This window comes from Lepidochelys olivacea (genome assembly GCF_965140295.1).
Source record: "Lepidochelys olivacea isolate rLepOli2 genome assembly, chromosome: 9".
NCBI lineage: Eukaryota > Metazoa > Chordata > Testudines > Cheloniidae > Lepidochelys > Lepidochelys olivacea.
This window is the reverse complement of record NC_140419.1, coordinates 65,011,671-65,295,142: the sequence shown is the minus strand read 5'-3', so window position 1 is coordinate 65,295,142 and position 283,472 is coordinate 65,011,671. Positions and strand designations below refer to the sequence as shown.

The following is a 283,472-nucleotide window of genomic DNA, read 5'->3' as shown; positions in this document are numbered from 1 at the left end:
CCAACCGCTATTGCACTGGGGATTGGTGCCTAGAGCTGGGCGCTGGAGATCGGATCGGACCCGCTCCATCGGTGCTGGTGATCATTGCCTCTCTAACAGTGCCAGCAATTGGTGCCATTCCAGTGGTGCCAGAGATCTGGATTGCCTGGCCAGCACCAGGGAGGAGTGTAAGGGGTCCTGAGATGGCTGCCGGTGCCTGGCCGATGATGAGCGGGAATGGTGCTGAGGAGAATGGCACCATGCAGGAGAAGGAGAACACCACATCATAGCCAGCTTTCCTCTAGATGGCGTCAGGCATGGAGGTACAGAGGCCTTGTCCCTGACCACCAAGGGTTGCGGTGCCATTGGTTCTATCAACTCGCTGGCAAGCTTTGAAAGTGTCCGGGGTGGAGGGGAGCTCCAATTCCTCCACCTGGCACTGCCTGTCTGGGGAGTCACTGGGCACCAGACTCAACGGTCCCCCCCAGGGAACCTAAATTAACGGTGCCAACTCCTGATCCTTGGGCGCTTAGTGCTCCTTCTCGGGACGCACTGCCGATGCACCCAGAGGCTGAGATGCCTTCGGCCTCGGTGAGCAGCCTCTGTCTGAATTCTTCCGCTTATGCAGTACCAGCGAGTGGGAACGGTGCCGGGTCGTCTATGGTGCTGGGGATCGCTGCTGACGGTCTCTGGACTCTTTTCTCAGGTCCGTATCACGCACCGAGGCTGCAGCACTGTGCACCGATTCGCTCTGGGCTGAGACCCTAAGCTCCGAGGCAGGTTGAGGACCAAGCGCGGACTCCATCAAAAGCTATTTCAGATGGAAGTCCCGCTCCTTTTTCATCCTGGGGTGAAAGGACCTGCAGATTTTGCACCTGTCTGTTTGGTGCTCTTCCCCCAGACACTTAAGGCATGTGTCGTGGGGATCGCCCATTGGCATGGGCTCACTGCAGGTCCCACGCGGTTTAAACCCTTGGCCCCGAGGCATGCCCCGGAGCCGAGGGAAGGAAAGGAATAGGGTGGAACCCTGGTCCCTAACCAAAAGTATAACTCTAACCTATGCAAAACTAAGAACTGACATGCTAAATGTAATGCACAAGTTAAGGGAAGCACTTGTGAGGCAAGCGAACACTGTTTCAACGAAGCCCCATCATCTCAGGCATTGGCACCCTGACAGCAGGACTGTCTGGCTATGTAGACTCCTTCCTCAGGCCCTATGCTACCAGCACTCCTAGCTATCTTCGAGACATCACTGACTTCCTGAGGAAACTACAGTCCATCGGTGATCTTCCTGAAAACACCATCCTAGCCACTATGGATGTAGAAGCCCTCTACATCAACATTCCACACAAAGATGGACTACAAGCTGTCAGGAACAGTATCCCCAATAATGTCACAGCAAACATGGTGGCTGAACTTTGTGACTTTGTCCTCACCCATAACTATTTCACATTTGGGGGCAATGTATACCTTCAAATCAGCGGCACTGCTATGGGTACCCGCATGGCCTCACAGTATGCCAACATTTTTATGGCTGACTTAGAATAACGCTTCCTCAGCTCTCGTCCCCTAATGCCCCTACTCTACGTGCGCTACATTGATGACATCTTCATCATCTGGACCCATGGCAAAGAAGCCCTTGAGGAATTCCACCATGATTTCAACAATTTCCATCCCACCATCAACCTCAGCCTGGACCAATCCACACAAGAGATCCACTTTCTGGACACTATGGTGCTAATAAGCGATGGTCATATAAACACCACCCTACACCGGATACCTACCTACATGCCTCCAGCTTTCATCCAGACCACACCACACGATCCATTGTCTACAGCCAAGCTCTACGATACAACCGCATTTGCTTCAACCCCTCAGACAGAGACAAACACCTACAAGACCTCAATCAAGCATTCTTACAACTACAATACCCACCTGCTGAAGTGAAGAAACAGATTGACAGAGCCAGAAGAGTACCTAGAAGTCACCTACTACAAGACAGGCCCAACAGAGAAAATAACAGAATGCCACTAGCCATCACCTTCAGCCCCCAACTAAAACCTCTCCAGCCCATCATCAAGGATCTACAACCTATCCTGAAGGACAACCCATCACTCTCACAGATCTTGGGAGACAGGCCAATCCTTGCTTACAGACAGCCCTCCAACCTGAAGCAAATACTCACCAGCAACCACACAACAGAATCACTAACCCAGGAACCATCCTTGCAACAAAGCCCGTTGCAAACTGTGTCCACATATCTATTCAGGGGACACCATCATAGGGCCTAACCACATCAGCCACACTATTAGAGGCTCGTTCACCTGCACATCTACCAACGTGATCTATGCCATCATGTGCCAGCAATGCCGCTCTGCCATGTACATTGGCCGAACCGGACAGTCTCTACGTAAAAGAATAAATGGACACAAATCAGACCTCAAAAATTATAACATTCAAAAACCAGTTGGAGAACACTTCAATCTCTCTGGTCACCCGATTACAGACCTAAAAGTGGCAATTCTTCAACAAAAAAACTTCAAAAACAGACTCTGAGAGACTGCTGAATTGGAATTAATTTGCAAACTGGACACCATTACATTCGGCTTGAATAAAGACTGGGAGTGGATGTGTCACTACCCAAAGTAAAACTATTTCCCCATGCTTATTCCCTCCCCCACACACACACACTGTTCCTCACACGTTCTTGTCAACTGCTGGAAATGGCCCACCTTGATTATCACTATAAAAGGTTTTTTTCTCTCCTTACCTCACTCTTGTTACAGTGTGTATGGTAACGCTCATTGTTTCATGTTCTCTGTGTATGTAAAATCTCCCCACTGTATTTTTCACTGCATGCATCCGATGAAGTGAGCTGTAGCTCCCAAAAACTTATGCTCAAATAAATTTGTTAGTCTCTAAGGTATCAGGAGACAGGGAGCACGGGGGGGTTGGATAGGGGGTGGGGTCCCGGGAGTGGGGGGACAGGGAGCAGCGGGGGTTGGATAGGGGTGAGGTCCTGGGGGGGCAGTTAGGGACAGGGGGTCCCGGGAGGGGGAGGTCACGGGACAAGGAGTGGGGCGGGGGGTTGGATGGGGCGGGGGGCCTGTCAGGAGGTGGGGGTGTGGATAGGGGTTGGGGCAGTCGGGCCAGGGAGCAGGAGGGGTTGGATAGGGGGTTCCTGGGGGCGCGGTCAGGGGCGAGGAGTCCCAGGAGGGGGCGGTCAGGGGACAAGGAGCAAGGGGGCGTTGTATGGGTCGGGGGTTCTGAGGGGGGCAGTCAGGGGCCGGGAAGTGGGAGGGAGCGGATAGGGGGCAGGGGCCAGGCTGTTTGGGGAGGCACAGCCTTCCCTACCCGGACTTCCATACCGTTTCGCAGCCACGATGTGGCCCTTGGGCCAAAATGTTTGCCCACCCCTGGGCTAGAGTTTATTGCCAGGAGTTTGGGATGAATGTATTACTCACAATGGAGGAGCCTTTATTATTTATTTATTATTTCTATTGCTCATCATGGGTCAGGATCCTGGTGTGCTCGGCACTGTCCAAACCCAGAATAATGAGTAAGATATATAGAATATCCTTAAAAAAGGTTTATCCCAAAACAGAGAACTTCACAGTTTATGCCAGTTATTTTGTATATTTATTAAGGTGTGATTTGAAACCACTTTGGTCCAAGCTGTGATTTTAAACCAATTTAGTCCACGTTAATGGATGCTCTTATTTTGGTTTAAGAGTCACTTATTTCGGTTTAGCTTAAACAATTTCTTAATTGAGTTAAGCTATATTGCAATTAGCCACTTTGAAAATGATATAAGACTGCCCACACTGGGATTTGCAATGGTTTAGCTAAACTGGTTTAAAAATTTCACGTTTAAAGGCCAAGAATTTTGAGTTATGATATTCCAAGAAAAAAGCCCAACAATCCCCACCAGCAAAAAACCAAACCCATTCAGAAAATGGCCAAGAAGTAAGATCCCCACCTCATTTTGAAACACCTTTATCTCCCAAGAATCTGGCCCTATATGCTTCAGACTATCTGGAAATCTTTATCCTCACGTAAATCTATCCCAGTATATTTAAGACAGGTTTGGAAAAGATTAAATGTGTGGGAGTGGGTCTCAAAATTGGGCTTCTAACTGAAAGCTTGTAGTGGGGACTAGCATTCTTCCATAATGGAGGGCTAGAGAAAGAAAAGGGGGGCGGTTACCTGTGCCGCTACTGCCTGTTTCTTCATAGCACTCCACGGAGGCAGAGATGGAAAGGTCACCAACGTTGCTGCTGTTGTCAGGTCTGCTGCTCTCACTGTTATAAACTTTGCCAGTGTAGCTGCTAGATGCTTGTAGGGGGAATTCTCCAGATGCAGCTAAATAAAGTTGGTCATTGATGCTGCTGCTTTCTTTCGAGGTGGACTGGCCTGAGATAGAGAACAAAGGATTCTCTTTGCTGGCCTGGAGCATTTACTAAAGGGAAATTTGCTATTTCATTTCACTGTTTGACTTTCAAATATTTTTCCAGAAAGGAATGTATTCATTTTACTATTAGGCAAGAAGGAAAAGTTAATAATGTTTCTATGATTTTATAGGTATTATTGGTATAGATAGTTAAATTAATCCATCCGTGTGTATAAAATCAACATAAATGGCAGAAACATGGATATGCAATGGATGTACACAAAAACAGTGTGAAGGAGTGTCTGCCCCACACTAGCAGAGAACGGCTTAATAGAGCCTTGGGGAGGCTGTGTGGGAAGCGGCCAATAGGAGTGGGGTTGTGAGGAACAACCAATTGGGGCCCAGCAGACCCATATAAAAAGGGAGCTTCAGGGCAGAATAGGGCAGTTGCTGTTGGGAGCCCAGGGAGTGAGGACTGTGTCCCTGGAGGGCTGAGAGAACTGTAAGCACCTTGGACAAAGCAGTGGCTGGCTCTTGGGACTGAGCAGCTGAGGCCCTGAAAAAAGGGTGAAGAAGGTGCTGGGGCCATGGGGAAGTGTCCCGGGGAATAGAGCAGCATTGACCAAGGCTACAGAGGAACAGCAGGAGGCTGTTATTTACAGGGTCCCTGGGTTATGGCCCAGAGTAATGGGCAGGTTTGGGTCTCCCACACTTGCCATTGGGACGTAGCTGAACTGTTAGACAGAGATGCCTACCTCCAAAAGGGGAAAACAGAGGTGACAACCTAGCCGGAAGGCTGAGTCAAGAAGAGGCTGCTGCGGTTCTGGGAGCTAAGAGAGGAACCATAGGTGGGAGCAGAGATAGAGGGCCGGTTTGCAGACCGTGGACGTGGGCATCGGTCTCTAGCTAATCCCCAGCATGGCTAGGAGGAGGTGCCAGTCTGGTGATGAGGGCTGCACCCCGTAACACATGACTATAAAGTAAGGGGTGCTTCATTTTGCTATTTAACATTCTTTTATTTTAGTTTTTGATACAGAATTTTCTAAGTACTTAAAAACAGAAAATCAATAAAACAAACAAATTCCATCAATTTGAAACAATTTGATAGACAACATTAAAACCTCTGTGCTGCACATATATGCACTCAGCGTGAAATTTACCCCTTTTTGAGCGTATATACAGAGCTAATAGAGCACTGAGAACTAGTACTTGAATAAAAATGTCCATACGCTTGCATATGCATGCAGGTATTTACAGAGAGTTTTCCATCTGTGGATCTCGAAACTGATGGTGGATATAAGCATCTGGAGTAGCCCTGTTTTACAAACAGGATAATTAAAGCACCCAACATCCCTCCTCATTCTCTGCACACCTTGCAAGATACATACACAATTCAGTTACATATTCCATTCATGCTTAGGAAGCTAATCCTACCTTTGCAGCAAACTTTGGTGCAAAGTGCTAATGAAACAGTCCATTAAAGAAGTGTCAGACACTAGCATCAGAAATGGCTGATCTTTCTCAGCCACTAGAGTTGTGCTTCCAGCCATGGTACTGAACTTCTCTGTTGAATTATTCATCTGAAACACGTGACCAATTTTGATGTTTTGTATTTGCATACTGGTATTGCTTTATCTGTAGATCTCAAATCACTTTGTAACGTTGGGTACAAATAAGAATTCCAGTTTCCACAGACAGTAGAGCCAGGCATGTGGGTATGATGCATGGTTTGAGTTGCACTAATGGATGAGATTTGTATACATCTCATAAAAGAGCTTGGTTCTGGCTTTGCTAGAAAATTCCTGTATGATCTTGAGCAAGTCACATACCTTTTCTCAGTCTTAATTGCACAGTTTATAAAATGAGAGTGAATAACATTTTCTCCCTTTTGGGGATGATGTGAGGTATAGAGCTGAGCAAGTAATTGATTTTTCTGATTTGGTGACCAAATTGAAAAATTTGAAATGAAATTCATTTTGGATTGACCCAAAAGGGACATTTTTTAAATTTTTTCTCACTGAAAAAAACCCCATTTTTTTAGGTCTGTGATGGGATGTACCAGGCCCTTTGAGGCCCCCTGCTGGAGGCCTCATGGTCCTACCACACCCTACCCCAGGAAAAGATCAGTGAAGGTAGGCCCTTCAGGTCTGTCTTGACAGGCTTCAGGGAAGCAGCCAATCAGAGCACAGAAGACTCAGTTAAAAGGAGCTTTTGGACCTGAGCAGCTCAGTTGCTGGCTGGGACCAGAAAGGTGAGGAAGGACTGGAAGGCTGTAAAACTCCACAGGTAAAGCAGCCTGGGAGAGACGATACTCAAGCAGGGAACAGAGAACCCCTGAGGTAAGGGGGAATGGAAAGGGGCTACATGGGAAGTAGCCCAGGGAATATTAGCAGCAACTATTAAAGGGAGCAGCACATGGTTGCTTATTTGTAGGGTCCCTGGGTTGGACCCCGGAGTAGTAGGCAGGCCTACGTTCCCCACGCTGGAATAGTGGCCAGAGCCCCGAGAAGGGGACAAGTTTCATTCAGAAGTCCAAGCATAGGGCTAGAATTTAAAAGCAAAGAGTCTCAAGGGAGAAAGCTCTGCAGGCACTACTCTATAAGCTAGCCAAGAAGGTGCTGAGAATTGAGCCCAGAGACCAGGGCGGCTCGAGGCACCAGCGAACCAAGCAGGTGCCTGGGGGGGCAAATGCAAAGGGGTGGCAGGACGTCGGGCTCTGGGGCGGGAATCCGCCCTCAGTGGCGGGGGAAATTCGGTGGCTGCTCCGTCACAGTGCATTTCGCGCTCCGCAGCAATTCGGCAGCGGGGACGTGACTCTTCTTCAGTCGCTGGCGGCAATTCGGTGGCTGCACCGTCACTCCGCCTCCGTGTTCGGCAGCAAGGTTTTTTGTTTGTTTTTTTTTGCCACTTGGGGTGGCAAAAACGCTGGAGCTGACCCTGCCAGAGACAGGGCTGCAGACAGAAACAATGGCAGAACAATAGGGCTTCCTTCATGAGTTAGACAACATGTGACTTAGCTGGAGGGCTGAGCCACTAAAGACCCGCCTGATTATGTTGGATCATATTAAAGAAGTTCTGTATTAAAATCACAAATGAGTTTGATTCCCCAGAGTTTAAATTCCAGGGTATTACTAATTAAGAGGTCTTTTGGTTTTTGGTACTGTTTCTCTCCCTCTATGTGTGAAACTTGCAAGCTGCTAATTGTGTTAGTACATTCTAAGACAGAGTCTGTTCTCAAACCAATTCTTTGTAACAACAACTACTCACACAGAGAGAGAGACTCAAAGCAATACTCTGTAACAACAGAAACAGCACCCAGAGACTCCCTGCCCTTTTGTTTTATTCATCTCGCTTTGTTAACAATTGTGATTTAAAATAGAGAGAGAGGATGTATGTGGATGGATGCTTAGTGTGGATAATAACTGAATGATCAGGGAGGTGCCAGCCTAAGAATGCAGTGTCCATTGGCTGAAGAAGGCGTCAAGTGGAAATAACCAGAGGACCCCTGGAGAGCTGACTGGAATCCACCCACTAGCCTCAAGAATGGGAGAACCAAAGAACAAGATAACATCTGGTGGCACGGAGCCGTCAGGAATGTGCCATCTGCTGATTGATTCAGCAACAGCATGATGAAGCAATTCCCATAGACTGGCATAGGAAGAAATTCCTATAAAAATGGACTCTGGAAAATGAGAACTTTGGGGTCTGATTCTGCAAACCAACTTCCAGGAGCATCAGATGAGCATCTGACAAGGCCCTGCTCCCTCCTCATGTCCAGGCCACCTGGCCAGTGGCTTGGCATGAACAACTCTAAGGCTTGTAACTATGATAACAACCGTGCAGAACCTCTGTGTGTGTGTGTATGAATGAATGTGTGAATAAATATGAAATTGTATGGAATGTTATAGCTATAACTAACTGCTTACTGACAGGTTTCAGAGTAGCAGCCGTGTTAGTCTGTATTTGCAAAAAGAAAAGGAGTACTTGTGGCACCTTAGAGACTAACCAATTTATTTGAGCATAAGCCTTCGTGAGCTACAACTCACTTCATCAGATGCATTCAGAATTGTATTTTCCACTGAATGCATCCGATGAAGTGAGCTGTAGCTCATGAAAGCTTATGCTCAAATAAATTGGTTAGTCTCTAAGGTGCCACAAGTACTCCTTTTCTAACTGCTTACTATGATTCTTTCTGTATTCACAATAAATGTGGCATTTTGCCTTCTCCTCTTTAATAAGATCCTGCTGGTTTTTTATCTTATTGGTAGAACAACGAGGGCAACAGCCAATGGGGTGCTGTCAAAAATAGTGCAGGTTCGCATCCAGCCAACAGAAGGTGCTCAGGAGAGGTGAGTGGCCCCTGTCACAAGGTCAAATAAATTGTTTGGTTTTGGGTATTTTTTACCCTTTTATTTTTGTGGGGTTTTTTAAAATCTAGCTAAATTTCTCAACAAATTGTGATTTTGTAACAAAAAGTCAAAACACTTCATTGAGAAAATGTTGAAACAAAATGTTTAGATCTTTATGAAATTTGTTTTCATTTTTTCAGCCAAAACAATTAGCCTAATAAGCAAATATTTTCAGTCACCCCCTGCGACTCTATTTTTCTACAAATAAACTAATTGTCAAAACAATTTTGCCCAGCTCTAGTGAGATGCTTTTCTAAACATGAGTTGTAAAGTGCACAGAACTTAAACTAGCCCTTGGAAGAAATCCAAATAGAACTCAGGACCACATAATTCCCAGCATAGTGCTCCTTTTCCTAGGCTAAACAGGAGAAACCAGCAGGTGATCGCTTTTAGCAGCCCTTGTGTTTCAAACCACTGAGACACGCAGTCTTTCCAGATGGATGTTTGGCTCTGCTGGACTTACTGTATGCAAAATGAACTGAAGATTTCCTAAATCCACTCACCTTTGTGCCAATCCTACTGGCATGAGTGCTTTTCAAGGCCAAATAACTAAGCCAAATCCAAATGGATTCTCACAGGGCCACTAAGAAGTAAATGTCAAACCTACAGATAGAATCCAGCACATAGTTCCATTTCCAGCTGAGGTGCCAAATTTCATTTTTGAATATTAAAAAAAATCAAAATTGGCAAGTTTTTCTCTCTATTCGCTTGTCTATGAAAACAGATGGACCATTTATTGTTGAAATATCACCCTTTAGCTCAGCAAGTGCTGAAATAAATTCAGCCAAAGAGCAGAGGTTTGGGAAAGTTATAAACCACTGGAAGCCAGGGATCTAATAGAAAGATTTGTACAGCCTTAACTATAGCCACAAAAATAGCTGCAGGTATTAATACTACAGGCATGTTGAACACTGTGGTGTAGAGAGAGAGAGCTCAGCGCTTACCCAGTTCATGTTCCCCACTCGGCTTTTTGTCCAAAACATTCTCATCAACAGCAGAGTAAACATCATTCTGCAAAATAAAATATGTAAAAGAAACAATGATATATTAGTAGCTTTACTTTTGCCAACATTTCCTCCCTCCCCCATAGACCAATCATGTAGAGTAGAGGTTCTCAAACTTTTTTTGCTGGGTCCCCCGCTTTGAAAAGATTTCAGGCTATGATTAATCCCCCTATCTCTTCCCTCTTCCCCCCGCCCATCCCAAAAAATGATAGCAAATTACTGTGCATACTCATGGTATTACCACCCTTACTTTTGTGCTGCTGCTGGCGGCGGCACTGGCTTCAGAGCTGGGCGGGCGGAGAGCTTCGGCTGCTATAGTCCCTTTCCCCCTTCAGTTCTCCCTTCCCCTGGTAATATTTTTTGTGATCTTGGAACCCCCCTACAATAGCCTTGCAAGACCCCCAATTTGAGAAATGCTGATGTAGAGAAAGAACTTGCTTATTGCACAGTCTCTGATATCTTTGTTTCAAGAAGCTAAAAGCACAAAGGATGAGATTTTTCCAAAGCGCTTAAGTGTCTTCAGAGCACTCCCCCTTGAAAAGCAATAGGGCTTGTGCTCCTAAAGCACATAAGCATTTTGAAAATAAGGTTTGTCTATCGAAACATCCTGAGAGCTAAAGTATGAGAGTTTTCATCTGTCAAACACTGAAGGCTCAATACAGAAATAGGAGTCCTGTGAGAATGTTATCTATGTCTCTTAGACATAGAATTTGTCTACACACCTCAGTGTGATGTGGGTTTTAGTTTTCTATTTGAGACCTTACAGGAGGTGACTTCCTACCTGCAAAGAGTGTCTGGTCTTACTCATGACAGTATCAGAGGTAGGTTGAGATGTTAATGAACAGAGTGATGGTTTTGTAACATACTCTCCCTCAAGAAGTGAAGGTAGACAAGAGGGACTCGGTGCACTCTCTCCTGAAAAAACAAAAATTCACAATAAATAAAGTCAAATGCTTCATTTTTCTATAGAGAAAGTGTGATGGTGTGGAATGCTAAAAGGTTTTTGCCAGGAACACATTCCTCACAAATGGAGGAGCCATGCATGACTTAGGTTGATCTTCCTAACAAAGATTTATTTCACACCAAACCACTTCTCAGCTTATGCCATTGACAATATTTTGGGTGTATGGTAGGGTGAACTACCCCCTTAAGGGAAAGTCTGAGCTTACAGCCAGTCAAGGAATGTGCCATTACATAAACAGCAAGAGGAAACTGAGCAAGTGGTGGAGAGGAGACTGTAATGTTTGGTGTAATGGATTGCACATCCTTTCAAGTGCCAAGCTCCTAAAGACTTTGTTTTCTGACTGAGTTTGGTTGCTCTGACACAAGGCTCTGAGTTAAGGGCCTTAAGAACTGGGTTAAGCTGCGCCTTCCTTGACCTGATCCCCAAGGAAAAGGAAGAAAGCCTGTCTTCTTCCTACAGCAATTAGAGAAATCGGAACTCTGCTGGCTGGGATGGTTTGAAGGTCTTTTTAAATGGGACATATTTATCTGTTAGTTTAGTTCTGGTATTCCCCGTCTTAGATCCTGTTCAGTGTGTCTTTTGAAGTGAGCTGTAGCTCACGAAAGCTTATGCTCAAATAAATTTGTTCGTCTCTAAGGTGCCACAAGTATTCCTTTTCTTTTTGCAAATACAGACTAACACGGCTGCTACTCTGAAGTGTGTCTTTTGTCCTTCGGTGCTTTCTTACCAGTATTCTTCCAGAGGACTACATGTTGTCACATCCTGGCCCAGTCCTGCTGTTTGGATAGACACCAGTCTGTTGTGATTGGATCCAACTGTTGAATCCATGTTATAAGCCCCCCCACGTCCTGGGTAGTGACTGCTCAATGTTCCTAGCTCTGGGTGTCTCCGATGCAGACCGGGTGTCTGACACCTGTCTTTAGCAGTGGGATCCTGTATTTCAGCTGCCCTAGACCCTGGAACCAGTGCCACAGCACTCCCGACCTCCAGAAGCTTAGACACATTCCCCCTAGAATCCACCTGGCCGTGGGACCGCTGGTGTCTTAGTTACCCCTTTCGGGACAATGTGGCGGTACAGTAAGGGAGACAGGCTTAGCAAAGGAATTCCTTATCCACAGACACTTGACACAAACAACACTAGAGAGCTACAGATCTATGGGAGAACAACAAAATCCTGAATGCAATCCCCCTGGTCTCAGTTCATCCCTCCTGTGAGTCCTGGGTTTGGTCTGAGTCCTTAGGCCAGGCAGCTCTTCCTGCCTGCTTGACCTGGGCTCCTTTGCTTTTGGCATTGGTCAAACTCCCTTCTTAGCAAAGCACCCCTTTTAAAATTTAGGGCTTGTCTACACTGGCACCTTACAGGGCTGCAACTTTCTCGCTCGGGGTACGAAAAACCACCCCCCTGAGCGCAGCAAGTTTCAGCGCTGTAAAGTGCCAGTGTAAACAGTGCCCCAGCGCTGGGAGCCGCGCCTCTCGTTGAGGTGGTTTTTTTAGAGCTCTCCTCCCAGCGCTGGGAGCCGCGCCTCTCGTTGAGGTGGTTTTTTAGAGCTCTCCTCCCAGCGCTGCGCTGCAACCACACAAGCCACGTTAAAGCGCTGCCACTGTCGACTAGCCCATGTGCTCCAGGCTGTGGGGAGGTTCAAGATCCACCCCCAAGTTAATGGCCCTATTGTAGAAAACCATTCTTGCAGAGGGAAGAGCCATTAAATATTGATGGACCTTGATTGCTCTGAACCTGCTTCTTCGACAGTCCATCCAGTAGATGTTAAGCCTCTGCTACAGAATGAGTTCTCTAAGCCACAATGAATATTTCAGTTAAAACTGGTGTTCACTGAACAAAATGTAATTCATAATTGGACACAGACCTATCCCCAACCTGTCACACGTGACCTATACTTTTGGCATATGCATGTCTCCAGTGCACAGGTAGGAATCATGTAGACGGAAGAGTCCACTGGGGCTTCTTGGCCATACTCTCCTCATGCAGGATTAGGAAGATATAAAAGGAGAAGTAGCCCCAATCAATCTTCATCTCTTTGCACTGGTTGAGGAATCTCTTTACAAGAGATGCCAGAAAAGGGTGGCATTTTGGAAGTGGTAGTAAAGTAACCATATCAGAAAGCAGAGGCAAAGGCAGTTCCAGTTACTGTACATATTATCTTATGCTTATATAGATCTTGGTTTTTAATTTCTTGGTATTCAGATAATAGCACACCTAGGCTCTCTTCATGTTTTCCATGTTCTTCCCTTTGATAATCATGCTCCTGCAATTCCGTGTTGTTCTCTAGCACTTCTTGTTTCTACAATATTTAAGAAAAATGTTAGTTTTTTAATGTGGTTGCATAGAGCAAAAGAAAAGTCTTAAGTGCAATGATATATTAAGAAATGTTTCCATTCAAACTTTTTTATAATAGATATTACTGTGCTATGTTTAGGCATCAAATATACCTTGAATGCATTAGGAATTAATACTTATGGGCTCTTCTGGTTTTCAAATTTAAAAAACTGTATCATTAATTGTGACAGATTAAGAAAATGTACCTTTTGTTTACCTCAAAAAGTGCCTATCCACTTCTAACTCTGTATAGAAAATAGGCCAGTAGAAGATTAACTGCAGTGTCAACATGTGGGACATATGGGCTGCAAAAAACCTAGGTAGATGGAAATCAGAATCTGAATTCCCCTAATTCCAATGAACATTAAAATGAGTGAAGACTCAGAGTCTCAAAATGGGAGCAAGCAGCCCATAGAGCTTGCATAACTCCCAGTGTAGAATCCATTTACAGTAATCGAATTAAGGAAATACTTAGAAACACTGTTTTAAAAAGTGGGCAACCACCACTGATGAGCACTTTGTTAAAACCTCTGAGGAAGAAGCCAGCCTGAAGGGTATGATCTTGTATTGGAAGTGGTCAGTTCCAAGAACAAACTTAAGATGTTTTCTGTGAGCTAGCCCCATAGAGATGTAAAAGTAGGCATTCAGAAGGTCAAGAGCTCCAAAGCAATCCTGACTGTTTAGCAAGGGGACTATAGAGCGGAGAATCCCGCTATGGAACTTCCCCCTACTAAGAGATTTAATGAGGTTCTGAAGATCCAGAAAGGGTCTAAAATGACCCTTCATTTTGGGGATAAAGAAATATTGGGAATAAAATATCTGCTCTTGTACTGACCAGAAATTCTATCTATTGTTCCCAAATGAAAAAGGGTGATGACTTTGCCTTTCAACAGTGTCTTGTGAGAGGGAAACCCAAAAAGAGGTAGAGTTTTAAGTCTGAACAGGTTCTTTCCTCAGATCTTCTGTATCCTCTCTCTGGGGAGTATTGGGTAATTGCCACATTGGTGACATAATGTCATCAGAGCTACCATCTGTCTAGGATAATGGGCCAACAAATCCCAAGATTAAAACACACCAGCTATCAGATAAATCTGAATGCAGAGTGACTAGACATAGATTCCTTGATAGACCTGTCCCTCAGAGTTACAAATGACGAGGGAGATTCTCCAAACGTCTTTATCCCCAAAAGACTGCATAGCTCAACATCCTGTTCATTTCAATGCCTTCCTGAAGTGTTGCCTCAGAACTTTGAACTAATCCAGCAGTTCTCAAACTGTGGGTTGGGACCTCAGAGTGAGTTGCGACCCTGTTTTAATGGGGTTGCCAGGGATGATGTTAGATTTGCTGGGGCCAAAGCCAAAGCCTGAGCCTGGGGCTCAGGCTTTCGCTTCGGCCCCGGGCGACAGGGCTTGGGCTACAGGCCCCCTGTTCAGGGCAGAAGCCCTTGGGCTTTGGCTTTGGCTCCCCCACCCGGGGAAGGAGGGTTTGGGCGGGCTCAGGCTTCGATCCCCCCTCCTGGGTCATGTAGTAATTTTTGTGGTCAGAAGGAGGTCGCAGTGCAATGAAGTTTGAGAACCCCTGAACTATTCTAATCTGACCATCAGGAGCCATAGACAAAATCAACAGCATGCAGATCTATTGCACCAAGTCCCTTTGGAGAACATACTGTCAACTCTCAGCCAAGCAGTAAAGATTTAGGGGCCTTGCTGATTTCTCCTCCAATGGGAAGCAAACCTACAACATGGAACCTGGGTATATTCTTAGTGTGACATATTTACACTATATACATGAGTCCTTGAACAGAAGCGGTCACAAAGAACATACAGGCAAACCCTGTTTCAGAAATCATCAATGCCTGATTACCATGAGCAATGCTGCCACAAGAATTGACTTTAGTTAGGGAGATTAGGGCAGCAAGCAAACTCTCTTGCTGTTTGCATCAGCTTCCTCCCAAACAAACATGCATCACAAAACTAACACAAATACAGCATTTCTTCAAAGACTGAACACGACCTGCATGCTAAGAAAAAGAACATTTAAAACTATACAGGATACAATAGTGTGATACCTGCATAACAATGCATTTCATACATGGAACAGTGACACGCATCCAACAATCTGTTACTTTTAGCTTTATATTTGAGATCAGTAAGTGCAATCATTTCATACCCGAAGAGATTTTCTTTTCTCATCTATGATATTATTAACAATCTCATCAAAGCCCTGTTGAGAGACCACTGAGGAGAGTGAAGTTATTGTAAAATCTTTTCCATTAATTGAAGGTTGGCTAGAGAGATTAGCTCCTGGGGAAAAATAAGAATAAATTTCAAATTTCTAAATATTATATATAGAAAATGTGATATTTGGGAGGGATAAAACATGTTTACTGCGATGAGTTTGGGATGAGTGCGTTACTCACAAGGGAGAAGTCATTATTATTTATTTGTATTGTGGTAGCTCATAGGAGCTTCCAGCCATGGTCCTTATGGTATTCGGTGCGGTACTACAGCACAATGAGTGAGTTATACAGAATATTCATAAATCACATGGCAATAAACTATCTGTACTAACCCACACCACTTCATAGTTTATGGCATTTATTTTTTCATTTGTGAGACTTGGTCTCACTTTGCTTTAGGAAATATATTTGTTTCTATGGAAACAAAGATATCAGAATTTAGCAACTTCCAAATACACTATAACATTAATTTTATAGTTGTTCAAAATTTATACCATGGTCATTGAAATATAAGCGTTTGTGATGGTTAAGAAAAGTGACACCTTAACACATATAATGCTTTTGAATATTTATGCTGTGATATTTAAGGCAGATTTGGTAATATTAAGTGTGCACGAGTGGGTATCAAAATTGGGCTTCTGATGGAAACTTTGTTTCAGCTGTACCTAGGGTATAGACTAGCATCCTTCCCTAATGGAGGGCCACTTACCAGAGGATGAAATGGGGAGTTTGCTAGTGTTGCTACTGACTGCTTCTTCACAGTGCTCCATGGAGGCAGAGATGGAAAGACCATCAATGATGCTGCCGGTTGCTTGCAGGGAATACTCACCAGAGGCAGATAAGGAAAGTTTGTCACTGATGCTGGTGCTTCTGGGCAAGGGGGACTGGCCTGAGGTGGAGAAGAAAAGGTTATTGCTTTGCTTACCTGGCTTGGAGCATCTACTGAATGCAGAGAACTGACATTTACTATTTCATGATTTCACTGTTTTATCAATACTTTCATCCAGAAATTGGTTTTTCTATTAGGCAAAAAGGAAAGGTTAAGGACTTTTCTATGGTTTTCTATATATTATTGGGATAGATGGTTACATAAACCCATTCATATGTATAAAATCAAGGTAAACAGACTGTACACACAAAAACATGGATATGAAGTAAGGGGTGCTTCATTTTGCAACTTCAACATTATTTTATTTTAATTTTAGTATGGAATTTCCTCTGTATTTAAAAACAGAAATTCAACAAAACAAAGAAATTACTGGTACATTAATTTGGATTTATTTGATAGATAGCAATAAAAACCTCCATGCTGCACAGTATATGCACCCAGTGAAATTTATTCTACTGTAGAACGCCAGCGGAAGGCTTATGCACCACTGAGTTTCCACTTACATTCTCAGGACTTAGGTGGTGCATAGACCTGGCACTGGCCATCCACAAAGGAGTGAATTGCACTTGAATTGCATTGTCGCAGACCTGAATAAGGGCCCTGCCTCTTTCCACATGTACCCGGTCTTTGTCCACAATCACCTTATCACAGGGTGGCTGGTCCTTTTAAGGGCACGTTTACACTTCCAGACATCTAATGGAGCTGACATGCTAACGGAGTGTAGCTGCGGTGGCACAAGCAGCAGGAGGGGCTAGCTGCCCCAAGAATGTCTCTCTGATCTCAGATGGGAACACACTCAGGACAACTAACTTCGCCTGCCACTTGAGCTGTGGCAGCTACACTCTGTTTTTAGCGTGCTACTTGGATCAGAGTTAGTGTGGGTCTGTCTCCTTGAGCTAAGAATCACACGCCCAGCTCGAAATGTAGACATGCCCAGAGGGAACAGGTCCTGTTCACCCTGATGAGTTAGTTTTCTCCTGATCGGCCCTGACTGTGGGTGTCCAGCAGTTGAGAAAGGGGAGCTGGTGAGAGTTGCCTAGAGAGCGCTGCATGAGACCAGACAGAGCAGTAGTTGTGAGCTGGCCAAGAGCGTTACTGCACAGAGAGAGAATGGATGAGAGCTGTTGGGGAGAACTGGTCAGGAGGCTTGTATAGAGGACCCTAAGTGAAGGGGGAGAACCAGTTTGGTAAGGGCAGGCCAAGCCCAGGAAAAAGAGGGTCAATTCTGGAGGGAGGTTCCCATGAGAAGGATCTCAGCAGGAGTAAGACTTGCAGGTAAAGGAGGCCTGGTCAGCTGAATACCACAGGGAGACCTCTCAACAGCTCTCACCGGTTCTCTCTGCACCAACTCTCTTCACCAGCAGCTCTTAACTACTGCTCTCTCTAGTCACAGGTGAACGTGGTCTCTGCCCTCTTCAAGGAGCCAGGCACCCTGTGACACACACACACAGATCACAAATAAGATCACACTCCACCTTTTAAAGCACACATGTACAGAGCTAATTGAGTGTTGAGACATCATATCTTGAATAAGAATTACCATGCACCTACATATGGAAGCAGGCATTTGAAGTGTTCTTCATTTGTTTTTTCAAAACTGATGGTGGATGTGGGTATGCAGGAGTAGCCCTGTTTACAAACAGGCTAACCAAAGCTAAACAACAGCCTGCATCATTTATGGCACACCTAGCCACAGCCCATATGTATTTTACTAGATATTCCATTCATGTATAAGAAACTAATCCTACCAACCATAAACACAAAGTGCTACTAAAACAACCCATCAAGGCGATGTCAGACCCTAGATAAGAACCCATTTCTGATACTTGTCTCCACAACACTTGTCTCAACCACTGCTCAGCTGTGCTTCCCAGTTAAGGTACTGAAATTCTCCATGTGAATTACCTAGTTTTAAAAATGTGGCTTATAATAATGTTTTGCATTTGCATACTGGTATTCCTTTTTCATTTGTATATCTCAAAGCACTTTGTAATGTTAGGTCTGACCAAAAAGCTCAGTTTTACAGACAGCAGTGCCAGGCATGTAGATATGAGACATGTTTTCTTAGTTGCACTGTGGTCTACAGCAGTGCTACTCAAAGCGTTGGTCCGCTTGCCAGTCCGTGAGCCATCGGCTGCCGGACTGCGCACACATTGAGGAAAAAAATTGCCAGTCCCCCACATCAGATAGCTTGAGAAGCACTGGTCTACAGGATGAGACTTGCGTAAGTCACATCAAACAGCTGGGTTCTACGCCCAGTAATGCAAGACCCTACAAGCCTCAAGTCTTGTAAGACAATAGCTTAGCTAAACTAATCAAGGCCTAAAAAGCCTTAGCATAAGCAGCTAACCAAGAGTAACCTTCGATCATAAGATGTCACAAGGTAGAATGCAGTAATGACTGAAGTGCTGACAAGTAACCACAAAATGTTACTTGTTACCAGCTTTAGATATTTTTGAGTTAGGGACATCAGCAGTTGTCCGACTGCAAGAATGCCAAGGTAACTAACTGACTTATACTAATAAGCTTGAGGTAAAAGGTTTAGTAGCCTCTGGGAGAAGGGCATTCAAACATTAGTGGAGTGTGGAAGTTCAAATAAGGAAAAGCAGCTGAAACCCCTACCTAATATGCATTGGGCATAGTGGTATCAGGGTAACACCTGTCTCCCCGCCTGCCTTGGGAGATAGCAGGATAAAGACTAGAGCCATGCAAATCTGTAGATATCCATGGATCATTTTTGCAGCTCGGATGTAGATGGGTGGTAAGGATGGTGACTAACACTTCAGGTTTTTCTGCAAAGAATGGTGTGAATATATGAATGCTCAAACACTAATTTTATACTATGTCTACCTTCCTTGCTGGTGTGATGCTGTCTAAAGGTGAAGGTAGCCATCTACACGAATATGGTCACCACTTGTGACAAAATTGTGATAAATCTTGTACAAAGTGTGCCTTGTGTGGTATCATTGGAAAAGTTATCTGCTGAGTATTATTATCTTGTTATAATGTGTGTATTGACATTGTGTGTGGAGTTATGAAATGTTGCTAGATATTTGTAACTCAAACATGCTGAGAGTCTGACTAACATCCCCAGGTTAGCTCTTCAGGAATAACAAAGGAACTGCAAACAAAAGCCTTTGCATGTCATTCCTGAAGACACCTCAAGTGGCATGTACGCAAAATGTACAAGCAAAAATTTACAATTCATATGAAAGACTGATTGCAAAGCACATATGCCATGGAACTGCCCGACCCCATGATACAGCAAGGATTTTTCCCACAAAAAGGGTCAAGATATAAAAAGGGAGAACAAAGACCCCTAGCCACCCCTTTCCTACCACATCTCTGGACTGGTGAATTCTGATGGGAAAGTTTAAACAAAAGGACTGAGGTCCCCAAAAACTATTTGGGCAACCCAAAGAGACTTACAGAAAACTAGCAGATTTAACATCCCTGTTATCATTTTGGATTTACAAGCTCTAATTCACCTATAAAGTATTTTACCTGCTTTAACCTCTAAATACAGTAACTCTCATTTCTTTTTCTTAGCTAATAAATCTTTAGATAGTTTACCAAAGAATTTGGCTGACATCGTTGTCTTTGGTATGAGACCTTGAGCATCCATCCAATAAGTCAGTGCTTCTCAAGCTATCTGATGAGGGGGACCGGCAATTTTTTTCCCCAATGTGCGCGCAGACCGGCAGCCTATGGCTCGCGGACCAGCCCTGGTCCGCAGACCACCACTTTGAGTAGCACTGCAATAAGTGACTTGCTCTTTGGGGCTGGAAGAACCTAATGTGTGGTGATTTTTGGTTTTAATAACCTTTCATCACAGAAGTCCAGTTTTGTCTGGGTAGTAATATAGGGACTGTCTGTGGCTGTATGGTAAGCTAGGATACTGATCCGGGAGCACACATTTGTTGCAGGGTTGGTTAAATCTAATTATAGGATATATCACCACTGAGGGAGTGTCAGCCCAGTTCTTTGACAGTCTGACCTGAGAGTGGCCCTCTTAGCTGTGACCCATACCAGACACCATGACAGCTGGGTTGGAGTGTTTGTAACTTTGCTAACTGTGTTAAAACAACTATTTCAAATACAGATGTTTCTTCCTAAGTCTGAGTGTTGCAACCATGCACACCGGGGTTGCCAACATAACAATAATTCTAACAACACTGGGCCTGATTTTGGGACTAGAACATATCAAACATCAGAGTGTTAACTGAGAATTCCTAAGTAATCAATATAATTAATACACAATCAATATATCAGGCAACATGTGAAGTGCACAGAATTAAGTCCAGCCCATGGAAAAAGCATGACTAGAACTCAAGACCACATGACTCCCAGCACTTTGATCCTTTCTCTACTTTAAAAGGGCATATTGGTGGGGAGAAATAGCAGTAACAACAGGAGAATCTCTTTGTCTAGATCTTGCATTTCAAGTCACTAAGAGCTTGTCTACACAGTGCTGGAGTGCAAGTTGGAAGGTGTCAATTATAGAGGGCTTTAAGGTATTGTGCCCTAGCTGCCCTATGTAGATCCTGCTGGCATGCTCTAAAAGATACCTAGTTCGTGTTGATGTAGTCCTGTTTCAAATAGTAACTAATCCAAATCAACTCATACAAGGACACCAAAAGGCACATGTCAAGCCTTTGGATGGTCTCCCAGGCAAAGTTCTACTTCCAGCTGAGATACCACATTTCAGAAAAGATTGAATGCTTTTAAATAGCAAAAAATGGCAAGCTTATTACTCTCCATTCATGTTGTCCTAGCAAACAGGGGAACCCTTTGTTGTTGAACATTTAAAAGGAAAAAATACCCTCTAACACAAGCAAATGCTGGACGCATTACACCCCAAAAGCCAGAAGTTTGGGGAAATTATAAATCATATAAAACTGGAAATATCATAGAAAGATTTGTGCAGCCTTCACTATAGCTTTAGCAGCTCCAAGTATAATAGCACAGGAATATTAAACATCGTGTTGTAGCTGAGACAGCTCAACCCTTACCCATTTCATGTTCCCTACTTGGCTTTTTGTCCAAAAGTTTCTCATCGATATCAGAGTATAAATCGTTCTGCAAAATAAAATATGTAAAAGAAACAATGATGTATTATTATGAATTTCATAACTTTTCCCCCCTTTCTTACATCAGTCATGTAGAAAGAGGATTCACAGGCCCTCAGAGCATAATCTCTAATTCCCTTTTACAAAGAATGTAAAGCACAAAGAGTGGAATTTTCAAAAGCACCTAAGTCCCTTAGGAGTACTCACCAATTGAAAATCAATAGCACTTGTGCTCCTAAATCACTTAGGAAAACCGGATTTGCAAAGCACCTATCAAAACATCTTGAGGGCTAAAGTATGAGAGTTTTCATCTGTCAAATACTGGAAGTTTAACCCCCAAGAATGGAAACCCTCTGAACGTTACCAACAAACCTGATCTCATTCTTTGAGGAGATTACAAGTTTCTTTGTTAAAGGTAACTGCATAGATATACTATACTTAGTTCCACATAACATTCTGATTAAAAAATGAGCACTGTATAATATACAATATCATAAAGCACACATTAAATGGATTAAACTGGCTAACTGACAAATCTCGAAAAGTAGTTGTCAATGGGGAATCATCACAGAATGGAGTGTTTCTATTAGGGTTTCACATCAATGGGCACTAGGCCCTATGCTGTTCAACATCATCATCTACAATCTGGAAGTAAATATAAAATCAGTGCTGATAAAAATTTGTGGATGACCCAAAAATTGGAGAAGTGGTAAATAACGAGGAGAGGACAGTCACATTGAGTGATCTGGATCACTTGGTAACTTGAGCCCATTTAAACAAAATGTGTTTTAATACATCCAAATGCGAAAATAAATCTAGGAACAAGGAATGCAGCCTATACCTACAGAATGGGGGTACCCCGTACCCTGAAAAGCAGTGACTCTGAAAAGGATTTTCAACAACTGTAAACAAAGAGTAACTATTAATGGAATGATGTCAGATTGGAGGGAGGTCTCAAGTGGGGTTCCATAGGGATCTGTTCTGGGGCTGGTGTTGTTTAACATCTTTATTAATTACCTGGATACAGGAAGAGAGAGCATGCTGATCAAATTTTCAGATGACACAAAGCTAGGGGGGGCAGCCAATCCTTGGGAGCATAGAGCTAATATTCAAAGGGATCTTGATAAATTGGAGAACTGGACTATAGACAACAAAATGAAATTTAACAAAGACAAATGTAGGTTGCTAAGAGAAGAAAAAACAAATGCACAAATACAGAATGGGGGATAACTGGCTTGGCAGCAGCACTGCTGAGAACGATCTGGGAGTTGTGGTAGATCACAACCTCAACATGAGTCAACAATGCAATGGTGTTGCAAAAAAAGCAAATGCAATTTTAGGTTGCATTAACAGAGATGCATAGCATGCAAGTCATGGGAGGTGATAGTACCCTTCTACTCAGCGCTGGTTAGGCCTAAGCTGGAATACGGTGTCCAATTTTGGTCACCAATGTATAGAAAGGAAATAGAGAAACTGGAAAGGATCCAGAGACAAGTAACAAAGATGATTAAAGGGCTGGAAGGCAGGCCATATGAGCAAAGGCTGAAGGAACAAGGTATGTTTAGTTTGGAAAAGAGAAGATTAAGGTGGGACATGAAAGCTGTCTTCAATTACTTGACAGGATGTCATAAAAAAGATGGAGAAAAGTTGTTCTCTCTTGTCACAGAGGGCAGGACAAGAGGCAATGTGTTCAAACTACAGCAAAGCAGATTTAGATTAAACCTAGGAAAAACTTCCGCAACAGTAGGACAATGAAACAGGTTCTGGAAGCTCCTTCACTGGAGGTTTTCAAAAAGAGGCTGTCTTGGATGGTTTAGACACAACAAGTCCTGCATCTTGGCCGGGGTTAGACTAGATGACCCTTGTGTGGTCCCTTCTAACCCCATAGTTCTATGATTTAGAGGTCATAGTGGACAATCAATTCAACAAGAAATCCCAGTGCAATGCTGTGGCAGAAACGGCTAATGCGATCCTTGGATGTATAAACTGGAATGTAGTGAGCAGGAGTAAAGAGGCAATTTTTCCCTCTATATATGGCATTGGTAAGATTGATACTGGGCTACTGCATCCAGTTCTGCTGTCCATGTTTTAAAACAAATCTTGAAAAATAGGAAATGGTGAAGAAAAGAGCCACAAAAATTATTTAAGAACTGGAGAAAATACTTTCTAATGAGAGATTTAAAGAGTTCAATATGTTTCACTTACCAAAAAGAAGATTGAAATGTGACTCGATTAAGGCATAAGTATCTTCAGGGAGAAAAAAACATGTAATACAGGGCTTTTTAATCTATCAGAGAAAGGTGTCACAAGAACTAATGGCTGGAAGCTGAAGCCAGACAAATTCAGATTAGAAATTAGGCACAAATTTTAAACAGTGAGAGTAATTAATCATTGGAACAAACCACCAAGGACGTGGTGGAATCTCAATCTGTTGATGTCTGAAAATCAGGACTGGATGTCTTTTTGGAAGATATGCTTTAGTCACGTTCAAGTTATGCTATAATCAAAAAGAAGCTATTGAGCCCAAAGCAGAGGTAACTTGGTGAAGTTTAATGTTCTGTGATACACAGGAGGTCTGTCTAGATGATCGTACCCCTACTCGCCTTTCATTCTGAATCTATGAATAAACAACTTATTTTAGATATGAAGCATGGCTACATGCTTCAACATGATGTGAGCTTTAATTTTATGTTTGAGACCTGTCTGGGAGGTGGCTTCCTACCTTTAGGGAGCCTCTGGTCTTGCTCATGACCGCATCAAAGGTAGGTTGAGATGTTACTAAAGAAAGTGACGATTTTGAAATGTCCTTTTTGTTAAGAAGTGAAGGGTGACGAGAGGGACTCGTTGCATCATCTCCTGGGGAAAAAAAACAAACACATCAATAAATAACTGCAAAGGCCTTGTTCTATAGAGGAAGTGGGATTATGTGGAACGCTAAAAAGAGTTTTTATCAGAAACATACTCCTGACAAATAGAGGAGCCAGGTGCAAGTTATGCAGACCTTCCTAACTGAGTAGCAATAAAGGTTTGTTTCCACCACACCACTTCTCACTGTACGCCATTTACAATATTTCATGTGTCGTTTTGTCCTTCTTTACTTCATTTGTCTCTTTGAAATAAAATGTTTATCTTACCCATGTTCTCCCAGCTGACAGTATGTATGTCCTACACCTTTGGCATAAACAGGTCCCTAGTACACAGGGTAGGAATCTTCTAGAAAACAGCAGTTACTGGGCTACTTGCTTTTACTCCCCTCATGCAGGGTTGGGAACTCATAAGAGGAGCAGTAGCTCCAATCACTCTTCGATTCTTTCCACTTATTCAGGAATTCCTTTGCAAGAGACTCCAGAGAAAGGTGACATTTTAGAAGTGATAGTAAAGTAATGCTATTTGCAGACCTGGGAGACAACGCAGAGGCAAAAGGCAGTTCCAGATACTGTCCATATTATATTATGTTAATATGTACCTTGATTTTTAATCTTTGGGTCTTCAGATAACAGCTTATTCAGGCACTTCACATGACTTTCAAATTCTACCCTTTGAGAAGCATGCTCTTGCAATTTTCTCAGGTGGTATGCCATTTTTTTCTCTAGCACTACTCGTTTCTACAATATTTTAAGGAAAATGTTAGAGGTATTTAACACAAGATTGTCATTGCATAGAGCAAAAAAATGTTCTTTAGTGCAATGATATTTTGATAAAAGTTTCTGTTCAAACTTTTATAATATTTTATCAATCTATTAGTTATCAGGGTGATATGTATAGACGTCAAATGTACCTTAAATGTATTAACGAATTTCAATACCTACGGCTCCATCTAGTTTTTAAATTAAAAATCTGTTATCTGTCACTATTAATTAATGACACAACAAAAATTTGTATATACCTTTTGTTTTAGCTCCCCACAGTGCCTATCCAATACTAACTCAACATGTGGGACATATAGTCTATAAAAAAACCACATTAGTTACACTGACCTAAGGGCTGGTGTGGACAGCGCTATGTCGGTGGGAGAAGTCTCCAGCCAACATGGCTACCGCTGCTCAGGGAGGTGGAGTAATTATGCCAACAGAGAGTTCTCTCCCATCAGCATAGAGCATCTGCACTAGCAGCGCCACGGCGGCACAGTTACGTCCGTTTGGCTGCACCACTGTAGCGATTCTAGTGTAGGTGAACCCTTGGAAATGAATAAAACTTAAAATGCTCCTAGGAGAAAAGAAACAAAAAAATGTGTTATACACCAGTGCCTCCTTCTGGACATCAATGAACACAGCAGAGACCCCCAGAAGAACAAACATCTGAGAGCTAGTTGACGAGCGTCAAATAAAAAAGAAGAAGATTGCCCGTAGGTTAAAAAGTTCTGACATCCCTGCCATAGCGGATTGTCAGTGACAATTACAGAAAACCAAGAGGTGACTGTGGTACAATAAACAGCTGAAGTAAATGGAACTCCTCACTGTGAGAGGTTAATCATGTGTTTCGCTTTTCAGAACTGGGATCCAAGGGAGGACTGGGATGTCCTAATTAGATTATTTTCAAAAGCTTTCATTTTAACACCACATGGTTCCTTTTTTTTGGATAAAAACTTTTATTTAACCTTGTCTTCTCATTCTCCAATCTCCCCTTATTTAAAAATGTAACCAGAACAAGCAATTCAAACTATTTCCAGAGGAGCTATGTGTCCCACTCAAACTTAAAATTCACAACTATGATCAGAATCTAGAAGAGATTTTTATTTTGGATAGCATTACTGATTACACTTATCTAGATACTGTACTTATGGTCTTAATCATTAGCTTATTTCTTCTGTGGCATGTGAGTTTTAAAGAAATAGCTACTTAATATACCTTTTTAGCTTTCTCTTCTCTTCTTTTCCATCGCAGTTCTTCAATTCTTGCTTCTCGTTTCACATCCTCTCCAATTTTCAGCAGAAGTAACATCTCTTTTTGCTTCCATTCCTAAGGATCACAGATTTATCAGATCATGCCAAAAGGAGATAATTATTCGTGTATTTTACTTTCTATGTACAACTTTTCTGCTGCTTCATTTAATGATTTTCTGTTCACTATGGTATATTTTAAACACTTTGGGCCAAATTCATTCCTAGTGTCAGATCACAGCAGTCAGTGATGTAACCACAGTGATAAATTTGGTACCTTTAAAATTATTTTCCCAACATATTAAACTCTACAAACAGCAGAAAGATTATTGGCTTGACAGGGGGCTGGTGGGAAAGCAGAATGACAAGCATTTTTCATGACTTTTCTTTCAGCCATGACCAGTTTAGAATCACTGCCTTCCAAAGCTACATGTTCTGACACTTGCACCATGAAGCCCTGTGGTTAGCCCTCTTCAATGCAGCCTAATCTCCCTGATTGCGGTCACAATTTTGCACCCAGAAAAATTCTACTTGTATTCACTTTGTCCCTACAAATTGTCAGAAGCACTGATCCTGCTATTTAGTCTTGTAAACATGTGCTTGTGAATGGAAATCAGGGATGAAATTCTGCTTCATTTAATTCAATGGGAGTTTTGCCATTGACTTATAGGAGCCAGGACTTCACCCCTACACAACTAATGATAGGATTGAGCCTGTAAAAAGCAGGCCTAAAAGGGGAACAGTGTCTAGAAATCAGGGTCATACAGTATTGATATGTAACTCTGCCTATCAGGCTTAAATATTTACAGGTTCTTTTTTATGTCCAACATATACCTGGATCCTGTAAACACTTAGGCACATGTTTACTACTAGGCATGTGAGCAACCCTATTGAACTCAATGGGACTGCTCAGACACTTGACGTAAAGCACATGCATAACTGTTTGCTGGAGTGGGTCCATATTTATCAACTTTTTAAAATTCTTTGTGAACTTGCTAGTAAACTCATTGGCTGCTGGCAATTTAAATTATTTGTCCATTGGCTCATTAAGATGTGTGTTTGGGTATATATAAATTGCATGGTGTCTTTCAATTTCTTGTTTCTAACCTCCTCCATTTTTAGATGAAGAATAGGTTGTTTCTTTTTCTTTTTTTCGTGTTGCCTTTTCTCTTCCTCAGCCTGTTGAAGGAGATGTTTTTCTTCCGCGATGCACTTAATTTTTTCCAATTCTTTATTAATCATGTCTACATATCTTTAAATAAAAAATGTAAATCATTGGTAAGAATCAGCTGGAGTCATCTTACCCAGTCAATTTTCTACTCAGTCCCTGCTATCATCTTTGCCTGAGTTTCTGTTTGCTTAAGCCCGCTGAAGAATTTACAACTGACTTCACAAATGTCTAACTTAATTCATACCCAGTATATTAACAATTCTAATACATTTCATTCTTTCATAATTTAGACTCAATAAAAATAAGGCCTCAACCTTGCAAGGAGTTCCATGCAGGCCCCCAAAGACACTCCCAAATTATAAATTATTATGTGTCTTATACCTGTTCCTCATCTGTCTTTCTCGGTCTTGTAAATTTTCTCTTTCTTCTCGGAGCAGCCACTCTCTGAAGTGAGAGGTGTCAGCACCTTCTGGAAGCAGATTGGGATCCTGTAGTTTTGTCACTTGTTTTTCAAGCATTTTCTGAAAATCAAGAATGGATTTTAGGGCTTTATTTGCTGGAAATGCTTTCACGAGGCACCAGTCTCTCTCTCTGCATTGACACTTAAAATACTTAGAAAAGCAATTTGCTAAGGGCCAAACCCTCCCCTTTACCACCAAAATGACATGGAAAGGAGGGATATACATGCAGTTGGTAGGTGTGATGGGGTATACAAACTCCACGCTGGGCAACACAGAGTTAACGAGCTAATGTGACTCAGGTGGGGCACCGCACCTGTGAAACATGTCAGACTTGGAGAGAGGAACTTAAAAGGGAGAAACCCAGCTCAATCACTGGCAGATCAGCAAGGAGAGCTGACCGACTGACCGACCGACCAACCAACCAACCAAACAACCAACCAACCAACCAACCAACCAAAGGCAGGTTTCAGAGTAACAGCCGTGTTAGTCTGTATTCGCAAAAAGAAAAGGAGTACTTGTGGCACCTTAGAGACTAACCAATTTATTTGAGCATAAGCTTTCGTGAGCTACAATGAAGTGAGCTGAAGTCTGTGACATGTTCCCCTTTGGAATGAGCAACAATGCCTTTAACCACAGCTTTGTCCCGCCCCTTTGTTCCTTGCCCCCCCGCCTGGGGTTCCTTGCCCCCCTGCCCAGGGTTCCTTGCCCCACCTGAGCACTCGGAGCAGTTTGGGGGCTACCTACACCCCCTTTTTGAAAATGTATGCAGCATGCCGAGAAGGGAAACTCCCTCTTTGAGTGACTCACTCACGTCTACACTGTGGGGTTAAGTTGACCTAAGTTACGCAACACAATTTGCGTGAATAATGTAGCTGGAGCCAATGCAGCTTAAGTCGACTTATTGCAGTGTCTACACCACACTGGGTGGACGGGAGAAACTCTCCCATCGACTTACCTTATGCTTATTGTTCCACTGGAGTACCGGAGTTGACGGGAGAGCGGTCGGTGGTTGATTTAGCAGGTCTTCACTAGACCCACTAAATTGACCCCTGGTGAATTGATCACCACGGCGTCGATCCACCGACAAGTGGAGACAAGCCCAAACTGCCAAATTTGACAGTACAGACTTTTGAGAGGTCTGGTCTTTAGCTTTTCCATTTTTTTGTTTTAGAAAATAGTTACCTGCTCCCTGTGGGTTATATTGTGCCTTTGAGCACATCAGACACGTCTGGGAGGCAAATGGGGAGTACGGCAGTATTATTGTAAGCTTTGCATTTCACCCTTAAAACATTAGCTGTACAATCAACTCCTAGAATGTTGTCTGTCAATAAGCTGCCAAGATCCCTCCCATTTCAAGTTGTTAGCAGTGGACTCACCAGGGATGAAGAGAGGTGGTTGAGAGAGAAGAAAGCGAAGAGGAAAGCACAGCAGGCCTCAAGCACTAGGGGTGCACCAGCTTCATCCTCTGGTCTTGCGCCATATGCCTGCCCTATGCATGGTATGGACTCTTGCTCAAGAATTGGACTTTGTTAATACTTGCAGTGCTGTAGCATGATTCACGGTAACTGAACTGCTTTGCTGTTTACACCATTGTCTTTCAACCCAGATGGTTGCCACCAAAAACAGTGGACTCACTAACCAGACGTCAGCTTTATAGGCCATATACTTTGCTAGGCACAGAAGAGCGTGTTCTCAAAACTTTGGTAACAGTCCCATTGACTCTAATAAAGGATTAGCCATTGGGTAAACCCCAGTGGGAGGCTCTGCAGTCACTGTAATTTTTTTAGCTGACTGCTATTTTGTGTTTGTTTTTGAAACAAAACAGAATTTTAACTACTTTAATTAACTTACTTGTTCTCTCATATAATTTTTTTCAAACTCTAACTTAAGGGTGGTCAGATACTGTCTGTATTCATTGAATTCCTTTAGTGTACACACAACCTAAAAAGAAAAAGATGTTGCATAGAAAATGGTTATTTGCTTTATATAGCCATGGATCTCAAAATACTTTCACATACAGTGCATATTACTGTCTTTACAGAGATAAATAGGTTGCTTATCAGTAACTATAGTTCTCTGAACATACAACCTGTACCAGTTTCCCACTGTAGAAGTTGCTGCTATGCAAGCCACAGAATTATTTCAAAATAGTGACCTGTGAGAGATCATGCATGCAGATCCTTTGGATCCAGCCGTCTAAACCACGAATATAAAACCTTTCTCCATCTAATCATCCCTAATTTCCCATCTCTCTGCTGGATGGTGCAGTCATGGAACCAAAACCCTCTTTTTGCACAGGATTAGGTTTTTGCTAAATCTTTATATTTTTATAGCGCTTAAAAGAAAACTGTTTGGTCTGTCTGACATGTCAGCTCCTTCTTTAGCTGTGGCCGTGGTCAGGGATCCTTCTCATGAGACTGTTATAAGATGAAGTCTGCTGTGTTTGGAAAAGGGAGCTATCGAATTGGTACCAAAACTGCATTTATGGTATTTTCTTATTTCAAAGAAAAATTAGAATTATTCAGAGGCTCGCTCTCTAAAAACAAATCTTTTGTGAAGCTTTCTTGGAAAGATAAAATTGCTTGTTGTGACTCTGGGGAACATCATCTTTCCTTTAAGTAGTCAAGATTGCTTTAGGACCCTTGGCCTTTGGGATGTGAACACTACTTCCATATATCAACAAGGTAAAGTCACAAGAACTATGTCATGTTCAAGCCAGCAAAAATCAATATCAATACGAGCTTCGAGAATTGTCTGTCAATAATATTGAGCACTGGCTGTTGGCCATTTTACCCATACCTGCCCATTTTGCTTTCTTAGGTCTGACTTCTCAGTCACACTAAAGCCCCTTTACATTGCTCTCATAGTGAAAATTGGCCTTAAAGGGAGTGATTAAAATTTCAGGCCCTAATTTTCATTTGTCCATTTACTTTTTAAGGGTTAAATTCAGACCTGGGGCAAGAGGGGGCAACTCCATTGACTTCAGTGGACTGAATATGACCCTATAACTCTACATGGTTCTTACTGATAGAGTTGGATAGGTTTTTCTGGAAGTAATTGATTATTGCTTTCTTAGTCTTTCTTAATACTCTGTTTCAGACTTTTACCTCTAGGGTTCATTGTTAAAAAGTTTCAGGTTTACCTCTGCAACTAGATCACTGTGGTATTAACTATATTTCCTGCACTTCCCTATAATTATGATAGGGAACCCAGAATCCAGGCCTGATTCAGCAAAGCACATGTGGTTAATTTTAGTCCTGTGCTTAACTTCCATTGATTTCAAAAGATAGCATGAGCCACTGTAAATGATTAAATGTATTTTCACTTTAGACATACCACGAAGGAAAATAGCACTAACAGAGTGGAGAGTTTAAACGGGCAAGAGGTACCTAGAGAGACCACCCACGATCATGTGCTTATAGAACCAATGACAAGCAGTTCCCTAACGGTTAGAAGGGCCAGAATAGGCAAAAGCCAGTCAGGGCCAAGGGGTAAAAAGGGCTGGCTGCTTCTTCCAGGGAGCAGTTCTGAGTGAAGCTGGGACAGGGGAGAAAGGACTTCCCCATCTTAACCTAAAAGCCCAGCCTGGTTAGGGACCTAACTCTGACTACACTTCTTGATCGAGCCAGTGAAATTCCATGATGTAAAACAGTCTTTAGAACCCAAGTGGCCTCTTGAGCTGGATCTCCACTGTTGGAAAATTAAAAGGAGCAACTTGCTTCAGGCGATATCCCACTGATTCAGATGAACCCAAGACAGAGTCTCTTCTCTCTACTGAAGTAACCAGACAGAATCTGTCCATAGACAGCGAAAAGAGAGATGCACATTGACCCATACACAGCACCCCAGCAGAAAATGAAGCATGTCCAACACCTAGTTGGCTAGTGTGTTTGCCACCATCAATGGCTAAAGGGGCATGACACACCTTCTCCAAGTAACATACTTCTGCCTTGCATCGTGGTGGCTCATTGTGTTGGCTGTATGACCATTTACCCACCACTGATGCCTGCTACATGTGTTTTCTAGGAAGGCAAGATAAACTCTAAAGTAATATGGGTGGGAATTTCAAAAGCGCTTAGTGTTGGCCTCACTATTTCCATGGAAATCCAAAGTAAAGTTGTCCTTACCTTCAATGGGAACAGAGTTAGGCCAACACCAAGTGCTTTGAAAATCCCATTGACATAAATATTCATAACATCTTATATAACCTACTTTGTTATCGTTGGTGACATAACCTCCTTTCTTTAATCTCCGTAGATTATTTTTGCGCTTGTAATAGGAACGCAAATGTGGATCATGTAGACTTCTATATTTTGTTGTCATTAAGCGACAGTAAGGATCACCAAGATCAAAGCCACTAGGAGGTTGATAAAGCTGTAAAAATATATATTCGAAAATATTAACAGAATATTACCTATCTGAAAAAGAGATAAAGACATTTCACAGTTCCTAAATACACTGGCCAACACTTTCAAACATCAGGGTGTTGGATTAATTCCTGCTTTCAGCAGTTGCACTAGGTATGATTTTTACCCAAACAAAAAAGTGCTGTATTTATGGTACTCTTAATGTGAGAATAACTTGTGTCTTAATTTTAAATGTGTTGGTTTTTGGATGACTGCTCTACTGGCTGCAGTACTGAGATGATTAATTATTTTGGATATTTATATAGAATTTCAGTTGCTCTACTAACATTTTTAAAATGTACATCTATAGACACAATTTTGCCCTTGAGTGAATTGTGCACAAGTTCTGTATTTGCAATCTGTTCATGTCTTTCTCTGGAATTCTTCATGTCTTTCACTGCAGTCGCAAAATTGTGGATGCTGTTCATGGTAGATGCAGGACTGGACCTGCAAAAATGGACACCTGGCTTGAAAATCCCTAAGATTTTATTCAGCTAATTTGAGTTAATATAAAATTCTGTAGCCATTCAGAAAAACTACTGGCAAAATTCTTTAGATGTTCTTTTTCTTCAGTTTTCAACATATTGTTCCAAACAATAAATGGTGGAGACTGGGGCTGGTTGTACAAGGAGACTGGTCCTGGGAGACAGTGGGGGAAACACATAGGAACATGGAGCTGATTGGCTGAGACAGGGTGAAGAACACTGACATCAGATGTGGTGCTGGGGGCCGGGGCGAGGCGGGGGAGGAAGCTGGGGCTGACTGGAGGAGACTGGGACTGGAAACCAGTAGGAGAAAACATAAAAAGGGGAGAAGAAAGGAGATCTAACAAGGAGCTATAACAATTGTTACTGTAACAATTCTGACAAGGAGCTGAGATGCGGGTGAGGGGAGAACTGGGACTGGCTGGCATAGGTAACTATAATTCAGGCATTTCTTAATTTTTGAGTGCTTGACTTTTCAACCTTAATAATTTTCTTTCAAGATAGTGTTTGTGTATGTGTAATAGGATATAAGATGTCAAGACATATAAAAGAGTAAAGAGACCGGATTCCAGAAAAGGATTTACCTTATCATATAAATTAATTACAGTAAATTCCTTGCCAAAAAACTATAGCACTGCAATAGTAAACTGGAAAATATTACCACATGGAAGAACCTAGGAATTTCCCTTCCAAGTCAGACCAGGGGTCCATTTAGTCGAGTATCCTGTCTCCCAAGGGGCTAGTGCCCGCTGCTTCAGAGGAAGGCACAAGAAACCACGCAGTGGGCAGTTATTAAATAATCTTCTGTGATGGGGTACAACAGGCATTTACTGCCTTACTGCCAAACACTCTGTTGGTTTGCAATACCCAGCTTCACAAAGTGGCCCTTTAAGGGTATGTCTACACTACGAAATTAGGTCGAATTTATAGAAGTCGGTTTTTTTGAAATCGGTTTTATATATTCGAGTGTGTGTGTCCCCACAGAAAATGCTCTAAGTGCATTAAGTGCATTAACTCGGCGGAGCGCTTCCACAGTACCGAGGCAAGCGTCGACTTCCGGAGCGTTGCACTGTGGGTAGCTATCCCACAGTTCCCGCAGTCTCCGCTGCCCATTGGAATTCTGGGTTGATATCCCAATGCCTGATGGGGCTAAAACATTGTCGCGGGTGGTTCTGGGTACATATCGTCAGGACCCCGTTCCCACCCTCCCTCCCCCCGTGAAAGCAAGGGCAGACAATCATTTCGCGCCTTTTTTCCTGAGTTACCTGTGCAGACGCCATACCACGGCAAGCATGGAGCCCGCTCAGGTAACCGTCACCCTATGTCTCCTGGGTGCTGGCAGACGCGGTACAGCTTTGCTGCACAGTAGCAGCAACCCATTGCCTTCTGGCAGCAGACGGTGCAATACGACTGGTAGTCGTCCTCGTCGTGTCCGAGGTGCTCCTGGCCACATCGGCTGGGAGCGCCTGGGCAGACATGGGCGCAGGGACTAAATTTGGAGTGACTTGACCAGGTCATTCTCTTTAGTCCTGCAGTCCTATTGAACCGTCTTATGGTGAGCGGGCAGGCAATACGGACTGCTAGCAGTCATACTGTACCATCTTCTGCCAGGCAGGCAAGAGATGAGGATTGCTAGCAGTCGTATTGTACCATCTTATGCCAGGCAGGCAAGAGATGAAGATGGCTAGCAGTCGTACTGTACCATCTTCTGCCAAGCAGCCATGAGATGTGGATGGCATGCAGTCCTTCTGCACCGTCTGCTGCCAGCCAAAGATGTAAAGGATAGATGGAGTGGGTCAGAACAAGAAATAGACCAGATTTGTTTTGTACTCATTTTCCTCCTCCCCTGTCTAGATCACACTGCAGTCAGTCACAGAGAAGGCGCAGCGAGGTTAATCTAGCCATGTATCAATCAGAGGCCAGGCTAACCTCCTTGTTCCAATAACAACGATAACTTTGGTGCACCATTTCTTATTGGAACCCTCCGTGCAGTCCTGCCTGAAATACTCCTTGATGTACAGGCACACCCTTTGTTGATTTTAGCTCCGTGAAGCCAACCCTGTAAGCCGTGTCGTCAGTCGCCCCTCCCTCCGTCAGAGCAACGGCAGACAATCGTTCCGCGCCTTTTTTCTGTGCGGACGCCATACCAAGGCAAGCATGGAGGCCGCTGAGCTCATTTTGGCAATTAGGAGCACATCAACCACCACACGCATTATCCAGCAGTATATGCAGCACCAGAACATGGCAACGCGATACCGGGCGAGGAGGCGACGTCAGCGCGGTCCCGTGAGTGATCAGGACATGGACACAGATTTCTGTGAAAGCATGGGCCCTGCCAATGCATGCATCATGGTGCTAATGGGGCAGATTCATGCTGTGGAACGCCGATTCTGGGCTCGGGAAACAAGCACAGACTGGTGGGACCGCATAGTGTTGCAGGTCTGGGACGATTCCCAGTGGCTGCGAAACTTTCGCATGCGTAAGGGCACTTTCATGGAACTTTGTGACTTGCTTTCCCCTGCCCTGAAGCGCATGAATACCAGGATGAGAGCAGCCCTCACAGTTGAGAAGCGAGTGGCGATAGCCCTGTGGAAGCTTGCAACGCCAGACAGCTACCGGTCAGTTGGGAATCAGTTTGGAGTGGGCAAATCTACTGTGGGGGCTGCTGTGATGCAAGTAGCTCACGCAATCAAAGATCTGCTGATATCAAGGGTAGTGACCCTGGGAAATGTGCAGGTCATAGTGGATGGCTTTGCTGCAATGGGATTCCCTAACTGTGGTGGGGCTATAGACGGAACCCATATCCCTATCTTGGCACCAGAGCACCAAGCCGGCGAGTACATAAACCGCAAGGGGTACTTTTCGATAGTGCTGCAAGCTCTGGTGGATCACAAGGGACGTTTCACCAACATCAACGTGGGATGGCCGGGAAAGGTGCATGATGCTCGCATCTTCAGGAACTCTGGTCTGTTTCAAAAGCTGCAGGAAGGGACTTTCTTCCCAGACCAGAAAATAACTGTTGGGGATGTTGAAATGCCTATATGTATCCTTGGGGACCCAGCCTACCCCTTAATGCCATGGCTCATGAAGCCGTACACAGGCAGCCTGGACAGTGGTCAGGAGCTGTTCAACTACAGGCTGAGCAAGTGCAGAATGGTGGTAGAATGTGCATTTGGACGTTTAAAGGCGTGCTGGCGCAGTTTACTGACTCGCTTAGAACTCAGCGAAACCAATATTCCCACTGTTATTACTGCTTGCTGTGTGCTCCACAATATCTGTGAGAGTAAGGGGGAGACGTTTATGGCGGGGTGGGAGGCTGAGGCAAATCGCCTAGCTGCTGGTTACGCGCAGCCAGACACCAGGGCGGTTAGAAGAGCACAGGAGGGTGCGGTACGCATCAGAGAAGCTTTGAAAACCAGTTTTATGACTGGCCAGGCTACAGTGTGAAAGTTCTGTTTGTTTCTCCTTGATGAAACCCCCCGCCCCTTGGTTCACTCTACTTCCCTGTAAGCTAACCACCCTCCCCTCCTCCCTTTAATCACCGCTTGCAGAGGCAATAAAGTCATTGCTGCTTCACAGTCATGCATTCGTTATTCATTCATCACACAAATAGGGGGATGACTACCAAGGTATCCCAGGAGGGGTGGTGGAGGAGGGAAGGAAAATGCCACACAGCACTTTAAGCACAGCACTTTAAAAGTTTACAACTTTAAAATTTATTGAATGACAGCCTTCTTTTTTTTGGGCAATCCTCTGTTGTGGAGTGGCTGGTTGGCCGGAGGCCCCCCCACCGTGTTCTTGGGCGTCTGGGTGTGGAGGCTATGGAACTTGGGGAGGAGGGCGGTTGGTTACAGAGGGGCAGCAGTGGCAGTCTGTGCTCCAGCTGCCTTTGCTGCAGCTCAACCATACACTGGAGCATTCTGGTTTGGTCCTGCAGCAGCCTCAGCATTGAATCCTGCCTCCTCTCATCACGCTGCCGCCACATTTGAGCTTCAGCCCTGTCTTCAGCCCGCCACTTACTCTCTTCAGCCCGCCACTTACTCTCTTCAGCCCTCCACCTCTCCTCCCGGTCATTTTGTGCTTTCCTGCACTCTGACATTATTTGCCTCCACGCATTCGTCTGTGCTCTGTCAGTGTGGGAGGACAGCATGAGCTCGGAGAACATTTCATCGCGAGTGCGTTTTTTTTTCTTTCTAAGCTTCACTAGCCTCTGGGAAGGAGAAGATCCTGTGATCATTGAAACACATGCAGCTGGTGGAGAAAAAAAAAGGGACAGCGGTATTTAAAAAGACACATTTTATAAAACAGTGGCTACACTCTTTCAGGGTAAACCTTGCTGTTAACATTACATACATAGCACATGTGCTTTCGTTACAAGGTCGCATTTTGCCTCCTCCCACCGCGTGACTACCCCCTCAACCTTCCCCCCTCCCTGTGGCTAACAGCGGGGAACATTTCTGTTCAGCCACAGGCAAACAGCCCAGCAGGAATGGGCTATACTGAGTGTCCCTGAAGAAAAGCACCCTATTTCAACCAGGTGACCATGAATTATATCTCACTCTCCTGAGGATAACACAGAGAGAGAAAGAACGGATTTTGGTTGAATGCCAGCAAACATACACTGCAATGCTTTGTTCTACAGTGATTCCCGAGTATGTGTTACTGGCCTGGAGTGATAAAGTGTCCTACCATGAAGGACGAAATAAGGCTGCCCTCCCCAGAAACCTTTTGCAAAGGCTTTAGGACTACATCTAGGAGAACCGCAAATGCCAGGGCAAAGTAATCCTTTCACATGCTTGCTTTTAAACCATGTATAGCATTTTAAAAGGTACACTCACCAGAGGTCCCTTCTCCGCCTGCTGGGTCCAGGAGGCAGCCTTGGGTGGGTTCGGGGGGTACTGGCTCCAGGTCTAGGGTGAGAAACAGTTCCTGGCTGTCGGGAAAACCGGTTTCTCCGCTTGCTTGCTGTGAGCTATCTACAACCTCCTCCTCATCATCATCTTCTTCGTCCCCAAAACCTGCTTCCGTATTGCCTCCATCTCCATTGAAGGAGTTAAACAACACGGCTGGGGTAGTGGTGGCTGAACCCCCTAAAATGGCATGCAGCTCATCATAGAAGCGGCATGTTTGGGGCTCTGACCCAGAGCGGCTGTTCGCCTCTCTGGTTTTCTGGTAGGCTTGCCTCAGCTCCTTCAGTTTCACGCGGCACTGCTTCGGGTCCCTGTTATGGCCTCTGTCCTTCATGCCCTGGGAGATTTTCACAAAGGTTTTGGCATTTCGAAAACTGGAACGGAGTTCTGATAGCACGGATTCCTCTCCCCAAACAGCGATCAGATCCCGTACCTCCCGTTCAGTCCATGCTGGAGCTCTTTTGCGATTCTGGGACTCCATCATGGTCACCTGTGCTGATGAGCTCTGCATGGTCACCTGCAGCTTGCCACGCTGGCCAAACAGGAAATGAGATTCAAAAGTTTGCAGTTCTTTTCCTGTCTACCTGGCCAGTGCATCTGAGTTGAGAGTGCTGTCCAGAGCGGTCAGAATGGAGCACTCTGGGATAGCTCCCGGAGGCCAATACCATCGAATTGTGTCCACAGTACCCCAAATTCGAGCTGGGAACGTCGATTTAAGCGCTAATCCACTTGTCAGGGGTGGAGTAAGGAAATCGATTTTAAGAGCCCTTTAAGTCGAAATAAAGGGCTTCACTGTGTGGACGGGTGCAGGTTTAAATCGATTTAACGTTGCTAAATTCGACCTAAAGTCCTAGTGTAGACCAGGGCTAAGAAGAGAACGACAGTGAGTTTGGATCTCCAGTGGTTTCCTAGAAAGGCCTCCTTGGGTCAGCAGCTGATGAAATTAGCAAAACTTGGTTCTCCAGCAGCTAGAAGGGCTGGGAGCCAGCAGAGGCCAGTCAGGACCCAGCAGACCAGCTAAAAAGGTCTAGATGCTCCGTAGTGCTACACTGAACAGCTAGAGGCAACTAGATTTGGAGGCCACTACTGCCACTGAATTTAGTAATGCCGTAATCTAGAGCTTATGCTTTTGACAATTCTGCTAAATCTAGCAACAGTAGCAGCTTTGAAATCTAGCATTACTTCTAAGACTAGCAACAACTGTTACCAGGTTTACTAGTCATGCCAAATTTAGCCTGCCTAACTGGGAGCTGAAAACAGATTTAATAATAATGTCCTAACCATCATTCTTAAAGAAAATTATTCCATACTTAATGATGGGGCGGGGGAATGTTATGGGTGGAGAACAGCTTGGAATTTCATTCAGATACATTTATTTAAAACACACAAATGACTAGAACTAATATATCAGCTAAAAATAACGTGACAAAAAGAACTAAGCCTTACTAGAAATTTTCTCTGAATCTAGGGGCCTGTCTACTATCACATGTGGCAACTCTAATGCCAAACGATTACATACTACTGTAGTTTTCTTAATGTCAATTTTTTAGTTCAGGGGTTTTCAAACTGTGGGTCAGGACCCCAAAGTGGGTCTTCATTGCATTTTAATGGGTTCACCAAGGCTCGTGTTGGCCCAGGGCACCAGCAAGTCTGAAGCCCAAGCCCCACTGCCCAGGGCTAATGTTATATGCCCCCCACCCAGGGCAGAAACCCTAGGGCTTCAGCTTTGCACCTCCCCTCCCCCGGTGGTGGAACTTGGGCAGTGGGGCTCGGGCAGGCTCCATCTTCGGTCCCCTCTCCTGGGGTCATGTAGTGATTTTTGTTGTCAGAAGGGTGCAATGAACTTTGAGAACTGTCGTTTTAGTTCATTATTAGGGCCCTGCCAAATTCATGGCCATGAAAAACATGGCACGGACCGTGAAATCTGGTCTCCCCCCAGGAAATCTGGTCTTTTGTGTGCTTTTACCCTATACTATACAGATTTCACAGGGGAGACCAGCATTTCATAAACTGGGGGTCCTGACCCAAAAGGGAGTTGCAGGGGGGTTACAAGATTATTTTAGAGGGGTCATGGTATTCTCACCCTGCCTTCAGAGCTGGGTGGCTGGAGAGCAGCAGCTGTTGGCCAGGTGCCCAGCTTTGAAGGCAGTACCCTGCCAGCAGCTGTGCAGAAGTAAGGGTGGAAATACTATACCATACAACCCTTACTTCTCGCTGCTGCCTTCAGAGCTGGGCGGCCGGAGAGTGGTGGCTGCTGACTGAGGGCCCAGCTCTGCAGGCTGCAGCACAGAAGTAAGAATGGCATGCCATCTATACCATGCCATCCTTACTTCTGCGCTGCTGATGGCAGCAGCTCTATTGCAGCTGGAGAGCAGCAGCTGCTGGCCAGGAGCCCAGCTCTGAAGGAAGCGCCGCCGCCAGCAACTGAGCAGAATTAAGGGTAGCAGCACCACAACCCCCCATACAATAATCTTGCAAACCCCGCCCACCCCACCAGTTCCTTTTTGGGTCAGGACCCCTACAATTATAACACCATGAAATTGCACATTTAAATAGCTGAAATAATGAAATTTACTGTTTTTTAAAACCTATGACCATGAAATTGACGAAAATGGACCATGAATTTGGTAGGGCCCAATTATTTTTGACCATGGGAAATATGGCAAATACAAGAGGAAGTACAGAGTTGAATGGGAAAAGATGAATGAAATGAAATTGTGGTTGAAGCGAAGTCCAAGTAATGAGGATGCAGCTTATTGTACTGCACAGAGAACAGAGCTGTGACCACAGCTAAATGACGTAAGAAAGCATGCTATCAAAAATTCTAAGCACAAAAGTGCTGTCATCCACATTACATCAGGGCCATCACAGCCAAGACTAGAAGGAGTCAGTGAAAGAACTGAACTAGTAACTGCTGCCATATTGCATGTCATTTATCTCTTAGGACAGTTTATCATGTGGTTGATTTTGCTGAGGACAAAAATGCCTAGAGAAACTGTATCCAAGCACTGCACTGATCAAAAATGTTATTGGTCTTTGTTTTGCTGATGGACTGTATAAGGATATTGGAAATTCCAACTTTTCTCTTCTAGTAGATGAATATATTGATGTTGCAGTTTCAAAGTGTGTGTGTGTGTGTGTGTTACTATAACAATTCCTTACAGAAGATCATTACTGGTTTCTTAAGTTTGGTTCCAGCAGCAGATGATATCTTCTCTGCTCTTGATAGTAATTTGAGGAAAATTAACATAAACATTGAAAATTGTATTGGAATTGGCACAGATGGTACCAATATATGTGGATCCAGTCAGTCACTCTTCACCGAAAGCGAAGGGAAAGTGTCCAAATTTGGTATTGTTCAGTGTGTTTGTCACACAGTTCACCTCTGTGCTTGCAAAGCAATCAAAGAAATTCCGTCTTGTATTGACTTTCTGGTGAGGGAAACATATTCTTGGTTTAAAGTGAGCACAATGCCTCATGAAGCATACCAATAAATATAGACACTTATCAATGATGGTGAAACTCCTGCAGTGTTTGTTCAGTCTTCTCAGACAAGACGACTGTCTGGTTCTGAAGCCATAGCCAGAATCCTTGATTCTTGGATTGAAATAAAAACACAGTTCCAATTTGCAAGTTCTCGTGAGCGTTTCTGCATAGCTCGAATACTCAGTGACATGAATAGTGATGAGAGTAATAGGCTGTATCTCCTGTTTCTGAGATCAGTCTTATCTGAGTTCCTGCTCAATAATTTGCTTTTCCAGAAAACAGAAGCAGATAATTTCTCTTTATTGAAAAAGTTTAAAGCATTTGCCTTTTCTCTGCTGAAATGCATCTTTCACCCAGTGCATGTCATACTGCATGTCAACCTATATTTTGTTTCCATTTACCTCCCTCTTGACAAGGTTGACTTTAGTTTTGAATTTCACAGGGAATTACAAGCAGCGAGCTTTGATCCTGCTTTCAAGTCTACTTTGAAAGAAAGGTGTTCCAATTTTCTGCAAGTAGTTGTGGCAGAAATATTGAAGAGACTTCCTCCAGCACTCACTTACTTTACAAAATCAAACACTTCTCTGTCTCATTGTTTGAACCAGATTAATCAAGCCATTTTCTAAGAACTGTCATTAGAATTACATTTTGCCCAATGTGAAATGTCAAAACTGGAGAACCAGTGGTGCAATTTGATATTAATAGATTGGACTGCAAAAACTTGACCAATCCCAACTGATGCTGCCACTTTCTGATGCAAAGTGAAAGACTACAAAGATCCACTTGGCAGACATCCATTTGATGAAATTTCACAATATGCACTGAACATACTATCCCTGACAATAAGTAATGCTGTAACTGAGAGTCTTTTCTACAATGAATTTGGTAACATGCAAAATTCAATATAAGGCGATGGCAGATTAACTAAATGACATTTTAATTATCAGAGTTTCCCTCAACAACTGTGGAATATGTTGCAAATTGTTCACTCCAACATGAGAGCTGATTGTCCATTTTGAACAGCTGTATGATTTCTAGGCAAAAAAAGCAATAGCAATGGCAGTGGCATAAGTAATTCTAATCTAGCAGAGGACAATTCTGATGATGCTGAGAGGATATTCCATGTGCTCAAACAGGAGGATGCAATCAGCTGTTAGTTTTGCTTCTTTTCTAAATAGCACTAGATTTTGGTTTTGTAGTTTTTGTACCTACTTTCAAATAAAATAAGTACTTTTCTCACCTGACCGGTAAAAACTCCAGTTTTGATGTTAGCAATGCTGCTTTTATCAAATGGTAGTTCTGGGTGAAGCAAAAAGAGGAGAGGAAAGATCTTTCCTTTCCCTTAAACCAAGAAGCCAGACTTGATCAGAGCCTATTCTGACTGCACTTTACATTCAGGTCAATGAGAGACTGTTGATTTACTTTGTGGCATGTAAGGCCGAGGCTATCCTGAGTTATACATTATTTGGCTATCCTGAGTTACACATTAACAGGAAAATTAGCGAGCTCACTTCACAAGATGCCCACTGGCTCAGGCAAGCTGGTGACACCTTCCCCTGGGGGAAGTTTCCTCTTACCCCCATTACTTAGAGGCTGACTAGAGACTTAGAGGTAATATCGTTAAAGAACCCCAGTTATGACTGATAACTTTTCAGCCATTTTCATGCTATCACCTTGCAAGAAAGTTACAAGAGTATTTTTACTTTTTTTTTTTTTTTTTTTGCTGTCATGAAATTAGAATGCAGAGTCTCAGTTAGAGTGCTCTTTCTGACCTCACCTTGAGAACTTAGTGAAATATCTCCAAGACAGTGAGTGAATTTACAAAGGACTCCTGAATCCTGAACAAGTTATATACAGAAGAGAAGATGAAACTAAAGTGTAGAAAGACAACTTCTGTGTGAGGAAGATAACCAGGCCAATGACACACAGTGTGCTGGTGTTGTTGACACATGCAAAATATGACAGCCAAAAACAGCAGATAACTCCGTGAAGGCTTTAGCTAAAAGCACTGAAAGAGCTGGGTGTTCTGAGGAACCAAGAGATCTAAGGGAAACAAAGAAAATTGATAAAAAACCATGGAAACACAATGTGCACCAAAGCCAAGGACTATGTAGATGACAAAGAACTGGAAAGATTTAATGGCTTCACCCAATGCGGTGCTCCTCTGCTGAGTCAGTCATTATCTGACCAAAATAAATGGAACTAGACAAGAAACAGGATCATCACTGAAATCAATGGGAGTTGCATTAGAACCTCTGACTATCATGCCACTAATTGAGCTGCTGAAATATGGATTTAGGTGCCTAAATTTAGGCCATCAGGTTTGAATATTTTAGTGTTAGAGTTCAAATGTGTGGCAAACAGATCCACATGGAGAAACAGATTTGTCTTTAAATCAGATATATGAAGAAGGTAGTCAAGCAGTGGTTTACAGGGGAGTTGAAAGGAGCACCTGAGTGCTCCATGCTGAAAACCTTTTTCAGTTCAGATCTTTCTGCTAGAAGGCTTTCTAGAGCTTGCAACACTTGTTCAGGAATCTCATGCCACCTGAGCTCTCCCCTGTCAGGAAGCAGGATGACAGGGAGAAGTCTCCTGTGTTGGGATGGAGTGAATTGTCTTGGGTCTGAGTGATCATCTGTGCCTGATGGGATCAGCCACCCTCATCTATAGCAGGGTGAAGCCAGAATGTCTGTTGGGACCACTGAATCTTTGCTTCACCTTTGCTGCATGAGATACAGGTGGGGAAAGGCATACAGGGTATGGACAGTGAAGGTGTCCCTTGTCAAAGCAGTCTTCTCAGTATCACAAGCAGCAAACTGGTAGCTTCTTGATTAGGTAAATGACAAAGAGGTCTACTTCCAGCATTTCCCTATGTGGGGAAGATTAACCACTTTCAAATCCAGGTATCACTCATGGCAAGGTCTGTTAGCAACTGCCTCGGTCAATCTGTGACTGTTTTCTTTCCCTGCTGGGTAAGTGGTGACCAGAAATATCTTATGAGGCAAAACCCATTCTCACATCTACAGGACCTGGTGCCTCCCTGCTTCTTCCTGATTTTCCATTGGAACCAAGACCACCTTTTGGGACACCAAGTCTCTTACAGCGCTTAGTAGGCATCGACAGGCCTGCTCTTCCATCTAGAACATTTGTGTGTAGTTGCTGTTCCTGGTCTGAAGTCCCTCTGTGTGGTCTCCACATCCCAGAGTGGATGTATTTATGGTGATTACAACATGTACTAGTGGAATAGAGAAATCAGGTCCTAGCTGAAAATTGTTCTTGACTGCCACTGGGAAGAGAGGCCCCAAAGCCATCTGCCACCTGCATGAAATGTGAGCATCTTTGTGTAGCTTGGGTCCACTGGGGTTGCTTCCTGTGCAGATGTGCCATTCAGTACTGTGAATACTGCTGAGATCAAAAGATCTAACTTATGTAGCAAGTTGACAAATCCCCTCCACCACACTTATGATATCCTGAATCAAATCCTGGGGTGGGAAAACTTTGAGTTGAGCAATTTCTACCAGGGCTTCTACTTATTTCAAATGCCTGCTGGGGAACAAGCTGGCACTTTGGGTAGCTTATCATGAACCCTACAGATTTCAGCACCCCGTTGGTTGATTTATGAATGGCAGTTCCAGAAAGGAGAATACATGCACTCCCAACCTGTGCAGGTAGATAACAACATCTGAGCTTTCAATGAACACACATGGCACTGACACTGGCCTAGAAGACAGTATATGGAATTGGAAGTTCTGTTCTCCTATTACACATCTGAGGTATATCCCTATATGCATGTAGGCTGGGATTTTCAAAGGATCCTAAGGGAATTAAGTACTCAAATTCCTTAGGCTCAATGGAAAATTCCAGCCAAAGCACTGGCCCTGTCCATAATGCATAGCCAGTAGCCTTTCTCTACAAGGGGCATGATCATAGAACTTCCTTTTGATCAGTGCTTCTGAATAGCTAGATAGTGATAAAAGCCCTTGAGCTGGATCTGAGCCCTGCTGTCTTTTGTGTACCAGGGAGTACTAGTACTTGGAATTCCCTCCTCTTCCCAGTGGCATGGATTTGATGGCTTTCTTTGATTACTTGCAGCATTTTTTCCTTATGAATAAGTATTCAAGAGCACTAACTCCGCTTAGAAATGCCAGGACATTGTCTGTTAGAGCCATGAAAAAATATACATATTTGAATATTGTATGTTGTTTGAGAAATTATATTTTGCTAGGATAATTGATTTATGCATCAACCGCCCATGTTTTATGTGCTGTACTTCACACTGTGTAGCACATTGTCAACATACAGGGTGATATGAATGCTCAGGGAAATTAGAGAGGTTATTAAAATTAAAATAAAAAACTCAATAATAATAATAATAATAATAATGGGGGATTTCAGTTATCCCCATATTGACTGGGTATATGTCACCTCAGGATGGGATGCAGAGATAAAGTTTCTTTACACCTTAAATAATTGCTTCTTGGAGCAGCTGGTCCTGGAACCCACAAGAGGAGAGGCAATTCTTGATTTAGTTCTAAGTGGAGCACAGGATCTGGTCCAAGAGGTGAATATAGCTGGACCACTTGGTAATAGTGAGCATAATATAATTAAATTTAATATCCCTGTGGCAGGAAAAACACCACAGCGGCCCAACACTGTAGCATTTAATTTCAGAAAGGGGAACTGCACAAAAGTGAGGAGGTTAGTTAAACAGAAATTAAAGGGTACAGTGCCAAAAGTGAAATCTCTGCAAGCTGCGTGGAAGCTTTTTAAAGACACCATGATAGAGGCTTAACTTAAATGTGTACCCCAAATTAAAAAAAATAGTAAGAGAACCAAAAAAGAGCCACCATGACTAAACAACAAAGTGAAAGAAGCAGTGAGAGGCAAAAAGGCATCCTTTAAAAAGTGGAAGTTAAATCCTAGTGAAGAAAATAGAAAGGAGCATAAACACTGGCAAATGAAGTGTAAAAATACAATTAGGAAGGCCAAAAAAGAATTTGAGGAACAGTTAGCCAAAGACTCAAAAAGTAATAGCAATTTTTTTTTAAGGACATCAGAAACAGGAAGCCTGCTAAACCACCAGTGGGGCCACTGGACGATCGAGGTGCTAAAGAAGGACTCAAGGACAATAAGGCCATTGTGGAGAAACTAAATTAATTCTGTGCTTTGGTCTTCATGACAGAGAATGTGAAGGAGATTCCCAAACCTGAGCCATTCTTTTTAGGTGACAGATCTGAGGAACTGTCCAAGATTGAGGTATCATTAGAGGAGGTTTTGGAACAAATTGATAAATTAAACAGCAATAAAACACCAGAACCAGATGGTATTCACCCAAGAGTTCTGAAGGAACTCAAATGTGAAATTACAGAACTTCTAACACTAGTCTGTAACCTATCATTTAAATCAGCTTCTGTATCAGGTGACTGGAGGATAGCTAATGTGATGCCAATTTTTAAAAAGCGCTCCAGAGGTGATCCCAGCAATTACAGGCCTGTAAGCCTGACCTCAGTAACAGGCAAACTGGTTGAAACTATAATAAAGAACAATATTGTCAGACATATAGATTAACATAATTTGTTGAGGAAGAGTCAATATGGTTTTAGTAAAGGGAAATCATGCCACACCAATCTACTAGAATTCTTTGAGGGGGTTAACAAGCATGTGGACTAAGGAGATCCAGTGGATATAGTGTACTTAGATTTTCAGAAAGCCTTTGACAAGGTCCCTCACCAAAGGCTCTTACGCAATGTAAGCTGCCATGGGATAAGAGGGAAGGTGTTCTCATGGATTGGTAACTGGTTAAAAGATAGGAAACAAAGGATAAATATAAATGGTCAGTTTTCAGAATGGAGAGAGGTAAATAGTGGTGTCCCCCAGGGCTCTGTTTTGGGACCAGTCCTATTCAACTTATTCATAAATGATCTGGAAAAAGGGGTAAACAGTGAGGTGGCAAAATTTGCAGATGATACAAAATTACTAAAGATAGTTGAGACCCAGGCAGACTGCGAAGAGCTACAAAAGGATCTCTCAAAACTGAGTGACTGTGCAACAAAATGGCAAATGAAATGTAATGTTGATAAATGCAAAGTAATGCACATTGGAAAGCATAATCCCAGCTATACATATAAAATGATGGGTTCTAAATTAGCTGTTACCACTCAAGAAAGGAGTCATTGTGGATAGTTCTCTGAAAATATCCACTCAAGGTGCAGTGCCAGTCAAAAAAGCAAACAGAATGCTGGGAATAATTAAGAAAGGGATAGATAATAGGACAGAAAATATCATGTTGCCTCTATGTACGCCCACATCTTGAATACTGTGTGCAGATGTGGTCTCCCCATCTCAAAAAAGATATACTGGAATTGGAAACGGTTCTGAAAAGGGCAACAAAAATTATTGGGGTATGGAATTGCTTCCATATGAGGAGAGATTAATAAGACTGGGACTTTTCAGCTTGGAAAAGAGACGGCTAAGGGGAGATATGACTGAGTCTATAAAATTATGACTGGTGTGGAGAAAGTAGATAAGGAAGTGTTGTTTACTACTGCTCATAACACAAGGACTAGGGTTCACCAAATGAAATTAATAGGCAGCAGGTTTAAAACAAACAAAAGGAAGTATTTCTTCACACAATGCACAGTCAGCCTGTGGAACTCTTTGCCAGGGGATGTTGTGAAGGCCAAGACTATAACAGGGTTCAAAAAAGAACTAGATAAGTTCATGGAGGATAGGTCCATCAATGGCTATTAGCCAGGATGGGCAGGAATGGTGTCCCTAGCCTCTGTTTGCCAGAAGCTGGGAATAAGCGACAGGGGATGGATCACTTGATGATTACCTGTTCTGTTCATTCCCTCTGAGGCACTTGGCATTGGCCACTGTCGGAAGACAAGATACTGGGCTAGATGGACCGTTGGTCTGACCCAGTAGGGCCATTCTTATGTTCTTATGTTATTCTCCAGCATACTCTGCATATTTAGTGGCAGGAGTGAGGAGTATAGAAAATGAGATGTGCTTTTCCCCTCTCTATATTTAATTTTTTACCTTTTCACCCAGATTGGTTCTATAGAACAATGTATTGGAGCCTGGTAGCAAGGGGAGCTTGGCACCAAGTGGCATTTCCAAGAGCTGAGTAGGTCCTATGCCTAGTAACTGTCGTCTGTGACTGATCTAGAAAGAGAACACAGTCATGGGATTTCAGGCTGACATTTTAATAATCCATTTGCATAGCAATTATCATAAACAACCCTTTAAGTTTAGTAACTCAAACATTAGTTTCTAGCAGAGAACAAATGACACAGCTTTCTAAGGGTGAGAAATTTAAAGGCTGGTCTCTATTTCTGAGCACAGAATTTGCATGTGTAGTTGAGGTCACTGAGACCTCTGTGTGCTGACTACCCTCACATCAGTAACTGAAATGTCTTAAGGCCTGATACAAAGCCCACTGAGATCAGTGGGAAAAAGTACATTGCAACTGTGGGTTAAAGCCAGAGGCTGGGATAAAGTGAGACTGAGTATCTAGCCCTATAACTTTATTTAAAATCTAATCTGTAACTATCCAGGTGACACCAACAAAAAACTCAGAGCAACCCAGGAAGCAAAGATACATTTGAAAAGATTTTTATCATTACATTCAGGAAACTGTGGGCTGGGGTGGGAGGGAGGGAAGTGCCCTCCCTGCATGCATCACTGTCCAACTTCTTTAAAAAGTATGTCCAGGGTGCGTGTCACCTTTTCCCTCCCACTGGACTCAAATGTACCACCTCCTCCTCCCGCAGCCCCACCCGTGGAAGCCAAAATCCTCACCGCTTCTCCTCTCTCTCCCCCCCCTGCAAGCTCAGCCATCGTCTAGGACCTGGCAGAGAAACCATACTCCATGGCAGCCTCCTGCACTGCTCACCTGCTCAACTTTGATACACTCTGCCCTCTGTCTTCCCCAGTCTGGAGTCCCACCCCTCTACTCCAGCTTCTCCACCTCACAAACCCTTCTCCAATCTCCCCCAGCCTCACCTCCGGCCAACCCCACAGAAAAGCCTCATGCCTCCAGTCCAGCTTCCCCACCCAACCTCACCCTCTCCATGTGCCCGGCACTTACCTCTCCCAGCTTCTCTTCTGGCCTTAACACCTCATCTGCAGTCTGGGAACCAGCAGAGAGATAGTGCTCCATGGCCACCTTCAGCATCCTCCGGTTGAGACCCGCCATCTCTGACCTCCAACTGCCGCCTCCAAGCTCTGACCCCAACTGGGGCCTTTGAGCAGCAGTTCTAGAACTGCTGAGCACTCTTGCTCCATGAGTGTTCTATCACAATGACCTGGCTTCCCTCAAGCCAGGTGGTTTATGTGGCTTTCATCATTTGAGGACAGATTCATGGAGTAGACTTGCTCCCTGTTCCTGAGTGACGTGCTGTGTCACTGGAGAGCCCTCAGACAGTGGTTTGTCCTGTCCACAATGCTCTACCCTGAAGGAAAGCAGGCTGTGGCACAGAACTCCTGTGTGACCTGCAGCTTTCCGCTCCTGTCAGTAGTGAAGGTGATTCAGGCAGTGGCTCCACTCTCCATGGCAGTGAGGAAGTTTTCAAAACTGCTGGAGGAAGCTGCTTTCTCTTCCCCCATAACAGTGATATCATTAGGGTGGTACCGGGCTGGCATAATGCTAGACTGTTTCAATGGCAAAGCCTTCCTGTTTCTGTTGCCTGTGGATATGGAGAGCATCAAAGCATATTTCTTCCATCTCTGGAGAAGTTTTGAAGTGTGGTAGCAAAGCGAGGATTTGACATTTAACTTGTCTCTTTCTGATCTTTCCCAAGCAACCTGCATCCTTTCTGTCATCCGTGAGAAGCACAGAGCCCTGGCTGGAGAGGAGGGCCTATTTGCCCAGCTGTTCCACGTGCAGGTTCTTCAAAATTTTGGACAGAACCTGCAGAACAGGAAGGGCCCCAGCCATTGTGACTGAACTGCAGGCTGGGGCCACCTCAGTTACCGCAAATACTGCAAAACCAGAGTGTTAATGAGAGAGAGAGAGAGAGAGAGCGCTTCTGTTCTGCCTTCCAGGTTTGGTGTAGGGCATCCAGCACTGAAAGCTCTTTGGGACTGGGACTATCTCTTGCTATGTGTACGCACAGTATGGAGCACAATGATGCCCTGATCTCGACTGGGGCCTCTAGGGGCTATTGTAATACAAACAATAATACACTTTCATATACAAATAGTCAGCAAGGGTCCTGTTCCAGGGAGCTTCCTCTATGAGGATTCATGCACATGACTATACAGTCCAAGTAGAGACACTATGACTATATCCCACAGCTGAGAGAACCTCTATAAAATAAATAAATGACTTATGGAGCGTTAGTGTGAGTGGAACTGATGTCCCTCAGTGAAACGATTCTTTAGCCTGCAATGGAAGCTACAATGCTCCTCCTCCTACATGCAGGCTATTGCTGGACATTCACCTAGAAGGAGCAGGCATAGGAACTTCTGACAAGCCAGGAGGCTGTGCATGCTTGCAAGGTGATTGGTGGAAGCTACATGTCCACTTGGCCATTCTTGGCAGCCTAACTGCAGCCTGGCTTCTGAGCTTCGTGCCCAAGGGTCTGCTGCACAACATGCATTTTCCAGGGATGTTTATGCTGTTATCAAAAAGAACAGGAGTACTTGTGGCACCTTAGAGACTAACCAATTTATCTTAGCATAAGCTTTCGTGAGCTACAGCTCACTTCATCGGATGCTGTTATGTTACAGATCCGTGCTTCAGTATGAGGCCTGTTCTCTTTTGTGTCTTCTCTTCCCCTTTCTCAACCGACAGGTTGCGAAGCACGGACTGACAGCATCTGAGGTAAAATTAATTAACTGATAAGGAAACATGGTGTTCAAGACAGCAGCCTCTCCCAACGAAGGTATAAGCATGTGACTATACACCTACATGTCTCAGATACTTGTTCTGAGCTCAGCTCTTGCCATTCACATTAGGGAGGGATTAAACATTTGCAGTGTCTGGAGTTTAGGGTTAATTTTAGTTGCTTAGAGCCACCATTTTGACAGGACAGGATGAGCTCTTTAATGAGAAGTTCAGAAGTTCTAAGATGGCAGGAAATCAAGGTGGCCTGGGTCTCTCTGCATTCAATGTGGTGTCACCAAAGTAGCTGAATCCCACCACAGGAGAGGAGAGAGAAAATGAGACTCTACCTGAAATCTGAATTTATTAAGAGGTTCCAAAAACTATTCCAAGGATTGGGAAAACAGGATGGGGAATATAATATTAAATTGGTACCAAATACTAAACCCTTTGCCATGTCAGCATCCAGAGAACTCTCCCTTTTACTAGTGCGCAGGGTGAAAGAAGAAATGTGGGTGAAGTTTCCAGAAAAGATTGGTGTGCAGGTAGGCTGAGAATCCCAAGGCCAGACTGCAATGTTCAGATCTGTGTAGTCCCTAACAAGCTTAATGAAAACATCTCTGCAGGAAACAGTATGTATTTTCATGCATAGAAAGCATCAGAAGATAGCTCAAGAATGAAGACTGGCATGTAAAGAACCATCAAAGTTCCCAGTGAAACTCACTCAAAAAGCATTGTAGAACCCAGTGCTGCTCTTTACTTCTCAGTCCATTCTGCATAAACAACTTTATGTCTTATTTACACCTTATTTGTGGTTTTGGTTTAATAAGACAACTATCACTTGCAGTCTGAGTTCTCAGGAAGGTATTTGGAGGGGATATAGTTGAAGTCTTTTCAACTAGTGAGTGAGACCAATGCTAAGCTCTTTAACTGGACCTGGCTGATTTTTCCATCTGGAAACTGGTAGCTAGAGAGAATCATTTCCAAGCCCCTGCTCCAACTGTCCATATTTATCTATTGCTGTTAAACTCGAGATGAAGCAAATGAGAACACAGTGCAACTAATACAATGACAGTTACAGATATCCAAGGCATCTGGTCCAGAGACAAAAGCCCTGACTGGATTTCATGAGCTTTTGGCACCATCAGTGGCTTTGCCCTCCAGAGCAGGATGGTTCAACAAATCCAAAGGGGCAGGGTGCCCCTTCTCCCCTCAAAAGGGGAGTCTCCCTCATCAAGCATAGCTGGAACTAAGCTAACCAGTGGGTATCATTTACAGAATGCTAATGCTTTAAAACCACTCTTCCAGCAGGTTCCCTGATATTTGGAGTGTTCTTATCATCTGAATCTTCAGGGTGGTTCCCAGAACTTGGGGCATGTGATTCCATACCAGGTTATTATTCAGTACCAGATATTAGCCAGTTGTATCTTGCTGCAGCAATGTTTGTCTTCTCATTTCTTGGGGGCTGTTAGCCGACGGCCAAGGATGTTTGGTGAGGTGCCAGCTATGCCTGTTTATACCATCCGTGACTTTAACTGCTAGGACGCACTGTCCCTTCGCGGCGGGCAGCCCGGGCTAGGCTGACGGATGCTCCAAGGTCCTAACCACCCGTGACTTTAACTGCTAGAGCTCAGAGCTCCTTCGCAGCGGGCAGCCAGGATTGACTGACAGGTGCCCCAAGAGTTTGCGCCGTGGAGGCGGCACAACTCAACGCTAGGCTCTTAGTACTCTCACCTAATGGCCAGGCTTTAGAGCCAAAACGGCTGAGGTTCTTTAATTGTGTTGGCTGCTTTACAGTAAACCAGAGAAAACAAGTCAGGCTTATGCACAAATGGTTACCAAAATTTATTAAGCTAGATTCTAATCATGTGGTTACAAAATTGCTAGTGCCTACTTATTTAAATGTAGAGATGTTACACACACAAACAAGTTACAAAACTGAAGCCACAATCCCAAAGAAAGAAAACAAAGTATAGAGCTCTATTTCAAAATATGTGTACACTAAAGATAGGAGATCAGGTGTGGGTGCTTCTTACCCTCCTTGCATCTCTCGATTCCAGCGGTGCCAAGCCAGGATCGGTCACTCAATTCCGCGGAAAGACGAATAAGGGACAAGGCTTAGGGACCCTCTTAGCTGCAGAAGCCTTGGGAGGCTGTCACTTATCTGACCAGCAGATAGATAGTGAAAAGCACTCCAAAATCATGGTGCTGTAGGTCCCCTACTTATACCTCTGTACTCCTTTATTCTCTTTCTCCTTTCTTATGCCAAATTGAGGCTGGTCTGTCTGGGTGACGCCAGCTTTCGCAAGAGTAGTTTACACTTGCAAGGGAGAGAAACAATAAGTGTCGACTACTGGACATTTCTTTTATCAGGAAGAAAAGGAGGACTTGTGGCACCTTAGAGACTAACCAATTTATTAGAGCATAAGCTTTCGTGAGCTACAGTGAGCTGTAGCTCACGAAAGCTTATGCTCTAATAAATTGGTTAGTCTCTAAGGTGCCACAAGTCCTCCTTTTCTTTTTGCGAATACAGACTAACACGGCTGCTACTCTGAAACCTTCTTTTATCAGGGTAAATATTTTCCCACCTAGGATGTTGGTGTGTGTGCATCACGCTATTTAGTAGGGGCTAAGAGCCATGTCTGTCACAGGGCCTCTGCCTGCTGTGAGCTTAATCGTTGTATCTGTTCCCAGAGGCACACTGTAGCAGCACACCTGTGCTTTCACAGCTTCAAAGGCTGTGCTGGAATATATGTTAAGTGCCCTGTTCCGGCTTCCTCCTGTGTTTCCAGCAATGCTGGTCTGAGGGGGGGGGGGGGGGGCTGGCTGTCTGGCTACAGGGGCACAAAGGGTTTTGAAATATTCAACAATTCTGTACTCTGAACATTTCAGAGAGATGGCATAAAGTTGACTCCTATTCATTATTCACCAGCATTCAAACAGCAGATTATTTTGTGAGGTGGAACCTTAAAACCAAAGCTGTGTGTAGATATTACAAACCTCCTGGCAGTTTTCACCGGCACAGAGGTTTGCCTTGTCCTGCTTGGCCAAACGTTCCCCACACACAAACATTGCTCCACTTTCTAACCCAGAAGTGGCAGACTCTCGGTGGAGCTGTATGTACAGAGTCTGTGAAATGCCATGGAATCATTTGGGAATGAAGGTGCTATATAAATGGTATGGTAGCCATAGGAGTAGAATGGAAGCAACCCACGGGGCACATTTAACAATCAGCAACATTTTCGTCTCCGAAGACATTGCAGAGCAGTTCTCTATCCCTTTAATGACAGGTTTCAGAGTAGCAGCCGTGTTAGTCTGTATCTGCAAAAAGAAAAGGAGGGCTTATGGCACCTTAGAGACTAACCAATTTATTTGAGCGTAAGCTTTCATGAGCTACAGCTCACTTCATCGGATGCAATCTAACCTTTTCTATCCCTTTAAGGAGCCGCCGAAGGCTAAGTGAGCTGCTATGTCATGGGTAGGTGCCGTCACTGTGCTGGTGCCTGGAAACCAGGAAACAACTGCGCCATCTAGTGTCACTACCGTTGCAAGTGGGGAAATAAAGCGCCTAACGCTAGAGGCTAATTCGATTTGGAAGCGGTTTGCTGGGGTGTTGGCAACAAAGGTAAGGGCTGAGGATGAGGGGCTTTAATCCTTGATGGTGCTCCTTTAACTAAGCACAGTGTGTAAAATGTACACACATTTTCAGCTTTGCAAATACTGCTAAACCCCAAGAGAGGGAGTCAGGAGGGGAGGACGTTTCCTTCTCTTCTCAGTGCCCACTTCCAGTCTCTTCTCTCCCAGTATTTTCTCTCTGGGTCTCTGTGGCACTGGTTCCCCTTGCCCTAATCTCCTCAGTGCTGCCTCCCTGTAGACCCGTCAGCATTTGGAAGATATTAAATGGAGAGAGAAATCTGGAGAGACATATAGGGCTGCACCTTTGGACACTGCCACTCATTGGAGACACTCCATAGGGGACTGGGCGAAAAATATTGTGTGTGGGGCGGGCCAGGGGAGTCTTTCTCCATCCTAAATAGAGACACTTTGCACGTAAGTCTAGCAGCTCAAGCTTCAGGGCTTCACTTGCAGCTCTCCCTGCCCCTTGAGATGCTGCGCCGTCTCGAGGAGGGGTGTCACAACTCTCTATAAAAAGAAAAGGAGGACTTGTGGCACCTTAGAGACTAACCAATTTATTAGAGCATAAGCTTTCGTGAGCTACAGCTCACTTGCATCTGATAAAGTGAGCTGTAGCTCATGAAAGCTTATGCTCTAATAAATTGGTTAGTCTCTAAGGTGCCACAAGTCCTCCTTTTCTTTTTGCGAATACAGACTAACACGGCTGTTACTCTGAAACAACTCTCTATGTTTGTTAGGGCAATTCAGATATGGCAGGCTGAACTGGTGTCTTCTTTTCATTGCTTTTTTGTAACTTTCGATATGTTTATTATTTCTATATATGTTTAGTCCTTCTAAGTTATTAGCCTGAATAATATCTTATTGTAATAAGTTCCCCAGGCTAATTATGCCTTGTATTTTTTTAATTCCTTTGATTGGTTTTAAACTTGCTGCCTTTTAATTTCACTGAGTACCGTAATATTTCTAGACACAGCACAGTTGGTAAAACACAAGGTGGTGGCCAAAGCAACGCTTCTCCCAGCTTTTGTCTGTTTCATGTCATTGTTGTATAGTTTGTGTTGCTATAGAATTCCCCACTATCTGGAATATTAATAATGGAGTCACTGTGTGGTGTTGGTTCCAGGGTTTCAGCTCTGGGATGGCTCTCTCCTGCTCACTGAGACTGATACGCCTGTGCGCTTGCTGGCCGCTGAGTCTGAAACAGGCGTCTTTGAGCACTGCACCAGATGAGCACTGCAGACAGGTGGCTGGGAGGAATGAAGGACGCGGAAAAGGTGGATGAAGGAGAAAAAGCCTAGACAGGGCTGCAGGCCTGGAGTCCTCCTGGAAAGAGAGGTATAGAACTTATGCAGCATATGCTGTGCGAGCCCAAGGAATTTGCACCGTTTCTGACTGCAGATCAGGTGTTCATAACTGTACGGGAACCAAATTACAACAATAAGAACTAACCACTCACTCTCTGGAGTGGGAAGAGTTCAAGTGTGCACAGATCAGTGTCTAGGGTTGATCTACACAACCAAAGTAGCAAAGTTTAACAAAGACCTTGTCTACACAAAAAGGAAAGTTGTAACTTCAGCTACACTGGCAAGTCCCCAGCACAACCATTTTGCATTTAACACACCACACACAGTTACTCCCAGTGATGCAAATGTTCACACCTTCAGAGGGATAGCACACTGCTGCTACATTTCAACATGTGACTCTGCACTGCTGAAGTGCTAGTGTAGATAGCAAACGCTGGTGCAGCAACTGCACCAAGTGCAATTAGCCCTTCCAGTGTAATCCAGCTATGCTTCTGCCTACTCTGTTGACAGCTTGAAGCACTGGCTTCATCACCTGATAAGATGGCTGCATGCCAACCCTAGAGCAGCTCACACAGCAAGTACTTACCTGATGTCAGCTGTGCTCAGCTCTCCCTTCTCCGAACCTCTTGGGGCAGGATAAAGAAACATTGAGATGGTTTCCCTAGAGTGCAATCTGAGAAATAATAACAGAACAAGAGAGAAATTAAGAGGCACAGGTAAGGGGGAAACAACATCATAGGTACATAAGACTTGCCATGCTGGGTAAGACCAGAAGTCCATCTAATTTGCCAGCCTGTCTCTGACAGAGGTCAATACCAGAAGTTTCAGACAAAGGTGTAAGAAGCCTAACAAGAGAAAATTATGGTATACCTGTCTGTAGAGTAAGGTCATGCTAAACCCAGAGAGCAAGTGGTTGGTGTATATCTTGAAATACGTTGGTTTATATACTTTTTTCATTCTTATCCTTATTTTTAATATAATCCTTTTTTATGGGTCCTCTTAATTGCTCTGCCTCAATAATACCATGTGGCAGAGAGTTTCACAGATTAATTATGAGCTGTCCAGTAACATGTAGAATTCTGTTGCCTAGGTGGTTAATCAATGTGTATGAGCAGTTCAGATTTTCCCTTCCAATATGTATAGCAGTGCAACGGACAACACTGTTAAGATGTTTGCCGAAGAGAGGTGACAATAGATGGAAAGATGATCTGGTGGAAGATACAGGATGGATATCTCAAATGACAAAATCTGATTAATAAGGGTAAGATTGGGGGATGTGACAAAGTGAGACCATTGTCAGAGTGGACAGAGCAATTAGTGCAGTGAGACGAGGTCTGTGAGGTAGGCTGGAGGAAGCCCATGGAGGGTTTTCAAAATAAGGAGTGTTAAGAAGGCAACATGATCTCTTTACTCTTTCTCTCTCCCCTGACTGTTTAGTAGTAGGAATTTGTTTGTATTTTGCATAATTATGAAGAATAATAATGTAGCATGTATTAAATGTATTGATGTATAATTTGACCATGTCCTGCCAGCCACCCTTTCTGAGAGCAGAAAGGAATGGCCTGGTGTGCCATTGGTAGAGATGCATCAGCCAGAATTTTGTGTCTGAAGCTGATTTCAAGGCAGTAACAGACCTTTTAGGGTCACTACTTTGTTGTAGGTTTAGCATTCTAAAATAAGTAAAAGAGCAGGAGGTTGGACTAGATGACCTCCTGAGGTCTCTTCAAACCCTAATCGTCTATGATTCTATGAATGCAATGATTGTTTTCTCTTGCATTGCAATTTGATGTTCCTGTTCAAATGCTCTGTGTAAATCAGTCCTGTTTTGTGTGTGAATGAGGAACATCTGTGTTAGAAGAGAAGTATGAAGGCCATCACTGGACCAGATATCCTAGGGAGAAATCGAGGACGGACGTAAACATGCCAGGAGATTGCAACACGCCCTTATTTAAATGTCAGAGGAGGGCAGATTGACGACTCTAAAAATAAGACAGGCACCTATCAATGGGGACAAAATAGCTGTGATCAAAACCAGCATCGGGTAACTCCCTGAGAGACTAATGAAAGAACAAAATAAAAAATGAGAAAAACAATTTGAGCTGTAGCTCACGAAAGCTCATGCTCAAATAAATTGGTTAGTCTCTAAGGTGCCACAAGTACTCCTTTTCTTTTTGCAATTTAAGAAAACAAGCACTCGTCAAACGATAATTGATTACAGCATGATGGTGCAAAACTCATTTGTCCCAGTGAAGAGAAATCACTATATAAACAGGTGCCATGCCATGAAACTTTGGGTTCGTCCTGCCAAGACTTCCCTGGAGCACCGTGTTGCAACCGACAGAACCTCTGAGCAGGGTGTTAAGGGTGCCGGGCTGGGGCCGAGGGGTTGGATAAGGGGCAGAGGGTCTTGGGGGCGGTCAGAGGCTCCTCCCCACCAGGGTCTGGGAGGCAGGAGCTGTGGGGGGGCACTTTTGGGGGCCCCGCAGTCTCAAAGTGGCCCAGGGGATTAGCAGGGGGCCGGAAGCAAGCTGCTTTGCTTCTCTCGTCCCGGCCCCGGCCGTGTCGTTCGGGAGAGGGGGCTTGGGGAAAGGGATCCCCCCTTCACTCACCTGATAAAACTTGCATCATGTCAGAAAGTGGAGGGAGAGGCAACAGGAATACTGAAAATGGAATTTCACTGCTACCCCCTATTTCTTACCCATATCCTCAAACCTGCAATCCAACTATGCTCCCATCAGGACAATTCTTTCAGAGACTGACAAATAATAGTGATATTTGTTTGGGCAGCCCTTCTACAGACACCATTTTAGGGTGGCTATGTCTTCATTTGATTATTTCAAAGTACTCTGGAAACATTAATAAATTATGCCTTGCACAACTCCTATGAGGCAGGTAAATAAATATTTTACCCCTCTTTTACAGATTGGGAAACTAAAGAACAAAGCTGGAGTGACTTTCCCAAGATTACAAATAGAAGGTCTCACTCCCAGTCTTCTGTTTTGACCACAACCATTAATTCCAGATTTTGAAAGTGACAGAAGTTTTGTAAATGATCACTTCAACTTCCTAAAGTGTTCACAGAAAATAATAACTCAAAGGTGGTGCTTTAGATTAGAGAAGAAATCAGTTAGAGAATTGCTCTAGATCGAGATCTGGTCTAGATCAATGGATGTGGGGTGTGGGGGAATGTTCTCCCTGTGTTTTAACACTGTACTAAAAGGACGTTAAATAAATTGGCTCTTTGTTGAAAATCCTGTTCTCTAATGGATTCTCTTGTTATATCCCCTTCAAGCATCATGACTGGAAGTTCCCAGCAGCAATCCCTCTATCAGCTCCTCTATGGAGAACGATACATCTTTGAGGAAGTCCTGGGCTTGAAGTTTCACATCTCTCCAGATGCCTTTTTCCAAATCAACACAGCTGGGGCAGAAGTTCTGTACCAGATAGTTGGGAAGTTAAGCCGGGCTGATAAGAACACTGTCCTTCTTGATGTCTGCTGTGGAACTGGTGAGAACTGACAATGCAGTGGGGTCGACACAAGTCTGTGTTTGACAAGGTCATGATTTTATTCTGGGTGTGAAGGATGTGGTCTCTCCAGAATTTAATCACTGTCTTGCTCCCTATTTCTTCATCTTAAAACCTTGAATTTCTTTCTCTCTCTCTTGTCTTCCAGGTGCCATTGGTCTCTGTCTGGCTTGCCAAGCACATAAGGTTGTTGGTGTCGAGGTGGTGGAGCAGGCTGTAGAGGATGCCAAATGGAATGCAACATTCAATGGTGTGAGGAAGGAGTTTAAAATCCATTGCTGAAAAATACAAAGTATCTCCTAAGTGGAGGGCTCCTAATAGTCCCAAGGTGGCCTGCAGATGTTCCAGTAAAGGGGAGAAGCTTTGTGGTATAACCACCTCACTCCTCCTTTTCCTACTTCACAACAATGCTCCTCCCCCTGTTTCTATTAACTCTGTGACGTGAAAGGGGCATGAAATGGTCTTGGTGGCTAAAGAGAATGGAGGGAGATGAGAGAATGGCTGTGGGAATGGCAGTGGAGGACTATCTAGACTTGATGTCAGGTCCTTGTGCCTTTTCTACCTCCACATTGCGAAATGGGCAAAGATTAACATGTGCTCTGACCCACACTCCCAGACGAGCTTGCCATCTTGGGTTATACACACACCTCAGGGCTTTGAGTCTAGATGATGGGGGGTATGGACAAGAACTTGCGGCTCCCCACATGGAAAGTCAGCAATGTTCACTTATCTTTAGAGGAAAACTGGGGTAAAGTGGCAAGGGAAGGAGATGATCCAGGAGGGTGCAGGTAGGGAGAATCCCTAAGATGTTCTGTGTTGACATGGAAAGCATCCCTATGCCAGGTATGCATTTCTCAGGGAGACACCCTCTTGGGATGAGAGACCCTGAGGTTTGCTGTGCCTGAGGGTCCTCTCTCTTCATCTTCCAGTGGGGTTGATTCTGTGCCTGCAGGGAGCATTTGGGTGAATGATTTTTCTGCACAGGGGTCTCAAACTGTGGGTATCACAGTGGAAAGGCGGAGACGGTGTTGCTACAGTTCCTGATGTCACGAGAGGATGACCGACTCCTTGTTGCAGTGGTGAACCCATTCCGGGCTGGACTCCGTAAGAGAACATATTCTTTCTTTTTGAGACCTGACAATATCTCTCTTGTTTTGAAGGAACAAATACAGAAAAGAAAAAAAACTTTAAATAGAAACGTAGGAAGTGTCATATTGTCATAGCTCATTTAGTTGAGCATGCTGGCATCAAAATGGCCAACAGCAGGTGCTTCAGAGGAAAGTGCAAGAAACTCTGCAGTAGGCACTTACAGAATAACCTTGTCCTCAATTATGAATTGTGGCAATGAGTTCTACAGGCTAACTGTGCATTGTATGAAAGAGTATTTCCTTTAATTGGATTAAAATATGATGCCTTTCAATTTCATCGAATGTCCCTCTTGCTCTAGTTTTGAGAGAGGTTGAGTAGCACTGCCTTATCTACCTTCTCTATACCATTCATTATTTTTCTATGGCCTTTACCAGTTTTCCTCTTTAAACAGTTGCAATCTTTTAAATCCGTCTTGATATGGGAGTTTGTGCATGCTTCTCATCAATTTGGTGAGTAAGTTCATCTGCCACCCTTCATTCCTTGGGAAGATGAGACAAGCTCCCTCACTTCAGTGCTCTGCCTGAACAAGCTTGCATCCTATTAGTGTGGTCTGCCTTGCAATGGTGACACTAACCTGCCACTTTGGACCCTAACAATGTGAACTCCCTTGCGCCTGAGCACTGTCTGTTCCCCCTGCTGCCTTTCTATTTTCCCTCTGTTAAGGGTGATTGGTTTTGGTCATCCAAATGTAGTTCTGTGATGCTGGCCTAAAAGGAAAATGTTGACCAGTTCTTAGGAAAATCTCTATTCTGTGGGTGTTTTTCTATGTAAATGTCTGATGTTTTTCTGCTCTCAGATTATCGTGTGGTGCAGGCCATTCAAAACTGCGAGGCCATCCGTACGTTGATCTATGTTTCCTGCAAGCCTGAAAGAGAAGCCATGAGGAACTTCCTTGAGTGAGAAGGAGCCCTTTTTTTTTGGTTTTGTCTCTACTGTTATGAGGGAGACGTGCCATGTCCAGAGGAAAAGAGCACAACAAATTGCTTGGGGAGGTTTTCATTTGGTCTGAACCTTATTGGGGTTGGCCTTGTAAGGTTCAGCCCTGCCCGCCCAGCAGTTACTACACCTGTGTGCCTACTGGTGTGTCTATTCACAAGTTGCACATTGTGATAAAAGACTTCCGGGTCACTGTAAAGAGTTCAGTGAGGATATGGGTTCAGTGGGGAACTGCTGTTCAAAAAGAGGGGAGGGGGGAAAAGCAAGGGAGATGCTTAAATGCATTCATAGATGGATAGAAAATAATGCAAAACTTATTCTAATGGCACTGAATCAAACAAGCAGCATGCCTTCATCTGGGTTACTGTATCCAATATATTCACCGTAAAGAAAATAGGTTCCCATCTGGCAAATTAAGTCAATGGGACCATTCACATGCTTATAGTTAATCACATGGCTAAGTATTTTGCGGTGTCAGGGCCATATAGCAGACAACGAAAGGTCTGCAGAAGAACAATGAAGATGGTTAGATAATGCAAAACCTAGGATTATTTTCTAACGGTATAAAGCCTTTCCTAGCTCTGGCGTTTTGTGAGAAATCAAATCTTAAATTTGTCTCTGATCATTCAGATTAGCCATGCTTTATTGGAGTTGGTCCATGTCAAGGTTCCTTCCCCACTCTGAACTCTAAGGTACAGATGTGGGGACCTGCATGAAAGATCCCCAAGCTTATTTTTACCAGCTTAGGTTAAAACTTCCCAAGGTACAGACTTTGCCTTGTCCTTGGACCATATGCTGCCACCACCAAGTGTGTTAAACAAAGAACAGGGAAAGAGCCCACTTGGAGATGTCTTCCCCCAAAATTCCCCCCAAGCCCTACACCCCCTTTCCTGGAGAGGGTTTGATAAGAATCCTTACCAATTCATACAGGTGAACACAGACCCAAACCCTTGGATCTTAAGAACAATGAAAAATCAATCCGGTTCTTAAGAGAAGAATTTTAATTAAAAAAAAGGTAAAAGAATCACCTCTGTAAAATCAGGATGGTAAACACCTTACAGGGTAATCAGATTCAAAACATCAAGAATCCCTCTAGGCAAAACCGTAAGTTACAAAAAGACATAAAATCAGGAATATACATTCCATTCAGCACAGCTTATTTTACCAGCCATTAAACAAAAGGAAATCTAATGCATTTCTAGCTAGATTACTTACTAACTAACAGGAGTTGTAAGGCTGCATTCCTGATCTGTTCCCGGCAAAAGCATCACACAGACAGACAGACCCTTTGTTCCCCCGCCTCCAGATTTGAAAGTATCTTGTTCTCTCATTGGTCATTTTGGGTCAGGTACCAGCTAGGTAACCTTAGCTTCTTAACCCTTTACAGGTGAAAGGGTTTTGTCTCTAGCCAGGAGGGATTTTATAGCACTGTATTCAGAAAGGTGGTTACCCTTCCCCTTATATTTATGACAATCCAGGACTGAAGAGAGCAGGTTCCAGACCTCAACCCAGTGTCAGTGTCAGTCTGAGTGGTTGTTCTTTCCCAAATAATAAGTATCTTTAATATATCTTCTGATTCTTCATGGGTCAGCTATTACTAAAGAAAAGGAAATGGAGAGGGGAAGGATTTTAGAAACACAGACAACATTCCTCTGGCTCTGGATTAATGGGGAAACTGATGCCTTTTGCTCCTTCTTTTTTTATAGGTTTTGCTGCCCACCAGACTCTGGGAAGAAGCTTGTGAGAGAGCCATCTGCCCCTCTATTGGCTGTCCCAGTTGACATGTTTCCCCAAACCATGCACTGTGAGCTGGTGATCCTCTTCACCTGCTGAGGGGCCGTCCTAGTTTATGTGTTTTCCTACAAAACAGGACTTCATACCTTTTAAAAGTTGAGGGTGAGGAAGAACTACAAATGTTCAGAAAGCTGGAATGGTCATGGCTCTGATTTAATTTATTCTTTTGAAAGTTGTAAATTAAAACTCTTTTGGGAATTCTCAGCCTGCCTCGCTGTGCTGTCCCTTGCATATCCTATGAAGTACGAAGCCAGTGTGTACTGAGATTTTCTGTGTGAAAAGATCCTCTGTTGTAGTTTCTCTTTCCCACTCAATCCCTATCCCCTTTGCCAGGCGATCAAAATGGCTTAGACACCTCTTAACCCCTACTCTGCTGTTCTGGGTTTTCATGGGTAGGATTTGGTGAAACTGCTTTAAATATACTAAATACAAGTCAAATCCTTTGTACTTTTAGTACTATTGCCATGTTATTTAGATATCATTAAACTAGGGCTGTTGATTAATTGCAGTTAACACACATGATTAAAAAAATATTAATCGCGATTAAAAAATTGATTGCAATTAATTGCACTGTTAAACAATAGAATACCAATTGAAATTTACTAAATATTTTTGGATGTTTTTCTTCATTTTCAAATATATCGATTTCAATTACAACACAGAATACAAAGTGTGCAGTGCTCATTTTATATTATTTTTATTACAAATATTTGCACTGTAAAAATAATAAACAAAAGAAATTGTATTTTTCAGTTCACCTCATATAAGTACTTTAGAGCAATCTCTTTATCATGAAAGTGCAACTTTCAAATGTAGGATTTTTTTGTTACATAACTGCACTCAAACAAAACAATGTAAAACTTTAGAGCCTACAAGTCCACTCAGTCCTACTACTTGTTCAGTCTATCGCTAAGAGAAACAAGGTTTTTACATTTACAGGAGATAATGCTGCCCACTTTTTAATTATAATGTCACCTGAAAGTGAGAACAGGCGTTTGCATGCCACTGTTGTAGCTGGCGTTGCAAGATATTTACGTGCCAGATGCACTAAAGATTCATATGCCTCTTCATGCTTTGGCCATCGTTCCAGAGGACATGCTTCCATGCTGATGACGCTTGTTAAAAAAATAATGCGTTAATTAAATCAGTGACTGAACTCCTTGGGGGAGAATTGTATATCTACTGCCCTGTTTTACCCGCATTCCGCAATATATTTCATGTTATAGCAGTCTCGAATGATGACCCAGTACATGTTGTTCGTTTTAAGAACACTTTCACAGCAAATTTGACAAAATGCAAAGAAGATACCAATGTGAAATTTCTAATGACAGCTACTGCACTCGAACCAAAATTTAAGAATCTGAAGTGTCTTCCAAAATCTGAGAGGGATGAGGTATGGAGCACGCTTTCAGAGGTCTTAAAAGAGCAACAGTCTGATGCAGAAACTACAGAACCCAAACCACCAAAAAAGAAAATCAACTTTCTGCTGGTGGCATTTGATTCAGATGATGAAAATGAACATGCGTCGGTCCGCACTGCTTTGAATTGTTATCGAACAGAACCCGTCATTAAGCGTATGACTTCTGGAATAGTTGTTGAAGCATCAAGCGACACAAAAATCTTTAGCACATCTGGCATGTAAATATCTTGCGACACCAGCTACAACAGTGCCATGAGAACGACTGTTCTCACTTTCAAGTGACGTTTTAAACAAGAAGCAGGCAGCATTATCTTCTGCAAATGTAAACAAACTTATTTGTCTGAGCAGATTGGCTGAACAAGGACTTGTAGGCTCTAAAGTTTTCCATTGTTTTATTTTTGAATGCAGTTTTTATTGTACATAATTCTACATTTGTAAGTTCAACTTTCATGATAAAAAGTTTGCACCACAGTACTTGTAGTAGGTGAATTGAAAAATACTATTTCTTTTGTTTTTTACAATGCAAATATTTGTAATCAAAAATAAATATAAAGTGAGCGCTGTACACTTTGTATTCTATGTTGTAATTGAAATCAATATATTTGAAAATGTAGAAAACATCCAAAATATTGATTTAAATAGTATTCTATTATTGTTTAACAATGCGATTAATCGTGTGATTAACTTTTTTAATCGTGTGATTAATTTTTTTAATCGCTTGACAGCCCTACATTGAACCAATTAGATAATTAAGATGAAAGAAATCCATGGTGACATTAAGTAGGATAAAATTGCAGGGACTATTAATCCTCATGCTTCATGGCAGAATCTGATCACCTGTTAGGGTCAGGAAGACATTTCTCATATAAACCCCAACTACAAAGTGCAAAATCTAACACTGACCACTGTTGGAGACAGGCTACCCCACTAGCTGGACCATCAGTCTGTTTGGATATGGCTATTTGTATGGGGAGAAAATGAGGAGAAAACAGATTTCAGAGTATCTCCCCTCCACATATACTTCCTCTCCTATATATTGCTGATCCCTGCATTATGAATTGTCCCTGCAAGATGCCAGCAGCAAACTGCCATTTTCTTATTGCATTCACTGTAAAGTAGTCTGCACTGTCCCATTCGGAAATCTGGCCTTTCTCGTATTTGTACTGCAATCCACACTCTTTAACATTCTGTATCACTCCATTTACCCTTATACTTTGCTGATTAATAGCTCGCCCAGTTCTTCAAATGATGATGTTGTGACAGATTGGGGACATCAATTTGTCAAATTGTGAACCCCATCTTGTTTCAGGGGCTCTACTTTGTTTGTAATTTTCATTTTGGAGTATGACCTTTGATATATTGCAACCACCTCTGTGGATTACAGAATCCATTTTGTAGCAGGGGCTTGATACCCTGTGGAAACACTATGTCCGAGAAATTATGGCAGAGCCCTTGGTGTTGAATGGCTTGAACAATGGTTTTCTACCTGTTGGGCTATTTACTTTTAAATGACTCTCTATACAGAGCTGATGTGGACAGGGAGGGGCCTCCAAAGAGGACTACAACCCAGAACTTTCCCATAGTTAGCATATGGGTAAAAGAGGAACAGACACTATTTTAGAGCCACTGTGACATGCAAAGAGCCCAGGTCTAGAAGGCAGGAAGGGCTGCCTGGCCTAAGGACTTGGACCAGACCCATGACTCACAGGAGGGATGAGATCAGACCAGAGGAACTGAATTCAGGATTTTGTTGTTTTCCATAGATATGTATCTCTCTAGGGTTGTTTAAGAGTAAAGTGTCTGTGGACAAGAAATTCCTTTGCTAAGTCTGTGTTCCTTACTGTACTGCCACATTATCTATAAAGGGGTAACTAAGAAACCAAAGCTCCCATGGCCAGGTGTACTCTGTGGAAAAACGTGTCTAAACCACTGGGGCTTGGGAAAGCTGTGGCAGTGGTTCCATGGTTTAGGCCAGGGGTTCTCAAACTGGGGGGTTGGGACCCCTTAGGGGCTCACAGGGTTATTATATGGGGGGTCACGAGCTGTGTTTCCACCCCAAACCCTGCTTTGCCTCCAGCATTTATAATGGTGTTAAATATATAAAAAAGTGTTTTTAATTTATAAGGGGGGTCGCAGTCAGAGGCTTGCTATGTGAAAGGGGTCACCACTACAAAAGTTTGAGAACCACTGGTTTAGGCAGAGGAACTATAGGTTTCCACTGCCTAAGAAGGGTGTCAGACACAGGGTCTACACCTCGGAGTGTGTCTAAGAGACCGAGAACAAGGAACAGTGACCAGTCACTATCCAGAGGCAGCAGGCTTTGGAGCAAGTGGGCCCAGGAGTTGGGTCCCTTAACAACAGGCTGGGGCCCATTCAGAAGAGGGGCCAGGCCAATTATTACAGAGGCAGTGTCTGACACCTTTCTTAGGCAGTGGGCCTAATTTTTTTGTTTTCCGCTAGCCCACTGATACAGGGTAGCCCTATGATGAATTGGGGTTCTGTCTGTACCACTTCTGAGTTTTGGATGATTGTATGAAATCGTATTGTGAACTTACTCTGTCATGGAAAGCCTATATCTACGGGAATCTACCACGAGTTAAAAGGGTTGGGTCATGTCACTGCCAAGCCACAGACAATGGTGAATGATGAGCACTCAACTATCATCTATTCAGAGTAAAAAACACTTTAGGACAATTGGTTTGCTCTACCTGGGAGAAGATACTTCCTCCTCTTGTATGAAAGGAAGGGGATTTGGGAGTAACGGAAAATTATCACAAGGTGGAACAAAAGAAGCAAGTGACCCCAGCAGGAGTCTATAAAGGGGTACTTGGGGGGAGGGAGCCATCTTGCAGCAGATTAAGATGAGAAAGGCTGCTGCAGGGAAGGGTAGGCAAGAGGATGGAGGACCCTATCTGCCAGAACACAGATGATCCCCCAAGGGAACAGGAAGCTAGGAGGGACACTGCATTTAGGATGCTTTATTGTTTTGTGTGATCTAAATGTAACGAGCATAAAGTTGATACACAACAAAGTGTGTGCATGTTGACTGCTGCACAGCTACTGCATGCCCCAGGATGTTAAACTGTAAGCCATAAGCGTCTCACCTTTTGAGGTGGAATTCTGGGAGAGGGGTATGTTTGAGTCCTGGGAAGTCTGAATTGTCAGTTGTGCCCAAAAGGGCTAGACGGCTGGACAGCAGGTTCCTACACTTGGAGTGGGTGCCAGAGAGAAGGTCAGCATCCTGAGCATATGGTTCAGGACCCAGAGATTGGGGTAGTGGCTGGACTCCATTCAGGCTCCAGGAGCTTAAAACACCCCTAGGAATCCAAAGCTTGGCTTCTCTTGGTAGGATTCGAATAAATTCTGCTCAGCCAGGGTACATTTTTGTCAAAAAGAAAGTGACATTGTTTGCATTGTAAATTGGAGAAGAGATGATGAATTTAAATCAATGGGTAAAGGATTTAGAGAGACACTTCATCTGTGTATTGAGCCCTCGGATTAAACATATGGAGCAAAGAGCTATATATCTTGTCTCTGAGCTGAGGGTATGAGTTAGTGGGCTGAGTTTCAGCTTTTAAACACCAGACTCCACTGGAACCCGCCACAGACTCAAATTGCAGCAGGGATGACTCCATCTTTTATCCTTCTGATGTAGATAAATTGAGCATCACGCAATTTTCTGTTTGTAACATTTGAATGAGCCCTTGCAAACTGAAGTGCAGACTGCTCTGCCTGAGCATTAACAATCATAGAGCGCCTTTTCTAAGGATAGGGGATTGCTCCACTGCTGTTAGCCAAAATAGCCTCACCCTCCCAATGGGATTCACTGTGCTATGCACCTGGCTGCCTCTCTCAACCACAGACTTCAAAAACAGACTTCAAAGAGAAACTGCTGAGCTACAATTCACCCTCAATTTGGGCTTGAATAGGGACTGGGAGTGGCTGACTCACTACAAAAGCAATTTCCCCTCTCTTGGTATTGACACCTCCTCATCAATTATTGGGAGCGGACTACCTCCACCCTGACTAAAATGGCCTTCAACATTGGTTCTCCACTTGTAAGGTAACTCCCTTCTCTTCATGTGCCAATATATATTTATGCCTCTATCTGTAATTTTCACTCCATGCATCTGAAGAAGTGGGTTTTTTTTACCCACGACAGCTTATGCCCAAATAAATCTGTTAGTCTTTAAGGTGCCACCAGACTCCTCGTTGTTTTTTTTCCCCCGAGGAGGGTGATTTATAAAGTACTTTTGGATCTTTGGAGAGGCAAGGTGCTACATAAATGTAACCCTGCCATAAATCATATTTATTTACTATTATTTATTTTGTTATAGGGCAAGTGGTAGCACAATGCAGCTAACAGGTAGTATGACTGGTGGGGCATTAGGACCCAGAGGTTGCTGACTGGAAGAGGTAGAATCTCTCTCTCAGTGTCTGTCATTCTCACTGCCTCTGCAGCTTTGCTCCTGATCTCCTTCCATGGTGGCTGACCACCTCCTGCACGGACAGCGAGCAAGAGGCCTAGTTAGGACGTCCTCTCACTGGCCGAATGGCATCTCCCAGAACTGTAACCATTGTGGCTCTCTCGGTGGCTCTGGGGCTTTTCTTTGTCTTCATGGGGACGATCAAATTAACCCCAAGGCTCAGCAAAGATGCCTACAACGAGATGGTGAGTACAGCAGCAGTGGCAGGGACGGGAGACCTACCGCTAGCGGCTGTATGTTCTCTTCCCCACAACCTTGCAACAGGAGCAGCCATGCTGCAGGAACGTCTGCTGGAGGATACACAGCCAGCAATGCTGTGGAGCCTGGAATTCTGGGGCCGGGGGGAGAGGGCAGCGGGAAGCTCATTCTCCTCCTTATTTGGTGCTAAACAAAGAAACAGATAAAACCCAGCTGCTGAGAATCAAATCCTGCCGACAGGCCTTGGTCTGGTTCTGTTTGAGCTGATTTTGCAGGTGATCTCCGATGAATAGAAAGAGGGAGGACAGTGCAAGGAGGATGAAACCCCAAGCCAGTTTGGTGCCCCTATGGAAAGAGGGAGACCAGGACCAGTCAGTCATACTAGGGGGTGTTTCCATTCCCCTGACAAGAAAAGGACTTGGGGTGGAGAAGGGGAATGTGCCTGCTTTGGAAACCAGATACTCAAAGGTCCTTAAACTGTCTGTGCCTCAAAATGGGGGTGGTGACACCGAATGACCCTACCTCGCAGGGGTTGTGAGGACTAATTAACCACTGTAAAGCACTTTGAGATCCTGAGTCAGAAGGTGTTAGAAAAGGACTAGATATTATCGTTCTCCTCAGCACCAAGCAGTGAGCCTGCCTGCCTGCCTCTCTGTAACACCGGAGAGGGCTGGAAGGAGAGCAGGGATCAGCATACGCATTTGTTTGTCTATCAGTCAGTGAGTTTCCTTCACTCTTTCGGCCCAGGGCCGAACCCGCTGCAGAAATTGACCCGCCGCGAGGTGCAGGCTGACAAAGCAGTTGTGCTTAATTCCTTCTTCTGTGGTTTTATGTGTTTCGTTGTCTCTTATTTACTAACATGGCTGGAAGGTGTTGCATGCTGAGGTTCTTTGGATCACTGGGAAACAATGGTGGAAGCTTCCAGCACATTCTGTTCTCTCTCTTCAGTGCACCTGCTCAGCTGCCTTCCCCTTCCTGCCGAACAACATCTGCGTCTCCCTGGCCTTGCTGGTGCCCACAGAATGGGTTTCCCAGTAGGGGGAGGGTGTGAAGAGGTGGCTTGTGGGGCAGGGTGAAAGGAAGGAGAGAATATCCAGAAGCCACAGCTCCCAAGCTATGATAATGTAAATAAATAAGTTTTAAAAACAAGATTTTTAATTTAAACACACTACAGAATCCTTGATCACTATGATTATAATCCTTTGCTCCTCTCTGCTTTGCAAACATTAGTGAATTAGGCCTCACAACAGCCCTGTGTGGATAGGTTAAAATTATTATCCCCCTTTTACAAATCAGGAAACTGAGGCATGCAGATTAGACATGATCTCCATCACCTGTACTATATTGTATTGTAATATAGCCGTGGCCCAGTAGAACTTCATGGTTTTTGTTATGCTGAATCCCATAGGGGACAATGGAGTTAGAACTCAGATCCTGCAGCTCTGAAAAGCGCAGGCCCCTGCCACCTGAGCTAAGGGAAGAACCTCTGTTAGCTGTTTACAGCATAGGACCTAACACTGAGCTGAGCAGTTCTAAGTCCATTCAAAGAATATACTTGTGAACCAGTTTATTATGGTATTAAAAATATCTAGTGATTAGGGAGTCCTACTGCCAAATTTCATTTTTAAACCAATATTTTTTACACATCTGATTACAAAGTTTGCTGCTTTGGGAAGAAGCTTTGCTTCAAAGCATATTTTTAAAGTCTGAAAATGTAGGCTTGGAACAGAAATGCTAACCTCTTTATAGCAACAAGAACACGCTGTGTGTGTGTGTGTGTGAAAAAAACACATCACCAACTGTCCTTGGAAGGGAGTGTCAACTTTACAAAGCTGAAAAAGCAAAGCTGTCTGAATGCATCTGACTGGATGTTCTGACCATGTTTCCATAATGACATTGAGAGTACTGAGAAATTGGCTAAGTCACTGATTCTTACCGGTCAGCTTTGCTGAGCTCATATTTGATCAGAACTGATTGGAATATCTATCATTTCTCTCCTCCTAAGAAATATGAAAATGGGGTGTGAATCCAGTATGTCAGGAATATCTGTGGTGACCAGTACGCTCCAGTGGAAGTGAAAATAGTGTTAGGCATTGTTAGTAAACCAGGGGCCTCTTTAAAACCCAGAAGAATTGAAAGTGTGCTCAAAGAGAAAAAAATTCTCACTGGGTGATGCTGGAATGAAAGAGCTTGAATATTTGTGGGGAGGTAAGTTAAGTTGTTCTGTCCAATACCTACTTTTCTCCCCTTGGCAATTTGGGGCGGGGGAACAAGATTGTTATTAATAAGGCTGTTTGTAAATCCAGCATAACCCTCAGAACCAGGATGACAAATGCCAGCCTGCTTTCTGTACAGGAAAGAAAAGATCATAAAAGGGTATGTGGAGAGAGACAGCCTGCTCTAGCAAATCCTACCTTTGACGTATAGCCCTCAGCTAAGTCTCTACTGTATGTGAAATTTAGAACCCTGGGAGTTTCTAGGCCATTTCGAGATTTGCCATGCATCTTGTTTTTATTTTCTGTCCCTTGGCTCTGCAGGGACTGAGGTGCGTTATTTGGGATCTTCCTTTTAATTAAAAAAGGCATTTCAGTTTGGGAGAGGGATTTTTTTTTTGACAACCCTTTTCTGCATTGTTAATTTTAACAATAAATAGCATCTTCAGATTTTAGTAATTAATTTCCCAAGAACATGTAGAAAGTATGCCCACTACACTGTGTCTTAGCCAGTTCCTAGCCTGACAGTTACTTCCTTTTATTCCCATCTCAAAGAATTATGTTTTCCAGTTAGAAAAGAAGAGACCATGAAAGTGGATGTTGGGAGTTGGGGTGGGTGGGGAATATTGTTCCAACAGATTCCCTAGTGGGGATGCCAAACATCTGCTGTATACCACCCTAGAGGTATCTAGCTATACAACAGTGATGAGTGATGTGATCTTTATGTACAGTTTTATATATGAGGTTAACTCAATAAAAAATTGTGCAATCCTGTGGGATGAAATGTCAGATACAGTCTATCCTTCTCTACCCTTTACTGCTCTCTGTTAATGAGTGCTGTACCTGTACTGTTATTGTTTGATTCCAGAAACGAGCCTACAAAAGCTACGTCCGAGCCCTTCCCATATTGAAGAAGATGGGAGTCAGCTCAATCCTTCTCCGCAAGAGCATTGGTGCCCTGGAGGTGGCATGTGGCATTATCATGACACTGGTGCCTGGACGCCCCAAGGACGTGGCCAACTTTTTCCTCCTGCTGCTCGTGCTCGCTGTGCTCTTTTTTCACCAGTTAGTGGGTGACCCACTCAAGCGCTATGCCCATGCCCTAGTCTTCGGGATCCTGCTCACTTGCCGCCTACTGATCGCCCGCCAGCCTGAGGAGCAGCCACCTGAGAAGAGGATCCTGTTGGTGAATGGTGATGAGCAGCCACTTGCCCACGAGGCAGCTCCTGAGAAAGGCAAAGTAAAGGTGTCTTAGAGGAATGCATTTGAGGGACATGGACCCTCCGGGCAGCTCTCTCCAAAAAAAAAAAAAAAAAGAGGTTTTTTTTATTCTTATTTGTTTGTTTATTTAAAAGGTTGCATTCGGGGCTTAGGAAACAGTCTGTCAGGCAATCACCACATGTTGGCTTGTGCAACCCAAACACCGTAGAACTACCCTCTTCCCTAACCATATCCATACACATTGTCTTTTAATTAGTCCATGGGGGAAAAATGTACCTTGTTGAGTGTGTGTTCATGGGAGGGAGTCCCTACTCAGAACCACGTCTGTGACAAGTCTTCTGTGTGGACTGGTTATGAGGAAAAAGGTCGGTGATCCCTTTATACCTCACCTGCCTGGGTTTTCCCTTTTGTACAGGGTTTAACACTAGAGCAATGAACTGGACAGAGAAACTATTTTTCCTGCTTCGCATGAGCCAATTGTTGCATCCCTTCCATCTCTCTCAGTGGAGAATAAGGATTACGGATTAGAACTGTCCAAAGGTTGGTATTTGCCCAGTAATAAACCCACGTGCCTGTTGCTGGCAAAAAGAGGAGCCATGGTCAGTGTCTCCCTCCAAAAATAAATAAATACCCTTTCCTACCTGCTCACCTACCCTTTCCTAACTGCTCACCCAGACTTTACGGAATTGCCAGCTATTGTTATGGGTGCCCAGGATCCTCATTTTCACATCCACACAGGAGGTCACTGAGCAAGTAGGAGACCAGTCTTGTCACAAAGCGCCTGATTCTCTGTGTTATATCTGAAAATTTGGCAGATGCATTTAAATTTTGTTGCTTTTCTTGGTAGTTATCTGTGGGTTGTTTTTTTTTTTTAATTATTCATTAAAATAAACTTTTTGAAATTTGGAGGAAAATGTCTTGGCAGAGTTGAATGTCTTTCTAGAATGCCATCTGCCCAAAAGTCCCTTCCTGGTTGAGTATGACCATTTCTATCATGGAAAGGAAAATGTAGAGCTGAAAAGTGCTAAATAATGTACATTGGAAAGAACAATCTGAACTACATCATTGTGTTCTAAATTTACTATAACCATTTAAGAAAGGGACTGACCATTATTATGAAGCAGTCATTGCCTCTCCACACTGAGCAGAGATTTTTTCAATCAGAAAGGCAAACTTGCTACGGTATGCGAAGAATAAGCTAGAGAGTAATACTGAAAATATTATCATTATATAAACCAAGGATACATATTGACCTGGAGTACTGTGTCAGGTCTAGCCAACCACTTTGCCGCTTTTTTAAGGATGTAGCAGAAATAGACTAGGTGCCTCCTATATTGCAGAAACCTTCAATCTCAGCCCTTGAAAAATTGTATTCAGCACATTAGACAGCATTCAGCTGCATATATGTTAAGGATGACCCCATTGTTAAGGGAGAGATACCATTTTTGTAAGTTTGTTCTGCATGTATATAATCTCCCCCATTTTTATTTCAAGTTCCCTGACATTTTGTCATGATGCAGTCATAAGGATACCTTGGAGAACAGATTCGGTTGGAGGTGAAAAAATACATTTATGGGGAGAACTGGATGAATATGGGGGATTGAGACTGACGTTTGCAGAACTTCCAGTTGTGCTTAGTTACCTCTCACAACAGCTGTCCTGGAGAATACAGGGAAAATTATAAAAGAGACCACGCTTGTTATAGAATCTTCTGTTTTAAGTGACTATTCCAAAGTCAGCCCAAATGCATATGTAGTTTGTTCCACCTTCTGAAGTAATTTCTTACCTGATACCCAAAATTAAATGTCACTGTGTTTATTTTTAAAATATCTTTACAGAACCACCAAGACATGCACATGCTTAAACTAAGTGCCCACAGTTGTTGCTGTGATCCTCTGCATGGCTGCCATTCTCACTTGTGTCACATCTAAAATTTACATAAAGCTTTTGGGAGCAGGTTCATGTCTTTAGTGAAATATCTCACATAGCTTTGGACACCCTACCAAGAAAGCATAATCAGCATAAAATCTTGAAAATTTTATAAATTTGATGCAAACTCAAAGCACTTCATATGCCATGAAAGCCTGAAAACCTTCCCATCACTTCACTTCCATCCCCTTTTCAGAGCCTTTACAGTTCTCCCATATTGGACTATTATGATGATCCCCAACTGCAGCTACAACTTTCATTAAAGAACAAGATAAGGCCTGCTTTTTGGAGTCTACCAACAGAGCTCTCTATTTGCCTATATCGGGTTGCCCTCTCTCGCTGCCCCAATGTGTGTTGGCATGCTACTTTTGGAGCACTAGTCATTCCTGCTTGCTAGAAGTAAAGAGATAAGGGGCCAGAAATTGAATCCAGGCCCCAGCATGGCATCTTATCATGCTAACTTTCCCTTTCAGGTTCATAGAGTTATAGAATATCAGGGTTGGAAGGGATCTCAGGAGGTCATCCATTCCAACCTCCTGCTCAAAGCAGGACCGATCCCCAATTAAATCATCCCAGCCAGGGCTTTGTCAAGCCTGACCTTAAAAACTTATAAGGAAGGAAATTCCACCACCTCCCTAGGTAACGCATTCCAGTGTTTCACCACCCTCCTAGTGAAAAAGTTTTTCCTAATATCCAACTTAAATCTCCCCCACTGCAACTTGAGACCATTGCTCCTTGTCCTGTCATCCGCTACCACTGAGAATAGTTCCTTTTTACTCCTCTCATTTTTTTCGCCTTTTGCCCTGAATTCAGCAACGTCCCCTCCCATCCTGCTGCCACCACTTCAGCTCTTCTGTGGGCAGCCCCTTTCAAGGGCCTATCCTCCCTAGAAACAACATAGGAGCTGCAGGAGAGAGACCTTGCTTGTTGCGACTGACACTGCAGCGACTTCCCTGCCAGAGACACAGGCTTGCAGGGCAGAGCCTCTCTCTGTGGGAGTCAAAAGGCAGCTTTGACAAAGCAAGAGGGATAGTGAGTTGGTGCATCAACTTCTGGCTTGCTGAAAACCACACACGCCTTCTGCTGTGTTTCCACTTGCGCAAGGCATGCCAGAGTGCATGTTGCTGTCCGCTATGCTGAGGTGCATTGGGGAATGTGCACAGGGGTGGGCAGGCAGATGAGTATGAGTGGGCAGGTATATGCATGTAGATGGGAATGGGTGGGTAGGAAGACGGGTGGGCAGGTGGGCATGTGTAAGTGGGCATGGGTGGGCAGGCTGGCATGTGTGAGTGGGCATGGGTGGGCAGGCATGTGTAGGTGGGCAGGTTGGCTTGGTCAGGCAGGTGGAGGCAGGTATGTGTAGGTCGGCATGGGCGGGCAGGCAGGCCTGAGTAGGTGGGCTTGGGCAGGTGGGTGGGCTTGGGCAGGCATGGGGGTCGAGGTGGTCATGGCTCCCCTGCATGCTCCTGAGCACACAGGTCTATTCGTGGGCAGTGGTGTGCGAACGCCTCAGAGACATCAGGGAGGAAACCTCTGGCGCCCCTGTACCCCCAGCGCACTGGGGAAGAGGCCCCCGGGGCTCCTCTGCGGGCAGGCACTACGCGGGCTCTCTGCCTGTTTGCCCCCTGCGGGGTGTGGCGCAGCCAGAGGAGGGGGAAGCCCCTTTGCCCTGATGAGGGAGGGTCCCCTACGTAGGCCTGGCCCGCGCTCGACCTCGCTCTTGGCTATCTAAAGGTTCTTCCTCCGCCCCGCGCGGCAATACCGCTGCAGTCACGTGACCACCTGACCCAACCGACAAAAAAAGTCCTCCATAGCACTGAGCAGGCGCATAACCCAGTCACGAACCTCAATCACCTTAATACGCATGCGTAAAGACATCCCGCTTCTTTCCCCCCGCCCGCGCGAGAATTGCGCATGCTCACAAGGAACATTGACGCTCTGATGAGGTCAGTTTTTGCCGACCAATCCGCACCCGAGGGCTCCGCACGCGTGCGCAATGATCATCTCCTCTCTCTCTGCTCCCTTACAATTGCGATCTGCGCATGTTTGGGGAGTGGCGCGGGGGTTTGAATTGATCGGACGGTTAAAAAAAAAAACCGGTACCAGTGGAGTCAGGTAAAGTGGGGGTGTTACCATGGCAGCGTGGGCAGCCACCTGAGGACGTAGATACTCGGGGGACAGGCGTGTTACCAGGGGGCCGGTCGGTGACCCTCTCCGTGCCCGGGGGGGGTGAGGGAAGCGGGGGCCGACAGTTCTCGTGCAGGGCCCAAGGGCTTGCGGCGCAGAAGAGCTGGGGACCTCGCGGTCCTGTCCAGGGTCGGGCTCTGAGCGCCGCTGGGGCCGGGGCAGCTCCGAGCAGCCCAGAGGCCTTTGGGTGCTCCATGCAGAGGGCCCTGCTGCAGGGGTGTGCTGCGGGGGCCGAGCAGTGGCCCAGGAGGTGGGGAGCGTGGGGTGAGCGCCCGCGGAGCAGGGATCACTAGACGCGTGGGCGATGGCCAGGCTCCTGCCTGATTTGACTGCTCACGGTCCTGTTTCTGTCTCTGCACCGTTCTTTCCCCCTTCACTGGAAATTCAGAACGGTGGGTTATTTAAAGGGGCCCTGTCAACTTGAATGTTTAAACGCTGATTAATTGTAGAATATATGTGCTATGTGTTGCCTGTTTTTCTGCTCTGCTGCTGATGTATCTAAGAACCTTTCCAGCCAGGGGGAGTTTGGTGGGCTGGAGAGCCAACAATACCAAACTGCTCGTGCCTGGGGTAGAATAGTAATCCCTGGTGTCACTTCTGTGGTGGGCTAGCAAGCATTCTGCTTGGTGTTTTGGTCTGAGTGCTAGAGGAGAAAGTCAGACTGCAAGTGCTAATCCATAGAAAAGAGACCGTGGTTGCAACCTCCCCTGCTACTTAACTTCCCCTTGAAGGGAAAGCCAGAGAACAACAAGAGGTAGCTTAAGGCAGGTCCCTGCAGGACAGGGAGATAAAAAATATCAAGTCTCTGGCTGTGGCAAAATTGCAAATTCTACCTTGTAGGGGGTCATAACTCACAAGTTGAGGGTCCTTGGGATGGAAAGTTGTCCCCAATAAAACTGACAGTGCACAAATGGTGCCAAATGCACAAAATAAACTGGAAAAATAATTTGATTATTTTTGCTAATGTTTTCAGTGTTATATATTACAATTGTAAATGTCTTTCAGACATTTAATTTTCAAGATGACATTTCCCTTTAAAAATCCCTACTTGTGAGCTTTCCTTCATCTTTCTCTGCTGGAGGGAAGAATTGGGCTTGTATGTACACACTGGATGGCCTGTGTATATAGGTACTCTTCTAACTGGATTATCTGACCTTTCTGGGGCACATGATGCTCTAAGTGGTTTATGGCCAGTCATAGTTACATTATGCTGGATCCTTTAGTGGGTTTTTTGGAAAGGCTCTGAAACCTGTGGATAAACTGACTTTCATCTTCTTGCAGGCAAGTGGCTCTTTGATGTTCTTCAACTGCTGGGGGTATATCTGGCTGTGGGGCCTTAATTTATATTCTTGCCTCTTTGGGGGAAAGATTTGGAACCAGACTGGCAGATGAGTGAGTACTTAATTCGCCCTTCCCAGCTGGGAGACTGAAGGGATGCAGCAAAGAGAGAATGCCAAGAATCCAAAGCAGACTTTGCAGGTTCGCCATAGTAGCTTCTCTGCATGGCAAATAGGAGAGAGAACAACTGGCCCAAAGACTCTGGACTTGAAAAGTGCACAGAAACATGAGAAGGAGAAGCAGCAATCTGCCAGTGACCAGGCAGGCAACAGCACACAAGACCATCTGGAGCAAGCTCTGACCTATTTTGAGAGAGGTAAGAGCAGTGATATGACTTTGCTTCTGATATTGAAAAGGGCACTATCAACTTGAAATCTAGTCCATTTTTAAATGAGATTAAAATAGTTTCACATACAATTTGAGTCCATCTGGCTGTTTTTGTGGTGTTATAATCATTTTTCCTATCTTGAGTCTCTTCTCTCTCTTCTTCTCTCCCCCCGCCCCCGCAATTGCTTTGTAAAACACCCAGACAGAGAAAACAAACTATACAGGGGAACCATTAATGGGAGCTGTGGGTGGACAGAAGCTTTTGAAAACCAGGGTGTTTTCTCTTAAAGTGGTAAACTATGAGCAGAAGACAGATTTGGGGACAGAATGCATGTGGACATACACATTTCTCAGGAGGCTGATTATTAGGATGCACTTTAATCCCTAAATTTTTTTCTTCTTTTAGTTAAAGACTACATTCCACTGAAAAAGAATGAGGTTCTGCAGAAACACTTGGCTACTGTGGAAAACATTGCCCTGCAGAGAGGATTATCCCCAGAAGGACTTGATGTGTTGCTGAATGTTGCACTCAGTGGCCACCTTGGTAAAACATTCAGAAATTGCTAGCATGTTCACTGTGAATGTGGGAGGGAAGGAAGACGCCACTTTTTTACCATATCCATGGCTTTGAGAGAATATGTTATGATGGTTATTTTGTCATGGTTTGTCCCTTACTGTAAATTTACAGTATCCTTAAAGTTCTTTAATGTAAATTCTGAGTTCTTGCTAAAATAAGTGCAGCAAACTTAGTAGGGACAGGGAATGCTTCAGATAAAAATTGCAAATATATATAAAAAAAATATTGGATTACTGCTTGTCTTCAAATTTTAAAAATTACTGCTGTTTCACTTACTTTATAAAATCTCTTAAAGGCTTGTAGTCCCTAAAAACCTTTCTCTCCTCTTACATGCTGGGGATTGTTTGGGTTTCTTCTCCCTTGACATGCAACTGCCATGACTGCTTATTTTTAGCTTCAACTTTTGCAGTGTCTCATAGGGACAAAGGAACGGAGTGTCGGTGCAGACTCGATAAGTGTGTTCTTCAAAATTACTGGCCATCATTTTGCTTTTAAATTGGTGATGAGCCAATGGATTTAAAACAAATAACAATCCTCTACCTCAAAAAACTAAAGATGCATGTTAGAGCGTGGAGGATATTTTTCTTCTGGTTATTACAACTTTAGTAGGTCCCTTTTTGTTGGCCTAAAATAATTGGTTCTTTACAAAACTAAATTGATGTGCAACTGACAATCTCACATTTTACATGTAGATAACATTACAAATCATAAGTGAAATTTTAAACACTTAATTCAGTTCTCACTCTTACTCTGATATTTTTACTTTTCCCTTATCCTGAGTAATCACGATAGACTAGTCAGTTTCACTTTCTAGCTCTGGTGTACTAGCACCATGTTACAAATGTTGTAATGAATGCCATTCAATATACTCTATTTGAAATTTTGAAAAGAGCTAGGGAAATGTTTGTTGGTTTTATGTTTACAAAACTCAAATTTTAGTCCATATTTGACCTGCCAGGTTCATTTAAATTTTCCCTTATGTCAGACTGGCAGAGACCCTGGGGGAATTCGTCTTTCTCTGTAGCATGGGGCATAGGTCACTTGCAGGTTTAAACTAGTGTAAATTAGTAATTCTTTGTAACATTAAGTCTTAAATCATGGTTTGAGGACTTCAGTAACTTAACCAGAGGTTAGGGGCCCATTACAGGAATGGGCAGGTGAGGTCCTGTGGCCTGCAAGGTGCAGGAGGTCAGACTACATGGATCACAGTCGTCCCTTCTGACCTTTAAAGTCTATGAGTTTAAAATAGGCACACTAGTGCTTTACATCATAGACCAGTATTGAATAGTGTTGGCTTGTAGTCCAAGTCCCTTTCAAGCACTGTCAAGCTACTGACTCAGACACTGTATGGCAACAAAAGAACAGCTGCTAATGTGTGTGTTTTGTATTATTTTCTTATGTTGTTTGTTCCTTAGTCAAATATTAGCTATAAAGAATTCATGTTACTTTTGCCTGACTCTAGTATTTAAATAGTGTTTAGTTCTTTAACTAAAGTCCTGGGGTGGTCCAATTTTATGTCCACTAGACAATAACTGTAGTTAGGATGAACTTGGAACTGGCTAATAAAATAGGAAAGTGGTGGTGGTTTTAGCTTTCAGGCCACTTGGATTTATAATCTGAAATGGTTTCGGATACTCTGACCTTGTGCTGATTCAAAGGAAATTCCTTTTTTTCCTTCAGCTCATACTTCCATAATACTCCAGGTATCTAGGCTAATAAAGGCAGTATGCATGTCAACTGGCTGTATTTTTTTTCCTCTTAGTTATGCTACTGTAAATCCAGAGTAACTGCATTGAAGTTAATGGAGTTGCACGTCTGTAAAACTGGTGTGAGGAGAATCAGGTTCCTACTTTTTGACTATTAACCAGTCTTAAAGCTTTTTGTAAGAATTTTTTCCAGTAAGTCCTTGTTAAATTCTTTTTCCAGCCTGTGATAGCTGCAAATAGGTAAATAATCTGTCCCAGAAAGGACATAATGGTCTCACCTGCATATGACATGCCAAAGAACCTGGAACTTGAAGCAATGTCTCACTCTACATGGTCTCTTTTCTAGCTGATACAGTAAATAGTCGGATCTTGAAGTGCCTGATTCCAGCCTCAGTAATAGCAGAAAATTCAGTGGTTTCAGCAGTATCCTGGCTCTGTGTTGGCAAATGCTCTGGCAGCACCCAGGTAACTTTACAAACACTTGTAGTAGTAATAGCTACTGGGGACAGATGATTCAGAGCAGGCTGCTTGTAGGAAGAGGAAATCCAGAGGCTTAATGTGCATAGTCATCACATAGTTGGTACCCGTTAGCAAAACTGCAGAGAAGCCTAGCACTGGAATAGCAGGTCTTTAACAGAGTTCTGTACTTTTGAGTTTCTTAGGGAAGCTACTTACATCAAGATGTTCAATATGCCTGTGGTGTCAAACATTTCCCCAAAAGGCAGCAAGACGTTCCTGCCTATCATGATAATTCAAGGTCTGAACAAAATATGGCCTCTAATAATCCTTGAAGGTGCATAGATTGAAGCCTTTGTCTTGGAATCCCATAAATCTGACTGGTCTGCATGGGAGACTAGTCAGAGCAGTCTAAATTCAAGTGAACAGTTCCCTAGAGGTTAGCATGTGCTCAAAAACAGGGCACTTTTTTCATTCTAAGTTTAGTGTTTACTGCTCTCCCAAGCTTTAACACCATTACAAAGAGATTGGCTATACCAAACTTCAAAATGTTCCCTGGCTGCCTTGCTGATCTCAAGGAGGGTGTACAACTTTAAATAAATCATCTGGAATGGGGTGGTGGTCAGTCTGTCTGGTCTTTTCCCTCATTTACTGCAGGGTGATTCTCTTGTTTCACTGCAGCTGCTCTTCTTAAGATGGCTGATTGCAATGTTTGACTTCATTGATCACAAAGAAAAGCTTCATGCGCTCTACGGCTTCTTCTTCTGCTCCCTGCAAGATGAGAAGCTGGTAAGGAGAACAAGAGAATGTTCCTTTGGCTCTGAACGAATTTAGAGTGTTCACCTGAACTGTACGTCTCATTTATGCTGGTCAGGAGTAACTAGAGTGGAGCCCTTTCCTCTAGTGCTGGAGTATGTGTTTATAGTAGAGTGACTGGCCCTCTTCACTCTGCTTTTTTCCAATGATTCCAAAATTTCTTCTGAACCTAGGACACCCAGCATGGAAGTTCAACATAAGATTACTCTAGTTTGGGCACCTACAGCAAGGTTGTGTAAATGATTATCGAGGACTTCATGCTCTGTAACAAGAGCAGAGTGACAGTGAATGCTATCTCAGTTCCCAAGAGACAGTGTGACACTGCAGTGTCTAGCATTGCCTTTAATGTCAGGCAGCGAACAGGTAAAACCTCCAGGTCCCAGGATGGAACTGACTGCACACCTTAGGCAAAAAAAGAGTCTTTTAAAGCAATGTTTATTTAATAAACAGAATCCAAATGCTATTTCACCTAAGATAAATATAACTTAAGTGGGAATCAGGCAGTCGTGACTTTTTTTTATATGGTAGTTACAGAAGTATTTTATGGTCACCACCCATTGTTTCATGTCGGGAAGGTGTGAAATACTGATCTCTTCAGAACTGTACTTGGGGTCAGAAAAGCATGTAACATTTTCATATGTTGCCCTCTGGGACTGTTAGAAAACATCAAACAAATGAAGATACATAGAGTTCTATAGAAATTATGCTAGAAACCTATAGAATTTGAGAGAATGAGGCCATTTCTGTAGAATTTTTTAATGGACATAAGGAATACTCTAGCAGGAGCATCATTCTATTTCTGTAGGGTTTTTAAAAATATAGTATAGTGAGAGTATTTTCTATTAAATCCTATAGGTATTTTCCATGAGAGAGCAGACACATTAATTGCTGTTCATTGTGAAAAGTCCTGCATGATGTCTGTTGTTTAAAATGTACTGCAGTACAGTAGACTTATATCCTCTTTGGTGTATTTCCTGCAGTATGTTTGGCTGGTCTTGCTCAGCTTTGCTTGTGACCTCTGCTGAAAATTGGATTCCTACAACTGAATTCCTACTCTTTAGGAATAGGTCAGTTGAAAGTGCAGCAAAGATTAATATCTGGCACAGAGAAATCAATGCCAGACCCCCAGTGCATTTGCCTCAATTATAAGCGCTGATAAAAGAAGCTGTTTTTGATACAATAATTCATGTCCTTTTGCTCACCAACTTCTGAATTGATTAGCCCTCATTTGAGAAACAAGGGCCCTCTCCCAAATGGACCCTGACTGAACAGCTTCACCAAGGAATGTGCATAATGGTGTCAAATGAAACTATTGGCATACGCATTGGTTGTCAGTTCTAATGCAGAATTGTACTGGCACTGTATACATATGACAGCAAGGACTTCTTTCTGAGGAATCTGGTGCATGTTCTGCATCCTGGGAACTGATTGAAGCACTTCAACCTCGGTATCTCAGCAGGATCCTGAGGAGATTTACTTCAGTATGAGATACCAGCCTGTTAGTTGTGTCCAGTGGAAGTAGTTTCTGAATTTAGCCTATTAACCATCCTGATGAATCAGATTGCTTACTGATCCTTTTTCTCTGCAGTGCCCCTATGTTTGTCATCTACTGTATCTGCTAACCAGAAGAGAGAGCGGTGAGTCCATTCCGTCAGCTTCCTGACTGCTCCTATGGCTCCAGTTGATTTGGTCATACAGAACATAAATATGCATTGACCATCCATTTGTGTGATACAGGGCTGGTTTAATGTGCTCAGAAAAGTGATGACCATTATCTTCCCCAGTGCTTTCTTCCTGCAGTGCTAACATGATGGCTTCAAAAATTCATCAATTTTAAGACCAGAAAGGACTCATTATACTCTTTTAGGCTGACTTGTATAACAGGCCAAAAACCCTTGACCAGTAATTTCTGCATAAAGCTGATGATTGGTCTGTTTGTTCCTGCTGTTTCTGCCCGTTTCCATGTGTAGCTTGATCTGTTTTGGTGTATTGGCTAAGAAGCTTCTCGTTTGTACCGAAATGTCTGATATGTTATATTCTACCCATAATGTTCTTAAATGTTTTTTCTTTTCACAGTTAAGCCTTTTCGCGTGAGGAGACTGGTAGATCTACAGGCAAAGATGGTGAGTCACTAGAAATCCTGAAACAAGTAAGCAAGGTAACTGGAATTAGGCTTACAACTCTTATGGTTAATGTTTTCACAGGAATGGCAGATATCATTGCAAAGGATGAGGTGGTTAGACTTCAAAACAGTAGCTTCCAGCCTTTGGAGTGCCACAGTTTGCGCACACAGCTTGCCATTTAGCACAAGGGCTGTTCCAAACCTGCACACATCCCTAATTTGGACCTTGTGTCCCTTCCAAGCACCCACACAATGATACTTACAAAAAAGTTACAAAAATTACACATTTTACAGCTAGAGAAGATAAAATTAAACAAATTTGAAAGCCATCTCTTAGCTTCCCTTTTCCTTTCCTGCACTCTCTCTCTTATCTTCCACTCTCCTGTTCACTTCATATTTCTTATACTTCTGTAGCACTGTTATCCAAGAATATCAAAACAGTGGGCAGATATCGCCATTATATGAAAGGGAAACTGAGGCACAAATGCTGTGACCTGCTCATGGTACCCATGTCAGTATCAGAGCCAGGAATAAAGCCTGGGATGTTGATGCCAGGTCACTTCTTCTAACCACCAAACTGCTTCTTCTAACCCATACTTTTATTCTCTATACCTTTTTTCTTTCTGTTTGATCGGTTCTTTTTGTGTTCTCTCTTTCCCTTTGCTGCCAATCCCCTGTCTGCCCTTCTCTAGGTGTCCTCCATTTCCTTGTCTTCTCTTGCATCTATAATCAATCTTGGACAGCATTTATTTTCCTTTGTTACATACTCTTGCGTTAGACTCCCAACTGCAGCAACTTTTTGGTTATCTCAACATCTCTTTTCCCCATACTAGAAAGGTAGTGGGAACCTGAACCCAGAGGGAGGAGCAGCTACTGCTCTTTCCCTACCTCCTACAGGCAAACTGAGATTTTTAAAAGATCTACCAAGTGAGATCATGGACCGTAAAACACACTGATGGCTAACAAGCTGTCCAACATAGTATTAGAATGCAGACACAGAATATAAATGCAGACACAGAATGTAAATAATTTGGGAGAGAGCTTTAGTCTCTCCAACTATAACACTTCTGGGTTTTATTGACTCTGAAATGTTTCACACAGTGCAGGACATAGGGGGTGGAAAACTGAAAAATGTGAAAGATACTCAACACTTGGATGTTGAGGACTCTCTCTCTCTCCCTCCCTCCCTTCTTCCACCCACCAAAGCTATTGCCATTAAAATAGCTGTCTTCATCTTTATGTTGGATTCTCAGAATACAAAAATGCCAAGAAAATAATTTAACTTTTTAAAACCATCAAACTGTCCACTTTCAGCTATACTGTTTTTTATTAGGATCTGGCAATGGCAGGAAGCAAATAACTTGGGGCTCTGCTGCTGAAGTTTTTGCAGAGGTTAATTAGGACGGATGGCTTTCTGTTCGAAACTGCTCAAGGCCACTGAAGCATTAAAGACCAAGTCTCACTCTTGCTGTTTCTTATGGTGCACATTTTAACTCTCTTCTTTTTCTTCCAGGGAATGCAGCCTCACCTCCAGGCTCTGCTATCCCTGTACAAACTTTTCTGCCCTGAGCTGGTGTCTATAACTCTGCCTGCAAAGATGAAGGTGAGGAATGGAGTGACTCTCATGTGTCCGTGTTGGGATTAAAGTGTGTACTGTCCTTCCTACATAAGCAGCTTTGCCTCATAATTCAGTGGTGAAAGAATAATTCTGTACCCTCTCTCCACTCAGTAAAATGAAACCATTAGTTTTCAATGGAATTTCTACCATTTATTTATACTGAAATGAGAAGACCTATAAAACAATTCAGCAGAGAAGGGCACACAGCAAGCAGGTGTAACCGTGTCCTTACTCTCATCTTCCCTTGCCTGTTTCCCTCCTATTGTTGTACTCTTTTTATGTCTTGTAAATATGATCATAAGTGCTGTGGGGGAAGGTAATATCTTCCTATGAGTTTGCTGGGCATTGTCCAAACACCTTTGGGTGCTGCTGCAGCACAATAATAATAATGGAAGACACCAGTCAGAGTAAACATTAGATCGGGGGTTCTCAAACTTCATTGCACTGTGACCCCCTTCTGACAACAAAAATTACTACATGACCCCAGGATGGGGGACCAAAACCCGAGCCCCCCTGAGTCCCACTACCCCACGTGCGGGGGCCAAAGCATGAGCCCCACCACCCCAGGGAGAGGAAAAGCCAAAGCCCAAGGGCTTCAGCCCCAGACGGGGGGGGCTTGTAACCTGAGCCCCACCGCCCAGGGCTGAAGCCCTCGGGTTTCAGCTTTGGCTACTCGCGGTGGGGCTCGGGCTTCGGCCCTGGGCCCCAGGAAGTCTAAGCAAACCCTGGAGACACCATTAAAATGGTGTTGCAACCCACTTTGGGGCCCTGATCCACAGTGAAAGTTTTAGCTATATGAAAAGTAATGGTGGGGAAGATTACAATGTGTTCTGAGGTGGATTTGGGGGAGTTTCAAGGTAGGAACAGACTGGATGGCTTTATTTTCATAAATGTTTGTGTGCTGTGTACGCAGCAAGGTATTTGGTGAAGTTAAGATATGTACATTGACTCTTATTTATATGCTTAATACTATACAAAGACCCCCAAGAACTCTGCAACAAACAAAACCTACATTTTGCAGCAAGGCTGCCTGGTTTTTCTGGCACTCCAGTGAGGCAGATTTGTCCAGGTCTAAAAATTGAGGCTTTTACTAACTACAGTATGAAAGCAAGTTACACAATCAGTCAAGTTTTCTTTGTGGCATTTGTTTTAATGTTCATTTCAGATTATTTTACATTGCCCCAAATTTGCAGTTTTCATTGTGCTGCAGATTTATCGGTGGGAGTAGATGGAACTTTTGGTACCCACACATGCATTGGAGATAGATATTTCCAGGCTTAGGCCAGTTCACCTCATAAATTTTTTTTAAATCTATTTTAGTTAAATTGGTTCATAAGGCAACTTTAGAGTTGCCACATTAGGGTTGGGGGCTTGCATTAATTAAGGGTTATGATTTAAAAACTGATTGTAACTTCAGTGGTGCAGACTTTGTTCAGATAAAGACTTATGCTGGCAATTTTGCATTTGGTTTGTATTTCAAAAGCTTTCTTCACAGCCATGATATTTAGAAACTTAATCCAATGTTCAATGAAAGCTGTGATTACCCAGTTCTCTTCTATGGTAGATCTCACTGCTGTTTGAATGCATGGGATCTTCACTATAAACACACACACATACCTGGGCGGGTTTTATTTAATACATGAAATACTTTAGATCCAGTCTTTATGAATGGACAGCATATCAGCAACAAGATCCTAAAATAGATGCAAATTCCTATGCTTTTGAGATCCCGGGGACTTTTTTTTCTTACCTTTTAGAGAAAGGTCATATGCCTTGAAAATTACTTACACATCTTTCAGATTGTAGTTAAAGGATAATGAGTCCAGAGAAATAAAAGCTGTACTGTACTGTGACAGAGAAACATAGCACCTTTAGGACTGTCAAGCGCAGTCCTTACAATAGAGCACATAAATGTCACTGTAGTGACATGTATCAAATTGGCAATTGATTTTTCTGTCACTCTGCCTTAGTTTGGCCTCACACATAGGTGCCTGGATTGTGTTTTCAGACCTACTTCAAGAACTCAGAAAGCCTGTGGAAGGCAGCAATCAACACCATAAGGCGAAGAAATCAGGGAACGTCTCCAACATCCCAGCAACTGATTCTAGGCACATGTCACCCTCAGTCCCGGAAAAGAGTAAGTTATGAGAACTTATGTGAATCCTAGACAATGCCAAGCATGCTGAATTGTGGAAAGGAGCTGGGGTCTGGATAGACATTGGGGAAGGTAGTGTAACTTAATGGGAAACTCTGCCTTTATATTGCAAGTCTGGGATATGATTCACAGGATAGCACTTTGCAGGATAGTGAGTGAGTGATTCCCAGTTTGGGCTAATATTGGTTGTCTTGTTTATAGTGTATTTATCTGACTGCACTGAAATCCTGTTTGCTACTATTAATTTTGGTTTCCTGTTTCTCTCTCCAGAAATGGAATACCCAGTTGATTTTGCCTGCATGCAGCACCAACACGAACAATCCAACTAGGAGCAAGGAGATCAACCATGCTGACATCCTCAATCACAGTGAATCTTTCCCAGTGGAGCAGCTACACACCTTCTCCCAGCTCTTACAGAACATCCACCGCCTAGAGGTGAGTGTCATGAAGGCCTCAGCATGAGCATGTGTAATCTTAAAGGTGACCCAGGGATATATATATCAATAACCTATTTATTGGGGAATAGGTGCACATGTTCTCCATCTCCAAAGGGATATACTATATTGGGGAGTGATATGAAAACCTGGGACCTGTGTGTATTCCCTGGTGGAAAGGGTTTGGACTACTCTGATAGTGTCAGCTTTGTTCTGGCACCTTTCAGAAGCAGACATTCAATAGCTGGTTGTCCTGGTTTCTCTTGCAGTTTCCTTCCCAGATGGGCTCAGTGCTGAGGAACTCCTTGCTGCTTCACTACATTAATTGTGTCAAAGATGAATCTATCTACTTGAGGCTCTACTATTGGATGGGCCAGACTCTTCAAGAAGGTAAGAACTTAACATTACCAGGTATGGTGAGGAGGAAAAAGGATATCTTTGAGGCTGTAATGGTACTTAGCTGTACAGGCATATGTGATTGTTGTTTTACTGGTACATAAAAATATCTGAGATGACAGCATTGACTTTAACAGTACCCGTCCAGGGAAGGGGGGGTTTCTATTCATAGAATATCAGGGTTGGAAGGGACCTTAGGAGGTCATCTACTCCAACCCCCTGCTCAAAGCAGGACCGATCCCCGACTAAATCATCCCAGCCAGGGCTTTGTCAAGCCTGACCTTAAAAACTTCTAGGGAAAGAGATTCCACCACCTCCCTAGGTAATGCATTCCAGTGTTTCACCACCCTCATAGTGAAAAATTTTTTCCTAATACCCAACCTAAATCTCTCCCACTGCAACTTGAGACCATTACTCCTTGTCCTGTCATCTGCTACCACTGAGAACAGTCTAGATCCATCCTCTTTGGAACCCCCTTTCAGGTAGTTGACAGCAGCTATCAAATCCCCCCTCATTCTTCTCTTCTGAAGACTAAACATCCCCAGTTCCCTCAGCCCCTCCTCATAAGTCATGTGTTCCAGTCCCCTAATCATTTTTGTTGCCCTCCGCTGGACTCTTTCCAATTTTTCCACATCCTTCTTGTAGTGTGGGGCCCAAAACTGGACACAGTACTCCAGATGAGGCCTCACCAATGTCGAATAGAGGGGAACGATCACATCCCTCGATCTGCTGGCGATGCCCCTACTTATACATCCCAAAATGCCATTGGCCTTCTTGGCAACAAGGGCACGCTGTTGACTCATATCCAACTTCTCGTCCACTGTAACCCCTAGGTCCTTTTCTGCAGAACTGCTGCCGAGCCATTCAGTCCCTAGTCTGTAGCAGTGCATTGGATTCTTCCGTCCTAAGTGCAGGACTCTGCACTTGTCCTTGTTGAACCTCATCAGATTTCTTTTGGCCCAATCCTCCAAGTTGTCTAGGTTCCTCTGTATCCTACCCCTACCCTCCAGCATATCTACCTCTCCTCCCAGTTTAGTGTCATCTGCAAACTTGTTGAGGGTGCAATCCACACCATCCTCCAGATCATTTATGAAGATATTGAACAAAACCGGCCCCAGGACCGACCCCTGAGGCACTCCATTTGATAGCAGCTGCCAACTAGACATGGAGCCATTGATCACTACCCGTTGAGCCCGACAATCTAGCCAGCTTTCTATCCACCTTATAGTCCATTAATCCAGCCCATACTTCTTTAACTTGCTGACAAGAATACTGTAGGAGACCGTGTCAAAAGTTTTGCTAAAGTCAAGGAACAACACGTCCACTGCTTTCCCTTCATCCACAGAGCCAGTTATCTCATCATAGAAGGCAATTAGATTAGTCAGGCATGACTTGCCCTTGGTGAATCCATGCTGACTGTTCCTGATCACTTTCCTCTCCTCTAAGTGCTTCAGAATTGATTCCTTGAGGACCTACTCCATGATTTTTCCAGGGACTGAGGTGAGACTGACTGGTCTGTAGTTCCCAGGATCCTCCTCCTTCCCTTTTTTAATGATGGGCACTACATTAGCCTTTTTCCAGTCATCTGGGACCTCCCCTGATCGTCATGAGTTTTCAAAGATAATGGCCACTGGCTCTGCAATCACATCCGCCAACTCCTTTAGAACTCTCAGGTGCAAAGCATCCGGCCCCAGGGACTTTGTGCTCTTCCAGCCTTTCTAAATAGTCCCGAACCACTTCTTTCTCCACAGAGGGCTGGTCACCTTCTCCCCATGCTGTGCTGCCCAGTGCAGCAGTCTGGGAGCTGACCTTGTTAGTGAAGACGGAGGCAAAAAAAACATTGAGTACATTAGCTTTTTCCACATCCTCTGTCACTAGGTTGCCTCCCTCATTCAGTAAGGGGCCCACACTTCCCTTGACTTTCTTCTTGTTGCTAACATACCTGAAGAAACCCTTCTTGTTACCCTTAACATCTCTTGCTAGCTGCAACTCCAGGTTTGATTTGGGCTTCCTCATTTCACTCCTGCAAGCCCGAGCAATATTTTTATACTCAACCCTGGTCATTTGTCCAATCTTCCACTTCTTGTAAGCTTCTCTTTTGTATTTAAGATCAGCAAGGATTTCACTGTTAAGCCAAGCTGATCACCTGCCATATTTACTATTCTTTCTACACATTGGGATGGTTTGTCTCTGTAACCTTAATAAGGATTCTTTAGAATACAGCCAGCTCTCCTGGACTCCTTTCCCCCTCATGTTATTCTCCCAGGGGATCTTGCCCATCAGTTCCCTGAGGGAGTCAAAGTCTGCTTTTCTGAAGTCCAGGGTCTGTATTCTGCTGCTCTCCTTTCTTCCTTGTGTTAGGATCCTGAACTCGACCATTTCATCACTGCCTCCCAGGTTCCCATCCACTTTTCCTTCCCCTACTAATTCTTCCCGGTTTGTGAGCAGCAGGTCAAGAAGAGCTCTGCCCCTAATTGGTTCCTCCAGCACTTGCACCAGGAAATTGTCCCCTACATTTTCCAAAAACTTCCTGGATTGCCTGTGCACCGCTGTATTGCTCTCCCAGCAGATGTCAGGGTGATTGAAGTCTCCCATGAAAACCAGGGCCTGCAATCTAGTAACTTCTGCGAGTTGCTGGAAGAAAGCCTCATCCCCCTGGTCTGGTGGTCTATAATAGACTCCCACCATGACATCACCCTTGTTGCTCACTCTTCTAAACTTAATCCAGAGACTCTCAGGTTTTTCTGCAGTTTCATACCGGAGCTCTGAGCAGTCATACTGCTCTCTTACACACAGTGCAACTCCCCCACCTTTTCTGTCCTTCCTGAACAGCTTATATCCATCCGTGACAGTACTCCAGTCATGTGAGTTATCCCACCAAGTCTCTGTTATTCCAATCACATCATAATTTCTTGACTGTGCCAGGACTTCCAGTTCTCCCTGCTTGTTTCCCAGGCTTCATGCATTTGTATATAGGCACTTGAGGTAACCTGCTGATCACCCCTCTTTCTCAGTATGAGGCAGGAGCCCTCCCCTCTCACGCGCTTCTGCTCGTGCCTCCTCCCGGTATCCCACTTCCCCACTTACCTCAGGGCTTTGGTCTCCTTCCCCCAGTGAACCTAGTTTAAAGCCCTCCTCACTAGGTTAGCCAGCCTGCTTGCGAAGATGCTCTTCCCTCTCTTCGTTAGGTGGAGCCCGTCTCTGCCTAGCACTCCTTCTTGGAACACCATCCCATGGTCAAAGAATCCAAAGCCTTCTCTCCGACACCACCTGCATAGCCATTCGTTGACTTCCACGATTCGACAGTCTCTACCCAGGCCTTTTCCTTCCACGGGGAGGATGGATGAGAACACCACTTGCACCTCAAACTCCTTTATCCTTCTTCCCAGAGCCACGTAGTCTGCAGTGATTCTGCTTCTGGTTGTTGCATCCTTGTCTGTACTCCTTGTACTCTGTTTCTTTATTCCCTCTGGTTTAGAATGCACTTGGTATAAGCTTGATAATCAGCAGTATGAAGAAGAGTTCAAGGACTTCCTGGATATCGTCTACAAGACGGAGTGTTTCTTGCAGGTAAGCACCTACTTAATGAAGCCCTGTACTCAATTAAGCCTTTTGCTTAGGATGTATTTGTGGCTCATCCATTTCCTGTGGGATGCCTTAAAGATTACAATCTTAGAAACAGCAATAAGAGATTAGCAAAAATGCATTCGCAGGGCAAGTCCAGGTTGCTGAACTGTCTCCTCTTTCTGGAAGAATGATAATTTGGGAAGCTGCAGTCATTAGCTGACGGATTGCATGAGGGAGGGGAAGAAGGAGGGTCTCTGCCCTTCTCTAGTGAATTGTGGCGGGGAATTGGAAAAGGGAAGGGATTGTGATTTTTTTTTTTTTGAAGGTTTTAATCTTGTACCCTTCAGGAGGGGTTCTCTTCCTGTGAAGAATTCTTGTATAAGAGCCTTCCCCTCTGGGATGGTTTCTGCTGTCGATCGCAAATCCTCAGGCTGGTGAGCTGGATCCCCCTCAGCAGCTTCTCGGGTATGTAGTCTAGACTATGATCTTGAACTATATCTGGTCTGGCTGGATTGGATTCTTCCACAGATATTTGACTTCTCTCCTCTGTTTTCAGAAATGAAACCACATCTTTGTGAACCTCTGGCACAGCTTTTTTTCACATCATCCCTTTATTTTAAGGTAATTCAAGGACATTATATTGGTCACATGCAGATTTACTTGGTATTGCTGTTCCCACTAGGGGAAGTAGGTGAAGCAATCTACAGACAGTAAAATGGGCTTCCCAGTTTGGTGCTGGATCTGGGCCTGTCCAGCATGGGTCCTCTCCAGTTTACAGAGAGGGTTAAAATGTATAGTGGGGAGGTAACTATTTTAGGAAGCCCCTGGCCCTTTTCTTTTCTTATTTTTAATTAAGCAATTTCAACTGGAAATAAGGCACGGTGTTTGAATTGGAAATACAAATATATTTTGCACCCACCATGATGCTGATTTAGGTTGGTATAATCCAGCAAGACAGCTTTTCTTTTGTTTCATCGTTTCAGCCTGAGTTCTGTGTCCCTGCAGTTGTTATACCCTTTGTTAATCTCCCTGCCTTGAGTGCAGGTGTCCTACATGGAGGTTTCAGCTAGCTCTCTCTTTCTCATAGTCCTGATGATAAACTATCTGAAACCTTCACAGTATACTTTGAAAATGATGGCCTATTTTTATTTAGCATTCAGACATTCCTCTACAATGTACATAATCCACTGCTTTTTCCCTCTTGCAGTGTAGTGTTCTTGAGAGTCTGAAGGAGCTGTTGCAGAACTGGCTGAATTGGCATGTAATGCAGTTGGATATGGAGTCTGATCCTAAAATCAGTCCTTTGTAAGTTCATCTGAATTGCACACAATGCAGTATTTGTGTGTGATGCTCATGAAAATATCCTGTTTTTATTCCCCACCACAAATGCTGATTAGAGAGTCAGAAAATGCTTTACTGCTTCTGTGAAAATTTAGCTTAGTTGTGAATCCTGTTCTTTATTTTATTTTTAATTTATTGCAATCACTTCTATTAAGGTTGCTATGAAACAGTTTATTCATATCTTGTATCTTGCAGTAATGTCATTAAAAGTACATATCTTAATGTTTTGCATGTCTTTTCAGCAATGTAGTACTCAAAGTAGAATGAATGTACCAATAGCATGAACCACACTTACAGCATTTTTTTAAGGGAGTTCCGGAGTATGGCTGGATAGCCTCCGCATAATCTTTGTGTTCCCCAAGTCAAAATTCCTTTTTCACTCATTTCTACTTGACACAAACAAAAAGAAAAGGAGTACTTGTGGCACCTTAGAGACTGCCACAAGTACTCCTTTTCTTTTTGTGAATACAGACTAACACGGCTGTTACTCTGAAACTTGACACACAGTATTTTCTAGGCTTAGAAAAGAACAATCATCTGCCTCGGTTCTCATACCCAACTCTTCATCATAGTATCTGAACATTTAATTCATATCCCTTCCTTTCTGACTTATGAGCGCTTTTTAAATTGTCAAAATGTAAATATCCCAACTTATCTTAGACCACAAAGCAGGCAGGTTGGGGTTAGTTTTTGTCAATCCAGGCTTGAGGCTGTAATACTGAAGCAGTGATGCAAAAAGCTATGTTAGTAAAAATACTAACATTGAGAACATACAGGCCCAAAAGTCAGCAGATTGAAGTCAAGAGCCCTCCAGCAATGAAGACGTGGCCATATTTTGTGTAGTATTTTGGATAACTCTGTTCTGTTTAATTTGTGAATGTATCCAAGTTAATGTTGCTGACTTCAACACTGAGGGTGGGGAAACCTAGAGTTCTCTTGTCATGCTGCTTAACTCTGTTCTGTATTTTAAAGCTGACGAGTTGTGTTAACATTGTCTGTTTCTCCGACTGCTGTTGTAGGAACACCACTCTTTCTGGACTGGTGAACTCTGTGGCTGAGCTGATCCACTTTGTAGGGTGGATCTCCACTGTAGCACTGCGTTTGGAGAACAATGCTACTTTCTTGCTGTACTTTATTCTGGATTTCTATGAGACAGTATGTATATCCCATTACTCTTAGCATTTTAAGATGTCCCACTTCTCTAAGAGCAGTTTCCACTCATTGTGCAAGAGCATAATGTATCCTTCCTTCTAATAATTTTTAGATGTTATGCTTGATTAAGTGCTAGAGCCTTCTAATTGCTGGACAGGTCCACTAGTCATAGATGATAGCTTCTGCATCCAAGTTTAAGGCCAGAAGGGACTACCAGATCGTCTAGTCTGACCTGCACATTTCAGGCCACTAAACTCCACCCAGTTTACCCCAAATTTAATCTAATCTAGATTTTTTTTTTTTTTTTTTTTGACTCCAGTACTTCAGTCCTCCTGGAGACGAAATTGTGTGCCACAGACAGAGAATAGGGGGGACCAAGACATATTAATGCCCAGGGTCTCTGTATTTGCACGGAATTGAGTAGGTGGGAGATGACCAGATGATCCTAGCAAGCCCCATGTTCCCAACCCATGCAACCTAAGGCCCATGTTCCAGTGGAAGGCAAAAAAATCAGAGGGTCCCTGCCAATCTGACCTGGGAGACAATTCCTTCCTGGACCCAAAAAGGGCAGTCTGATCCTGAGCATGTGAGCAAAAGCCAAGCATCTGAGAGAATTTTCTATACAGCCTGACCCTTCCAGGAGACCAGCTGAAGCCCTAAAGCATGGATCCAAGTAGCTATCCTAGAGAATTTTTGTATTTGTTTTTTTAGGGGGGGTTGGGTACTATTGATATTCTCTCACACACAATAGCAAGATATTAAAGGGATACTACCAACCTGAATCTTTTTAAACTAACTAGAAAAAACTCAAATTTCAATCCTTTTTAAAATATTTTTCTGAAAAAAGTAAGACCTTTTCTTTACTATTTGTTTCAGAGAGTTTAAAATGATTTAAAAATAAAGGGATTTTATTTAGGTTTATTTTTAAAACGAAAAAGTAATTTATCTGAAACTGACGACAATGTTAGGGTCTAAACTTACTATAATCTATTAAAATCTTCTTAAAATTTAAAACCAACGCTCAAGTCCGTGTTTGTGGCCAAAGTTTTTTAAATAAAGTCAAACTACTAAACCTGGAGGAAGTCTCTGGCTAAACATCTGGAACCAGAGTTTATTGAAGTGCTAATCCAGCTTTTGACAGAACTGGTTGAATCAACTAGTTCATTCAAAGTTGAGAAATTGATGAGGAGCTGAAAAAGCAAAAAAACTTGTCTTCGTCTTTCAATCAGTGAATAAAAACAATGTGTGATATGATGAGGCATCCTAGTTCTAAAATCTTAAAGGATATTGTGACCAGAAGTAATTAGTTCAATTTACTAATACTTCCTTTATTTAACAGATCAGTTAGTTATTTAAACGTAAAACATATTTTGATTTTTTTTTCTTGTGTCCAGCACATTTAAGGTAGTTTTATTTAACTGTTTGTCCTTTGAATTGAATTTGTTTCTATCCATATACAATGTGATACAAATCATGAGTGTAAAATATTAATCTACTAAATCCAAAATGCATCCATCACCCTCTTCTAATGTAATGCATTAATTCAGATTCTTAATTTTTACTTTATTAATCTATATAATTGATTTAATAAATGCATATATAGTGTAATCTCGCAGTTGGCAAAAAGTACCAATTTTAGCATACATTTATTTAATTGCAAATCCTGTGTTTTAATGGTTACCCACCAATGAGAATCAACCTTCCTTTAGAAGAATAACCTGAAAAGTACAAATGCAAAATAAGATTAAAACTGATTTTAAATCAAGGTTTACTGCCTGCTGATTTTAAATCATGACTAAATCACATCTTTTCTGTATCAAGCTATATGTAGAGGGAAACAAATTCAATTCAAAGTGCACAAAAACAGCATTTTAATTTAAAATCTCTTGAGGGCAAAGCTTTCTGCTGTGGCCAATTATTACTACTTGAATTGTCTAACTGATAAAATTTATTTGATCTCAATTATGTGATTCACTGGTAATACCTAACCCAGACTTGCTGTTAGCTTGGACTGGACCAGACCTGAGCTACAGATACAGAAGTATCAGAGAGAAAGTGGCTGCTGTATAGTCTCTAAAGGGAAAAATTAGATTTCCACTACCCAGTGCATGAGTGTAGGCCAATTTTCAGGGTTTAGACTGACATTTACACAAGCTCCTGCTCAAGGGTCATGGTGGATTCTACATCAGTGGCAATTTTTGAAATTAAGATTGGATGTTTTTCCAATAGATCTGCTCTAGGAATTATATTGGGGAAGTTCTATGGCCTGTCTTATGCAGGAGGTCAGACTAGATGGTCATAGTGGTGCCTTCTGGCTTTGGAATCTATGAAAGACTTGATGATGTGGTTGGGGAGGGAACAAATGGAATTGCTTCTCTCCCACCTTCCCTTCCAAGGTGTCAGTTAATAGGAGCGCAGACAAGTGATGTAATGCTCGTTTTTCTCTGTAGGTGTTGTAGGAATTGATAACGGTGGTTGTAACAAGCTGTATGGATTTGTTTCCTTCCTGCAGGTGTGCGATGTCTATCTTAAGTATAACCTACCCTTGTTGTTGATGCCTCCTCCTGGAGTTTTCTACCCAGCACTGCTCAGCATGGATTCTGTCAGTCTGAACCAGCTCTGCTACATTATGTACAGGTACCAAAGATGGGGAGGTCTTTTGACTTTATCACATCTTCTATTCTGATCATCCGTTGGGGAGATGCCTCTCTCTGTTGTCAAACAAGAGCATGGGAATTCCATGAAGTCTTCTGTGTTCTCTCCCACTCTCTGTGTGAAAGGGGCAGGAGTGGGAGTTCTTGGGCTATTCTGAGTGCTGGCCATATACTTTACAGCAGTGATTTTCAACCTTTTCTATATTGTTATCCCAAATAACAACAGAAACTAGTTTCAGGTCACTGATGCCATTTCGGAGGGAGGGAGGGAGGGAGGGAGGTAGGTATTCTCTTAATACTTTAAGACCTTAAGTAACTCACCTAACAGGTTCAATTCCTGACTGATGCCTAGAGCATCAAACTCCCAGGCTTGTGCTCTAACCCCGTAGTTCTCAACCAGGGGTCCGAGGTCCTCAAGCAGGTTTCGGGGGGCCTCCAAGCACGGCCAACATTAGACTTGCTGGGGCCCAGGGCAGAAAGCTGAAGCCCCACTGCATGGGGCTGAAGCCCAAGTCCCTGAGCCCTGCCACCTGGGGCTGAAGCCAAAGCTTGAGTAATGTGGCTTTGTGGGGGCCCCTGTGGCATGGGGCCCCAGGCAATTTCCCTGCTTGCTACCCCCTAATGCCAGCCCTGGCTTTTATATGCAGAAAATCAGTTATTGCAGCACAGATGGGCCCTGGAGTTTTTTAGCATGTTGTGGGGGCCTCAAAGAAAAAGGTTAAGAACCTCTGCTCTAACCATTAGACTCACATTTGCAGAAAGAGGAGTACTGTGCTGAGCTGCCCTGTTTAGGGCAGCACTGAGTATGAGGGGTTTTGCTGCCTCTGAGTCTAGAAGGCCTGGAGGCTGCCTGTAGGTCTGGAGAGAGCATTGTTCATTTCTCTGTAGGACCTACTAAACTGCTGCTGTTCTTGGTGGTGTGTGTTCCAGTGGTTGCATCAGATAAGAAAAGTAGCCAATTGCTGACAGCTGGCGTAGGGCTGTCCATGTGGCTTTCTCTCTAAGGAGACTGCAGGGTAATTAAAGTGACCGTGCGCTCTCCGAGAGATAAGAGCAGCTAGTGCTTATTTATACAGAAAAACTGTCAGGTTCTATTACTTGTTGAATGACAGGCTCCTTTTTAAAAGCACGTTGCATTTTTGTGCTAGATTTCAGGGCTGCACACTGCATATAGCCTGTTGAGTTGTATGAAGGTGATTTTGTCCCTGATTTGATTTGGAACACATTGCTCATGCAACAAGGAGGTCCCTTCCCGTCCTATATTCTCTGTTACTAAGGAACCTCAAAGTTTGTTAGTTGAACGAGAGCTCATCTCTTAGTATCTTCCTTCTCCCTAGTCCCTGGATGGAGGCTGGTCCTGTGCCAAGTGGTGAAGTCCCTTTGAACTCATCCTTCCATCAGTGTTTATAATTTAACGCTCCGTGTCCGTCACAGAGGTCACGGATTCCGTGACTTCTGCAGTGGCTGGCTCAGGCTGCCTAAACTGGGCAACCCCTGGGCCAGCAGCAGCAGTTTGGGAGTGGGAGGGGTTCAGGGCTGGGGTAAGAGGTTGTGGTAAGGGGTGGCACTTACCTCACCGGGGGGGAAGGAGGGAGGCTCCCCAGAAGCGGCTGGCACGTCCCTGCAGCTCGTAGGCAGAGAGGCCAGGGGGCTCTGCATGCTGCCCCTGCCTGTAGGCACCACCCCGCAGCTCCCATTGGTTGCGGTTCCCAGCCAATGGGAGCTGTGGAGCCAGCGCTTGTGGAGGGGGCAGCGCACAGTGCCCCCTTGGCCTTCCCTCCTGCTAGGAGCTGCAGGGACATGCTAGCCGCTTCAGGGGAGCTCTGCGGAGCTGGCCTCCCTCCTCCTCCCCCCCGCAGCACCAGCAAGGGTCCTGGGCCGCACACCGCTACCTGCCTTCCTTCCCCCTCCCGCCAGCACCAGCGGGGATCTCGGGCCACCAGCACCCGCAGCACTCCTGGACCGCCCCCTCCCCGCAGAGGACCCATGGCCCCCCAGCCCAAGTTTTAGTTAGGGGTATATAGTACAAGTCATGGACAGGCCATGAATTTTTGTTTACTGTCCATGATTTTTACCAAAAATACCTGTGACTAAAAGGTAGCCTTATTTATAATTGGAGGAGGAGGAAAGCTCGGTCTTACTAGTGTCGGATAAAAGCTGCCTTACTTGTTCTGAAGCAGCACACCTGTCTTTCTCTAGTATTTATCTGCATTAGAATTCAGAGGGCACTTAAGTCTCTTCCATTTGTTCATTCCTTTAGGTATCGAACCAACTTGGTAGCTGCGAAAGAAAATGAGCTGATTAAAAAGGTAGTATGAACAAACCTTTGCAGTAAAGTACTGTGGACAGTAATAAAAGGGTTATAAACAAGTTGTTGGGGAGGCAGTGCTTTAATGACACTGTTGCAAGGAATAAGGGTAGTACACCAGTGCAACAGAATTGTTTTCTGATCCCATCAGACAATACTGCAATTCAAGTTCAGTAGCCAGACTTACCAAGAGTACAACCAGTACATAATGGCCATGGTGGGCTGTCTGTGGACATCCAGTGCATTCCAGAAGGATATCCACCCTCAGGGCATTCGCCTAGATCCGGAAGTACTGAAGAAAACCAGAGTGCAGGAGGTCAGGAACAGCTTCAACATTGTCCACCACCCAGCCCTGACGGGCTATGCTATCCTATTCCTGCAGCAGGTAAGGGTGTGAGCAATGTTTGGCAGCACAATAGTGGGGGGCCACTCTGAATCAGTCACTCCACCTTGAGAATTCAGCTAGAGAACTGTCCCCCCTCTTGCACTGCTTGAGTTGACTTGTGTTTTCAAGCATTGGTACTCTGCTAGGTGGGCTGAAACTAGTGCTTTGTGTTCATCTCAGCCAAGCAGCTCAGTCTGAACAGTTTAGTTTTGGTTGTTTGCTTGGTATAAAAGTACATAAGGCAATGGTTTTAAACGTGTTTTGCTTTTAAACTCCATGATTATAGTGTGGCCAAATCCTTTTGAGGCATGGGTAGAAGTAACATGGCTAAATATTAAATGTCCAAAAACTTCATTAGTGTGGAATTGAGGTTGCCCAGTGGTGCCTTGTGCCCTTCTAGAATGTGGAGAGAGTCTAAACTTAAACCTCTTGAAAATCAGGGAAATGCAAAACTGGGGTACATGCTCCCCCGCAACACAACCTTAGCTGTCCCCTGGAGCTGGCACTAACTACTGGCAATAGTTCAATAAGCAGTGGGGGAAGCATAATTAATAGAGATGAGGCTGTTCTATGAGAATTTGTGGCAGTCTCCACAGATTTGAATTCCAGCATTTTTATCTGCATGCATTCCAAATGCCTTCATTGTGTTATTTGTAGCTGTATTGAATGAGGGACAAATAAGTTGGAGGTCGACGGAGCTGCTGTTGTGATATGATGAGATGCATGTGTACTTGGAAGGATGAAGTATGCCCCATTTCAGCACTGAGTTTTGTACAGTGTTGCCACAGAGGTGTGCACAGGTGTCTTCCTTGGTTTGGAGATTGTCCGCATTCTGTGGCATACATAACAGTGGTCTTTAGGGCTTAATGAGGAGGAAATGAAGGTAATGTCTCAGAAGGAATCCTCAGGACCTGGATGAAAGGGCGGTAACGTTTAGCAAATCTGGGGTGGCTTATGTGGAGTAAGCTCAGGTTATGCCTACACTGCAGTTAGACACCCGCAGCTGTTCCATGCCAGCTGATTCGGTTTGTGAGGCTCAGGCTAAGGGGCTGTTTAACTGCAGTGTTGATGCTCTGGCTGGAGCCCAGACTCTAGGGCTCTGAGATGGGAGAGTCCCAGAGCTTGGGCTGCAGCCTGAGCTGGAATGTCTACAACGCAATAAAACAGTCCCTTACCCTGAGCCCTGTGAACCCCAGTCAGCTGGCACTGGCCAGCTGTGGGTTTTTAACTGCGGTGTAGACATACCCTCAGTGTTGGAGTGTAGGCCAAGTGTAAGTAGGTTCTGTTTGCTACTCCTGTCTTAAACCTGAGTTTTGCCACAGCAAACAGGTTTTTAGACTTTGGCAAGACAGCACATGAGCACTAAGGGTTTTGCAGCATCTGTAAGGGAAGTGCTGGTATGTGTTTTATTGGCATGTTGGGACCTTACTCTGCTATCTTTGAGTTAAGGTCACATTGTGGGTGTGGCATGTATCTTAACTTTGTATTTCTGGTTTTCAGAGGTCTAACTTCAGTGCTCACCTGGGGGCAGGGAGAGGGGCTTATTCTCAAATAAATGTCTACACTTGGAGCTATTTATTTTGCTCCAAATTCACTCTCGATCTTAATCCAAGTTAACTTTCAAGTGTAGGCAAGCCTTCAATTCCATTGTTTAGGAAACATCATTACATTATTCTAACTGTCTTTCACCTTTCCTCTCTAGTCACTCACCGCTAATTTCCTTGACAATACTTCTAATGTAAAATCAAAGTCTGCATGTGTGTGTTAGAACACTTTTTAAAATATTGCTTTTAAACCAGAAGTCTTTGGTCTCAGGGCAGAATTTCCAAAAGGAGCCCATGCAGAATGCAAACAAAGCAAGGGACATGCATCATATGCATTCTCTGAAAACTGCCATGCCCTATCCTACCCTTGAACGTTCAGTGCATGGGTGCAGCTTATACTCCCTGAGGGAGTTCTATGCCAAAAATATTTCTTTTCCTTCCATCTTTGTCCTGAGGTCCTCTTATACCTCCCCACACCCTGTAGAAGACATTGCTGATGGGCAGTGCTAGCATTCCTCATCCAGAATCACTGACTGTTCTCTACTTGGGAACCACAAACAGGTTTAAAGATTGTTAGCAAAACAAAGGAGAGGAAAAGTTCTTGTCTGCAGTGCCTGCTTCTCCTGAAAACATGCTCCATTGTTGAGTAAATCTTTCCAGAGCACCAGAGGGTGCTGCCCTGCAGCAGATTCAGAGAACAGTCCCTGAAACAGTGAGGCAATAAACTAAGCCTCATAGGATTCTCTATTCTTGCTCCCATTGGTAGTGTTGAGATGGTGGTTCCTTAGCCTTTGAGACACAGGAATTCAATAAGTTTATAAATATTCCTTGTTTCTGTCCAGAAGTATTGACTTCTGGCAGAGTATTTTCCATGGTACCTTGCTATTTATGGATTGGTGTCAGGAGAATGCTACAGCTCCATCCTGGTGCATATTCACAATTGCCATAGCTTCCTTGCACTCACGGAGCTCCTGCCTTAAGGGGACTCAGCAGGGCTGAGGCCTAACAACTCAGGACAGAGGGTTTTATCTGATCTGACTTCTGTTTACTTTTTTTTCCCCTCCACAAGGCTTGGCCCGAAGATAAAACTCTGAACTTCAACTTAATTAAGGTAATGTGTTTATTTTTAAATAGTATGTGAAAACTGGCTGTATTGAGCTATAGGTTAGTAATAAAAGTACAGGGGTGCTGTTCACCATCTTCAAAAATACCATGTCCAACGAGAAGGATAAGGAGCCTGAAAGGACGGTTTATGCTCTCGTCTGGTCATGACACATGAGAACTCAATCAAAGATGAAGACTCACTTGTGGATCCAGAGAAGCTTGCTTCAGTTGCATTCACTACAGAGTTCCAACTGTTCATAATGAGGACAGGACTGTGTGTTACCTGATGACTAGAGCAGTGTACTCTGGTCTGGGAGCATTTTGGTATAGCAGCCATGTACAGCCAGTGGACTTACACACCTCTGTCCTGAGGCTTCATTTATTGTAGGTCAAGAAGTTTTACTTAACTCTTAACTATTGGAGAATTTGCTCCTGGGGAAATTGTTCTCTCACAAATGGATTAAGCTTGTCAGAATTTCCAATATCAGTCTAAATAGCAAAAAGAAAAGGAGTACTAACAAATTTAGTTAGTCTCTAAGGTGCCACAAGTACTCCTTTTTGCGAATACAGACTAATAAGGCTGCTACTCTGAAACCAGTCTAAACAGCGTTCACATTCTGGGGTAGCAGTACATTCTTTTCTTTAATTTTAAAGTGAACGTACTGCTAAAGTGACCGTGAATGCTGCTAGACACAGAAATCCTCCACTGAATAGGATCAGCCTGGGCAGTGACGGTTCAAGCTTCCCCTTGTGCTGCCCTGTCAGTGTGCCTTAAAACTGAACTAGGGTAACTTCATTGTGGGACGGAGAGTTCTGTTTTATGGCTCATCCAATCCTCAACCACTTTGCTGGACCTGCCAAGGAGACAACCAGTGGGCTTCTGTCTCCCAGAAATGGGATTTATGTAGGTCCTGAATAGTTACCAAATGATAATGACTTTAGATCACTATCAAGATAGGCCAGATTTGAAATGGTGACCTATAGGTAAAAGGCTCAGTGTCAGATCCTATGAGGCATCCAGTCACTTGGGAGCCTGGGGTAGGATGTAATCTTTGTGCAGTGCATAATCATGTGGCAGGGCAGGTGTATTCAGGCTTTTTATAGTCTGTATTTGCATATTTCCAGGTTAAGGCAAAAAGAGGCTACAACTGCATCTATGGCCCCAGACACTTAACTGCCATATTTCTTTTTCTATAGGGGAGGAGGTGGAACTGGTATCTGGAATATCTCTACATGCAGGGGTTACAAGGCTTGAAACTCTTCATCGAAAGCAGCATCAATCGTGTTTCCCAGGTCTCCCAAACCAAGTCAGGGAATGTTCAGGTGTAACAAACTGGTTCATAAGGATTCTTCTGATTGTCCAGACCAAGAAAGCAGAGTATAGCAGGCTCTGCCTCTGACACCTCTGTAGTCTAGGGAAGAAGTAGACTGAGCAGCTAGCTGTGTTACATTTTGATACTGACGTCTCCTTAGCAAAACAAGGACAGGGAAAGAATGGTTGAACTGACTTCAATCAACAGTGCACTGAACCTGGATGTCCCTGCCAAACTTCTGTGGTTTGCTGCTGCTGAGTCTGTGTCCTGTGCAATGTCACTGTTCACTATCCATTTCCTCATACTGGAATGTCTACTTCAACTAAGCCACAAACACTTCTGCTTTTCTTATTTCATTATAGCACTTAGCAGTGCTCCTTCACATAGAAGTGATTCCTGACTTCCCTCTGCAGTGTGTAATGAGGAACACCGTGTGTGTGTGTAAACGCATGCATGCGCACACACCTTTCGAGGGTATTGTATATATTGACTCGGGGACTTTAAGGAACCTGCTGGGTCCTCTGTGTTGGTGTCTGTTTATACTGGTTTTGAGGGTCTGTAACAGGCTGGCCTAACTGACCCCTTAGATTTTGCTTTCAGTATGAAACCTCCTGAGGATGCTTTCCTTTGTACCACTCTGTAGGATATTCTCACACAGTAGCTGGAAGATTTTTGTGCTGAAGTTCATGTTTTATGGATGCTTTGAGCACCCTTGGGGCATTGCTAACAGCTCACTATTTTCTTGTGACAAGTCTAAATGCAGTTTTCCCTTTTGTGCTTGTAGCGATGTACATAACTGTGTATTATATGTTTATATTATGTAAAATACTGCCTTAGTGCCATTGCAGAGGAACTCTCTTGAGATATGTTTCTTCCTTCCCACCCTTTTTAAAACTCAGATCCAGTTAAAAGAAACTGAACTCCATTTCCTAAGCAGGATATTTTCGGTGAACTTCACACTGATGTTGTAAAGCAGGGTCGGGGCTCTTCAACTTCCATGCTCAGAGGACAAGAGAGAGAACACTGATCATGATTCCAAGTAGTTTGTACTTTCTTTCTGCCTCCGAAAAGGAGACACTTCAGGAAATGTTGACGTGTTTTTCCTTTTTCAGCAATGGTTACCAAGAGATGGTGGTGTCTTGCCTCTGAAAGATCCTGCTTGTTCCTTTGTCTCCAATACCGTATTAACCTTGGGGTCATGTTGTTGGCTAATGACTTTGTTAATAAACACTTATGTTCAAACAGTGGATCTGAGAAATGGCTTTTTACTTTCTCATCAGTGGCTATGCCCACAAGTGTGGCTCCTATCTTCTCAGAGAGCAGGAGAACCTTTTGCTGAAAGACTTTCAGAATAACTCTTGACAGAATGAACTTTTATTTGAAGTTAATGTGTGATGTTTTGAGACCTTTCCCACCCCATCTGTGGGGGCATAAAACTAGGTCACCCTCATGGAGTCATAATAGCAAAACGATATCTCCTCATCCTTCCCCTTTAAGGGGTAGCTCAAGGCCCAGAATGCATCCTACTGACATTCTCACTGTGCTCCAGTCTCTATGATAACGGTTCCTCAGTACTGAAGCTCAGTGCCCACCACATCAGTACGAATGGCCTCTGTCCAGCTCTCCTTGGTATCATCAATCCCAGTACCGAAAGCTTTTATGGTGTCACATGATCTTACAGTGTAAGCTCTACCCAAATCACCTCTTCTCTGTGGTGAAAATACCCTTCATGGTACTGGCCACTAATACCATGCAATAGTAGTACAGAGACTGGTTTTGCCTGAAGTGCCTGTTAACTTAACTCCACTTTTAGAGGTGGAATATTCATTTTCAGCCTCTGAAGATAGCAGGGAGATATCACCTAATTGCTCTTCAAGGTCTCTCTCATTTAATTCCTTTTTCTCCAGTAGGGAATTTAGAGCACATTTTAATAGTCCTAGGTGTTCACTATGGCCATTCCCCATAGTGGATCTCAACTAGTTATAGACCCATCCACAAATATCATGAGCTTGTCTCTGACTTCTAGGGCATGTGGCTTCCTGTGCTTATGTAACATAGCATGCCAGACTTCACCTGCTCTGTGCAGTGAGTGGTTGAAATCTCTCTGCCCAACATATATCATCTAGAAGAAAAGAAACAGGTTTCCCCAGTTTTCATTTGGGGACAGGGAACATCTTTGCTGTGTGTTTATACAGTGTTTTTAGCACAATGGGGTCCTGCTCCATGACTAGGACTTCTAGATGCTATGCTTATGCAGATTATAATTGAACTTGTGTTAGAATCCTCTAAAGATATGCAAGGGGGGTACCCTTCTTTTTTTCTACTGTTGCCATCCAGGCTGCTTCTGACAAATGCTTCCATTCTCATGGGGCGCCCCCAACCCACCATCTTGACTTCCCAGGAAGTCTGCCTTGAAATAAGCAAGCTGGAGTTTAAGAGCGATTTATCAGGCATGCACAGCATTCCTTTCTGTAATGAAGGAATGGACAGGTCAGATCAGGACAGACAATGCCTCAGTAATGTGTTAGATCATGCTCATCCCTGTCTGCTGATATTTTGTATTCCTTCCCTCTCCATGTCAGAAAGCTGAGAGTCCCAGGAACTGATGCAAAAAGAAAAGGAATACTTGTGGCACCTTAGAGACTAACCAATTTATTTGAGCATAAGCTTTCGTGAGCTACAGCTCACTTCATCGGATGCATTCACCATGAAATTACTCCAGGAGCTTTCCACTTAGTCCTTGCAGACCACCTCAGCAGGCAATTTGCAACCAACCACAAGTGGTCAGTCAAAGACACCATTATATGAGGTATAGTCGCCCATTTACATTTTGCTGCATGGGCCGGGAGGGGGATGTCAAAGCTCTGGTTTCCTGTCAGATGCCTTCCTACGTGTCTGTACTCCCGGGATGATCTATGCTTATGTGCCAATTGCTTTGATACCATGGGTTCTAACAAAGCTCAGCCAGAGCTCAGTCACAATGATCATGTAGCACCACCATTGCCTTGGCCAACTCAATTCTGGTTCTTGGATCTGAGTGATTGTGGTGGACATAAGCTGAACATAAGCTCCCTTGGTGATGGTGTGGCCAAAAGACCCAATTTGATCATGGGATGCATAAAAGGGAATCTCAAGTTGGAGGAGAGAAATTATTTTACCTCTATATTTGGCACTGGTGCAACTGCTGCTAGCATACTGTGTCTAGCTCTAGTGCCCACAATTCAAGAGTGATGTTGATAAATCTGAGAGGATTCAGAGAATGATTAAAGGATGAGAGAGCCTGAATTTAGAGGGATAGATTGAACTCCTTGAGTCTATTTAGCTTAAAAAAGAGACTGTTAAGGGGTGCCTTGATTACAGTCTATATGTATCCACATGGGGGAACAACTACCTAATAATGGGCTCTTCAAGCTAGCAGCAAAAAGTATAACACCATCCCATGGTTAGAAGTTGAAGCTAGACTGTAACATGGTGGCTGGCATCTGAGCAGTTCCTTGTGGCCAGGGTGCCCCACCCTAGTTTTCCCCTAATTTAGGGCTCCTTAAACAAAACTCACTTGGGGACAGGGACCATCTTCCCCAGCATCAACACTCTTCTTTGGGTGTCTTTGCAGGAAAGCTGCAGTTTTGCCCTCACTGAATGTCCTCTGACCCTTTATAGCCCAGGTGCTGCCCTGCTGCATTAATTGGCTCGACTGGGAGCACCTGTTCTGACACAGGGGCCTGCCACTCTGTGACAGACAAATTCAAACCAAAAATAAGCTGTAATTTTTTTAACATGTACTGCATGAGAGTAATTAATCACTGGAAAACGTACTAAGGGTTGTGGTGGATTGTCCATCACTGATATTTAAATCTAGATTGGATGTTTTTCTAAAAGATCTGGTCTAGCAATTATTTTGGGGAAGTTCTATGGCCTGTGTCATACAGGGAGTCAGACTACATGGTCCTTTGTGGCCTAGGAATGTATAAATCTATCTATCCATCCATCCATCCATCCTCTACTACATTTACTACTTCTTCCAGAAGGAGGTACATCTCCTTCATTACACATGGATGCCAGCTGGCTAACCTCCAACCGTCTTCAGAGGTCCAAAATATACTAATTCATCTTAGGAAAGTGTTTTACCAAACTTACACATTCTACCAAATGGAAACTGTTCACTATTTGGGCTTAACACCAATTATCATTTTTGGAGAGTTGGACTATCTGTCACTAAAGAGCTTGGAGTTGTCTATCAGCTCCTCTAGGAGTCCACCAGGCAACAATAATAGCTAACCATCCCCGCATACAGAGTCACACAGTATTCTCCCACTTGATGGTAGCTAGATTCCTTAAAAGTCTCTTATGTACTTCCCCCCGCTCCTCCACACCCAGATAGGGAGTAGCGTTCCTGTACTAGAGTGTCCTTTAACAATTAGATTCGGTATTGCCAAAGGAAATGAGGGACAGTTGGCCTGGATTTGCTTTTTATGACCTTTGGTGGGGGCCCATGAGGGCGAGGGCACAGGCACAGCCCCAAGAGATACCGCTGGTCAAAAGAATCTGAGCCCGAGTGTATGGGACGCATGCACACCAGGAGTGGAATCTATACAGAGAACACATCTCTCAGAATCACAGTTACTGTGAAGTAAGTAAGTGAGTCTTTGAACTCTGCCTGGAGGTCAGGTCTGGAAACCATGCGGAAGAGGAAAGAGTGCGAGATGAGAGTAGAAAAAGACTGGCTTGTCTGATTAATGCCATAGACAGGATTATCTTCAAAGATCACTGGTAATATCCAGCTGCCATGTAACCTTCCTGTTAGATGGGTAGAGCTAAACAAGCCTAGAAGAGGCTTTCTTTCATCCACTACAGGTGTGTGTGTGCTCTCATCCATGAAGGGAATGTGTACAGGTTCTAGCACAATAATGCATTTATCCTGGTACATGCTGACTACTCTAGCAATATTAGAGTTAACGGTTCCTGAGTACACGTGTGCCAGTATTTCCTTGGAGCACACCACCTAAGTGTTTAGTTTGGAAACTGTAGGTTCATCTCATCATGCCTTGAAACAGGACTTTTGCCACCTTGCTAATCCTTAATTCTGTCCCCATGTGCATATGTGTTATGGTAGTCTTTCAACACAAGAGCACACACTCTTTTCTCACTCAGTGCACAGATTGGATGCTCAAAGGGCCAGAATGAATGTTGCATGGATAAATAACTTTGTTTCTTTGTCTAGGCATCTTTCATACTGGTCAGTGAGGTGCCCTGTATTGTACTGAGTAGCATGCTCATGAGTATTGAGTAGTAGCCCATTTGTGCAAAGCCATCTACAATGTCATGCACGTGGCCCAGAGTCACAGTCTTTCGGAGCAGGATGCAATTAATGGCCCTGCACACTCCTGTCAACACAAGTCCAATGGTCGACTTTCCCACTCCGAACTGGTTAGCAACTGATCGGTAGCAGTCTGGAGTAGTCAGCTTCCACAGTGCAATCGCCGTGCGCTTGTCCAATGGCAGGGCAGCTCTCATTCTCGTGTCCTTGTGCCACAGGGCTGGGGCGAGCTCATCACACAGTCCCATGAATGTGGCTTTCCTCATCTGAAAGTTCTGCAGCTACTGCTCATCCCAGATGTGCATCACAATGTGATCCAACCACTCAGTGCTTGTTTCCCGAGCCCAAAAGTGGCGTTCCACTGTGGTCAGCACGTCTCTGAAGGCCACAAGCAATCTCGTGTTGTAGCTAGTACATGTGGCGAGATCAATGTTACATTCCTCTTGCCTTTGTAGTTTAAGGAATAACTCCACTGCCACTTGCGACATGTTGGTCAGAGCGAGCAGCATACTGGTTAACAGTTCGGGATCTGTTTCTGTAGACCGAAGACGCAGGGCATGCAGTACACAAACCATTGAAAGCCAAATGCAGACAGAAGCACAGAGATTACTGGGATGCAAAGCAATGCATCACGGGGCATTGGAACAGGACCCAGGATGCCCCATGGCACCTCCATCTTCCCACAACTCTTAGTGGCAGAAGAGGAAGAAATGCTCTGTGGGATAGCTCCCCAGAGTGCAACGCTCCAAATACTCCTGCAAGTGTGAACATGCTATTGTGCAGGCAGCTGACAGTGTGAACACACAGCAGCGGTTTCCCTTCAGTGCTCTCTGAGCGGTGCTGTAACTCTGCCCGTGTAGACATGCCCTCAGTCTTGGACTTTGTGCCTTAAGGCCTTCTATACAGTTTTTCTTAGTAGTTAGTGTTAAGTACCTGTTAATAGTTTAGTTGTTTGTACTTTAAGGTCCCTGTCTCCGGGTTTCAAGCCCTGCGAAGACTGTAGCAGGCCTATGCCTGTTAGTGACCCTCACAGCAGTTGTCTCAAGTACTTTGGAGAGGCACCCGTCAAAGATAAGTGCCGTATCTGTAAGAATTTTTGGCCCTGCATGCAAAAATAGTGCGATATTTGACTCCGGGCTCTCCTCATGGAGTGCGCCCTCTGTCCAGCATCCGAGCCATCTCGGCACAAGTCACTGAGCATCTCCACATTGGTAAAAAGTGCAACCCCAGCACTGGGCTCTGCACAGCACTGCTTCCCGTCGCCGGTACCAAAAAAGAAGGCTTGAAAGCACGGCTCCCCAGTACCAGTGAAGAAAAGCCAGGTGGTAATGGGCAAAGGATCTACCTTGGGCCGTCCACTTACCCCAGAGCCCTGCAGTTGGCCTTCTCCAGTTGGGGCCATTAGCTCAATAAAAAGTCGTCCTCCGATTCCTGCAAGCGGTATTCGACCGACTTCCTTGCCAGCACCAATGCCAACACATGCTTCTCAGGTGTCGAAGGAGCACAGGCCGCTGCTAGTGCTGAAGGTGCCGCAATCTTCGGAGAAGGCTTCCCAAGAGGGAAAGCCAGCCAATAAGGCTCCCCAGGGAGCAGTGGAGCACCACAGATCCCCTGAGGCGATGACATGCTCTCCACCGATGCACCGACGGAAGACGGAACCTCCCTCCAGGTTGGCAGATGTTCGCCATTGGTCACCAGCACCGCAGTCATGGTTACCATCATCCTGACTCGGTTTTCTGAGAGGGAAGGCACCGATCCCCTACTACTGGCACCAATCACCGTCCCACAGGTCGTCGTCTTGTCACCGATCCCAGTTGCTGACGCCGTGGCAGTGTTCTCCTTCCCGCCTTCAGTCCCCCTGGCACCAACTTCAGTCTGCACACCGTAGGTACTTGTCCCCCCATGCAGGGTACCGGTCACTGTTATCGGTGGTCTCAAGGCAGACTCAGGTGTCTACAGCCCCTCCATGGGGGATCCGCCAGATCCGAGGGTTGCTTCAGCCCATTGCCTACAACCCAGCAGCGAGAATGGGCTATTGAGCTGGCAGTGGCAGCAGCAGCTGGGCAGTGGCCTTGTTGGAATGCATGGGGGGTTCCAGTCATGGCTATGCCCCCTTTGCTCCACTCGTCGGCCACTGTCTCAGAGCACCAGCTACCGGCACTTAGCCCGGTACCAGATAGGGATGTAAATATCTGTTTAAAAAGTTAACCGGTTAAATTATTAAAATTATATTGTTTAACCGGTTAACCATTAATGGAGGTCCCTCCAGCTGGCCTGGCATGGGCTGGGACTGGGGTTCCTCCAGCAGCCCCACCGGGGCTGGGGTCCCATCAGCCCAGCGTGGCCAGAGCTGGGGCTGCTCCGGTCTGGCGCAGTCGAGGTTGGGGTTGCTCCAGCTGGTATGCCTTTCCACCGGTGCCGTTAATCCACAGGGTCCTGGTGAAAGTCAAGCATGACCGAGCGAGCGTTATCCTCGTGGCCCCTGAATGGCCCCGTCAGCACTGGTTTGGCATGCTGTTGGACCTTTCGGCAGCTGCCTCTCTTCCCCCACCTCTTCACGCAGACTTGCTGTCACAGAACCATGGCAACCTGCTACATCTGAACCTGGCGGTGCTGTATTGGACGGCTTGGCTCCTGCATGGATGAGTGTGGAAGAACAGGTGTGCTTGGCCTGTGTTCAACAGGTTTTGCTGGGCAGCAGACAACCCTCAACTAGGGCAACCTACCTAGCAAAGTGGAGACGGTTCACGGGTTGGGCTTCGGAGTGTTGCCTGCAGGCCTTGCTGCAAGATGTCTTGGATTACTTGCTGCATCTCGAGCCCCCAGGGTTGTCTTTCTCTTCCATCAAAGTCCACCTGGCAGCCATCTCATCGTTGAATCCCCTGCTCCAGGGCAGGTCTCTCTTCACCCATCTTATGACGGTAAGGTTTTTAAAGGGTCCGGACATCCGGGACCCTGTCCCTCCTTGGGACTTGAGCCTCGTACTGTCCAGGCTCATGGGTTCTCCCTTTGAGCCTTTGGCTACCTGCTTCCTCGTGCTGCTGTCCTGGAAGGTCTCTTTCCTGGTCGCTATAACCTTGTCCCAGAGGGTGTCTGAAATCAGGGCATTCACTTCGGATCTGCCCTATACGGTATTCTTCAAGGACAAGGTCCAGCTGCGCCCTCACCCGATGTTTCTGCTCAAGGTCGTCTCCTATTTTCATAGTGGCCAGGACATAAACTTACCAGTCTTCTGTCCAAAGCCTCATGCGATGGATGAAGAGTGAAGACTTCACACTTGGACGTCAGGAGAGTGCTGGCATTCTACAGAGATAGAACAAAGCCATTCCACAAATCGACGCAGTTGTTCATGGCAGTGGCAGACAGGATGAAAGGTCGAGCAGTATCTGCTCAGAGAATCTCATCCTGGATCACAGCCTGCATTCGCTACTGCTATGAGCTGGCAAAGGTGCCCCCGCCGGCGATTATGACAGATTACATAACTACGGCGCACAGGCATCATCGTCAGCCTTCCTGGTGTAGGTGCTGACCCAGGAAATCTGTCTGGCTGCAACCTGGTCGTCAGTCCACATGTTCACATCACATTACACGCTAACCCAGCAAGCTCAAGACAATGCTGCCTTTGGCAGAGCAGTGCTCCAAACTGCAAGACGGTAAAGTCTGAGTCCACCTTGGAGGATTCTGCTTGTGAGTCACCGCCAATGGAATTGACATGAACAAACACTCGAAGAAGAAGAAGAAGAAGAAACCGTTACCCACCGTTTCATAACTGCTCTTCTAGATGTGTTGGTCATGTCCATTCCATTATCCGCCCTCCCACCTCTCTGAACTGAGTGGGCGTAGGGCCAGCAGTGCCCAATATATCAGCACATGAGCGTGGCACTCAAAGGGGCACCACAGCTGGCCCTATGGATAAGCTAAGGCAAAAATCTCTGATGGCCACGGACACCTACAATGGAATGGACATGAGCAACACATTTTGAAGAACAACAGATACGAAAAGTTGGGTAACCGTTTTTTCCCTCCTTCATTTCTTCTGCTGGTTATGATTTGCCCACCAGTCCCATAATTTTGATGTGTTATTCCTCTGACTCCACTCCAGCTATACCCCACATGGCACTTCGGAAGGGGCGCACTTGGCTAACGTTGCCATTGCCAGAGCCATACAGGTGTGATGTTCTTCTGTCGCTGTTCTACAAAGACTCTGAATTGTGAGAGGCTTCTCCTTATTTTCAGTTTCATGTTCATGCTCCTGGTCAGTTCCCCCTGACTATTTTAAGTTCAGGTCAACTCAGCAACTGCTCCTTGAGGGAATTGCATACACCCTGCTTAATTTTAAATGTGTAGATTTTTGGCTACAAAATATTTTGGGAAACTAAATTTGAGATTTAGGTTGTTCTTGAACCTCATCTTTTGCACAGCTTTCATTCACCAGCAAAGCATGTACTTTTCTCATGCTACTTGAGTTCCCCTGCTCAGGATAATGTGTGCGTATGCAGTGTGGTGCCAACCCAGCAGATTACCCTAAGTTTGGAGAGTGTACACTGCCATCTGATCCAGTGCAGGCTGCTTTATCTCCCCACTCTCTCCCCCATGAATACATACCATAGAATCATAGAATATCAGGGTTGGAAGGGACCCCAGAAGGTCATCTAGTCCAACCCCCTGCTCAAAGCAGGACCAATTCCCAGTTAAATCATCCCAGCCAGGGCTTTGTCAAGCCTGACCTTAAAAACCTCTAAGGAAGGAGATTCTACCACCTCCCTAGGTAATGCATTCCAGTGTTTCACCACCCTCTTAGTGAAAAAGTTTTTCCTAATATCCAATCTAAACCTCCCCCACTGCAACTTGAGACCATTACTCCTCGTTCTGTCATCTGCTACCATTGAGAACAGTCTAGAGCCATCCTCTTTGGAACCCCCTTTCAGGTAGTTGAAAGCAGCTATCAAATCCCCCCTCATTCTTCTCTTCTGCAGGCTAAACAATCCCAGCTCCCTCAGCCTCTCCTCATAACTCATGTGTTCCAGTCCCCTAATCATTTTTGTTGCCCTTCGCTGGACTCTCTCCAATTTATCCACATCCTTCTTGAAGTGTGGGGCCCAAAACTGGACACAGTACTCCAGATGAGGCCTCACCAATGTCGAATAGAGGGGAACGATCACGTCCCTCGATCTGCTCGCTATGCCCCTACTTATACCAACATCATGCTCCAGAATGTAAGAAGTATACAGATGCCATTACCACTGCTTTCCCTTCAAAGAAGGAGGTCCTCCCTGTGTTTAATGTGAGAGGTTCATTATGTCACAAGCAGGATAGATCAGCAGCTGTTTAGCTTTATACTGCATTCTGCTGCTTTCTAGTTAACCAGCTTTGAAACTTCCAAAGAGTGAAGCCTTTCACTTTAAGAAAACCACTATGTAGATCTTCTTAGTGTATATGCAACATGGCTCAGGTGGCACTAAACCAGGATTCGTCACCGAATTTAGTCCACTGGTTGAATCATTAGCTTGCCCAGGCCAAGTACTGATGGGGAGTGTGACATGAAGGCTGATCGATCCCCCCACTATGGAGGTATTGGACTGGATTTCAAGTTACAAGGTCAGAGCTTCAGCTGATATTTATTGCCATAGCTCTACTGACTTCAATGGAGTTATACTGATTTATGCCAGCTGAGCATCTGGTCCACAATTTGAAGGCCAAGAGCCACTAAGCCCTCCAATGCCAGGCATATTGACCCGAACATAATGCATCTGGAAATGTAGATGCCTAAGGGTATCAGGCTGAACTGTTTTCTGAAGCTATTTTTCTGCAAATTAAAATTTTCTTTTGTGGGGAGAAGCTTCTATTTGTGCATTGTCTTAATTCAGTGGGATCTCATTCCTTAGCCAGTGCTGTCCTCTCAGATCCACTTGGCCTGTTCTGAAAGAGTTAACAGCTTCAACCCATTTTCTGCTGGAATGAAGAAACCGGTTCCTCTGTGTTCCTGCTTTCTATTCTCTTGTTGGCCTACTTCCGTGTGCTTGCATTTTGCATTCCTAATGCTATGAATAAATGAGGACCCAAGGATTTAGAAGGTGGCACAGCTGTAGCCACTCAGAAAATTGAACCTCTGAGGGTTGGATAGCAGCTCTAACAACTGCCAATGTGTATGCTCGTGAAGTCTTCTAATGACATGTAACTGGTACCAAAGGACAACGATTAATGCTTACCCCTATCAATTGAGTTTAACCCCTAGCAGTTACTTTAACCACCATCTCCTGCTGCCTTTGTCTGAGTTAATGCTCCATTATAAACCCCAGTGCTAAGCAATAACCTCCTGGGCACTGTGACAAAATGATTTATTGCTAATCTTTGCCCACAGAACAGAAGAGATGAAGATGGTTAATTATGGGCTCGGACCAGCTGATCAAGTGTCCTACTTTGTCCACACAAAAACCTTGCTACCCAGGTGAGCTGCTTATTTCTGTGGTGAGGCAGTTCCTGAGCAGGAGGAGTAAGGTGGGTTCTATCTGCTTTTCAGCCATGGGAGGCACCTGGTCTGTAAAGAACAAAGAGCAGCAGTAAGTTTGCTCTTTATGATGGTTATTCTGAAAGGTAGACCAGAGTCCTGGTGCATTTTTTCTGTCCAGAAAAGTTCGGCTCAGAGCCTGCAATACCTGGTTCTCTTTTAATGCAGTGATTTTTACTCTGTAGTTTCCAGCTGGGTAGGCTGATGGGGAAGGAAAGTGGTTTGTCTTCAGTCACGCAATCAGCAGCTGGTTTACTGAAGATTAGAACCCAGGTTCTTCTCAGTGGTTTACTCCATGCCCTAGACATTGTGGCTTCTTAATATCTGGCTGTCTGAAACCATTTACTTATATACTAAAATCGGTGAAGTTCTCGAGACACTTACTGGTCACTGGTGCTGGTTTGTGCTACCAGACTTTATTTTAGAGAATCGTAAAGGGAATGGTGGTGTGGTTCCAGCTAAGGATTATCCAGGAACTCTACAGACAGTTATGTTACACAATTCCTGAGTAACAGCCCAATCCTGCAATCAGTTATACATGTGGGTAATTCCATTGACTTCAGTGCGACCACTATGAAAAAGTTAAGCACATGCATAAGCAATGACAGGATTTTGCTCAAGATACTGGACTGGGCCTTGAGAGACTTGGGTCTGGTTCCTTACTCTGTGACAGACTTCCTAATCTGTGACCTTGGACAAGTGGTTTAATTTCTCTGTGCCTCAGTTTCCCCAACTGTAAAGTGGGGGTGGTACTTTCCTGCCTCATAGGGGTATTGTGAGTCATAGGGATGTCTATGCCGCATTTTAAAACCTATGGCAGAGAGTCTCGGAGCCCAGGTTCTACAGACTTAGGCTCCTGCTACAGCACTAAAGACAGCTGCTTTGAAGCCAACCTCCTTCCCTGGGCTTAGACCAAGCTCCAGCCCGAGCAACAATGTCTGTGCTGCTGTTTTTAGCACCATAGCACAAGCCCCGCTAGCCTGAGTCTGTAGACCTGTGCTCTCAGATTCACTGCTGCGGATTTTCAAAGGCAGTGTAGATGTACCCTTAGTGGCTCAGGGTAAAATTTCCAAAGGTGCCTAAGTACCATTTTCAGAAGTGACTCAGGAGCCTAAGTCTCACTGACGGTCAATGGATCTTAAGCTCCTAAGTCACTGAAGTGCTTTTTGCCAGTTTTACCCTCGAGGTCTAATACACTTGAGATCCTCGCCCAGAAGGTGCTATATATGTGTAGAGTTAGAATTTTCCTTATTTTTTTTTTCATGTGTAAGTTGCGCTGTCACTCAGTTCAACCTACTTCTCCCCACCAGCTAGACTTGTAGCAGGCCCTGGATATGATCTCACCAGGAAGAGACTGATCTCTAGAGAGGGGGCCAGGAGAAAGCCTCAAGACTTTCTGGGGCTGCAATGTGGTACATTGTGCATGCATCACTAAACAGTTTCCTTTCTCTTAGGGCACCTCTGTTCTGTGTCTAACCGAATTTCCAGCAGCTCCTGTGTGATGGCTCTCCTCCTCCTGTGTACAAAACCCAGTAAATAGGGAGGGAGATGGAAAGGCACAGCATAAACATATTGACAGCCTTTGAAGAACAAAAAAGAGCCATGAAAGCTGTCTGTGCTCCATTCCCTCCACCCTGCTACCATTGTCTCCTCTCTCATTCCCTGATTTTTCCTTTTTCTATTTCTCTTTGCCCCCTCCTTTTCCTGTTGCACTCCTTCTCTCTCCCCCTCCGCACTCCACTCCGCAGTCTTGGATGCTATATGCCCTGAAAGGATTTTTCCTCCTCCTCTGTAATCTTTCTCATTTCCGCTTATTCAGTAAGGACCCTTTGAGTTGTTACGCAGGGGCAATCATAAAGGGAGCCAGTCTGATTTCTGAGCATGTGTAATCTGTCTGTCTGTATTTGTTCCGCCCAAGCAGAATGCCACTAGAAAGAACTCCACTGTTTTTTTCCCCCCAAACAACTTAATGCAAAATGTTGCCAGGATAAAATCAGCGCTGAGGTATTCTCCTTATGGTTATTCGTGCTGGGGATGAAGGGAGAGGAATTTACTTGATATCAATTATTTAAACAAAGTAGCAACAATCTAGTGGGCAACAAGTCTTCGATTCTCTTCAGTTCAAAGTCAGAACCGCCAGTTCTATTTTCATTCCTTGCCCTGGAACAAGGGACTTTTTGTCCTCTCCTACTTGCAAAGAAGACATGTTTGATACTGTACTGGAACATCACGCAGGTTCCGATCCTTAGGTGTGAAAAGTACACCATTGTCAGCTATCCCTCTGCATTGTGCTGAGCTACTCTGTGCCCAGTTACTCATTCTGTGGTGAATGCTTGGAGAGGAGCACCTCCTGCATCAAAATAGTATGCAAATTTCTCGATGCCAGATAGGGATGGTGTTGACACAATGTTTTTACATGCATCCTGCATCAAAAATCACTCAGACCCAATTTCAGGCACATGAATATGTTCCATAGGGAACAGCCCTCTGCACTTCTTCTGCCATTGACACATATTGTGTTCCTTGGATCCTTCATGTTCCCTGAATTCTCCTTTTTCAGGGTACCAGTTAGTAGCAATTATGATGTGCACACTTTGTTCACTGGGAACTGTGCTAAGACCTATCAAATTTGTTTCACAGAATATTGTAATAGTTCTGCCACCCTCAACCTGGACCAGATTTAAACTGGTGATTTAAAGGTGAAAGGCTTCATATCCTGTTACCATCCCCATTTCCTCCACACAGTGGGACTAAGGGCTTGTCTACACTTAATGCTACAGCGGCACAACAGTGTAGACACAATCTACCTCCCTGAAACATGGCAGGTAGGTTGACAGAAGAATTTTTCCATCAACCTAATGCTGTCCACCCGGGGACTTAGGTCAGGTTAACAATGCTGCTAGAGGTGTGGATTTTTCATACCTCTGAGTGATGTAGCTAAACTGACCTAATTTTGTTGTGTAAACCAGGCCTAAAAGGCAACTAGTTCTGTTCCTGGGGTCCTAAAGGTGTTGAGGCACCAGCTTGACCCCCCCCCTTCCCTTAACTCCTGCAAACCCCTCTGTGAACACCACATGGACCTGGTGTTGAGTGGATTAGGGGCATAGCTGCTTTATGAAACAGTGTCCCCTGGCAAACAGACAGGAAAAATTCCTTGTTGTAGCTGTGTTGATCCCAGATATGAGAGAGACAAGGTGGGTGAGGTCATATCTCTTACTGGACTAATTTCTGTTGATGAATGAGACAAGCTTTCAAGCTATTCAAGGCTCTTTTTCAGGTCTGGGAAAGGTATTCAGAGTGTCACAGCTAAATACAAAACTGTACAGGTTATTTAACATAAGGATTGTTGCAGACCATTTAAGATGAAGTGGACACTTAACATCTCTGCAGTCATAGGACAAAGGAGAGTAAGTGGGTTTCACAGATTGTTGTAATGAGTCATATAAAATCAGTATCTTTGCTGAGATCATGATTTTTAGAGTCTTGGCAGAGTTATGAATTTAAGCTCCCAAGCTTTCCTTTTGAATGTGTCATGTAGGCTTCCTTTGAGGATGAGGACAGGTCAGATATGGAGTGATCACTTTGTGAAAAGTGTTTGGCTACAGGTCTCTTATTATTTTTCTGAGAGTTCATTTGAGAGCATAGTGATTGTCTGTCTGGTTTCACCCTTGTAGTTATTGGTGGGGCATTTGATGCACTGGCTGAGGTACACCTCATGTTGTGCTTGGCATGTGTAGGACCCCTGGATCTCAAAAGGTGTGTGTTGTGGGGAGCACTGATCATCGTAGCAGTGGAGATAAAAATTATTAAATAATAGTATAGTGCTTTGAGATCCTTGAGCGGAAAGTGGCAAAAAAATGCAAAGTGTAACTGTAGCTATTTATTTGTTACATATGGGCACAAATCCAAATCCCAGGTCTGAATGTGGTTTCAAAGTCAAGTTAGTGCTCAAGCCCTCTGTTTCTAAGGGGCTGAATCCAAACACTGCCAAACGTGGCAAAGTCTGGGTTGGGATTTCATACCCCAAGTTGGGATTGTTGGACTCATCTAGTTATTTTCCTTTTGCAAGAGAAACAGAAAATGGGCCTAAAACACAATGATTTTTCCCCTTTGACTTTAAAATAATCACATTTTTACTGAAATTATTAAATTTGTGTAAGAGTAAAGAATGCCTGGGTTTTTATTTAAGCTGCTTTATTCCTTAACTGAGAACTTGTCTAGCAATTTCCAGCACACACATGGACACATGTATCCTAAAACAAGAGCTGCCACACCACCCCAGAAATGCTGTTGATAGACATCGGCAGGCTGCATGGGGTGTGTGTGTGTGTGTGAATCCAGCAGACTGTCAGGTCTCCAGAGGTCAGGCTGTACTGCCTTTGTGTGTCTGTATTTTTCTCGCTCTACCTCTGTGTGTATTTTGTCTCCTCCTCCCTCCGTGTGCGTCTCTCTTCCTTTGTATCTCCCCGCTTCTATTCCTTCTTTTGATCTCCCGCCAAGGAACCTCCAAAATTCCAGGCACTTCACAGAACTGCCCTTGGTGCGTTCCTGCATTACCCAGTCAAGGATATCTCTGCCTGAGGTTGGAGAGATGCTGTTACTCCTGGTGATCTGATTGCATAGCAACACAGAAGCCCAGGGTGGTGGAGGAGGAGAGACAGAGAGCATGCACACAGCAGCACTGAGCCTCAGCATGCATCCCAGTCACAGGGACTTCTTTGCTGATTCACAGAAGCAGCCCCAGTCCCTGCCACTGAAGCCCGGCTGCTGCCTTCATTTCAGACCTGACGGAATCGGAAGGTAGGCCGCAGATAAATGGTTTTCTACCCAGCTCCTGGCTCTGCACGGAGAGGGAAATTACCATTGTACTGTATGGTTAGCCTCAGCATTGTGCTGTGCGTGTGCATCTGACCGTGCACAGTATACTGTGTATGTATGTCTGGGGAAACTTGCATGGAAAAGATAGGGGGTGGGGGAGAGATGGGCAGCCAGGACTTTGGTTCCACAGGAAAGAGCTCAGGGAATGGTAAGTAGATGCAGATTCTTGAGAAAAACAGCAATAGCAAGCTTTGCAATTATCTCCAGCTTTGATTCTTTTTAAATCAGAGGTTTATTTACACCGAAAGATGCTTTCTGCCAAGCTGAAGGGCTGCTCGGATCAGGGCCTGGTAGCCTTCCAGCATTCTCCTTAAAAGACTACCCTGCAGGGCAAAGCCGAGCCTAAAGCTCTTTTCAAGTAGTGAGCTGGGATCAGATGAGAAGCAATAGGGACTATGGTCCCAGCTCTGGCCTTTCATTCACTTCCTTGTTCGGTCTTGCCGCTGCTTTTATATTATTCCCTCTCCCCCCCTGCTCTTATAGCCACTTTTTCTCCTGCTCACCTCTTCTCCCACTGAGGACCCATATTACAACTACCATTCTTCTGCTTGAGGAAGGCTAGCCAGGATTACTTCCAGAAACCATCAGTTCTACTCCATAATAGTCTAGAGAGGACATGGGCCACTTCCTGCTCTCCAAAGCTGAGCACTCTGCTTCTACCTCCTTCCCAGTCTCAGCAGCCAAGACCTGGGTATTGCATAGCACTGCAACATATTTACTAGTGCCCCAACCCAGCCCTGTTTCCAGTTACCTCCTGTTTCTTCTCACCTACTCCCTTGGTATGGCAAGCATGTAGTACTGGCAGTGGGTTTACCAACAGGGCTCTGGCAGGCCTCCTTGCCAAGAAGCATGCGTGGCATTGCTAGAGTGGTGGAGAGCTGTTGAATTGCCCTTGGGTTTTTAAATGTTGTGTTGGAAGTTGGGGAAAGCCACTTTTGACAATTTGTGGTTTGGTTTTTTTTAATTTAAAAAACAAATCAAACCTTTAGAAAGTTTGTGTCCTCCCTGTGTCCCAAGACTGGGTCCTTCACATCTTGGTTCCTTCCCCCTCCACTAGCTAATCTCTCCTGAGCAGCTAGAATTTGCTCTTCAGTTAGTCTTTGTGTTACCCCATTGGGGGGATCCTTTCCCTGAATACACAGTTCAAAGCCTTGAGGGTCCTGATCCCCCAAGGGGATTCATTCCCTGGCAGACCTGTTCTGTGCGTTCACCCCTAATGCCTTGGGGCTCCCATTTTGCACTCGTGCATGGCAACACCTGACATTTCCAGGTGGTGAGTGTTCCTTTTCCTGGCAGTGCATGTTACACCATACAAGTCCCTGATGATGCACCCGTGTGCAGTGCCCCGACAGGAAAGGGCTGTGTTATAAAGCCATGCAATTTTGAACTGCCTCTTATCCAGTGACCTGTGCTCACTGATACTTAAAGGTGTTGTGTGTTGAGTAATAGAAGGCTTTATCCTGGTTTTATTTAACCAGAGAAAGACTAGGACAGTCTCTTTCCAGGTCACAACCTGGGACATATAAACCACACATATAATTAAACTCTGTGTAAAGTAGAGATGACTAAATATAACCAGGGACACAGCTGATCAGAGGGCAGGACAAGAGACAATGGGTTCAAACTACAGCATAGCGGATTTAGATTAAATCTCAAGAAAAACTTCCTAGCTGTAAGAATAGTAGGACAAGGGAACAGACATCTCAGGAGGTTGTAGAAGCTCCTTCACTGGAGGTTTTCAAAAGGAGGCTGGAGAGCCATCTGTCTTAGATGGTTTAGACCCAACAAATCCTGCATATTGGCAGGGGGTTAGACTAGATGACCCTTGCGGTCCCTTCTAACCCTATGGCTCTATGATTCTGTGATCAGACTGAAATACATCTTTAAAATTATATTTGACCATCAAGCAAGGCTAGGCAAAATGTGATGCTTAAGGAGTTAAGTGGGTTCCAGTAAAACAAAAGTTCCAAGTTCTCTAAATTGCCAGTGAATTTCAGACTATAATGATATTTTAAAGAATGCTGCATACAAGGCCTCTGTTTCAGGCTGGGTGGCTAATGCTAAAAGCACATAGGTGCTATTGTAAATCTTGTGTAACAAGACATACCTAGTAAAACGAATCCACTCCTCAAATGGCCGGATTGGAGTGCTTAAGAGTAGACTGTAAATTGCTCAGAGCCCCCTTTCTTTCCATGTCCTATAAAACAAGAACAAGATAGCACTTATACATTCAGGGGAGGGTGAATTACTTCACACCGCATACACTCCGCCTACAAAATTCACAGCCTCCCGAGGCTGGAGAACTACATACTGTGGTTGGATGTCTGAGAGAGCTTGGGTGATTGTGGGCCAGTAATAGTCAATGCACAAAAATGTGTATTAATGCAACATTGAGAATGAGAGATCAAGCACCAGGAAGTTAACTTGGCTACATGGCACGTCTGATGAGTTCTCTGTATTATTACTAACCATTTATATAGCACGATAAATGGATGGTGCATATTTCAGAACCGAGTGTAAGATTCATTCCTTCCCTCAAAGAGCAGGGAAGGAAGAGTACAGAGTGTCTGAAAGACAAAGAAGAGATTCAGGACAGTAGTTTATTTAGGGAGAAGCAGCATGGTTCCATGGCTAGAGATGTGTACTGGGACTCTACAGATCAGAGTTCAATTCTTGATGCTACCACAGACTTCTTTGGTGACTTAACCTCTGTGCTTCACTTCCCCCATCTGTAAAATTGAGATACTGCTTCCTTTTCCTGTCCTATCTACCTAGAGTGTGAGTTCTTCGGGGCAGGGACTTTCTCTGTCTATGGGGCCACATGATCACAGTTGGGTCTGCTAAGTGCTACTGTAATAAATAGAATTACTGTGAAATAGAGGAGGGTGAGAAGAGATTGGTGAGGAGAATGAAGTAGGAAAGATAAGCTTAGTCAAAATGGGCTTTAATGAGGGAGCAGTTTGGCAAACTATTTCAAGCATAGGGGGAGGCATACGAAAGAAGTAGCATTTAACCTCCTCCTAAATAATATGCTATGGATTTCATGTAGCCAGACAAAGAGGCTACATGGTGAGTGTATGTGTGTGCAGCATGGCCTAGTTAACGTTGCTGTAGGAACACTAACTTCAGCATTCCCTGACTTTTGTATGTGCAGTTTCTCAGCTTGAGTGCTGTATTAACAGAACAGAACATATTTTTTTCCACGTTGAGGGGAGAGAGATTCTGCTTCTTAAGGAGGACCCTCTCCTTAGCATTTTCTATATACACACCGAGATCCACCACACTGGTCCCCTTCCCTGGCCTATGGACTCAGGGCCTGATCTTGCAAGGTGCCAAGTGCTGTCAGTTACACTGATGTCAGGCCCTTTATTTCCCCATGGGATCAGGGTCCAAGTTTCATTCATTAGATGACCCAGCACATCTAATGTGGCACTGGGGTGATACCAGTTGCGTTAGAGGTTTCATTTTACTTTAATGGGGGTAGCGTGGCCTTTACACATTAAATGTTTCAGTACATTTAATGCAGGGGACCTAGATGCTTAGTTCAGTGGGGGGAAAAGGAGTTTTCTCCTGCCTAAAGAGGGAGAGAAAGGAGCTACAAGTTCCTAACAGCTAATTGTCCCAGGACATGCCTGGTGCTAGGCCCGGCCACATTCCATGTTTAATCATTGGCAGCACCTCTTCTTTTTTTCCCCATGGGTTGAGGTTCCTGTATAGGGTGTTGTCTCTGGTCTTTTCTTTCCTCCCGAGGAACAAGCAGAGGTGTGCCTGTGACATGGGGCACACAGGGTGGTTCTAGAGAGAAGACCAAAGACACCCACTCCAGGAAGGAGCTCTTCCTTACTTGCAGACCAATTCCTAGGCAGCAGTATCTCTTCTTCTTCTGCCATCAGTCCCTGACTCCGATGTCTCAGGAAGGAGTCCTGGTTCCCAGGAACAAGCACTTACTGCATGTCCAGTAGACAACTTTTTATTCTGGAACAATACGGGTTAGTGCAGTATTGCGAGTCCAGCTGTCTCAGCTCGTTCAGGATCCTGTTAAGGTGTAACTAAAACTGCAATGAAAGCTTCTCTGCTACTTATGCATAAACATATCATTTGAACTTTGAAATATCCTAAACCATCCTTCCTTCCCCTTCTGAGTACCTCACTTATTCTTCCACTGTGCAGTAAAAATTAGCCAACAAAAAAGTCATTAACCATTCTAGCAATGGAGAAAATATGTATTTGTATTTCCATTGCTACAACTGGATAATGACTAAGAAACCTTAGCTCAAACATTCACCAGATAAATGGTTCCCTTTAAGCCAAGACCCCAAATTGAAAGTTTGAGTCTCAAAGGAACATTTTTGAGGAAGTTAGTGATTGGAAAAGGGGGGTTGTGATAGGAAAAATTTTTTAGCCTTTCCTGCAAGCTACGCTGTGAAGGTATTGTGTGTTCAGTACATGAAACAAGTCACATAGAGTCTGAAGTCCAAAGTTTGGATCCAGTCCAAACTTCCCCAAAGGTTGAAGGTTGCTTAATCTAGTTGGCTATAGAGCTATGAACCAGCTACACAATTTGTCTTGAGATGAGAACTTCTCTGAAATTTGAGGGGGTTCGGCTTAGGCTCATTTCTAAAAATAAGGGCAATCAAATTGTATGCTTCTGGGGTCAGGTGTGTGGTTTGTAGATGAATGGTCATCTTTGTCTCAGACATGAGGTGGGATTGTTGCCGGAGGCAGGACGCCAAAAGAGATGGAGCAAAGGTCTGAGTTCATTCAGCAAATCTACCTAAATGCTGCCACTTGAGCAAATCAACAAATGCTGCTGAAATGGGCTTCTGAATAGAAGCAATTCTGTAGACTAGATTCCCCAGTGAAGCAATAATCCATATTCTAGAGTTTGAAGCAGAACTGGTTTAGCAATGGCTGTTAGTTTCTTTTGTCAGACTGCTTTTCAGCCAGTACAATAGGCCAATCTTGCCTTTACTGATTTTGAAACAGGTGCAGCTTGATCAGCAAGAGGAAAAATCTATGGGGTGTGTGTGTGTGTGTTTGTTTTTAAACAACCACCCAGTTTATCTTGAAACCACCTTAACGCTGCACCATTCTGGCATTTAAAAGTAATGCCAAGACCTGCACGTTATTTATTTCTCAGCAAAGTGATTATTGAGATCTGAAATATGACTGATCGCTGAAGGTGTAATAGCGCTTTGAAGTCCTGGTGCAGCCTCATGAAATGCGTAACACTATCGTCTGCACATAGTTTATACTTACTGTACTGCAAACTGGGGGAAAGATTGACTAGTTTCTGCTGGGGCACTCATTACTAGGGAAAGGACCATCAGTGTTATGGGGGAGGCCTGCACCATTGGAGAAAAGTGCAGCCTATGTTACGTGGGGGTGAGTGCCCCAGGAAAAGGGCCAGTTGTCATTTCAGGGTTTGTACTACTGGGGAAAGGCTTTCACAGACATGAGTGCAAGGCAGTTCTTACCAGCCCCTGTTCACACAGGTCTCAGCATATTTCCCTTCCTCTTCAGAAAGGCACACGGGAACCCACTCATCTCACACCCAGATGGGTTCAACGGCGCAGCTGTCAGGCCTGTGTGCCACTGCAGATCCAGAGGGAATGCTTCATGGACAGGGTCTGATTAGGAGGTGGAGGCTGGAGATGTATGGGAAACCCTAGTCATACACCCACAGTGTGTCTCCTCGTCCTCCACCCATCACCAGTAGCATAGGCTGCTTCCTCACTCTGCGCCCCTCTGGTGGGGGGCAGAGCCCACAGAATGATTGATTAGTGCTGCTCCGAATAGCATTAATATGGGTCGTTTTTACATAGTGCCCCAGAAATAATCGGAGTGGGGGAGGGGGAGGTAAACCAAAGGCCTAGACGTCTTAGCACTCCCCAGTGCATGCACACCTGCACAAACACAATGGGGTCAGCCGTTCTGCACTCAGTAATGTGGCTGCAGGTCCAAGGTCCTGACCTCTGCTCCATCTCCAAGGATGTGCCATTAATCACTTCACTGCACACAGAGGGCCAGCGTAGATTCCCTGGGGTGAGATAAACAGCTGCTGATGGGTAAGTATTTATCTCTCTCCTCCACCCATGGGGGTGGAGCTCTAAGGAGCACTCTCCCCACAGGACTATGCCATGGAGAAAAGAAGGTTTCAGAGTAACAGCCGTGTTAGTCTGTATTCGCAAAAAGAAAAGGAGTACTAGTGGCACCTTAGAGACTAACCAATTTATTTGAGCATGAGGTTTCGTGAGCTACAGCCCACTTCATCGGATGCATTTATATTTAAAATATATAAAATCTCCTCATTGTATTTTCCGCTGAATGCATCCGATGAAGTGAGCTGTAGCTCACGAAAGCTTATGCTCAAATAAATTGGTTAGTCTCTAAGGTGCCGCTAGTACTCCTTTTCTTTTTGGAGAAAAGAAGGATTCCCAGCTGATGCAAGGCTGCAGCATCTCACAGCATGGGAGTGTTCCCTATAGCAGATTAGCTGATCTGTCCAGTCTAGTTTAAATATCCTGAGTGATGGGCCTTCCACCCTTCCTTTGGGACCCTATTCTACAGCTTCTGAGAGCTCACTGTCATCCTGAATTTTGCTTCTTCGTTTCACTTCCAGTGATTCCCCTCCTTGATGTTAACAGCCTTTGAATATCTGAATTTGTCTATCCTTGGTTTCAGAGTAACAGCCGTGTTAGGCTGTATCTGCAAAAAGAAAAGGAGTACTTGTGGCACCTTAGAGACTAACCAATTTATTAGAGCATAAGCTTTTGTGAGCATCCGATGAAGTGAGCTGTAGCTCACGAAAGCTTATGCTCTAATAAATTGGTTAGTCTCTAAGGTGCCACAAGTCCTCCTGCTCTGTCCTTGTGGAGTGGCCACTTAGCCAGGCTGTTATAATGGTCATCCTTTAAAACACTTCAGTAACAGGTTCCCAGAGTTCATGGAGCTCTTGCTGGTGGGCAGTGGAGAGCTTGTTGGTTAGATGGTACCACCTGTCCACCCCCAGGACTCTCTTGGCGTTCTCATCACTCCCACAGAGTATCTGTTTCTTTGTCCCTAGCTGGATGTCGACTGGCTATTTGCTACATGCTAGAATTCCATGCTAGGCTTTGTTGCTGACATGTCACAGGGATTGTGAGTTGTAGCATTCTTGTCTTGTTTTAAGGTCTCTGTGGGGAGAGTGATGCAGAATCTACCTGTCTCTCGCTGGGCATGCTATTAGTGGTGGCAAAGGCATCCAACTAGCAGGGCTGTTGCTTGTATTTCCAGCCCTGTCTGGTCTGTGCCTACTGAGTTGGAAAGGCTTTGTTCCATTATGGTGTTGCATAGGGCGTTGTGAGGCTCTCTGCTTGACCCATGTCACTCGTGAGGGATCTCTACACAGCCCTCCCCTTTTTTGCATCAGAAATCCAGCTTCTGTGGAGAGTGGGCTGGCCCCCTGCCATTCTCTTTCAATACAGCTACTAGGGAACATGGAATCCATGTATGTCCTACAGCCCCAGAATTATCCCCTGACCTCTCTTCAAAGGAGTGGCTGTCTTGTGCAGAAAGGCTGATCCAAAAGCAAGGTGTGGGAGCTGATGGCAGGCATGGGAAACCATGGTGCACTGCATACTCCACAGAGGGTTGGAGAGGAGTGTGCAGCCCCTAAAACTATAGTCACATTGCACCCCACAAGAGCAGCTAATTAAGCAGTGGTCCAAGGTGGGCGGACTGGCCAGAACATAACGCTGTAACTGTATTGTACTGTGTAGTAGAGACTAATTAAGGAAAAGAGAGCCAGACCCCCTGGTACTACGGCCAGACTGAATGCATTATGGACTCTTTCATCAGTGGTATGACCCTGATTTTCCAGTCATATCATTGTGTGCACCACTGATTAATCTGTTTGTACATGAAGAGGATATCCAGGGCCTCAGACTTTCAGCCCCATTTTCAGCTGTGGTGCCTGGCCTGGCCCATTGAGAGATGAATTGGGGGGCCAGGAGAAGACCATTCCCTTTCAGGAGTTTGTGGGGAGTGTGTACAGGGAGATGTGGAAGAATCTGGTCTTAGCAATTCTGATACATAAGGCAGAAGTCATCCATTGTTTCACTGGAGTTACACCAGGGGGTAATTTGGCCCATGGGGCTCAGGGAACTCAGGATCCTGGAACTCTAGCCATAAATGCATCAAATTAATAACTTCCTCCAGGGCTGAGGAGGGGAGTCACTGCAATGTGCAATATCTGACATTCATGCAGACGGGCAGGGAAGGTTAGGGGGCAGGACCAGGGGATTATCAGCATATTGAAGAGCTCAGTACAGGCTGCTCTGTGGGAGATGGAGCCAGAAACTGCTAAAGGGTTAAAATAAATCATAATAGAATGAGCTGTTCTCTTAGTGTGTGTGACTGGGGAGGGGAGAGAGTGCGAGAGCACGAGCAAACGGAATAGAGACCTGCAACCAGAGAGACAGACACAGCTGTGGCCGGAGGACTTTCTCTTCGCCTGGCTGCCCAGTGCTATCAGAGGCTTTGTAGAATGTACTGCCTGCTTCTGTCTGACAAGAACCCATCAGAAAATTTCTCCATGGCTCAGAGTGGGGCCATGTGTGACAGCCACCCACCCCGAGGGAGGCAGCCAGGCTTTCTTCCAGCTGCCTCACTTCTCCTTTCTCACAGACCCCTTTTGAAACAGCCCTTTTTATGGCTTTAAAGTGAAGGCTGGTGGCTGGAGCTGTATTAGAATTTCCTGGGGAAACCCAGCTTTTAGGTGGTAGACCTGGGAGAGGGGCAGAATCCCTCGACACTGCAGCGGGCATATGCAATACTAAGCCACCCTTCCCCGCTTGCCCGTACATTTCACCTCTTGGCGTGCCCCACGTGATGTTCAGATTTGTTGTATGTTTAGCCCCGAGACGAATCCCCTCTGTGCTCAACTGGTCTGTTCCTCTCATGACACTGGTGCTGTCTTGAGGTTAGAGTTGCGATTTTTGTGTGCTTTGCCTAGAGATTTCCATGGGAAAACCATTTAATTTCAGAATATGAACGAGAGGCTGCTAGACAACTCTCTGACACCACATTCTACAGGCCATTACCCACTGAGCGTTACCAAAAGAAACTACACCATCTGCTCAAGAAACTCCCTAAAGAAGCACAGGAACAAATCTACACAGATACACCCCTAGAGCCCCAACCAGGGGTATTCTATCTGCTACCCAAAATCCATAAACCTGGGAATACTGGACGCCCCATCATCTCAGGCATTGGCACCTTGACAGCAGGATTATCTGACTATGTAGACTCCCTCCTCAGGCCCTACGCTACCAGCACTCCCAGCTATCTTCGAGACACCACTGACTTCCTGAGGAAACTACAATCCTTTGGCAATCTTCCAGAAAACCCCATCCTGGCCGCTATGGATGTAGAAGCCCTCTACACGAACAGTCCACACAAAGCTGGACTACAAGCCATCAGGAATAGCATCCCCGAGACTTTCACGGCAAACCTGGTGGCTGAACTTTGTGACTTTGTCCTCACCCACAACTATTTCAGATTTGGGGACAATTTATACCTTCCAGTCAGCGAGACTGCTATGGGTACCCGCATGGCCCCACAGTATGCCAACATTTTTATGGCTGGCTTAGAACAACGCCTCCTCAGCTCTTGTCCCCTACCGCCCCTACTCTACTTGCGCTACATTGATGACATCCTCATCATCTGGATCCATGGGAGGAGGCCTGTCATAACCATAGGGGTAGCCTAAATTCCTCCTTCCCTGTAAGGGGTTAAGAAGCTCAAGTAACCTGGTTGGCACCTGACCAAAGGAACCAATGGGGACAAAAGATACTTTCAAATCTGGTGTGGGGGAAAGGTTTTGTTTTGGGTTCTTTGTTTCTGTGGCCGTTCACTCTTGGGACTAAGAGGGACCGGACATCAATCCATGTTCTCCAAATCTTTCTCAGCAAGTCTCTCATATTTCAAACTTGTAAGTAACAGCCAGGCAAGGTGTACTAGTTTACCTTTGTTTTCTCAACTTGTGAATTTTCCCTTTGCTAGCGGGAGGTTTATCCCTGTTTTGTTGTAACTTGGAAACTAAGGCTAGAGGGGGTTCCTCTGTGCTCTTTGAATTTTCTGCTACTCTGTAAGGTTAACTACCAGCCTAAGTTTACAGAGGTGATTCTTTTACCTTTTTCTCTTTAAATAAAATCCTTCTTTTTAAGAACCTGACTGAGTTTTCCATTGTTCTAAGACCCAGGGGTCGGGGTCTGGGTCTGTAGTCCTTTTGTAACCAATTGGTGAGGATACATGCTCAAACCTTCCCCAGGAAAGGGGGTGTAGGCTTAGGGGAATAGGACTCCAAGTGGTCCTTTCCCTGATGGTTTGTTAAATCACTTGGTGGTGGCAGCAATCCCAAGGCAAGAAAGGAATCTGTGCCTTGGGGAAGTTTTAACCTAAGCTGGTAAGAATAAGCTTAGGGGGTCTTTCATGCGGGTCCCCACATCTGTACCCCAGAGTTCAGAGTGGGGAAGGAACCCTGACAAGGCCCTTGAGGAATTCCACCAGGATTTCAACAATTTCCACCCCACCATCAACCTCAGCCTGGACCAGTCCACACAAGAGGTCCGCTTCCTAGACACTACAGTGCTAATAAGCGATGGTCACATGACCACCACCCTATACTGGAAACCTACTGGCAGCTATACTTACCTACATGCCTCCAGCTTTCATTCAGACCACATCACACAATCCATTGTCTACAGCCACGCTCTAAGATACAACCGCATTTGCTCCAATCCCTCAGACAGAGACAAACACCTACAGGATCTCTATCAAGCGCTCTTAAAACTACAATACCCACCTGGTGAAGCGAAGAAACAGATTGACAGAGCCAGAAGGTTGCTCAGAAGTCACCTACTACAAGACAGGCCCAACAAAGAAAGTAACAGAACACCACTAGCCGTCACCTACAGCCCCCAACTAAAACCTCTCCAGCGCATCATCAAGGATCTACAACCTATCCTGAAGGACGATCCCTCACTCTCACAGACCTTGGGAGACAGACCAGTCCCCGCTTACAGACAGCCCTCCAACCTGAAGCAAATACTCACCAGCAACCACACACCACACAACAGAGCCACTAGCCCAGGAACCTATCCTTGCAACAAAGCCCGTTGCCAACTGTGTCCACATATCTATTCAGGGGACACCATCATAGGGCCTAATCACATCAGCCACACTATCAGAGGCTCGTTCACCTGCACATCTACCAATGTGATCTATGCCATCATGTGCCAGCAATGCCCCTCTGCCATGTACATTAGCCAAACCGGACAGTCTCTATGTAAAAGAATAAATGGACACAAATCTGACATCAGGAATTATAACATTCAAAAACCAGTCGGAGAACACTTCAATCTCCCTGGTCACTCAATAACAGACCTAAAAGTGGCAATTCTTCAACAAAAAAATTTCAAAAACAGACTTCAATGTGAAACTGCAGAACTGGAATTAATTTGCAAACTGGACACCATCACATTAGGCCTGAATAAAGACTGGGAGTCTGAATAAAGACTGGTTGGGTCTTTACAAAACCTAAACCTAATTTCCCCCATCCTAATTTCCCCCTACTGTTACTCATACCTTCTTGTCAACTGTTTGAAATGGGCCATTCTCATTAACACTACAAAAGTTATTTTTCCTCCCTTGGTATGCTACTGTTAATTGAATTGTCTCATTAGATTGACCTCACACTTAGTAAGGCAACTCCCATCTTTTCATGCATTTATACCTGCTCCTGTATTTTCCACTCCATGCATCTGATGAAGTGGGTTCTAGCCCACGAAAGCTTATGCCCAAATAAATTTGTTAGTCTCTAAGGTGCCACAAGGACTCCTTGTTGTTTTTGCTGATACAGACTAACATGGCTACCACTCTGAAATCATTTAATTTTGGTGTCTCTTAGCATCCCCGTAAAACTGGGCAAATTAATGTTGTGAGCATTGATTTATGTTTGTAAAGCGTGTTGAACTCCTCATAGAAAAAGTGCCATGGAAGGGCAAACGCTGATGATACAACCTGTGGGCTTTTCAAATTGTCTGCCTTGATCTATTCCCCCTTAGTAATGGCCCCAAACCCTGTGGTATCACAAATATAAGCTGTAGTATTTTGGACCTGACTGTAGAATGTTGTTCTCCCTAAAATAAGGGCTCCTAGTTTCACAGCTGCTTTGCTGCCTAAACTGAAATGCAGAAGCAGCACAATGGCCAGAAGAAAAGAGTGAGGTTAGTGGAATAGGTGAGAGATCAGAGTTAACCATTACGAATGCCTTTTTCTTGGAGCATTAATGACCCCATGATGGGTTATATATATTGTCTGTCTGTCTCTATGTCTAGAGCTCTAGACATATGGCTTTACAATCAATTTTCCTTCCAAACACAGGATGTATTTATTATTCCTGTCCCTCTGAGATCTTTGAGGGTAAATGGCAACAGTGCTTAGTGCCCATGACAGTTCTGGTTCCTCCTCCTTTCCTGCTAAGCTCTATAGCTCTCTGTCTCACTTGTCATAGTCCAAAGAAAAGACATTTTTGCATGCTGTAGTATAATCTGTGGAATTCACAGCCACAGGGTTTTGTTAAGGCAAATTGCTTACAAAAAGGATTTGATGTTTATATGAGCAAGAAAATAGCATCTTCAGTGACACTAACTCTATGATAAAAATGACAAGGCCTTTCAGTCCTCATGCTTCAGGGCAGAAACTGATCTGGCAGGTGGGATCAGGAAGAATTTTCCCTCCATGGTTCAGTATTGTACAATGAGTGCATTGTGGAGGATATATGCCTTCCTGAGAAGCATCTAGGACTGGCCACTGTTGGACACAGATTTCTGGGCTAGGTAGACCTTTGGTCTGTCCCCTTATGGCAAGGCCTGTGTGTCTAGTTTTCTCCCTGCAGCTCAGCCAGCTCTCCTGAACAGTGAGACCTGAGAGCTGATCCAGTGGATTCCACACTGTGTTTCAGGTGCCTTTGCCCAGAGAAGTCTCCATCCCCATGAGCCTTCGTTCTGATGCAGCCAATGGTCATGCAGGGATGCTCCTACACCCTCCCACGATGTCATGATTGGCATATAGCAGACCAGTCACATCACAGCAGCACCACCCACTCTCAATCTCAGGTAAGCCCTGAGGTAAGTGAGGACATGAGATACCGGGAGGAAGCACGAGCAGGAGAACGCGAGAGGAGAGGGCTCGTGCCTCATACTGAGAAAGAGGGACGATCAGCGAGTTATCTTAAGTGCCTATACACAAATGCAAGAAGCCTGGGAAACAAGCAGGGAGAGGGATTGGGGAGGAATAGCTCAGTGGTTTGAGCTTTGGCCTGCTAAACCCAGGATTGTGAGTTCAATTCTTGAGGGGGCCATTTGGGGATTTGTCCTGCTTTGAGCAGGGGGTTGGACTAGATGACCTCCTGAGGTCCCTTCCAACCCTGATATTCTATGATTCTATGAACTGGAAGTCCTGGCACCATCAAGTAATTATAATGTGATTGGAATAACAGAGACTTGGTGGGATAACTCACATGACTGGAGTACTGTCATGGATGGATATAAACTGTTCAGGAAGGACAGGCAGGGCAGAAAAGGTGCAGGAGTTGCATTGTATGTAAGGGAGCAGTATGACTGCTCAGAGCTCCGGTATGAAACTGCAGAAAAACCTGAGAGTCTCTGGATTAAGTTTAGAAGTGTGAGCAACAAGGGTGATGTCGTGGTGGGAGTCTACTATAGACCACCAGACCAGGGGGATGAGATGGACGAGGCTTTCTTCCGGCAACTAATGGAAGTTACTAGATCACAGGCCCTGGTTCTCTTGGGAGACTTCAATCACCCTGATATCTGCTGGGAGAGCAATACAGAGGTGCACAGACAATCCAGGAAGTTTTTAGAAAGTGTAGGGGACAATTTCCTGGTTCCTCCTGGAGGAACCAAGTAGGGGCAGAGCTCTTCTTGACTTGCTGCTCACAAACTGGGAAGAATTAGTAGGGGAAGGAAAAGTGGGTGGGAACCTGGGAAGCAGTGACCATGAGATGGTTGAGTTCAGGATCCTGACATAAGGAAGAAAGGAGAGCAGCAGAATACAGATCCTGGACTTCAGAAAAGCAGACTTTGACTCCCTCAGGGAACTGATGGGCAGGATCTCCTGGGAGAATAATATGAGCGGCAAAGGAGTCCAGAAGAGCTGGCTGTATTTTAAAGAATCATTATTGACGTTACAGGGACAAACCATCCCGATGTGTAGAAAGAAATAAACATGGCAGGCAACCAGCTTGGCTTAACAGTGAAATCCTTGCTGATCTTAAACACAAAAAAGAAGCATACAAGAAGTGGAAGATTGGAGAAATGACCAGGGAAGAGTATAAAAATATTGCTCAGGCATGCAGGAGTGAAATCAGGAAGGCCAAATCACACTTGGAGTTGCAGCTAGCAAGAGATGTTAAGAGTAACAAGAAGGGTTTCTTCAGGTATGTTAGCAACAAGAAGAAAGTCAAGGAAAGTGTGGGTCCCTTACTGAATGAGGGAGGCAACCTAGTGACAGAGAATGTGGAAAAAGCTAATGTACTCAATGCTTTTTTTGCCTCTGTCTTCATGAACAAGGTCAGCTCCCAGACTACTGCACTGGGCAGCACAACATGGGGAGGAGGTGACCAGCCCTCTGTGGAGAAAGAAGTGGTTCGGGACTATTTAGAAAAGCTGGACGAGCACAAGTCCCTGGGGCCAGATGCGTTGCGTCCGAGAGTGCAAAAGGAGTTGGCGGATGTGATTGCAGAGCCATTGGCCATTATCTTTGAAAACTCATGGCGATTGGGGGAAGTCCTGGATGACTGAAAAAAGGCTAATGTAGTGCCCTTCTTTAAAAAAGGGAAGAAGGAGGATCCTGGGAACTACAGACCAGTCAGCCTCACCTCAGTCTCTGGAAAAATCATGGAGCAGGTCCTCAAGGAATCAATTCTGAAGCACTTAGAGGAGAGGAAAGTGATTGGATTCACCGAGGGCGGGTCATGCCTGACTAATCTAATTGCCTTGTATGAAGAGATAACTGGCTCTGTGGATGAGGGGAAAGCAGTAGACGTGTTATTCCTTGACTTTAGCAAAGCTTTTGACACGGTCTCCCACAGTATTCTTGCCAGCAAGTTAAAGAAATATGGGCTGGATGAATGGACTATAAAGTGGATAGAAAGCTGGCTAGATTGTTGGGCTCAACGGGTAGTGATCAATGGCTCCATGTCTAGTTGGCAGCTGGTATCAAATGGAGTGCCCCAAGGGTCGGTCCTGGGGCCAGTTTTGTTCAATATCTTCATTAATGATCTGGAGGATGGCATGGATTGCACCCTCAGCAAGTTTGCAGATGACACTAAACTGGGAGGAGAGGTAGATATGCTGGAGGGTAGGGATAGGATACAGAGGGCCCTAGACAAATTAGAGGACTGGGCCAAAAGAAATCTGATGAGGTTCAACAAGGATAAGTGCAGAGTCCTGCACTTAGGACGGAAGAATCCCATGCACCGCTACAGACTAGGGACCAAATGGCTAGGCAGCAGTTCTGTAGAAAAGGACCTAGGGGTTACAGTGGACAAGACGCTGGATATGAGTCAACAGTGTGCCCTTGTTGCCAAGAAGGCCAATGGCATTTTGGGATGTATAAGTAGGGGCATTGCCAGCAGATTGAGGGACTTGATCGTTCCCCTCTATTCGACATCGGTGAGGCCTCATCTGGAGTACCTATGATTAGGGGTCTGGAACACATGACTTATGAGGAAAGGCTGAGGGAACTGGGATTGTTTAGTCTGCGGAAGAGAAGAATGAAGGGGGATTTGGTAGCTGCTTTCAACTACCTGAAAGGGGGTTCCAAACAGGATGGATCTAGGCTGTTCTCAGTGGTAGCAGATGACAGAACAAGGAGTAATGGTCTCAAGTTGCAGTGGGGGAGGTTTATGTTGGATATTAGGAAAAACTTTTTCGCTAGGAGGGTGAAGCACTGGAATGCATTACCTAGGGAGGTGGTAGAATCTCCTTCCTTGGAGGTTTTTAAGGTCAGGCTTGACAAAGCCCTGGCTGGGATGATTTAGTTGGGGATTGGTCCTGCTTTGAGCAGGGGGTTGGACTAGATGACCTCCTAAGGTCCCTTCCAAACCTGATATTCTATGATTCTATGATTCTAAGAGTGCCAGGGCTCATTAACGATCACACCTTTTCTCTTTCAATTCAGAGTTTTGGTGACAGTTGCCAAACTTCTGTTATTTATAGCAACGTGGCACCTCCTACATTCCTGTTAGTGGTGGGGATGTTATTTCCTCTGTCTCCCCCAGCTTCTACTTAGCATGTTCTACTCATATAGCACTTTCCAGATGCACAGTGCTTCACAAACAAGAGATGGGCTTGAGTGACAATGTGCAGTGTTGGGATCAGTTCTGGGTTTCAAACCTCCACCACCAAAAATTGTGTGTGGAGATGTGTGGGTGGGTGGGGCTGAGGGGGTCTCTGTTGTCATCTCTCGTGATTTGATGGTTAGTCTCGCAATATTTGTTTTTCTTGAAGTCCCAGCTCCTGGACGCATGTGACTTGAGGGGCAGGAGGAATTCAGCTATCATTTTTTAAAAAAGGAAGTTTCTGCAGAGAAGAGGTGGAAAATGTGACCCTGGTGCTAAAGGCTCAGAAGGCAAAAAAAAAAATCCAACTGTTTTTAAGTCTCATGATTTTTAAGCTGATCTCATGATTCTTTGGGGCCTGCCTTATGATTTTTGAACACTTGGGGCTGGCAATATTGGTGGGATTGCAGAATCTACTTCCCTTCGGCCCTTTTGGAAATCCCAGGTCTTTGGTTAGGAGCAGGCCTGTGCTATTCTTGGCTACATGGGCTGGGACCAGTAGCTATCCTAAGGGGGTTTCTGACCTGCATGGCCTGTGTTTCTGACCCTCACATACTGCGTCAGTGCTCACTGGATGTGTGTTTGCCTTGCACTTCTTGTGCTGAACGTAGCCAAGGCTGGCAGTTTGTCCTGCCTGCAAAAGGGGAATGAGCCAGTTAACCCAAGACCCCAGCCGATGGCGGAGAAGGCACAGAAGAGCCTGCATTGCTTGTCTGATCTGGAGGTTCAGCAGAGATTCTTCAGGGCTCTTTCCCTTCCGCCCTTCACTGCCCCTTTCCATTCCCTCTCCCTCTGGCTGAAGAGTGCTGGACCAGCGCCCTGTGGAAACAGCAGTGCTGATCTGAGGGAAGCAAGCCCCCTTTGGCCTCAGCACTCCTCTTCTACAGCAGAGGTTCTTAAACATTTTCTTTCTGAGGCTGCCCCCCAACATGGTATAAAAACTCCACAGCCCACTTGTGCCACAATAACTGGTTTTCTGCCTATAAAAGCCAGGGCTGGCATTAGGGGGTAGCAAGCAGGGCAATTGCCTGGGGCCCCATGCCAGAGGGGCTCCCACGAAGCTACATTGCTCAGGCTTCAGCCTCAGCTGACAAGGCTCAGGGACCTGGGCTTCAGCCCCACGCAGTGGGCCTTCGGCTTTCTGCCCTGGGCCCCAGCGAGTCTAATGCTGGCCCTGCTTGCAGGCCCCCCTGAAACCTGCTCGAGGCCCCCTACAGGGCCCTGGACCCCTGGTTGAGAACTACTGTTCTACAACACACCCAGGTGTTTTTTGCTGGCTCCAAGGAGTTCAGGATGGCTGAGTCTGGGGCTGGATCCCAGCACCATGTGTTGCCGTTGCACTGGCTGCCCCAGCATGGAGATCTGCAGCTCAGGGGAGAGAAGCTGGGGGAAGTGTGAGAAACTGGCATCTGTCTGTCTGAGCCAGTTCCCAGGCTGGAAGCGGGGCTTATAGATGAGCCCGTGACTTTTCCCTGCTGGTTCTGAGTCAGTGTTTATGTGGAGGGGGTGGCTGTTATGTAGCTATTACCAGGAGCTGTAAGGGGGTTAATAAACGACCCAGCAGATTCAACAAGGAGCAGAGGGTTGGAGGGAGAGCAGAGTGAGCTGAGCAGCAACCTCCACTGCCTCCTGCCTGCCATGAACATGCTGAGGAGCTATCCGTGGGTCGGGCTGACTCTCCGTGGGGGTACAGGAGTGGAAGAGGGAATAAGTAGGGAAACAGACAGAGGCAAGGGCAACCTCAGGGACACTTGCAGCAATCAGCAGCTGCACTGGAGAGAGGGTGTACAAGGGGCACTCGTTGCTCTGGGCTTATAATCACTCACCCAAAGCCTCTCCTGACTTCTGTGCTGCACAGGGCTAGAGTATTTAACTTCACATGCAGGCAGAGTGCCAGGCCACTGGCTTGCTCTGCTTGCAGGGCAGTGATCTTAATAGCAGCTCTGCCTTCCACCCTCCAAATACCGTGCACTGTCTGCCCCCTTCCTGGGATGGGCCTTACTCAGGGTTGCTGGCGTCGCTATTGTCTTGGCTTCAGAGTCCAGGGATCCCACTGGGTTGGTGAAAACTGAAGAGCGTGTTGGTGTGAGAGCCCCCTGATTGCAAAGGGCAGCCCAGCACAGAGGGAGGGAGGAGGGGACAAATGGGTAGAGATGGCAGGCATGCAGAGAGAGAGAGAGAATGAGAGAGACCAATGGGAAGAGGGAGAGATACAGGGAGCTTTTTCATAGTGTTCCTGTAGGTGGAACTGAGCATGGAAACAATGCCGAGCTGCAGAAACTCCAGAGAACTCTGTGGGAGACAGATGGGAACGGGGACGAAATCCTTTTGGCAAAAACAAGATGTTTTCCCTGGGTACAGATGGGTGTGAGCCAAGCCCAGGAATGTTGATGTTGACATGTGAGGGAGTCTGGCCCAGGGAGTCCCAGCTGTGAAGGAGGGGAGTGCTGAATCTGCAGAGGGGCTTCCCCTTCCCACCCCTTCTGTCCCTAATGCAGGCCCTGGCCATCACTGTGATGCACACCTCTGCTGGGGCTCACCCAGGTGAGCTCATGGCTTGTCCAGGAGGTGTGGGCCAGGGCAGATGCTTCTCCACTGAGGCTCTTGACAGGGTTTCTGGTAGCAATAGGGAACCCCTGTGGCTCTTTCAGTGTAACCTCCCGTCCTCCTTCTTGTATAATGGGGTTTGAGGAGTTTCTGTTTCCACCTCCCATGCTCCCCCCACACCCTGTCCTCTCCCACCATAACGGGACTCAGACAGAGCCCCCAGGTACGCCCCGGGTCTGTCTAGGGGACTAAAAGCTTGCATTGACTGTTCCTTCAGGAATCTGTCTATTGACGAACAAACGCTGAGACCCCAGCACTCCATTTGCAGTAACCAGAGGACCTGGGGGCTGCTGCACCATTGTCTTTGCTATTACCCAGGGGCCCCGGCCCCGGCCCTGTACAGTGCCACCTTTGCTATTACCCGGGGTGGCCCTGCCCAGCGCTGTGTTCTCTTATATGTGCAGTGATTTCTTTGAATGTGGCTAGCTGTGGTACCTTCTCCCCCATCAGTGCCTGTCACACACACGTGTGCACAGGGTGACTCCTGGTGACACCCTGCCCTCCCTCACACACAGACAGCTGCCGTGGTACCCGTGGGGGTTAAGGCAGGTTGGAGGGAGCTGGAATTCCACCCGGACAAAGCTGTGATTCACTGGCAGAGCAGCTGCTGCCGCCGCCTCCCTCCAGATTCCTGGGGGGTCAGTAAACAGGGCAGCAGCTCCTCTCAGCCCCCCCATCCTGCTCCTTGCCCGCCCTCTGGTCCCTTCCACCCTTCTTCTCTTCCCTGTGGTGCTGCTTGCCTTTCTCCTGCTGCTGTCTGCCTGGTGCTGGGTGATGGCACTGGGAAGAGAGGGGGACAATGTTCTCTCCCGTGCAGCTGGTGGGCAGACACGCCATGGATCCCTGGCTCTGCACAGGTAGGGGACGTGCTCCACAGCCTCTGTGTGTGTGTGTGTGTGCACACACATCTAAAAATACAGCTGTTCACATGCATCTGACTTCTGGAGGGAGAAGGATCCAACCGGCCTGCCACCTCGGCAGCTGCAGCCGGTGAAACTGATACTCGATGTGGAAGCGCTGCTTTCCCCCACTCACCTGCAGGGGTTTTATTCTGGGGGAGCAGGCATTGCACACCTGGCCAGTGCATGGCTGCTTTCCCTCTGGCTCATCTATAGGACATAATCGGTGAGTGGCAGGCATTGTGGACTTTTACCCTTTTCCTAAACTAGGCTGGAGAGGATCACGCTTCCCGTGGAGTTATATCCACGCAGTTCCGTTTACCCCTAGATGGAGAAAGGCCATTGGCCCTGATCCCTTTGCAATCCCCCTGGGGACAGAGGAGGTGGCTAGGGCCATGCAGGGCTAACCTACTTTGGCAGCGTGAGTATTTGCACAAGAAATGTATTGACTTTCAGTATACAGGCAGCAGCGTTAGTGTGAATGATTTATGGTATTCATGTCTAGGATTCCTCTGTACTCTGTGTTTGATGATTTTCGGGATGCTCTCTGGAATGACATGGCAGATCAGGGGCAGAAAATTAAATGTGCTTTCGGTGAAACATAAAACATGCTTCTTCCCCCACTGTGATCATTAAGTACCTCCCAGTTCTTTTCTGGGGAGTAGAGAAGTGATAGCCCTAGTGACCTGGCAAAACCCCCTTTGGATAGATTATAAAGCCAGAAGGGACCATTGTGATCATGACCTACTGTGTCACTGCCCTGAATTAATTTGTCTATTCTGCCTGGTCCTGTCTTTCCTTCTGTGCCATTAGCATATGGTCCCCTCCTCGCTCAAAACTGTTACAGGGTAGCTGTGCTCTTTCAAACAACTGCCACTCCCCTCAGAGGTGGCTGCACTCCAGTTGAGTGAAGTGATTCCTGTACCGATCATTTGGAAAACACTTTGGGTTGAAAGGTACTAATGCATATTAATTGTTATCACTTCTGAGCCCTGCCAACAAATTAGAACTGGAGGGAAAGGTTGTGATTTCCCAAGCAAAACACAGCAACTTCCCACCTGTGAAATTGGTAAATGTTTGTGTGTTTTGACAACAGGCAGCAAGCTGCCATTGTGGTCACACACCAGCCCTCCACCTATGCACCCCAAATACACAGTGGTGAGAGTGTTTGTGTTTGTGTTGCATGTAGATCATGCCTCCCTCTGATTGTTGTTTGGTGTGTCTGGCAAGTAGGATAGTCTTTGCTGTTGTCATGGGACGGAGCACAGTCTAGCGATCAGAACTCTGGAGTGGGAGTCAGGAGACTAGGTTCAACTCATAACTCTGCAACTGACTCACTGTGCAGATCATTTCCCTGTGCCGTGCCCCACTTTCCCCCCAGTCTGTGTTGATAATGCTTCCCTTCCTCCCAAGGGATTGAGGCTACATTCCTCATTGTAAAGTGCTTTGAGATCCTTGGATTTAAAGCACGCTGAATGCAAAGAGATATAGTGTGATCTCCTTTCTTCAGATGACTGGAATTCTGAGTCTCTCCCTAATTTTCACACGCATGCACTCTCTTCCTTCTGGAGTGGGTGCAGAGGAGCTGCAGAGTCTCTGGCAGTTGGGCCCCTGGACTGCCAGAGAATGTTCTCACCTGCAATCTTCTACAGGTGAAGCAGATGGGAGCTTATAGTCTGTTTTTTGTGGTAGCTCAGGCTGCACAACCAGGGCCATTAATATTGTAACAAATCCGTGATCACCTACACCTTCCTGGTTGTCACTGTGCTGCACACTGGGGCCGCTCAGAACTTAATGGCAGCAGCAGGAACAGAATTTGAAGCCTGTGCCTCTTTGGTGCTCCAAAAGCACAAGTTCTAGCCACTTAAGCTGAAGGGGAATATCCATGTAGAGTGGTATGGAGTCTATGCCACACAGCTGAGCAACTCTGACTCAATCCAGCAAAAAAAAACAAACCAAAACCAACACACACACACACACAGAGCACAAGAGTAAAAACCCTGCATCCCCTTGCAGTGTTGTAAATGCTGATCACTGTATAATATGTCACATTGATAGAACATCCTTCAAGTGTTTTAAATCCTTAACAAAATCTCAAGGTCTTTTGTGATGCAGGCCGGCATTTCAATCCCTTTGTACAGATGGAGAAGCTGGTTCATTAATGTTAAGGGTTGTGCCCAAGAACACACAGTGAGTCAGTGGCAGAGGTGAGAGCAGCAGTCAGTCATGTGCTCTAGCCACTAGACATCCTGTGTCTGGACTCAGTGTGTCAGGTGTTTGTGCTTCCACCTAGGTTAAAGCAGCAGAAGATGGTGAAGGAGCGCCCTGTGTAACCCAGCAAGCTTCCAGCAGTGCCCTCAGGCCCCAGGCACCTCTGGAGATGAATCTTTGTTGGAATGAAATCAAAAAGAAATCCCACAGCCTTCGGTAGGACTCCCCATGTGAAGTGAGCTTGCTGGTCTTTGCCCCGGGATTGCCTGCTGGAGATGTTAGGCACAAGCCTTGAGATCTTGTTCAGTTCATTTGCCACCCAAGTTCACTGTAACCTTGGAGCAGTTTTCCCTCTCGGCCTCTAAAGCAGAGACAAATCCCTGAGTCACTAACTCTTTTCTCCTCTGCTTGAAATGTGTTTTCATTTGCCCTTGCTTGTGCTCTCACTCCTTCTTTCCCCTTGTTTCCTCCTGTCCCTTTATCTCTTCTTCCCCATCCATTCCTGCTTTCTCTCTGCCCCTCTCTCCAGTCCTCAAGCAGGGTGTGTGTGTGTGTGTGTGTGTGTGTGTGTGTTCTTATTGCCCAAGATAAGGACTCAGGAACCCATTCCCTTCACATCACCTTCCTCTGTGGCCTGCCCCTTCCCTCCAGACCCCTCTAGGAGCATGTGCCTTTCTGCAGCCTTCTGTAGTTGCAGATCCACCGCCAGCATCACTGAGAGTTCAGTTGGGGCATATTAATTGTGCTTTGCCTTAACACACACATCCTGGTCCAGGTAAATGGTCCAGGTGGCTACAACGTATAGCCAAGTCTCTGCCAATATAGGCATAGCCGGAGTTCAGGCTGTTTATACACACAAGTCCAGGCAGGTTCTTCTGCTCTTCCCCACTACACACTTGGAAATCAGAAACAGCTTAAGGGAGTCCTCTCACCTGCCTCTGCTAACACCAGCAAATACTTCTAATGCTGAGCCTCATGGAGGGTATCCTCTACTGCATGCGAGGCCAGGGCAGCATCCATGTGCATGCTCGCCTGGGACAGGCTGAGGGAGCTCCTCCCTCCTGACACCAGTGCAGGATATAGCCATTCTTTAGTCACTGGACAGAGAAAGTTTTCCCTTAGCCTGGCTGCCTCTTCTCAGGGCAGAAGGCACACACTGTGTGAGATTGGGCTGTGCCCTCTGAGCCACAGGCTGCAGGGGCCCAGTGCACTGTCCACTCTTCCCTTTTTGAAAAGCGGTGAATTCCCATCGGGCCTCATCCTTTTTGTCTGCTCTCTATAACTGTTGTGTTCCCATCCATCTGGTGCAGGGCTCGTCTGGAGGCCTTTTCAGACCACAGTGGGAAGCTGCAGCTCCCCCTCCAGGAGATCATAGACTGGCTGGGTCAGAAGGATGAAGAGCTGTCCGCACAGCTGCCGCTCCGGGGAGATGTGCTCTTGGTACAGCAGGAAAAAGAGACGCACACGGTATGTTTCCAGATACACACTCCCTAGAGCCCTATCTTCGCTCACCAGCTAGGATGAGCTCCCGCCCCAGGTTCCTTGGCATGGAACCTGGATACCTGACCTGGTCTCTCTGCCCACAACTGTACTTGCAGGTTCCCCTGTGACTTATGTTTGGGGCCAGAATGCTGGCTGTCACTTGCACCTTTCCCCTTCCCTTATGAGGTGGAGCCAACGTTCTGACAAGCTCCAGCCTGTATTTTCCCCAGTGAATAACAGATAGGATCAGTTCAGTTTAGAAAGTGAAGAGGCATTTAGTGTAAATGACAGAAAGTAAATCTGCATTACAGATTTAAAGTTAAATCTATGAAGAGATCACAGAACTGGATGCTGAGCCTCAGGCACTGACTATTTCCTGTTTCCCAACTGGCTGCAATATCCGAGCTCTCAGACAGACAGATGCCTTTCTTTGGCCACACTCATGGGGATCCTGACACTTGCCTGCTGGGATCCGAGAGACCAGTTTGGGTCATCTGTCTGACTTAGATCTACAGCAGACACAATGACGGGGATGTGAGAATCCTTGTGGTGTTACAGCACATAGCAGTTCTGATTAACCAATGTCATCCCATCTGAATTCAGGAGAATCATAGAACTAAAAGGGACCTCGAGAAGTCATCTAGTCCCGTCGCCCTGCACTTGTGACAGGACTAAGTATTTAAAATATTTACAAAGGACCGTTTCCTTCTCCCTGGACCTACAGTGCAAACTGGCCATGATCAGAATGCCTCCCCTTTAATAATTCGTGGCCCAGAACGCGCCAGTAGTTGCCTATTTCAGAGACACTGTTGATCTACAGATCTCACCAAATCTCTCTCCTCCTTCCATGTGGTGGGATCTTCCTTGAATCCCAGGGCTGTTTATCCATTAACTTTCCTTTGTATGCTAAAGATGTTCACGTACCATCTTCTGAGGCGGAGCTTCTTTAACATGTCAGGTACGTGCTGGTAGTTCGCTTGTGCACTGGAGCGAGTAATTCACTGCACAGTTCTTGGTTGAGGAAGGAGCCTTTCAGTTCTCTAACTCAGCCTTTGTTTTGTCATGCTGTGCCTCCCCACTGCAGGCTTTCATGGAAGAGGTGAAGTCTCGGGGCCCATATATTTATTCCGTCCTGGAGTCGGCGCAGGCCTTCCTTTCCCAGCACCCATTCGAGGAATTAGAGGAACCCAATTCTGAAAGTAAAGGTTTGTGGAGCCTCCCACTCTCATCCCCCTCCTTGTCCTCATGCCAGCATGGCCTAGCTCTCGGATCCTGCATGCTGTCGTTCTGAGAGAGGAGACGGGCAGGGGGCAATGTGGCATTGTGTACCGCAGTGCAGCATGAATGAACTGAACGGGCAGTCCTATAGCACAGTGTTACCTGGCATTGGCACTCCATGTGTCACCATAGGTATGCCTGCACTGCCATCGTAGGGGTGATTGCAGCACCTGTCGACATACTTGCTTTGATCTCGCTAGCTTGGGTAGCCATAGCAGCAAAGCTGCAGCAGCGCGAACTTTGGCATAGGCTCTATGGGCCCGCCTGGGACCTTAGATCATTACTGGGGTGGCTAGCCTGCGCTGAAGCACATCACTGCTGTGGATACTGAAGTTAGCTCAAATAAAGCTAGCCTTGGGTATGTCTGCATGTGCTGCCATCACATCTCCGAGGACAGCGTGGACATACCTTATGTCATGCTACTTTGTGGTGGGGCGAGGCACACAGCAAGCACGGGGTGTGATGGGCACAGTGTGTGGCTCGTCCTAGAGAGATGCAACATGGTACACGAGGGCATTGAACAGTGATTTAATTAGCATGCCTGCAAAATGAACTCTTGTCCCAGCCCTTCAACTGAGCCACACCCCTTATGTGAAGCCAGGGCCTCTTCCCTCCAGAGGTGGTGGAGAGCTCTCCCTTTTCTTGGTGACTCTCTTCCTCCAGCCCCACCCGCAACGGCTGGGAAGGAAGAAGCGCTCTGCCAGTCGCTGCTCCTCTCTTGGCCGGGGGGCAGGGTACAAATCCACTCCCAGCATTTGTGTGGGGTCCTGGCAGCTCCTGTGCTTTCCCCACTGATAGGGAGGAGGAATGAAGTGATCTGGCCTGGCCAATAATAGGGCCCCTTTGCTGAGCGCTGGGCTCCCTACACTGATTGGCACTCAGCTCTGCCCCTGACCTGCTTTATGTCCTTGGGTAAATCATTTAATCTCTCTCTGCGCCAGTTTCCCCATCTGTGTAACAGGGATAACACTCCCCTTGCATTAATGGGCCCAGGCAAAGCTGCCTGTAACTTGAGGGGCTGTCTCTGCCTGGGGAAGGCATTTAGGAGTTGTGCTTTAAAGGCAATAGGGCCATCTTGACTCCTTCAGCGGAGTACTCACCTTGGTACCACAGGTGCAGCTACTGGTGGGCGCAGTCCTTCAGAGGTCCTTTGTCAGACCGGCAGCTCCTGGCTGGGATGTAGCAGCGCTGGCTGCAGGGTCACTGTATCCAATGGAATGTGCATGCTGTACCCTGTTACTCTTTTAGGCAAGCTGCTTGGAAAATAGCTTAGCCTCATGGGCCAAAGCCATCACTTGTGAGTGCCGGCCATGATCAGACGGATGTTGGTGGGCAGGAAGCTTGTGACTGGCAGCGGGAGAGGCTGAGCTGTAATGCTGAAAGAGGAATGAATCTGAAGAGGGAAGGCAACCTGGGTGAAAGTGATCTGAATGATAGATTTCATGATTCTAAGGAAAGCCAGGAGTGAGAGCACCAGAATAAGGACGATGGATTTAAAAAAAGTAGAACTCAGAGACGTGGTAGGTAAAGTCCCTTGGGAAGAACATCTAAGGGATAAAGAAGTTCAGGAGAGCTGCCTGGCAGTTTTTCAAGGAGATAATATTAAAAGCACAACTGCAAACAATCCTGATAGGAAGAAAGTTAGGAAGAATAGTAAGAGACTAGTAAGAGACTAAAATAGTAAGAGACTAATATGGCTCCATCAGAAGCTCTTTAATGACCTGAACATCAAAAAAGAATCCTACAAAAAGTGGAAACAAGGACAAATTGTAAGGATGAATACAAAAGAATAGCACAAGTGTATAGGGACAAAATCAGCAAGGCTAAGGCACAAAGTGAGTTACAAATAGGAAGGAACATAAAAGACAGCAAGAACAGGTTCTTTAAATACACTAGTAGCAAGAGAAAGATGAAGGAAAGTGGAGGTCCTCTACTTAGCCGGGAAGGAGAACTAGTAACTGATATCAAGGAGGATGAGGTGTTTAATGCCTATTTTGCTTCAATCCTCACTAAAAAGGTTAATGGTGACTAGATAGTCAACATAACTAATATTAACAAAAAGGAGAAAAGAACACAACCCAAAATGGAGAAAGAACAGATTATAGAATATTTAGATAAACTAGATGCATTCAAGACACCAGAGCCTGATGAAATCCATCCTAGGGTGCTGAAGCAATCTCAGAACTGTTAACAATTATTGTGGAGAATTCATGGAGGACAGGAGAGGTCCCAGAGGACTGGAGAAGGGCAAACATAGTACCTATCTTTAAAAAGAGGAACAAAGAGGACCTGGCAAATTACTGACCAGTCAGTCTAACTTTGATACAGGGGAAAGGTACTGGAACAAATTATTAAACAATCATATTGTAAGTACCTAGAGTAGGATAAGATTATAAGGAATAGCTAGATTAATTTGTCAGGAACAAATCATGCCAAACCAATTTAATTTCCTTCTTTGACAGGGTTATTTTTACCTAGGGGATGCGGGGAAGCAGTAGATGTGATATATCTTGATTTTAGTAAGAGTTTTGAAACGGTCCCACATGACATTCTCATAAGCAAACTAGGAAAATGTGGGCTACATGAAAATACTATAAGGTGTGTGCACAAGTGGTTGAAACACCGTATGCACAGAGTAGTTATCAATGGTTCACTGTCAGTCTGGGAGGGGTGTATCTAGTGGGGTATTGCAGGGGTCAGTCCTGGTCTAGTACTAGACAATACTTTGGAATACTTGGATAATGGAGTGGAGAATATGCTTATAAAATTTGTGGATGACACCAAGCTGGGAGGGGTCACAAGCACTTTGGAGGACAGGATTAGAATTCAAAACTATCTTGACAAATTGAAAAATTGGTCTGAAATCAACAAGATGAAATTCAAAAAAGACCAGGGTAAGGTACTGCATTTAGGAAGGAAAAATCAAATGCCCAGCTACAAAATGGGAGATAACTGGCTAGATGGTAGTACTGCTGAATATGAATCAGCAAGGTGATGTAGTTGCTAGAAAGGCTAACAGCGTGTATTGATAGGAGTGTCGTACTGGGAGGTAATTGTCCTGCTCTATGCGGGACTGGTGAGGCCTCAGCTGGATACTGTGTCCAGTTCTGGGAAATTGGAGGAAAGGTTAATAAAACTGGGCATGTTTAGTTTTTGGATAAGAAGACTGAGGGGGGACCTGGTGACAGTTTCCAAATATGTTAAGGGCTGTTCTAAAGAGGATGGTGATCAATTGTTCTGCATGTCCATTGAAGGTACAACAAAAAGTAATGGGCTTAATCCGAAGCAAGGGAGGTTTGGGTTAGATATTAGGAAAAGCTTTTGAACTCCAAGGGTGGTTAAGCTCTGCAATAGGCTTCCAAGGGAAGTTGTGGAATCCCCATCACTGGGGGCTTTTGGGAAGGAGGTTGGACAAACATCTGTCAGGGCTGGTCTAGGTTTACTTGGCCCTGCCTCAGCGCTGGGGGCTGGACTTGATGATCTGTCGAGGTCCCTTTCAGCCCTGCATTTCTATGATTCTATGACATGTACTGAAATTGTCCTCTTTTTCCTTTCTCCCTTCTCTCTGTCCTTTGTTCTTTCTCTTCCCAATTCTCCCTGGCTTCTCCTCTCTTTCTCCTCTTTCTTCCTCTTGTCACCCCACCCTTGCATTGGCTGTCCCTGCTGTGGCTGGGATCTCCTGGTTGTTCACTGTGGCCCTGCTGCTTTTCTCATAGATGTCTCTCCAAGGCAGAGGATCCAGAACATCAGCCGTTTTGTCTGGAAGCAGGCGAATGTGGCCAGTGAGCTGTGGGAGAAGCTCACTGCCCGCTGTGTTGACCAGCACCGTCACATTGAACGGACACTGGAACAGCTGCTGGAGGTCAAGGGAGCCATGGAGGAGCTTAGCACAACACTGGACCAGGCCGAGAGTGTGCGAGAAACCTGGGAGCCCATTGGGGACCTCTTTATCGATGCCTTACCAGAGCACATCCAGGCAACCAAGGTACATCTCACTCTTTCTCTGTCCCTAAGGGAGACCAGTTGTGTCTCTCTTACTGGAGGAGATCTTGCAGTCTGATAAAGTCACTATTCAAATAGGACTGTGCCAAAATCCTGTCTGGACACCGATAAAATCAGAGGGACCAGTTCATCGCTAGTGGTGACTCCACTGACTGATAGGGCAAATTTGGCTTGTGATGTCTGGAGGGATAGATAATCCTGAGGTCTTCTCCAGTGGAGCATATTCCCCTCACTGTACCTGCTCAAACCAGGCACTCTCTGGATAGGACTCTTCTTCTTGTTGGCTACTAGTTGGGATCTGATTAGTATCCCAAGCAAGGGGACTCAATTCCATCATAGCGCTAGTGTGTGCATCTTCAGTCTGGCTTGCTGGGTTCCTTCTGCTGCTCTAGCTCTCTCAGAAAAGGAGGGTTAAGCAGTGATTCCCACCCACCCACACGCTCTCCCAGGCAGTGCCAGCTGCTGGTGTACCCAGGCCCGCATCAGGGCATTGCTAGTGATGTTACAATGAAAGAGTAAGGTGAGTGGCTTTTCTCTCTGTCCCACCTTGTGTCTCTTCTCTTTGGGATGGGGGCTCTAGCTGTTTAAAGAGGAGCTCTCCCCCATGAAGGACGGGGTGAAGCTAGTTAATGACCTCGCACACCAGCTTGCTATCTCAGATGTGCATCTGTCCATGGAGAACTCCCGGGCTCTGGAGCAGATCAACACCCGATGGAAACAACTGCAGGTAGGAAGGGGCAATGTGGGGGCAAAGTAGGGAAGTTGGGTGCCCTGTGAACAGTAGTTGGACATTATGGGGAAGGGGCTGTCAGAGTGCAACAAGAGTAACAGAGATCTGGGGTCATAGGTCTGAATGGGCCTTTTCTAAGAGAGACGGAGATAGCAGGCCATTGGGACAGGGAGGTGGTGAGTCTGCAGTGGGATTCTGGAGAACAGAAGCAACATGAGGGACAAGGCACAACGGAGGCTCATAGGGGCAGGTTCTCAGCTGGCGTAAATGGGTGCAGCTCAGGTGACTTCAGTGGAGCCATAGTGTGGATCTGGCCTGTGGGGACTGAGAATTAGCTAGGCGAGGGAGTGGGCAGGAGGGTTTGGTTGTTGGGGGATAGGAATCCAGGAAGGTGGTGGATGTGGGGGAGGGGTGGTGCATTGCAGTGCCATGCTAATACATGTGCAATGCCTCCTGGCCTGTCTAAAAGCTGAAGTCCTGGGGAAGTTCACTTTTAAGTTCCAGTTTCCCCTTCTCCCAGGCCTCGGTTAATGAACGCCTGAAGCAGCTCCAGGATGCCCATCGGGACTTTGGACCAGGTTCCCAGCACTTCCTCTCCAGTACGTGAGCAGATCCTCCCAGTGTCCTCACCATCAGACACCCCCCTGGCCGGAGAAGCTCAGCACTGTGTCTATTGCTTTGTACAGATTCACACCTGCCTGCCTTTCTTACTGCCTTGGCCACACAAGATTTCCCCCAGAGACATATTCCCCTTGGCCTAGCTCTGCCAGGGCAACCCCAGTAACCAGCTTGAAAGAGGCACTATTGAGTGGCAGTTCCTAAGTGACACATGGCATTACTCAAGGTTGATAGCATCATGACACCGGCGGGGTACAGGATTTAGGTGCTTGTCTATATGGGGACACTCAGGAAAAATACGACAAATCCAGTAAAGTGTGAAGTCATTTGGCGTCAGTGAGAGTGCTTTAAACCCATGTGGATGCTCGTGTTTGGAAGTAAAGTGGTCTTTGTTCCCTGAATCTTAACTCTCTCTGGAGACAAGCCCTTATGCAGGAGGCAGCTCTCCAGGCTATTATGATCCGTATTTGCTAACCACATGTGCCCGTCAGGTGGAGTGGCGCCCCATTCAATGACACAGACATGGTGACATGAGCCTGAAGCAGCTCCCAGTTGGCACTTGGGGCTGTGCCAAACTCAATAATCCTGTGACTCCACAGGGCTCGATGGCAGATGGCAGCAAAAAGTCAGCTCCCATAGCCCACAGTGGTGGGTAAGGCGGTGAGAATGCGCCTGTTATTTTCCATTGTAAAGCAGGATGCTATTCTCACGTCAGTGAGCTGGCTCTGTCAGGAGGCTGTCTTGGCACCATGGCAAACCCTGCAGTGGAAAGCACTTAGGACAACATTTCCAAACCTGGATATCTGATGTTACATAAAAATGGCTTGATTCTCTACGGGGTTGAGCACCCACAGCTCCCAATGACATCATTGGGGTTAGTGGGTGCTCGGCTCCTCTGCAGAGCAGGTCACTTGGCCTGGGTGCCTGCACATGGATTTAGGAGCCAGGTTTAGAAGCACTGACCTTGGTACTGTACTTATAAAGTGCCCGTGTGGAGGTGAGCTGTTTGGTGGTGGTGCTGGAGGTGAAAGGGTTTCCTTTCCCCGGACAATGACTGGTGCTGCAGGCAACCAATGCAGTTATGGTAGGTCTCCTGTCCATTCTGATCTTTCTGCTCCAGAAAAACAGGCCTCTCCTGAACTGACGGAGATCTCTAATGAGAGTGAGAGAAGCAGGTGTCTCTCACGCTGTGGCCCAGTCATTAGAGGGTAGCAACACACCCTCCAGCACCCAAATCCAGTGCAGTACACCCACCCACACTGATGCACATTGGGGTCTCAAGGATGGACCTTGTAAGGAAGGATTTCACTGACCAGGGACCACTGCCTGGGGCAATGGCAGTGTCCCAGTGGCAGGGTCCTGTCCGTAGCCAACTGTGGGGAGTGGGGTGAGGCTGGGGGCACAGAGATGGTTACTCCATTTCTGCATTCACAGTACAAGGAGTGCTGCGTCCCTAGCCCCACCTCATCTCTGCTCTCAAGAACAGCACTCGGTAGGCTGCAATCTCTCATCAGAGAGGAGTTTGACTGACAGGCACGTCTGTATCTGTCTCTTTTTGCAGCCTCTGTCCAGGTTCCCTGGGAACGAGCAATTTCACCCAATAAAGTGCCGTACTACATCAAGTAAGTGTACAGTCAGAGCCTGGAAGAGTGGCTGGTCTCTCTGTCTCACTTTCCGGGGCACTCTGTCTGTCTTCCATCCCCTGTGTGACTTTCCCATTCACCTCCAATAAGACCTACGTGGTCTTGATGGGGCAAAACACAAATTCTATCCATTCCAGGATCTCATGCGGTGAGCTCATCGCCTTCCAATCACACCAGACATAGCCCAAGTGGTCCTTTCTCCCCTGGACAGAGATCCTCCCTGGGCAGTCTCTGGTATAAGTAGGAACCTAGGTGGGTCCCCACATTCAGCTGTGGTTGGGCAAGAGATGTGTTCCCTTGCAGGATTCCCAGCTCTGTGGACTCTCATTAGGTTTTGCAGAGGGGACATTTGCAGATATTAGAGGGGGGTGTTTGTGTGTGTGTGGGGCGTAGTTTAGCAAGTGCTGTTTTTAGGCACCCCCTAATGGCTGTTAGCAGGCATTGGGGCACTGGAGAGTAGTGGGTGCATGTTGTAGGAGGAAGGACCCTAGCAGTCAGCCCATAAGAGGTGGGGCTGGAGGCGAAATTAACAGTGATGTTAGAACAAACTCATCACACCTGATTCCACCGGGGTGGACCCCCTGCCACCAAAATGCACCCCTGCCTGTGTGCACTGGGAATCCCCTTAGTATTATCACTGCCCCTTCCTCCCTCCCCACCCCCCCCGGAAGACAGCATGTGGGATCTCTGTGCACCATTATGCTGAGATGGGAGGACGGGACCGTCAGGTGATGGGCAGAGGCCTGCAGGCATCTGCTGCCTGGTTTGGGACCAGAGGGAGCTCCGATCTGGGAAGTGCAGCACAGACTTTGGGGACCCTTTGCAATAAAAAGGGGGTAATGGCTGGCTGCAGCCGTCTGCCTGTTCACATGTCTGCCAGTTAATTTACAGGTTTAGTGATTTGGTTTCCTTCTTTTTTTTCAGCCACCAGGCTCAGACGACATGCTGGGACCACCCCAAGATGACCGAGTTATATCAAACGCTAGGTAAGAGCCACTCTAGGCACCTCCCTTGGGGACCCCACTGCATGAGCCCATGGAGAGCACTGATTCACACAGCCTCTCCTTTCCATGCCCTTTATACGACAGGACTCGGAGCAATCCCCCAGTACACCCTGACAAGTGGCAGAACTCCCTCCGCTTAGATCCCCTCAATATAATGGATCCAGAGTCTCGCAGAGACCTGGTGTGATTCTGTGCTGTCTTCTGTCACGCTCGCTCCTCCTCACCTTTTGTCCCTGACAGAGGATTGATCCTTTTGTTTGTTAGAATTGGCACAACATCCTTTGGCTTGGGTTCTGTGCTAATTCAAAGGACACTTTCCCCTGCAAAGTCTGTGACTGGTGAGTGCTCCTTTCCCTGCCTCTGAGAATGAAGATGCACAGGCCACAGTTATATTCAATTCTTTCATGTTGTTTTGCAGCCGATTTGAACAACATCAAATTCTCTGCGTATCGGACAGCCATGAAGCTGCGCCGTGTCCAGAAAGCTCTGCGGTGTGAGTACCAGACACTGTCCTTGCCTCTCCTGCCCTCCTGTTCTGGGGAGCTTTTCAGTTCTTACGAGGAGAGGTTGGAGCGCAGCAACTGATTTGGGTTTGGGGTTGGTTCGATGAGACTGTCAACTCTCTCTGATCAAGTTCAACAATTATGTTAATGGTAGGGTCAGTCCTACCCTCACGTCAGAGCCCCTGTGATTCTTTTGGCTTTTCAGTCCCATTTTCCTCTGCTTTCACATCTTTTTCTCTGCCACGTTGCTGTGGAAGGCCAACACAAAGAGGGGAAACTGACTCGCTGGGCAGTGAGACGCTACACAAAGTGCTCTCCAATGGCCAGAGTAAACACACGGAAAAAAACAGTGAGACACGGCTTCCCTGTAATCTTTCAGTGACTGGGATCTTAGCTGTTACCTGTAACCACAGTAGGGGAAAGAATGCCAGACAGAAAGGTGGCTTTTAAATAGATGGTGGCTCTTTGATGATGTATTTTTGTAGTGTTTGGGACTGATGTCTTCAGAGAAGGTGTCCATACCTCTCCTCTTCATTCTGATCTGTAATGTTTCCTTTCCCTGTTCCCTGCTCCTCCAATCCCTCACTTCTCTGCCCCTGGCCTGCTCAGTGGACCTGGTGACTCTGGACACAGCCTTGGAAATCTTTAATGAGCACGAGCTACAGCCCAGCGATCGCGTGATGGACGTGGTGGAGGTCATCCACTGCCTGACTGCCCTCTATGAGCGGCTGGAGGAGGAGAGGGGCATTCTGGTCAACGTGCCGCTCTGCGTGGACATGAGTCTCAACTGGCTGCTCAACGTTTTCGATAGGTACCTGCTCTCAGCTTCCCTGACTCCTTTCAAAGCCATAAAGCTGCCGCTGCTGGAGCCTGCGCACTGCCTGGGCACTGCGTGGAGGGGAACCTCACTTCTGGAGCTCGAGTGGGTACAGCCAGGCCAGTGCTGCAAGGAAGCTCACACTGCCATGGGCTGGGGCCCAGCTGGCATAGGCAGGGCACTCCTGGGAAGAAGTTGGCATTGCAGTGGTCCAGCTGGCATTGCTGGGAGGAAGCTCATGCTGTTGAACACCCAGCAGGCACTCACTGGGCTCTGTTAAGAAAACGACCTTCGCAGAACAGAGGGGCTCAGCGTTGTGCCTCTCTGTTTTTCAGCGGTCGCAGCGGGAAGATGCGAGTGCTGTCCTTCAAGACTGGCATTGCATGTCTGTGTGGCACAGAGGTGAAGGAGAAATTCCAGTGTGAGTCACCACCCAGGGTCCGTGGAATAACTAGGTCAGAGCAGGAGTGGGAGGCTTCCGGGCTTAGTGAAGTTTCTGAGCAAGGAGGCCTGCCTGATGGGAGCCTCCTACCATGACTAATCTCTGCATTACGACTCCCCCTCTTTCTCTGAATCCCATACCTCCTAGATTAGTAGGCTGGGACTACAATGCTGCAGTGCAAATATAGACACACTTGGGTGAACTCCTCAGCTCAGCTGTGGCAAAGAGTCAGTCTCGGGATCAGAGCTCCAAGCCTTGCTTCATCTCCGTCCTCTCGCTTCCCTTCCTCTTGCCCAAATAAAGCTGCATCCCCAGCCATGGGGTGGGGGGTAGGCACGCACCTGTACAACTGTAGTGGGAGTGTCTTTGCTGTTGGTCTCTCACCCTTGTTCTCTTCATTGCTGTGGTGCTGGGCCACCTCCCGGCAGATCTCTTTGGCCAGGTGGCGAATCCCGGCGGTCTGTGCGACCAGCGGCACCTCAGTATCCTGCTGCATGAGGCCATTCAGGTTCCGCGCCAGTTGGGAGAGGTGGCGGCGTTTGGGGGCAGCAATGTGGAGCCCAGTGTCCGCAGCTGCTTCCGCTTCGTAAGTAACGTCAGTGGCGATGCATCCTTCTGCCTTTTCCCTTCCTGTGAGGGGTCCATCCAATGGGCAGGGAGGCAGTGGCAGCAGCTCTGGGAACGGCTCCGGGGGAGATCAGTGTCGGAGCTACCTCCTGTGACGTATATGCCTTTTCTGAAGTGGGTATGGTACCAGCTCAGCAGGGAGAGGGACAGAGATGCGGGGATGGAACAGGAGCCACCCCGGGTATTGGCTAGCAGAGATCTCTGCCTCGCTCCGTGCTTGGAGCCATGAAGGTGTTTCACAGCGTGATCTGCTCCTATCTCTCTCCTCTTTCCTTAGAGTAACGGGAAGCCTGTGATCGAGGTCGTCCAGTTCCTGGAATGGGCCAACCTGGAGCCACAGTCCATGGTGTGGCTGGCTGTTCTGCACAGAGTGACCATTGCTGAGCAAGTGAAGCACCAAACCAAGTGCTCTGTCTGCAAACAGTGTCCCATCAAAGGCTTCAGGTACGAAGAGCCACTGTGTGTGCAGTCCCTGCAGCCAGTTTAGGAGCAAGGGGAACTCTGCGGGAGCCAGTGATAGTGGGGTTACACTGGGATGAATCTCACCCAAGTGCTAGACAAACCCACTCCTGGCAGAGACCTCATCTCCCAGCCTCAGGGGAGAGTGGGGACCCTGCGTGGAATGGGACCTCAGCCCAGTCTCCTGGAGGCGGTCTGCTGGACCCTGGCTCAGGGTGAGTGTGACAGAAAGCTGACCCAGCTGTCAAGTTCATGACCTCTGTGAAATGACTTGATAGACGTTTATCCCCTGGATGGAGACCATCACAAAGCACCAGCTGCAGGTACTTTATGGGACCCTTAGCTGGCTACCTCAGCAGGGAGACTGAGCTGCTTTCCCATGCCAGTAGGGCAGAGGCCTGTCAGCAGATCCGAGGGAAGCTTGCGCTGCCCAGGCCATGCCTGATGTGCAGATAGCAGCCGCCAACCCAGGGCCACAGTTACACCAAACATGTTAAAATAAAAAGGGTGTGCTGGGGCCATGGGGCTGGGGTGGGTGGGGTCCCCACCCTCACCCACTCTCCCCTGAGGCTGGGAGATGAGGTCTCTGCCAGGAGCGGGTTTGTCTAGCACTTGGGCAGGCTGTGGCCATTCTGGAGGCATTACTGGTGGGCCCCCACCAGCAGGGGCAGGTCAACAGCTGGACCCTGGGCTGAAAAGGCCATTTGCCCTAAACTTGCAGTAGGTTTTAGATGTGACCTCTGACCTCCATGTCAATAATTTGGGCATTCATATCAGCAGTGCCTCAGACAGGTACTGCCACAAATATCAAATGGAGAGACCCTTTGTCCCTGCAGGAAGAGAGGGAGGGAGCTGGCTGGCTTCTGGGGACAGTGAATGGGTCAGCACCTCTGAGCCGTGCTTTAGGTTCAGTGATGTACAAGAAAAACCAGAGCTGCCGTGATCTGTGAGGAGCACACGGTGTGAGCCAGACATGCTACCGCAGAGCGGTCCCCTGCTGAGAGCCCCTGGGGGCGGGAGGCTTGGAGACAAAGCATCAAAGATTGATGCTGTCTCCCTAACTGCACTTCATCTTCCCAGGTACCGCAGCCTGAAGCAGTTCAACGTGGATATCTGTCAGACCTGCTTCCTGACCGGACGAGCCAGCAAAGGGAACAAGCTCCACTATCCCATCATGGAGTACTATACCCCGGTACGGAGCTGGGGTGCCCGCTGTCGTGCTGGGAGAGCTGAGCACTCGCTGTCTCACGTGGCTAGGGAGCCAAGGGCAGCCAGCCTAGGGTATTGCAGGAAACTCTTCATTCAGTGCTGTACCCCCCTCCTGCTGTGGGTAGCCTTGTGCAGTGCCAGAAATGGCTTAGCCGATGTTTTGTTCAGCTCTGCCTGTGCGTGACAGAAGCTGCCTACACAAGTGCATTTTGCTGATTACAAAGCTGTCACGGTAAACACAGGCTCTGCCCCTCCAGCCCGTTCATGCAAAGTGCAGAGACAGTCCCCGATACTGTGCATGTTGGCATGGCCTTGCACTGTGATATGACCAGCCACACTCCTGATTCCATGTGCAGCTGTTTGCTCGTGCTCTTCCCTGCTCGTTGCACAATTCTTGCATGCATCTTTGGCCTGTGCTCTGGAAACTCTCCCCCTCTGCCCTGTTTGAGGCTGGGCTTGAGGGATTTCTTTCCTCTGGATGTCCCCACCCCTTACTCACTAAAGCCTTGGTGTGTCTGTTTCTCTGCAGACCACCTCTAGTGAGAACATGAGAGACTTTGCTACGACTCTAAAAAACAAGTTCCGGACCAAGCAGTACTTCAGCAAGCATCCACAGAGAGGCTACCTGCCCGTCCAGTCTGTGCTGGAAGCTGACTTCAGTGAGACGTGAGTGCTACTGTGGCACCAACCAGCCCTGTCTGATACTCCTCCCCCGCCCTCCCAGATACACACTGATGGGGACCTGCCAGTTGCAGGGGAGGGGGGCAGAAATTCAAATTGAAATGATCCCACTGCAGGGATCAGAGGGTGAAGATGGTTCATGTTTCACTCTAGAGGCTGGATTGGTGTCTAGGCCTTGGAAGAAGATCTGGGATTCCCATCGCTCTCCCTTGATGGAGGGTTTGGTGGAGATGCTGCTTCCAGCTTCCTGTTTAACCTCACGGGAGTGATGCTTCTCCAAACTGTCCCTGGCACTTCTAGACCCAAATGGGACCAGGGTAGCTTCTCGTAGTCAGAGGTCAGAGTAAGGAACCACAGAGCCTCACTGACCTGTGTGTGTCTCTTCCAGACCAGCCTCCTCCCCGATGTTACCGCATGCCGATACCCACTCCCGGATCGAACACTTCGCCAGCAGGTACCACACGCCGGTGCAGGCTGCCCAATGAGGTCTCCTGTCCGCCTTGTGTGCAGCCCTCACTCTGCAATTTGCAGGGTGAAGTAACCCCAACAATCCAAGTGCCCCCACCTCCTCCACACACGCCTCTGCTGGGGCTTTCCAGGCGACACTGACTAAAATCACTTCACAGGCAGGGATCGTGGCTAAAATTGGCTCAGGTTAGTTCCAAAACATGGAGCCCTGGTCCTGGGAGGGGAAGAAGGGTAGTGACGCAGCTGCAGGGCCCCCCTTTGGAGTGGGATGCCCAGATGGGCTAATCTGGGCTGGGATGCGACCATTCTGTTTCTACGGAACCTTTATTTTCATTCATGAATTTTGTATTTAAAGAAGAGGCCTACTGAGCTACCATGCTTCCCCTAAGAGACAAGCCAGACCGCTGTCCAAGCCAGTTACACCCTCACCAACCCCCTTGGGGTTTTTGTTTCCATCCACCTGCCTCAGGTCATCCCATGGGACTTCATGGGCCCCACTGCTGTAGCTTCCCAATCCATAAAGCATTGTTCCACCCAACACCCCTGTGAGACAGGGCAGTGCTATTGTCCCCATTACCCAGGTGTGGAACTGAGCACAGAGATGAGGGCCCTGATCCACACAGGTATTTAGGCTTCAATTGCACTTAAATCAATGATTTAGAAATATAAACACCTGTGTGGATCTGGGCCTAAGTGCCTAGGGCAAGGCCACACCGGGGCTCTGTGATGAAGCTGGGAATTGACCCTGGGTCTCCCAGACCAGTGCCCTAATACTACCCCACCCTCCAGGTAGGATTGAAGTCCATATGCTACATGGAACAGCTGCTCGGTTGTGATGAGCCCTGGGTGGCCTCCACATGGAGGGCTCATCTCTCTCAGGACAATCTACCCATGTTTACAATTTTTTTCTATGAAGGACAAAAATGTTTAGAACAAAAAATAGTGACAGGGACACTGGGGGCAGAACAGCTGAGAAGACGTCCAGTCTAGTTGTCTGCAGGAGACCCCGGGAACTGTGGTGTATAGAACATACAGACACATCCACTGGTTCTCCTGGGCACGTATGAACACAGTTTTGTTTCCCCAGGCTCGCGGAGATGGAAAGCCAGAACTGTTCCTTGTTTAATGACAGCTTGTCCCCAGACGATAGCCTGTGAGTTGATGCATCTCTCTATATTTTGAATGTATTTCTCTGCAAAGCTTGCATGGGGAGATATACTGAGGCTGGCTGTCTGGGGCATGTGAGAAGCTCCTCCTCTATTATCTGTCCTGCCCTATCTGTGGTGCATAGTCACCCTCTGTACCCAGGAGTTCGATTCCCCTGTTCTAAGCAATACAGAACCAGCCTCTCTTGTACAAAAATCCCTCCGTACAGCTGTTCCTTCCACTCGCGCTCCCATCGCTAGAGTTCCCTCACCGATCTCCTCCTGGTGTTTTGTGACAGGGATGAGGATCAGTACCTGTTGCGTCACTCCAGCCCAATCACAGACAGAGAGCTGGTGTGCAGCCCAAAGGTCGAGGACAGCCTAAACACAGAGGATAAGGGGGAGCTGGAGAGAATCCTGGCCCACTTAGAGGATGAGAACAGGTATGTGTGTGGCCAAAAGCCATGGCTAGCAGGTGAGACTGGGGTTGGTTCAAAGGGGAAAGGAGCCAGAGAAACACTGTCTTAGCTGGCTCACCAAGGGCTGGACGAGCAGGCTGGAGTTCAGAGAGGAGCGATGGAAACAATTGCAGGCGCTGGGGGGAATGACTGATGGAAGGGGATGGATACAGCACAATATGTCTAGCTTGACTGAGATGTGAGAACTGTCTGCAGGTGTTGGGAGGGGACGGGACACATCACAGAGCTGCATTGTTTAGCTCCAGTAAGTATAACTTGGAGTAATGGGGTGAAGTGGAGGAAGGGGACATGTAGGCTCACTAGTAATCAAACTTCTGGAGAGCAAGTGGTATTAAAGTGGCACAGTCTCCCGTGGGAAGTGGCAGGAGCCCTGTTATCTGAGACATCTAAAGCAAGACTGGAAAATATTCTGCAGGGAGCAGCTTTGTTCTGACCTAGGTACTAGCTGAACAAGCCATTGTAGGTCTCTTCTGTCTCCCATTTCTTTGATTTATCACCATTGCTGGGCAGCTATGGCCCAAGCACTGAGGAGCCATCTGCCAGGCACAGAGCTACGTTCAGAGGGAGGCTTATTTCCCAGAGCTGAGCTGTTTGTTTCCTGCAAGTTTAGTTCATTGCTGACGTGTTTAGGAAACTGTTGGGAACTGGTACAGAACGAGGGGCAGGTATCAACTTGGTGCCAGGCAGAGAATTCAGGGGATGCTGAATCCTGAGCTCTCAGACAAACGTGGTGGTAAGGAATCAGCCCAGTGGGGCTTTCTCGGTGGCGGGTTGTCCATCCTGTGCCCACAGTTGCTGCTGGGGGCCAGTTCAGGGATTCCAGTCTTCTCCCCAGAGCTGGTGGAGTCACTGCTTGGATCCTGACTGTCCCTTCTGCAGGATCCTCCAAAGAGAGCTGAGACGTCTGAAATGGCAGCACGATGAGGCAGTGGAGTCCCCCACTGTGGCAGAAGGGTCTCCGGAATCAGCCCAAGAGCCACACAATGATGAGCTCCTGGCTGAAGCAAGGATCCTTCGGCAACACAAGAGCCGCCTGGAGACCCGAATGCAGATCCTGGAGGACCATAACAAGCAGCTGGAATCCCAGCTGCATCGCCTCAGAGAGTTGCTACTGCAGGTACCTCACAGGGATCAGATGGAGAGCATGGTGCAGAGTCCAGTATCTGAGAGGGCTTTGGTATGATGGGGTTGGGAGAGGAGCTGCAATACTGCGGGCAGGGAGGCTGATGTGGGCGGCAGGTTCTGGTAATGGATGTGCAGAAGGTTGCAGGCCAACACCAAGGAAGGAGGAACGTGGAACCAGGGAGCATCAGAAAACTTTTTTATGATGTCTCCTTTCTCTTTCCAGCCACCGACTGATTTGGACGTCAATGGCTCTGCGGCCTCTTCCTTGGCTTCCTCGCCCCATCCGTCGGAGGGAAGTCAGCCCAGGGAGAAGGAGCACAACACCCCTGAAACTGAAGCTGCAGGTGAGGCTCTGGAGTTGGATGTTAGATCTCTTGTGCCCCTTGCCAGCCCTGGTCACCTGCCTGGGGCCTCATCCCCATTCCCTGTGACATGCCAAGATATGGGTGGGCCATTGTGCTACAAGAAAGGCCCATTCATCTGCTGATCAGAGTGGAGAGCTGGAGTGTCCAGTCGCTCTGCTGTCACCAGCCCGTCACCTTTCTGGTCTGCCCTGCTATGAAACACAGATCTTCACTTTCTAGGTTCTCCAGCCCTCTGCTTTATGAGCAGCCGTGCACTGCCTAGCCCCATGAACAGGGCATCTGTCTGCAGTGCTGCCAGTCCCTAACCTGTCTCCTGATCACACTGTCCTGCCTTGTGGATCTAGCCTACCTGGTATCCGTAAGGAGTTAAATCTCTGAAAAATGCCTATAATCGCAGCTTTGCTTTTTCTCTACCCCTCCCCAGATGAGGTGGAGACGAGGGCACGGGATGTCAGTCTGTGTTTGGAGGACATCATGGAGAAACTGAGGAGTGCCTTCCCCAACTCCCAAGGTACTGGAGTGAAATCCCCTTCACTGGTTTCTTACTGCTCTCTAAAATGAGTGTCTTACTTGGCTCAAATGAAGCCCTAGCCCTCGTTCAGCCAATCCTGCAACAATTGGCTCCCAGCAGTCACGCACTGCCAAAGAGCTGCTTGGACTTGTGGTGGCATAGATTTCAGGGAGGAGGAGAAGGAATTCCCCCTAACTGTGGAAAAGCTCTGCAACTGCTAAGAACTGTAGCCTTTGGCTCAGGAGAGTGCAACTAGACATAGGGGCAGCCTTCTGCCCTGGAGAGAGACATCAGTCACGGGAGCCCTGTGCTCCAGATGGTTTCCACTGCTGCTGAAAAGGAACATACCTGACTCCATCAGGTTCCTGGTATCGCTAAATCTGATCACCTTGAACCAACTCCCCTCTCTCCATCCCAGCCTGGAGCCACTACCCATCACCCTAATGAGGCGGCAAAGACCAGACCCCTTCACATATCTGAAGAAATCACTCATGTCCTCCTAGATACTCAGAAAAAGCCGATTCTCAGCGGGGAATGTTTAGTAGCTGGTGTTACTCTGAATGGCCCACTCTCTTCTCACAACACCGGCATGGTCTTTGGATAGGGCTTGGGATTTAGCACCTCTAACACTGGGCTATTGCTTGAGCAATGCCTCTTTAATAGCTACTGGACATGGCTGCTCTTTTAATCTTGTGTTATAGCTCCATAATCCTTCATGTGAACCTCCTTTCCTGCTCCAGTACAACAGACCAGGGGTTCCTGTGTGTGTGCTGGGGAGAACTTTCTGGCGAATCTCCGTCCACTCAGTTTATTGATGTGATGGTTCTAACCAAGGTGGCTTCCAAATTCCATCTCATGTGACCTCTTGACTTTTCTTTCAGGTGTGACCTCCCGTATCTAACACCTCCTGCGGGTAAGAGGCTTTGTCTAACCAGCTTCTTGGTTGCTTTCCTCCCCCACCTCTCACCCTCTTACTCTTCCTGGGATGGGCTTCCCTCAGACCCTCTTGGGGGCACTCCAGTGAATGGCCTCCATGAAGTCCACCAACGTCAGAAGATCTCAGGGGAACGGCTACTGGCCACATGGGAATGTGACTGCAGGATCTGTGGAGTGCTGGCTGGAGCCATCCTGAATGACCAGCCAGTTCTGACCAAGTGTTCTGGGGTCTGGTTTTAAGGAACTCTATAAAGCATTCAAAAGAAACCCAGGAACTGAAACCCTGAGATGGTACTGAACATGAAACACAGGCAGAGACTTCCCCCTCCCTCGCTGGTCACAAACTGTCGCCCTCCTTATAAGGAAAGGTAAGGTAAGGAAATCGCCTACAGGGGATGGCAGAGCCCTGCCCAGCCTTGACTCACTTCAGCTGTGTGGGCTGCTTCTGCTCCCAGACAGTCTCCTGCTGGACACCAGGCAGCCTAATGCTCCCGCAGCAACTGGACAGTAAACAGCCTCCGAGTATCTATTTTAATACCTTTTTTGTTAACTGCCAAAGGCTGTGAATCTGACTAACTGAACTCTGTCAATTGCCTGGTACCCCGGGATCTCCAGGTCCAGGCTGGGGGTGCTTGCCTAGTGGGAACAGTGCAGGGAGGGCGAAAGGGGGAAGGGAGGAGTTAATAAAACAGCTTCAGCCCAGCTAGTAGCCTTATCTGGAGAGGAGCTTTATAACAGAGAGCCTTAGCATTTAATTTACCATATATATATATATAAATATATATATATAAAAATGTACTTAAATACTATCGTGGACTCACTCACGCATTAAATTCTAATACCTTGTTCAGTGATAATTTCCGCCTCACTCATTGGGTCTATTCGAGCATCTGCTTTTGAGAGGACAGTACCTTCTGTGCTATCATTTACTCTTACAACTCCCCATCAGAGGCATGGTTTGTGCTGCCCCTGGCCTAGAAACTCCCCCTAGGTGATCTCAGTGCAGTGGGATTGACTAGTGGCACTAGGATGCGAATCCAGGGTTCATTTCCCTTCCGAGCTGTCTGTCACTATAACACCGGAGTCAGGGCTGGAACAACCTCCCCTCCCATAGTTATAATAAGGGGCCCCAGCTCCTCCCAGGATGGAAAATTAAACTAAATAAAACAGGTGGCCCCGATCTATCAGCTGAATCCCGACACATTGGCAATGGGGGTTATCCCAGCAACAAAGACGTGTGTCTAGTGGGTTCTTCGTATTCATCTCTCCTGAGGCCGTTAGAGACTTTAGCTCTGGTCCCCTGGCTGCTCACCGACTTTGTTATGCCCATTTGGCAATTCCATCCCATGCGGCAGGCTCTCCTCCATTTCATAGAATCATAGAATATCAGGGTTGGAAGGGATCTCAGGAGGTCATCTAGTCCAACCCCCTGCTCAAAGTAGGACCGATCCCCAATTAAATCATCTCAGCCAGGGCTTTGTCAAGCCTGACCTTAAAAACTTCTAAGGAAGGAGATTCCACCACCTCCCTAGGTAACGCATTCCAGTGTTTTACCATTTCTACATCTGGTAGGTAAATGTGCTCCTTTTCTTCTAGGGTGTTGCAAGAGAAATGGGCAGGCTCACATCTCTTGGTGACACTTAGCCATTGTGATGTATCAGGACATGATGTTGTGAGGCAGTGGCACTGGCCAGAGCCATATCAGGAAGGAGATGGAGCTGTGCTCTGGTGAGCTCCATCATGCTTCTAAAAATCTCTCCCTCTTCATCTGGAGCTAGGGCCCCTAGACCATTTGCTGCATCCCAGGAAGCTGTTTGGTTTGGGAGCCCAGAGGGTACAACTGGGGTCTCTCCTTAAATGAGGGAACTGTTTGGCACGGGGTGTGTGTGTGTGTGTGTGTACAAAACTTGTGTTGCAAGCATGCAGGATTGTGTTGTGTCTTGTAGCACAGCAACGTGTTCTCTGGAACACTTGGATCTGGAAGGCTCCAGAAAGTTGTCTGTCTGGGACAAAGTGTTATGGTTGAGAAGACTGCAGAGCTGGGGGGCTGCAACATGTTCTCCAGTGGGGAAAGGTACCCTGGGAATGGGGTGGAATGTTCTATCTTGGCGGGGAGGGGCTGTGAGGTGCAAGGCAATAAGGTTGCAGTGTAGTAGAGGCATAATAGGAAGTTTTATGAAGAACAGCGTGGAATGTCATATGCAGACTGTGTGTGTTAGGGTTGCTACATTCTCCAAAGCTGATGACATTAGGCATATTATATGGGGAGCTCATCACAGAACTCCAGAGTCAAAATAACCTGTGTTGTGGGGATCTGACTGCTGCAGCTGTGCATTGGAAAAGTTCTGGTTTGCTTTGCTGTTTGCTCTTGTGTATTGAAGGTGCTGAGAAGACTGTGGTGTTAGGACTGCAGTAGCGTATTGTGGCCTGGTAGGGTGGCTGCAGTGGGGTGGGTATAAGGCGCTTAAGAGTGCTGTGTTAGGTTTGAGGGAGTGCTCTGGTGTCTTGGAGGTTCTGTGTGATACTGACTTTGTGGTGGTATATTGTGTAATGTTGTAGATCTTGTTTGGTGCAGCATGTTGTGGATTATGAGGCTTGCTGTAGTACACTGTACATTGTGCATAGGAGTTCCTGTGATCAGTGATGTTGTGTAGTAAAAGGTCCTGTGGATTTTGGTGTCTCTTCATAGCCCAGTGAATTGCTGTCCTGTGAGGTATATTGGAAGCACTGTAGATTGCTAGGATTGCTATAGCATGCTGTTTACTGGAGGCGCTGTGGATTGCGGTATTAAGCTTACTGTAGCAGGTAGGGCAGTAGGGTTAATGTGTATTGAGTGGCCAAATGTGGGGACTTGTCCTGTGTGAGGGCAGCGGATTGTGTGGGAGGAGCAACACAATGTTCTCTCAGTGCTGCCGCGATGGAAATTGCTGTGGCCCATTCTCTGCCAGGAATGTCATCAGTGGAGCCACTCATGAGTGGGGATTGACCAGTCTAGTGGAGGAGCATGTGTCTCTGCAGGTTCTGCGTTTGGGACCAGTGCAGAAGGCTCAGGCTGGGTGATGCTGCCGGAAGCTGGGGAGAGCTCTCACGGATGGGACCGCCTGAGACACAGACCCTGACAAAGTGAGAGCACCCTCTGTAGTTGCTGTTCCCCAGAGGAATTGCTGCTGGCTTTGCCCTTGGGAATCTCACCAGCCCACATCAGGCTCCATGCTGGTCCCCCTGGCTCCAGTCCATCAGGGAGGAGCGGCTTTGGATTCATCCAGACCAAACTGTTGCACTTCTCCTTCTAGGTAGAGGCTAGGAGAAAAGTAGAGGAAACCGCAATTGCACCCTCTCTAGCCTAGTCAGGCCCTAAGTGAGAGGAGCAAGTCAGACAGGTGGTGTTCACCTCATCTGCTTTACCACCATGCTTCACAGGCACAAACAACTTAGCCCTAGTGCTAGGAGAGCCGGGAAAGGTTTGTTCCTACCATGGCCTGTGGCTTCCAAGGCTGCCTGCCACATGGAGACCCAGGCGGAGGGCCCTGTTGCAGTGATGATTGGAACCACCCGTTACCAGCTGTGGGATGGGGCAGGAGATGGCTCCCTCTGCTAGCAAACTGGAGAAGGGCTAGCAGGGATATCGTTTTGCCTGTGGAAGGGTGAGACTGGGAAGTGGCTAAGAATGAGAGAGAGAGGCAAGATTCGGGCAAAGGCACCTCTAAAAGCATGTTCAGGAGTTGTTGCTTTTCCCTGCATGAAATCTCCCTTCTGGGGAGCAGAGGCCAGGGCCTGCTCATCTCCCCAACTGGTTTAGAGCGGTGGCCGGCATGATCAGTGACAGAGTTTAAGGCCAGAAGGGACCACTACCTCCTGTTTATCACAAGCCACCAACACCCCAGGCCCCGCATACAAAACCCAGCAACTGGAATTAGGCCAAGTATCACAGGACACTAAACTATGACATGCCACAGGCAGAGGACAGAAGGACTGAGGTGCACCAGTGCCCGAGGCCCCTGCACTGTCAGGGAAATGATTAAACGAGACCCCCAGATAATCCTGGCAAGTGACCCATGCCCTCATGCTACAGGGGAAGATGGAAACACCCCAAAGGCACTGCCCATCTGAGCACCTGGGTTAGTGTCTTAGTGTTCCATCTGAACACAAAACGATTGATAGTTATTGACAGTGCAATAAGCCCAGAGAGTGGGACCCCCTGCAGCTGAAGGGTCCCACTGCTTTACTAGACCCTCAACCCTGGGTGCTCCTTGGTGTCCCCTGTGCTCTGCCCTCCTTGAATACAAGTGTTCCTGGACATTCCCCAGTCTCAGACCTATCTACAGCATTCTCCCTCTTCCCCTGCCCAGGCTTGGCTCCCCATCTCATGATGGCTCTGCGGCACTCCAGAGCTTTCTTTGCTATGAGTGCTAATCTAGGCCCTGATTAAAACCACCTGATACACTAATGTAATTAGTGGGGTTTTTAGCTATAAAATGACAGGTCTCCATTTTCTCTTGTACCTCCTCTGAGCTCCTTCCCTTAATCACTGAGGCCTAGATCCTCAAAGGTATTTGGGCACCTAATTCCCATGTGTTAGGTGTCTAAATACCTTTGAGGCTCAGACCTGATTGCTTTGCCCTCTTTCGCTTTGGAAAGGGCAGCTGTAGAGAATCAGATCTCTCCCTGAGCTAGCTCTGCACTGTAAGTAAATATACAGCCAAGGCCAACCGGCCGAACCTCTAGGACATTTTCTTTATAAGCTAAGATTGTATTGTGCATAAGTGAGTTCAGGATTTCTGTTAAAGCTGGGAAGGGAACAAACTAGTTAACTCTGGGTACTGTTTGCTGTGGTGCTGTCCTCACTGGCTTCTCTCTATTTCTGCTTTAGAAAAAGAGAATAAATTTGTATTTATATTGATACTTTGGCTGGTGCTTTGGCCTTGTTATTTCTGTTGTTTTCCCCCCCTCTCTCCCTGGGAAGCTGCCATTCTGGGCTTCCCTGTCTGCATCCCACTACTAAGTGCCAGAGTATGGAAAGCAACTTCCCTTGGAACTGGAGTATGTTACTGCACAATCATCCATCCCCTCTTTTCTCTGCTTCCTTTATTGCAAGAACCTGGCACAGGATGCTCGGATGAGTGACCCACTACTCAGATTCTTGTGGGTTGCTATGGTCCTACTCTAGACCAAATTTGCTTAGCTTACAAGTGGTGGTTTTCCTCTCTGCCAGTGCCACAAACTCACCCTGGGATCTGGAAGCAGAGCTCGCTTCTTTGGCTCATGCATCATTGCCAGGACTAATGGCTCAGCAATGGGAACTTCATTAACAATTCTGTATATGAAATGAGGCCAGACCAGAATCCAGCTCCCTCTCCCAGGGCACTGCTGGCTCTGCAGGTGTGAATGTTTGTCATTAGCAGCAAGTAGTTAAGAGTCTGGATACACAAAGGGGCCACTACATAAAGGAGGTGCCTGTTTTTCCAGGCTCTTCTCTGATTATAGCTCAACTCTGTTCATGCATCCGCTGAAGTGAGCTGTAGCTCACAAAAGCTTGTGCTCAAATAAATTTGTTAGTCTCTAAGGTGCCACAGGTCCTCCTTTTCTTTTTGCGGATACAGACTAACACGGCTGCTACTCTGAAATCTGTTGACAAAATCTGCTCAATTTTTAAAAATAGCTAAAACCCAGGGCTCTAGTTGTAAAGTCCCATGTTCCTAGCTTAGACGATTTTTCTTTGCCTGTTGTGTGGAAGAACCTTACAAACAGGAGATCCCAAGTGCACGAGACAGGAAACCCTGGAAAGAGATTTCTCCTCCTCCTGCCGAACCCTCTCTGTCTCCCCACTCCAAAACACACTTTGGGCACTAGTGACTCCAGGATGGTATTTGTTTTACCTAGCCTTCTACTCTTTCAGCCAGGAAAGTGGCTTTTCAGTTGCCTTTAGCCTAACAGGTCCAGGCATATTGTCCTGAGAATCTCAACGTTCTTTACAAGCACTCCTGATTATGCCTAACCACCCCAAATGAGGGAATTAAGGCATAGATGAGCTGAAGGGCTTGCCCAAGGTCAGAGGCTGACAGAACTCCTGGATTCTAGTCCTAGCGCTAACTCCCACCCTATCCCTCCGTCCCTCCCTTTTAATTTAGAAGGGGCAGAAGCCAGGTCTCTGCTACTAATGGTGGAACAGCATGAGCTCTCAGTAGGCCTGGTTGTAGTTCTATAGGGGCCTCCCCTGTTCCCTTCCCCAAGCCTCCTCCCATGGTCAGTTCAGTCACAGCATTTGGGAGCCCCCTCCCACCATATGAAAAAGGGGGAGCTGAACTGGGTCCTGACCTGCTGGTGCTGAACTCCAGTGCAGACAGAGCTCTGGGCAGATCAGAGGCCTATAGACACTAATAACTTCCCCATCCTGCTTCCCACTCTGAATCCAGCCTTTGGTCCCATGGATTACACCAGTAAATGGGGATAATTTCCCCCCTTCTTGCCTGCTGCTCCCTATACACCCCTCCCCCACAACTCTGCCCTAAAGGCAAAGTGAAAACAGTGAGTTCCACCCCTTTCAGACAGGTTTCAGGGTGGTAGCTGTGTTAGTCTGTATCAGCAAAAAGAATGAGGAGTCCTTGTGGCACCTTAGAGACTAACACATTTATCTGAGCACAAGCTTTGGTGGGCTAAAACCCACTTCATCGGATGCATGCAGTGGAAAATACAGTAGGAAGACACACACACACAAAAAATGAAACAATGGGTATTGCCATACCAACTATAACGAGAGTGATCAGTCAAGAATTATAACATTCAAAAACCAGTCGGAGAACACTTCAATCGCCCTGGTCACTCGGTTACAGACCTAAAAGTCACAATAATACAACAAAAAAACTTCAAAAACAGACTCCAGTGAGAAACTACTGAATTGGAATTAATTTGCAAACTGGACACCATTAAATTAGGCTTGAATAAAGACTGGGAGTGGATGGGTCATTACACAAAGTAAAACTATTTCCCCATGCTTATTCCCCCCCCCCCACTGTTACTCAAACCTTCTTCTCAACTATTGGAAATGGGCCATCCTGATTATCACTACAAAAGGTTTTTTTTCTCCTGCTGATAATAGCTCACCTTAACTGATCACTCTTGTTATAGTTGGTATGGCAACCCATATTTTTGTGTGTGTATGTCTTCCTACTGTATTTTCCACTGCATGAATCTGATGAAGTGGGTTTTAGCCCACAAAAGCTTATGCTCAAATAAATGTGTTAGTCTTTAAGGTGCCACAAGTCCTCCTGTTCTTTTTTCCCTTTCAGACAGTGAGCTCTGGGGGGCAGATGGCCTTGCTCCTGGGAGCTCAGATAGGGCTGTCTGTGTTTTAATAAATAACCCCCTCCTGGGGCTGGTTGGGAGGCTGGGACAAAGGGGAGATCCATGCAGGGAAAGTAAAGCTTTTCAGGGGCCAGCAGTGTTCTTGGTCTCCGGGGCAGCCTAGGAGCCTGCTGGCTCAGAGACACCAATCGTAGCCGGGAAAGAATCCTGCCAGAGCCTTGCCAGGAACACACTTTATTTCTCAGGGAGCAAGCTCAGCAGCAGGAAGCATTACAGGGGTTAGCACTGCTGACTCAGCACAGGGTGAGCACAGGCTCGAACACCAAGCAGAGGGCAGGCTGGGAGAGCAGGTGCATGAGGCATTGGGCCGATTCATGAAGCAGCAGGTCGAAGATGAAGTTGGCAGCCTTGGCTCCTGCACTTTTGATTGAGGTTACGTGGTCAGATCCCGGTTTCATTGGTGGCTCAGCAGTGACAGGGTTTGGGAGGAAGCCTGCCCCGTATAGATAGCAAAGAGCTCCAGCCAACGCCCAGTCACCTTTCACTGAGCCAGGGATCTTCGTTCAGGCCAGAGTCTAACTACTCACAGAGCAGCCCAGCTGGACCTGCTAGTCCCCCACATCTCAGCCTGGCCCTGGGCCCCCTGTATAGCACTTCCCTCCCTGGGCTCTCTGCGGTCCTGCACTACACTGATAGTGGCTGGGACCCTTTGCCCACCTCTCTTTGCCTGCCTAGGCAGCCCTTGTGAGCAGCAGCATTGTCCCTCAGCGCTGACCTCCCTCCAGTGTGTTAGCAAGGAAGCAACTTGTACTTCTCAACATTCATCTCAAAGCAGCCTGCTGTTCTCTGCCCCAGGCCCAACCCCTTCCCGCGAGCTCTACCCTGCTGCTTTCGTGCTGGAGCATCCTTCTGCTCTCCCTCCCCGTTCTTCATCTGCCTCTGAGCTCCTTTCTCTGGCTCCTGCCCCATGACTCTCCCTGGCATTCTCTTCTCCAAGGCCTCTCTCTAGTGGTCCCTTCTGACCTTGAATGCTATGAGACCCTGCCACACAATCACCTGGGCTTGTTCTTTCCGTCTCTGCTCTGGAAAATCCTTCTCCAAGGCCTGTCTCCTCTGTCCCCAAGTTTCCTTGGCCTCTCCCTGCTCCATCAACTCCAGAATTCCCTTGGTCTGTTCCTTCCCCTGGCTCTTCCCTCTCTGCTTCTATGTTCCCTTCTCCCGATCCTGTCTCCTCCATCCCACCATCGACCCCAGAATTCCCTTGGTCTGTTCCTTCCCCTGGCTCTTCCCTCTCTGCTTCTATGTTCCCTTCTCCCGATCCTGTCTCCTCCATCCCGCCATCGACCCTAGAATTCCTTTGGTCTGTTCCTTCCCCTGGCTCTTCCCTCTCTGCTTCTATGTTCCCTTCTCCCGATCCTGTCTCCTCCATCCCGCCATCGACCCTAGAATTCCTTTGGTCTGTTCCTTCCCCTGGCTCTTCCCTCTCTGCTTCTATGTTCCCTTCTCCCGATCCTGTCTCCTCCATCCCGCCATCGACCCCAGAATTCCCTTGGTCTGGTCCTTTCCCTGGCTCTTCCCTCTCTGCTCTGGCACTCTCTTCCCCAAGTCCTGTCTCTGCCCCAGACTCTCCCAGGCCTTGTTCCCTCTTTGCCTGTGTGTTCTCTTCTCCAAGTCCTGTCTCTCTGGTACCCGCCTCTGCTCCAGAAATCCCTTGGTCTTGTTCTTCCTCCTTGGCTGTGGAGCTCTCTGTTCTCAGTCCTGTCTCCTCTCTACCTTCCCCAGAATCTCCTTCCTCCTGCCTGCCAACTCCAGCATTCCCGTCTCCTCCCCACTGCCCCTTCCCTTCTGTTGCCCCTTTGAGCTGAGGCTGCTGGAAGAGGCCCTGGTATCTCTGCCGGTCTTCCACACGTTTTTCTCTCATCCTCTCTCCCAACAGCCTCAGCTCTTTCTTCACAGCTGCTGCCAGTGACGGGTCCAGTTGAGTCACCCTCAGGAAGTCTTCTCGCGCCGCCTCCTCATTCCAGACAGCGGCATGGGCCTTTGCGCGCTTGAAGTAAGCCTTCACGTTCTCTGTCAAGTGCAGAGAAGCATGGGGTTATTTCCTTTCCTCTCTCACCCTACTCGGCCATCACGTGCCACTGTCCTGCCTGCAGAAGAGGGCCACAGGAGCCGCCTGCTGCAGGTGCTGTACCAGAGCAAAGATCTAGGCCCCGCTCCCTCCTACAGCAATCACAGCAGGGCATTGTAGTACTACACCGCTCTACAGCTTGGCTCCCATTGAATTCACTGCCACGCAGTAGGATTCCAATGTAGGAACTGCCAGAGCACCCATTTAGTCCTGTGTCAGTGTCTGGCCAGTACGGCTGCTTCCCAGGAAGGTGCAAGAAAGCTCGGAGGGGACAAGTAAAGCATAGCTTGCCCACTGGGGGGCGTTTCTTAGTAGCCCCTCTCAACCGCCTGTTTGCTCATGGCCTGAAGCGTGAAGGTTTCATAGCCTAACTGGAGATGTTCTCATCGTCCAAGTCTGGCTTCTGTAATCTTACTAAGCTCTGGGCCTGCGGATCTAGTGGCAGTGAGTGGCACAGGATGTTATACCTGGTGTGACAATATTCCCTTTCCAGGACAGAGTTCTCACAAGGGGAAAGCAGCAGATGAGAGAGATTGGAAAACACCCAGTGACCAACCCAAACTCTCAGTCAGAGTGAAGGCTACCAGCCTATTCCTGAATCTGCCACTCTGCACTAGCATGTCCGCTTGCATCACTGACTCTGCCTTCTATGGACCAAGTTCAAGCTGTGCTCCAGCTGGGTTTGAATTCCATGGAAAGCAATACTCCTCCAGTTAGCAGGTCCGCCCCTGAAACGCTTTCTGGACGTAAATGTAAGTGCTGGAGGAAGGGAGCAGAAGCCATCGAAGGGAGCAGCTGAAAACAAACTCTCAGGGGCCTGGCAGCAGGGAGGAAGCCCCTAGGGGCCTGGCAGCAGGGAGGAAGCCCCTGCGTGACAGGAGCGCTGGGTGCAGAGTCTCATGAGAACAAGAGCCCCTCTCTGGGAGCCTAGTGGAAGGTTGGACAGGCCAGTGGAGTGATTACCATTGTTCTTCTGGAGGAGGTCGGTGGTGTGCTCTAAGACCTCATAGTACTCCCCCAGCTCCAGCTGACACTGGCAGTAATTCAGCACCAGGGGCGTGATGAGTTTCTCCAGGCTCAACCAGTCTTCAGCCCAGGGCTTCTCCTGTTCACAAAACCAGCAACGTGCAGCGTGAAAACACTAGACCCCTCTGCCTGGGCAGAGAACTCTCAAAGGGACAGAGTGCCTGTAGCCAGGAAAGAGACAGAGTGCATCCTGTGGGGGCTTTGCAGGCAAGCTGTGGTAAATGGAGGGCAGTAGCTACCCTTGAAGTGAAACAGTCAGCATGGAGCGTGCTTGCTGGGAGCACCCCAGTGCATGCATGACCTTCAGCCATCTGGCTGAGTATGCTGTTCAAAGAGCCGCTGTTGGAGCTCTCTGGCTCCCCTCCTTGCTGGAGGCCACAGCCCAGAAGTGGCCTTTCTCAGCTACTTGCTTTCATTTAGTTTGCAGGACTTTGTACCCTGAAAACATCACCGCGAAGGCCTAGGAGTGCAGGTTCTCCCAGCCGCAGGGATCCTCGGTGTGAGCACAGCGACAGGCAGGTGTGACTGTTGTCTTAGGAATCATATTGGCTGCTGATGGGGGGCACTGCAGCCAGCTCACTGCTGCATGCTGGGCCTGTGCAGACGGTACGGGCTCAGCAGAGGAGGGAAGTGGTGCTAGGCATGACGTAACAGTGCTGTGGGGTTGGGCACAAGAAGCCAGAGCAGGAGGTGGCCGTCCCTGCTCCAGCTGAGTGCTGACCCGCCGCCCAACCCAGCCCTCCCCCCACCCCATTTGGGGTGGCTCTCACCTTGGCCTGGAGGTTCCGCAGGCAGATGACTGCTTCCTGATACTTCACCGCTGCTTCCTGGTACCTCTTGAGCAGGACCAGCCGGTTGCCCTCACTGTGCAACACGGGCACCGCCGACAGCTTCTCCTCTTTGTTCATGGCCCAGGTGTCCCGTTTATAGGACGAGGGATCATCCACCTGGTGTGTGTGGGCAGGGAACAGACCTTCACACTGCTGGCCATATACGCTCCTCAGTCCACACCCAGGAGAGCTGGGCCCAGGGCTCCCCCTGCCCCAGAGGGACTACCAGCCCGAGCTGGGCCCAGGGCTCCCCCTGCCCCAGAGGGACTACCAGCCCAGGCTGTGCCACGCTGAGCATTGCCACTTAGAACAGGTTGCTGTGGTCTGTCCTGACTCTGCTCTCGTTCACCCCAATTGCCTTTCCTCCCCCGGCCCAGGCCTTACTTTGAAAAGCTCCATGATGAAGATGAGAGGCTGGGGGGCCCTCTGCAGCTCATCCAGGTCTGCATACCCCGTGCTGTGGTAGTCGAACATGTTCCCCATCCCACAGCGGTGCTTCTGCCCCTCCAAGGGGTCCTTGCCCTCTGCAATCCTCCTCATGCCCTTGGAGACCAGCGCATACATACCTGTGTGCTGAAATATGGGGGGGGAAGAAGGGAAAGCGCCTTGGTTCAAGCATATGTACAAAACATTCCCCCTAGCCTGGAGGCCAGTGAGAGCAGATGCGGTGAGATGGTAATAGGAGGCACTTGCTCTCAGCAGGGAGGAAGTGGGGTTAAACCCCCTGCTTAAGGGCTGGGGCCTGGAATCTGGGTTAGGTATTCAGATGGCAGGGCCAGGAATACTGTAAAAGCAGCCGCCTGCTACAGCAGAAATAAATGGCTCCTCTCCCTACAGGGCTGAGCTGGGGCTTTTCAGTCTGTCCTAGAGTTAGAACCTGCACCCACCAAACCTCAGGAATAAAAGGACTTGGTGAGGGAGGACATGCTGCTGGACTGAGCAGCCCAGTGCTCCAGCTCCTAGTGGGGGCAGGACGTGTGTGTATGCCAGTGCCCGAGCGATCCTGCCCAGAATGTACCTGTGGGCTGTGCACACGTCTAAGTGTTGGTACCTGTGTATGTTTTGGTGTCAACGCGTTGAGCATGCACAATGTGTGTGTGTGTATCTATCAGTGTCTGAAATCTAGGTGTTCCCAGCCAGAGGGGGTGTCACTCACAACAGCATCACACCAGAACTCTGCCACTTCTCCGATCCTCATGGAGGTTAGCAAGGTCTCCCACACCTCAATTTTGAACAGCTTCCCCACGATGATCTCCATGGGGATGCCAGCCTGCCGACTGTCGTCTATCACCGTGCGCTCAAAGTCATCTTTTAGCGTCTGAAAGTGGAACGTGAGCTGCACCAAAGAGACAAGTGCAGAGTGGGTCAGCTGCAAACGTGACAGTGTGGGATCAGGTCACTGGAGTAGTAAGTAGCCTTCTCTCCCTCCCCTCTCCACCCTGGATCTTGGCTCCATCCCACCCTTGGGTCACTGAGAAGGGGTGACCATGACCCCAGCTTAGTGTTAGTTCACTCAGCTGCTCTCATGGGGTGAAGGGATAGGCCTCAGAGGCACTCCACCATCTGCTGTTTATTCATATTATATACAGCTGCTCTCTGCCAATACCCCTTTCTAACCCTACTCAGATAGGGCTCCAGTAGAGTGAACTTCCTCACAGCAGTGCCCTGCAAATATAGCATGCAAACTTCATAGCAGGGTTATTGCAAGCAAACCACAAAGAAACCCTTAGGTCCCACTGCTAGAGGCTTAGAACGCTGGCTATATGTACACACACACACATGGCACCACATTATTCCCATTATCTGCTCCCTACATATATCCCTTAGCTGTGGATGTCACTGGCAAGCACCTTCGTTTTTTCTGTCTGCTGTGCTAATGTGGCTCTAGGAGCCTGAGCTGGATTACAATGTACAAAGCTGTCGGCTGGATTCCGGTGGCAGAACCTATTAGTGCTGTTGATGAAGGAGGCAGACAGAACACAGCTGGAATCTCAACGCCTGCAGCTCTGGCAGTTAAAAAAACCTGCCACCAGGTAAAGTCAGCTAATTTGATCTGGAGTCAATGAGAAAAGAAATCAGCTGTTTTTATTTTTAGAGTCACTTCTGACTATGGGTGCTTTTAAAGGAGACACACATGCACAGAGGATTTCAGTAATAAGGGCTCTGAATCACCATCTACAGCCGGAGAGCCTGGGAGGCAGCTGCTGGGGAACTCAATACTGGCTGTCATTCGAGGGCATGGGCTAACATCTGACGTGCTCTATCCCTGCTCAGCCAGTTTGAGATGCTTGTTGAGAGTAGTTACCTTGCTCCCATCTTTGAATTGCGGCAGCTCCCCACGGCCTCCGTGTAAAATCTTTTTCTTGACTCCTTCCACGTTAAGCAGGTACATTTCATCCATGCTGAAGCTGTTGGTAGATCTCCCTCCTCCCCTCTTCGGTTGCTGGTCACACCCACTGTTGTTCTCTCTCTTCCTGGACCTGAGTGTTTCTTCGTTTCTTGTCCGTTGGGATGAGTTTTCTTCCTCCTGTGGCTCATCTAACAGTCTTTAGCTACTGCATCCTGACTTAAAGCTGCCCACCCTGAATGAGGCGGAGACTGCACTGTCCCCTGAAGCCTTTTCTCCCTGGACTTCCCCTCGGTGGAGTTCTGCCCTTCAGGAGCAGAGAGAACTGAGCTGTACGGTAACCACCTTAAGGAGCCAGAGTGGCCCTGTTGTCTGCTATACTTCCTTACCCCTCTGTCTTCCCCTGTGGTACAGAAGACACTCCCACCCAACACTCTGTGGTGCATTCTGACAACTGCTGACTGGACTGCCTTTCTAATCCCCTGCCAGGTTAATCTAGGATTGGTCTCCCTAATCTACCAGGGATTAGAGAAAGCTCCCACCTCACAAGGGCTCTACCCAGTATGGGGTGGGAATCCCCCATACTGACAGCACAGTAGCAGCTTCCCACTTTTCCCTTGGGAGGGTCCCTCTTGTACCTAGCTCCCTCTCTGAGTGAGAAGGCAAGGCTGCTGCAGTACCCCACGACATTTACATTGACAAGCTCCAGGGAGCTCTGCTGCCATCGGTCTCCAGCTGGCAAAGGGACAGTGCCAGTCACAGCACAATTCTGAGGAAATGAGCATTACAGGACAGAGCAGGGTTGGAAACACACACACTTTATTCATTCTAGTTTTGTTCAAGCAGATGTTCCCCAAGCATGGGCACAAACTCCCACCACTGCAGATCCCTGTCAGAAAGTCTGTTAAGGAAGCAGATGTCCCCCTCAGAGAATGCTGGTTTGCAGGTTCAGATGATAGCAACAACCAGGTGATGCCCTGACCTGGTTCTGCACCTCCAGGCCTGCGCAGTGCATGGGGGGGTTAATCCTGCCCTTTGCTCAGCACAGCTTTCTGGCACCATGAGCTAAGGTGACCCAGAGCGACAGGGCTGTGGATTAGCCTGTCGGGAAGCAAAGTGCCTTTGAAGGAGTTTTCCAAGGTATGAATGATTTCCACTTAGAGAAAGATGGGTCAAACTAGTCAAGGAACTATCTCCCCCAGTGGTGCAACTAAACCACTACCCATGTGTTTCTGCTGCTCTCAGAGGACCAACTCCAGCTTAGTGCCTTTCTTTCTTCAAAGGTTAATGGTTTGGGCTACACTGTCCAGCACAAGGAACATCAGCCAGCAGCTCTAGAAACAGTGTCCAGGAGAATATAGAGTTCCAACATTAACAGGAGTAGGCTTATAGGCAGTGAGGTCGTGGCAGTAACGTCAGGTCTTCAGCACAGAGGATGGCTCCAGAACCCATGGGTGAAGCATCCATCTCAGCACTATGCCCGCTTGGCGGGTACAGCTTCTGCCCTGATCAAAAGCCCTCCTCACTTCTCCATAAGGGATTCCAGTTGTTCTTGCAGAGAGGTGAGCTGTGGAGAGAAGGTTGGAGGGGGAAGAAGTGAAGCATTAGAGATATTACATGTTTAAAACTTCTTAGATCTCTCTCTCATACCAAAGGGGTAATAATACTCTTCTTTCTATTCAAAGGGATCCCCAAAACTTTTTACAAACTATAGGTCTCTATAAAGACACCTACATGTAACTGCCTGAACAGAACTACCCATGTCTAAACGAGGTGCAGAATGAGCATGAGTCTCCTAATTCTGCCCCCAAATGGCATGTTAGATAACCAGTTACATGCACAAACATCTGATTCGCTTACACAACTGGAGTAGCTGTATGCACATATTTGGAGCATGTTTTTAAAAATCAGACTCAGATGTATGAACTGCCTTGTTCACAGCTGAAATGCAGCCACTTCTTGCACGTAACGCTGCAGCTGTCTACAGCAAACAACATTACGCCAGCCAGTAAGGGGCTGGTGGGGGACGGACGGACGATAGTATCCAACTGAAACTGCAAGGAGAGATGCAAAGCAGCAGAATATAGTTACCCAGCTTAGTAATGTGCCAAGTGACCAGAGCTACGCCTGCTCTTCAGAAAGTGCTACTGTATCTTTAATGGACACACGTCATCAGGGTCTTCATTTTACATCTCACTCTCAATATGGCACCCTCAGCCTCAGAGCACCCTCTGGAACAACGCGGCTTGGCTCACTAGTGTTCCGGAGAGACAACCACCTACGGAATCACCATTTCCAGCAGCTCCGCTGGCCGTAGGCATTCTACTATGTTGATGCTGATCAGGTACAGCCCTGCTTAGCTTGTGGTAGCTGATGAGATCACAGCCTGAGGTGGTGTGGTGCAGGGCTCAGAGGGCTTTATACATTAAACTACTGGACAAGCGTGCAACGTGTTGCTTCCTAATGCTGAGAATCACTCAGCATCACCCCACAACACTGCACACTCGTTGCTTTCTTCTACAGGAATGTGGAGGAGACAGTAACAGAGGCTTCCTCACCTGCTGCTTCTCTCGGTCTTCCTGCTGTTTGAATTCATCCAGCACAGCCTGGAGACGGGTCTGGAAGAAAGACACAAGCAAGAACATAACTGTTGGTGCTTCTCGACAGCGGCCGTTTATGTAAAGAGAACAAATCTGCAGCCAGCAAATCTGACAGGCAGAAGAGTAAAGGGAACATAGCATGGATTGCAGGACCCTTATCTTCTTCTGCACAGTTCCATGGTTTGCTCTGCATCAGTCTCAGGTCATCCATGGATGACAGGCTGGAACGTATTCCTATAGCCACTTTCATCTTAAATTTCACATGGCAAGGCCGTTGGCTGCTCCGGGACAATAGAGTTAGATGCCTTCTGGTTCCATGCCTTCACTGCCTCAGCTGAGCTGAACAGGACCCCAGAAAGAATGCATGGTTTGGGCTAGAAGGACCAGATGGTGGACGGCACTCACCTTGAGGGCAAGATTCTCTACTTTCATGATGAGATCTTCCTGGCGCTTTCTCCGTTCCTGGGTCTCCTGGAGTTTACCCTTCAGGTTGTCAATCTGCTTTTGGATCCCCATGGCTAAGGGAGACAGCAGAAATTATCCACACCATAGTCTGAATTATAGTGCTAGCAGAGCAATGTGCCAATCCCCCATGGCACCAAGCCTTCCAGGGTACTGCCCATCCTCGGCACCAACCCACCACTGCCTAAGACTGCTCACCTATCTGGTTTGTTCCCTCGTTCTCCTGCTGCTGCCCATCAGATTCATTCAGTTTGTCCTGAAGTTGCCTCTCCAAGTCTTCTTCTGTGTCCATGATATTCAAATCTTCATCATCATGATGATCTCTCTCATCTTCATCTTCGCTGCTGCTGCTGATGTCATTAAATATCTCCCGCAACTCATCATGTTCTAGGGGTGTGAAACAAGGAGAAAAACATTGAGTTGATGAACTCCCATCAGGTTCTGGTGTGTCCTCAACTCTCCCTGAAAGGCTCTGCACATCCCTATGGCTGTCAGGCATAGTTTTCTGTATTCAGTGTCTATTGTGACAGAGTTGGGCCAGATGGCTACAGGAGAGTGATAGAAGGCAGATATATTAGCCCCAGATTAAGCAGATCCCTTTTCCTTGGGTAAGGAAACAGGGGCAGTTCCAGAACAATCCCGAACTTGCTGGAATCATTAAGGCAGGCAGGCTAATTAGGAGCCAATTGGCGCTGGAGCCAATTAAGAAGCCGCTAGAATCAATTAAGACAGGCAGGCTAATCAGATCACCTGGTTTAAAAAGGACCTCACTTCAGTCAGTGAGGGGTGTGCAAGGAGCTGAGAGTGAGAGGGTGTGCTGCTGGAGTTCTGAGGAGTACAAACGCTATCTGGCATCAGCAGGAAGGTCCTGTGGTGAGGATAAAGAAGGTGTTGGGAGGAGGCCATGGGGAAGTAGCCCAGGGAGTTGTAGCTGTTATAAGAAACACAGTAGACAACTGTGATCCACAAGGCCCTGGGCTGGAACCCGGAGTAGAGGGCGGGCCCAGGGCCCCCCATCCCCCTCTCCCCTATTGGATATAAGAGGAATTGACCTGGACTGTGGGTCCCACCAGAGGGGAAGGTCCTGGGCTATCCCCCAACCCACTAGGTGGATCAGCAGAGACTGCAGCGATTGTTCTCCTTCCTTTTTCCCCCTGCTGGCCAGTGATGAGGTTAGCTGAGTGAACGGCAGGTTTGAGCCACTAGCAAAAGTGGCCAAACTGAGGGCTGCCATGAATCTCCAAGGCAATCAAATCTGCCAATAAGCGCAGGACCCACCAAGGCAGAAGTGGAACTTTGTCACACTTATCTAAACACGCCTATTGTCCTTAACCTTCCTTATGGGATCCAATAGACTATAAGTAGATTAATTCAAGACCCAGAAAATATTGATTTTCTCTCTTCTGCCATGTTCACTAGAATGGCAAATGCATATCTGCTTGAGCAAACTATTATTGTCCTGTTATCTCATAACAATGAGCACAACCTCAGCATCCAACTCTGCTCCTACAGTAAAGTACCACTCATGTGTAACTACCCCATAGAGACCAAAACCAGGTGACCCTGCCTTCTGGCAGCAAAATGACATTACTAAAAGCATAAGCCTTCGTCAATGTACCCGATGAGCCATGGCCTTGCTTGTGTCCAGACATCCCAGGAGAGGAGATGTCCAAGCCGGTGAGTGAACCATGGTTGTCTGCTTCCTTTGTTTCATCTTCAGCAATAACTTCCCAGCCTGAGAGCAGATACAGAAGAGTCAAGGAAAAACCAGAAGAATGACAGAAGGTGGTACCAGCAAGAGCCCACTGACAGCAAGGTGCTAGAAGATTCTCCAGCTGACACTACATCAGGGATGACTCCAGTCTCTCTTGGTATGCCTCTCTAATTCTGCACTGTGTTGGCAGGGTCACGCAGGCCTATTTCTGTGAAGGCCTGTCTTCTGGAGATGATGCAGCCAGTTACCCCAGCGTCAGGAGTAGCAGATGCACGTGTGTGGACACGCCCACAAGGAGGGCTGACGAATGCCAGAGAGAGGTCCTTGAGGAGAAGCAGCAGGTTTTGAATAGGGTAAAAGCTCAAGCTATAACTTCAGTGTCTGTCACATGCTCATGTCCTGCCTGCTGCTACCCATGTGTATTGTGAGATTAACTTAACTTCTCTCTCCTCTGAGCCTCCCTCAGCCACTCTCCTGCTCTGCAGAATTAATCAGAAGAAAGGATACGGACACTGACAGCTTCAGCATCTGTACTCAGCAGACGCTTCACCTCCTTTTCCACGTCTGGAGACTCAATGTACTGGGCCAGAGAGGGGAAAGAGAGAAGAGACGGTGTTAAACACCCCTGGACAGACAGTTCTCCAATTCAGAGATATCTTGGCTGTTGGCCGCCTCCCACACCCCATCCCAGCCCCTTATTTTAAGGCTCTTTTATCTTACTCTTTTACTTTAGACTTTGAGCTCACTCATCCCACCGGAAGACTCTCCCTTGCCACTACCTGCCTTTCAGGACAGTGTTCCATCTTCCTCACCTTTGCCTCAAAGCTCCTGGATGAGCTGAATCTTCTCACTGCCCTGACTTCGGCTCCATTCTCACACTCCCAACACCACCTCTGAATAAAAGCCAGCCTGATTGTATGGCATATAAGAACTCCCCAAGGCTGAATTCATTTCTGAATCCTCAATAAAAGGCCTCCTCATTACACCCCCAGGTTTGAAAGTCAGCTGCTGAATCACAACAAGGTTTCACTTTTTATGATTATTAAATTTGTTGGGAACACTGGCAAGTGCTGCTGCACTTCTCCTAGGGGAAAGTCTCAGTGCTTCCAGGGTCTGGTTTCCCTAATGTTCAACTGAAATATTGCTCCATTGTGTCAAAGTGAAGTGCAAAGCAGAGAGCAATTAATTCTCCCAGTCTGTACCACAATGGGCAGCCACTTAGCATAGCCTTCATTTCCCCTCCAGAGTCCTTTATTACTGGGGGCTTCTGCACAAAGACAGGATTGGAAGGGTTCATCTGCTCTCACTTCCCTTCTGAAGTCATGATTTTCTGGATGCTGCATTGTAGCTGGTTGCTCTGAAAATGTTTGGGCCCCACCCAGAGGACTGGGATTTCAGGTGAGGAAAGAGGAGGAGCAGATAAACACTCTTGTGTCCATGCAGATATTTCTAGTAATTCAGAAGGAGAGACACACTGTATACAAAATGGACACACAGAATTGATCCACTCCTGCACAGTGAGATTTCCCCACCCCAGGACATCTTTCAAAATTCAGCCAGGAGATTGCCAAGAAAATGTTAAAATGTCCTAGCTGCCTTCCCCCGTGCTCCATCCGAGTGACGTGTGAAGCAAAGTTAATAAAGCCCACGTTATAAGAATTCATAGTGCAAAGACGGATTGTTAAGCGCCTGACCCACCTAGGCACAGTACTAATGTCTTCTTCTGTCTCCCACCTTTGGACATCATTCCTCAGACACCATGGGTGCCACCATGGATGAGGAGATGCAACTCACCTTCTTCTTAGCTGTTTTCCTGAACCGCCTCTTCCTTACATTCTTCAGAGGAAGAGTAACTGGAACAAAGGAAACAGGCTTTGTGTCAGGCATGTGATCTCAGGGGAAAGTCTCATGCATGACAGACTCACTGCATCTGAGTACAGGAAACTCCCACTTCAGGATGTGAGAGATCCAGCAGCATTTTGGTGGCCTGAGGGCAACGTTCTCAACTATACAGCTGAGCGAGGAGCCCTGGTAGACTACCTCTGTGTTGTCCAGGATGGAGGAGCAGGCCGGGGGCGGTGAGCCGTGGGACCTAGGGGTCAGGCCAGCGTAAGATAGGTAAAGCACCCTGTACTCTACTCACTGCCATGGTTCCAGATGAATTTCTTCTCCCTGTCCTTGTCCTTTTTCTTGTTTGCCTTGGGGTCAGTACTCACAGCTGGCTCTTCCAGAGGAGGGTAGAGATCACCGTCCACAGTACACACGAGCATCTAAAGCCCAGAACATAAAGGAGCTGATTATAATGTGAGAGCAGAGCTACTCAATTAAATTAAAGGCTGGTATATTTACAACATATACAAGGAAATGCTACTCCCTGCAGCATGTAATCAGCTTCTGGGATTCACTGGCATAGCTGACAAAACCACCTTTTCTGGATGGATCAGTTTATGTCCAACCTCCTCTTCAGTTAGAAGGGTGCAGAAGTCAGGAAAGCAATTGCCAACTACTATGCTGCGGTGGGACATTTTACACCACAGCTGCTCCACTCACATTCTGAGGATGTGGAAATTAGCAGTGGGGTTCCATAAGTTGCACTGCCATAATGTAATGGGTCAGACTTTTGTCTGAAGGGAGCAAGCACAGGACACCAGAGTAAATATAATGGGCAGCCCATACCTGACAAATATCTGCTGTCTTATAGAATGTTTTCTTATCTATGGTTTTTAAGCTCTCGGTGATGCAGGGCAGGTCCACCAGCTTGGCAGCTAATGGGACGCGATCTACACGGACAATCCCATGACGCCCATCCGCTGCAGAAAAAAACAAGAGACAAATTAATGCAGCGGCCAACACAGTAAATGGCGAACCCCTTATGCTGCATTCCTGGGCCAAACACTTTAAAACTCCTGAGTGAACTGGAGGTGCACAGAACTGTCTGGCATTTTCCTGTGAAATCTGTGATGCTCTTAGCAACAAGATAACTACAGATAGACTCACAGAAAATACCTTTGAAGGAGAGGAAGGAACAGTGGGGTATGCTCTATAGCTATGGCTCTACTAACAGCTAGAGGCAGAGCTTTCTTGCCTTTGAATCCTCCAGGGCAGGACTGAGGTAGAAAGAAGATTCTTGGGATTTCCTCCAGGGCCAGTGACTTATGCCCGTGTTAGTAAGATGGCTCTACCCATGTGATTAGTATTTTACCTTCAGAAACACAAATATTCACATCACAATCTCTGGCAAACAGTGAGACGCCCATTAAGTGAGGTGCAGAGAAAAGAGAAAGGCAGCTCAGGCCAATCACATTAGAGAAGAGGTGGTCTATGCATACCCTCTTTATTGAGGTTGTTGGCCAAGCAGGTTTTCACAGGATGTGAAACTTGTCCAGCTGGGGAGTGTGCAGCTTTCATCTACTTCACTAAGATGAACTTCTCCTCTGGGTCTCCCAATAGGAAACCAGTTCTTGGTTAGATGCCAGGCACATTTCCACCAGAAATCAGACACCCACATTGCTCAGTGCACCCTTCTCAACATGTCTGCATGATCCCCAGGGAATCCCTGATGTCTCTTCCCACTCTGGGCTCTGCAAGTCAAGTCACACTCTTTCAAAGCCTACAGTACTCCCTCCTGAGCTGAGAGATTAAAGGCTACTTGGCTACTCACGGTGTAATTCGATAGTAAGTCTATCCTTCAGGTTGACACTTCCAGATTGTACTGCCCTCCTCACAGTGGAGGCATATTCCTGAGAAAAAGCAGATGAATGAGACAGGACTAGACCTGTGTGTGTTACCTGGTAGAATGGCTAAAGAGATAATCTGCTTTCAAACCCAATTTTAATCAGTACTTTCATCTAAACACAGAAACCCACTGAAAAGTGCCATTAAACACAGGAAGAAAGCAGCATTTCTCCTAGAAGTGTGCATTAACCTCATGGCTATGCTATTCCCAATGTACCTTACAACTAGCAACCTAATGTAACTTGGGAAAGATTCTATTGCTGGTTTAAGGTCCCTTGTTTTTATGGTACCCCATGTTTTTATGAACTGCTCATGTCTATTTTATTTATGGTGTGTGACAGACCCTTTCAGCAGAACTCAGATGCCCACTCTTACAGCTCCTCTACAGTGCCCTTGTGGATAACCAGAGGGGCTCCATCAGGATCAAGGGGAAGATGCCTCATCAGCGTGTTATTTGAAGAAGCTTCTTCCCAGATTAAGCATTTATTGATTGAGATTAACTGCACCAAAAGTGAATGATAGAACTGATCACTGGCAATGAGGACCAACTGAACTATCACTTGTAAATGCTTGGCCTTGATCTGCTGCACAACACCATAGTTTCTCCAAGCAGCAGTGCACCCGGATGCATCTCACAAGCATAGTCATGAACAGGAATGGGTAGAAGGCTGGTTTATGAGGGATCATTTAAGGTAGCTACAGGCGGGGTTCAGTAAAAATAGCCAATCTGCTTCAATATTTCAGACAGGGTCTGTAGAATTCCTATTGCTTTCACCCATCTCTTTAAACCCTCTCTACCCTGAGTTGCTGCTCTACACCTTCGAAACTGGGGCTGGACTGGATGGGTGCCTTGGGAACTTGGTGATTTTTGCAGAGCAATGGTAGTCTTGTGTGGGAATGCTCCTCCCACTTTGTCCTCGTTAGTCTGGCCCAGATCTAAGGGTCTCTTACCGGAGGCAGCCGCAGAATAAACTGGCTTTCCAGCTCATGGGGAGCGTCGTCCTTGTTCTTACTCATCTTTAGTTCTTGAGGTCAGAAAACAAAATAAAACACAACGTCACCAAGATGTTTGTTCAGTCTGTTTTGACCTCCCACAGTTGATGGCTACTAAGCGTTTATAAATAAAGTGAATATTCTCCCTGTTATATTACTAGGAACTGTACGTGCCGGCCGCTGAGATGCAGACCGATGGGATAGACACTTAACTCAGAAACTCCTTAATTGACAAAGCTAAAGAATTTCTGCTGCTGGTCCCCAGTGTTTACATTCTGTCACCAAATTTCTGTAGGCCCTCCCTTATATGAATCAAAAGAAAGTACAAAATAGTCCTGATCACAAGGATGCATTTGGGACGTGATATAAGAATTTATGCCTACACACACACAGCAAGGAAGAGCTTAAGTGAGAGACAAGAGCTGAAAAGAGCAAGAGCAGTTTCTGTGACCACATGGGATTCATTTCTGAAGTTATTTAGGGTACGATTTTCTAAAACACTCAGTGTTGGCCTAACTGCTCCTACTGATATCAGTGTACAGCTCTCAGTTACTTAAATAGGAACAGAGTGAGGCCAACACTTTGCACTTTTTAGCATCCCACCCTTAAATTCTATCAAATAAGGTTCTGCTCTTAAAAAGTACATGATCAATATTCTGTTTTCATGACAGCAACTTTAATATAACATTACAAAGGGGGAGAGAGTGGATGTCTCTATCAGTTATGTATCTGATGTTACAATTACCTGTGAACAGAAGAACACAGAGGTGAAATCATGCATTGACTGAAGTATCTGGTATACTGGTCTAATAGGTCTGCACAGCTAGGTGAGAAACTCAGGGTACTATTTCCTGTCCTGCTGTCTTGCTCCTAGAATGGTGGTGCTTAGTGCTCAGCCACATATAGCACAAGCCTCCTGTAACAATATTCAACCCCAAGACCTCCAGCAACACGAAGGGCATCCTGCCCACTTTTACTCGCTAAAAGATGCCATTAACACAGTAAGACAATAACATCATCTTCAGGTCACAATAAGAGACAATGGAGAACTTGTAGGAAGAAAGACACACTTTTGATTCTGCTCCATTAAGTTTATCACATGCACTAAAGATATGTTTTCATTATACTCAGAACTTCTCTGAAAGGAGGACATTCCAGGTGTATAACTCTCAAGCAGAAGCCCAGGAAGAGGCACCTGAGGGAGGCAGCATTCTGTGCATGTGAATCTAACACAGAAGCACAGGAACCCTGCACTCCACCTTAGAAACTTTGTGTTTAAGTATCAGGAGTCCTGGACAATGGGAATATCTCCTTAACGAAGCACCAATGGTGAATCCATAGCTAAGGGCTTGTCTACACTGGGGGGAGGGAGGGGAAGGGAGAGGAGGAAATGGAGCAGGGTGTTTCAACAGGTGGTGATCAATGCATTGGTGGTCGATTTAGCGGGTCTAGTGAAGACCCGCTAAATCGACCGTTGATCGCTTTCCCATCTACTCCTGTACTCCACCTCCGAAGGAGAAGAGCAAGGGAAGTCGACGTGGAATGTCTCCAGTTGACATTGCATAGTGTGGACCCCGCAGTAAGTAGATCTAAGTATGTCGGCTTCCGCTACGTTATTCACATAGCTGAGGTTGCGTAACTTAGATCAATCTCCCCCCGTAGTGTAGACAAGGCCCATGGCTGCATCAGGATTTTCCTTGGGGGCCTTAGAAGTCATATATACATGGAGCGTATGTTGTTTGTTCTACAGATTCGATTTCAGCCCCAACAGCTTGCTGTTCTCCTTTTGATACTTTCAAAGAGTCAAAGGGAACACAGTGAACTTATTAGGCTATGTCTACGCTACCACGGTAAGTCGACTTACGCTATGCAACTCCAACTACGTGAATAACATAGCTAGAGTTGACATACCTTAGGTCGAGTTACTGCGAGGTCTATACTGTGGGGGGTTGACAGGAGAAATTCTTGTCGGGAGTAGAGTAAGGGGTCAATTGGAGAGCAATCTGCAGTCGATTTGGCGGGCCTTTACTAGACCTGCTAAAGCGACCGCTGATGGATTGATCTCAGAGCCTTGATCTGCCCTGACTTTGGAGTATCCTTTTTCCAGAGAGGAAACAGAGACAGAGAGACCCAGCACCAAGGAGACATAAGCAAACAAATTCATTACTTGTAGATGTCATCTTGCCTCTTCTTGCTTCACACAAATGTTTATAAACACCTGTATCATTCAAAAGCCAAATACAAATGCCCAAAGGGAAAAAAAAAGAAAAGAAAATCAGTTTTTTAAAAAATAAAATAAATGAAATAAAGTGATGGGGGTAGAATAAAAAAAGAACAAAATAAATTTAAAAACCGCATTTCTAAGTGAGAAGCGATTACCTGCTATTGCAAGAGCTGAGAGGGGAAATACCAGTCCTCCCCTCCACCCCACATTTCAGTAGCCCTGACAGGACCCTGCAAGCCTTTGGGCGGACCCCTCCGACCACCCCCCATGTCAGTCAGCGGCCGGGGGCGGGGCCGTTCACACGGCGAGCGGGGACCAGACACAGGCTGTAATCGCGGTGCCTAGGGCGGATCTGACATCTCCGCGGCGCGTCCCCGGGCTCAGAGCGGGGCGACCGGCTGGGTCCCAGGACACGAGCTCGGCGGTGTCCTTGTTCCAGCACCGGGGCAACTGCCGGGCAGGCGAAGCGATGGGGGCGGGGGCACTGGCTGAGACGGTCCCGGAACCCGCGCGCAGCGGGGGCTCGCGACCCCGAAGGGCCTAGGCCGGGGCTGCGCGCCCGGTTCCCCGCTACTCACCGGGGCCCAAGCGAGGGCCCCTCGCAGCAGGGGCGGAAGGCAAAAGCGACGCGCCCCCCTCCCGGCGCCGGTTCCGGTTCCGGTTCCGGAGGAAGGGTTTGGATGACTCACCGGAAGCGGAAGTGAGGGGCGAGGCGCTCCCACGCTGGCTCTGGAGCAGGGGGTTGGCTGAAGCTGCGGAAGCGGTCCGGGGAGCTGCAGCAGGTACCGGCGAGGAAGGGGCGGGGCGGGGCTCTGTGCTTGCTGCCCCCGGTCGCGGTACCGTGGGCGAGTGGTGCTACTCTGCGTTGAGAGGACCCGGGGCTCCTGCCCCCTTACAAGCTGTGGTGTGTCTCGGGGGCCCCGCCCCTGGGGCTCCTGGGTTCCCGCGGTGTGGGGTGGGGCCCGCCTGGTGGACGGGGCTGTCAGCAGCGTATCACGCGCAGCGCTGCCTGCGCTCCCCCGACCGTGTGAGGCCCCCCCGGGACAGTGCCCTGCCCGCGGAGATTGATGATCGCCGGGCGGGGTTCGGCACTCGCTCCGGAAAGGGGAGCCTGGTTCCTAGCGGGGAGCAGCACTTGGGGGTCGGTTGCAGTTGGGCTCTAAGGGTATGCCTGCACTACGAAATTAGGTCGAATTTGTAGTAGTCGATTTTTAGAAAGGTTTCAGAGTAACAGCCGTGTTAGTCTGTATTCGCGAAAAGAAAAGGAGGACTTGTGGCACCTTAGAGACTAACCAATTTATTTGAGCATAAGCTTTCGTGAGCTACAGCTCAAAAGAGAGCTGTAGCTCACGAAAGCTTATGCTCAAATAAATTGGTTAGTCTCTAAGGTGCCACAAGTACTCCTTTTTTTTTTTTTGCGATTTTTAGAAAGCGATTTTATACAGTCGATTGTGGGTGTCCCCACTAAGCGCATTAATTCAGCCAAGTGCGTTCTCACTACCGTGGTTAGTGTCGACTTTCGGAGCGTTGCACTGTGGGCGGCTATCCCACAGTTCCTGCGGTCTCCGCTGCCCATTGGAATTCTGGGTTAAGCTCCCAATGCCTGATGGGGCAAAAACATTGTCACAGGTGGTTTTGGGTACATATCGTCAGTCGCCCCTCCCTCCGTGAAAGCAATGGCAGACAATCGTTCCACGCCTTTTTTCTGTGCAGGCGCCAAACTGCCTTCAGCAGACGGTACAGTAGGACTGCTAAATGTCGTCATCGAACCACTGCTTCAGCTGCAACTCTGCTCTCCTGCTTTTGTCTCGATAGCAAATTTCTCCATGTTGTCTCTCATGGGCTCCTGCTTCCGCTGCAACTCTGCTCTCCTGCTCTTGTCTTGCCATAACATGGCAAGCGTGCAGCCCGCTCAGCTGTTGTGTCCTGGCAGTAGACTGTGCAGTAGGTCTAGAAACCATTGTCACTGAACGACCGCTTCCACTGTCATTCTGCTCTCCTGCAGACGCTATACCACGGCAAGCATAGAGCCCGCTCAGATCACTGCTGCAGTTATGAGCATTTTAAGCACTTCACGCATTATCATGCAGTATATGCAGAACCAGAACCTGCAAAAGCAGGCGAGGAGGCGATGGAAGCGCGGTGACAAGAGCGATGAGGACATGGACACAGACTTCTCTCAAAGTACGAGCCCCGGCAGTTTGGCCATCCTGGTGGCAATGGGGCAGGCTCATTCCATGGAACGCCAATTCTGGGCCCGTGAACAAAGCACAGACTGGTGGGACTGCATAGGGTTGCAGGTCTGGGATGATTCTCAGTGGCTGCGAAACTTTCGCATGCGTAAGGGCACTTTCATAGAACTTTGTGACTTGCTTTCCCCTGCCCTGAAGCACAAGAATACCAAGATGAGAGCAGCCCTCACAATTCACAAGCGAGTAGCGATAGCCCTCTAGAAGCTTGCAATGCCAGACAGCTACCAGTAAGTCGGGAATCAATTGGGAGTGGGCAAATCTACAGTGGGGGCTGCTGTGATCCAAGTAGCCAACGCAATCTCTGAGCTGCTGCTATCAAGGGTAGTGACTCTGGGAAATGTGCATGTCATAGTGGATGGCTTTGCTGCAATGGGATTCCCTAACTGTGGTGGGGTGATAGACGGAACCCATATCCCTATCTTGGCACCGGAGCTCCAAGGCAGCCAGTACATAAACCGAAAGGGGTACTTTTCAATGGTGCTGCAAGCACTGGTGAATCACAATGTACGTTTCACCAACGTCAATGTGGGATGCCTGGGAAAGGTACATGATGCTCTCATTTTCAGGAACGCTGGTCTGTATGAACAGCTGCAGCAAGGGATTTACTTTCCAGACCAGAAAATAACCGAAAAATGTTGGTGTACTGTGGGGCCATGTGAGTACCCATAGCAGTGCCGCTGATTTGAAGGTATACATTGTCCCCAAATCTGAAATAGTTATGGGTGAGGACAAAGTCACAAAATTCAGCCACCAGGTTTGCCGTGACATTATCGGGGATACTGTTCCTGATGGCTTGTAGTTCAGCTTTGTGTGGAATGTTGGTGTAGAGGGCTTCTACATCCATAGTGGCCAGCATGGTGTTTTCAGGAAGATCACCGATGGATTGTAGTTTCCTCAGGAAGTCAGTGGTGTCTCGAGGATAGCTGGAAGTGCTGGTACCGTAGGGCCTGAGGGGGAGTCTACATAGCCAGACAATCCTGCTGTCAGGGTGCCAATGCCTGAGGTGATGGGGCGTCCAGGATTTCCAGGTTTATGGATCTTGGGTAATAGATAGAATACCCCAGGTCAGGGTTCCAGGGGTGTGTCTGTGCGGATTTGTTCTTGTGCTTTTTCAGGGAGTTTCTTGAGCAAATGGTGTAGTTTCTTTTGGTAATCCTCAGTGGGATCAGAGGGTAATGGCTTGTAGAAAGTGGTGTTGGAGAGCTGACTAGCAGCCTCTTCTTCATATTCCGACCTATTCATGATGACGACAGCATCTCCTTTGTCAGCCTTTTTGATTATGATGTCAGAGTTGTTTTTGAGGCTGTGGATGGCATTGTGTTCTGCACGACTGAGGTTATGGGGCAAGTGATGCTGCTTTTCCCCATTTCAGCCCGTGCACGTTGGCGGAAGCACTCTATGTAGAAGTCCAGTCTGTTGTTTTGACCTTCAGGAGGAGTCCACCCAGAATCCTTCTTTTTGTAGTCTTGGTAGGAAGGTCTCTGTGGGTTAGTATGTTGTTCAGAGGTGGGTGGGAAATATTCGTGGAGTCAGAGTCGTCGAAAATAGGATTCTAGGTCACCACAGAACTCCAACCCCTCAGACAGAGACAAACACCTACAAGATCTCTATCAAGCATTTTTACAACTACAATACCCACCTGCTGAAGTGAAGAAACAGATTGACAGAGCCAGAAGTCCCCTACTACAGGACAGGCCCAACAAAGAAAATAACAGAACACCACTAGCCATCACCTTCAGCCCCCAACTAAAACCTCTCCAATGCATCATCAAGGATCTACAACCTATCCTGAAGGACGACCCATCACTCTCACAGATCTTGGGAGACAGACCAGTCCTTGCTTGCAGACAGCCCCCACAAGATGCCACAAGAACTCCTTTTCTTTATCGTTATCCTTGGGGACCCAGCCTACCCCTTAATGCCATGGCGCATGAAGCCATACACAGGCAGCTTGGACAGTAGTCAGGAGCTGTTCAACTATAGGCTGAGCAAGTGCAGAATGGTGGTAGAATGTGCATTTGGATGTTTAAAAGCATGCTGGCGCAGTTTACTGACTTGCTTAGACCTCAGTGAAACCAATATTCCCATTGTTATTACTGCTTGCTGTGTTCTCCACAATATCTGTGACAGTAAGGGGGAGACGTTTATGGCGGGATGGGAAGTTGAGGCAAATTGCCTGGCCGCTGATTACGCGCAGCCAGACACCAGGGTGGTTAAGAAGAGCACAGCAGGGCACCCTGTGCATCAGAGAAGCGTTGAAAACCAGTTTCATGGCTGACCAGGGTATTGTGTGACAGTTCTGTTTGTTTCTCCTTGATGAATACCTGCCCCCTTGGTTCACTCTACTTCCCTGTAAGCCAACCACCCTCCCCTCCCACCTTTGATCACCGTTTGCAGAGGCAATAAAGTCATTGTTGTTTCAAATTCATGTATTCTTTATTAATTCGTCACACAAATAGGGGGTAACTGCCAAGGTAGCCTGGGAGGGGTTGGGGAGGAGGAAAGTACCAGGTGGGGTAGGGGAGGAGGGATGGACAAGGCCACACTGAACTTCAAAACTTATTGAATTCCAGCCTTCTGTTGCTTGGGCAGCCCTCTGGGGTGGAGTGGTTGGGTGCCCTGAGGCCCCCTCCACCACCACTACATTCTTGGGTGTCTGGGTGAGGAAGCTATGAAACTTGAGGAGGAGGGCAGTTGATTACACAGGGGCTGCAGTGGCAGTCTGTGCCTTTCCTGCACCTCAACCATACCCCGGAGCATATCAGTTTGATCCTCCAGTAGCCTCAGCATTGCATCCTGCCTCCTTTCATCATGCTGCCATCACCTCTCCTGTTGCTCTAGCTATCTATCCTCTCGCACATCCCTCCTGTCCTCGTGTTAATTTTGTGCTTTCCTGGACTCTGCCATTGTCTGTCTCCACACATTCTGCTGGGCTCTTTCAGTTTGGGTGGACTGCATGAGCTCAGAGAGTATTTCATCGTGAGTGCGGTTTTTTTTGGCCTTCTTATCTGCGCTAGCCTCTGGGACGGAGATGCTAGTAGCAGCGTTGAAACATTTGCAGCTGCGGGAAACAAAAAAGGGAGATTAAAATTGAAAAAGATACTTTGGCCATTTAAAAGGAGGGGCTGATGTTTTCAGGTTAACGTGCAGCACAAACCCAACTAACCCCTTCCCCCACCCAATTCTCTGGGATGATCGCTTCACCCCTCCCTCCACCGCGTGGTTAACAGCAGGGATGATTTCTTTTCAGCCACAGGCAAATAGCCCAGCAGGAACAGCGACCTCTGAATGTCCCTGAATAAAATTCCCCTATTTCAACCAGGTGAGCATGAATGATATCACTCTCCTGAGGATAACACAGAGAGAGAAAGAACAGATGTCACTTGAATGCCAGCAAACACCGGGACCACACGCTGCCATGCTTTCTTATGCAATGATTCTAGACTACGTGCTACTGGCCTGCTGTGGTAAAGTGTCCTACCATGGAGGATGCAATAAGGCTGCCGTCCCCAGAAACCTTTTGCAAAGACTTTGGGAGTGCCTCCAGGACAGCTTCATTGAAATGTCCCTGGAGGATTTCCGCCCCATCCCCACACAAGTTAACAGACTTTTCCAGTAGCTGTACTGGCCGCGAATGCATCCCAAGTCTTCAGGGCAAATTAGTCATGAAAAACGCTTGCTTTTAAACCGTGTATTATATTTACAAAGGTACCCTCACCAGAGCTGCCTTCTCTGCCTTCAAGGTCCGGGAGCCTGGGTTGAGAGGGTATTGGCTCCAGGGTGATAAACAGTTCCTGGCTGTCAGGGAGAACGGTTTCTCCGCTTGCCTGGTGTGCGCTATCTTCAACCTCCCCCTCCTCATCATCTTCCTCATCCCCAAAATCATCCCTGTTGCGTGAGACTCCCCTCTTGGAGGAGTCCACGTACAGGGGTGGGGCAGTGTTAGGGGTATGCAGCTCATCATAGAAGCAGCATATCTGGGGCTCTGACCCCGAGCGGGCGTTTGCTTCTTGGGTTTTTTGGTAGGCTTGCCTAAGCTTCTTAAGTTTCACGTGACACTGCTGTGGGTCCCTGTGATAGCCTCTGTCCTTCATGCCCTTGGAGATTTTTTTCAAATATTTTGACATTTTGGAACGGAGTTCTGATAGCACGGATTCATCTCCCCATACAGCGATCAGAGCCAGTACCTCCCGTTCAGTCCATGCGGGAGCTCTTTTGCGATTCTGGGACTCCGTTGTCACCTCTGCTGATGAGATCTGCATGGTCACCTGTGCTGATCAGCTTGCCACACTGGCCAAACAGGAAATGAAATTCAAAAGTTCGCGGGGCTTTTCCTGTCTACCTGGCCAGTACATCCGAGTTCAGAGCACTTTCCAGAGCGGTCACAGTGGAGCACTGTGGGATAGCTCCTGGAGGCCAATACCATCGAATTGCGTCCACACTAACCCAAATTCAACCCGGTGATGTCGATTTCAGTGCTAATCCCCTCGTTGGGGAGGAGTACAGAAATAAATTTTAAGAGCCCATTAAGTCGACAAAAATGGCTTCGTTGTGTGGATGGGTACAGGGTTAAATCAATCTAATGCTGCTAAATTCGACCTAAACTCGTAGTGTAGACCAGGACTAAGGGTTTCAGCCCGCAAGTTGAACAAGCAGGAGCTGCAGAGTCAGCTTCGGGCCCCTGTGCACCCTGAGGGTTCCTGGGTCGTGCCCAGGTTCATGATTATTACTGAGACACTGCAGGTACTACTGTCTTCTCAGGAGCAAAGTCTCTCCTCCCACCCCCCATGTAGATGTCCATTAGGACAGAGATTGACGCTCCCCCCCCTCACCCCCACACACTTTGCTACTGGACGTAGCATTCATGGCACCCGTGCACATGCCTAAGTAACCATACCATGCCATCCTTACTTTTGCACTGCTGCTGGTGCTAGCTTCAGAGCTGGGCAACTGGCCGGTAGCCACCACTCTCTGGCCACCCAGCTCTGAAAGCAAGGGAAAAGGTCATCATGCAATCCCCCTACAATAGCCTTGCCCCACCCCCTTTTCGGTCAGGACCCCCCATTTGAGAAATGCTGCATTAGGAAATGGAAATGTCAATGGCCCTAGCACTTGAAGGTGTAGAGATAAGTAAGAGCCCCCCAGGAGCTGCCCTACAAAGTGTTTATTTCATGTACAGCAATCTTTCACATTCCAGGAGAACACCCTGCAACTGGGGTTTGCCTTAGATTTGTGTGGTGGACATGCCCAAACCTCTTTTCTCTCTGAATTTGTGTTCTTCCTTCTTGATGCAGGGGGCTGTGATGGAGGGTGTGTCAGGTCGCTATGACTTCTATATCGGACTAGGCCTGGCTCTATCCTCAAGTATTTTTATCGGAGGAAGTTTTATCCTAAAGAAGAAAGGGCTTCTCAAGTTGGCCAGCAGGGGCTCCATTAGGGCAGGTACTTTCCGTCTTTATTGCTGCAGTTGGCTGTACAAAGTTATGTTCCCGCCAAAGGCATTGTTCTTATTGTCCTAGTAGAACAATAAGAGAGTTTTCAGGGGCTCTCTACACACTTGGAAAAATTGAACTTCAAGAAGTTCTAATTGCTATTCAGCTGGATGATGTGAAAACATTTCTGGCTTTAATACAGCTCTTAGTCACTTTAGGATCAGCCAGAAGGGACATATTATTTTCTTGATCTTGGAGCTGTTAATACGGTCGAAATCCTAGACTGCTGTAGTGGGTCTTGTAACCAGGTGTGGTCTAATATTGCACAGTATTGTGAGCAGAGAGCTGGAGAAATGCAGCTTTCAAAATCTGTCGAAGGCTGGGACAAATGACAAGTATTTGAATGAACAGGGAAGAGAAATAGAAATACCTAATCTGGGCAGAGGGAACTGGATGCACCATGGCACTATTTCAGCTCCAAGTCTGACCCAGATCAGTAACCCAAAAACATTACTATCTAACAACCGCTTAATGGTGTACTATATCATGTGAGTTTGGTCTCAATCCAGTTCTTAGTAGACAAGTATTTGCTTCATAAAAACACTTACTTCAGCTGTTACCCTTGACGGTATCTTCACCAGAGATGGAGTGAAGACCAAACTATCTCCTTGTGTTGTAGATGTGATCCTGGCATGGTTGGGCACATAGCTGAGGCAGAGTGGAGGAAGCATGTGCTGCCACTGTCCATGCTGTACTTATTCTTGAGGATAAATTGGACTTCTGTCCCCAGGGATGGCTAGCCAGCACTCTTCACCAGCATCAAGCTCTTTTTTTAAAGATGCTAATATCATCTGGAAATTGGCTCCTTTACAGAAGAGGAAGAGGAGTGCTGGAGGATTATCCCACTTCTCAGAGGAAAATTCATTCCTTTCTTTATAAGCAAAAGAGATCCTGGTTCTTTGTATAGCTTGTGCCATTGGAACCTCACCCTGGATTTTTGTTGTTGCTCTCACTTTCTTTCTCAGGACAAGGAGGTCATGCATACCTGAGGGAGTGGCTTTGGTGGGCAGGACTACTGTCCAGTAAGTACTTGCTGTGAAACTGAAGTATGAGCGAGAGACGTTGGTTGTCCAAGGTTTTTGATTGTTCACCTTTATCTTTGCCTTGTTCTCTTATTTCCTTTGTCATAATTGAGGCTCAGCTGCCTTGTTTTATCATTGAGCAGTTTGAAAGTGGTGTTACCTGTCTAAACAAACCATGTTGTGTGCTCACATCTTACATATTTCTAAATTTCTCACTTAAGAGTTGAGTACTGAGTTAATCAGGTGATTGGGCCATTTTGGAAGTTCTCCTATCACCATGCAAAGCATTCTAGAGCATAGTTGGCTCCTTAGCTTCTGGTATTGCTGCGTAGTCAAGAGAGCTTCACGGCAATTCACAGACGTGATGCTAAGTAAAGACTGGAATATGTCACAATGGACACCACAACAGGAAGGCAAAATTATACAAATATATGTTGAACTGTAAGGATGTTAGTATTTCTTTTCTGCACTGATGCTGGTTAGCAGTATATCCATATGTAAATAAGCTTTCTCCTTTGCCATCCACCTCTTTGTGTCGCTCAGTTCTTGTCTATACTGTCCATACAATGCTCAGCAGATGGACTGTGCTATTGCAGATAACGAATTATGGCATGATGATGGAATCAACAAGTGGTGATGGTGCCTCTGTACAATGACTAACTGCACAACGGCTATGAGCTGACGTGAGTTGTGCTGCATTGGCTCCCATGTTACGCTGCTCTCCTGTGACTGACTGGGTCTCTTTTGCAGTGGGAGTTGGAGAAGCAGCAAATTTTGCTGCATATGCCTTTGCCCCAGCAACACTAGTAACTCCATTGGGTGCATTAAGTGTTCTAGTCAGGTAAGCAACACGAGAACGAGCGGTACTTGTCCCTTTGCCCTTTACCACTGGAAGTAGCTGTCTAACCTCACCCTATCTTTTCCCTCAAATACTGCACCCTCTTGGTGTTTGTGTTTCCTTTGCTTTCAATCCTACAGTGCAGTTTTGTCGTCCTACTTTCTGAATGAGCACCTGAATGTCCATGGAAAGATTGGATGCATCTTGAGTGTTCTGGGCTCCACAGTGATGGTAATCCATGCCCCACAGGGAGAGGAGGTATCCAGCCTGGAGTCAATGGCAGAGAAGCTTAAAGATCCAGGTATCCAAACAGAGGGCTTTGTTAATTTCTTCCCCCCCTCCCACGTAAATGGCAGTGGAAGGTAGAATAACTTGTCTAGCCTGAGAAGAATTGAGTAAATAATCCTTCCTGCACTGAAGTGATAGAAACGTGCCCATTGATCCATGGTAGTTTATTAGTTTCCTTCTCTGTGATGGAAAAGATTAGATTGCTCATGTTTTTTGGAGAGTAAGAGTGAAAGCCTGTGCTACTGAGATGGATAAAGGCTAGTTATTGTCAAATCTGACACAAGAGGTATGATGCCATAGGCGCTGACTTCTTCTGGTGCTGGTGGGTGCTCGGCCCCGCCCCCATTCCAACCCTTTCCCAAAGTGCCCGCCACAAGGAGTTGGCACCTATGTATGATGCAAGTGTTTGCTATATTTGCATTTTATTTTAATAAAAAAGAAATGTCACTTCTCATCTTCAGGATGTTTTGTAAGATGGAGGTTAAGTGACTCTCCCAAGGCCACAGGAGTCTATGTCAAAGTGGGGATTAGCACTCTGGTACTTTTGGGTCCTAGGCCTGTGCTTAGACCCCTATCCATGATCCTTGTGGTTATAATACAGCCCCTTTAATACCAAAGTGCTAAGCAAGAGTTACAAAGGAAGAATAACCACAAAACTAGTAGCAAAATCAACAGCAATGACAAGTAACCCTAATATAATGCTAGTGTAGAAAAGAGGATTGCCAATACATGAGGGGCAGCATTAGTGGGAGGAGGAGAAGAAAGGCCAGAGAAGAAACTTAAGGTGAAAATAAACAAGAGAAGCAAAGAAGGAAATAGGGAGTTGCAGGGAGGGGGAGCTTTGAGGAAAAAATCCCTCACAATATGAGAAAGGAAGTTGGAATCTAGGGAGTGATTTGGGCAATAGCATGATAGGAAAGAATGAGTGACAGTACAGAGAGGAAGCCTGCAGTGAGAAGGGAAGGGAGCAAATCGTGTCAACCCCTTCCCCCCAATACCCACAGGCTCATGCTGCAGTTCATCACTGACACACTGTACTAATGCCCCAGAACACCTGCCCTGCAGCACCCCTTCCTATCCCAGGAGAGTCCTAATCCCAATCTGCACAGCTCTGCTAGTACCACTCTGGCCTGACTTGCAGCATTTTGATGTTCCAGTCCTGGGCTCCATGTAGCTCTGCCAATACTTTGCAATCCCAATTTACAGCACCCCCTGGCATATTATTCCCTACCCCCAGCCAATTCTGCGTCTCTGCCTCCATCCGGACCTGTAGTTTCCCTATTCCAGGCTTTCTTGTAACATAACAGAATCTGTTAATCATGCCAACTTGTGTGGTAGTCTTGTGACTCGGACCATAATGCACTAATGAATAGAGAGAGCCCTAAAATCTTTGACGTGTAACCACTTCTTGTTTTGAACCCGTCACTAAGGTGAAAGGTGAGTATACTGACCCATGGGGGCACATGCCACCCTATCTTGCATCTTCACTCACTGTTCTGTAACATAAATGTACAATAGTGTTACCCACTCTAATGCAAATCCTAATGATTATTCCTTCTTATCGAAGGGTTTATAGCCTTTGCGGTGTGTGTGCTGGTGAGCTCCATTCTCCTTATCTTCGTGGCTGGGCCCCGTTATGGGCGGAGCAACGTTCTGGTGTATGTTTTGGTCTGCTCTGCCATTGGCTCGCTCTCAGTGTCCTGTGTCAAGGGCTTGGGCATCACACTGAAGGAGCTGTTTGCTGGGAAGCAGGTCCTGAAAGAACCGCTGGGCTGGATACTCCTGATTTGCCTGGTGCTCTGCATCAGTGTCCAGATTAACTACCTGAACAAGGCCTTGGACATCTTCAATACATCTGTGGTCACACCTATCTACTACGTCCTGTTTACCACAGCAGTCATGACTTGTTCCGCCATCCTATTCAAGGAGTGGCAACACATGGTCCTACACAACATAATTGGCACTATAAGTGGCTTTCTAACCATAGTCTCTGGCATTTTCCTTCTGCATGCATTCAGAGACATCCCCTTCACCCCAGACCTGCTGCCCCTCTTCCTGAAGCAAGGAAGGGCAGACCTGCATTCTTTTTGGAGGGGAGCAGACAAACACCAGTCATGTCTACATCAGCCTCTTCTGGGCCCAGAGGACATCCACAAGGGTTCTCAGAGTGTGGAGGATGAAGGTGAAAGTGTATGACGACTCATGAACCTGTTGCCTGGGAAAGCCTTTGAACTTGTACCCAAGCGCTTTCTGGTCTCACTACTGAGCTCCCCTTGATGAGTTTGCTAATCAGACTCCACCAGCTACAGCTGCATTGTTGGGAATAAGTAAACATCTGCTGCCTATTCTGTGAGAGTGTTCTGTGCTTCCACTGCTGGGGACCTGAAGGGCAGGTGAAGAGACCTAATTGCAATTTCCAGCTGTTACGAACAAAACCTGGAAAAGATTCCCACCAACACTATAACCAGTAGACTTGAGTTCCCTTTGTAAGAACATGCTGCAGCTGCTATCAGGCCACAGGCTTATGTGGGAGGAGACCCAGCAGTAACCACACTAATCCTTACTGAATGGAAGGACCACTCAGTTTAGGTGGCCTTAAAACAAAGCTTTTTTTAATGTTTAAAGATTGTTTACAAAACATTCTAGCCACGTGCTGAGATTCTTGTATGTTGTCACTGCTCCTAAAGCAACAAGGGGTAACGTGTTTTAAAATGATGTGCATAGCATGTTATTTCATAACCGCATCTGTACTTTGCTTTGTCAGGTGCCAGCTCTGCTCATGCAGAGGTTACTGACCCAAAGCTAGAAGCAGAATTAGATTCCCCAAACTGATGACTCTCTAATGTTGTTGCTGCCACTAAATGATGTGTTTTTTTTTGGATCAGATTTCATTATGGAGTGTGATCCCTTCACCGTGGCACTTACTTTGTTGGGTGGGAGGGATTATAAATCTGGTTTTGGTAATTCCTTAAAATGCATTTGCTCAGTTACCAAGAGTGCCCCATAAAGCATTGCAGCTAATTGCTGCACAAGCAGCATAGCGCATGTGAGAGACTAACTACAGGGACAGGTATGAAAGCCTGAAACTGTAACTGGAGGGAGAGTTCAAGAGTTTCTCAGAGATTGCTTATTGTAAGGATGGTTGTGACTTAGCTACTGGTTTTAGTGCCTGAAAGAGGAGTATATTCTGTTCTCTCCTCTTTGAATTTGATCTCAGAAAAGTCCCACTGTTATTCTAAGGGTATATCTACTCTGCACAGTATAGATACTCCTGCTTGTGCTGGGGCTCTGAAACCTGGCAGGAGTAGGGGGAGTCTTGGAGCCCAGGGGGGAGTGTCCATAATGCTATTTTTAGCCCCAGAGCCCAAGTCAGTTGACCCAGGCTCTGAAACTCAGTGCCTTGGGTTTTTCTTTGCAGCGTAGACATACTTTGTGGTGTGAATTTACATACAAGAATCAGAAAGCTGTTGTTTAGAGGTTAGCCCTGCCCTAGGATTGGCTTTAGAAAATAAGAGTTGACTGGTCTCATTGGCCCAGACACTTGTTCTCTGGAGGATATCGGTTGTAGGAGATTGTAGTGCAAACTAGCCTCTGCCTACAAACCAGCTCATATCTAAGTAGTGGCTCAGATCACTCTAGACAACTGCTACAAAAGACGAAGGGTAGCTATGGGACTTCTCCCCTGGGTAGATAATACACAGACAACTTAAGTTGGTAAGCACTGTCACCTGATGAGGCATACTAAAGTACAGCTTTATTACCTTCCACTGCAGAATGCAGAAGTGGTAGTCATAACTATGTGCAGGAAACAGGCAGGAACATGATTTAGTAATTTATTTGGGGTTTCCAGGGAAGAGTAGTAGCACAACTATGCTTTTCAGTTGCTGGTTTTTCAGTAACCTGTGTAAGAGGAAATGGAAGGTCTCTTTCCTATGGGAAAAGTTGTTTGGTTCAGAAACCCCAACTAGAATCACTCCTCTTGATGTTAGTCTCTACAAAGGCACACAGGATCAGATGGTCATGAGAACAAATTACCTTCTGATGAGAGGTACATCTGTTTGTATAGAGGTTTTTGCTTAAAGAAATCTGCACCATTTTATCTGCTTTGTGCATGAAGGAGACTTAACCCCTTTTCACAGTAGATTTACTTAGTGGTGGATTTCTTTACATTTTTTAGTTGGCAGAGGAGCTGATCCAGTCACAGAGGCCTTGAAATAGACCACTGTAAACAACAAATCAAGAGTTCACAATACGATATACAGGCTTTCTAGTCAGAACAGATCCATTGTGTTTAAGTGTAAGAATTACCCTGCATATTCTCTCCCTGCCCAAAAATTATTTTATGGTGAACAGAATGGAGGAGGCAAGGAATGTGCAGAGAGAGGGGGGCTGCACCCAATGGCAGAGGTGAAAGGTAGGTCTGACATCCCCAGCAGCCCTCCTACCTAAACACAAGAAGCTAATTTTAAAAATTGATCCAATGAATATTTATTCCAATGATCAAGAAAAAGCAGTTTATGGAACAAATACATTTTAACAATGTTGCACTTCTAGTTGAAACAACTGTTACTTGGCCACAAAGTGAGGCTTAAAATCTTTTCCCATAGCTACATCCTTGGGCAAGTTCTTCTCTCAAAGGATAAGCTATAGTGGGGCAGTCCTGCAACTCAAGCGGTTGTCCTCCCCTAGCCATGCCTCACAAGCATGTAGAAGGCACAGATCAACTCAGCTGCAGTCAAGATTCACTAGTCTCAGGCAAGGGTTAATCATAAAAACAGATTGTGACAGGACCATTTAAGGTGGTCCCCTTCCTAAGCTTCACTTAGTGTTTCATTCCCCACTGTCTCCAGTACTTGAATACTTCCTCCTAGATATCCCAGTGTGCTCCCCCAGTTAAACATTTTGGAGTTAGTGTGCTCGACCTAAGGAGTTCCGTCCACACAATCCCAGTGTGAAACTTATGTATGAAAGGTAGTCAGTGGGAATGAGAACAGTACACCGTCAAGTAGAGTAGTAAATGTGCATCTGTTACAGGCTCTCTTGTCTAGCTGTGATTTTCACAAGATTGGCATTTTAAAGGACAAAACAAAAAGCTGATCTCAGCTCATCCAGATGACAGGACACTCTAGAATCTGACAGAGGAAGGAGCCAACCTCCCCACAGCTTGTCTTCTATAGCTGTCCCATCAGCCGGTCTCCTTTTTCTCTTTCTCTCTCTCTCTCTCATTTGATGTGCAGTTCTTTTTATTAAGGAAACAGAGAAGTCCATGCCCTGTTCAGTCAGACAGGCTCTCTGAGAAGGCTGACTTGGATTTCTGTGTCTGCTCCAACCGGTTCAGAATAAACTGACTGGTATCTATGAAGCGCTCAACACAGTTCACAAAACAGGTCTCTGCCCGACTGTCCAGCTTGGGCCCAGGCTTGTCCATGCATTTCTCCTGCTCGAGACATGAAAAGAACCAGTCAGAAGAGCCGTCAAGAAAGGATCACCCACCTACTAAGTTAACACTTCCCAAAAGAAAGGGTGGTTGTTTGGAACAGCAGATCCATCATAGGCAGTAGCTTTGGCAAGGGGGAGGTTCCTGGCTCTCTCCCACTTACTGCACACTTAGCATGCTTTGCCATAATGCTTATGGGCCCACTTTACAGCCAAACCTAAATAAGCTGACACCTGGAAGCCTGAGAACTAAGTCAATTAATAGGGTGAAATGTACGTGTGTTGTCAAGTTTCCCTTAGGCTTTGTCTGCCCAATAGAGTTAGGTCAACGTAAGGCATCTTGCATCACCCTAACTCTGTAAGAGTCTATACTAAAATGTAGCTCCCACCAGTGTACCTTGCTCACTCCAACTTAACTTCACCTCCGCAAGAGGCATAGCACTTAAGTTGATGTAGTTAGGTCGATGCTGTGTCAGTGCAGACACTGTGTTTCTTACATGGACTGTTGTTGCCTTTCAAAAACCCTAAAATGCCCCATGCTGGCAGTTAAATCAATGCACGTGCTCTGGCACAGGGAGCATAGTGTGGATGTGTAAAATCAGTTCAATTACTGAGGTGATTGTGAATCCACATAACTCTGTAGATGAGACTTTCCCTGAGTGTACGCAGACACACCTGCCCCCTCTTCGCTTGCTCCTGCTGCTGCCTTATCCATCGAGGTTTCCAGCTCCTCCTGTACACCTCCCTTCACAGAAAGCTGCACCTCTGCTCTCCTTGCATTTCCTACAAAGAGTGGCAGCACCAGCCATTTTGTACCTGGCTTCTCCCCTCCTTGGCAAGGGTCAGCAGTTACTAAAACACTACTAATTTGTCCAGAAATTCTGCCTACCCTTGGCAAATAGCCCAGATTCTACTAGTTTGACACATTACACCCAGTTTCCTCTTATCCTCATGTTCAGCACATATATGTTCCATTTACAAGTCAAGATGATTTCCCTAACAGCCTAAGAATACAGATCCCAATGCTGCTGCTACTCTGTCTCACTACCAGGAGTAAAGATGCTGCAGTCTGTAGCTGACAGTTGTTTCTGGGGCTACAGTCTAAGGGCAGCTCCCTGGCTCTATCCCAGGGGATAATTAGTTATATAGCCGGGTTCCCTCCTAATCACTGGTTTCAAGGACTCTCTGGATACATTACCCTAAAGGTCTCAGGGTAATGGGCCCCTCATCCCTGGGTTCACAGCTGCAGTCTCCTTGTGATGTGATGGACATTTGGATAAACGCTGAAATTTTGTCTTGCGTTTCCCTCTCCATCGCCCAGACAGGTTACCGGGACTGGTCGTGCCTACATATTCTCCAGTAACCGCCCCACCACGCCGTACTGGGGGGGTTCCTACCCCTCCCACACAGCGGGCCTCGTGTTGGTCCCCAGACCCCTCTACTCTCCCGGACGCGCTCAGTCAGCACAGCCCCAGAGGGAGGAAGGGGCTGGGGGACATATCGGCAAGGGCCGCACCTGCGAGATGCACGGGGGGCGGGGACCCAGATCACCCCCAAGCGGGGGTGGGGGGAGTGATGGGCCCCCATTCCCTGGGGGAGGCGGGGAGCCTCTGGAGCTGCCTGCCGCTCCCTCCCTGCCGGAGACCTGCGCAGCCCGCCCGCCCGGCGCCGGCCCCTACCCAGCACAGCTCGGTCATCTGATGCACCAGCTGCTGGAAGCGCTGCTTCTGCGTCTCCACCTCGATGAAATGCTGCAGCTGCGGGTCGGTGGCGCCCAGGCCCGCGGGGGATGAGGCCTCCATGCCGGGCTCCAGGCACACACCTCGCCGCTGGGAGCGAGCGAGCGACCTTCACGTGTCTGCCAGCAGCTTGCCTGGAGGGGGATGATCGCCTCACTACGCATGCTCAAGGGGGCAATTATCCGCACTGCGCATGCTCGGAGCGTCCCGCAATCTTCAGCAATGCGAATCCTCGCCATTACCCCTAGACTTCCAGGGCGCACTCTCGTGACGTAGCCAGTGACGAACCAATCCCCGCGCGGCGGATGACCCAAGGCGCGCGCGTTCATTCACTAAGGGTGGGGGTTGGTGTTCAGAGCGAGTGTGGAGGGCGGGCTCAGCTTGGGGGTGGAAACAAAGCGCCTCTCTGCAGCTTGGGGGAGGGGAAGCCGCTGCCGGGCCGCGAGGGGCGGGGCGGCGCGGGGAAGGGCTCCGCGGGCAGCACCATCGGCCCCGCCTCAGGGTGCGGGCAGGCGCGCCCCAGCCAGCTCGTGGGGCCCGGGTAGAGTGACCAGATGTCGCGATACCTGTGGTTTTTTCTTGTATAGGCGTTGGAGTTGCCAACCCTCCAGGATTGGCCTGGAAGCGGCATTGATCTCCCGGTGGCTACTGAAAGCAAGCCGGGAGATCGTCATCGGATATTTTAAGAAAATTAGGTTAGGTCATTTTCAGGGGAAAAAATCTCCCGAAATAGCTTTAGGCACAGTCGGCAATCCTAATAGGTGCCTGTTACCCCCACCCCGTCCCAATTTTACACACTTGCTGTCTGGTCCCCCTACCTGGGGGAGACGCACCCCAGCCAGCCTGTGCATGGGGGGCTGCGTGGTGGGCCCTAGGGAGAGGTGCCTCAGCCAGCCCATGTGGGTGTGGCTGGGGGGGTTGGCTGCGGGTTGGGCCCAGGGCCCTGCGAGATGTGTCCTAGCCAGCCCATATCTGCGGGGTTGGGGGCTGGCCGGGCTGCACCGCACGGTGCAACTCGTCTCAGCCTCTGTGTGCATGTGTCCATGCTCCAATTTGTCTTTGGCCATCATACACAACCCCTTATGGCAATGCAGCAAAACCACCTCCCTGACTGACAGGGAGCCATGTGGTCCTACTGGGGATGATGCTGTGAAGGTGCAGATATTGTGCAACCTCTGTCAATCCTACCAGTCCTCCAACAGCTGCCCCATAATGCCTCATTGCCTGCAACAGGGACCACTGTGGTCACAATTATGACCACCACTGACAGGTCATGGAGACTGGAAGCCATCCCCCATCCCAGTATTTCTGAAATGCCTTTTCTTGATTGTCCAGTGGCAAGCACACCTAGTAGCACTCTCTTGTTGTGGGCCACTGCCTAGCCAACCATACCAGAGCTGCATGCTAGACAGGAGCTATTGGATCTCAGTGACCCAATTCCTCTCAATTTGCACTGTTTTATTTTACAAAAATCCCTAGTTCCTGCACCCCATGCAGGGGCCATTAGTACCTGGCTATTACCATTTATAATCCCTTCAGTCTCCGGGCTATAGCAAGAGCTCAGTGCAGCAGTGAAGTGCTGCTTTCAAGGATCCTTTCTCCAGGGAGGTTCCTGATCTGTAACTACAAGTGAGTTGATATTCTCTTTAGTATCAGGAGGGCTCCAACACAAGTGAGTTGTTGGATTGTGGGAGAAGCTAGGGTCCGATGCTGTTTGGTGGATCCAGATATTTTCTCCCTTTCTGGGTATGGCAGGCTCTTTTAGGACTCTTCCAATGCCTGTTAGGGCAGGTTTGTTAGTCACAGAAAAGATTAAATGGCAAAAATAAACACTAATAAATGACAGCTTAGTTCAAGTAGCAGTTCAGGGTTCATCATCTGCTATGTCGAGGATATTTCCCAAAAGGACTCTGAAGGTTGGTCGCTCCTCTGCTTTCTGAAACAAAAAAAAAAACGCAGAGGAAAATACTGGTGAAGTAGAAACCTATGATTAAATAAATACTGGAGCCTTGTCTATGCTAGGAGAGTTTTGCTGATGTAGATATACCAGTAATAATTGCATCTATACCGGAAGGATTTTGCTGATTTAGCCATGCTGGTAAAACAAAAAAAATCATACCAAGTCAGCTATACTTTATAAATTATAAGTGTAAAGCAGGCCTGGGATAAAAATCCTCTTCCCCCCCAGGACCAGATGGCATTTGCAGAGCAAGATTTGGTTCACTGGATGGAGTGACTATGGAGACTTGCAGATGGGTTGTGGTAGACACGAAGGATGTGTACTGGTGGGAATAAGGCCTACCTCATGCCAGCAGCTGTACATGATGGCGTAGAGTCTCTCCGAGGCCAGCTGAGGTCGATAGAGACGCAGTCCTTGGGTGACGTGGTCTGTTGTCTCACTGTTGTTAAACCTCTCGTAGGGCATCTTTCCCAGAGAGTAAACCTCCCACATCAGAACCCCTGTCAAACAGAAATGCACATGGACAGTTCATGGGGCAGAAAGGGATATAGGATCATATCTGAAGCAGTTTCCTAGAGGAGCTGATTCTCTCTGAGTCCACTCAACCACTCTTTCCCTGTCAGCAACTTGAAATTTTGTCCTCCCAACTCACCAAAAGCCCAGACGTCAGACTTGCTGCTGAATTTGCTGTACAGAAGGACCTCTGGGGGAGACCACCGGACTGGAAATTTGGACCCCATGGAGCTTGTATATTCATCATCTAGTACATACCTGCAGTAAATACACATTTTATGTGATGTTGCTTCACATTTTTTTCCCCATTCATTCACTCTTTCATCTAATGAACCTCTCCTGCACCCAGTCAAGCCTGAAAGGAAATGGAGAGACAAGACAGAGACAGAGAGGGAGGAAAATACACATGGATGAGATGGATGGGGTGGAGGAGCGAGTGATAGAGAGGAAGAGACAGGAAGAAGGAAGAAAAAGCTTGGTGAGAGATTTGGATGAAGAGAGAATACAAGCAGAAATGGGAGAAAAGAAAAAAAAGGGTGAGAAGGAGGAGAGTGAGAAAGGGATGAAGAAGATAAAAGAGATGCAGAGAAAAAGTGTGAAAGAGAAAGGAAGAGAGACGCATGTGCATGCATGTACACTGACCTGGAAAGGCCAAAATCGGAGACTTTCACAATTCCTTGGTCATTCACCAAACAGTTGCGAGCAGCCTGTAGGCAGAAAGATGGGAAGAGTCATAGTATCAGCATTGAATATGGCATATGAAATACACAAAGCACACTTCCCTGAGGGGGAAATCACTGCAGCAGTGACCATCCCCCATAACAAACAATGTGCCAGGCACAAAATGGCTTGCCTTGGTCTCCGGCTCAGAGGAAGGCACTGGTTGCCAAATCACAGCAACATGGCAGCTCCTGTCATAGAGGAACGTGAACTAAGATTTCTCTAGGTCATGTTACTGACACCAACCATGGGGAGGAGAGGACTGAGCTTAGCAGAAGTTGGCGTTTCACCCAAGACATGTCAGAAAGACTTGGCAGATACAGATGCACCACAGCTAACACCATTCTTGCATTGCTACAAGGTAGATCAGGCCAGGTTGGCGATTTTACGAGCAGCATTAACCCTACTCAGCATCTTCCCAGGTCCTTTAACTAACTCTCCACCATCAGGATTAGAACTGGAAATTCTGCTTACACGTTACCCAGCCAAATGGTTCATTTTAGCTCTTGTATTAAATTTTCAGCCTTCTTTCCCAAATATCTCTCAAGTGCTGAGGCCCTGACTTTTAAAGCTGTCTTCGGTTTTGCAATGCTAGTTTATGGGTGCCAATAATTTTTTTCATTTTCACACTCACTGGTACTGCAGGTCTGTTACAATAGAGCTTTAACTACCTGATTTAACAGACATCTAGGTGACGTTAACTGCATCAGCAAATTGCAGACATAAAAAGAGGGTCATGCTTTTAAAAATGGGGTCCTGAGATTTGGCCTACATTTAAAAGTTAGGTTGACATAGCTAGACATAGTTACGTCAGTCCGGGGTGTGAAAAAAACACAACCCTGATCTAATTCCCAGTGCAGACACAACTCTGTTGATGGAAGAAGAATGCTTCTGTTAAGTAGCTAACGTTGGGAAGGTGGTGTCCCTACACTGATATCAAAACCTCCTCTGTCAGTGTAGGTTACATCTATACTAGGGGGTTACCCTGGCATAGCTAAGTAGACACAGCCTGAGTCTCTTCTTTTTTCTACTACATTTGACTCAAAGAGAATCCTGCCCATGTTGCCTAAAGCAATGTCTACCACTGCCTGAGACCAGAGAGGTCCTCCAGTCCTACTTATTTGCTGAGAGCACCAAGTGGGCAAAAATGTGGTTGAAAAATCTTGTGCTTTCTTCAGTCTCTCTATTAAACGGCAAGAGGAGCAGAGGCTTAGGAGGGCTGGACTGTACATATGGTACACACTACTCATATTCTGGGAGGGAAAGGAAGGTGAGAGAGATGCTTTGCAGAGAGAAGGCTGCATGGCTGCCTCTACGTGCTCATGAACAAGCTGGGCTCAAATCAAACTGGTCAAATCAATGTAAAGGAATATGTCGAACTTGCTTCACTGACTCAGTTCATTAGTTCCTCCAACCCAAAATCCTCTCCAGCAGTAGCTGAACTCTTCAAAGGATGCTAACCCCTGGGCTCTTCCTGGGAGGAAATTCTTTGCTGACCCCTGCAGCAATCTGCTGATTGTCGAGAACATGAGATTTGAAGTTGATTTCCCTCTCCATCTTTAATCTACACAACTACAACTACAATCAGGCATTGAGTTGTCCAGCCCCAGGATATGACTGTAACCTCCCACATCAGTGACTCTCACAGGGTCATTACACCCTAAGTGAAGAATCATTTCCTGTTATTTGTTCTCAATTCACCACCCATGAGGCTGTGTCTACACTGCCACTTTCAGCGCTAAAACTTTTGTTATTCAGGGATGTGAAAACACCCCCCCGAGCGACAAAAGTTTTAGCGCTGAAAAGTGCCAATATAGATAGTGTTTTAGTGCTGGGGGTCACACTCCCGGCAATAAAGCTACCGCCGCTCGTTAGGGGTGGGGGTTTTTTATCGTTGGGAGAGCTCTCCCCCGGCGATAAAGTGAGTCTACGCTGCCCATGTCACAGTGCTGCCGTGGCCATGCTGTAACGTGGGTAGTGTAGACATACCCTAAATTTCACTGAGGAGAACTAGATTTTTTGGGTTGTGTCTGTAAGTTCAGCCAAGCCTTCTTCAATGACGCCCTTTGTCTCTCACAGCACTAGAGGTGTATCACTCATCATGTTCCTTACGGACCCTACCAGGTCTCGGTGCAGGAACTGCTTGGATTCCAGGTACTCCATGGCCTCACAGACATCCTTGCACATCTCCAGCAGCTCAGAGGGCTGGAACCGCCCCCTGGTTTCCCGCAGGTAGCTCAGGAGGCAACCCTTGGCCATGTACTCGGTGATAATAAAGATAGGGCGCTGCTTGGTGCAGACACCATACAGTTGCACCAGCTTCTCATGTGACAAGTTCCTGCATTGTAGGACAAGAAAATAAATTAAACTGCAGAAAGTGGCTGGGGAGATGCTAGGAGCATGGAGACCGAGATCCTGGCAAGGGCAAGCATTCCAAGACTGGTATCTGCTGGCAAAATTGTGGGGGAAGCGCAGTGCTAAATAGAGATGGGAATGGCAGTGGCCTCTCATCGCAGAACAGGGTGGTTCCTCAAGGGCAGGGTTGGTGTCCATAGGTGGAGCAGTGCAGGGAATGACCAGGAGTGAATGAACCTGGAGGATGAATTCTGAGGATGTTGCAAGGCCAAATGAGACATCTCTGTAGTAAACACCCCACAGGAAATACACAGGATTTGTTGCCACTTACATCATGACTTTGGCTTCCTCAATGAACTCATCCTCTGACATGGAGCCCTCTCTGATCATCTTGATGGCCACATCAAACTGGCCTCTCCACTTCCCATGCTTCACCACTCCAAACTGTCCAGTACCCAGCTCCTTCAGGAAAGTCAAGTCTTTCGGGTCAATCTCCCACGATCCTGTAACAAACAGCAGCATGGGCAATGATGTGGAAGTAACTCACCTGGACAAACTTATGCATAAGAAGGGATGCTGTTAAGAAAGGTGCAGGCGCACTGATTGCAGGGACCCTCACAGCCACCCCAACCCTAGCCTGTCCTAGAAGGGAGGGATCCTGGTAGGGGATGTTCTAAGAGCTCTGGCAAGGGAGCAGCAAGTCACTGCAGGGGACGGTGCAGTAGCACTGAAGGCAGACACAAGCGGTAACGTGCAGTACCATCACACATGTATGAAAGAACAGCAGGCATTACCATAGCCCAGTCCTGCTGTGGAGGGGGCATTCTTTTGTTGTTGAGACACAGGGTATTTCAGTCTGGAGATGAGCCCTGAAACACAGCAAAGAGGTTACAGTGTGAGGTACATCCCTGCTCTATGTACCTCCTGACGTTCCAGAAAAGAACATGCGTCTCCAGCATCCATGAGAAGACAAGAATATTCTTGCATCAGCACAAACCTACAGTCTTTGCTTTGAATCCCAGTGCTGCCTGTCCTGTTGAGCTTCCTGGGGCCCAGAGTGTCACAGCCTTCAGAAACAGGGGGTGCCACAGGGTGGCTGGCCCCTTTAAGGGCAGTCAGTCCAATCTTCCTGTCTTTAAGCCAAATGAGCCCACCTCAGGCCACCTGTAATTAGCTGCCAACCAGCCTCCTGTGCAGTCAATTGACTAGTGAGTCCCTAGGAGTTCAGTTGGAGGGTAGCAGGCTTACAGAGAAGGGCTGCTCCCAAGGAGAGGCGCGCCTAGAGACACTAGCAAGGGAAGGTTGCTGCCTACTGAGTTCTCCCACCCCAGGGAAAAGGACTAAGGTAAAAAGAGGCCCCCCCGGGGGAGGGGAGGAGGAGGGCTGGTTGGATGTCACTGGCTACCGCTGGCCTGACTTGAGGAGCATAGCCCAACAAAGAGGGCAGTGGGTGTCCTGGGCCAGAGGGAGGAGCCTGAGAGGAAGTCCTCTCAGCTCTAAGGAGGGCTGGGAAGACCCTGACTCTAATGCAGGATTCTCATTACACCAAATAAATCAGACTCCAGGAGAAAGGGAATACTGTTTCAAGCTCTGGATATGAGCGGTTTATTTCTGAATCCAAGGAGAAGAGGAAGCATGCCAGCAGGGTCTTGGTGTGCCACAAGGGGGTGCTCTGGGACTGCACCCTGCTACTGGGAGCTAGACCAACCCCTGCATGCTTGTTCTGCGCAAAGTAGTGCCGCTGAATGCAAAGCGGGAGTTTCATCCTGCCTTTGCTTGGATGGTTTCACCCTCCTCTGAATTGCTGCCCCCTCTTTGAGAGGTGGTTGCTTATCATGCCTGTAGGCTTCTGTTCTTCTAGGGACCCCAGCGATAGGGAGTGGGTCCTGCTGCCAGAGGTCAGCTGGATAGGGGAGCCTTCAGCCCCTTCCGGTCCCATTGCTGGAGAGGGAGATGCAGAGCCTGTGTAGGGTATGGGACCCTGACAGGAGTCTGCTCCGCCCGTGTCCTCTTTCCCCTTGCTTACTCACCAGCAGAGTTGTGCTGATGGTACATGATGAGCTCCGGGATGGTGTTGAAGAGGTGTTTTTCTGCCAGGTAATACTGACTCTGGGGCGTGGAGCACACCACGTAATGGCGGATCACTCCTTGCAGGTCCCTGCAGAATCAATCACACTCCGAGTCAGTGACTGTGGGGTGGGGAGTGCCAGCTAGCAAGGGAGGTGGGCCTGGAAAGTGGGCATCAGAGCCGGGAGAAGCAACGGGACAGAAACAAGCTAGCTGCCATACTGTGCCTAATGAAAGGAAAACAGCCTCGGATGGTGCTTACCCGGAGGACTTGGCAAACACAGAGACTGTGTATTTTCCTGTCTTGCTGGTGGAATCTCGGACAATGTAGCCTCCTTCTTTCCCCTGAAACACAGAGAGAGGGGCTTCAGCATGGAGGACAGGGCTGGATGTCTGTGAGGAGACAAGGGATAGAACCAGACAATCCAAACACACCCCCCCCCCCCCCACACACACACTCATACTCATTCCACGGGGGAGTGGGCAGGCAAGGGTTAAAGTGAACTGGGTCCTGAGGGGCTGGCTCACCGGAGGGGGGTGAAAAGAGGGCAGCATCTCCACAATCAAATGGGGAGCCCAGTACAGGCTCTCCCTCACCCTCAGGCTGGAGTAGATTGAGTTCATTTTGCTTTGTCTTCTGACTGGATTCTTGGCCTTGGCCATCCCACCCTGGGCTGGGCTGGGGCTAGTGGACTCTGCAAAGCAGCCCTCTGGGACCATCCATCTCTGCCTGATTGGCAGAGCCATTTCGCAGCAGGCTCTACTCTGCCTCCTAGTGTTAGGAACAGACCCCTGCCTAGCTCAAAGGAGGCAGCAGCTTTATAGTCTATGCACATCGGGCCAGATCCTTGGCTGCTGTAAAGTGACACAACCCCCCACAGACTTTGATGGAACTACCGCAATCAGCGTCAGCTGGGGATCTGGCCCAGCCTCAAGATGATGTTAATTCCTATTGAAATGGCACCACTAGCCAAGCCAGCGCCAGCCCTTCTCTGATTTTTTCAGCTGGCATGACAGCGAGGCTCCACTGCTCCTAGACGAACACGACAGCTTCCCTGTGTACCGCTGGGGCTCAGAGAGCCAGACCCAGAGCAGGGAGAACATGCTGTGGAGGTGACCCCTGGCTTTCCTTGCTGGAGGAATCGGGTCTGGGCTCTGAGAAGAGCGCAGCAAGGACTGCAGTGGAGAAAGGCTCCCAGCAGAGCTAGGTTGCTTATTTTTGCTGAAGTCACAGTCACCTCTTGCTTCAACAGTTGCTCGGCTTGGCTCCGGGTTATGTTTTTTGAATACCACCTGGAAAAAGAGAACATGGTCATGATCAGGAAGAGGCCTCTGGATAGGAGGCACTGTGGGGGTGGACACACAGGTCTGTGGTGACACAGAGGTAGGATGACCATACGTCCTGTTTTGGCCGAGACAGTTCCCTTTTTCAGCTCTGTCCCAGCTGTCCCTACTTTTTCACCAAAACTGTGCATTTGTCCTGGCAGCAAGGCAGAGCAGGAGAGCAGCAGCTGCTGCCTGGGGGGTCAGCTGAAGGCAGCGGTGCCTGCCAGCAGGAGAGCAGAGAAATTTGCTGCTGGCAGGCACTGCTGCTTTCAGAGCTGACCCCCCCGGATGGCGCGGAGCTCAGGAGGTTAGCCCCAGCCCTGCTGCTGGTGGCGTGGGGCTCCGCCGGTCAGCCCCAGCCACGGACAGTGTGGGGAGGGCGGCTCTTGTGAGCCCTGTGTGGGGGGAGGGCCCTGAGGTGAGCCCCAGGCTGTCCTGTTTTTAGTTTAAGAAATATGGTCACCCTATGCAGAGGGCCTGGTTGTGCGACAGGCAGTCACCATTCTCCAGCCCCACATTCCAGTGCTGTATCCTCAAGCAGGCCTGTGACAAAAGCACAGTAGGAATGAAAGGCTCTGGGGCTGAGCCAGCCCCCTACGCCCCCTGTGTGGGGCGGAGGGGGTGGGAGTGGCAGAGCCGACCCCCCCACGCCATCTGTGGGGCAGAGGAGGCTCTGATGTTAAAAGCTGAACTCTACTACTTAATAAAGAGAGATCCCAATGAAGCCCGAATGCCCAACTGGCCTCATGGCTTCTCATACTCACTCAAAAATCTCCAAGGAATTCTTGGCTTTAGTGACGTAGTTATTGGGAATGTAACCTTGCTTCCTACAGGAGAAGAGAGAACCCATAAGACTCTCCTTAGGGAGCGCAGGGAGACCCAGGATTCCTGGCCAGAAATCCTGGTGGAAAATGGCCACGGAGAGACTAAAGCCCACTGGGGCCAAAGAGTGTCTCTCCGTGGACTCCGGTGGGTTTTGGATCAGTTCGGTACCAAGGGCATGCACAGCCAGCCCATTGCAGTCCTCCTCCTTCCTCTGATCCAAGTGAATGAGCTGCCTCTCCCTCCCTGACGCTGGCAAAGACTGTTAGCCTGCGCCATGGAGCTGCAGCAGGCCCAGGGGTGACCCCACCCAGAGGGGTCTGTCCCCAGCACAGACTCTGCCAGCACGTGTCTGCAGGGCGCACAGGCTGCCTACATTTAGCTTTCAATCAGCAGGATGCTGGGAGAGGGGACAGTTCCCCACTGGCTCCTGCACCATTCTAAGGGAGGCACACCCATGTGTGGGGGACGTAGTTGCGTGCAGGGGTACATGGGTGCACATGTGCTCTGAGGGTGCCCTCAGGAGGGGGGTAAGTGTGTACAGGATTGTGAGTGTACAGGTCCCTCCCCCACATTATCCATGCCAGGACTCTTACCCGTTCTTGTCCCGGGCTCTCAACCAGGGCAGGTTGCTCTCCTCCAGGATGAAGTACTCCTCTCCCTTCTGCAGCTGCAGGTCCTGGGCGTTCATTGGCTGGTAGTCGTACAGCGCCACCACCTTCTTCAGCTCACTCGCAGTGCTGGGAGATGGCTCGGGGGGCAACGGCTTCATCATCATCTTTCCAGGGTGGGGGGAAACACAGAACACAGTGAGGGCCCAGCATCCCGCCCCTCACCATGTGCAGTACAGAGCGCTGTTGTAGGGTTGGGTCCCTGATCATGCCACCCTGGGCCTGGCACTGCCTTCGCCCCACCTCAGCTCCCCCTGCGTGTTTCTCCAGTGCATTCACCTGCACCCAGGAACGGGTTAAACCAACATGTCCCCTCTTGGGGTCTCATTCATCAAGTCCTTACAAAATATGTACAGTTCCTCTGGCCTGTCCAGGCTCTAAGCCTTCCTTCACTCAGGGCTTCAGCTTTCCCCAGGCTCCCAGTTCCCTCTCAGCAGGGAGGACTTGCCAATTCTACTGTGGCCCCAGGGCCTCTCTGGTGCAACTGTCCTCCAGGCCTTTTCCTTGCCCCCCTAGGCTCAAACTCCTTCCCTTGCCAAAGGGGCTCTACAGCCCTCCTCCTTGGGGTTCTGCTTGAGCTCTCTCAGGCTTCCCTAGCCTGCCAGCATCAGGAGCCTGCAACAGGAGAGCCTTCCTGCTGGCCTCTCTCTGGATGGAGCTAAGAGCTCAGCAGGCTGGCACACCTGGTGATCCTAGAACCACCTGTTCTGAAATGCCTTGGAAAAGGGGTGGCTGGCCCCAGACCCCCACTGCTCTCCAATGAGACAGACCACCCCATGACAAGTACCGACCCCAGCCACTCCTCTCATACCTGATCCTCCTCAGGGGTCGGGGGAAGAGGCTTCTTTGTCTTGCGATGAGACCCGGGCTTTAAACCTTTAAGATAAGAAACAAAGCAAAAGAAGCTGAAAAATTCATCAGGGTCAGCGAGTGGTGAGATGCTCGGAAGGTGATGGACCTGCCTTCCAGAGATGGGGTGAGGAACCAAAGCACAGAGAAGAAGAATGGAGGACCGACTGGGGGTGGAAGGTGGTGTCTTACTTCCATTCCTGCTCTCCAGGACCTGGCAACCCATGGCGTTTTTGGCTGTCTGAGAGCAGCATAGGTACTGGCCGTCAATCCAGAAGCAGGGGTGGTATTTCTGCACCAGGTCATTGTTGTAACGGATCACTGCAGCAGGAGAGAAAGCCTGTTTGTACAATGGGCGATGTCCCCTCCACAAGGAGTAAGAGCTTCACCTCCTAGGTGCTCCCAGAATACAATTAATAAACAGTCAGATGAAAAGGATGGGAGGCTCCTTAGTAACTCACATCAGCTCTTCACTCCATGCCCCCCTCTTGAATCACAGTTGCACCTAACTATCTCTTCTCTATCAAGGCTTTGCTCTTACATACAGTACTGGGACATCTGAGTGTCCTGGCTAGCCAAAGCCCATAACTCTCAGTTATCCAAAGGCTGGATCTGTCACCCAGGGTTTGACCGAAGCTGCATAGTTCCTGGACAGAGCTGCAGAGTCTATGGGAAACCAGCTGGCTTTTTATCACCAGGAGAACCCGAACACAGACATCAAAGCCTGCTGGCCCAATAACCCAATCCCCCATTACCTGAAACCTTCAGCCCTCCCCCAGGCCTTCAGGCAATGGGGATTGGCTTGTTTAGTATTCAGTCATTTGTCCTCTCCTTCGGGTGCCTTTTCCCTCTGACTGGTTTAGACAGGGGTGAGACAGGCCTTCTCTCCAGCAGGATGCACCTTGGCCTGCTGAGGTTTGGCAAGTCCTGGCTTTCCAATGGTCCTGAAATTAGAGGCTCCAGTGGACAAGCTCGGACCAGACAAAGGGAATTGTGAGGTGGTTTTAGGACAGCTCTGTGACCATAGCACCTCGTACCCCCCAGTGTGCTTAGGGAGTTGGTGGTGGATCTGAGTGGGTGGCATCGCTAGTGATACTTCAGTAGCTGTGCTGGAAAGACAAGAGGGAGGAAGACATTAAAAACCAAATGCTCAGCCCCAGCAAGCCTGCTTTGCATTGCCCCAGGAATAGAAACCAGACAGCTGGCTTCATTGTCCAGCTGTGGCCTCTCCTTGTGCAGAAGGATCCTGCAGGGGAGTGAAGCCAGCACAGCACTGTCCTCAAAGCCCCTAGCTTCAGGGGATGGCTGGGCGTACTGAGTGTGGCTGGAACACCCTTGCACACCTGCAATCCCAGGCTGCTAGGACAACTCCTTTGGGGCTGTGACAGTCAGCACAGTTCAGGGCAGCCCTGAGGCTGCTCTATGATGTTCCTCAGTACCAGGCCTGTGTCCAGTGACCGGAGGGTCAGGGAACCATAAAAGGCATGCACATGCTGCAATTAAACACCCGCTGTTGGCCCATGTCAGCTGAGCCGGGCTCATGGAACTCAGGCTATGGGGCTGTTTAACTGTGGTGTATATGTTTTGTCTCAGGTTGGAAAAGGGTCCCAGAGCGCAGGCTCCAGCCCAAATGTCTACACTGCATTAAACATCCACCTAGTTGACACGGGCAGCGAGGGTATTTAACTGCAGTGCCGACATGCTTACAGCCATGTTTGTGGTTCCCCTTCCCTGAAAGGTTCCAGATGCCAAATGGCCAGGCCTGAGGTTCTGGCCCCAGGCGTCCAGGCAGCAAGAAGCTGGGCTGGTGTGATGCCCATGCATTAAAAGATAAATGCACAGACAGGCTGGGAAGTTTCAGCGTTTTGCTCTGATGAGCCAAACATCCCAAGGGCGTGATTATGCAGCACAGCCTGTGAGCAGCTCCCCCGGGGAGTCAATGAGAACGGCTCATAGCCAGCTGCTGCACAATCGCTCTGTGGGCCTGACTCCGTGTAATTACATACTGCCTCCAGCAGGCCCCTTCCTCCTTTAGCCCAGAGCAAGGGAGAGGCGAAGTGGGCCCCCAGCTCGACCTCTGTAAAGCCGTCACTCTCCTTGCACGGCTGGCACTAAACTGGCCTGCTGTTGCCTTTCCAAAGAACTGCTGTGGGGAAGCGACTATGGGTGGTTAATTCCTAAAGCTGCCCCTTTTCTCCCAAATGCGCCCACTCCAGCTCTGCAGCTGGAAACTCCTGTGTGCTGAGGAAGGTCAGCGCTGGATCTGGAGACACACCCAGGGCAGAGGAAGCGGCTACATTCTGTGCGGTGGCACTGGAAATGTCAATTTCACTCTCCTTGTGCGGGTCTCTCTTCGTCTGCCTGATTCAGAGACACCCCCCCCCCCCCCCCCAGGACTAGGTACTAAATCAGCTGTTCTGTCCTCATTACTAGGTGTCAGATGCACCAATGTCCCTGCACACAAGGTTCCAGGACTGTCATGGCAAACTGTCACAGGTGGTTCTCCAGCACTATACTGCAGCACAGCACCACCCCTCACTGGAGAGACACCCATCCTCTCCCAGGAGCCAGGACCGGCCAGTCCACATGTTCTCTAGCAGCATCCCTAGGTTCCTGTCAGTGTGTGGCACTTGATGGGCAACCAGCGCTCTGTTATTCTGGGCTGAGTTTGGCCTCTGAGGGCAGCAGCTGCTGAGGAGTGACGTTAAGGGCTGCAGGGTGGTGAGCTGAAGGCACAGCCATTGCAGGGGTCTGGTTTATGGGGAGACCGGGGCATGCTGTCTGACAGAGTGGAAGCAAGGGGTAGGATCCAGGGCAGAATAGTGTGAACACAGCACTGTCACCCTGCTGAAGAGCTGATCTGAGCTACAGGCTTTGCTACATGCCTGCTGTTTAAGAAGATGGGGGTTGTCATGCAATAACTGACTTCCCCGTTATCAGACTGACATCCTTCCGGCTTGCATGTGTGAACTTCCCTGTGTCATTTCAGACAGCTAATCTCCCCACTCACACACAAGCCCACACCCACACACCCAGCTCCATCAGATTTCAGCTGGCCAGAAGTGTTAGAGCCCTGCTGCACGGCATCATTGCAATATGGTCCCGGCTCAAATGAAATGATGATGATTCTAGCCCAAAGCTGATGTCATTGCCCCATCAGTAGCCACTAGGACTTGGGCGGAATACAGACACCTGCCTTGCCCCGTGCAAGATTTTTAAAAAGGTGTCATTGTAAAGCCAGAGACTCACCATTCTTCAGCTGGTGGATCCAGCGTTTGCGTAACTCCTCCGTCGGGGAGAAGACGTAGAGGGGCCCTTCATCATATACCACCTGTGGGACAGACAGACTTATGCTCTCCAGAGCAGCCAGGGAACCTCTTTAGGGAGAAGGTGGGGACTGGGGCCTTTAACCTTTTGCTGCAGAGCATAACCCCTTTAATTTTGTTCTGGCCCCTTGGCTGTGCTTATGAGACTGTGACCAGGAGGTTATAAATAAGCCCCCTCCCCCAAGACTTTCCACTTCCTCCTTTGACTTTCAATATTTCAGGGGCTGCTTTGTTCACCAAACAGGACTCAGACAAGCAAAGAATGTGCAGGGATCTTATAGGGCCCAGTTGCAGATTATGACTGGATCAGAGATGGGCTAAGGAGGGGAAATGCATACAGAATTCAGTCCACAAAGAGCAAAATGTCTTTTAAGTCTCCAGAACTAGAATCCAGAAAACTGTGTCCGTTTGTAGCTAACCAGCCAACCAAGATATTGGAGATGGGCCTGAATCAAATTCGCAGATCTGAACACCCTCAGATCCAAACTCTGCAGCAGACTCCAGGTTCTCTTGTGGATAGAACCAAAACCCTGGATCTGAAATTTGGGGGAAGTTTGGATCTGGATTCAAATGGTGCATCTTAGGCCCCGATAGTCACCCTGACTCAGACACCAATGTACCTACCACATTACAGCCAGCACAGTAAAACGGAGAGAAAGTTACTGTATAAGCAACACTATGTAACAGAAACTAAGGCTACGTCCACACTATGAGCTGGGGTATACGAGCTTGTTGCGCTAGAGTGAGTATAAATAGCATTGCCGCAGTAGCACACGTGGCAGCAGGCTGAGCTGTGCCAAGTACATACCCACCAGTTTCACATCAACATCTACTCTTTATTTGGTCCCCAACACCTCAGTGTCTGAGCACCTCCCAGTCCCTTAATGTATTTACCCTCACAACACCCCTGTGAGGTAGGGCAGTCTCATTATCCCCATTGTACAGATGGGAAGTTGAGGGACAGAGAGACTAAGGGCTTGTCTACACTTGACAGTTGATTCAGATTAAGGTTGGGTGCGAATGCAAAGCACAACAGCTATCCCAGATTAGCGCCCTGGGTGGGCACTCTGATTCTGGAGTACGAGCGCAGTGTTCCTGGTTAGCTTACCCCACTTTCAAAGTGGATTAAGCTCAGCACCCTGCGTGTGATCCCAGTACAGCAAAGCATAGGAACACTGGTCCTACCCCCCACCCCATCCCTGCTACCTTCTCCTCATGCAAAGCAAGCCCAAGCTCATTGCAGCCAGCCCCAGTGGGAGCTGAGGGGAAGTGTGACTCACCTGGAAGGGGTATGGGAACCGCTCTATGATCGAGATCTGCTCCATCTCATTATAATCCTCCCCCTTCCTCTGCAAGAAACAGGCAGAGAAGGTGGATTTATAGTCTGGAGAATTGGGTGCCTGCAGTACCCAAGTGCCAGCCCCTTAGCTTGGACGTGCACAGTGTCCTGTTGGCTCCACAGATCGGTGCTGTATAATGAATTTGCTGTGTGCTCTATGGCTCTGGATATCAGGGCTTTGTAATATGGGCAGCTCCCCAGTCTTTGGGGATTTGAGATCTTAATCTGCTCCAGCCTTTCGCCGCCCTCTAGCATGTCAGAGCACACAGAGCCGCATCCATTCTGCAGCCTGCCCATCGCCCAGGCATCAAGGGATCTCAGAATGAGGCCTCCGTGCCAGCATGGGAGCTAACAGAAGACAGACAAACCCAAAGCCTGCTCCCCTGCCTCTGCTACTCCAGGCATCAGGGCTGGGAGAGGCCCATGAGATTGGGAAAGCAGCCAGCAGTTACCCCCTACACCAGTACTTGCTTCTGGCGTATGCTCTACCTGACATGCCATCTGACATGACAGAGCAACAGGGCTAACAGCCATGCAGTGGGGGTCAGTGTACCCAGATGACTAGAGTGCAACATCCAAATGCCCATCTGGAAATGGAGTGGGAACCTCCCCCATGCCCTGAGGAACTGAATCAGGGAACCCCCCATCAATGCCCGAGGGGACTGGAAAGGCCTTGCTCACTAATTCCCTAGGGGCCTGCAGCCAGAAGCTCCCACCTTAATTCCCCAGAGGAACTGCAGCCAGTTCCTGGGGGGCTGGCCTAGGACTCAACTCTGTTTCCAGCAAGAACTGGGGCAGGAATCTCCCCACAGGGGCTGGGCACACCCTGCAGGTATGGTGGGGAGAAGGGCTGCCGTCGGCCTGTCTTCCTGCCAGGGACAGCTGGGCTGGGAGGAAGCGCTGGGGATGGGAGGAGGGGGGCAATGTCAGCAATGGGGACGTGTCCCTTTCTTACCGGCACCTGCCGCTCCAGGGGAGGATTATTCTCTGGAATCACCGTCTCCACACAGGTGATTTTCTCTATGTCCACAGACCCCTTCTTACTGCCTCGTCGCTGCAAAAGAGAACAAGGGAAAGGAATTGCGGGGGGAGGGAGACTAGACCCCCATGATCAGAATTCTGCACAGACACTGCCCCCAGACACCTACACGTAACTCCCACTGACTTCAGCATCCGAGGGAAGGATTTAGCCCAGAGCCTAATACTCCTCTCCAGCAGTTCCTGGAGCCATCGCAAGGTACCAGCAGGTTCCCCTGGAGATCCTGGGATGCTGGGCTCTGAGCTGTATTGGCAGTCTCCTGAGAAACTGCTCTAGGAATAAATGCCTGGCAGGGCACATGCTCTTTTACCCTGGTGAGCACGGGAGGCAGCTGTAAGCTCCTAGACTCTGTTGCAGTTCCATGGTACTAGAGAGGGATGTGAACTGCAAAGTTTGGGTGTGGATCAGCATCTGGGATCCAAGCTTTCCCAGAATTTAGGAGGAGGAGAGGGGAGGGGGTTCCCATTTTACAGAGAGAAAGGGGCCAGCCAGTAAGCTTGGAGTCTGATTTGCACCCAAGCTGGCTGCAGGGTTAATCTCTAGGCACGAGCCTGGCCTGTTACCCCAGATTCTGTCTCTGCCTTAACAAGATGTATTGACAGAGTTGGACATTCACAGTGACTAGATCAAACCTCAGACCCATACACTTCCCTTCCCCCTCACCTCTATTCCTCCGAGCACCCTCCGCACTCCTGGCCCACTGCCACTGGGAGTCATTGCTTGACCCAGGGAAAGACTGTTTCTGTGTCCTCCAGCAGGGGATCAGACCCTGGTGGGGCTAAGCCTTCTGCAGAGCCTCCCTTGCCCCATTAGCGATGTCCCCTGCTTTTCTCTAGGCTCTGGGACTCACCCCACGCTCGAAGTCATACTCATAGTAGGAAAGCTTGCTTTCTGTCAGGAGGAAGAGACGCTTCTTGAAGTTGAGAGGAGAGGTTTTCTTCTTCTGCTGCGAGCGCTTCAGGAAGATGCTTTCCAGGATAGTGGAGGCCATGCCTTCCTCCTCCTCCTCTTCTTCCTCCGCACCACGCTCGCTGGGCTGCCGCTGCCAAAGCAAAGCAGAGACCAGCCAGTCAGTGAGCAGCCTACCAGATACTGCCAGATCATCATGCAGAGTTCTAGACCTTGCCCACAATCCAGTCCCGCAACTGTCATTGAAGTCAATGGGACATCGTGGATGCTGGTGCTCTGTTAGCTCACACTGTCACCTAGGGAAGGCAGAGCGAGATCCCAGACTGGCATTGTGCACCCACTTGGACTGGGATCTGAGCGAGCTGGAGATATTAATTGCTGGATACATGGTCACAAAGACGCAAAGGGAAGGGGGAGTAATTTACACACTTGATCTTTATCTTTCAGTTTCCTGTTTTACTGCTGATTTTTTTTTTTTATTGCCGAGTCCCAATAATGACCAAGAAAGATATGATGGTATCTGAGCAGGTTTCAGCTCTGGTCAGATCCCTAATGCTGTTGCTGGGAACATCCTCAGGCTATCACAGGCTAACCTCCGACATGACGCTGGCTGAAAGAGGAGGGAAAGAAAGGAAAACCCTATCTGAAATCAGCCAGTGGAGACATAGCTGACTCTTATCAGTGATGTACAAGAAACCTCAAAAAGTGTGTGTGTGTGTGTGTGTGTGTGTTTGTTGGCAGGGGGGAATTCATTTGTCCTGTTTCTTTATGATTCAAATGTGGGTGATATTTCTGGGGAGTTACATGGCTGATTGCCATGTGATAATATCTTGGAGGTTTGCAGCTAGCATCTGGCTACTGAACAAAGTGGCCATAAAGCTACCCTAACTGAGTGGCTTCACCCCATCCTCCCCCACTATCCTTAGTATACGGGATGCCATAGGCATGTGCCTCGGGGAGTGGGCAAGGCTGGAGTGCTCTGGTGCTTCCAATTGACCTATCTTGTTACCAGCTGGGAGTTAGAACAGCCCCAAGGCTGCTGTAATTTACAACAAACCTGGTTCCTGACAGCCCTGGAGCCTGGAAGAATGCGGAAGTGATTGTCGGTTGGCCCTGGCCCCTTTATGAGGAAGAAGTTTGTGCAGTTGTGACTGGTTAGTCAAATGCCTCCCAACTGGGCTTAAAAGAGGGCAGCCTGGCTGTAGGGAAGGAGATAGGAAGAGCTGGAGTGAGCGGCCTGTGAAAGAGACAGGAAGCAGTAGGGGAGAACTGACAGAGGTAGAGAGGAGCAGTGGCAAGTGTTACTGGGAGAGAGCTACAGGAGATCTGGGAGACAGAACTACAGGTGAAGAGAGCTGGCCCAGAGAGCTGTGGAGGAGCACCGGCCCAGATTCTTCCTGCAGAGGCCCCTGGGCGGAGCTTGGTCAGGGCAAGCTGAGCCCAAATCCAGAGGTTTGATGCTGTAGGGCGGATCCCAGGAGAAGGGGAGAGAGGCAGAGAGGGCTGAGTGGAGCCCTGCAGGGAGCTCTCTTGTGGGAGAATAGACTTGGCTGTGATTGCACAGTCGTGGGACAGAATGACCTGGTGGTTGGCCTGGCGAGTGGGGCCCTGGAACAAGGGCAAAGGAACTGGGAACAGGCTGGACTCTCAGGTGGGTGACCTGGAAGTGATGGCCCTGGAAGGGGGAATGGGAAAACTGCTGTATTTGTACCTGCTGTGCTTTGGGGTTTGGGGACAATGGTTTTGTCAGGATTACTGTACAGGCACACGTTATGCCCAGAGGTGGGCCTTTGAATTGGACATTGAGAAAGACGATATTCCTAGCTATGGGCAAATGGAAGGGAGACTGAGGCAGGTGTACTGGCTGTGTGCAGGCCTATGAAGCCACTGTTAGTGCAGGCCCTTTTCTGACCACAGCTTAGCTGGATCTGAGGCTCAGAACTTTGGTTCAAAAAAGCATCCGAAGCACCTTACATTGCATCATCCACTCCATCCATCCACAACAGCAGCAGAGCAATTCTCTTTAGTGTCCTGGTAGAAATGGGCCCAAATCAAAGCTCTAGATTCAAACCCCTTGCTGCATTTATAAGTACTAGAAATCCAAAATGGACTTGAACTTTGCAGCGTGGATCCAGGGGCTCTCCCTGGCGATACAAGTTAATCGTGTGCTCATGGGTTTGCAAATCATGCTCTACGTGGTCATATTTTGGAAATAAAATTATATAACTACTAGGGCTGTCAAGCGATTAAAAAAATTAATTGTGATTAATTGCACTGTTAAACAATAATAGAATACCATTTATTTAAATACGTTTGGATGTTTTCTACATTTTCAAATATATTGATTTCAGTTACAACACGGAATACCAAGTGTACAGTGCTCACTTTATATTTATTTTTGATTACAAGTACTTGCACTGTAAAAACACAAAATAAATAGTATTTTTCAATTCACCTCATACAAGTACTGTCGTGCAATCTCTTTATCATGAAAGTTGAATTTACAAATGTAGAATTATGTTAAAAAAAAACTGCATTCAAAAATAAAACAATGTAAAACTTTAGCACCTACACGTCCACTCAGACCTACTTCTTGTTCAGCCAGTCACTCAGACAAACAAGTTTGTTTACATTTGCAGGAGATAATGCTGCCCGCTTCTCGTTTACAATGTCACCTGAAAGTGAGAACAGGAGTTCCCCTGGCACTGTTGTAGCTGGCATCACAAGATATTTATGTGCCAGATACGCTAAAGATTAATATATCCCTTCATGCTTCAGCCACCATTCCAGGGGACATGCGTCCATGCTGATAACGGGTTCTGCTCGATAACAATCCAAAGCAGTGTGGACCGATGCGTGTTCATTTTCATTATCTGAGTCAGGTGCCAAAAGCAGAAGGTTGATTTTCCTTCTTGGTGGTTCAGGTTCTGTAGTTTCCTCATCGGAGTGTTGCTCTTTTAAGACTTTTGAAAGCATGCTCCACACCTCATCCCTCTCAGATTTTGGAAGGCACTTCAGATTCTTAAACCTTGGGTCGAGTCCTGTAGCTATCTTTCGAAATCTCACATTGGTACCTTCTTTGCGTTTTGTCAAATCTGCAGTGAAAGTGTTCTTAAAATGAACATGTGCTGGGTCATCATCTCTAGAGACTGCTATAACATGAAATAAATGGCAGAATGCGGGTAAAACAGCACAGGGGACATATAATTCTCCTCCAAGGAGTTCAGTCACAAATTTAATTAATGCATTTTTTTTTAACGAGTGTCATCAGCATGGAAGCATGTCCTCTGGAATGGTAGCCAAAGCATGAAGTGGCAAACAAATGTTTAGCATATCTGGCACGTAAATACCTTGTAATGCCAGCTTACAAAGTGCCATGCAAATGCCTGTTCTCACTTTCAGGTGACATTGTAAATAAGAAGAGGGCAGCATTATCTCCTGTAAATGTAAACACACTTGTTTGTCTTAGCGATTGGCTGAACAAGAAGTAGGACTGAGCGGACTTTGTTTTATTTTTGAGTGCAATTATGTAACAAAAAAAAAATCTACATTTGTAAGTCGCACTTTCACTACACCGAGATTGCACTACAGTACTTGTATGAGGTGAATTGAATAATGCTATTTTTCTGTTTATTTTTTACAGTGTAAATATTTGTAATCAAGAATAATATACACTTTGATTTCAATTACAACACAGAATACAATATATATGAAAATGTAGAAAAAATCCAAAATATTTAATAAATTTCAATTGGTATTCTATTGTTTAACAGTGCAGTTAAAACTGTGATCAATCATGATTAATTTTTTTAATCATGATTAATTTTTTTGAGTTAATTGTGTCAGTTAACTGTGATTAATCCACAACCCTAATAACTACATACTTACCACATATGGAATAGTTTGCAGCCTAGAAGCTATAACATTTGCGTGACTTTTGCCCTAGTATGGAAGGCCTCCAAAATGACCCCAAAAGCTGGCTAAGTCTAGCTGACAGCCTTTCACATATGGAAATCTCAGTTCGTTACTCTAAAATGCTGCTTGGCTACGCACATTTCAACATGCCCAAGACTTCGCCAGTTTAACATCATTAGCACTGGATGCCTGTGAGCCACATGTGATGTCCGTTTCACTTGATGTGAAAATCACTTCTGTTTTCCCTCTTGCAGAATGCTCCACTCTAACGATAGCATGAGGATGCTCTAAATAGTCCTTTTTTAAAAAAGGATACATCTTTATTTTGTCTAATGCCTTTCCTGTGGTGCAAACTATATCCCAGAGCACTTTGCGGGGCTCAGTAATTACAGAGATACATAATAATGAAAGGAGAGATGCTAATGGCAAGGGAGAAAAGCCCTGATCCAAAAATAGACTAAAATTGTTTTAAGCCACTGTTACAAGCAGCCCTCTTATAGGTGGGGCCATGGCCTATTAATTTGGAGGGAGAAGAGTCAGAAGTGATTTGCTGGAGAAACAGGCAATAATGAAGGTTCAGAGCAGGCCAGTGGAGAACTCCCCTTCCCTTCTCCCTCCTATAAGGGCAAGGAAGGCAACACATTCCATACAGATACAAAGGCAGACTTTTTTGCACATGGGAAGCATTAACCTGTGAAACTCACTGCTGCAGGGTATTATAAAACTAATTCAGTAAGATTCTAAAACACAATTTATGATGCACAGGAGTAACATTTGCAGTTCCACTAGCTGTTCTGAAGTTCCATGCTTACCAGTCCTCATGCTTTAAGGCTTAGTCCTGCTGCCACTGAAGTCAATGACAAAAAGCCCATCAAAGTCAATGGTACACAGCAGAGTCTAGTCCTTGGTGTAAAGGCTGGTCAAAAGTTGTCCAGAAGGAATTTTTCTTCCCACATACAGCATTGCACAACTGAGCACATAGATACATTCAAATGGAGGGGGGAGGGTTGCCTTTATCTGAAACATCACGCAGAGGATACTGCCAGAGACAGGATCCGGTACCTCTACAGTTTGCCTGGTCTGTTGAGGCAGTTTCTACGTTCCAGTTATCAAAGAGTAGAGCTGGTTGTGCATTAGCAGCAAGACTAGCTGTTATAAAAAACCATCCTCCTTCCCCTTCTCCTGGCTCAAGAATCATTCACAACTCGATCTTGATTCCATTGTTCGGAAGCAGCCACAAAATGCTCAGGCTGCAAGTTGTTATTAATTAACGTCACAGCGTTGTGGGGCAGAAGAGACCCCCCAGATCACCCGGCTGACCTCCTGTATTACCCAGGCCACCAGCACCCACGCACTACATCCCACAACCAAAATTAGACCAAAAGTGTTGCAGCCCATGGGAGAGTAAACTATGACATGTCCCAGGCAGAGAACAGGAGGGATTGAAGTACACCAGTGCCTGAGCCCTGGTGAAGTGATGAAGTGAGATATGCCCAGATAATCCTGGCAAGTGACCTGCACTCACATGCTGCACGGGAAGGTGAAAACCCTCAAGGGCACTGCCAATCTTACCTGGGGAGAAATTCTTTCCCACCCCCCACATATGGTGACCAGTTAGACTAGGGGTGGGCAAACTACATCCCGCGAGCTCCCGCTGGGGAGCGGCCTAGGCCCCGCTCCAGCTGGGGCGTTGGGTTGGGGGCCTCAGGCCGGGGTGCATGGTCAGGGCCGCATCACATGGCTCCCGGAGGCCACAGCATGGCCCCAATCCAGCTCCTACGCGTTCCAATGGCCCCCTCTGGTGCTCCAATGGGACAGTGTGAAGACACCTAGCTGCGCCTCCACATAGGAGCCGGAGAAGGTACATGCCACTGCTTCCGGGAGCTGCTTGAGGTAAGCGCTGCTCAGAGCCTGCACCCCTGAGCCTCTCCCCATGCCCCAACTCCCTGCCCAAGCCCTGATCCCCCTCCCACTCTCCAAACCCCTCAATTCCAGCCCAGAGCACCCTTCTGCACCCCAAACCTCTCATCCCCAGCCTCACCCCAGAGTCCACACCCCTAGTGGGAACCTGCACCCCTTCTCACACCCCTGCCCCAACCCTGATCCCCCTCCCACCCTCTGAACCCCTTGGTCCCAGCCCAGAGCACCATCCTACACCCCAAACTTTTCATCCCCAACTCCACCCCAGAGCTCACACCCCCAACCAGAGCCCTCACCCCCTCCCGCACCCCAACGCAAATTTTGTGACCATTTATGGCCCACCATACAATTTCTATTCCCCGATGTGGTCCTTGGGCCAAAAAGTTTGCTCACCCCTGAGTTAGACCTATAGCTCGTGAGCAAGAACCAGCCAGCCAAGCAGTTGTTAGTTATGTTTTGCTGTTTTCGTAAGCATGCTGTGATGTCTGGTACTTCAAATAAACTGGCATGGTCCCCACCTTGAAGATTCTGTCTGTCTGATATTTGTATGGCCCCTATCACCGGCGTATCCGAATTTTACAGTTTCAGATGAGAGGCAAACCAACTGAGCTGAAGAGCACAGAGAGGGCTTGCGGTAATTCACTGTGTTCTGCTGAGCAATGGCCGACACACAGCTTCACTGAACAATTATTTTTCTGTACAGTTTTGTTTAAAAATATCTCTGAAAAATGGGTGAAAATCTGTACGACTCCATTGACCTCACACCTTGCGGGCATCATGGCACAAGAGAGTCTTAAGGAGGGATCTGAATGCGGAGGCGGGCGTGGGGGAACAGGGGAGTGGGCTAGGGAAACTAGCTGGAGGAGGGTATTCCCTACAGCAATGGAGGAAGGATGGCCTAATGGAAAGGGCACTGGAGTAAGACTTAGGTTCAATTCCTGGCTCTGGTCTACTGGGTGATCTTGGGCAAGTTGTTCCTGCCCCGTGCCTCAGCTTTCGCATGTGTAAACTGAGGACAATGATACCATCTTTGTAAAGTGCTTTAAGATCTACTGGTAAAAAACACTATAGAAGAGGTAGGTATTATATTATTACTGTTAGCAAGCTGTTTGCCTTGGCTGTATGGTCTTCATGGCGTGGGACCGGTTACCTGACTCCCACAGCATTATTTCTGCTCCCTGGGTAGGTGACTGAATAACAAACAGGGATTGCTGAATGACAGAGTTAATTCTGGTTATAATGACTTTTCATAGGAATAACCATTAGTACTCCAATGCCCAGAAGGCTTGGGATTTTTGGCCATGTCCTCAGATCCCCGGGCCCTCACAAATCATGAGCGATCTGACCCGAGGAGTCACGCTGAGCTGGATCTGCCACGTCTGCCGCAAACAGAGTTGTCAAACTAGTTACCCCAGTCTACTGACAAGAGTGAAAAAGGCTTTACCTTGGGACGTAGAACCCGAGCAATGGCTAGCATCCACGTCCCAGCAGGACAGCTCCTCAGTGTGTCTTCCGGGGAGAGCCCAGTGACAAAGGAAAGGAAGATAAATACCAAAGGTGGACCAGGTTCCTTGCACTCTATTCCTATGGCCCCACAGACAGTCCAGCCGCCTTCATCCTCGCTGAGATAACATCCCGCTTCTCCATCAACTAGGCATTGCTCCTCAGCCCAGGGCATGTTTTCTAACCTATGTCTGGGCAGCACCCAGCTAGCACAACAGGAGCCCAACCTTGACTGGAACCTCTAGGCAGTACCTCAGTGCAAATAATACATAATCGTAATATTAAACCCAGGTCACTACCCCAGGGGCTCTGCTTCCAGCCCACATTCCCATCTCCGCTTCTAAAGGGTCCAGCCACTGCCCCTGGCTGTTCTGGGTGACTCCCCAGCACCATTTGCCACGTACCTCGCAGTAAGCTGTCCATTTCTATCGAAGTGAAAGCACAAGAGTGGGAGTGAGAGGATGGCTTCCCCTCTGCCTGGCTAATGTTACTTCCTGTAGATATGACACTTTGGTCAATTGTATTCTTACAAATGTGGGACAGCTGCATTTGCACATACAAAGTGTCAAACCCCAGAGCTCAGTGAGGCTGCGTGGTGTGGCTCAGATATGGTGTGACACCAGGTTGGCGGGGAGGAGGAGAGAAGAGGAGCCTCCAAGGGTCGTCTGGGCAGTGGTAGCTCATGGGATCTCTAAGGTAGGGCCCAAAGAGACGGGGCTGGTCTTTTCTCCCTTCAGATAAGGGGGATGGAAGTGGCTCTGTGTGATTCTCTGATGGACCCAACTGTGTGTGTGCTTGGCCTGTCACATGTGCTATCCACCAGGTGCTTCATGCTTCTTGTGTCTGAATTTAGCACACCGCTATGCAATGCATTCTGGGCTGTCTGGAGGCACACCACAGGGAGGCGCTGGAAATCCAAACCCAAGAAACAGCAGGGAGGGCACCCTGAGCTCATGGTTCTCATGCCTCCTGGCTCCACTCCTCTCAAGCAGTGGAGCCCTACAGATAGATCTGTGCATGTACATTGCACCCTGGGTCCCTGGCCGCCACGAACCAATGAGATCTGTGCTTAATCTGTCATTGTTTGGAGGAGAGAAGGAGGGGTCCCCAAGTCCTGAGGCTTCCTGGGGAATTCCCCTGGAGCCCTACAGCAGAGAGAGAGCGAGATGAGCCCCTCCTTCCCCCAAACTTCCGCAATCCGTGTCCATCTTTCTGTCCTCTCACTCCACTTCCTTGCATCTGTTCATCCTACAGCAGGAAAATCTCCTCCCCCCAGCTCTGTGGTGAAAAAGAATGGGAACCTGACCCCCCAGCTGCATTCTCTCTGGCGGGGACCCTCTGCTGTTACAGTCTCTGATGTAAAGAACAACTCCGGGTGTAAAAGTGTGTCCCAATGAGGCCACTATAGCTGGCCATCAGTGTAGCCTTGGGGAACAGGAGAGGTTGAATGATAGCTGGAGCCTGGGACAGAGGAGCACTGTACAGTAGTCAACACAGCAACTAAAGGGTTACTTCTTTTGAGATATATGCAAAAGTAGGAATGTGGGGTCCATGGCAATGGCTGGGTTCCTCTTGCCTAGCAGGGCCAGGGGAAAAAAAGCAAACGATGGTAGACCAGGATGCTGTTCTTAACTGTAGCTGAAATCAGGTGTGGAATTTGGCCCAATATATTGCTTCAACTAATGTTCTAGTCTGCATCTGCGTACAATTAGTGTAGAGATAGAGCTAAGCAGAAGAGCCGTTTCAAAGAGGCTGATCACAGGAAAATGTGGCAGCTGCTCAAATGCTGAGCCTGCTTTTTGGATTCCGGGTTCCTGGCAATCTAAGTTTGTTTCTAAGTTTAATAGACACTAAGCTTTTGTTCAGGAATCCCAGAGGGATCCTGCAGCACACAGCTGTGCCAGTGTCCTGCTTTGTGATGTCATCGACTGCCCCTCCTCCCCGATCATCTCGTCCCTGTGCTGAAAGTAAGACACACGAGCTGAGCTACAGCCCTCAGCCCCCCTTAGAGGAACCTGCCCAGCTCACTCATCTGTGCCACTGTGGGGATTTGCATAGCCCAGCCATCAAGGCAGTCAAACATGCTGCTTTAACTGGAGCCAGGTTTGCTCTCAATGAGCGCTGACTCTCTGGAAGATACTGGAGATGCCCCCAGGGGCAGGGGCAAGGGCCAAGTTCTCAAATGGATCCACTCAGGGATTCCTGCTCTGCTGGGGCTTGGCTCCTGGCACAAACACAAGGTCTGAGCACAGAACAAAGGCAGAGTGGAGCTGGGCTCCCTGGAGTGTAGCAGGAAATGGGAGGTTTGGAGAGCAGGGCTGGCTGGGTTTACACTGGGGATTGGGGCTGGAGCAGGCAGAGTAGAGAGAAGCCCTGATTCTAGTTGCTCCATTCCTATGCTCAGTGCTGGAATGGGGAAGGGGAAGGACCATGCCATATTCTGGGGTCATTTGGGGCCCTCTCTGGCCCCTGGTGTAATTTAGAGCAACCTCGGCGGTCCTGGGCGGCGAGGGGCTACATATAGCTACTCTGCCAGTTTAACCTCAGATGGGTAATTCCCATTGCTAGCCCCACTTCTGACTCCAACACATGGTGCCATGTCACTAGTTTGCTGAGTGAGTCCAGGCGATGACCAGCAATGGAGCAGGGAAAGGAAGCGGCAAGAGATGGTCTGAAGGAACTCCCCAGTGTGAATGTCCAGGATGGGGTGGGGGTTCTTTAGCAAGGGATGGATTCAGAGATAAAACAATGATGACAGCGGAGTTCAGAACTCTGAGAAGTCCGGGGTTAACACAGGCCATTTCAGGAGGCAGCTGTGCCTGGATCTCCTCACTGGAATCAGTCACTCCCCGGTGGGGTTCAGTTTTATGTCTCTAGCCTACCTAGCGCTCAGTCCTGAGATCAACTGTCTGTGTCTCTGGCTGTACAGTTTGATTTCACTTGGTGGGGAGCACCCACTTCAGGCTCGCAGCTGAACAAGCAGTTTTTACAAGAAATGATCTTTGCACTTCAGAGCCTTAACTGAATGAAATAAAATACAGTGACCAAAAAACTAAGGGGAAGGCGAACACAGTATCATCTTTGCCCTGTCAACCCCCAGTGACGCCCAGCCCTGAGGTACCGCCGCACCCAGCGACTCGCCCAGCCCTGAGGTATAAATGCCTCCCCTCTGCTAGATCACAGCGCTTTAGCACACTCCTTTAGCAAGGAAGCGGGATTTCATCATGTCTAGGCAGCAGATCACCTGGGACCCCACTCATCAAATCACAATAGTGTTCAAATTATGCTGAGATTCAGCTGCACATCTTGTAACTTAGACAGAAACCCCTTATTGAGAGCTGGAGCCCCTGCCCACTCGCTAGCAGAAACAGGTGCCATTTTGGCATGATGGACAGAAGCAGCCACCCTTTCCTGTCCATCATTCAGCTCGGTTGGCTCCCTCCCTCCCCTTGCTGGAGTAGCTCAGGTGGACCTGGCCAGCCAGAGAAGGAGAAAGCCATTAGCCATACTAAACTGGACACTGGGTGCCAGGCTTCCTCCTTCCCTGCAGTGTGCTGCAGCCCGTTGGCTGGTAAGTCAGCAGGGCAGGCCTGCGCAGACGAGACGGATGAAGGGAGGGCAAGGTGGGAGGTGCAAGGCTGATAACTGGGGAAGGAGAGGCAGGAGGCTTGGGGAGAGAGACAACCAGAAACAGGGGGTGATGGAGACAAGAAACAAGGGGCACCCTTCCCATATGGACTCTCCCCTGCTGCGTCCCCGCTCTGCATCTCTCCCTTCCCCACTCACCCTGCCCGGCAGATGCTCTGGACTCGGCAGTGTCTCTGCTGCCCTGCAGGTGGTGCTGTATGAAGCTGAGATGCTCCAGCTCAGTTCTGTTGTGTACATTGGGCGGGTAGTGAGGGCAGCCACATCTAGGCATGCTTTGCCCACCTTGACTTTCTAGCCATGGATCTCAAAGCCCTTTACCCATAAATGACAACACCTGCAAGGTGGGTGCATGCCATTATCACTATTGTGCCACGTGGGACACTGAGTCGTGGCAAAAGGAAGTGACTGGCCTGAGGTTACACAGTAATTCAGTGGTAGACCTGGGAGTGGAACCAGGAGTCCCGACTTCCACCATCTTGTTCTGTCTCCTTGGCCCCTGACCCCTTTGTGTACACCAGTGACCATGTTATCAGCCTGGGAGGACATCAGGGCCCTGTCACCCGCTGTGTGAACCTCATGGGGACTCTAAGCCTTGGTGAGCCCCCGGACCAATCCTGACCCCATGTGAATTGCTGCTATTGATACCTGGGGAACTCATTGCCACAAGGCATTCCTGAGGCACAGCGCCGAGTAGGATCCCAATAAGTATGAGACATTTAGGTGAATAATAATATTTGCAGTTCCACAAGCTAAAATGGACATGTATAAAGGTCATGCACCCTCCTGCTTCAGGACTAGCTGCCTAGGAAGAAACTTCCCTTTTGGGCATGGTCCTGCCCGATTGGCCATTGCAGCATCCTTGGAAGGAGCTGGCACTGTCCACTGTGAGAGGCAGAATCCTGGACTCGATGGGCTACTGGGTTTCCCTGATTTGGCAGTTCCTACAGTCCTGTATTCTGACCCTGTGTGTGACTTCCCCCTACCCCTGCCCTCCCCAAGTCCTAACCCTATGGACTCTGACCCCTTGTAGACTCTGGCCTTGGGTGCAGGCCCTGGATGGGCTCTCACCTGGGTGATCTCTAGGTGTCTTCTAACCCTCCATGGTCTCTGAGATTCCCCTGTGTAGCCCATGAGACTTCCAGACACTTTCCAATCCTGTATCTCATGTTGCTCCATGTCACACTGTGCAGTCACCCTTCACAGTCACTCCACCTGTCTGGCACATTGGTTATGAACTGATGATGGCCTTCACACCCGCTCCTCCTCCCTTCTGGATACCACACCCCTTGCTAAGCATTGCTCCCAAGCATGGCATGTCCTTCTCTACTTACTCCATGTGGCACATGCTGGACACTCCCCTCCCAGTCTCAGTGCAATGCACAGCAGCCGCCTTCTCAACCCTCATCACCGCCCCTCCACACACCCAAAAGGGTCCAATGGGTCTCCAGAGACTTACTGATGATCTTCTGTCACTCCTCCATGCGCCTGCCCCAGAGATGGCTCTCTTCACTGAGGGTGGCTTCCCAGTAGCATTCAGACTCCGGAGCAGCCAGTGGACAGCTGGTTTGAAATGCAGGGGTGGTCTGCAAGTGATAGGAATGGCAGCAGGCGACTCATTCTCACAGAGAGCTGAGAGGGAGGAAGGAAGGCCACTGAGAGCTAACCCCACCCTTTCAGTTCCCTTTTTTGGTTTCTGACTTAAGCCAGTAGCTTTGTTTCCTCTTGATCCCTCAGGCAGCCTCCAACAGTGCCACCCTGAGTCCTATGCAGAGAGGGCACTAGGGCCAAGCAGTGGGGTTGGCCTGTGAGTGGCAAGAGGTGTGTCTGCAGAAAGGCAGGGTGGGACAATGGGCAGGGGCACAGCAATGGAAGGAGATTGCACAGGGCATAGGCAGGATGAGAGAGGACAGATGGAGCGACAAATGGACAGACGTCAAACAGACAATAAAAGGGAGATCAGACGGAGAGACAGGACAGGCAGGCAAGACAGAAGAGGACAGGCAGAGGAACAGGACAAGAGAGAACAGGACAAGAAAGATGAGCAATGTGGAGCAGTTGGGTGGAGACAGTAAGGCTATGTCTACACTGCAATAAAATACACCTGGCTGGCCCAGGTCATGTGACTTGGGCTCGTGTGGCTGAAAAATTGCAGTGTAGACATTTGGGTTCAGGGGCAGGGTCCCAGAACCCGGGCTCCAGCCCAAGCCCGAACGTCTACACTGTAATTTTGTCTGACCTGGGCCAGACACAGGAGTTTTATTGCAGTGTAGACATACCCTTGGAGCTCCCTCCCCATGTGGGACAAAGGGAGGTGTGGGGGGAGAGGGGCAGAGCCAGCCCCTCCCCAAGCAGGGCAACGGGTACTGTGGGGTGCAGAGGAGCACAGACAGCCCCTACTAACATGCCATTTTTAACTGGAGCTGTCTCTGGAGTTGGAGGCAGAGACATAGAGAGACACTTCCTCCTACTGAGTCATTAGCTAAGGGTGATTTTTTGCTGTTGATAAAAATGGTAACATAAGAGGAAATAAACTTCTGCATTTTTGCTGCCTTGGCAGTATTATGAATTTCTTTGTCATTTAAACAACAAGGAGTCCGGTGGCACCTTAAAGACTAAGGGTACGTCTACAGTATGAAATTATTTCAAAATTATTCTATTTGAATTTTCGGAAGCTATTTTATACATTCAGTCTTCTGTGTCCCCACTAAAGTGCATGAATTCGGCAGATTGCGTCCACAGTACCATGGCTAGCATCGAATGTCGGAGCAGTGCACTGTGGGTAGCTATCCCACAGTTCCTGTTGGATCATATTAAAGAAGTTCTGTATTAAAATCACAAATGAGTTTGATTCATAGAATCATAGAATATCAGGATTGGAAGGGACCTCAGGAGGTCATCTAGTCCAACCCCCTGCTCAAAGCAGGACCAATCCCCAATTTTTGCCCCATACCCCTAAATGGCCCCCTCAAGGATTGAACTCACAACCCTGGGTTTAGCAGGCCAAAGCTCAAACCACTGAGCTATCCGTCTCCCCACGGACGGGGTTCGAACCCGCGATCTTCGGTTTACGAGACCGACGCCTTACCACTTGGCCACCGCGCCTGACGGGCTGAATGATTCCCCATAGTTTAAATTCCAGGGTATTACTAATTCAGAGGTCTCTTGGTTTTTGGTTCTGTTTCTCTCCCTCTATGTGTGAAACTTGCAAGCTGCTAATTGCGTTAGTACATTCTAAGACAGAGTCTGTTCTCAAAGCAATTCACACAGAGAGAGACTGAAAGCAATACTCTGTAACAACAGAAACAGGACCCAGAGACTCCCTGCCCTTTTGTTGTGTTAACAATTGTGATTAAAATAGAGATAGAGGATGTATGTGGATGGATGCTTGGTGTGGATAATAACTGAATGATCAGGGAGGTGCCAGCCTAAGAATCCAGTGTCCAACGGCTGAAGAAGGCGTCAAGTGGAAATAACCAGAGGACCCCCGGAGGGCAGACTGGAATCCACCCAACAGCCTCAAGAATGGGAGAATCAAAGAACAAGATAACATCTGGCAGCGCGGAGCCATCAGGAATGTGCTATCTGCTGATTGATTCAGCAACAGCATGATGAAGCAATTCCCATAGACTGGTATAGGAAGAAATTCCTATAAAAATAGACTCTAGAAAGTGAGAACTTTGGGGTCTGATTCTGCAAACCAACTTCCAGGAGCATCAGATGAGCATCTGACAAGGCCCTGCTCCCTCCTCGTGTCCAGGCCACCTGGCCAGTGGCTTGGCATGAGCAACTCTAAGGCTGGTAACTATGATAACAACCTTGTATAACCTGTGTGTGTGTGTTTGTATGAATGAATGTGTGAATAAATATGAGATTGAATGGAATGTTATAGCTATAACTAACTGCTTACTATGATTCTTTCTGTATACACAATAGATGTGGTATTTTGCCTTTTTCCCTTTAATAAGATCCTGCTGGTTTTTATCTTATTGGTATAACATTTTGGTGGACAATTGCGAAAGGGGGAATATTGGTAAAAAACCTCAGTTATTGTAAATATTGGTGTGTACACCGCCAACTCTACTGAGCTAGGCATTTCTATTAGGTTAACCAGACCTGCTGGCCTCCAGGAGGGTAGCAGGGGAAAAACGCATAGATTAAGCTATGATTTCAGACTCTAGGCTATGTCACTTGCTAAGTAATACTAGGAGTGACAAAGAGATTGAAATATCCATGTTAAGATGTTTAAAAGAAAACAGGATAAGCCAGTACCAGAGGGAGGAATGGAGTCAGAAGGAACTCCAACCTCACCTTTTGTTTAAAAAAAAAAAATTACACCTTTTAAACAAATCCTTCAAAAATTTGGGCACAGTCCTTGGACTAAACAAGCCCTAGCTGATGTCTGCACTATTTCGGACCTAGAGGATAGATTGGCTCAGTATATCCTCATATACAAACCTTCTAGTGCTGCCAAAAGAGATGTGGCAGCAATTTTGTTGTTGTGGGAGGCATGTAAGGATTCTTCCCTCTGCTTGTCTTCATGTGAAGAGGAAAAGGCACAAACGGAAAAGGGAGCAGACAATTGGAAGGTGCTGGCTACAAATACCCAAAGCCAGCTGAAAATAGTGAAAGAGGCACTCCAGGAATACAAAAAGAGTGAAAAAGTTAACTCTGCAGAGGCTGGAGGGACGCAGGTAAAAGGGGGGAGAAGGTCCTATGTACGGCACCCCCAGGCATAATTACAAAGAGAAAAGAGAGTAAAAAAGTTAACTCTGCAGAGGCTGGAGGGAATTAAGCTGCTAAACTTTGTGAAAATGTTAAAAAGGAAAAGTGTTAGAGGAAAAGCATTCTTGGTTTCTTTGCAGCCATTCTGAAGGAAAAATGAGCCCTTTTCCAAAGGAATGTCTGTAAATTAGCCAGGCAAAAATAAACTATCTGATTAAAATAATTTGACTGGACAATTTAGTCAAATTTGCTAAAAGAACATAAGAGGGTTCTATGGGAACTTAGCTGCCTCAAACGTATCAAGGGAATGTAAGATGTAAAAAAACAGCAGTGTGGAAGGGATGTTAAGGAAAAGAAAATGTGTATGTATCTATCTGTGTGTATGTAAATATGTAAAGTTCTAAGGACCAATTGGTTTTGTTTTTGTTTTAAATAATGCCACTAAAAATCCATTTGACTCTTTAATTCAAAGTTGCAAAACTGACAGACCCTTTTTGCTAGACACAGGTAATTAGTGTTGTTTGGCTTTGGGATTTGACATTTAACCCTTAAAAGGTAACTCAATGCTTTACAAAATTTAAAATGTTTTTAAGTTGTGGCTGCAGCAGGGCAGTCAAAATCAGGAAAAAAAAATTCTGGATTATTTTTGTTTGTTTGTTTTTGTAACAAAATAGCAGATGAGAGCTGTAGAAAAAAAAATAAATTAAAAAAGACAGTGCCCCTCTGAAGCAACAATAGGGGTGAGGTGCACAAAACAAAAAGACAGGTAAGTGAGCTGTAGCTCACGAAAGCTCATGCTCAAATAAATTGGTTAGTCTCTAAGGTGCCACAAGTCCTCCTTTTCTTAAAACAAAAAGAAGCAATGTGAGAAACACTGAGCCTTAAAATGGCTCTGAGTAATCAGACTGTCACTTTGATAAAGGTGCATGAAAACTCTGTAAGCAAAAAAAAAAGAAATAGTTACACCTTATGTAAAAAAATGGATATGGATAAAAGAAAAGGAGGACTTGTGGCACCTTAGAGACTAACCAATTTATTTGAGCATAAGCTTTTGTGAGCTACAGCTCACCTCATCGGATGCTGTAGCTCACGAAAGCTCATGCTCAAATAAATTGGTTAGTCTCTAAGGTGCCACAAGTACTCCTTTTCTTTTTGCGAATACAGACTAACACGGCTGTTACTCTGAAACCTGTCGATATGGATAATGTTATAGAAGTTAAACTATGGAAGGAATGTGCATTTGCCCCAGAACATGTGTAGGGTACATTGTAGAAGGGGCAAAAGAAATGCAAACATACCATGCTACTTAATTAAAATGCTATTAGGGCTCCAAAGGGAGCCAGGATAGGTTGGGTTTTGTTTTTCAGATTGCTGTGTGTTTTGGAAGCAGAAGTTAAAAGTAATCAAAACTATGGTGAAAGTTGATTGTGTCCCTTTTAAGATAGAGTCTCTGAGCTGCTGATGGCTTTAAATCCAAAAGCAGGAAGCGTCTGTGAAAATGCAAATTATCTAAATGATAAAGGAAGGAAAGAACTAGCAGCACAAAGGAGCTGCAGATAAAGGACACACCTGGTCAGCAAACAAATTGTCTAAATAAAAGGCATGGGATAACAAGATATTTTTAAGAAATTTAATGATAATAAGTACCCCTGTAACAATGTATAGTGTGTATGATTTTTGGAAAAACCCTTTTAAGGTTGTATGGCAATGATGCTTCTCAGCTATTACCTGTAAATAAAACTTAAAGCTTAACACAGCAGGAAAAACATTATAAACTTGGTCTGCTGTATAAGAAGGGAAACTGAGGTACTCCACCTCAGGGATTTAATGACTAAACAGTGGGATAATTTCCCCATAACCCTTAAAAGATAGAAACCATTGAAACCTGGCCTGCCTATAGAACAAAAACAGGAAAATGTGGGGGTAATTCTTCTGTTTTGCCTGCAATCAGCAAGGGTATTTGTAAAAGAAATATTTTAAGCAATAATCTGCCACCCCAAAAGGGGTAGAAACATGTTCTTTTTGTCTTTCAGAAAATCAGGAAAAGCTGATGCCAGCTGAAGAGCAACGCAGTACCATGAATCGACTGTCACAATAAGAAATTGTGTTTTGTGTTCTATGTTTTGTCTTGTGTTTTGTCGTGTTGCTAGCACTGTTGTGTGTTTAAAAAAAAATACTAAAGACCTGCAGGTAATTAAAAATAAATTAAGCTCTCTGTCCCAGCTACAGGACAGCCTGATACAAAAACAAGTACATGCCAATGTAGACTTGGTCCAAATTGTTCTGGGTAACCTAAAAGGCTGATGGAATCTTTGGTAATGGCTTAATACTACCACATGGCTTATGCATAAGAAAAAAAAATTTTGAAATAGGAAACTACACAGCCATAGCTATGGGGTGCACTGAAATGCAGATACTTGCCCTAGCTACTTTGGAAGACAAAATGTTCTGGGTCATATTGGGAAATATTAAGGGTTTGATGCATTTGTTAAAACAAAGAAAGAGATCATTGTTTGACACTTATCAATATGAATGGATGCAATATGTTTCCAGTATTGTAAAACCAGACTTGTTAATGGGAGAAATTGTTGTCAAAATTGCACACCAACAGTCCCTGGAGGCAAAGGTATTGAAGGTTAACCCACTCCCCACATTACACATGGGATCCTTCTGGCTACCCTGGACCTCAAGCCAATGGGCTGAGGAGGGAGGGAAGCTATTGGACACTAGAGGTTGTACCGAATGGACTCCTCAAAAGTGGGTGTGCCTCACCTTGCCTGTTGCCCCAGAACCTTGTAGTAAAGGTACATCACTAGGATCATGTATGTGGGATGAATTGGAATCACGAACTCAAATTGCCTCACAGTACCTTCTCTTGAATAGGCTACATAGAAAGTGACACTGACGATTATAAATCTTAGTGTCAAAAGGGGGATTATGTTGGACCATATTAAAGAAGTTCTGTATTAAAATCACAAATGAGTTTGATTCCCCAGAGTTTAAATTCCAGGGTATGACTAATTCAGAGGTCTCTTGGTTTTTGGTTCTGTTTCTCTCCCTCTATGTGTGAAGCTTGCAAGCTGCTAATTGTGTTAGTACATTCTAAGACAGAGTCTGTTCTCAAAGCAATTCACAGAGAGAGAGACTCAAAGCAATACTCTGTAACAACAGAAACAGCACCCAGAGACTCCCCGCCCTTTTGTTGTATTAATAATTGTGATTAAAATAGAGATAGAGGATGTATGTGGATGGATGCTTGGTGTGGATAATAACTGAATGATCAGGGAGGTGCCAGCCTAAGAATCCAGTGTCCAACGGCTGAAGAAGGTGTCAAGTGGAAATAACCAGAGGACCCCTGGAGAGCAGACTGGAATCCACCCAACAGCCTCAAGAATGGGAGAATCAAAGAACAAGATAACATCTGGCAGCGCGGAGCCATCAGGAATGTGCTATCTGCTGATTGATTCAGCAACAGCATGATGAAGCACTTCCCATAGACTGGCATAGGAAGAAATTCCTATAAAAATAGACTCTAGAAAGTGAGAACTTTGGGGTCTGATTCTGCAAACCAACTTCCAGGAGCATCAGATGAGCATCTGACAAGGCCCTGCTCCCTCCTCGTGTCCAGGCCACCTGGCCAGTGGCTTGGCATGAGCAACTCTAAGGCTGGTAACTATGATAACAACCTTGCAGAACCTGGGTGTGTGTGTTTGTATGAATGAATGTGTGAATAAATATGAGATTGAATGGAATGTTATAGCTATAACTAACTGCTTACTATGATTCTTTCTGTATACACAATAAATGTGGTATTTTGCCTTTTTCCTTTTAATAAGATCCTGCTGGTTTTTATGTTACTGGTATAACATTCCCACAGTCCCCGTCGCCCATTGGAATGCTGGGTTAAGCTCCCAGTTCATGATGGGGCAAAAACATTCTCACAGGTGTTTCTGGGTGTGTGTCGTGAGGAAGCTATGGCAGACAATTGTTTTGTGCCTTTTTGGCGTGCAGACGCCATACTGCTTTCAGCAGACGGTGCACCGCTGCTCTCCGTGAATCCACCTCTCCAACTCAACTGTGCTCAGCCATCGTGAACCGAGCAGCACAGCTTCTGCCGCCAACTCTGCTCTCCCGCTATTGCTGCGCTTCGGAGCTTCTCCATGTTGTCTGTCCTGGGCTTCCACCTCCATGAAAGCCACAGAAGACAACCATTTTCAGCCGTTGTTTGGCTACCGTGAACCGAACAGCACAGCTTCCGCTGCCACTCTGCACTCCTACATTTCGCTCCCTTTTTCCAGGATTACCCATGCAGGCGCCATAGCCATGGAGCCCGATCAGATCTCCGCTGCAGTTTTGATCATTGTAAATACCGCACGCATTATCCAGCAGTATGTGCAATACCTGCATAACCGGGCGAGGAAGTGATGACAGTGCGATTACGTTAATGATGAGGACATGGACACAGACATTCCTAGAAGCACGGCATGTGGCGATTGGGAGATCATGGTGGTGCTGGGCCAGGTTCATGCTGTGGAACGCTGATTCTGGGCCCGGCAAACAAGCACAGACTGGTGGGACTGCATAGTGTTGCAGGTATGGGATGATTCCCAGTGGCTGAGAAACTTTCGTATGCGTGGGGCCACTTTCATGGAACTTTGTGCCTTGCTGTCCCCTGCCCTGAAGCGCAAAGACAACAAAATGAGAGCAGCCCTAACAGTTGAGAAGTGAGTGGCCATAGCCCTGTGGAAGCTTGCAATGCCCGATAGTCAGTCGGGAATCAGTTTGGAGTGGGCAAATCTACTGTGGGGGCTGCCGTGCTGCAAGTAGCCAATGCAGTCATTGACCAGCTGCTATCAAGGGTAGTGACTTTGGGAAATGTGCAGACCATTGTCGATGGCTTTAATGCGCTGGGGTTCCCTAACTGCGGCGGGGTGATAGATGGAACACATATCCCTATCTTGGCCCCGGAACACCGAAGCGGCCAGTACATAAACCACAAGGGGTACTTTTCCATGGTGCTGCAAGCACTGGTGGATCACAAGGGACATTTCATTGACATCAATGTGGGATGGCCAGGAAAGGTGCATGATGCTCATATCTTCAGGAACTATAGTCTGTTTGAACGGCTGCAGGAAGGGACTTACTTCCCAGACCAGAAAATTACTGATGCGGATTTTGAAATGCCTATAGTTATCCTCGGGGACCCAGCCTACCCCTTAATGCCATGGCTCATGAAGCCATACACAGGCACCCTGGACAGTAGTAAGGAGCAGTTCAACTATAGGCTGAGCAAGTGCAGAATGGTGGTAGAATGTGCGTTTGGACGTTTGAAAGCACGCTGGTGCAGTTTACTGACTTGGTTAGATCTCAGCACAACTAATATTCCAATTGTAATTGCTGCTTGTTGTGTGCTCTACAATATCTGTGAGAGTAAGGGGGAGACATTTATGGCCGGGTGGGAGGTTGAGGCAACTTGCCTGGCAGCCAGTTTCGCATAGCCAGACAACAGGGCGATTAGAAGAGCGCAGCAGGGCGCGCTGCACATCAGAGAAGCTTTGAAAGCCAGTTTCATGACTGGCCAGGGTACTGTGTGAGAGTTGTGTTTGTTTCTCTTAAAGTTACCCACCCCCTATATATATATTAAAGGAAATAAAGTCACAATTGTTTAAAAACCGTTCTTTATAATTTGTTGCACAAAACATTGAGAAAAATCAGAAGCTAGGGGGTGGGAGGATTAGGGGGGTGGAGGAGGGAAGGACAATTCCACAAACCAAATCAAAATTTAGGATATGCCAGCTTTCTGCTGCTTGTGCAATCCTCTGGGGTTGACTGTGTGAGTCCCCGTAGCCTCCCCCGCCCGCCCGCCCGCCCGCCCCCACCCTCTCCCCTTCCGTGTTCTTGGGCATCTGGGTGAGGAGGCTATGGAACTTGGGGAGGAGGGAGGGCGGTTATTCAGGGGCTGCAGCGGCAGTCTGTGGTCTTGCTGCCTTTCCCGCATTAGATCCACCATACAGCGGAGCATGTCAGTTTGCTCCCCCATGAGCTTGACCATAGCATCCTGCCTGCTTTCATTGTGTGTGTCCCTCCTCTCTTCGTATTCATGTAACGCTTTACGTGACTCCGCAATTGTTTGCCTCCACGCATTCAACTGGGCCCTATCAGTGCGAGAGGACTGCATGAGCTCAGCGAACATGTCGTCCCGAGTTCATTTTTTCCGCCTTCTAATCTGGACCAGCCTCTGGGATGGAGTAGATAGGGGCCACACTGAAACATTTGCACCTGCTGCAGGAGGAGAAAAAGGGAGGGTAGTATTTTAAAAGATAAATTTTAGAGAACAAAGGGGACACTGTTTCTCAGTGAAACAGGTAATTCATAGTATACAGCACATATTCTTTCTGTACAAGGTCGCATTTTGCCTCCTATACTGAAGTGCCTGCCACTTTGGTGTGAGTAAGCGATCACATGTGGCCAAGCAACAGAATTCAGCTTGCAGGCAGCCTGTGGGCTCTCTGGGATGATCGCTTCACACAACACCCTCCCTCCCCCACCGCCCCCCCCATACACACTGAGGGGCTCTGATGAGGCTCTAAGCAGGGATGAGCCCTTTAAACGAAACGCAAACAGCCCAGAGTGGCTCCAATGAGGCTCTGAGAAGGTACGAGCCCTTTAAACTAAAGGCGAACAGCCCAGCATGGCTGGGTTTCCCCCCACCCCCCACAGGGTGGCTCCAATCAAGCTGTCACTCACCAGAAGTGCCTTCTCCAGGGTCATGGTCCGGGAGCATGCTTTGGGAGTAGGGGAAGGCTATTGGCTCCAGCGTTAAGAATAGTTTCTGGCTAGGGGGGAAACAGATTCCCCACTTGCCACCTATGCACTGTCCTCCTCCTCCTCCTCCTCCTCCAAAAACTCATCCTCCTTGCTCTGTGCTACTCCCCCCTTGCAGGTGTCCATGGACAATGGTGGGGTAGTGGTGTCGTCACTCCCCATAACTGCATGCAGCTCACGGTAGAAGCGGCATGTATGGGGCTGTGATCCAGAGCGCCTGTTTGCCTCCCTGGCTTTTTGGTACGCTTGCCTGAGCTCCTTGATTTTTGTATGACACTGTTCTGTGTCCCTGGAGTAGCCTCTTTCTGTCATGGCCCTGGAGACTTTAGCAAACGTATTTGCGTTCTTTTTTTTGGAACGTAGTTCTGCCATAACAGATTCATTTCCCCAACATGCGATGAGATCCAGTACCTCCTGTTCGGACCATGCTGGAGCTCGTCTGCGAATCCGGGACTGTGTGGTCTCTTGAGTTGGTGGACTCTGCATGGTCACCTGTAATGGTGGACTGTGCTGATGCTCACCTGGGCTGATGGTGATCAAACAGGAAATTCAAAAGTTCCTGGGGCTTTTACTGCCTACCTGGCTAGTGCATCGGAGTTCAGAGTGTTGTCCAGAGCGGTCACAAGGGAGCATTCTGGGATAGCTCCCGGAGGCCAATATCGTCGAATTGCGTCCACAGTACCTGTAACCCGGAACTGTGATCTCGATTTTAGCGCTACTCCACTTGCCACGGTGGAGTACAGAAATCAGAGTAAAGAGCCCTTTAAATCGAAAAAACTGGTTTGGTCGCGTGGACGGAACCAGTTTTATTTCGAGGTAACTCAGCTAATTCTGAAATAACTGCATACTGTAGACCAGGCCTAACAGATTTATTTGGGCATAAGCTTTCGTGGGTAAAAAAAACACTTCTTCAGATCCACAAAAGCTTATATCTAAATGAATCTGTTAGTCTTTAAGGTGCCACTGGACTCCTTGTTGTTTTTATGGATACAGACTAAAACGGCTACTCCCTGATAATTCGTCATTTAAGGATTTCATTCCCCAGTAGACACCCCTTTGGTATGGGATGGAATGATCTGCACCTTTGCACGTGTTCGGTCTGTGGAAAGGGTTGGTAACACTTAGGAATAATGGATGGGGCAGCTTTACTCCACAAACTACATCCATTTCCCTGAAGAACATACTGAAATCCCCAGGTGGGGGAGCTGAACTCTGCACACCCGCGCCTGAGACCTGCAACTGCCATTGACTCCAGTGTCATCTCTAAGGCCTCATGTACAACTAGAGGACCCCCAGCTGCGCCCAGAGGCTGTGGATGCAGTGCAAATACAGACATGCCCGCACACAGGTCATGCAGTGCATCTGGCACGTGCAATGCACCTTTTGCACATACAGCTGAGGCATTTAATTGTCACACACAACCCCTTCCAGCCTCCTGTGCCACACGCTGGGAGGGAGCTCAACCAATCAGAGGCGCTCCTTCATCTTTATGGCCCATACTGGCCCAGACAAGATCGTTCCCAACCAATGAACGGCCTCCTTCTATCCTTCTCATCAATATCTGCTTCTCTCCAGTAGGTGGCGCAGTTCTCGCTGCTGTCACACTCTATGGTCGCCATCCGGCGCTCTGGTTCGCCACTGTCACTCTATTGTTCCGCCCGAGTGTTTATTGCCTTCCGGTTCCGCGTCAGGTTCCTTCTTTCCGTGCCGTCGCTGGCAGGATGGTGAGAGCGGGAGGCTCTGGGTGTATCCGCCGCCATCCGCCTCGGGGAGCGCCCGCCTGAGCCCGGGGCCGGGCCACATGCTTCGGGGAGCCGCGGTGGAGGCACTCGGCCGGGCCCGATCCCGGGGATCCCGCCGCGGCTCGGTCGTGTGGGTGGGGTCCCTGTCCGCTCTCGGGAGCCGGGTGCCAGAGGAGGCAGGAGGGGTCGCTGGCCCCGGGGAGCCGAGCCGCCGCGGGCCTGTCTCCGCTCCATTAGCCGGGCCTGTGGGGGGCGGGCATGGCCGGGAGCGCTCGCTCGGCACTGTGCTGGCTGCACTGTTCGGGGCTGGGTGGCATCTCGCACCTCCCGTCCCTTTACCTGCTGTGTCGGGTTGGTGGGCACCGCCTGCCTGTGCCGGGAGAGGGAGGCACTCGTATTCTGGCTGTAATCCCAGTGGCCTGGGGAGAAAGGGGGCAGGGTAATATTACTGACGCTTAGCCCTGCGTTGGATGTAATGCTTGGACACCCTAGGCAGATTACATGGTAATTATTCTAACATGCTGACACTGTTCTCTATTAGGTGAACGTCCCCAAAACCCGCAGGACTTACTGCAAGAAATGTGGCAAGCACCAGCCCCACAAAGTGACCCAGTACAAGAAGGGAAAGGACTCTCTCTATGCTCAGGGTAAGGGGCAGATCAGTGCGTTTCTAGATTAATTTGCCAGTGGGAGGCAGGAATTTATTACTCTGTGAGATATGCCACCAGTGTGCGGAGTAATGGGGTTGTGATTACTGCTGGTAGTAGGAGCCCAGGAGGTTTGAATCCCAGCTGTGGGTAATGTATTGCTCCTGAGGTAATCAGCACATGGGGCAATGGTGTGGATATGTGTGAAGAATTCATTAGATTTCATAACTGTTTAACAATCTATAGTGATTATGGGGTGGAGGCTCCTGGGATCCTTGGACATTCATGAGTTTCAACTGTTTGCCTGAAGAGTTTTGTTTCTTCCCCACAGGAAAGAGGAGATATGATCGGAAACAGAGTGGTTATGGTGGTCAGACAAAGCCTATCTTCCGTAAGAAGGTGAGCATGCTAAAGGAAAGAGGGTGTTGAAACCCTCTGGTCAATTTCATGTGGTCTGGTGAAGAGAGGTAATTCAGAGGACTCCTACACCCTCACATGTTTATTGCGTAGAGACTCATAGCATGTGTAGGTAGCCTTGGGTAGGGATGTCAATGCATGTTGGCATGGGTCTAGACTGGGTGCAGTGAGTGTAATCTTGCTGAGGCTCAGCAACTTGTATTGATGACAGGTTTTGCCCTTTTGTGCCTGAATTCATTTCTTTCCTCTGCTGCTCCTTGGCCAAATGGGAATTTTTCCTCATGGCAGCAGTAGCATGCCTTTGTCTAGTGAGTGGGCACATCACACTTTTGGACTGGCCAATGTGTTTTGAATGACAGAAGGGAATGGCCGTCCCATTCACTTTTTTAAAGGGACATAATGGGGATAGAAATTGTACCCCTTTCACTTGCTCATATTGCTGATACCTTAAATTGTTATGACTGAAAGAATTTTAAAAACCCAATGTCTATAAACAGTGTCAACAATAAGAGATTTACGATTATAACTATTTTGGTTAGGGATATGATTGTTGCTTAAAAAAAAAAAAGTTGTACAGTGCAACAACTGTGTAGCCCAGGCCTAAGATTGTATGTTAAAGGTGATCTGAGGGGGGAAATCACTGCTTCATAGGTATAAAGGATGCTTGGAGAACTACCCTTCTTTAAAAAATGCATGGGGAGGCTTACTTTTGTTATAACCATAGAAATATCTGGAGTGTCATGTCTGGTTTTCTGTTTCTGCTGGAAGATTCATTAGATGTCTCTGATAATGGGGACTGGTGAACTCAGCGTATCAGTTTTCTAGTCCTCTCTCACCTTCCAGGAAAAAGATTGAAATTTCTAATGTAATTTTAAAAAAAGCAAAATTACCCCCCATAACTTTTTTTTCCAGGTCTTTAAACAGAGGCACAACCCAGATGTTTTCATTTGCAGGTCATCCTTTAAGACTGGTGTCTTTTCAGTATTGCTTGGGTCTATTACAGAGGTGGGCAAACTATGGGCCACATCCGACCCGTGCGACCATCCTGCCTGGCCCCTGAGCTCCTGGCCAGGGAGGGTAGCCCTGGCCCCTCCCCCACTGTCCCTCCTCCCCTGCAGCTGCATGGGCAACAGGGCTTGTGCCCGCCCACCTCCCAGGCTTTCCAATAAGCCTGTCCTGCCGCTCTGAGCGGCATGGTAAAGGGGGGGGGGTTGGATATGGGGCAGGAGGTCCTGGGGGTTAGTCAGGGAGCGGAGGTTTGGGGGGGAGGTTCTGGGGGGTCCCAGGAGGTGGGGACAGGGAGTAGGGGGGTTGGATGGGGGGTTCTAGGGGAGCAGTCAGGGGATGTGGGGTGGGGGGGGTTGGATGGGGCAGGGGGCCTGTCAGGAGGCGGGGGTGTGGATAGGGGTCAGGGCAGTTAGGGGACAGGGAGCGGGGGGGTGGAGTCCTGGGGAGTCCCGGGAGGGGGCGGTTGGATGTGTTGGGGATTCTGAGGGGGGTGTGAAGTGGGAGGGGGTGGATAGGGGTCAGGGGCCAGGCTGTTTGCAGAGGCACAGCCTTCCCTACCTGGCCCTCCATACCGTTTCACAACCCCGATGTGGCCCTCCGGCCAAAAAGTTTGTGCCCCTCCAGTTTATTAGGAGCATAGGGAGAGACGTTGCAAAGTAGTGGTAGCATACTGGCTGCGTGGCACAGTTGGTGACTGCCATATGTATTGGAGTCCTTGGGTTACAAGCAGAAGGATGAGTGTGTTCAGTGTAGTTTCATGTCTGTCAGAACCATCATATAATCTGGCTTGTTTGGTAGTTTTTGGAAACTATTATTTGAGTAGCCAGTGGTAAAAGGAGTGCTGCTGGTTAGGATTACCAGTAATCTATAGGACCCAGACTAGAACCTGTGGATGGACGGAATATTGCAGCCCAGAACTGAAATGTGGTAACAGATCTGTGCTAGGAAACTGGTCCCATGGTTTTGTCAGCTCTGTGCTCTTCATTCCGAAGAGGAAGTTGAATTTGTTTCCCAGATTTCTTGTCTCCAAACTCCCAAGGTTGCTGGGGTTTTGTTCCCAAAAGGCCTTGGAGCGCCTAACCTGCTGTGTACATGTCAGGAGGAGCTGTTTCTCTCTAGGGCTAAATGATGGCTGGCTTTGCCTGCTACTGGGAATAGTCCATTCACTGTCTTTCTCTCTCCAGGCCAAGACCACGAAGAAGATTGTTCTGAGGCTTGAGTGTGTGGAGCCCAACTGCAGGTCCAAAAGAATGCTGGCCATTAAGAGGTGCAAGCACTTTGAGCTGGGAGGAGACAAGAAGAGAAAGGTATGTTTATGTGCTGAGGGGTTTGCCGGTGAAAGTTAAGCTGTGGACTGAACAAGGACCACTTGTGGCACCTTAGAGACTAAGACATTTATTTGAGCATAAGCTTTCGTGGGCTAAAGCCCACTTCATCAGATGCACAAAAACTTATGCTCAAATAAAAATGTGTTAGTCTCTGAGGTGCCACAAGGACTCCTCGTTCTTTCTGCTGATACAGACTAACACGGCTACCACTCTGAAAGCTGTGGACTGTGTGGCCACTTCAGTGCTGAGCATGGTGAGAAAACTACACTTCCAGAGTTGGCCAGCAGACATTAGCCACCTCTATATTAATGTAAAGATCCTGCTGCTCATTGGATGTAACTGTTTAATGGAGAAACTAATGAGGATGCAGAGTTGGCTTTTGGCAGGGAGAGTAGTGTTAGTCAATGGATTTTTCAGAATGACTGTAAGAGGGTGCTGTTTGAATAATGCTCCATAGAAGTCCCTGAGGCGAGTTGAAATGTTTGTGGTAGGGTTCTGTATTGCACATACTCAGTCAGTCTTTTCTCTCTTACAGGGCCAGGTGATCCAGTTCTAAACTCAGTCTTGTTCATTGTTATGGAATCCATTAAAGTACGTGGAAAGAATCTGCTGCTCTTGTATATTTCCTTATTGCTAGGGAGGGACTTCTGGGTGTATCAAACTCAAATGGGAGCTGCTGCTGGGAATAAAGTTCTCCAGGACTGGGAAATCTCACCAGTGGTTGAACATTTGCTTCTGTATGGGCTGATGCTGCCTAAAAAGAGGTTTTAGAATAAATTCTACCTGCAGCTAGAGAAACTTTTTAATCCACACTCAAAAGTGTCAACTCCTGGGAGGTTGCTCAGGGCCTACCAGTCTGATGCACCAATGTGGTGTGGAAGCCACATGTTGCTACTCTTCCAGGTCCTTTACTTCTACAAATGAGAGTAGAAGGTAGGGCTGTGTCTATGTATAGGACTCCATGGGACCGTCAAAACAGAAGTTGCACTGGTGATGTTAAATTAGTGCAAACTGTGGTATGTGACCACTTACCTGTTTTAAACCTGCTTCACTAGTTTTGCTTCTTTCTGAAAATTTATGGCCACAAGCTAAACCACTTTAAGGCAGAGTTAAATTGATGTCGGTATACAAAGCTGCAGCAGTTTAACTAAATTGTAAAAAATCTCACCTTTATTATAGTGATACAGTTTGCATGGACCAGGCCTTACCCTTATCTTGTATTAAGTGCTTTTAGAGGAAAGGGAGGGGTGGGTAAGATCAGCTCATCCCCTAAGTGATGGTCCTAATGCATAGGGGAGGGCTGGCTTGGCTTTTGCTGAGCCTACTGAAAAGCAGATGGCCTCATTCCTTATGCTACAAATATATAGCGCTGGCCTCATTTTAGATCCCTCTTCTCTACAAGCACTAGTAGTAAACTGAAAATTATAGGGAGTAAATGTACAAAGGCCCTTGAGGCAGGGTCTAGCTGCCCTAATACAAATGTAGAGATTTCACTGTGACCGATTCACCTCCTCTTTGCAGTACCATTTTTAGGCGGCCATCATTTATTGCTGTTGATAGATGTGAACGTGCTGCTTGTAGCTCAGATGAGCAGAATTGTATGGGCTAAGCTTCATGTATTTAGCCTGTGCTCTGCTTCACCTTCCGTCTTGGAAAGGGAATATCTCATTAGCCCATTCAGCTAGAAGCAAGTGTTTAAAACGTTTAGCCCGATCCCATCCTTGGGCATAGGCTTGAGAAAAACCTGGCTAGCTTTCTGTTTCACACCAGCACTTAACACCAACCCAGATTCCTTTACATTAATAAAGCACTCAATCCATGTGTGAAGGTTACAGACTGCCGGCTAGCATTAAAAACGGTCAGTGAGATCCACCAGAATTAGGAATAACAGGTGATGTTCTTAGATACTGACCTACTTCAAAGGAGAGGAGGCCTCTGGTTTTCTTAAATCTAAACTGTATAGAGGATGCCAAGGAGCATCTGGCAGCATCTCTGTAAAATTCCACGTGATACTAAACTAAACTTTGGCAGGAAAAAAAGTTAGCATATCTCTACCCACACACAACTGAGATTCTTCATATGCAGCAACAGGAAGGTAGCTCTATTAAGTTTTAGTGTATATGCCTCTTCTAGCTTAACTTTTACAGCATTAGGAGGAGGGGAAACTCCTTCCATGTTTTGTAACAGAATAGTGTGTCAGCTATAGACTACTAATGGGATGATTTTTTTGACTGGAATTCAAAAATACAGCTTTTATAACTAAGCTGTTGCTTGCAGTGGAGGTTTAGAGTAGCATCTTAAGCAAGTCGTTGATAGGATACAGGTTCCTGTAGCAATTTTGCATGCAAATTTAGCACCTTTAGGCCTGTTTACATAATTGGTAACTTTGATGGTGCACCTCCAAGAGAAGGCAGAAGTCAACAGCACTGTCTGTTGGTGAAGTGCTGTACTACAATTACCAAAGGTGTCTAGGAATAGGTAAGCTTTAATTTTTTTTAGCAAGACTTGTGTACAATGTTCTTTATGTACAGGTGGCTTGGTATGTGTGGACGAGATTAGTTTCACAAGAGAATTAGAAAACCCACCGCTACAGAAATTTCAGATCATGCTCAAGCTGAGCGTAGGCTCAGTTCCACACACTACTACAAAAAGCCTCAACCCCCTCGAGTGTCTTTTAAGGTAGACTGTACCACAAAGGAAGGAGATGGTGGTGGGGGAAAGGACAGAGCAAGCCCAACCCTGCCCTAATCAATTTCCTTTTACTGGCATCAGTCAATGTCAGTGGGGAGGGGAGAAACCCCTGTAGCATGCCATCATTCTCTACCTATGGGTGGCTAATGATTAATCCATTTGCACCAAAAACTGTGTTTCTTTAGTCCAGAGCCAGCAGTGGAAAATACAGCTGCTGGCACCAGGACAATCAGTAAGCTGCTGAAGGCAGCTGGGTGACTGCTGTCTCCTGAAGAAACATGGATTAAAAAACCCTAGAACAAAGTGAAAGCCACGTGAGTGAGAGATAAGACTACATGGATGCCCTTTAAAGGGAGACAGCCAGCAAGAAAGTGATAGCCTAAAAAGTTCTGGCTTAAAACACTGAGTCACCACTGCAAGGTGAGAGCAACCTTAGGGAAAAGGGCAGGGGGTCTGAGGGTGGACTGTGTATGTGTGTTCTTGCAGCTGGTGTACATCAGTCACACTGGCCTGAGAGGAAGCTGTTAAGGCAGGAGGGGAGCACTCTTCCCCTGAGTCCTGGCACCACTGAAGAACCTCACTAACATGGTATGTCCTTGCTCTGCATTTTCTCACCCATTACCAAGGCCCTTCGGTCTTTACAGAAGGCTGACCCAGTCTAATTGACCACCTCAATCCTTTAGCCCCCAGTGAAAGGAACATTAGGTCACAAACTACACTGAGCAGGACTCAGATAGATCTAGCAGGGATACATAAAGGTACCCTCTCTCCAGTAATTGCAACACAAGGATGGAGAGAGATTACAGTACTTTTTGCTGGATTAGGGTTAATTTGGTAAAGTTCACCCATCACTGATGGGATCTTCAGCTCTTATTGCCCACAGATGTGGATGGGCAGGACTGGAGCAAGCTCTGGTGCCTGGGGAACTAGGCCACTATTACATTATAAGATATCTGGAGATAGTTTTTTGTTGATGTTCATGATCGGCTTCTGATCTGGGGAATCCCCAATCACCACCACCTTCAGCAGCACAGTACCCGTTGGGTTCACCTCAATGTTCAAGAACGAGACCCAGTTGTGTAGTCCCCAGTCCTCACTGGTGGGGAGGATCTGCTGGATGGAGCATGCAGGGTTGCATGCCAGGCCATTGCCAAGGAAAGAGGTAGAGAAGCTGAAGATCTGGGGTCCTCCAATCTCCTGCCGATTCAGCACAGCCACAGCATAGGCACCCCCTGACAGAGGCCGCTCCCAGAGCTCAAAGTTGTTATCCTGCCAAAAATGGAAACCAAACAAATGTTTGAGGGTGTAGGACTGACTCTACAGGTCCTAGTCATCCTCTTCCTAAGCTGGGAGGAATGTGAGACTCAGGTCTTGGTGGGTGGATGTTTCAAAATTACTCTCCCCAGTCTACTCTGAGGAAGGCAAGGGAGGCTTACCACCCCCCAGCAACCTAGTTTCACCTACAGTCTCACGCCCCTGAGACTAGAGGAAATCTCTTCCCCATTTCAGTGGCTCCAGCCCCTATCATACCTTGGTGATACGGTATCCTTGCTTGCCCAGTGGGTCCTGGTTGATGGCGATCACATGTTTGTTCTGGAGCAGCCACTTGGCCTGGGGGCTGATATGACGTAGGTCATTGGACATGAGCAGTGGAGCTGCCATGACAGCCCACAATGCCATCTGAGTCAGCTGCTGGTCCCAGCTCAATCCAAAATTGCCAATCACCAGCTGTAACAAGTGTAGAATGAGAATGGTAATACACATGGTGTTAACATTTTCATCACAATTAGACAACCCAGAACCTGTCATCAGCTGTAAGAGGAAGTGGGGCAAATGCCAAGTTCATGCAGCTATTTGGGAATCAGGAGCTGGAGGAGTTGGGCAACAAGTTATGGTGGAGGTGTAGAAGAAGAAGGTTGTCTGACAGGAAGACAGCTCTAGGGCGCACAAGGCTTAGTCTGAGGTCATAAATACTTCTGAAGGAGTGGCTGCTAACTGGGTGCCCAGTTTTCACCTGTGGGGAGGTCTGAGTGATCAGCATTCTGAGAATTGGGCTCAGTGGGCCTCAGGCTGGGCAACCAGAGCTAGTGCCCACTTAAATAAGCCCAAGGCTTTCAGTTCAGAGTAGACCTGCTCTTAAATGGCTCCTGCTGAGCCTGAGCAATGCACACAGGTTACATTCCTTATTGCTGTGGATATCCTACCCCATCTTTGCATAGCCACCAGGCTGCCTGGTTTCCTGAGTCATGGGCCCCCTTTGATGAATTCGTTGTGCTAGGACCAAAGAGGGTTCTCTGCCCCCAGCATATTTCCCCAGTCAGTTCCTTACAAAGTTCCCTCTCAGTTCCTCCTTTTGCTCTCAGGAATGGACTCCTCTTCCACAATCTTGCATTGGTGCTGCCCCCCCGCCCCATTATTCTCTAGTCAAGTAGAGGCCTTATGGTTGTTGCAGTGTAACAAGAGCTCAGGTGTTCTTACCATGTCAGGGTCATTCCAGCCCCCTGGCCCAGCAACATCCACAATGCTGTCTTGGTGTAAAACAGTCCACTCCAGGGTATTCTTAACACTGTTCCAAGCATCATAGATGTCAGCAAAGTTCCTCCAGTGATTGCAGTAGTGTTTGATTTCTGTGTAATTAGGCTGCCAGAGGACAAAGAGCAAGAGGGTGCTCATAGGATATAGCTTGAGCATTTAGGATAAGGAGGCATAAAAGGATAGATGCAATGGGGAGAATCACAGATGGAAAAGATCCATAAGGTCATTCAGTCCATGTGCTGGGGCCAGTGTAGGATTGTTCCCTATGGTACATTCTCTGGTACTTGCTCCACTCTAGGGTGATGGAATTTCAACCACTTCCCTTCGGAGAACATTCCATGGCCTCCTATGTCTTCCTAATTTTATTCAGCCTAAAGCAGAGGTGAGCAAACTTTTTGGCCCAAGGGCCACATCTGGGAGGGGAAATTGCATGCAGGGCCATGAATGTAGGGATGGTGCAGGAGGGAGTGCGGGGTGTGGGAGAGGGTGTGGGATGTATGAGCGGGGCTCAGGGAACAGTGTTGGGGTGCAGGAGGGGATGCACAGTGAGGGAGGGGGCTCAGGGCAGGCAGTTGGGGTGCAGCAGAGGGTTGGAGTGTGGGGTAGAGAAGAGGTTTGGGGTGTGGACTCTGGCCCAGCGCTGCTTACCTAGAGCAGCTTTGGGGTAGCAGCAGTGCATCCCGGGGCCACAGCAGGCTGCCTGCCTGCCTGCCCACCCGCCCTGGCCCCAGCTCCGTGCCGATTCAGGAAGCAGCCGGCACCTAGGGGATGGGGGGCAGAGGGCTCCGCATGCAGCCCTTGCCTGTGGGTGCCTCCCCCAAAGCTCCCATTGATCGCAGTTCCCCGTTCCCAGCCAATGGGAGCTTTGCGGGAGAAAGCCACAGGCAAGAGCAGCACCGCAGAGCCCTCTGCCCCCCATATCCCCCAGGGGTGTGATACTGGCCGCTTCCTGGAGTGGCACAGGGCCCGTGGTGCCACAGGGGTGGCAATCCTGCTGGCCGGAGGACTACTGTACTGTCAGATAGGATTACGGAATCCTCCTCTTAGGCCTCTGGGAAGCCCAGAGAGGAAGAACATCACAGCACCAGATCTGCACAGATCACTCCTATTCAGCAGCGTAGCCAAATAGTCTCAGGGTTCTTCCAGTGTTGTGACAGAGTGAAAGGATGCCCCAATAGACATGGGCAGCAGCCAAAGCTCTTCTGGCACATTAGTTCTCTGCCATAAATTCTTAGCTAGCTGAGACCCACTGTAACCCTCTGCTCAGTGCCCCTTCATTCATCAACACTTCTTCCCTTCATCATCTCCCTTCAGCCACTTTGGCTCCTTTGACATTCAGCCAGGATTCACGTAGACGCACTTGAGATGATTCCGCAAGTTAATTCATTTCCATAGTATTCTGAATCACTAATGTCTTCCCACCATGCATCACATCTGAGTAGGGCCAGTACCCTGGGGAAGGACTCCTTACCTTCTGCATGGGTCTCATGTAGAGAGGCCATTCACAAGAGTATACAATGCTTCTGCCAGTCTTATTCAGGGCCAGAGACATGTTCCTGTAACCTGAAGGAAGAGAACAGCAGCCTGGTTATTACCACCTACTGGGGAAGAGGAAAACAGGAGGGTAATGTAACTCAGCACCATTGGGTCAAATGTCAGATCAAGACTCTTGTAAAACTGGGAGTGAGTTGTGTGATATTTCCCATGGTACTGATTGAAAGTCAGAACCCCAGCTAGAAAGGAGTGGATTGTCCTAGTCCAGCCAGACATCTGCAGTCCAATTGCCTGCCTTTCGGGAAGTTGGAGCAGGTAGGAAGAGGGAAGTAATGTGGCTTAGAGACAGAAAACTCAACAAACTCAAGGGAGCTGGGTTCCATTCCTGGCTCTGCCGGTGCCTCAGTTTCTCCTTCTAAAAAATGGGGGTGATACTTTATCTCCCTTTGTGAAGCGCTTCAAGATCTACTGATAAGTGATAAGAGCTAGGTGTTATGAGAAGGTGTCTATTGCTTCGAGCAGAGGACTGGACCTGGAGTCAGATACTGGTTTCAGCCACCACCTTGCTGTATGACCTAGGTTAAGGCAGCCATTACACTGCTCTAAGATTCAATGTACTCTTCTGTAAAATGGACATAATAATTACATACAGCTATGTAATGGGGCTTCCTCCTAAATCACTGTACAATGAGTTCTAGTCTAGACAATTAGTACTGGGCAAACTCGGTTATGCTTTTACAGACAGCTGCTATTTTAACTTCAAGAGCTGTTCTCCATGCCGAGAGCAGTTTGAGTAAAGCTAGCTGTGGCTGACAATTGCACAGCTCAGTAATGTGTTCTCCTTACCCTTACGAATCCCTAAGCCATTTGGATTCAGAGGATAATGTGTAAGCAGTAGGACATAGCCAATTGGGTGAGATTCCAGTATCATTACTCTTATCTCTGTACCTAGTGGAGCCCTGTCCTGTTTTGTCCTTTGATTTAAAGCATGGGCAGGGAAAGTTCCTTTGCTATACCACTTAGAACTCTCCTGGGGTCACAGAGAATCTCTGCCAAGAACTTCCAGCTTCACTGACAACTGCCTAAAGGTGCTTTCCAGCTGTGGGCCGGGCACTTGCAGGCACTGAAGTTATTGTGTGTTAGGCTAACCAGCTTGGACAGGATCCCCTGATCAGTTTGCTCTGAGGGAGCACAGAACCAGCTCCAGCTTGCCTGCTGCCAAGCGCCACTCTTCTGAGCTGCCCTCTTCTTTTATGTGAGTCTATGATTTGTTAGACAGCATGTCTGACTGGAGTTGGTTGCCGATGTGTGGCGAGGGTCCACGACTGACTCCCCAGCATAGACTGACACTGTAAACTGACAGTTTAGTAGTTTTCTATGCTAACCTGCCTGAGTTCTGAAGTTGTATGTGCAGACACAGGGGTCCCTAGTTGGTTTTTTCCCAGAGGTCTCTCGAGTCCCTTTGCTGCTAAGAGCCACAGGAATTGCACTTTTGTGAGGTATAAGCTGATTAGAGGTTCAATGTCTAAAGTGCTTTGAGTCCCTCAGATGAAAGGCTCTATTGAAGGGCTGAGCATCAGTAATGTTAGCAGGTGACAGAGCAAACTGTGGAGAGGCCCCCAGAGTGTGTGTGATCACTTCTCCTGGAGAGCCTCTCTCCCTTGAATGATGCAGGCTCTGGGTCTGAGAAGGCTGCTCCCTCAAGCCATGCCTGCAGGTTTCAAGCTGTGAAAGACCCCAGGGCACCAAGCCATGGCAGGAGGCACTAGATGCAGTGGAGGCTCATTGTATGCACAAAGGGTGGCTGATGAATGGATAAAGTGAAGTCAGTGACCCATTCCTGAATCCCCAAGATGAAGATGACCTGCAGCATGTATGCTTGGCTTGTCAGAGAAGCTTCCTTTTGGTTCCCCTAGGTTCTCAGATGGCACCCTCCCCTCCAACCCTCTCCCCCTCCTATCCCCTGTGCCAGTGGATATGTTCAGTGAAGAGCTGCTCTTTTGAACCTGTCTCAGGTCTGTGACAGTGCTGACTAGAAAGCATTCCCCTCACATGGAATGTCTACAGTTGGCACATACCTTCTACCAGCTGGTCCAGTGTGCCGTAGTTACAGCCATCGAACTTCAGCAGGTCCACACCCCAGTTGGCAAAGGTTTGGGCATCAAGGTCATAGTAGCCATAACTGCCAGGGAAGCCAGCGCAGGTTTTGTTTCCAACATCCCCATAAATCCCCAGCTTCAGCCCTTTGGAATGGACCTGAGAGGAGCAGACAGACATACAATGAAAGCCAACAGCCATTGGGCAGAGAGAAACAGTGGTGCGCACTAGGAGAACAAGAAAGAATTGAAAGTCCCTTGCACTACCTTAACCACATAGCTGCTGAGTGAATTTCCCGCTCCTCCAAGAACAGGTCCTTTCAAGAGAGAATCACTGCTCAGAAACCTCTTGGATCCCCTTTTCACTCTCAACATAATTCACAGTCCTAGAGGAAAACATGTGAATGAGAACCAAACCTCCCTCCCAGTCCAAGGGCTAGGATCCTCCTATGGATTAGTTCAGGGGTCCCCAGCGCCCAGGGTTAGAAAGCCATGTACAGAATTTGCTAGGCAGCCAATCCGAAGATCATCAATCATAAACCTTCCAATATATCAAGCAAAAGAATAAGTTTTTGTAAGTCAGAGAAAGTCCCCTGCCATCTCTCTATTTAAGTGAGGCACCCACTAGAGCTCTTACTATATGCATTATTCCAAATGGCCTGAAGTAGAGGAAGGATGAAGATCCCATGACTGGGGATTTAGGTACTATCTCCCTCTATACACTCACGTAGTCTGCCAGTTTGCGGATCCCACTGGGGAAGCGTTCTGGGTCAGGTTGGAGCCTGTCCTGATCATCTCGGGTCAGAGACATCCAGCAGTCATCAATACAGACATACTCATAGCCTACATCCTTCCAGCCATCTGACACCATCAAGTCAGCCATCTGCATAAACAGCTGCTCACTGAGGGACACAAGAACCAGGGTGTCATAGGGGTCCCAGTACCACAATTGTTAGTCAAAACAGGGTGTTAAGATTTATTATGTTGTGCTAAATCTGATCTTAAAAACAGACAGGAGATCTTTTAGCCACATGGTTTCTACCTGCATAACTACTTCCTAGGAAGGACACAAAGATGCTACAGTACAGTATAAATACATCACTTGGATTAAAGACAATACTACAAACACCTAATATTTGTAAAGTGTTTTTCGTGCAGAGATTTCAAGGCACTTTACACAAATGGGTCAGAGTCTGCTAGTGGGAAATCCACATTAATGTGGAAACGTTAGCCTGGGAAAAACCCAGTCAAAGGCCCATCTTAAAGATCTGAATGGGACACTGGCCAATCCCAATGCCAAGCAGAGGGTTTGTTTCCAGCCCAGGAGGAGATCACACGCTCCCACAGACGCCCTTCCCCATCCAGATTGCTAAACCTTTTACCGACCAAGGTTCTGGTTGCTGCCTGTACTGCAAAACAACATGGTTATCCCAGATGCGGAGAGAAAATAGATGTCTCGGAGTGCAAATGAGATTGGACTGGATGTATTTTAAACCACGTCCCAGATTTATGCTAAAGCCTTGGCCATAGCTGTATTTAGAGACAATGGCATTGTCCCTGGATTCCCTGCCCAGCCCCTTTGCAGTGCAGGTTTAGAAGTGACCCTAATCCTCTGACTGCCAGGAGGGGTGGATCGCTCTATAATTGCCCCGTTCTGTACATTCCCCCTGAAGCCCTGGTACAGGCCACTGCTGGAGCCAGGATATCGGGCAAGTTAGACCACGGTTTGACCCACTATGGCAGCTCTTATGTGCAGATGGACCCTTAGGGAGAAGCGAGGCTTCACCAGGTCCCTGTGCTCTGCAGGCACAATTACAGCGGCTCTTTGTTCCTTGTAATTAAGTCTGCAGAAAAGGGAACCAGAAGGTGAGCAAGTCACGCTCTCCTCATTTGAGTCAGAGCCACAAGGTTCAGCTCCCAAGCACCCGACCGCTCTCCTCCCACCAAATCCCCACCCCACCGCTGCAGCGTCCCGCGGCTCCGAATCCAACCCCAGCAGCGTTCACACGGGGCTGGGGCTGGGGCTCCCGCTCCTCGCCCCCCCGGCCGAGGGCGGCCCCGGCGCCCCCGCCCGGTACCTGATACAGGAGAGCGGCTCGCGGGTGCAGTCGGTGCTGCACTGGAAGCGCTCCCAGTGCAGCCAGCCCATGGTGGGGGTCCGGGCCAGCCCATTGTCCAGCGCCCCGACCCCGGCCCAGGCCAGCAGGGCCAGGGCCCAGGCCAGCGTAGCCCCCCGCCAGCTTCCCGCAGCCGAGCCCATCGGTAGCGGGGACAGTCACTGACGTCAACGCGCGCTAGCCTGCCAACCTAACCCCGGACGGGCACTCCGGCTGGCCAATCCCGGCCTGCCTCCCTCACAGCTCAGCCAATGAGAGCACATACATCTGCACGCTGCCGCCCATCCAGCAGGGTAGGTGCGGCCCCAAGCTGGAAGCGACGCAGGAGACAGAGGGGGAGGTTGTCATGTGGTTGGAGTGAAGGGGGGGGGGGGCTGTCATGTGACATGGGTGCAGGCGCCAGGGGATGGCCTCTCATATTTGCCAGTGTCTCCCAGAGGGAATGAGGTGACCCTTCCTCTCCCCATGGGGTGGCAGGTGCCTCCCTTTCCATGACCTAGGGCTGGGTCTTGGTGCTGCCCAGCCTTAGAGCCCTTTGCTACAACATGGCTATGGGTGAAGCGAGGTCCCCCACACTGCTAGCCCCTGCCCTGGCCTGGCAAGAGGGCAGTTCAGTCGCTAGGGCCCAGTCCTATTTTAACCTGTGTCCGACTCCTGGGGCTGCCCCTACAGGCCCGGTTCCTGCAGTGTTGCTAACTCATGGTTTTATTCAAGTCTTGTGATACCGGGACTTTTCTTTAAACCTCCAGCTGCTGGAATCAGGAGATGACATGAGAATCTCAGTTTCCATTTACCATATATATATGAATTGAAGTGTCTAGTCTTAAGAGTTGCTGAAAAAAGCATGAAACTGTCAAGCGGCTGCACCCTAAAGGCTCTGGAATCAGAAAACAAAAAGAATCTAAAATATATTATTTTTTTAAAATAATCTCATGATTTTCTGGGGACTCATGAATTTTGAATGTTGGGGGTTGGCATACAGGATCCCATACTCCCATTGAGTTAAATAATACAGTATTGCCCACAAATCATGAGTCAGGCCCCTCAACAATCATAAGATTAAAAAAAAAAGTGGGTTATTTTTCTTTGCCTTCTGGTTTCCAAATGAAAGCTAAGACTCCCAGCTCTAGGAGATGGGGGTCTTAAAAAAACAGTAAATGTCACATGACTCGCAATACACTCATGAGTGCTGGCAATGCTACCTTTGCTAGCTTTGGTGCAGCGGGTCTGTTACTGGAAAGTTTTACGGAATTTTCTAGTGTAGAAACACCCCAGTTAATATGGATAGGAGCAAGCTCAGGCCTCAAGTTGCTAAGAGGGGAAGGATAAGGTTAGGATAATGGGCTTTGGAATCAGGAGGGTTAAGTACTACTCTGGCCTCCACTGTTGTCTTGTTTTGGGCAAGTCATGTAACTTCTGTATGCTTGTTTCCTTATATGCAAAATGATGATGACCTATCTCAGTGAGGGAAAACACTTTCAGACCTGTGGATGGAAGGGACTAGAGAAGGGCAACGTACTAGGGTTATCAACAGTCCCTTATTACAAGGGACAACCTTTATTTTTTCATCTCTGTACAACAAGATTGGGAGTTGCTGAGTGCTGCAAAAAGCAGCAAGAAATATCCCTGGTGAATGTAGGTGAGTACTGATTAATTATTATTAATTATCATTATTATAATTAATTATAATAATAAGTATATTGGGAGGAGGAGTGGGGCAGGGTGCTAAGAAAACAGTCCCTTATTTTTGAAATGCAATGTTGGCAACCGTACAATGTACTAGTGCCAATTGTGGTGATGGCTTGTGTGATGAGGAAACAGGCTGAGAACCATTGGCAGTGGGCAGTCGATAGGCATCAGATGGTAATAACTGGAGCTGGATAATTCATTTGAAAAATATCACAGAACTCAGTTATTTGAAGAATATTATTTGACAAGCTGTGGTAGCAAGTTTTCAGTCACTCCTAGCTTGTGCTGATTCAAACTGGCAACCTAATGGGGGCGGGCTACATAGCTCATCTTCAGTCCTGTAAGCCACCTGCTCCCTTTTCTATGGGAAACCTTACTCAGTCTATAGAGTATGTCTTTGCTGCGGTCAGAGCGTGTGATTGCTGCTCAAGTGGATATACCCACTAGCTGCAGTCTTGCTCGCTCATGGAACACTGGAGCTGCGGCAGTGTGAGCTTCAGCACAGACTGTACAAACCTGCTAGAACACTTGGTAATTGCTTGCAGATTAAAGCTGCAGTCACACCCTGTGATTGCAGCATAGACATACACTAGCTGTAAGCAGCTAATGGGTTTAGGAGGTACTACCCTTTCCTTGCGGTCCACCACAGAGGCAAGCTGCATTTGAAAGGACTTTTTGTGGTGCAGTAGCATTGAGATGAATGGTTGGGGATGTGCACGCCATGGATATTGCTGAGCGCTTTCATGTTGCCCTACTTAGTGCCCTACTTTTGCCCTCCTTTTTTCCCTCACTGCTCCGGCATTTATGATAGCACTGGGTTTTGGAAGCTGCCAAAGGGTTTGCTTGGCAGGAGCATACCCCGGCCACTTGCATCTGTAATGATTGCCTCAGCATGTCATGATGCTGCCTCTGTTTGTGTGGCCCTGTCTGCAACAAAAGGATCTGTGCTGCTTGGGCCACCATGGCCACACAACTGGTGGTTACTCAGAACCATCCTGGCCTCTGACTGTTCTGTGTTCAGAAGGGGCTCTGTAGGGTTGGTGAAGCAGGGAGAACAGGGAACTGTCAAGCAAGCCCTGATTTCAAGAATCCAGCGCCACCTGGGGAGCTGTTCTGCCTCACTGTGGGGCTCATGCACAAGCAAACCTTTTGACCTAGAAGCCTTGCTTGTCCTAGATCCATCTGTATATTCTCCACCAATGTCATAGGCCAGATCACTTCCACATTCTGGTATGTGCAGCCCCAAACCAGCTGCGCTCAAGATTTCAATTCCTGCTTTTACGGTAGGTTTAGAACTTTTCTTCCATATTTGGGCTTAGCTAGCACAGCTCTTTGCACCACAGAGGCTATTGAAGGAATCTGCCCCAGCAGGACAGCAAGGAATCTTGCCTGGGAACACCCTCTTAGGAGTTGTGTTTAGGGATATATTGGACTTTAAACTCAAAACTGGATTGTACCATAAAAGTCAGACCTCATGAGCAGAAATTCTTTTAGAATACAGAGATTTTGTTTCCATCTCTACTGTTCCATTTGTTAGGACCTACAAAAACACAATACCTTGTGCTGACCCCACAGCAGGTAACTAACAAACCTTGATCTAAGATCTCTGCTCTTTCCTACTGAATGCTCTGGCTTCAGAAACAGAGTCACAAGCAGCTGATGAAGAAATATAGCAGTGTGCATTCGTTCAGCCACCGACTTTCCCCTTCCTACTCACCCCTCAGGATTCTTCCCTCCCTCCCCTTCATGAATATCTTCACCTCCCCTACAGCTGTCTTCACCTCTATTGCTGCTGTCTTTCTTATCCCTGCTGCTCCTCTTTTCCCTATCTATCCTGTGTCCTCCTCCTCCAAAGGGTTTTGCTAGTTTCAGCTCAGCCATGTACATCTGGCACCTGGAGGACCAAAGTGAGTAGATGAGAACCCTAGCTGAGCGAGAGGGAGTGTTCAAAATCAGCAAGGGAAGGGTGTGGACTTTACTATTCATTAAGCAGTATTTTATTGTTATCCATATTTCTAAGGTGCCAGTCCCAGTGGTGTCTGGGAGCTGTTCCTTATATGCATTTAGATGTAGATCAGTTCCCCCGAGGAAGAGGAACAAAGATCACAACCATTTGCCATAGATTAAAGCTGTTTACTTAAAAGTACAGTAAATAAATCCAGGTTGGTTATAGCCCCAATTAGGGTGTATAAAAATCCAGCCCCAGTTAGGGTGTTTCCCTGCTCACTTCCTAATGGATGGTTTACTGAAAGAAATGAGTCCTGCATTGGGTCCTATATTTGGTTAGACTTGCCTATCCTGGTTTACAGTGGCAGCGGATTCCATAATCAGGTTCCCTCTGCAGAGAACATCTGCCACCCACCTCCACAAGTTCAATCCTGGACTGTGTCCAGCTTAGTTCCGTCATGCCCTGGTGGTGTAGAGGTGTGAGGTCTCTCTGCAATAGCCCGGCCCTACGCCATGTAGGGCATTGAGGCTAAGAACCAGGTTTGTGGAATGGGTCTGGCATTGGGTAAGTAGCCACTGGAGAGGGCAGAGTATGGGTGTGATCCACCTGCTTGTGCTGCCTTCTCCCACCTTTGCATCTTGGAGAGTGGCAGATGTACCAATGTCAGTCATGGAGAATGCTGATGCAAGAGAGAACAGAGACCTCTCTAGAGCTAAGATTTGTGTTCAGCTCAGAATTAACACCATGAAGAGCCGGGTTGGCAAAACAGAGACAGAAAAGTCCTGGTGGGGGAGAAAAAAAGTTATTTCCAAACTTTGAAGATCACCAGGACTACAAAGGGTTAAACAACTAAACCCAATAGCAAGCATGGCCCATCTGTGTCCTTGTGGAGACCTGTCTGTGTACGAACCATAACACACACTGTGAGTCAGCTGGCAGCTGTCACTTCTGCTCATGTCCTCAAAGCTAAGCACAGCAGAAAGGGATGCCTTTCCTATGTAGAACCGGCCTGTTCCTGAAAGCTACAGAGTTCCTGAAAGCTACAGCTACAGCGGAGGCTCAGCACCTTGACAGTTTGGGCCAAAATTTAGATCCTGCTCCTGCTCCAACTGACATCATCAGCAAAGTTCCCACTGACCTCACTGTGAGCAGGGATTCTGACCCTGGTGAAGTCAACTGCACAATTCCCATTGACTTCAATGGGATAAGACTTTATCCTTTACAGTGCAGTTTCTGATAGAAAAGAGTCTGAGCAAAGGCAGTTGCATCCAGCGCTGTGGCTTGTTGGACGAGGCTTTTTCAGAAGTGCTTGCCGGAGGAGCATCATTTCTTTGGTGGGGGAGGTAAAACTGGCTCTGCTGACTCTTGGTTATGATTATTTATTGTTTGGACTGCAGTACAGATTGCAAAGTGATTCCGGGAGAGCAGATTGTGGAGGAGCAACATAGATTACTTGTAATGGAGTTCTGGGTGTAAAGGCTAGTGCGGGACAAATTGTGGAACAAAGGACAAAGTGGCAGAGGCTCCTGGGTAGTCTCAGGTTTAAGGATGAAGTTCAATGAAGGTTGGACAACAACCAAACCAACCACAATGATACTAACATGATTTGGGGGAAAATATCCAAACACATTACAGAAAGGGCAAATGCTGGCTGTGCGCAAATGAAAGAAGGGAAATTCCATGGCCGGGAGACATAGTGCTGGTCCAGTGATGTGCAGAAGGCAGTAACAAAGAAGGAGGAAAAGTTTAAGCAATGGCAGAAAGTAAGAAGGGCAGGAAGTGGTGAGGAATACAAGCAGGAGGAAAAGGCAAAAAGAGCTGTTGCAGAAGCTAAGGGCCAAGCACTTAAAGCCTTATATGCAGGGCTACTTATTCAGGAAGTGGGGAAAGGAATATATGCATTAGCCAAGATTGGGCAAAGAAGCACAGGGGACTTGGGAGTCATGAGGTGTGTCAAAAACAAAAATGGAAGAGCACTGGTGGAAGCCAGTGAAATCATTAGGAGGTGACAGCAGTTTTATGAGAAATTACTCAATGAAGAGAGTCTGAGGAAACCATTGAGGGAAGTATGCACAAGCAACGACCTTGGACAACTTATCACTGTTGTTGAGGTGGAGGAGGTGGAGGCTCAGACAGCACTACCAATTATGAAACACGGAAGGCAGTGGGACCAATTGAGGCATTTAAAGGATTAGCCATGAGGGAAAGGGAATTTTCAGCAATAAAATTATGCCATATAAGACCATGAGTAAGTCAGCCGTAAAGCCTGGGTCACAATGATGCCTAGTGAGGAAGAAAGAACTGTGCAAGAAAACAATGGGACAGTATTGGACAGCATGATAGGCAGTGGTCTCAGCACACCATATTTTGCTTCTATTGTTAGTGGGCTAAGCACATCTTAACATGTGTAAAGTAAACACCTCCTCTTGCTCAGTTTTCACTGATTTTTAGTGGGGCCTTATCCCCGGAGACACTTAGCAGACACTTGGGCCCAGATCCTCAAAAGTATTTAGGCTCCTCACTTCCTTCGATTTCGGTGGAAGTTAGGAGCGTAAATCCCTTTGAGGATCTGGGCTTTGCTCCTTAAGAAGGTGCATCGATCCTTGGTTCAGGTGAGCTTCTTTTATGTTCCGAAGTAGCCAAAGCTGTGTGATGTGAGGGGTGGTTTTAGGACTGGGAGTTTCTGAACACTTGTAATCATTTTGATAGAAGCCTGGGGAAGAATCAGTGTGGCTGGGAAGTGGGAGACAGGGGCTCTTTAGTGTCCTATGATTTATAAGGTGTGCTTAGCCTTCACCAACTCGTGCCCCTGCTCAGGAGCAAATGTGTGGGACACAGTGTCCCTTCCCAGCTAGGACATCACTCACTACTGGAGTCCACACCTCCCTCACTGCTTGAAAACCATGATATTGCGGGTGGCTGTGCATGTGCGGAGATACTGCAATGAGAATGGCCACTGGGGTGCAAGAGCCCTGATATCACAGGAGCCCTGAGAGCCTCTGTCAACTCCTTGACCTTGTGTTTGTGTGACCTGAATGCCTCAGTGTCTGTGGTATCTGGGTGTGTCTGACTCTCAGATCCTGTGCCAGCTGGTGAGGGCTGTTCTGGGCTATAGGTCTTTTATGTAACAACCAGCCTGTTTGCCAGTCAAGCAACAGAGCTGATACAACCTGCTCTTTCCCTTTCCTACCTAGACCAGGGGAAGCTGCACAGTCAGATCCTGGCCCTTTTGAATTAGGGAAAGGGATTAAAGGCACCAGGTGGATTTCCATGGCTCCTGTGTGTCCAGGAACCAGCTCTCGTTCCCTTTGGGGGAGATTCCTCACCCTGATAACATTCCCTCAGGGTTGGGCAGTGTAGACTGAGCCCATCACCACTCTTGGGTGTCCCCATTTACTGCACGGGCCCCTGGCCAAGGGCTCTTTACAGCAGTGATCCTGGACTCCCTGCCAGCTGACTGAGTCCCCTTTCCTGCACCACATCCTCACCTAGGAGTCCTGAGCTCCCAACATGGGACGAGTCCCTCTTGACCACACCAATTCCTAGGTCCCCAGCACAGTGCTGAACCCCCTCCAGAACTAACCCCTGGAACATACCTGAGTCCTCTTCGGCCTCTGCTCTGTGGACTGGTATCTGTGACTCCATCTGGATTTAGCCTCTGACAGTGGCTCTGGGTTCTAGCAATTGCTGTCTTTGGTTTCTGAGGCCGAAAGGCTGCAGACATACTGTAGTCTCTGATCTCCCCACTAGGTGCCCCCATATCCCAGCTCCTGGGTCTACAGAGGGGAGTGGCTGTTAAAAGTGGAGAGAACAAAAGCGCCTCTGAGCTGGGAGTTTAATAATTGCTTGTTGTTTAAGAGCCTTGCCCCTTCCCCACCATCCCCTTCAGGGCCTGAGGCTGGGGCAGAAGCTTCTCAGTGAGTCAGGCAAAACAAGCTGGTTTGGGGGTTGGAAAAAGTCATTGCCCTTGTTTTCCTTGTGCAGAACCACTGCCTAGGGGCTGGCAAGTGTGTCCCATTTATCTCGATCCGCAGAGCTCCAGGGTGTGGCAGCAAAGATCCAGCTTTACATCTAGAGAGGCTAAACCCTCCCTGCCTGGGCTGGCCCCCTACATCCCCTAGAAACTAAGAACTAGGCTCCACTAGGAACTGTCACTGGTCTAGCTACATCTCGCAACGGTGTGAGAAATCCACCCCCTCATACTCCCCTCACCCCTGGTGTCAACAGCACTAGGGAATTCTTCTGTCGACCTCATTACTGCCTCTCGGGGAGGTGGATTAACTACTCTGATGGGGGAACCTCTCCTGTTCCTGTAGATATGGTCTATGCTGAAGCGCTATAGTGGCCCACCTGCGACGATGCAGGGGCACCACTGTAGCATTTTAATCATAGACATACCCTCGCCTGGAAAACGAGGTCAATGACTGTGAGAGGTCGGTCCCGAAACCTCAGGGGTTTTGGCTTGGGCCTCAGGGTTTCTCAGGGAGGCTTCAGACCTAGAGCCTCCCACCTGTCAGGGCTGAGCACCAAGGATACAGCAGGAGGGGACTGGGTGAGGGGCCATGCAGGGCACAAAGGAAACAGCTCAGGAGCCCAGCAGCTCTTCAGAATAACTTACAGCAAGAAAGGATGAAAAGCAACGTGTTTAATGTAACCCCCCTCCGAATGGCAGAGACCTGGGAGCACAAGACCCAGGCCAGCTGGGATGAACACTTCCACACGATTCAGTTCTCATTTCTGGCAGGTCTGGGCAAACCACTGCACTAGTTCCACAGGCTTCCTGGTTGTTAGAGACCAAAGCAGGAGAAACACCCTTCTGTTGTACTTCATGCTGGTTCGAGATCATAAATGTTAGAAATTGAAAAGCCTATTAGGTCCCATACTACGTCTCCCTTCCAACATAGGGCTGTTCTCTATGGTGCATTTACTAGTGTTTTATTTTGCTTACGTTTAAATGCAACTTCCTTCAGGATCCTATCGCATTTTCATCACCGTGGTTGGAGATGAACGATTAGAATTAGTCTCCCTGCTTTTGTGGCTAGCTATGTCTGGTGTTAAGGTGTTTGGTGGAGTGGAAGTGCCGCCATAGTTAAAGGAGCAATAGAAGTTTCATTTTGGCAGGATATACATAATAATGGAGACAGTGCTGTACCACACACCCAGATCAAGCACCCAGAACTGGGGAAGTAAAGTCAGAATCCAAATCTGGATCCAGATCTAAATTTTGTAAATTAATCCTATTTTATACTGGATTGAAACACGTTCAACACACATAGGGTGCTGAACTATGAGGTGGATTCCTGAGTTCTGTTCCCATCCCTACCATTGACTGGGATTGTGAGCTTTGCCAAATCACGTCAATGTTCTGGGCCTCAGTTTCCCCATCTGAAAAATAGAAATAATGAGACTGACCTCCTTTGTAAAGCACTCTGAGGTCTCTGAATGGAAAGTGTCATATATATATATACATATGTGCTAGGTATTATTATTTTATTATTTTACCTAAAGGGCCCCAAAGAGCTGTTCTGCAGTAATTGTTGCTTCCATGTGTTACCTGTTTTTCTGTCTCCAGGGCTGTTTCAATCCAGCACTCCATCCAGCACTAAATTCTCTTTAAACAATGTGCAGTGAAATTATGGCAATGGGGTTGGGTAATGCATGTTCCTTAGCTTGCAAAATTCCCAGCATGCACCAGCAGCAACGGGTGAAGGGTACTAAGCAGATGTAGCCCAGGGAGAATTTTCTCCATAGTTTTTCCAGAGACCCATTTGATGAACCCCAAACCCGCCTGTCTCAAAGGGGGAAAGAGACTCTTCCCCATTGTGTGTGTGTGTGAGTGTAGATGTGTGTGTGAATGGAGCGCTGTCTGACCTTTACCTCTCAGGCCCTAGGAGTTTTGCAAGCAGTTGGGAGACTGTGCTGAAACTTGGCTGAGCCAGTGATGCATGAGGGGACATGGGAGTGATGGCGGAAAGCAGGGGGACAGATTAACTAATAGGGTTAAAATAGATTCATTTGGAGAAACAAAAGAATGTCAAATTAAAACAAAGGACACTTCCATCAAGTCTGTGCCACCCTGCCTCTGTCCCTTCTCTCTGTGAGCAGCCAAGAATACAGCTTGTGTGCCTTCTCTTCAGTTCAGGAAGGGCTGGAACTGCACACAGACCTATCTAATCTAATCTAATCAAATCTAATCTAATCTCCTACATTTACACGCAAAATGAAGCAACTTCTTATCCTTTTGCTCTGTGTTGGACCTGCAGATTATTTTTCATTAGAAGGGGTTTCCTTTTTAGCCTTTAATTTTCAGGCTATTTACCCATTTCTGGTGTTTTGCCCAAGCTGGCTCTGTCCCAGGAAAAGGGTCTGATTGCTGAGGCAGAAGTGAGTATTCAAGACAGGGAGAACTGGAGGTAGGGGTAAGGAATAAGTCAGGGAGCAAGGAGAGTTTGGTCCCAGGGAATATCAACCTCCAGTTACAGAGCCTGTCTGAAAGGAAAGCACCAATCCTTTTCCCTGGGTCTAGGTGGGAGGGGAGCACCTAAATGAGGAAAGGATTTATGTAGAAGGCCTGATTTTCAGAGGTACTGAATAATTAGAGGAGTGAGGGCTGAACACTTCTGCCAGTCACACCTGTGGAGGCTGAGCAGAGGGATATTTGTCATGAAAATATACCAGCCCAGACACAGAAACTACTTGTCCACATTTCCAATAGTGGTGCTAATAGGAAAAACGAATGTCTTCCTTGCCCAGCCAACACACAGTGTAACTGATTGGGGGAGTGTGCGGGAGAGCTTCCTCAGGCCAAGTTAGGGAGTGTTGAGGATGATGAGGACAAATGCAGAAAGTATGAGCCAAGAGCTAGAGGCCCCGTGGCATGGACCTGGGATTCTAACAAGAAGCTTGGGGGCAGGCCCTGGACCAAGATCATCTGTGAGACTGTACAAACCTGGACCACGGCCTGTACCTGCTGTTTGCAAACCAAAGGTGCACCAGATCCTCAGCTGTGGTGATTGGTGTAGCTTCATGGACATCAGTGAAGCCATGCTGATTTACACCAGCTGTCTGAGGATCTGGCCAATAATACCATATGTCCTGTTTGAAGTTGTCCTGTGGTGCCTGAGGCAGCCCAGTGGGCCTGCCTATGGGATCTTGTATTTAAATTAAATATTCTCTCCCTTCATTTACCTTCTCTGCCCCACCCCTAGTAGCAAGGAAAGAAAGATGCAGTAGGAGGGAAGAGCAAAAAGAGACCCTGGTAGGAGAGGTTCGCTGGATCTAGTTGATCACAAGTAGAAGGGAGAAGCTGTGCCTGCAGTGTTGGTAGCTGGAGGGGACTGAGCAGTGGTCACTAGTTTCCCAGAAGGCCACCGCTGCTGCTGTGCCTCTCTTCCCTTTGCATAACCAGATCCTTCTCTACCCCTGTCAGCAGCATGGGGCGCTCTTTGACAGTCCCCTCCACAGGAGGCATCAGGGGGGCAGTGCTGCTTCCAGGTACAAGTGGGTGGTAGGATGTCTGCAGCCCACACAACAGTCACTCCTAGCTTCTGAGACAGGCTGCTGCTCAGGGCTTGCTTCCCCATGGCAGTGCTGCTCAGCCCAGAGAGGGGGCATGCTTTACACTGACAGCTGTTCTGGGAAGGCAGTGAGACAGACCTAGGGGACCTCTTCCCATAAGCCAGATTCAGGATTCAGATTTAATTACATGATCACATCCTTTTCCTTCCCGGGACCTCTGCCTTGTTCAGGGCACAGGATGGACAGTGCTCACTTAGTAAGCAGCTATTTCAGCATTTTGTTTTCTCCTCCTTATTCAATGTATGGCCCTAGACCTTATTTACTTCACACCATTCAAACCCTGCTCTGACGGCAGAACTGTTAATTTCCCCAGGGGCTTTTCTATGGTGTACATCACTAGAGTATCTGAGTGCTTTGCAAACATCAAGCTAGGAATGACTGTTGTGTGGGCTGCAGACATCCTACCACCCACTTGTACCTGGAAGCAGCACTGCCCCCTGATGCCTCCTGTGGAGGGGACTGTCAAAGAGCGCCCTGTGCTGCTGACAGGGGTAGAGGAGGAACTGGCTGTGCAAAGGGAAGAGAGGCACAGCAGCAGGGGTGGCCTTCTGGGAGACTAGTGACCACAGCTCAGTCCCCTCCAGCTACCAACACTAACATTTTCACAACACCCCCTTGAAAATAAGTTCATGGAGGGGGTGGCATGGAGTGGCTTACCCATTTATGGGGAGTCATGGCCTAGTCTATGCTTGCCAGGCTTCTTTAGGGAGAACAAACCTGTTTTGGCCCACCTGTAGAAGTCAACTGCCTAGGTGGCTGCTTAGCAGCTAATTGACTGATGAGCATCTGGACCTGATAAAAGGCTATCAGAGCACTCAGCAGAAGTCATTTGCTTGTTCAGCTCTCTAAGCTTAGGGAGAAAGGGCTGAGTAGGTAAAAGGGGCTAACTGGCCTGAGTTACCACCCAGCTGCAGGAGGGGAGCTGGGAACTTCTGACCCACTGAGAGAGGGACTATACCCAGCTGCAGGACTAGGGCTGTGATAATCCTGAATACAAGGTGGGTAAGTATATCTGAGTTATTATACAAGCCTGGGGAAGGCTGTGGGACTCCTGAATTCTGGAGAAGAGGCTTGCCTGGATTAGCACCTATGCTCCCAGAAGAGGAGTGGTCATGAGGGGTGGGTTTCACAGATATTTCCTGACAGCAGAGGAATGGTGAGACTTAGGAGTTCTGGGTTCTATTTCATGCTCTGGAGGGGAGTGTGACTAGTGGCTACAAACTCTTCTGCCTATTATTCCAAAGCTGGACCCCTTCTACCCTGTTCCCCTCAAAGTTGTCCTAGCCTCAGTGCTGTCTCTTCCGCACCCCTGATCCCCATCCCATCCTCCTCACCTAGCCAGTCTGAATATCCATTTCCTAGGGTTCTCATCTCAGTCCAGTGTCCTTGCACAGCAAGTCTAATCTCACCTCTATGGACTCTCCATCTCAGTCTCTGTCTCCTCCCCCCCATTCTGAGGATACTTGCCCAGTCATTCCCAGTTTCCTCCTTATCCCTGGCTCCTTTTTCCCTAGTCTCTTTGCCCAGCCAGTTCTGGTCTTCCTCCACAAAGCTCGTTGTCCCAGTCTCCTTCCCCACCCTCCCCCTCGATTCCTGCCTACAGGTCTGGCCATTGTCCCATTTGCACTTGAATCTGGCAGCTTCCTCTTCCATGCTGCCTGTACCCAGTAAGGGGGGCACTGAGATCACTGGAGAGGCTACCTGCCCTTCGTTCTGGTGCCCAGCTTGACCTGGTCCGTGGGAGCCCAGAACTGCAATTGCAGGGAGAGTCCTGCTCATCTCCATGCTGGTGTGGAACATGCTGTGAATCTTCAGTGAATTTAGCTGTTAAATTCTAGCAAGTCTTTACTGAGTATGTTCAAACCACATGTATTTCTCCCCCATGTGTCCCCACCCAAAAGTCTATAACTTGGCTGACGTTTTTTGCAGGGACGGCAAAAAGGCAAGCCCTGGCACACAGGCTACCCCCATGCCAACCTTCAAATCCCTGCTCCAAAGCAGGGGCATTAGAGCTTCTCAAAGAAAAAAAGCTTCCAGGATTGTTTTTAACATGGGTAAAACTACATACCTTTCCTCAACATTGTTCGCAGAAACAGTTGAACCATTTTGGCTGAAATTTTCCAAAATTCCATCTGAGGCAGACACCTGTCAGGAAAACTTCAGCCCAAATGGTTAAAATTTGGCAAAATTCAATGCAACTGAAAATGGTCATTTATAATGGGAAGTGTCAGGTAACCTTAATCATAGCCAGAGCTACCAGTCCTGCCTCTAATATCTGTTTGTATCTATATCTGTATGTCCCTAACTAGCCATTTGGCTGGCAGTCCAGAAGATGCCAGTGCTGATTAAATTCACCCTACTGCCTGAGAGCCAGATTAACCCCTGGTATAATTCCAATGACCTTAATTTACACCATCAATTAATTTGGCCCTGGCTATTGGCTCGAGGCCTGGGGCTGCTTCTCTGAGAGTCTGACAACCACTGTGATGTCTCTCTAGATTCAAACAGAGCAGGCAGAAAATGGTTTGTGTGCCTGATGCGAAGCCCAGTGAAGGGGTTATGTAAGGATCTTTACGTCAGTGATCTGAACACAGGACTGGCAGCCAGGAGTCCTGTGCTCTGCTCCTGACTTGCTGTGTGTCTTTGGGAATGGAGCATGCTTGGCACCTCAAAGGAACGGGCCCTTACTTTCGTAATCAGTGCAGCAGTTCATAGCCTCCTGCATGGATGGCAATGTCAGGCTCAGCGTTGTGTACATCTCCCTCTGAGGAGTGAGCAACCCCCTGCAGTGCTGTGAATATGGGAACCGAGAACTGCACAAAAGTGCTTGGGAACCAGGAGGGAGTCTGAGCTGCCTGATGCCCCTAGGCTGGCAGTGTGTCTCTAGCTCTGGGGAAGGGGAAAGGATCAGTTGCAATTTGCCATTCTCTCTCCCTCCCCCTCCACCTCCCCCCCCCCACAGTTACACTGAGAAAAGAATCATTCAAGCTGCTATGCCGGAAGGGCAGAAACCAAGTGCCTTCTTCTATCACTGCCTCTCTTGTAGGGAGGCTGCTCGTTGTCATGGTTACCACATCAGTCAGACAAGGGAGTTCAAAGGAGTAATTTTGGGACAGAGCTGCTGGCTAGGGAGGGAGACCTCAGGAAGCCTGGCAGGGGTGAGAAGAGTGCCCTGCTCCTTCCCAGTTCACACTGGGGGAGTGGGACCCTGGGACCTCCTGGTGCTAATGGGCAGAAGGCACAAGGGGTGCATAGGGTTTACAGGGATCCCCTAGTCAGATCTTTGCATAACAGTTCACCAAAGGGTGGCATGTGAGGTCTCTAGCTGAGAACCAGTAGCCCACTGGTTGTCATAATTATTGTGAAATACATGGATGGAGGAACTTAAGGCATCACATATCTATACTATAGCTATATTGGCCAGTGGGGACAAGGTAGGTAGAAGGGATTGGAGAACAGGGTGGATGGTCCAGATTGGGCCCAAGAGAATCAGGGAGTGGGCCAGAGGTGGCTGCAGCAGGGGCTGAGGTGGGTAGGCCTGCCTGAGCAAGTATAGGTGGGCTAGACTGAACTAGAGATACCAAGCACACAATGGTCACGTTCCCTGGAAGTACTGCACCTGGCTGGAGGCCACCTCAGCCTGTCAAGGCGCTGGCGTTTTTGCTGCTTAGGTGGTTCTGGGCAATGCCAGTTTGAGAACCAAAAACTGAGTGCCAGCTTATTTCACTTGTTTGGCCCTAAGCAATGAAGCAGGCTGAGTTGTCTGTGCCCACTTGTGATGTGGAGCCTCTACTAGGGAGGGAGGCCAGGAACAGGCCAGCATCCCCACTGAAAGCATTCCCCCAGGGCTGAGCAAAAGTGGTGATGTTTGGGAGAAGGCCGAGGTCAGGTTTAGGTGGAGAAAAGGGGGAGGCAGATGGTTCTAAAAGGTACGAGCCAGTGCTTTGCCCTGCACACCATTAGTGAGAGGCCAGGGCTGGGCTATCGCTCACAGATCAGCTCTATTGAAACTTGGCTGTGAGGACAGAGGGAGATTGATGTTAGCTCCAGAGTGGAGCGATCAGCTGTGATCTCTGCTTCATCCTGATGCCAGCTGTCAACAAAAGCACTGGCCCTTCATGGTACTGTAGAGCTGTCCAGGCTGCCCTGAGTCTCCGAGGACAGCTGGCAATTCTCTAATGCTGGCTCCTGACCAGCTTGGAGAGGGGAGGGCAGATATGGGGGTGGGAGGTGAAGGGGCAACAGGGGGAGGAGCTGTCAATCAGTTAACTGCAACCCTAGGGCCGGCTATGTCCCAAGTAAACCTCACCCTTTGCTTCCCACCAGTGAAATAGCTCAGAGAAGCGGGACTTGGGGTTTCTACCAGAGATGAGACTCCTCGTTAAGATCTTTCTCCCCTCCTCCTCCCCCCGCGTGAGCTTGTATTGCTTCCAAAGTGACCAGAGCTACTGTGTGAGACTCAGCATATTTCTACAACTCTCTAGAGGCTGGTTTATGTTCACTGACTCTCTGGGAGCCACGGAGGGGGTCAGCCTCTGAAATACATGCCCCAGCTGTAGCTTTTGCATGGGGGCTGTGACCAGGCAATTGGTGATTGTGCTGCCTGGGCAGTGGGCAAAACTTTGGCTGCACCCTGGGCAGTTAATATAGGGCACTGAAGTAGGGATGAGAGAGGAGGCAAGCAGGACCCAGGGTTGACATGACTTTGGCTGGGCTGTTTATAGCTGTAGTGGTTCTGTGAACTCATTAAAGGGCTAAGTAGGGATCTGGGGAAATGTTAATTAAGTTGTTAATCTTGCCCCGGCGTATATCTCTATTAGGCTGTGTCTGTACCTAGCACTGCAGAGGAGATAGAGGCATATTTGGCTTTCCGAATGGAAAGAAGAGGAAAGCACCTTTTATCACCCTGAGGGGTTAAAAGGAGAAGGGCTCTGTGTGTTCCTGTGTGTGCATGAGGGGAAGTGTAGGGCTGTATTCATGGAAATTCATCCAGTGTGCCTAATTCTGATCTTGCACTAATGAAACTCAATTGATTCTGTGATCTGACTTACAGCGATGAGAGTGAAAGTAGACATCACCTACTTATGAGTGAGATACACATCCACCTTATTCCCACCCCACAGGTCCCACAAGCTCCACAACCTGAGGGAGACTGCCTAAGCCCCTCACTAGAAAGCTGGCTCTGGTATGATAGCCTTTCTGCTAGGAGGCCATAATAACTAGCTCTTCCTGCCTGTGCATGAGGGTAGGTTATATTTCCTTTCACTGTAGCAGTGCTTGCTCTTGGCTCGAATGGAGGGTGCGGAGTGGGGGAAAGGGTCTAGTAATTCTGTTGTGAGAGAGCCACAGGGTTTAGAGACTATTCATTTCTTGGAAGGGTTGGAGCCTCCTATGGATTTTTGCTATGACAACAGGTAGGTTGTCCCCCATTCCCACTGCTTGACTGGATTCTAAGGTCAGGCCGACTGGATTCTTGAATCTAGCGAATCCATGTGCTGGGGTCTGTGGGGGCAGGGGACTGTCAGGTATGTTACAATATAAAATGTTTCTGTCACAAGGTCAGGATTAACCTAAAATGAGCCTAGGGAGACAAGCTGATGTGAGAGGCACATACTAGGAGTCCTGAGACCAGAGGAACGTAATGCCAGGCCTGCTGACCACCGGACGGGCACATGGAGGACACAGTGGGAGTTCAAAGGACACTCTGAGAAGCCTGTAAGGCTAGCTGGGACATAATGACCTGTGGTGTAATATATAGGAGACCCAGGGACAAGGGGAGGGGCATAGGGCCACTGAGTGATGTTAGGATTTAGATATTCAGGACTGTCGGTAAAGGCCTGTACTCAAAGAATTTAGGTGTATTCTTATCACTTAGCTAGTTATAGAGGTATAAAAGAGAGAATCAAAAACACTGTCTGCCGGTGTAAGGGCCTTCTCTTACTGTGACAGTCTGAGGCCCTGTTCTTAGGCTAAGGCCTTTGGCTAAGCAACAGAGGCAGCCATAAACTGTGAAGCGACGGGTCACATCCTCACATTCCAAACTAGTCACATTGAAAGAAGGTGCTATTGGGCTGTTAGGAATACAATCCTGTCCTGATAATGCCTATCGCCTCCAGAGAAAGGGAAGTGCCTAGAAAATGTAAAAGGAAACTTAGTTTGATAGCATCCTGTCTGGCAAGAACTCGCTTATCAATAGCTGGGATGTGAAATCCTCACTTCTGTATTGTTTTGTCATTCTAGTTCCCACTTTGCTATTGTTTGTCTGTATAATCTCAGTCTGGTTCTGTGATTGTTCCTGTCTGCTGTATAATTAATTTTGCTGGGTGTAAACTAATTAAGGTGGTGGGATATAATTGGTTACATAATCATGTTACACTATGTTAGGATTGGTTAGTTAAATTTCAGGAAAATGATTGGTTAAGGTATAGCTAAGCAGAACTCAAGTTTTACTATATAATCTGTAGTCAATCAGGAAGTGGGAGGGGGTGGGTGTGGGAGATGGTAATGGGGGTAAGGAAATTGGAATCATGTTTTGCTAAAGGGGGAAATGGGAACAAGGACACAGGTGTAAGGCTCTGTGGTTTCAGAGCTGGGAAGGAGGATACTAAGGAAGGAAATTGGAATCATGCTTGCTGGAAGTTCACCCCAATAAACATCGAATTGTTTGCACCTTTGGACTTCGGGTATTGTTGCTCTCTGTTCATGCGAGAAGGACCAGAGAAGTAAGTGGGTGAAGGAATAAGCCCCCTAACAAGTGACCATAGCTGTGGAATGTTGGGCTGAGTAATCGTAGAAGTAATAGTGGAGATTCAGTGACCACAGGTGGAGATGTACAAGAAGCTCAGGTTTTGACCGAGGCACATCCAAAACCATTTTGAGAGTCTGTCCTCTGAAGTTATTAGGATTAGCGAAGGAGAAGATGCTGAGGAAACTCCAGGGGGATTCAGCCAAGGTTTTCTCATCTGCTGGCCCAATAGGGGCATCCGCACAGGGGAATGGAACTGGGTCTCCACCATCAGTTTCTGGGTCCATGGAGGAGAGTGGGGGATAGTGTTATAGATGTGACTCTTCACAGGTTTGAGATGATGTTGGGCATGTGGAGGGGGCTATGCTTCTGACTCCTTTCGGGCTATGCCTTCACTGCAGTGTTAATGCCAGTGATCGGCACTGCGCATGAGTGGCTGCTGCAAAGCCATGCCTGAGTTACTGGGGGTGTGTTACCAGCCTGAGGGAAAGCATGACCCTGTCTCAACTCACACCCCCAGCCAGGACTAGCCTGAGCTGAAAGCTCCCTCAAACTCCTGTGAGGGGGTTTTGTGTGTGGATGGGAGGGGAGAAGGGGGCTAGGGGCTGCAGCCAGGTAAGAGCCCAGGCTGACGCTGTAGTGAAGATGTCCCTCAGGTGAAGGTGCCAAGGAAGAAGCATGGCCTGCCTCAGAGGAGAGGCTGCAGGGAGAGCTCTAAGGGGAGGACAGCTGTTGGTCTCTGGCCAGCAGGCATGGTGCTCGCTGGGCCTTGGGAACAAAGGGATATAAAGAGAAAATACCAGCCTAGCCATGGAGGCTGGAGGCACAGCCCGGGGAATTTTCCACACACAGTGTGACTGGCACTCCTGAGGGGAGCTTGGTGGCAGCTGACTGAGACAGGGCTTCTGAGGGGGCATGGGATCCCAAGCCAAGCGGAGGGATAAGTGCAACTCTACCCCCATCCCCACAATCAGCAAATGCAGGAGGCTTCCTAGCTACAGCCCTGGAGTGCTGGGCTCAGTAACTGGCTGTGTAATGGCTAATGAAACAAGACAATCACTGCCAATTATGTCAGAAAAATCACCACTGGAGATGGAGATAACGACATCCCAGTGCAATTCTGTGCCAGGGCTGCTTCCCACCTGTGGCTGCCCCCATCTTGAGTCCGGGCTGCTGCATGCGCTGTTAACAGCCCACAGCAGGGAAAGCCAAGAGCACTGTTTACAATTGATTGAGGCCAACATCGCCCTATGGAAACAATATGATCCTGAATGAGGGCTTTACTGAACGTGCACTCGCTATACCAGGCTTGAATGCCCACTCAAGGCATTCTTATCAGCACCTTCCCTCCCTATGTAACGAGCTATTATATTGCTGATGCACCTGCCACTGTGAGATCTCAGGGTGGTTGACATCCCCTACCTGGTACAATTAGAACTGCTTTCACTGTGTCAGGGACCCTGTACTGCTCAATGGAGATTCTCCTTTGGCTCTAGGGGCAGATGCCTGTGTTTTTTGGAGCAGAAGGATTTGAGATCTTGCCTTGATGCTGCTGGGAAGTTCAGAGTGGCCGTGGCATGCAGCATAGTGACAGGCCCAGGAGACATGGATTTGTAATGTCCCATGGCAAGGCTGCACTCAAGACAGAGCAGACCATAAACACAAGCAAGATAAGCTTCTGTGGGCCCTTCAGTTACATGTCCTCCTACTATGTGGGGAGAGAGGCCCTAGACTACTTCTGGGGTTTCCACAGTCATTTTCTTGCTCGGGGCCTTGCTGGCTATAAGGGAGGCCTCTCATCAGGAGATATGAGTGGAATGGGACAACATGCCCCAAAGGTTGTGCTGCAGGAGTGGGGTGGATAGAATCTGTGTTCTCTGCTTAGACTGATAGGTTTCCCATCTCCTGACTTGAGCCCTCAGCACAGGAAGTTGCTCTAAAAGTGAAGATGGGAGAAGGGGTGGGAAATTGTGTGTGTGATTAGCCCTGGAGGATGAGGCCTTCCATGTGGCTCAGCACTAATCTGAAGTGAGGGGGAGCTCAGTCCTGGCCTCTGCTGAGACTGAGAAGGGGCCAAATGCACAGTGATGGGGAAGGGATTGTGATGGGGACACCTGTCCGTGGAGTCCCATCAAACTCATTGCATACAGGCCAAAGAGCAAACATCAGACCATAACAACTTTAATTCACTGCCACAGCAAGCTGGGTCTGAACAAGTGACCCCTGGCCATTACTTGATCTACACTGAACTCTGTCTGGCAGTCTCCCACTGCTGGTCTAACACAGATTTGGTTCTAACAGTGTTCGGAACAGCAGGAGCACTAGCGTGGATCAGCCACTGACTGTGTAACCACAGCTTTGAGCAGAGTTAGGTCAATGACACAGCTCTTTTCTTTTTTCTTTTTTTTTTTTTAAATAAAAGAAAAAAGAGCCTGTGGCTGATCTACACTAGTGATCTCAGTGCTAGAGCAATGGTGGGAGGTTTCAAAGACAGCTCAGTGCAGATGCAGCAGATAAGGTGAAAGGCTCCAGTCCCCAGAGCCAGTCAGCCCCCAAGGGCCTGGATTTTCCTTAAGGAAGTCAGAAGACACTAGTAGAGGGCAGCACTACCTAATTCTCTCAGCTCCTCTCTCAGAGTCCGGGCCTGACACCAAGCCTTGTGTCTATGGCACTCCTTGTGCAGGAGCACCTGGGAAGGTTTAACGAGATCTCTCACTTCAGACCCTTTCCTTTGACATGCAGCCCCTGCACTAGCTTGTCCTCTCATCATTGCTTAGAAGGAGCTTCTGCAATTTCATTTAAATAGAGATGACTGAAAATGAACCTCTGCAACCAGCCTTAGGGTCCTTGATATCCACAACACTATTAACACCGTAGGAAAACAATAATGAATATGCAATGCACTTCTAGTCAAGTGTCCCCTCTGAGGAACAGGGATGGTCAGTGTAAATAAGTCTCCTTTTTTTTTTTTTGTAACAAATGAGTGTTTGCTTATTTAATTTAGACTAGTA

General features: G+C 47.1%; 11 protein-coding genes across 17 annotated transcripts; 6 read left to right on the top strand and 5 right to left on the bottom strand.

Annotated features, from left to right (window-relative positions):
* Positions 1-59,141: 59,141 nt before the first annotated feature.
* On the top strand, positions 59,142-63,288 carry TRMT2B (tRNA methyltransferase 2 homolog B; the record flags this gene model as incomplete). The annotated part of the gene is made up of 5 exons (XM_084639209.1): positions 59,142-59,352; positions 59,519-59,620; positions 60,355-60,474; positions 61,316-61,415; positions 63,162-63,288. The coding sequence occupies 5 exons, from the start codon at positions 59,142-59,144 to the stop codon at positions 63,286-63,288; spliced, it is 660 nt and encodes a 219-aa protein (XP_084495335.1).
* Positions 63,289-69,087: 5,799 nt separating this feature from the next.
* On the top strand, positions 69,088-73,702 carry TMEM35A (transmembrane protein 35A). The gene is made up of 2 exons (XM_084640090.1): positions 69,088-69,341; positions 72,436-73,702. The coding sequence occupies exons 1-2, from the start codon at positions 69,222-69,224 to the stop codon at positions 72,820-72,822; spliced, it is 507 nt and encodes a 168-aa protein (XP_084496216.1). The 5' UTR covers positions 69,088-69,221; the 3' UTR covers positions 72,823-73,702.
* Positions 73,703-76,739: 3,037 nt separating this feature from the next.
* Positions 76,740-105,464, top strand: CENPI (centromere protein I). 2 transcript variants are annotated; one of them, XM_084639530.1, is made up of 21 exons: positions 76,740-76,832; positions 78,186-78,558; positions 78,976-79,113; positions 81,199-81,317; positions 81,990-82,097; positions 83,713-83,761; positions 84,201-84,247; positions 85,760-85,849; positions 87,873-88,001; positions 88,290-88,454; positions 88,723-88,843; positions 92,328-92,419; positions 92,764-92,881; positions 92,973-93,037; positions 93,624-93,721; positions 94,777-94,912; positions 97,422-97,546; positions 99,824-99,872; positions 100,023-100,256; positions 102,870-102,911; positions 104,102-105,464. In XM_084639530.1, the coding sequence occupies exons 2-21, from the start codon at positions 78,339-78,341 to the stop codon at positions 104,231-104,233; spliced, it is 2,277 nt and encodes a 758-aa protein (XP_084495656.1). In that variant the 5' UTR covers positions 76,740-76,832; positions 78,186-78,338; the 3' UTR covers positions 104,234-105,464. The 2 variants fall into 2 exon arrangements, with proteins under 2 accessions (XP_084495656.1, XP_084495657.1); XM_084639531.1 differs by lacking the exon at positions 76,740-76,832 and adding an exon at positions 77,164-77,296.
* Positions 105,465-120,491: 15,027 nt separating this feature from the next.
* DRP2 (dystrophin related protein 2) lies at positions 120,492-168,411 on the top strand (the record flags this gene model as incomplete). 2 transcript variants are annotated; one of them, XM_084639243.1, is made up of 24 exons in its annotated part: positions 120,492-120,842; positions 133,927-134,092; positions 143,128-143,261; positions 144,356-144,512; positions 145,612-145,732; positions 149,522-149,790; positions 150,388-150,534; positions 151,058-151,136; positions 152,717-152,777; positions 153,723-153,784; positions 154,221-154,295; positions 154,915-155,116; positions 155,458-155,543; positions 155,993-156,150; positions 156,469-156,635; positions 157,731-157,842; positions 158,389-158,525; positions 158,929-158,994; positions 160,096-160,161; positions 160,453-160,596; positions 161,512-161,749; positions 161,981-162,101; positions 162,547-162,633; positions 163,515-168,411. In XM_084639243.1, the coding sequence occupies exons 2-24, from the start codon at positions 133,973-133,975 to the stop codon at positions 163,532-163,534; spliced, it is 2,829 nt and encodes a 942-aa protein (XP_084495369.1). In that variant the 5' UTR covers positions 120,492-120,842; positions 133,927-133,972. The 2 variants fall into 2 exon arrangements, with proteins under 2 accessions (XP_084495369.1, XP_084495368.1); XM_084639242.1 differs by lacking the exon at positions 163,515-168,411 and having other exon boundaries at positions 133,927-134,080; positions 162,547-162,683.
* Positions 168,412-171,133: 2,722 nt separating this feature from the next.
* Positions 171,134-177,810, bottom strand: LOC311526772 (aryl-hydrocarbon-interacting protein-like 1). Its single transcript, XM_084640153.1, has 6 exons — positions 177,161-177,810; positions 176,012-176,191; positions 175,240-175,428; positions 174,796-174,972; positions 173,963-174,104; positions 171,134-172,941 (listed from the first exon to the last, which is right to left on the bottom strand). The coding sequence occupies exons 1-6, from the start codon at positions 177,254-177,256 to the stop codon at positions 171,749-171,751; spliced, it is 1,977 nt and encodes a 658-aa protein (XP_084496279.1). The 5' UTR covers positions 177,257-177,810; the 3' UTR covers positions 171,134-171,748.
* A 194-nt stretch (positions 177,811-178,004) lies between these two features.
* On the bottom strand, positions 178,005-189,597 carry TAF7L (TATA-box binding protein associated factor 7 like). 5 transcript variants are annotated; one of them, XM_084638736.1, is made up of 13 exons: positions 189,509-189,597; positions 188,874-188,924; positions 186,665-186,738; positions 185,640-185,718; positions 184,655-184,788; positions 184,122-184,248; positions 183,774-183,831; positions 182,486-182,565; positions 181,883-181,999; positions 180,463-180,651; positions 180,208-180,320; positions 179,761-179,820; positions 178,005-178,769 (listed from the first exon to the last, which is right to left on the bottom strand). In XM_084638736.1, exons 2-13 carry the CDS (start codon positions 188,884-188,886, stop codon positions 178,725-178,727), a joined length of 1,089 nt encoding a protein of 362 aa, XP_084494862.1. In that variant the 5' UTR covers positions 188,887-188,924; positions 189,509-189,597; the 3' UTR covers positions 178,005-178,724. The 5 variants fall into 5 exon arrangements, with proteins under 5 accessions (XP_084494862.1, XP_084494863.1, XP_084494865.1 ...); XM_084638737.1 differs by lacking the exon at positions 189,509-189,597 and adding an exon at positions 189,086-189,497; XM_084638739.1 differs by lacking the exon at positions 188,874-188,924 and having other exon boundaries at positions 189,509-189,591.
* On the top strand, positions 189,577-201,534 carry LOC311526071 (magnesium transporter NIPA2-like). Its single transcript, XM_084638741.1, has 6 exons — positions 189,577-189,712; positions 196,477-196,624; positions 197,640-197,696; positions 198,447-198,537; positions 198,675-198,835; positions 200,390-201,534. Exons 2-6 carry the CDS (start codon positions 196,486-196,488, stop codon positions 201,016-201,018), a joined length of 1,077 nt encoding a protein of 358 aa, XP_084494867.1. The 5' UTR covers positions 189,577-189,712; positions 196,477-196,485; the 3' UTR covers positions 201,019-201,534.
* A 1,760-nt stretch (positions 201,535-203,294) lies between these two features.
* Positions 203,295-206,162, bottom strand: TIMM8A (translocase of inner mitochondrial membrane 8A). The gene is made up of 2 exons (XM_084638742.1): positions 205,938-206,162; positions 203,295-204,259 (listed from the first exon to the last, which is right to left on the bottom strand). Exons 1-2 carry the CDS (start codon positions 206,058-206,060, stop codon positions 204,098-204,100), a joined length of 285 nt encoding a protein of 94 aa, XP_084494868.1. The 5' UTR covers positions 206,061-206,162; the 3' UTR covers positions 203,295-204,097.
* Positions 206,163-207,440: 1,278 nt separating this feature from the next.
* BTK (Bruton tyrosine kinase) lies at positions 207,441-236,522 on the bottom strand. Its single transcript, XM_084639838.1, has 19 exons — positions 236,336-236,522; positions 223,835-224,026; positions 222,901-222,999; positions 221,887-221,955; positions 220,530-220,611; positions 217,473-217,601; positions 217,243-217,307; positions 216,357-216,538; positions 215,703-215,765; positions 214,851-214,905; positions 213,875-213,957; positions 213,576-213,703; positions 212,340-212,414; positions 211,877-212,048; positions 211,312-211,528; positions 209,113-209,177; positions 208,610-208,728; positions 208,300-208,457; positions 207,441-207,933 (listed from the first exon to the last, which is right to left on the bottom strand). The coding sequence occupies exons 2-19, from the start codon at positions 223,973-223,975 to the stop codon at positions 207,862-207,864; spliced, it is 1,974 nt and encodes a 657-aa protein (XP_084495964.1). The 5' UTR covers positions 223,976-224,026; positions 236,336-236,522; the 3' UTR covers positions 207,441-207,861.
* Positions 236,523-248,023: 11,501 nt separating this feature from the next.
* On the top strand, positions 248,024-252,173 carry RPL36A (ribosomal protein L36a). The gene is made up of 5 exons (XM_084639956.1): positions 248,024-248,150; positions 248,710-248,815; positions 249,147-249,214; positions 251,425-251,547; positions 252,104-252,173. The coding sequence occupies exons 1-5, from the start codon at positions 248,148-248,150 to the stop codon at positions 252,122-252,124; spliced, it is 321 nt and encodes a 106-aa protein (XP_084496082.1). The 5' UTR covers positions 248,024-248,147; the 3' UTR covers positions 252,125-252,173.
* A 1,862-nt stretch (positions 252,174-254,035) lies between these two features.
* GLA (galactosidase alpha) lies at positions 254,036-262,683 on the bottom strand. The gene is made up of 7 exons (XM_084639806.1): positions 262,463-262,683; positions 261,112-261,286; positions 260,367-260,544; positions 258,266-258,357; positions 256,738-256,899; positions 255,790-255,987; positions 254,036-255,528 (listed from the first exon to the last, which is right to left on the bottom strand). The coding sequence occupies exons 1-7, from the start codon at positions 262,642-262,644 to the stop codon at positions 255,202-255,204; spliced, it is 1,314 nt and encodes a 437-aa protein (XP_084495932.1). The 5' UTR covers positions 262,645-262,683; the 3' UTR covers positions 254,036-255,201.
* Between the last annotated feature and the right edge of the window lie 20,789 nt (positions 262,684-283,472).

Excerpts from the sequence above, each read along its gene's own strand:
- TMEM35A (XM_084640090.1), top strand. The coding sequence starts at position 69,222 with ATGGCATCTCCCAGAACTGTAACCATTGTGGCTCTCTCGGTGGCTCTG. Across the intron at positions 69,342-72,435 it reads AAGATGCCTACAACGAGATG|AAACGAGCCTACAAAAGCTA; the intron begins GTGAGTACAGCA and ends GTTTGATTCCAG.
- CENPI (XM_084639530.1), top strand. The coding sequence starts at position 78,339 with ATGCAGCAAAGAGAGAATGCCAAGAATCCAAAGCAGACTTTGCAGGTT. Across the intron at positions 84,248-85,759 it reads TAGATCTACAGGCAAAGATG|GGAATGCAGCCTCACCTCCA; the intron begins GTGAGTCACTAG and ends TTTTTCTTCCAG. Across the intron at positions 92,420-92,763 it reads AGACGGAGTGTTTCTTGCAG|GAGGGGTTCTCTTCCTGTGA; the intron begins GTAAGCACCTAC and ends TGTACCCTTCAG.
- LOC311526772 (XM_084640153.1), bottom strand. The coding sequence starts at position 177,256 with ATGGATGAAATGTACCTGCTTAACGTGGAAGGAGTCAAGAAAAAGATT. Across the intron at positions 176,192-177,160 it reads AATTCAAAGATGGGAGCAAG|CTCACGTTCCACTTTCAGAC; the intron begins GTAACTACTCTC and ends TCTTTGGTGCAG. Across the intron at positions 175,429-176,011 it reads AGTTCTGGTGTGATGCTGTT|CACACAGGTATGTATGCGCT; the intron begins GTGAGTGACACC and ends CCCATATTTCAG.
- TAF7L (XM_084638736.1), bottom strand. Across the intron at positions 182,566-183,773 it reads AGGAAAACAGCTAAGAAGAA|GGCCCAGTACATTGAGTCTC; the intron begins GGTGAGTTGCAT and ends TTTCCCCTCTCT. Across the intron at positions 178,770-179,760 it reads AAGACCGAGAGAAGCAGCAG|CTCACCTCTCTGCAAGAACA; the intron begins GTGAGGAAGCCT and ends TTCTCTCCACAG.
- LOC311526071 (XM_084638741.1), top strand. The coding sequence starts at position 196,486 with ATGGAGGGTGTGTCAGGTCGCTATGACTTCTATATCGGACTAGGCCTG. Across the intron at positions 197,697-198,446 it reads GTGGGCAGGACTACTGTCCA|TGGGAGTTGGAGAAGCAGCA; the intron begins GTAAGTACTTGC and ends TCTCTTTTGCAG. Across the intron at positions 198,538-198,674 it reads GCATTAAGTGTTCTAGTCAG|TGCAGTTTTGTCGTCCTACT; the intron begins GTAAGCAACACG and ends TCAATCCTACAG.
- TIMM8A (XM_084638742.1), bottom strand. The coding sequence starts at position 206,060 with ATGGAGGCCTCATCCCCCGCGGGCCTGGGCGCCACCGACCCGCAGCTG. Across the intron at positions 204,260-205,937 it reads AGATGACCGAGCTGTGCTGG|GAGAAATGCATGGACAAGCC; the intron begins GTAGGGGCCGGC and ends TGTCTCGAGCAG.
- BTK (XM_084639838.1), bottom strand. The coding sequence starts at position 223,975 with ATGGCCTCCACTATCCTGGAAAGCATCTTCCTGAAGCGCTCGCAGCAG. Across the intron at positions 221,956-222,900 it reads CCCTGGAGCGGCAGGTGCCG|AGGAAGGGGGAGGATTATAA; the intron begins GTAAGAAAGGGA and ends TGTTTCTTGCAG. Across the intron at positions 220,612-221,886 it reads GGTTCCCATACCCCTTCCAG|GTGGTATATGATGAAGGGCC; the intron begins GTGAGTCACACT and ends TCTGTCCCACAG.
- RPL36A (XM_084639956.1), top strand. Across the intron at positions 248,816-249,146 it reads GGACTCTCTCTATGCTCAGG|GAAAGAGGAGATATGATCGG; the intron begins GTAAGGGGCAGA and ends TCTTCCCCACAG. Across the intron at positions 249,215-251,424 it reads AGCCTATCTTCCGTAAGAAG|GCCAAGACCACGAAGAAGAT; the intron begins GTGAGCATGCTA and ends TTCTCTCTCCAG.
- GLA (XM_084639806.1), bottom strand. The coding sequence starts at position 262,644 with ATGGGCTCGGCTGCGGGAAGCTGGCGGGGGGCTACGCTGGCCTGGGCC. Across the intron at positions 261,287-262,462 it reads GAGCCGCTCTCCTGTATCAG|TGAGCAGCTGTTTATGCAGA; the intron begins GTACCGGGCGGG and ends TGTGTCCCTCAG. Across the intron at positions 258,358-260,366 it reads ACTGGACCAGCTGGTAGAAG|GTTACAGGAACATGTCTCTG; the intron begins GTATGTGCCAAC and ends CTCTTCCTTCAG.